The sequence below is a fragment of the Lampetra planeri genome, chromosome 6 (assembly GCF_965212315.1).
Source record: "Lampetra planeri chromosome 6, kcLamPlan1.2.h2, whole genome shotgun sequence".
In the NCBI taxonomy this organism is placed as follows: domain Eukaryota; kingdom Metazoa; phylum Chordata; class Hyperoartia; order Petromyzontiformes; family Petromyzontidae; genus Lampetra; species Lampetra planeri.
Window position 1 is genome coordinate 14,727,940 of NC_136112.1, and position 288,358 is coordinate 15,016,297.

The 288,358-nt window shown below is 47.4% G+C and overlaps 5 protein-coding genes across 5 annotated transcripts; 2 read left to right on the top strand and 3 right to left on the bottom strand.

The window, feature by feature from the left end:
• Nucleotides 1–1,621: 1,621 nt before the first annotated feature.
• Nucleotides 1,622–25,036, bottom strand: KLHL20 (kelch like family member 20). The gene is made up of 13 exons (XM_078595668.1): nucleotides 24,925–25,036; nucleotides 18,069–18,250; nucleotides 17,054–17,224; nucleotides 14,687–14,893; nucleotides 12,802–12,960; nucleotides 10,455–10,549; nucleotides 8,802–8,917; nucleotides 8,235–8,418; nucleotides 4,479–4,622; nucleotides 4,015–4,148; nucleotides 3,665–3,873; nucleotides 2,789–2,895; nucleotides 1,622–1,940 (listed from the first exon to the last, which is right to left on the bottom strand). The coding sequence occupies exons 2-13, from the start codon at nucleotides 18,246–18,248 to the stop codon at nucleotides 1,856–1,858; spliced, it is 1,791 nt and encodes a 596-aa protein (XP_078451794.1). The 5' UTR covers nucleotides 18,249–18,250; nucleotides 24,925–25,036; the 3' UTR covers nucleotides 1,622–1,855.
• Nucleotides 25,037–29,012: 3,976 nt separating this feature from the next.
• On the top strand, nucleotides 29,013–47,140 carry LOC144719592 (enoyl-[acyl-carrier-protein] reductase, mitochondrial-like). The gene is made up of 11 exons (XM_078595669.1): nucleotides 29,013–29,062; nucleotides 31,419–31,557; nucleotides 32,213–32,310; nucleotides 33,444–33,575; nucleotides 34,672–34,815; nucleotides 35,323–35,425; nucleotides 36,769–36,871; nucleotides 38,659–38,732; nucleotides 39,712–39,772; nucleotides 44,706–44,778; nucleotides 46,323–47,140. Exons 1-11 carry the CDS (start codon nucleotides 29,053–29,055, stop codon nucleotides 46,484–46,486), a joined length of 1,101 nt encoding a protein of 366 aa, XP_078451795.1. The 5' UTR covers nucleotides 29,013–29,052; the 3' UTR covers nucleotides 46,487–47,140.
• A 1,393-nt stretch (nucleotides 47,141–48,533) lies between these two features.
• Nucleotides 48,534–59,235, top strand: ACBD6 (acyl-CoA binding domain containing 6). The gene is made up of 8 exons (XM_078595670.1): nucleotides 48,534–48,718; nucleotides 50,513–50,577; nucleotides 52,117–52,213; nucleotides 53,071–53,150; nucleotides 54,063–54,168; nucleotides 55,079–55,168; nucleotides 57,460–57,490; nucleotides 58,061–59,235. Exons 1-8 carry the CDS (start codon nucleotides 48,584–48,586, stop codon nucleotides 58,201–58,203), a joined length of 747 nt encoding a protein of 248 aa, XP_078451796.1. The 5' UTR covers nucleotides 48,534–48,583; the 3' UTR covers nucleotides 58,204–59,235.
• A 21,514-nt stretch (nucleotides 59,236–80,749) lies between these two features.
• On the bottom strand, nucleotides 80,750–157,106 carry LOC144719594 (transforming growth factor beta receptor type 3-like). The gene is made up of 19 exons (XM_078595671.1): nucleotides 156,995–157,106; nucleotides 137,578–137,692; nucleotides 101,442–101,647; nucleotides 98,523–98,660; nucleotides 97,673–97,838; nucleotides 96,950–97,139; nucleotides 96,024–96,171; nucleotides 94,658–94,838; nucleotides 92,493–92,579; nucleotides 91,619–91,977; nucleotides 90,093–90,242; nucleotides 89,001–89,069; nucleotides 88,659–88,850; nucleotides 86,749–86,874; nucleotides 85,395–85,470; nucleotides 83,740–83,855; nucleotides 83,071–83,173; nucleotides 82,599–82,712; nucleotides 80,750–81,203 (listed from the first exon to the last, which is right to left on the bottom strand). The coding sequence occupies exons 2-19, from the start codon at nucleotides 137,633–137,635 to the stop codon at nucleotides 81,034–81,036; spliced, it is 2,649 nt and encodes an 882-aa protein (XP_078451797.1). The 5' UTR covers nucleotides 137,636–137,692; nucleotides 156,995–157,106; the 3' UTR covers nucleotides 80,750–81,033.
• Nucleotides 157,107–162,851: 5,745 nt separating this feature from the next.
• WDR46 (WD repeat domain 46) lies at nucleotides 162,852–188,955 on the bottom strand. Its single transcript, XM_078595672.1, has 16 exons — nucleotides 188,821–188,955; nucleotides 186,782–186,931; nucleotides 183,816–183,896; nucleotides 183,444–183,556; nucleotides 182,675–182,762; nucleotides 181,971–182,032; nucleotides 180,381–180,485; nucleotides 178,572–178,722; nucleotides 177,494–177,629; nucleotides 176,487–176,586; nucleotides 175,886–176,039; nucleotides 174,694–174,838; nucleotides 173,821–173,915; nucleotides 167,520–167,615; nucleotides 163,792–163,905; nucleotides 162,852–163,177 (listed from the first exon to the last, which is right to left on the bottom strand). Exons 1-16 carry the CDS (start codon nucleotides 188,938–188,940, stop codon nucleotides 163,070–163,072), a joined length of 1,818 nt encoding a protein of 605 aa, XP_078451798.1. The 5' UTR covers nucleotides 188,941–188,955; the 3' UTR covers nucleotides 162,852–163,069.
• Between the last annotated feature and the right edge of the window lie 99,403 nt (nucleotides 188,956–288,358).

The following is a 288,358-nucleotide window of genomic DNA, read 5'->3' on the forward strand; positions in this document are numbered from 1 at the left end:
CGGCCAATCAGTAAAAAAAGTGTCACGTTGACAAAAGACAAATAGTTCACTGCTTTAGCCCACCGGTGTGTTGAAGCGTGAAACCACAACATTTACAATTTGAGTACGACGTTTCGCTGGTAATTGCATCCAGCATCATCGGGCAATTCGCCAGAATGGTGAATTGCCCGAATTCTGGCGAATTGCCCGATGATGCTGGATGCAATTACCAGCGAAACGTCGTACTCAAATTGTAAATGTTGTGGTTTCACGCTTCAACACACCGGTGGGCTAAAGCAGTGAACTATTTGTCTTTTGTCAACGTGACACTTTTTTTACTGATTGGCCGTGTCGGGTGGTGGAGGGTTACGACACATTTATAAATAACGCGATCTAAACCCAAAAATCGTTGATTATGATTGTCATCCTCACTTGCTCATTAAAATGAGCACCGCTTAGTGAGTCTATACCACTGGATCCTGTGGTGTAAATGGTCCCTGCCATAGGAACATGGAGTTTCCACCACCTGCTACATAGCTTCAAAGTTGTCTTTACCACAAATCACAACATAAATTGTAGTCTTTTACGACTGTGACTAGATCGGGCTGCTATCACTTATGTACTTCAATATACTTAAAGTATTGCTTAATACGAGCATGTCCTAAACATCTTCCACTGCAGCATGCATAGCAACCTGGCGTTGTCTCAAGGGAGACCGATTTTAACGTAACATATCACAGTGCAGGTTCCATTGCTGTGGCAGCGGCAGCATCTCATAACCCCCGGAATAACTGACCGGATCACTGATGTCCGATGTTTAGCATACATTCCTACAAGCTACAGCAAAGTGTTCCACTCGCAATTGGAAGGTTGCAAGTTCAAATCCCAGTTCGTAGTCGACTGAACCCCTCATCATCATCATAGTAGTGTGACATTTTCCCGACTATCGCCAACGAAGAGGAGCGCTACCCCGGGCTCGCTGGAGCGACAGTCACACCGGATTTTTTTAATTGCATAAATAATGCATCGAGTCTGATGCGTGTTATCTAGGGACGGCGAAAGGCATACCGCCCATTTCGTATTAGCCATCGAACCTTTTGGCTAGCCATCGAACAAAGACGATCACCATATCGCAAGCTCTTTGATGCGCTCCTGCAGCCGTCTGGAACGCTCTTCATTCCGATATTAGGAATCCACTAGAGCTGTGCACTTTTAAATCATATAGATTTAAAACTAATTTCTTGAGAGCTGATTTTTCTATTCAGTTTGTTGTCCTTCCCCCGTACCTCCGATGAGCACGGTTGGCTACGTACGATGCGAAAGAAGTTCAACATATGTACATACAGAGTTCAAGGGCTCTGCTGTTTGGCCAGCTCTCAACCATAGCGGCTCTTGACGGGGATGAGCACAAGCTCCACCCCCCCCACCCCCCCGTGTCACTGGCTGATCGCCGAGCGGTCCAGCCGCCGAGCGGTCCAGCTGGCTGATCGCCAATTCAAGGGTAAAGGCGCAGGCAAAATTCTAATTGAAAGAGGGGCCCCCCGTTTTAAGACCCCTTGAAGGCAGAGGGGCCCGATGTGTGTAGAGGTCCGTGGAGGTTGAAAAGGGTCGAGAAGGGGGTCCCAAAAAGCACAACAGATGGTTTAGGGAAAACTCAGTAGAGCTTTTTTAATCTTGTTCGCTACATGCACACGTCACTGTGTTGCCAGAATAAATAAAGCTCTTCCACCAGGATAGGTCCTGGACTCCCTTTCAAAAAGTATCGATGTGCACTTATTAAAAAAAAGCGTGCATGTGCCTGTGTGCACATGTGTTCGTGCGTGTTTCGACGGAGCACGTGGACTGCACGCGGACACGGAGCGCGCCGCGTCTTCTGCTACCAAATGTGTGATTCACACTGCGTCATCTTAACCACTCCAACCCCTCCTCCAAGGCGGCGGTAGTTCATGCCTCCATACAACCTGAAACGCAACACCAGCATCACCACCGTGAGCATCAATGCTGTTGTGAACCTCGCCAGGATTAGCACCACCGTCATCACAACACCCGCGATAATCAACACCCATACGAGCAACGCTACCTTTAGAAACATCATCAATGCCTTCAGGATCACACTTATTCACGTACAGCCCTTTTGTAAAATCCACTGCTGGATGAAAGCCTCTGCACAAGGGCCATTTTACCAGACTTCACCGAGTTGGTCAGTGTGGGTTGACGGCAGGTAGGAGAGACATGGGAGCATATAATACAGTACAACAATAGATTGTGCTGCACTGCCCTCTCCTGCCCACTGCAGATGAGTGATCACCTACTATGCAGAGTGGTCACCCATTCAAGCACTATCCAGTCTCATACTTGCTCAGCTTCCAAGATCGGATTAAATCGGGCACTTTCCATGTGATTTGGCCAAAGGCAACGTCAAAATAGCCATCGAGCAAAGACGACGGTCACCACGTCGCGCGCTTTCAGATGCGCTTCTGCTGCCGTCTGGAACGCTCTTCCTTCCGATATTAGGAAGCCACTGGAGCTATGAACGTTTAAATCCGGATTGAAAACTCATTTCTTTAGAACTGCTTTTTATGTTCTGCTTGTTGTGCTTCCGCCGCACCTCCAATTAGCACGGTTGGCTACGTACGGTGCGAAAGAAGCTCAACGTACATATGTACAATCATACAAGAGAATCAGAACAGATCTCATTAGCACCACCATACTCATCACCACAGCCAGCGTTACAGAAACAACACCACCAGGATCACCACCACCACCCGAACAACCAACTACCCATGCAGGCCCCCTGTGCCAAGCCTACCTCCACGTGTTGGCCTCTGCGTCGTACACCTCGATGGTTTTGAGGTAGGTGGTTCCATCAAACCCTCCGACGGCCATGAGCTGTCCATTCACCACGGCTAGGCCCACCTGCACCCAACGTCATCATCATTATCATCATCACCACAATCTTATTTGAGCACAGCAATATTGTTGCACACACCTGCAGCATTAGCTGCTTTGACACTGAATGTTCGATATATAGCAGCTCGGAGTGAAAACACTCCCAAGTTGTGTTTGCGCCAATAATAAATGTATAAGGAAATAGGTGTTATGCGCTGCTCAATTCAAAATTGGCAGCTTGCCTGGAAGTTAACTGTGCTCTACAGCATACTGTGTGCAGAGCTGTAGTTTTTAAGATTGTAAGAAAACAGAGGTTCATGTTTCTAGGGCTGTGGCCACTGGTTAATACTACAAGTGCATTAAACAAAAAAACATTTATTGGAATCTGCTACAAGAATGGCTCGAACACCAAAAGCACTTTATTATTAATCATTATTCTGTTGTATAGTACTCGCTGGTTTAAAATCAGTGGAACGAGCAATTGGACGGAAAGGCAAATGTATGGATAGCGAGACAGAGGGAGGGACACATGGACAGAGGGATGGATGAATATATGGACAAGAGACAAAGATTCCCCGATAGCCTAAATAGACTTCTGGGGCAAGTGCTGTTAGCAAGCAGCTATAAAGGCCAACACAGCACACGAAGGGGGTGGGTGGCCAGCACCATGCCCGGCCGCCTTTGTCTCCCTAGTGGTGATGTTTACACACCGCACCAGGTACTCGTGGAGGGGCAGACAAGCAAAAGGACGGAGGGACACGACGTTCGTTCGGCGGCACAGATGTATGGAACGTACTCCGCTCCGACGCGAGCTCATGGCGACGACCGGGCTCCACGTGTTTCCGCGGGGGCTGTAGCGCTCCGCCGAGCTCAGCTCGGTGGTGTCGTCGCGTCCACCCACCGCGTACAGGCAGTCCTGGTAAACAGCACAGCCCAGGTGCTTGCGCCGAGTGCCCATTGGCGGCACCGGCGCCCACCGGTTATCGGCGGGGCTGTATCGCTCCACTGTTTGCACACACGCACACACACACACACGGCCATGCGTAATGTACCTTCACAGGCTCTTGAATGGGGCGACACCAAAGGAAACAACAACATAAACACTCAACATTGGCTGTGTGAGCCAGATGGGCATGAGAGAGAGACCAGTGTTGAGAGGCGATGTCCCGTCTGAGCCCCCGACTGCATACAGGTGTCCCCCGAGGACAGCCACCGCCACCCCGAGTCTCCGCGTGCTCATAGATGCTACCCGGCTCCACTTGTTCTCCTTGGGGTCATATCTAATGATGAGTGCACATACAGAGATTCACACATGCACACGGGGAGATCAGATCAACGCACACAAACATCTGCCCCATATAGTCTCATCAGACTGTTGGGGCAAGTGCCGTTAGCGAGAAGCACCTATGAAAGTCGGCATGGCACACGAGGGAGTGGGTGGCCGGCACCACACTCGGCCGCCTTTGTCTCCCGAGTGGTGATATTTACACATCTCTTCAGCTACTCATTTGAGTCTCTGTCGACCTCGGGAATAGAACTCAGGTCGCCGGGATCTTAACGCAGCGGGCACGCGAACCGCTCCACAAACACACACATGCACGAGTACGCACCTCTCGACAATGTTTAGACAGCTCACTCCGTCCTGTCCGCCGACGGCGTACAGGAATCCGGCGAGCACAGCCACGCCGACGCTGGTGCGGCACGTGCTGGTGGGCGCCACGTCGCTGCTCCACTGGTTCGTTTTGGGGTCGTACCTGCGCGAGAGCAGCTCCACCGATTAGACGACCACACCGTCACGTTTCACTGGGTAAAGTCGATCGGCAGGTCGCGTGCGGGACGGAAAACAGCGTGGGTGTTCGCCCCACCGATTCCAAGACGTCTCACCAGCAGGGGAAGACTACCAACCCCCTAATTAGCCTATAGAGAGGGGGGCTCTTCTAGCGCGCCCTCTTGGTGAGGCCCTTGTACCAGCGGTAACATTCGCAAGCGACTGCAGGGCTGAACTTTTATCTTTTTTACTGACTAAATAAAAAAATATCATCCTGACCATACATATGGGGCCTCGTATTGAAGCTAGTTACATATAGTTATCAGGACAAAATGCTTATTTATTAAATAAGTTAACGGTTTGACACACATGAAACTAAATGCATGGACAGGCAGCACTTGCTTAGCGCTCAAGATGCGTTCCTGGAGAAGTGAGTGCAAACGGACTCGGCGCTAATAGGGGTCATTATACCATTGTATATACTTATTTCATACAAGCAATATACGAGGGCCTTGGTAATAGCGCTAATAATAATAAAACAGGTGGTAAACATTATTTCCTAAATAAAAATAATACTTCATTAAGCCATCAGTATTATAAGAACATCAGTATAAAAATATCACCGAGACTTAGTTTTTACCATCTTCAGAATATCTCCCGTATCCAATCCCTTATTTCTGCTTCAGATGCAAAAAATCTGCTCCGTGCCTTCATCTCATCTCGTATAGACGACAGAATGTCTTACTCGCTGGCGTGGCTAAGAAGGTGCTGATCAATTTGCAACATGTTTAGAATGCGGCTGCTGGGGTGTTAACCAGAACACCTTCTTCTTCTTCCCTGCACTGGCTTCCAGTTTCACATAGAATACAGTTTAAAATCCTTTTGTTAAATTACAAAGCAATCAAACATCTTGCCCCAGCCGACAACATTAACACGCTGGGGATGCAGACCTTCTCTACATCCCCAGGTCGAGTCTACGGGTGACCGAGATTTTTCTCGTGTAGCCCCTCCAGGCTATGGAACGCTCTTCTAAGATATATCATGATCTCAGAGTCTGTGGACATTTTAAAAATGCGTCTTAAAACCTATTTATATATGCCTCCGCTCATTACACTTTTAGTTCATTTAGTAAATGGATTTTAAAAATGTCTTCGTAAAATGTTTATCCAGAATATATTCTGCTGCTGTGTCCTGTACAGCACTAAGAGATCCTTGATGAAAAGCACTATATAAATGGCATTAGTATTATTTTGCACTATACTTACAAATGCATTCTACTGTACTCCTAGAAGGCAGCGATGGGAGACACGGATGGAGCTCCTGTGCTACCAATCTGGGTTCTTAGTGATGCCCCCTCAGTCTAAATTTCTGTAAAGTTCCTCTTCGGTGGCACCTGAGACTCTGTCCTGGTCTCATGGACTGGCTAAACACACTTTAATAGCATTCGATCACAAATCGTGATAATCGAAGCGCGGGCAGTGGGGTCTGGTTGGCTCGGCGCGTGCGTCGCTCTCATTGGCTGAGCAAATAAAGGGAGTGGGGGTACGTTTCCTCGGCCGGCGCTGCCGCGTGTTCTCACTTCTAAGCAGCGCTATTTAGATATATTGATAGAAAATGTTTTCGTAAAATGTTCTCCAGGACTAAGAGCACTATAACGAATCAACGTTCGAAGTTATACTCTTAGGTTATTTCGGTAAAGTCACGTAGGTAGAAAAATAATAATAATAAAATAAAATAATAATGAATGAAAAATAACTAAATTAAATCACGACGTTTCGGAGGCAAGTCCTGATACAGCAAATTTAGCTGTGACGGTCCCACCTGAAGATGGAGACTTGTGTTGCCTCCGAAACGTCGTGATTTAATTTAGTTTTTTTTTTTACTTACCTACGTCACTTTACCGAAAAACCTAAGAGTATGAATCCTTGCAGTCACAAAAGCTTCAAATATAGTTCTACGTTATCACGCCAAGTGAGGTCTGCCTGTAATGGTTGACGTTTCGGAAAATGGCCCTTCTTCATAGCACGTGCGTTGAAGGAAATGTATACAATGGCGAAAACTAAACTATAGACTTTTTTTTTTACTAAATAAGACCAACTGAGCTATGTAGCTCTTTTTCAGAAGTGACCTGGGCACAAGTGATAGCCCAACCAAGTGGCTTATTGCGTGGAAATTTATTGCAGCCAAATACTCTAAACACACGTTGCTAAATGTGGAGGGGAAAAACTGGAGGACCCGGAGAAATATCCACGTGGCCAAAGAGAGAATATGCAAACTCCAAATATACAGGTGTCAGGGTGAGGATCGAACCTATGAGCTCCTGTATACCAGGTAAGGTAGTTAACATCTTGCTACCGTGGCGCCATAATTGCTATGAAGAAGGCACATCGCCAGAAACGTTGCCTATTATACATATATACGTTTAAGGCCAGAGTGTTATTGACGAAAGTGTTAGTTTCCTTGCTGTGCTTGTGCACCACTGCCAATGCTGACGCTCCACCAAATAATTTATGAAAACGTTAGTTTGTCCGAGTACATCCGAGCCCGTGGCATTATGAGCATTTATCTCGTACTAAAAAAACAGTGGACAAATTATGTGTATGTGAATGAAGAGTCCTAATTAGTTGATATACTTATGGCCAAGTGAAAAGCCACTGAACGATTTATACTAACAATTATCTGCATCTTTGAAGTGTCTGAAATGTACGTCCGGAATCGTCAAAATTGTGGAAATGCCCGTGCACATGTGCATGCATGGATTAGTATGCACAAGTGCAAGCTCAGGTGAGAAGAGGAGCAGGTGGAGGTGTGTGGAATAGATTTATGATGCATGCTCGTGGCCAAGTCTGTGTTTTATGTGCATCGCACATGGAGACCAATGGCAAAACTTGAGAAAACATCACAATCAAAAGCAGCAGTTCATTATTTCAGGTCTGTACACGAGTGCTGTGGGTCAGCCTTCACATACACAGCAGCACACAATCACTCATAAGCAAAGCAGCACTCACACAGCAGTACACTATCAATCATACATCATCCACTCATTCACAGCAGCACTCAGCAGCACTCAGCTACTCACAAACTCATAAAGCAACCTTTACTCAGCGTGGCTGCGTTCGCAGGATAAGATCGCCTGCCGGCGTCTCATGGATACCTCCACGCCCTGAGGGGTCCGCGCCTTACAATCATACATCACTCACCATAGCACTCACACGTACATCCCTCAAGCACTCACTCATCCACCAAAGATCCCCAGAATGGCCTGAACAGACTGTTGGGGCAAGCGCTCCTAGCGAGTACCTATGAAGGTCGGCACTGCACACAAGGGGGTGGGTGGCCAGCACCACGCCTGGCCGCCTTTGTCTGTCTACCGAGTAGCGATGTTTACACACCACACCACACCACATACTCATTTGAGACTGAGAATACCTAGGGGACGCCCAAAACCGGTTCAGATAATCATCACTGGTGTTGGCCGTGATTGGGAAACGAACTCGGGTCACCGGGTTCGTAGCGCGGCCCGCTAACCGCCACCGCTCCCCACAGAGGCACTCGCGCATACGTCCCTCAATCGCCCCGCCGACTCACTCGCACGCACCGTTCCACACTGTTGAGGTAGGACGATCCATCGTGGCCGCCCACGGCATAGAGGAGGTCATCGAGCACGGCCACCCCCACGCCGCAGCGCCGCTTACTCATGGAGGCCACCATGCGCCACTCGTTGGTCTGCGGGTCGTAGCGCTCCACACTGGAGATGGCGTCGCCGCTGCACCAGCCACCCACTGCACGGTGATGGACAGGGAGAAAAGATCCCCTTGTAGCCTTAACAGACTGTTGAGGTAATTTCTGTTAGCAAACACATATTAAACTAAACAAACTATTTAAATACTACCTGCTAAGGCCCACGATGCTGTATAGGTCTTTTTCAGAAGCGACCTGGCCACAAATGATAGCTCAAAGTGGCTAATCATGTGGAAATTTACAGCAGCCAAATATTCCAAAAACATGTTTCTAAATGTGCAGGGGAAAAACTGGAGGACCTGGAGAAAAATCCACGCCACCACAGGGGGGAGAGACACATGCAAACTCTGAATATACAGCAGGTATCATGGTCGGGATCGAACCCACGACCTCCCGCACCTGCGCACATTCCATAACAGCTCACCTGCGAAGAGCACCTCCCCGCAGCGGATGGGCTTGCGGGGTTTCGTGCGGGGGCCCTGCATGAGTGGTCTTTCTTGGGGCAGAAGCAAATAGTTCTTGGCTTCATCCACGAGGTCTCTTGAGCGGCGAACAGAGAAAAACAACAAAACATTAATGCATGCAGCGCACGGCACAAATAAACGAGGGATGGTGGAGGGGGAGAAGCATAATACAAGAATCCCCCGCGATACATAAGGGATGCGTTCCTGGGAAATGTTACTTAACTCAAAAGTACTTAAAGCGAGCTCTAAGTTCCCATAAACATAATGTTAAAATCAGGGGTTGCGTTGCTAGCCGACATTTCTGGAAAATGCGGGACTAAATGTCATGAAGTGTAGGTTTGCAGCGCCCCCTGCATGAAAACGACGGAAAGTGCAGTGTTCATCGCATAAAGTTGTACGTTTATATGAGTATTAATGAGAAACGGAAATGCAAAAAATGCACAATGCGGAAACTTTTTGTGGGAGAGTCCTGTACCTTTGTTATGATTCGTGTGGGTCACCACAATCTTCTAATGTGAAACTGAGCCATAATTAACACTGTAAAAGTCCCATAATGCTAGTCAAGGCTCAGTCCAGGCTTGGCTCTGGTTCAAGTAGGCCATGGCTCAAATCCACGTGCTTAATTCGAGCCGGCCTTTGAGCACGATCCCAGCCATGCTCAAGATTTCCTCCTGCGCCAAGCCATGGATGATGAGCCGCTAATGCGTCTCTGGAAGCAACTCAGCAGCACACGCCTGAACTGAGCCATGTTAAGCCAGGGCTGAGCTGAGACTAAGAATATGACCCGAAGAAGTCTACAGCCATGCCTCAAACTGGTCTATCCAAGCCGGGGGAATGGATAGCCCAGAATAATGATAGAAGTGGGTGGAATGTGTAGTTTATTTTTGTTGAAATTATAAGTTATTTTTTTTCATTTCATCGTTCAAGCTCGCTTGCCTTCTTTGGGAAGTATTCCCTTCTTGGTCAAAAAACGTAGATCCTTCTTGTCAGTAGCAGGAAAACAAACCTGTGATTGTATTTAATTACGGTATCATTGTGAGTGTACATGTTCGCAGGAGTGTAAAATTTATGCATCTGCATTCCTGACTCTCCTAGTTATTTTGAGTAGTACCATTGTGTAGGTGTAATTAAATGATATTCAAGTATTACATCAAATTCCAGGGTCCACTCAGCCTATCTTTCCTCCACCATGGATACAGCACGTACCGTTTTGTGGTATGCCCACAGTGGTGATCCCATGTAGAGACTGGCATGCACAATAGACCGACCCAAACTGGACGTCTGTTAAGAAGAGCGTTAAAGCTCATCGGATTCCTCCAGTCTAATTAAAGATTCTGATTCCGAATGTGATATACCGACTACTGGCTCTGCCTTCAAACGAGGTGAGCTCAAGCCCCATTGCTCACTTGAGCACGAAGAAGTCACGGCAGTGACCGCGGAAACAATACATCACCTTCCTGCCAAGGTGATGGTTTTTATGTTCACAGAAAATGTATTCCAACATTTGTGATTTTCTGAGAATCCTGTTCAGCCGACGACGCGGAAATTGGCATGGCAGCCTCCCGTAGGTTTCGCGGAACACACGCACCACTCGTGACAGCGTGGCCGGCTACCTGCATGCCTCGTCACTCTTCACCAGAAGGTCCGTCCCCACTGTGCCCACCAGGAACTTGGGTGTGAGCAGGGGCAGACGGACGTGTTGCAGCACCTACACAAAGACAAAGATCCCCCGTATAGACTTTAACAGACTGTTAGAGCAAGCGCTATCATGGGACCTTGCTTACCAGTATCAATGAATTAAAAATAAGAATGTTTTACCCTTTCTGGCAATAAAACAGGTGTTAAGATGTTCAAACACGAAATAGATACATTTTGCATTAACTACACATATCTGTGGTTAATGCAGACTTGATTCCTTGCAAAAGGTTTCTATTTGGTGTTTGAACATTTTAACACCTCCTGTGTTATTGCCAGAAAAGGTCAAACCTATTCTTATTTTTCATTGACCAAGTGCTGTTCGCGAGCACCTATGAAGGCCGGCACGGCATACGAGGGGGTGGGTGGCCAACACGACACCCGGCACCTTTGCCTCCCCAGTGGTGATGTTTACAAACCGCACCAGGTACTCGTTTGAGGCCGAGTCGACCTAGGGGAGGCCTAGCGTGATAACCGTTACACTAACGCACACACACACGGAGAAGAAGGTCCCTCGCTTAACCTTATACGGCAATAACAAAAGTACGGCATCTTGAGATGCAGCTGCATTTAGATGCTATACAGATATACATTGTATGGTTTAATTAGATTGTATCATTGCCTGCTAGAGAGATTCACTGACGGGACTTTGTCCAGATTGATACACCCATACACAAACAAGACACAGGCCTTCCTATAGACAAACCGGCTGCTTAGACACATGTGCGGAGCTTTTTTGTTTGGCATCACACATACACCTTTGCTACCCAAGTAGTGATAACACAAACACTGGATACTCATTTTAGGTCGAGTTAACCTATAGGAGAGGGGCTATCATCAAGTACCATGCGCCCCGTGTGTGTGGCAAGGAATTGGAGTGGGGATGCTGCGATTGCGTCAGTGCGTTTTCAGAATACTAGTTCACTGCTATCCATACTGTAATACATTTTCAACAAGACGAATAGTCACACACTGTTGGCACTATACTCGTTGGTTCTTTCGGTAAAGTTACGTAGGTGAAAAAATAAAATAAAAATTAAGAATTAAAATAAAAAATAGAAATAACTAAATTAAATCACCACGTTTCGGAAGCAACACAAGCTTCCGTCATCAGGTGGGACAACCACAGTAAGAAACAAAAATTACTGTAGTGGGCAAAGACAGCTGCTTGTGACAAGCGATTATATAAGGTAAAGAGGGGGGGGGAGGGAGGAGCCAGGGAGGAGATATGCAGGGGGTGGGGATTGTGGAGTAGGGGGGGAGAGAGTGACTTCTGTTGAGACACGGCTGGTGAGACACAATGCTGGCGCTGGGAGCGGCGGGGGGGGGCCTACAGAAACTGGGAATGCGGGTATAGAAGCAAGCTATAAAAGCCATTAAGATTTTACCTGGTTAATAACACTATTAAAGCACACACGAGATTTGGGTGGTGCTCATCAATGTGGGTGGCCCTAAGACAGTGGTGGACGTTGTGCATTCATACGCGAGGGGGGGCAGTTTTGTCGTGCAGCCACTGTATACTATTACGATCAGCAAGCGGAGCGATATAGTTACCGCTACTATGTGTGCTTTATGTGCTTTTATGTTGTCAAGCATGAGCTCGCCGCTCTACTAAGTGGGGATGTACTGAATACTTGATTGAAAACAGGTTCTTACGCTCACAATAAAACCATCAAATTTTGTTTCAGGAAGTGATTATTTTATTTATTGACTGAGGGACGACCAAGCTACGTAGAACAGATTGTTATCGGGTGATAATGTGCTACGATACCAGCAGATGGCAGTGCGGCAAGATCAACTGTTGTGCTAAACTGGTCTGGCAACAAAACTCAACAATTGAGGCGAGGTTCAAAAGAAAGCCGTCTCTGGTGTGGACCAATCAGTTTCAAGGGCAATGCATAAATTATCAGAGTGTGTTTTTTGTTTGCATTCTGACCACAAGTATTGTGGTTAATGCAGACATGATTCCTCGTAAAACAAGGTTTCAGTTTTGTTGCCAGAAAAAAGGGGAAAAACCCTATTATTATATTTTGGCAATGGCAAAGGAGGTCTAATGATGGTCAAACATCTCGTCTCCACCTGAACTAACCCGTACTGATGAGCGTGGCAAAATCTGGTCGTGTAACCTCCACGAAATACACAGCATGGGGAGGGACTCTCAACCTGCAGTGGCTTTACATTAGGGGCGTCCACGTACCTAGCGGAGGGCTAGGAAGGACACAACCGCCGATCAGCGGTTACACAAGCGCGCACACAGGCAGGCACCTGGGGTAGCTGTGGCCGGCGCTCCTGGATGTTGTATTTGACCCAGGCGATGACGGCGCTGTACACCTGCTCCTCACTGCGCACGTTTAGCTCATCGCTGGATATGATGTCAATTAGCTGGTTGGCAGGAAGCAGCATGAACTCTTCACTCTCCATTACCTGCGAAAGGAACAGATGCCCCGCTTCATGTCAGCCTGGATTACTGGGCAGTGTTATTAGGGAGCACCTATTGATAGCTGGGTGGTGGTGGTACACGCCTGTAATCCAGCGCCGTGGAGTCGAGGGGTGGTGGATCACACAAATGTCACAACAACTTAATTACCGTGGCTTTACCGCCAGGATAAAGCGGTAAAGCAAAAATGTGGACTCGATCCGTTGCCTCTGTATGGGATAGTATTGTCGCCTCGCACGTGTGGGCTTTCTCCAGGTGCTCCGGTTTCCTCTCACATATATCAGCACATTAATTGGCTAAAAACACCTTCATATATAGAGGACCACAGACATTTGACACGCCAGCTCACCACCTGGCTGCTGCCTTCCTGATTGTCTATAGTTCCTCCTCACACCTCAGAGTCATGCTCTCTCTTGTCTTCGAGAGTGAGCGGATACTGTGCCGCAAATTGCGAGTTGAAATTGTTTATTGCACAGAAAACTGAAATTGTTGGTGGATTCTTTACCCTTTGTGGAGATTAGTATCGTGCCTTGATAGCCACACACATGCTACTTGCAACACACATAATTGCATTACAAGTACCCTCAACTGCCCACATGAGCATAACTACATACATACAAAATTAACACCAACACAATTAGTTACCAACACAATGAAAGTGAACGGCAATCTCTTTTGCACGTCACAATGAAAGTGGCAGAAATATATTTTTAAAAGGAATACACAGCCAAATAAAACAGAGCCTCTTATAGACACACTCCTATGATAATAGGTTTTTCCTCTTTTTCTCGCAACAAAACAGGTGTTAAGATTTCGATTTAAAGCTTTCGTGACTGCAGGGATTCATATTATTGGTTCTTTTGGTAAAGTCACATAGAAGGGAAATAATAAAATTCTAAAAATAAAACAATCAAATTCTCCCGACGTTTCGATTGCAACACAAGCAATCATCATGTACGTGACTTTACCGAAAGAACCAATAATAGGTGTTAAGATGTTAAAACATCAAACTGAAACCTTTTACAAGGAATCATGTCTGCATTAACCACAATGCTTGTGGTCAGAATGCAAACAAAAAAACAAACTCTGATAATATATGCATTGTCCTCTGGTCAAAAAGGCGTCCTCTGGTCTAACACCGTTTGAGACGAGGCTCAAAAGAAAGCTGTCTCTGGTGTGAACCAATACGTTTCAAAGACAATGCATATATTATCAGAGTATTTTTTGGTTTGCATTCTGACCAAAAGCATTGTGGTTAATGCAGACATGATTCCTTGTAAAAGGTTTCAGTTTGGTGTTTTAACATCTTAACCTGTTTTGTTGCTAGAAAAAAAGGTGGAAAAATTGAGTTGTTTCATTTTAATTTATTTTATTTTTTACCTACGTGACTTTACCGAAAAAAACAAAAAGTATGGATCCTTGCAGTCACGAAAACTTCAAATCTAGAACGTTATATTTAGTTCTGCTGTGTGTAGTGGGTGCAGATCATAAGCCACAAAAGTAGCTCTGTGATATCCCGCCCCTGCGGGCTGTCCTCGAACATGGGAGCTTGCAGCACTGCTCTGCGAGAGAAACCAACGAATACTTAGGCTCGTGACACGACACCCTAAAGTACAATTGGCCCAAACGTGCGCTGTGAGAGTGAATCTGCATTGACTTGGTGGCTGTGTGGCCTGGCTGTGTGGTCTGGCTTGTGTGTCTGCAGAGGGCCACCTCCTGGAAGTTGTGCTGCGTGAACTTGTCGGCGGTGCGCAGCAGGTCTCGGCACGCGTGCGTATCGGCGAAGGCCCGGATTCCCAGGCAGTTGGAGGGGTCCAGCTGCCGCTTCAGGAACTCGCAGCAGGTGTCCTGTATCTCGGCCAGCTGCAGCAGGCACGCGGCCGGCAGCAGGGCCTGCACGTTGCACTCCTCCACCGTGATCTGTGGATCGCAGCAGCGCAGACTGCATTAGAAGCAAGCGGTGTTCTGCTCAAATGCAAGAACGGTGAGATTCTCATCTCGTTTTACGGACCTTAGTTTGTTGTAGAAATTCTGCTGTCCTGTGGTTCAGGGGTGAGCCAAACAACTGCCGACTTTACACAAAGTGGTACTCATTTTATAGGTCCCAGCGGCAAGGTAATCCGAGTAGAATTCCAACAGGGATAGGAACTCACAAACTTCTTATTGGGAGTCACGCTCTCTAAGCACAGTGTGGCTTCGCCAAGTCAAAGTAAACCCCAAACAAATGTCATTTCCAGCTGTGATGGCATGCAGCTATAATGAATATACACATATATGATTAGCACGGTTGGCTACGTATGGTGTGAAAGAAATTCAACATAATAAAATATTTCGTCATGTACTGTAAATCTAAATTTCCAGGGTCTCCCTTGCAAGAGATGCAGTGTCTGAACTCATTATTGTCAAGCGTATATAACATTTAAAATGGACTAGAGATTACATAACCTCACTGCATGTCATGTAAAATGTATCATGCACTGCCGAACATGTGCTAAACCAATTAAACCCATTATCTATGGGTCTTTCGGTAAAGCCACGTAGATAGAAAAATTAAAAAAATATCACGACGTTTCGATCGCAACAGAAGCAATCGTCTTCAGGTGAGAGAGCTCTGATACAGCTCTGATACAGCTCTCTCTCCCCTGAATACGATTGCTTGTGTTGCGATCGAAACGTCGTGATTTTATTATTCTTTTTCTATCTACGTGGCTTTACCAAAAGACCCATAGAATATGTATTCCTGCAGTCACGAAAGCTTTAAGTCAATTAAACCCAACGTAAAAAACACCTTTTACGGTATATTTATTAAACTACATATACTCGTGCGTGTAGTGGGTGTTACTAATAAACCACTAAATACAATGTACTTACTGTATACTATGTGTCGTGTACCATATAATACAGGAATCCCCCGCTATACATTGCTACATTATGCATTGTTTTGCTAATTCGTTGTCGAATAATTTGGGAATACAATTCCTTATGAGTGTAATCTTCCCCAAAATGCTGGAAAAAAAATGGCTACATTTGAAAACTTGGGATGCACGTTGTGAAAACTAACAATTTTGCGGTGTTATACCACACGATACACGCATAGCGCGTACCACCGAAAATCCCTCCGCCACATGGCGGAAGCTGGACTCGACAATGTGGAGGAGTCGGTCATGGTGGAGTTGAGTCCCATGGTGAGGCCAATAAAATGATACCACCACCACGAATGTTAAAAACTTATCAGGGCCCATTATTTATTTGGAAGCAGCAATGGACATCTTCAGTGAGGATGATTCAAACTGAAAACGTAGCTGTGCAGTTAACAGGATATTAACTAGTAGCATTCACAGCTATAAGCTGTACCAGCAGAATAAGAAAATTCTGTGCATTTATCTTTCGACAGATGCTTTTTTAAATGTTCTGCCATCAGGCCAGAAGGTCTGGGGAAGAGCCTAAGAAGAGAGACAGCTTCCTCTGGTGAGCATAGCTGTGGCAGCAGCTTCATCGTCAGAAGAATAGGCAGCTGGTCCTGCCCCTTCGTCTGCATAACTCCACCACCGCTCACCACAAGAGGACTCGATGAGAAAGTTTTTCAACTATCTCTGGTAAATTCAAATTATTAGCATTTATTATTAGTTAAAATTAATGTCAGCTTACAAGCATATGCATTTTGGTACACTTTATGACAGTAATTCTTTTTTTTATGTTGGCTAGGAACGCAAACCCTGGTTTTAACGTTGTCTGTGGAACATGAAAGTTCACTTTAAGTAATTTTGAGTAAAGTAGCATTACCCCGTAACGCATCGCGTGGGATTCCTGTATTATATTCCTCGCACTCCACCCCTCCACCTAACCCCCGCAGCTCCTCCACCATCCCCTGTGTATCCAAGCACTATCCAGGCTCAATAACCCTGCTTTGTTTAGAAATCCTATAAGATCAGGCGCATCCCGGCTGATTTGGTCATACACAACTGCCTTAAACACTCAACACAAAGGTTGACGTCTTTTGCTCTCCTAAAGTGGATGAGAGTCCATTAATGGCCCAGCCTGCTAAAGCAGCAACACTGCGTGCACGGCTGGTGGCATCACCTGTGCCGTGTAGGCAAAGTCAATGAGCAGCTCCATGGCCGTCTCGTCGACGTCACGGATGGACACCTCAGTCTGCCGCGACTCGGCCAGCTCGCCCGTGAACATGGCGTGGAAGTAGGGGGAGCACGCCGACAGCACCACGCGGTGCGCGTAGATCTTGCGGCTGCCCACCTGCCAAAGACAAACGGGTTGGTGGGGCGTGAATGTGCGATACCATCACTGCGCCTCCTCTACTGGGAGGTGGGTCTGTGGGAGGCGAGAATGCTATTGCTTTTGTAAGATTATAGACAATATAGAATGGTGGAAGGTGCAAGTTTACCATCTTATTTATATACACTGGTAATAGAGAAGCAGGTTTTGTCCGCTTTTTATTGACTACAGCATAATGCGTCACAAGAAGCCAATGACTTCATTCATTGATCGGAGATCATATATTTAGAAGTATTCAGCATGAGACTTAAAGCTATTTGGACCTTGTAGCTGACCACTATGAATAAAACTAATACATCTCAAGGCTGTAACTTTTGGGAACTCTCATTAGCAAAAGCTTGATTCGGTTTGTGCCGAATTTCAGTCAGTCACCATCCTCTGTGTGTATTAGACAGATTCTAATATATTTTTTCCATATTACTAATCTCAAATATACAATGGAATCATGTCAACATCCTTCCTTTGATGCAACTATTAATTCCTCCATTCACAAGCACGGGGCAATGACGAGATTGTATTCACTGCAGAGCAGGGTGAAGCCATCAACTCGCTACGAGAGCTATATTGTGTTGCTAAAGCTGGTGGTGGTTCAAATTGTGGCCGTTGTGTGGGTGATGTTATAGAGATTCGAGAAGAGAATATAATCTTGTGATGGTGGTATTGGGGATTGCGACTACCCGCTGGTGCTTGTGACGTTGACATTTGTGGCGCTTGTGATAAAGCTATTGGTGGTGGCGACGGTGTGTGATGATGGTATTGGTGACGGTGGTCGTGGCAACGTTCGCGTGCGTGTGCGAGCACGAACCGCCAGCACGACATCGCAGAGCTCGCGGTGTCGCCGGAGCACGCTGATGGCCTCCAGGGTGATGCGTGGATGCTTCTCGGACATGTAGACCATGCGCGCTGGTGTAGGCACGCCCTCGGGCAGGGCGTTTGGGTCCCCGCCGCCGCTCGATCGGCTCGTCACGTCCATCGCTCGCAGCATTGCTGCGCACGCAAAGTCAAGGCGAGAATCAGTCACAAGAATTGGCCGTGGAGACATTGGCACATTTTTTTTCAGGAATTGTAACAAAAGGGAAAAAGCTGTCAACAAGCATTGAATGGTAGTCATCTTCATCGAGAGTCCTGAGCATGTGATAGAAAATCTACACTCCCCTGGTGGGGACCATTCCATCCACTTTCATGAATACTTTATTCATATTATACAATTTCATTGGCAGGGGCCAGTCTCATAATAAGAAAATCTGTATCGGCTTAAAAGTGGTAGTCATTATGAATGCAACAGAAAATGTTTCTCAAGTCCAACTTCAACTAGGTGAAACTACAACTCCCAAGTGAATTTTAACTCGCAACTTCTGATTGTGAGTTGAGTGCTCTATAAACACTGCGCTGCCCAGCTTAATTCATATCCTGTGCTGTTATCCTCGACAATCCAATAGCCAACTTGGAGTTTACCGAGTTAGACGTTGACCAATCGCATAGTCATCATCCCTAAGGGGGGTCGATAAAATGTGTACCATTTTTGAGCGAAATAAACTGTGGCCATTCTACAGAGACTGGTCTCTGCCATAGTTCTCTCCCCTGGCTCAGGATTAACCAAAAGCACCAAAAACCATGTTAAGGTCCACTGAATTTATTTCCTTTTCACAGGCAGTTGCCCAGACATCTCGCAGAAATAATACTACTGTATAATATATCTCGCCTGGCTGAACAGGGAATAAGGCATTGACTTGACAGCACACGACTATTTCGTAATTATTTTCATGGGCAAATGCAACACTACGTCGTTGTTAGAATGCTCGATTGCTGCTCTGTCGCTAAGCAGCAGTCCAACCGCATAGAAATGTGCCAACTTGGCATCTACGAGAGCCAAAACCGAGGCTTTCACAGTCACTCCTGGATTCTTATGATGCCACGTGCAGTGAAACATTGCAAAGGTTTTGTGACAAGCAGACAGTGCAGGCAAGTGAGGCATGTGATTGAATAAATAATGCTTTTGGTACGGTGCTGTTGGCACACCTGTGGAGGAAATTGTTCTCCTATAACACGGTAGTTGCGTTCGTGAAGAACACTGGGTTGTGGAAAAATTGCGTTGTAATAAATACTATATAATATAGGGTAAAGCACAGCCCACAATAACACCTGAGATGCATACGCAAGCTCAACTAACACCGAGGCGTGTAGGTAGCATCTAGAAGCATTCAGCAGCATTCTGCCTTGTGTGATGCTACGCCGAGGCATACGTACAACCTCGTTCCTCTCAATTGCGTTATATACAATTGACATCCGCGTTATAAAAAAAGGTGTTCCCTAATACATTCATCGCATTATATCCAATTCGCATTATGAAAATACACGTTATAGCACTGCAGTAACTTAAGTACCTCCCCGCTCAAATTACCAATGGGGCAGCACACATATCTGCAAGTATAAATTCTACATTCCCATGACAAGCACCTTTTTACCTAAAGTACTACTCTTGGCATTCCACAATGTGGTATTCGTTTTATCAATCTCAAAGAAAATTGTCTGAGGTCACCTCTGACTGGGATTTGAACACGCAACCTACCTCGTAATTTGTGAGTCAACAATTCCAACAACATAAGAGCACCACCAGGTCACAAAGAAAATTAACATGTATACTAACCATAATTCTTTAATCAGCGAACTCACTGAATATATCAATACTCTTGTGGTGTTGGGAGAATTTCCTTCATGATTATTTTGTAAATATCAAGAAACCACAGTATTCAAATTAAATCCATGCATGAGAAGTTCACACTTAAAACGTCTGCAGAGATGGGTTGAAGAAGCTGTTTGCTACACTGCCATTCCTGGCCACCTCATAACCAATTGGGTTGGAAGTGTGACCCGTGAAAAAAAATCTGTAATTACCAGATAACTGAGCGCATGTATAAGTTGTTTGCAATTTTAAAAATGTACGTTTCAACTGTGTTTACAGAATGTACGGTTTATTTTTCAGAATATAAAAAGCAGTTTAGTTCGTTTTTAAAAATATATTTTAAAAAAAGTGTGACCATTTATATGGCCCATCATGCCTTGAGTCACAGATGCAGAGTCAATAGGGAATCACATTGGGGTACAGCCATGGACGAAAGATCCTACAGAGCTACTTCTGGAGTTACTTCATTAGGCATCTCTCACACAACACTAGATGCCATTTTAAACTCTAAAAGAAGCCATTCTCTGCATGCCAATAACTATATATACTAGCCTTTTGCCCGTTCAAGGACGGGTGTATTTCAGTAAATCTGAAAATTTCAAGCGAAAAGCAGACCGCGACGTCATTTTCATTGCATCAATTCGTGTGCAATTTGCAAGGCCGCGATGACAAAGACTTATTTAATTTCAAGGTTATAATCCCTTGTTCATCATGACATCCTTTTTACTTCTATCTCTCAATAACAGAGTTACGGAGACCGCATGACGCGAGGGTTCTGCCTTTGTTGTGAGGGTTGTAAGTTAACGCTGAGGAGGGGGGAGGAGGCGCCTCGCCCCCCCATGTGGAGTGACGTCACCCGCTAATTATTATTAATGGAGGTGGGGTGTCCATTTGGAAGACATCACCTCTTCATGATTATTAATGAGGGGGGCTCTTCGAGGTGGAGTGACATTACCTGTTCATGATTATGAATGAAGGGGGCTGGCCGACGTGGAGTGTAGTCACGTGCAGGACACACAGACATTATTGGCTCATTATAGTAGTATAAATACTGTCTTTACAAATGCCAGAACTTTGAACTAGGCTGCACTCGTTTGTATATATTATGCAGTCAGTAGTAACCGGACAGAGAACACTTGGAAACCTGGCTTAGGATCTAGGCACATTAATTTTTTTTACTGTTCTTAAAAGCTTCCATGTGCTCGTATTCAATGGTCCACAAAGTCTTTCATCAAACCAAATTACACATGTCGGCACCTTCACGAGTGCAAGCAACTGCAGCTGTGGAATCTTGAGGTGGAATGTTGGGTTGAGTGATCGACCAGAATGGCGAATTACAGGGGTATACCACCTTTTGCACTCTCATTTACAGTCATTTCACAGTGCCTTCAAGAACTCCTGCATTATAGCCTTGCCATTTGTCAGTTTAATGTTACTTATAATTATAACGCTGTAGTCCCTAAAGTGCACGTAATTTGTAATATTGTTTTACATATAGCTTTGTATGACTTTAGTTTTCCTGAGAGTAGTGGCGCAGTCATTAGCGCAATTGTGCATCGGCTCTGTGAACGTGGCAGACAAAGTTCGATCCCTGGCCGTGACTAACAATCAGTGTAGAGTCACATCTGAATCAGTACTTCATCGAGCAGTGGATTGACATGGTGATATCGTTTTTGTTTTGTTATTTTCATAAATGTACAATTCATTTTGCGCATTGGAGCCTTGCACCTGCATGTATCCTTGTTCATATACTTACACCAGGTAAAACAATTAATAAAATAAATGAAAACAACTAAATGAAATCACGACGTTTCGGAGGCAACACAAGCCTCCTCCCTCATCAGGTGTAAAAAGGCACAGCAAAATAACTGTAGCGAAAAAGGCACAGCAAAATAACGAGCGAGAGTTATTTTGCTGTACCATTTTACACCTGATGAGGCTTGTGTTGCCTATGAAACGTCGTGATTTAATTTAGTTGTTTTCATTTATTTTATTTTATTAATTGTTTTACCTACGTGACTTTACCGAAAAAACCAACGAGTATGAATCCTTGCAGTCACGAAAGCTTCAAATATAGAACGTGAGAGCTACTTTGTGATGAGGGGAAACCAGCAGAAAAGTTGATTTGGCTGTTTTTATTATGATTATTAATGTCAACTGCCTTTCACTAAACCCATTAATTATATCGCATTTATCTGAATAGGTTCTTAGTATGAATCAAGATACGTTCCTACATACCCAAATTACTTTCCACCAACAAACTTGATTAGTGCCTCCATAGGGCATACCTCTATAGGTTAGAGGAACATCTTTATCTAAAAGGACATTGATCATGCCCCATAAGAGTGGTTGAACATCAGGAGCGGCAACTCAAAAGATAACAATTACCAGTCCAGTAACCACATTTTTTAAATAGCAAGTTTAATGTAAATCTGTTTAAACCCACATATTATTAGAGCACTACACAGCGCTCATCTCTTCTGCTGGTCCTGAGCCCGAAAAGGGATATTCCACAAGTGCAAGTCCAAATTTCACACAGCAGCCACTATTCTTTGGGTTCTTCGGTAAAGTCACGTAGAACAATTTTGTTTTTACAAATTTGTTCTAAGTGACTTTACCGAAAGACGCAAAGAATATGAACTCCTGCAGTCATGAAAGCTTTAAGTCAAGATTTAACAGCAGCCACTGTCAAACTCCCATCAAGTGGTGCTCATTTAACTGCCTGCTAAAGGAGGATTAACACATGGGTGAGATAATTTAAGTAATACCGGTAAGAGCTGTTTCCCTAACTTTTGGGAGCAAGCCATTTTGGGAATTCTGCTCTTCCTCCACTAATACCCTTCAAGGGACACCCACCCAGGATATGCAATATTGGCCCAGAAATTCCGAATAATCCCCACGCACTTAAATTATGGTGGTGATGGGTCAGTCTGATCTAGCTGGGCTTTTACCACTTGTGTCCTCAGGATTTACAAACTGCTTTTTATTTCTATGGCAGTGTGGTGTTGTATTAGAATGTCCTCACCTAGCTGGTCATGTCACGATGTGGCAAAGCATTTGACTAATAAATGTAACGCTATAGCTTCAAAATGTGGTCAAGAGTTCAGTGAGTCCATATTTTCCCTGGTGCTCATAAATCGAATACCACTGTTTATAGTGATTGTCCGACAGAGGCTGGACCCTGCTGTTAAATGATGAATGTCTACCACTGGCTCAGGAATGCCAACACAGATGAGCAATGCGCCACACTCATATAAGCGGGGAGACACTTTAACTTACAAGTTTAATAAATTCAACATAGCTTGGTATATGAGGAGTATAATTTTTCTCGACTGAAATAAAAACCAATGCGGCATTGTGAATGCAACTAAATATATGGTACCTAAACTTAACACACTGCACAGCCGTCCTCCGAACAGCTGGTTCAGTCCTGCTCTAATAGGGCTCTCACCATAACACACAGAACATTCCTTTCAACAAGTTCACAGAAATAAAATGTAAGATAAACACTAACTTAAATTTATTTCTCCAACTCACCCAGAGCACAAGTTAACCGTAGCCACTTAACCAGTGCGTGTTTGCACTGTAAACACCGTGATGGAAAAGTGGCCAAATAAATCAAAATTACATTCGTGGCAACAGATAAGTGAGGCAAGGAGTTCCTAAGTGGGGGTGACTATCCCACCCAGTTGATAATAATTGTACTCCTAATCACAACCAATCAGCCACGAGTAATAGCCCTCCCATTGATCCCAATCAACTTGCCAGCACTGGTACAAATTTTGCCCTTTGACGCTTATCAACATGCCATATCCATCCACGTGCATGAGCCCTCCAAATTGACCCAAAACAACTAGGCACGAGCACTTTCACTACCCCAACCTATTCGCTAACCCTTGACGCCCATCAACTAGCCAAGCAGCCGCTAGTACTAGCTCTCATGACGATCCCATCTGTACGCCTTCTTCGTAACACCTTTGAAGCTTATTCTTAGGTTTTTTTCGGTAAAGTCACGTAGGTAAAAACATTACGAAATAAAAATAAAATAAAAATCACGACGTTTCGGAGGCAACACAAGCTTCCGTCTTCAGGTGGTACCGTCACAGCCACGACAGCTGTATCAAGTAAAGTAAACCTTTGAAGCTACCGACGGCAAGTGGGATCGTGAACCCGTCTGTGCAGATCTTAGTGTTATACAACTCGCACGTTGGGTTTTTTCTCCGGGTATTCCGGTTTCCATCAACAAGAATCGGCGAAGACTCGTTTTTTTTCTGTGCTCATGTAATCAACCGGAATAAAATCACTGCAGCATTATAGAAACTAAACGCTATACAGGGTACCTAAACTTAACGCTCCACAGCTGCTCCTGCGAAAAGATTATCCCCGGTGCTCTCGCTGTCCTGGATAAATGCTCTAACAATGTCAACGATATTAGAATTACCTGCCGGTGCATCCATGGTCAGATTTATAAAAACACAGAAAATATTAACAGTTGGGAATCGATTATTTTTGGTTTACGTACGTGGCGCCTATCTTGCACAAATCTGCCACTCACAGCGCCATCACATTAATACTCAACAATTAAATTAAACATTCTAAACAATCAGAAAAATGCTTATTTAAAATACAGTATTATCCGACGCGCGACTCCCCTTAGTGTACCGACTCAGTGACGCTTTCCTGACTGGATGCCACTACAGACCGAATCCCAATAACTACACTATTATAACTTTTATATTATTAAAACTATTATAACAGTTATAACCGGCGCACGGCCAGGCAAGAGTACACTGCCCCTCCACCGACCCTCGACTAGAACCACAAGCCGGGGGAGCCTCCACCAAGTCCCGTCGGAGCGTCCAGGCGAGACCGAGGCCTCGGATGAGGCCCCGCAACTAGCATCACCGCCGCGGACTTTCAAAAATAAACTCCCCGAGAGTGTCTTTGAGCGGACCGCTCAGCCGCCTCGCTCCCTCACCTGCACTGCAAAGCCTCACGTCGCGGCAGCAACAACAGCCAGCAATCCGCAACAGCTCCGAAGCGGTCGCAAAGGCGAGGGGAAGGGTGGTGGAGAGGGGGGGAGGGAGACGAACGCCGCTGAGACCTCAGAGACCGCCTCCACCACTGCAGGAAGTCGGAGCCTGGGATATAGGCGGGGCCACGTGACAAGGCGGAGCCATCTGGCGTATGGGCGGGGCCACGTGACAAGGCGGAGCCTGGGGTATGGGTGGGGCCACGTGACAAGGCGGAGCCTGGGGTATGGGTGGGGCCACGTGACAAGGCGGAGCCTGGGGTATGGGTGGGGCCACGTGACAAGGCGGAGCCTGGGGTATGGGTGGGGCCACGTGACAAGGCGGAGCCTCAAAGTTCACAGAGGCTGGGGCTTGCCGACGACTGAAAATACTGCAATTAAGTCCACTACAGTATTAGCATAATTTTAAGTGATTCATAAGGTGCCGTCCATAAATGACGTCACGCACCTAGGGGGAGGGGGGTCAGACATTTGTGACGATGTGTGACGATGTGTGACGAGGGGGGGGATGAGAAATATGAATCAATATAGACAACACGTTCTACTTAATGAAATAGACTTTTTAATAAATGTTTCTCTTACAAAATCAGAGTGCAGCGCCACATTAAATACGCACTAAAATGACAATAGTTTAAAGCCATTTGAAGCATGTTTTATTTTGGGGCGGCAGAGCTTTGTGACGTCATATTTAAGGGGGGTCTGACTTTTTGTGACGCCGTGTGACTAGGGGGGGGGGTCAAAAATCGTCCAAAATCGCGTGACGTCATTTATCGACGGCCCCTAACGCAAAGAGGACGCGATAGCAGCGCTTCGCAACCACTTCAATGTAAAGAGCCACAGCTGTTGCACGACAATGTTACACACCACCCATGTCATCATCGGTCATGATCAATCCACTGCTGGGCAAAGGGCCTCAAAGTGACTTATTGTTTGGGTGCTGTAGAATGATAAAGGTCGAGAAGCATTGACGTGGTGCAGCATCTCCGTCATCCATCTGTCGCTTCTCATAAAGGGTCAGTAATGGGTAGAAGCACAAATATACGGAGAAATACTCTTTGATTTTTTCGAAAAATTAAAATGAAAACACATTTTTGTTTTCATTTTTTATTTTATATTTTTCACCCACGTGACTTAATCGAAAAAAACAAAGAGTATGGATCCTTGCAGTCACGAAAACTTCAAATCTAGAATATGGAGAAATGTTTGCACATCTATTGCTACTTACATTACACGTTTTATTTCACCAGGTAAGGCCCACTGAGCTATGGAGCTGTTTTTCAGAAGTGAAGCTGTCTACAAATGACAGCTCAACGAAGTGCCTTACCACGTGGAAATTTATTGCAGCCAAATACCCTAAACACGTGTCTATTCTAAATGTGGAGGAAAAACCAGAGGACTCGATGAAAATCCTCGCGGCCACGAGGAGAGAGAGGGACGCAAACAGTGGCGGCTCCTGCAAAATCTCTCAGGGGGGGAAATGTTTGGATGATTGATAAGGATAAGGTCCACCCATGCAATGGATAAATTAACAGCTTAAGCATGTAAAGGCAACTTCACTACTTTAATATTAATGAAAAATAAAGTGACTCTTACAATACATCTCCTTGTTTGTTTCTATACTCACTATTATTACACTGCTTACATCACATTACTCGCTTAATACACTGCTTACTTATACTGAAATTTTGCTCTTCTCTCTTTCAAAGTAGCAAAGTGATCAATTACTCTCTCATTGAAAGCAGGCATGTTCCTGACTAGTTCCCTCTCCATGGAAAGCATAGCCAGTGCATTCAGACGTTCCTGTCCCATTACATTTCTCAGGAATGTCTTGATTCTCTTTAAGGTTGAGAAACACCTCTCAGCTTCAGCAGTTGTCATGGGAGTGGTTATGAGGATGTTCAACAGAGCAACAGTCTCTGAAAAAGTATCCTGGAGGCATGTACTTCAGCAAAACCTGGTACAGCGCCAGTGCACCACAGCAGCCCTTGAATTCTGGACTCTCATAAATGAGAGAGTTCAGTCTTCAGCTTCGCCTTATTTAACATAGGGTATGCCCTGACAGTGATGTTCAGAGCCTCAACAGGGAATGTATGGCCATGCTGTTGAAACATCTCTCCTTGTAGCAGCGTGGCACTTACAAGGTGGTCGGTAAAGGAGAACCTTTCTTTGGTGTGGACCAAGATTGTGTCGCAGACCTGACAAAATAAATACATTTATTTTAGTTATAAAATAAATGTATTTATTATAATATAAATATGGAGATACAAGGTTTCCATCCCGACAGCAACAATGTATCAGGCAGAATCCATATTTTATATCTCCATATTTTTTACAAATATTTAACCAATGAAAAGCATTAAAAGAGCTTGGAAATTATTTTGGGGAAAAAACAGGTTTTCTTTAGTTTCCTGAAAAGTAACAGTTTTGGACATACAAGGGTTCCGTCCGACAGCGATGTTTGTTCCCACCAATCGCTGCACAAGTTAAGGATACGTATGATGACGTAAGCACGTTAGTGCGAGCCCTCCCGGAACTCATAGAGAATGCATTGCAGTGCCTGCAGTTCGAAAAATAAACATCTTTGAATGTAAGTCTATGGGAACACTCTGGGCGATTCTCAGCCAGAGTGAAATCGCCCAAAAAGAGGCGCTACTCCACAGAACGTGACATGACGCTGATTGGACTATATCCAGAGGCACAGTGACGGCTAGCATAACTCTGTGGTTGAATGAGATTGTGAATGTGATTGAAAAAGTCCCTTTCACACTTTGGTGGTGCGTCGCCCAATCTCCCTAATGAAGAAACCGCCCCTGGACGCAAACTCCAAATATACAGGCGTCATGGTCAGGATCGAACCCAACGACCTCCTGTATACTGGGCGAGGGAGTTAACATCTCGGCGCCCACATAATCTCCCCGTTTCTCCCTCTCACCATCGCTCTTCTGACCCCCATCTGTCCCTTTCTCGTCTCAATCTCTCTTGCCTCTCACTAACCCTGCATCCCACTGCTCGTCGCTTGCCCTCGCTATCCTCTTTCCGTTTTGCTCTCTTTCCTATCCATTTGACGCCCCTTCTTTCTCATGTTCGTTCCTCTCCGATTCCTCATCCCTCTAATGCCCTCCCTCATCTCCCTCTACCCCCCCCCCCCTACTTCCCACCTCAACCAATTCCTCAACAGTGAACTTCACCGCTGAATCACGACCTAATCCTCCCGTCTGGTTTCGTGCTATCACTATCCTAGAATGATAATAAAAATATAATCTGAAAGTAGACTTCCTATTTAAAGCTTTCGTGACTGCAGGGATTCATCTTCTTGGTTCTTTCGCTGTCGCCTCGACAGACCTGGTTTTCACCTGAAGACGGTTGCTTGCGTTGTGGCCGAAACGTCGTGAGAATTATTTTATTATGTTTTATTTTTATTATTTTATTACTTCCCTTTTACGTGACTTTACCGAAAGAACCAAGAAAAGTAGACTTCCTGTGTAAGAATAAAATGTTAGTGTTTCCGTTCCTTGGTGTTCCCTTTAAGTTTCTTGAGTATCTGCCTCAGTTTCTAAAAGGTTTTTTTTCAAGAGGAGTCTAACTGATTATAACTCTTTGTGGTTGAAATGTATAAATACATTACTCTTACATAAGCTAATAGCTCAGTGGGTTTTACCTACTAAGTAAAACAAAGTTTTATTTGCATATTTTGAAGGTGATTTGTTTACCTTTGATATACTTTGCACTACTGTCGTGTTTTTGTATTGTTGTTACGTTTTGAACCCGTGACCCTACTGGAAATCTGGGAATAACGAGCTTTATAGCTCATCGGGATTCCTCCAGGAATAAATAAATATTCCCATTCTGCCTCTGAGTCGTTCTCTATCTACGAGAGTCAGAGAATAACTTTTGCCGGGCGGCTCGTTACAAATTTACATTTTAATAATCGTTTTCATGTATTTATGATGCCATTATGGTGACAACACCGCTCCAACCTCGCGCGTTGCAGTTCATGAACGCACCCCGTATGTGACGAATGTGGGTGGAGTTGTAGTGCGCGAACGCTCCCTCGTGGCAACACGCGTGTTCCGCATGGCGCTCCGTGAGTTGCATGTGTCCACAGTGGTGCTGAGTGCGGACAGGGGTTGGTGGTTCGTGGTTGTTCTTGCAGTGCATGGGTTGGGCGGTCGGTCGGTGCGGGTTAGTGAATGCGGGTTCGGATATCACCATACCTGTCAACCCATACGGTCTATCCATAATACAGGTTTTTTTGGGGTTTACTCGTGTTCTTGTACAGGGAAATTGAGTTTTCAGGTTCATACGAAGTCCAACCCGTTTCAATCCGGGCAACAAACGTTTTGTCTATTTGTGTTTCTCCCGTGTGATGGGACTTTGTAGGATGAACGTTGAGATTGATAAGGGTACGGGGTGACCAATAAGGTTTGAATTGGTCTGTAATAAGGTAGGGCACTGATAAGGGACTGATACGTATCACTCGCCACAGATGTTGGCCCTGGTGCAAACCGAAATCTTGGTGACCGGATTCATTGCGAAGTGCGCTCACCACTGCGCCACCGCTCCATCCATTGCACCAGCTTGCTTCATGTGCCTTACCCGTGTGCCACGCGTTACACACGGCTCACCGATATGTCAGTTACAAGGTGGAGCCTCTACTGGACATGTGATAAAAGAGCTTTACAGCTCATCGGATTCCTCCAGTGTAAAATGTACATTCTGATTCTGTGTATCTCTTTCACATCGCGTATATAACTCAAGGATGACTTCGGTGTAAATCAAAATATCCGGAGCTGCGCGTGAGGGTGACCCGCGACTTCCGCCACCCACAACAGCGCCCCCACGTGGCCCCCACAATGAATCGTCGTCATTATGATGTTTACAATCCCAGAAGCCCAGGCAGATTTGTGCCTGCATATTTATTGTACAGGTGAGACCACCTCAATGCATTAAATGGAAGGAACCGGAAATACAGGGAGACCTAACAGAGAACGGCTTGACATTCGAGATTATTGCCAGAAAGATGCGCACTACTTTGACCATATTGGCACAAGACAGAGGAAAGTGGAAACAAATGACGAAATGTGCAGTGGACCTACGGGGCTATGTGCCCATGGAGCTTGGTGGTGTTGACAATTGGACTTCTTTATCACGGTTGTTCACACAGTAAACGTTACTAGATTTGTCGTGAGAACACTTTCTTTTTTTATTGCTAAGAAAACTCAAAAAGTTTCTGAACTAGCAACACAATTGCATCGTTGGCAGCACTGCCTGGAATGCGTCCAAATGTTTTGGAATTCCATACGCCCAAGTATGCTTGAGCATGCATATTGATTAGACAGGTGACCCAACCAATGCCAACTTAGGTGGTCTAGGCTTGCGGGTCTATGTGGTGAACAGCAGAGGGGAGTGCAGAAACAATACACTTGTTGTACTATAGTACAATGCGATGTCTATGCTCCCCGTGTTCTCCAGCCCACATTGACAAGCAGTGGTCAAATAACCCCCACGTTCACAGAGCAGTGTGCAAACCACCGAACCACTGCTCCCCCAACATAGTTGTTCCGTTTACATGTCTATTGTCAATCTACTACTGGAGGTGATTTGACCATACTTCACGATTAACACGGTTGGCTACGTACAGTGAGAAAGAAGTTCAACATACAAACTTAAACACACCACTACTATCCAGTACACTATACACGACACTGCTACATACTACACTGCGAAATACTACACTATTATACACTACACTACTATACACTACACTACTATACAGTATACACTGTACTCCATTGGGAACTAATTTCTTTCGAATATATTTTTGTGTTTAGTTTGTTGTCCTTCCTCTGCAGCTCCGATTTGCGCGGTTCGCTATGTATGGTGCGAAATAAGTTTTACACACAAACAACAATACACTACCACGGTAGTTATACTGGTCGGAACCACCTGGTTTCACCAGCCCACAGGGGATTATTGTGTCCGTCCGTCGTGCATCCAAAAATGGGAGGGGTGGGGCTGGGTGGAGAGGGGAGGGTGGGGAGGGGCTGGGTGGGGAGAGGATGGTGGGGAGGGGCTGGGTGGGGAGGCTGGGTGGGGGGTGGGAGGGGTGGGGCTGGGTGGGGAGGGGCTGATCACTCCATGGTGCCCTTATAAAACTCAACGTTTAACCTACTCACACCGGCTTGTGCCCGCCCTCACAGTCGGCCATATTTGCGGAATACACCACGCCGCCGTTGACCCTGGCCATTGACCGAGCAACCCAACGTTCCTACCAGCTCCCTCCGCAGGAATGTGTTTCTTGTAATGGACTGCTGTACTTAAGTACAGCACAATTACGGATTGTGCTGCGCTGCCATCTGCTGCCCACTTAAAATGACCATGTAAATGACCTAGACTGTATGTGCGTGTAACCCACGTGCGTGTGTTGGCACCCTTGCTAGGTGGAGCCATCCGCCTATGGGTGAGGCAGGCTGCCCCTCGTGCCCCGGGGCCGCTCTGTCCGAGCGGCCACCCCCGTGGGGCCTGCACGGCCTCCTGCCTGGTCTACGCCACTCACGGGGAGCCACAGCACGTGCTCCGGTATGGCCCTTCAGATTGACTCTCGGTCCGTCTCGTTGCGTGTCATCGCCGCTTGAGAGGACAGCCACCGTTCGATTGAGCTGTGACATTGGCTTGTGTGTAGGAGCTCGATGGTTTGTTGCATCGCGAGACCGTGAGCAATTCCAATGGCTTTGGGGGGACCTTAATTCGGTAGTGGATAGATCTTGGCTATTTGTTTGATCCAGCGGTAGATAACTAAACGATACGGTTTTTATTTGATCAGGTAAGGCCCACTGAGCTATATAGCTCTTTTTCAGAAGTGACCTGGCCACAAATGATAGCCCAATGAAGTGGCTTATCATGTGGAAATGTATAGGAGCCGAATACTCTTAAGCAAATATTTATTAAATATGGGGGGGAAAACCTAAGGAAACCGGAAAAAAATCCATATGACCACATTGAGAGAGAACACGCAAACTCCAAGTATACAGGTGTCAGGATCGAGATCGAACCCACAACCTCGTGCATACCAGGCGAGGGAGTTAACATCTCGCCACCGCGGGCAGCTAAATCTCCAGATTCATACCCAGGGTCTCAGCAGTGCTCCGACATTCCCCTTATGAGTCGCCCGTGCATCACCTGGCCACCCTACACGTCCTGTCCTCACGCTGCCCGCTGTGTTCGCTTGTGCCAGGTTAGAGGAGCGGACGCTGCCCCCGGTCGGCGAGGGAGAGGTACGGGTTCGGATGCTCGCGGCTCCCATCAACCCGGGCGACATCAACATGGTGCAGGGTGAGCAGCGGCAGCGGCGGCGGCTGCTGCTGCTAGAGCAGTCGACAAAGTCCCGCGTTACGCAAAACGTGACTTCCAGGAGCAAAGCGCAGACTTGTCGTGGGTTTGTGGATTTGATCCTGACCCTGACGATGCATGTATATTAGGAGTTTGCATGTTCTGCGCGTGGTCGTGTGGATTCTTCTCTGGGTCCTCCAGTTTTTCCCTTCACATTTGAGCAACACGATAGGTCAACTCGATAACAATTTTAACACACAAAGAGTCGAGCACTCTGCAAAGGCATCAATCAGCTGGATGTTTGGTGCGCCATTTATCTGTATATGAATTTTTTTACACTTTGCTTAAAAGTGTAAAGACAGTGCGGAGCGATAGTGGGACAGTATAGTTCCCCGGGACCATGGTTACTAATGGACGTGCTAATGGTGATTGATGAGACAAACGTTGACAGGGTCACGTGAGGGGCAGCACGGGATCCAATGGCGGGGGAAGTGTAATTATGGCGGTGATTGACAAGAGCAGGTGCGGCGTGGATGATTCGAAAATAGGGGCGTGGCCGGACTGGGCGAGGCTTAAGTGCCGGCAAGAGCTGGAAACGGGTCGTCTCCATCGTCTGCGAGTTGTCTTGAGACTAGAAGCTATGTTGTCTCTGAATACAGTTGTCTAACTACCCCAGTGTACAGAGTCACTCGCCAGTGTCACTCGCAGTTACTCGTTGAGTTGTCAGTTGACTTTATTCATAATAAATATACAGAAGATAAGACGGTGTCTCTGAGAGCTATATTACAAAAGTATAAAATGACATCTGATTTTTCTTTTAACGATTTTAAATCAGTTATCTATTCATTCGTGGGATGGAGCAGTGGCACAGTGGTTAGCGCACTACACCATAATCTCAGTGACTTGCATTTGATTCCTGGCCATGACCAGTGTGGTGAAGTATGGTCAAACAACCTGACGACTAACATGGTGTTAGCAGGCCTTCGTCCATCAATGAATTGACACACAATTGGAAATTAACTTGATAATCAGATGAGTAATCTTTCACTGTGGTTGATGTCACTCTAGCCATGAGTTTTACTGTGTGTTTCAGTAAGTTTAAGAAAGGCTTGTTGTGGTGCGTTTGTATCGGACAGGTAAATACGTGGTACAGCCGCCCCTGCCTGCAGTGGGGGGGAATGAGGGTGTGGGGCAGGTGGAGGAAGTTGGGTCAAAGGTCACGACCCTAAAACTGGGCGACTGGGTCCTGCCATCTGACTCTGGCTTCGGTGAGTACGAGTCGACTGGGCGTCATTTCACCGCACGATTTACGGCACCAATGAAATAACAGACACGGCCATGCTCATAATAAATACGAGGGAAAATTGAACTGGTTTGTTAGTGGTACGCGTGATGAAATTCAACAGGGAACATTCACTCCATTCGTTGTTTAAGCTCAGTTTTTAGTGCCGCCTGTTACCAAATAACCCATATTGTGCCCGATGTCGGATCCCTAAAGCTAAGAAGGTTGAGCCTGGATAGTGCTTAACTGCATGACCACCCATGCATGACAGCTTGTTATAGGCTGATGTGGGGCTACGTGGTGGGCAAAAGAGAGAAGTGCAGCATAATCTATCGTGCTGTATTTCTATGCCCCCATATTTATGTATCCCTCACAAGCCAGCCAACATGCTGTGGGGAAACCCTCATCCAGCAGTGGCTCGACAAAGAGCCGTACATATCTGGCAAATACATGTCCCTCATGGTAAATTAATTAGTTTTCATGTAACATTTAGAGTAGATCCATCTGCAAAATCCTGTTGTCTGCTGGTGCCAGTAGGTCCACAATTTGTCCTGTTATAACCATACAAATATATCAGTGGCAGGGTGGGTGGCAAGTATTTTCCCCTACTGTGTGGATCGGAGGTCATTTTATCGCATCTCAGGTAGTTCTGTGGTATCCACTTCCACAGGCCGTTCTCTAACACAAATTGGCGCAGTGCTCTGCGAGAGTTATGAATGGATTCTTTGTCTCATGGCACGACAACAATACCACAATCGGGATAACATTTGGGGGGCAAGGTGGCGCGATGTTCACTCCCTCACATGGTAGTTAAATCGTGGGTTCGATCCCGACCCCGACGCTTGTATATTTGGAGTTTGCATGTTCTCCCTGTGGTCGTGTGGATTTTGCGCACATCCAATTAGTACGGCCGGCTACGTACGGTGTGAAAGAAGTTCAACATACATACAAATGGCAAAAACCCAATGCTGAAGTGCCGCCATCATGGTCGTCAGAACGTCGAGGGTTTATTTGATCGACAAGTGGGTGCCACTGGCTTTTCCGTCCTGTCCGTGCGTCCGTGGCGGTGACGCTCGTCAAAGGCACATGGAGGACGAGGGCCGTGTGCCCGGAGGCTGCCCTCCTGCGCGTGCCGCCCGAGCTGCCCCTGCTGAGCGCCGCCACCATCGGCATGAACCCGGCGAGCGCCTACCGCATGCTCCACGACTTTACGATGCTGAGCCCAGGCAAGGCCGGCACTGCCATGTCTGCCATACTTTGGCCACACAAGCCACGCGCGCCCGCTCGTGATTGCAAGGATTTTAACCCCCACCTCTCCCCGCCCCTTCTACGATTCGACGAATCATCACGATTCAAGGGATTCTATTTGTGGACCGTATTCGTGTTTGGCACTGCAGTGCATTTAGTTTGTCGTTAGTTGAACACGTATGCTTTCGTGACCAATATTATTCATAAAGGTTTTTTGGGGTGGATCGCCTAAATATGAATGTGCCATTTAACCCGCCACCACCCGACACAGCTAATTAGTAAGGTTTGCCACGTAAACAAAACGTGCCAATTAGTTACCAGTTCAGCACACCGCTTGTGTGTTGGAGAGTAAACCCACAACATTTACAATTTGAGTACGCCGTTTCGTCAGCAATTACAACCAGCATCATCAGGAAGACAGACGGAGTTGTGAAGAAATCCTCCTGCTTGGTTTTGACTGCTTGTCGATCTGGCACTCCACGCAGGTGACACGGTCATACAGAACGGAGCGAACAGCGCAGTGGGCCAGGCCGTCATCCAGATCGCGGCGTCCCTGGGGCTCGTGAGCATCAACATCATCCGAGACAGGTGCCCACGCACACCCGTGTCCTCCGCACACAGTGCAATGTTGGCACTGTCCGCCCACCATTACAGCAGTGTTTTAGGCCCGTCTTAATCGTCGACCGAAATCTATTCGTACTTGGCATGAAACGGTCCGTGGTTAAAAATAACAATATATACTCACACAATACATTTTCACCTTAAGATGTTAGACTCTCATGACCAATATTATTCATATTAAAGTTTTTATTAATTTTATTGTTGTTATCATGAAAACATATTCACATTTCCTTCTCTCCACGTAAAATATTTGTATTATTTCTTACGCATCCCATCAGCCACATGGCCTTCTGGGAGTGTATAATTTTAGCAGCATTGCTTCACAACCAAAGAAACTCTAGACTGGTTTTTACATTCGGTGTATGCGTGTATGTACAAAGGAGTGGCTCAAGAAGAAACACATTAAGGTCCTGGAGTGGCCTAGCCAGTCTCCAGACCTTAATGCCATAGAAAATCTGTGGAGGGAGCTGAAGGTTCGAGTTGCCAAATGTCAGCCTCGAAACCTTAATGAGTTGGAGAAGATCTGCAAAGAGGAGTGGGACAAAATCCCTCCTGAGATGTGTGCAAACCTGGTGGCCAACTACAAGAAACGTCTGACCTCTGTGATTGCCAACAAGGGTTTTGCCACCAAGTACTAAGTCATGTTTTGTAGAGGGGTCAAATACTTATTTCCCTCATTACAATGCAAATCAATTTATAACATTTTTGACATGCGTTTTTCTGGATTTTGTTGTTGTTATTTTGCCTCTCACTGTTCAAATAAACCTACCAATAAAATTATAGACTGATAATTTCTTTGTCAGTGGGCAAACGTACAAAATCAGCAGGGGATCAAATACTTTTTTCCCTCACTGTATGTTGACCTCTTTCGCTCCGTATGTAGCCAACCGTGCTAATCGAAGGTGTGGGATGATGGATTGAGTCAACCTATAACCAAGATTTGAACTCATGTCACCCAGGGCTGGGGAACCTGTGGCCTGCTGGTTTGATATAGCCCGTGACTTCATGTCACACAGCTCGTGGCCACATTAGGCCTGCCACTTCTAAATGGCCCGGGAACAATATATTTATCCATCGCCGTGAGCAATCGAACTCCACTGTTGCTGCTTTGGAACTCCGACCCGGCATCACTGTGCTAGTGAGAAGAGAGCAGGCACAGATTTCGCACAAGCGTCGTAAGGGTGAGCCATAGCTATCTTTCTTATTATCGTTGGACAACGCTGAGGCACGTGTTAACGTGTCCCCCCCTCCCGAAGTTATTTGAAAGTCCAATTTTGACCGAAATCTGTGTGCTGCGTTTGTTGTTTCAGGCCGGAGCTGCCCAAGCTGGTGGCAAAGCTGAAGGCCCTGGGCGGAGACTTTGTGTTCAGTGAGGTGGAGCTTCGAAGGCCAGACGTCAGGGAGGTGCTGAAGGTGCTGTTGTTTGGTTCAAAACGTTCGCCAATAACACCGTGGCCTTCAAATGGAAAAAATCTATAATAGTCAATGTTTCGGGCAACGACCCTTATTCATAGCACAACATTATAGAGTCCAGAGAGATATAATGGTGAAGGTTTGGAGACTGTACTTTACACCATGGGGCCTGATGAGAATTGAGACAAAAAAGTGGTCTCCAATGCTGATTCACCTTCTCCGGCCTCTCTGTTTGCTATTAAGAAGGGCTATTGCCCGAAATGGTGACTATTATATATTTTTCCTTTTTAGACCACAGTTTTATTGACAAATGTGATTTAAATTTTTTATTATTATTTGCGGTCGTGGATAAACGCCAATACAGCATCACCGAATATGTTTTTTGGAATGTGGAATTTGGTATCCTTTATTTAACCTGGAGATTAAATGAACCCATGGAGACACATGAAGCAGCATCGCCTCTCTCGCAAGGGCGGCCTGGTTCACATCAGGAACAGCTGAGGAGCACACTTACTTTAAAGCATTTAAATGTATCGAACGTAGACTAAATTTGACGATAAATCAAGATATTACAACATGCATGAGGCAAAGATAAAAGGTAACCTTGCACTATAAATAAAAATACTATTAATTTTATTTATAAAACTTTACGAGAGGAAGTGACTACATTAGACAAGTTGAGGTAATGGAGAAATGTACGTAGAATATGATCAAGTGTTAACAAACTGGCTGAGGCAGTCATGAAACATTCAAACAGTCACTCGAAACATTTACAAACGTTTACATTAAGCGGCTTCACCAGTTTTTCTTCGAACTCGGCTATGGTCTAGGATAAAATGTAGACGCAGCTGGCGGGGCCAAGTGCTTTTGTTAATGCAGTTTGCACAGATGAATAGTGTGCTTTCCCACCATCCCAGCAAAAGAAATAACAACAGTCCTTCACCTGTGGAAGCTGAGAAAATCAATGCACACAAGGGAATAATACTCATAGGTGTGTGCAGATGGGTTAATGAATATACTTGCTGTACTTTCATCGCCTGGCCACCTTACGACCCAGCAGGTTGGGAAGTTTCATAAATCTGCACTGTCCACCAGTCCACAGCTCTGGGTCACACGCATGGGCCTTCCTGCATAAACTAAACTTAACAATTTTTTTATTTTACCGGGTAATGCCCATTGAGCTATACAGCTCTTTTTCACCTGGCTACAAATTATAGCTCAACAAAGCGGCTTATCACGTGGACATTTATATCAAATACTTTAAAAGCATGTTGATTGTAAATGTGGAGGGAAAAACCGGAGGACCCAGAGAAAATTCTACACGACCACGGGGAAAACGTGCATACTTCAAATATACAGGGATCAGGGTCGGGATAGAACTCACAACCTCCTGAATACCAGGCAAAGTAGTTAACATCTCGCCACCGTGGCGCATAGCAAGTAGATGTGTTTCATTTTTGTTTGTATTATTACTGTTGGACCAGCGTTTAATGCTCTTCCATAGTTGCATTCAGAAGATGGTGGTGGGCCTTCTTTTTGAGCTGCTACATCCCTCTTTGTCAATCTGCTGCTGGATGAGGGCCTCCCCACGCATGCATAAACACAGGTGTTATGCGTGTAGACTGACACGGCAACATGGGCAGCAGAGGCAGGAGTGCAGACAACAAATCCCTTGTACTGCACTATGCTCCCACTCGTGTGCCCTGCTCGTAAACATACGCAATTGTGTTAATCGTCGGTTGTATTCACTTTACAAGACACTCATGCTGATTTTTGTTTCCGAGCAGAAGCTTTGCAAGCCACGACTGGCATTGAACTGCGTGGGAGGAAAGAGTTCCACGGAACTCCTTCGCAACCTCGAGTGAGTGCAGGTGGCTCAGAGCGAGTTCACTTTTTTTTTACAATAGCTGTGAACGTTTTTACATTCAGACCTTTCTTTGCGTCCAATGAAAGCATTTGCATCAGTTCTGTCATTCCAATCAGCTTATACGTTCGTGAATGCTAAGCCAGCACGTAATGTTAAGAATTAGAATTACTCTTCTGAAAAGATGTTGAAGGATTGTTCTAAATATAATAGGAATCGTCGTCAATGTTGATGCGTAGCAAAGTTCATTCACTCGAATTTTACTGATTGCTACATGAAGCGGCAGCCAGTCAGGGTTGGAGTGGTACAAAGGGGGCAACTTTGGCAAATTTCAATCAGCCGTCATAGATTAAATGTTGCTCGTGGAATGCGGTGAGAGATTAATAGCAGAAAAGAGGGAATTTCCATGGCTGTATGATCATAACAAGTTGAGGACACAAGGAAATAAAATAATTCCTTGGACGTTGTCAATGTCAAACTTGTGAGTTCATTGGAAGTTTGTTGGAGGGGAATAGAAGGTGTTTGAGGCCTGGGCCTAGTCAATTTATCGGCAATGTTTATATTTTTAATGAGTCAAACTGTTAAAACATTTGTGTGACCTATATTTGTATTATAATTCATCGTGATAATTTGACGTATTGCTCTTAAATAAATGTGTTTCTGTGTTGTTGCAGCTTCATAACATTTACGTAAAATGTGTTTATAATCTCTGCGGGGGACCTTGAAATGAAAGTGACGTCATGTGTGTTTCAGTTTGGGCCGAGCGTAGGCCTAAACTAGGCCCAGGCTAGAGAGGATATAGACACCACGTGGTCTACCACGGGATCCCAACATGTTTCGAAGCCCTACTGCAGTGGTGCAAACTTGTTTTACGTAACGTAAGGCACGTGCCGTTCACTAACCGTGCGTAAACCCAACCTAAGTCTGATCGGTAGACATATATTCGACCCCCCAACTGTGCTATTTGAACCCACAGGCGGCACGGAACTATGGTGACCTACGGCGGAATGTCGATGCAGCCCGTCATCATCCCCACGGCAAGAGCACCGCCCTCGCGTATCACCAGCAGCATTCTTGCATGCAACTTGGCCAAGTCCTAGTAGACTAACTCAGTGGCAGTTGACGGACACAATCAATGGGGAATACCTACAGTACCACCTAACATGAGGATGGCACCCATATGCACCCTCTATGTAAGATTACATGAGATGCGCACCTCTGAATAGCACGGCTGGCTACTTAGTGCGAAAGAAGTTCAACATACATACGTGAGAGCACACCATGTAGATCAGGTGTTGACTGTATAAAAGCTGAGAGGTCTAGCAGAAGGAAGGTAGTAATGGCGAGGTGTGGTGGCATCAGCGGCACTGGCTATGATGATGACCTCTTGACCTTTATCGGTAGAATTACTCGTCAATTTTGACGTGATCGCTGAATCATTTTATCAAGGAATCGAATGACAATCTCAGCGAAGCAAGCGGCAAAACGTATCTCCGTGTGGATGACGTGTCATTCCTCCGATTATGCGTGTAAGAATACATCATGAAAGCGAATGACAAGGTGTGGTGGCATCGGCTGCACACTGGCAATGATGACTTGTTGAACTTTAGAAACACGCGTTTTAGACTATTTGGCTGCTATAAACGTCCACATGATAAGCCACTTCGTTGAGCTATCATTTGTGGCCAAATCGCTTCCGAATAAGAGCTATATAGCTCAGTGGTAAAATCAAAATAGTTCAAATAGTAGTTAACTTGAATGCCTTCCCAGCCATCCCAAGTAACTACCTCTCAATGGGGGGGGAGGGGGCACATTGGTAGATCATTAGCGTTCATAATAGCTTGGCGGTGATGGCTATGCATGCCTGTAATCCAACACTAGTAGGCGAGGATTGGTGGAACGCAAACATGATGTTTGCGTTCAGTAGAAGGCATTACAACACGTCCATCAGTATGGAGATACGGGTGTCGCCCCCTCGTCCACGTGTGTTTTTTCTCTGGGTGCTCCAGTTTCCTCCCACTTGTATAAACACTTATCAATTGACAGAAAACATCTTAAAAATAAAAGCGAATACAGGACCCTCCTGAAAAAGTCCAAATCAACATCACTTTCCTGGAAAATAATGATTATTTACGAGGGCATCAACCCCCTAGACTCCCGATAATATTGCCACTGCTGACGTGGTTACATTTCTGTCTCATTTCCTTGCACCATCGATATGCAATGATGGTCCTGGCGGTGTTGGTTGCGTGCGCGCTCTTCGTCTGTCCTCGTCAATCTCCCAGTGGTGCCTGCGATGATTGAGAGCTGGGGCCCCAGGCCGCAAGTAGCGTGCAGGAGAAGGGTACAGCGCCGTGGGCTAGGTGGCCGGGCCTATCGCGAAAGCAGTAGTAATGCCACAGTAACCCTGTGTCGCTGTCCTGCTCGACCTAACACTAAACCGTGTTAGTTTAACACATTCCTGCGGAGGGAGCTGGTAGGAACGTTGGGTTGCTCGGTCAATGGCCAGGGTCAACGGCGGCGTGGTGTATTCCGCAAATATGCCCGACTGTGAGGGCGGGCACAAGCCGGCGTGAGTAGGTTAAACGTTGAGTTTTATAAGGGCACCACGGGGTGACCAGCCCCTCCCCACCCAGCCCCACCCTCCCCACCCTCCCCACCCAGCCCCTCCCCACCCTCCCCTCCCCACCCAGCCCCACCCTCCCCACCCAGCCCCTCCCTCCCCACCCAGCCCCTCCCTGCACGATGGACGGACGGACGGATACAATAATCCCCTGTGGGCTGGTGTAACCAGGAGGTTCCTACCAGTATAAAGTACAGGTATCCCCTCGATTTACGAACGTTCGGTTTACGAAATTTCGCGTTAACTCAATTGACAAATTACAAACACTTGTTGATCAACGAAATCGAATATCCGCAGGAACGAAATTTCACACGGCATGCACTATGACGTCATCTACACAAGAAGCACCCTGGGGTCACGGTATCCCCTCAGTGTAACAGTAACACCTCCACATCACCTTTCCAGCCATTCCAGCATGCAGATCTTTTGGCAAGTTGCCTGAAGAGGTTAATTATTTTTAGTTTGAAATTCATTATTGTTCCACCGTTTTAATATTTATGTTCTTTATTAGCACTGGGGCTAACTAAGCCGGGAAAACACTTCATTGACAAGCAAATATGGTGGTGGAACGAAGAAGTTCAGCTAGCAGTGAAAGAGAAGAAGCTAGCTTTCAAGAAGTGGCGCCAAACGCTCGCAGATCTGGATTACCAACAATACAGAAACTGCAAATCGGCAGCGAAGCGAGTAGTTGCAGCGGTGAAATTAGCTCAATACGACCAACTGTATGTCGAACTGGACACCCCAGAAGGTGCCAATAAGATCTATCGACTGGCAGAGGCACGCCATCGTTCGACTCAGGATATTGGTCAGGTCAAATGCATAAAGGATGAGAATCACAGCGCTCTCAGAGACCCGCCCGCCATCCTTCAACGCTGGAGCGACTACTTCTCTGGAATCTGCAACCAGGAATTTCCCCACCCACCGATTATTAGCGCTGAACACGTCCTCGGTCCGGTTTCACCTATCACCATCACCGAAGTGGAACAAGCTATCAGGAGAATGAAGAATGGGAAAGCGACTGGCCCGGACGATATCCCTGCTGAGGCCTGGAAGATCCTTGGCAGGCAGGGTGCTGCCCTCCTTACCCAGCTCTTCAACACCATCACGAGCACCAGTGAGGTCCCAGAAGCCTGGTCGACCAGCACGACGGTTCCAATTTGGAAGGGTAAAGGGGACGTGGCAGAATGCTCGAATTACAGGCCAATCCGGCTCCTGTGTCATGCGATGAAGATCTTTGAGCGAGTTTTGGACACGAGGATTAGAAACATCATCACCCTATCACCCAACCAATGCGGCTTCATCAAAGGATGTGGCACTACGGACGCCATATTCGCGGCGAGGCTCCTGCTGGAGAGGCACAGAGAGAAGAACCAAGCTGTGCACGTGTCGTTCCTCGACCTTGAAAAGGCATTTGACAGGGTCCCCCACGACCTCATCTGGCACTCGCTTCGATCCCATGGAGTCCCTCAAACCTACGTGCATTGGGTGCAACTCCTATACAAGAACGTCACCAGTGCAGTCAGGTGTGCAGTGGGCATATCACCGCCATTTCCCATCAGCGTTGGAGTGCACCAAGGATCGGCCCTGTCACCACTCCTGTTTATCATGTGCATGGACACGATCACTGCCGACCTGCACACGCCCCTTCCATGGTCAATTCTCTACGCGGATGACGTCCTCCTCTCAGATGAAGAGAGAGGAGAAGTGGAAAGACAAACGCGCCTGTGGAAGGAACGTTTGGACGAAAACGGGATGAGGTTCAACATCAAAAAGACGGAGTATATGGAGTGTGGCCCCCAAACCGACGGCACCATCAGTGTTGACGGAGAAGATCTGAAGAAAGTGACGGACTTTAAGTACCTGGGCTCCACCATCAGCTCAGATGGTAGCATCACGACTGATGTGAGGTCACGAGTCAATGCGGCGTGGATGAAATGGAGGCAAGTCACCGGAGTCCTCTGTGATCGGAAAATTCCGGATAGGCTGAAGGGAAAAATATACAAGACCATCGTCCGACCGGTGGCACTCTATGGATCCGAGTGCTGGCCAGCCACAACTGTACACGAACAAGCTCTCCACACCATGGAGATGAGGATGCTCAGATGGAGCCTCGGGCTCACTCGATGGGATTGTGTCAGGAACGAAGACGTTCGGAAGCGACTTGGTGTGGCCCCCATTGCGGACAAGATGCTTGAGGCAAGGCTTCGGTGGTACGGCCACGTGATGCGAAGTGAAGAGTCATCAGTGGCCAAGACTGCCTTGCGTATTGAGCCAGAGGGCCGCCGTCCACGCAGGCGTCCGAAGAAGCGATGGATGGACCGAATAAAGGAAGACATGAAGACGGTCAACGCATCCCCTGAAGATGCCCTGGACCGAGCCAAATGGAGAAGACAATGCCGAAAAGCGGACCCTGCGCCACAGCGGGAACAACGCTAGGAAGAAGAAGAAGTTCTTTATTATTCTTTTTGGTTCGTGAAAAGTGACATGGTGTATGGTTTTAGGTTGGGAGTCGAGTAGGAATGAATGACTGTCCAAAACACATCCCTAATTTTTTGTATGAAATGAATGGGAAAAGCTATTGTGATTGGCGAACATTCGTTTTACGTGCGTTTTTAAAAGAACGCATCCTTTTCGTAAATTGAGGGATACCTGTACATAGCAAATTGCATGAACTACATTCCTATACATCACAGGCTAACCAACTGTATATTCAACTTCGTATTACAACAAAACATGTTTCTGACCATACCACCCCACCACTGATAACTAGAATCGTGCTTTCCTACAGCACACCCTCACTCAAGACCACATGGGGTGTAGAGAATATTACACTACCACACCGCTACACGAAACCGCACCACTTCTACATATTACCTCCGATTTTGTATTACATATTCTTAGGTTTTTTCGGTAAAGTCACGTAGGTAAAACATTACAATTAATAAACGTCGTGATTTTTATTTTATTTTACTTTTATTAATTTTAATGTTTTACCTACGTGACTTTACCGAAAAAACCTAAGAATATGAATCCTTGCAGTCACGAAAGCTTCAAATCTAGAATTTGTATTACATATTACTCCGCAGCTCCGATTAGAATGGTTGGCTACGTATGGTGCGAAAGAAGTTCAATATACGTACGTAGCCTTTTGTGAATTTTCACAAATAAGAGGAGCTGACTGGCAAATACATCTTAGCTCTTCACATTATCAAGGATATGAGGGATTGAATTTGCAAAGAGGATGACAACTCCTGTTGAGTAACTCTGAAGGGGCTTCCTCTGACCTCACTGCAGATAGAAGAAGTTCCTCTGTAACTCCCGTTTTCTTTTGTTGTTTTGGTCTACAGAGCGCGCTCATCTTCAATGACATCAAGATTGTGGGGTTCTCGGTGACTCGATGGAAGAGGCATCATTCTCATGGTGAGGCGAATGAGAGGAAGGTGATCCGAGGGTGGCGTCGCGTTATTACCGTACGCGTGCCAAAAGTTGACACACAAGCCACTTTAATCCTTGGGTGGCGGTGAGGCTGGGCATGTTGTCACAGTTCTATCTCGCTTGGTAGTCACCGTTGACCATGAACATTGTGTGTTTGTGTGTGAAATTCCCAACCACAAGAACAGGCAGTGGTACTTTGCACATTCATCATTGGGAGTTTTGGGTGCTATGTCTGCTGTGGACAGTATGGTCCCACACACTGCTATAAAATCCAACAACCCGAGTTAAATTTCTTACCACGGCTAATACCAGTGGCAAGTGATGTTTGAACCAGTCATGGGCATGCTCTTTTATCAACCTGCACTGACCAGCGTGGTTAAGTAGGGTGAAACAACCCCCATAACCGGCACTACGTAGGAAGGCCTTTACCCAGGAGGGGCTGTAACCTATTGCTGGTCTTTATCTCCTCTATGGATGGAGATTCTCCTGCCACTAGTTTTCTCATAGTTAAATAATTTCTTTAAACTTGCAAAACCATAAAAAGCTCGTCGTAAAATGGAGTCAAATAGAAGAGTCACCATAGACTATTGATCAAATTTAGTTAATGTTTTATATCAGTCTCGAGTTACGTTTGTGTCCAGACACGCAGAGCAACATTGAATACGTTTAGACCACAAGCCATCGTGGGAACTCATACTGTGCTTTGCATGCACTGGGTCAGTGTTGTTTTTCACTGACACTGCTGAGTCGGTGGTGTAAATTCCATGATCCCCATGGTGGGGAACCATTCCATTCCTAGAGACGACCATTGCTAACGTCTCATAAAGTAGTTTCTCGATAGACCCTGGATGATTGATTGCTGGAGTCAACCCCCAACCTCTTCCAGTTGTGAATCGAGCATGCTAACCAAATTAGCACGGTTGGCTATGTACAGTGTGAAAGTGGTTCAACATACGTACAATAAAAATCTGAGCATAGCAATGATAGATTGTGTTTTAAAGAGACAGCGCAGTGTGTGCGAGAAATACCGGAATAAATTCAGGGGTGCTGTGCTCTGATATATTTGTTTTATTAGTAAATCCTGTTATTTCCATGAAGACCATTAGAGCACCCCCCACCAAAAAAAAAATATCTGCCAACGCTGTTTTGAGCATATGCTGTGATTGAATGGTATGTGCAATATTAACCCTTCCCATTTCGATGACGTATGTGTTTGAAATTGCAAGAAAAACTGATGACGTACACGAACGTCATCGGAACGGAAGTAAAAGGCCATGCGGGAGGGCGTGTGGCAGAGTTTGGTGCCAGCTATCATAGAGCACGGTGACCGTGTCACTTTGGTTCTCTGCGGCGAGTACAATGTCTTTAATAACAGCAGCGCTACGCCTCTCTAAATAAAATTAATGCTAACCGCTTGCGCATACCGAGATTCAGTGGTGAACGGGACACCCACCCTGCAAACTTGCAGACGTCTCGAAACGGGAAAAGGTTAAGAGGCGGGTGGTGATGATGCTTATGCGTGTGGTCAGATGGCTCGGCTTACAAGCGAATGCTGACCGAGCTGTGCAGCCTGGCTCGCTCGGGGAAGCTGACCGCCCCGGCGTGTGCTGAGGTTCCGTTCCGGGATTTCCGAGCAGCACTGGAAGCGGCGGCAAAACCATTCGCTTCGGAAAAGCAGGTCCTCGTGATGTGACGTCCCACTGGTGCTGACTTGCTCGACGGCGGTTTTCTCGTCGATTCGTGGGCGCTCGTCAAACGCGGGCAGTCTGGTGGTGTGACACCGGAAGTTATAGGAGGTAACTAAAATATATAAATCCACTTTTTATTGTATTCATCCACCAGCCTTGCCTCCATGGTGCTGGTTTACTGCCATGCACCAGTGCCATTTACTTTTAATTTTACCAGCTAAGGCCCACTGAGACATATTGCTATTTTTCAGAAGCGACCCGGCCACAAATTGATATCTCAACGAAATGGCAAACGTCTGTGGCTTGTCGTGTTCCTAGAAGAGCAATGCATAACTAAAAGGGTATTTCCAGTGCCGTCAGGTCAGATGCGTTCCGTTCCTTAGCTGCCACTCCGTCATTTTTCTTGACCAACGGCCATCATCCCTTGTAGCAACGTGTCCTGTCCAAACACACTTTTAACAGTTTAAATTGTGTCAGTAACCGATGCCCTCCATTCCTTCTAAACATGCATTAATTTATGCTTCTTTGCACGCTATTATACATTGGCAGCATTTTGGATGTTATTGTTACTTTCATGTTTATATGAATTGGCTCCTATGTTTGTTTTGTGCTTGTGATGAACTTGTGTATGATGGAAACTAATAAAGCTTTGAATTCGTTATGTTGTTCAGCTTTTAAAAAATACTCCAACCTCCACTTTGTACCACTTCATTTCCGGTTCACCTTCAATTGTCGTCTCCCTATGACCAAATCACCCGGGATGCAACCAGTCTCATCAGATTTTGAGCATGGATAGTGCCTGGTTGGTGACCACCATAAGTAATCGATGTTATAGGCAGAAGGAATACGTAGCAGGCAGCAGGGAACGGTGCAGAAAAATGTGATTTGGAGCTTTCGTGACTGCAGGAATTACTCTTTGATTATTTTGGTAAAGTCACGTAGAAAGAAAAATAAATTAAATAATAGCATACGACGTTTCGATTGCAACACAAGCAATCATCATCATGTACGAATGAAAGAGAAAACAAACCAAGTAAACTTAGAAATATATTGCAATACAACACAGAGAGTCGGCTAACATAACAGTCAACACCCTACCTGGTTGATTACGTTCTTCCAAAGATTGCTAAATTTGAGAGAGAGACAAAACACAGACACGGAGACACATAGACAGACACATAAGCAGAGAGAGATAACACAGAGACAGAAATCCAGCTTACCCCGCAATTCCTACTAACCCCCGAATTCCGGCTTACCCGCCAATTCCGGCTTACCCCCGATATCCGGCTCACTCTCAAATTCCGATGTATCCCCAAATTCCGGCTTACCCCCAAATGATGGCGCACCCAGAATTCTGACTTACGTCCGAATTCCGTCTTAACTATGCATTCCGGCTCACCCCCTTGAATTCCGGTCCCCCTCAATTTCAACTCACCCCCTTGAATTTCAACTCACCGCCTTGAATTCCGGCTCACTCCCCCAATTTCAACTCACCCCCTTGCATTTCAACTCACCCCTTTGAATTTCGGCTCACCCCCTTGAATCTTGATCACCCCCCCCCCCCCCAATTTCAACTCACCCCCTTGAATTTCAACTCACCCCCCCAAATTCAACTCACCCCCTTGCATTTCAAGCCACCCCCTTAATTTCCGGCTCACCCTCCCCACCAATTTCAACTCACCCCCTTGAATTTCAACTCACCCCCCCAAATTCAACTCACCCCCTTGCATTTCAAGCCACCCCCTTAATTTCCGGCTCACCCTCCCCACCAATTTCAACTCACCGCCTTGAATTCTGGCTCACTCCCTCAATTTAAATTCACCCCCTTGAATTACAACTCACCCCCCCCCCCAATTTCAACTCACCCCCTTTAATTTCAACTCACCCCCCAATTTCAACTCACCCCCTTGAATTCCGGCTTAGGCGACGATCCCGGCGAGGAAGAGGCCCCCATCCCCCATCCCCCTCCCCAGCTCGCGACAGCTTTGCTGCGACACCTCGTTTTACGACACACCCTAGTTTCACATCGCATCATTTGGCGCCCCCCGCTGCTTTACGGCAAGGTGGCTAGGTGGGTGGGGGCGGTTTGGCGACGTTTCGCGATGGCAGACGCTGGCGAGCCCGGCACCTCCGCGTCGCTCCGCTCCCGCTTCGATGGGGCCGCCTCCCGGGTCTCCGTGCTGGCGTCCAGCCTGCCCAGGGACGCGCTGCTGCAGCTGTACGCGCGGTACAAGCAGGTGAGCGCCGTCGTCCTCCGCCGAGCGCCCCTGCGATGCAACGCAGGTCGCCGAGTCGGGAAGGGGGGGGGAGATAGGCCCGCGTTTCCTAGTTTCTTGGCCGCAGCCTGTAGCGTAGGCTCTCCGCTGAGGGGAGGAGGGGGGGAGATAGGCCCGCGTTTCCTAGTTTCTTGGCCGCAGCCTGTAGCCTAGGTCCCCCGCTGAGGGGAGGCCGCGACGGGCTAGTGGCGGGGTTCGAGTGAGAGGGGACCCGATGAGGTGGGGGGCTCAGGCGTAGCTGCCTCGACTGGTGAAAGGCAGCGGAGGTGGGTGGCACAGTGGGGAGCGCAAGGGTGGTGCGTGTGTGCCAGTCATCTCGTTGACCCACGGCCACCCACACCTCTGGGCTGCGAGGTGCACCTAGCCTGGCACGAGTGCCGTGACGAATAGCGGCCGATTTTGTGAAGTTAAATCACAATCAGAATGTTTATTTAATACTGGAGGCATCGGATGAGCTATGAAGCAATTCCCCCCCCCCCCCGCGGATGTCCAGTAGGGGCAGGTCAGAACGTTCCAACATCAAAAAAATACAAAAACACGAGTCCAAAGTATAGGAATGGTAAACAAGTCACTTAATGTTATACAAATTAAACTAAGCTATTTTTCTTAAATTACCAGGTAAAGCCCACTGCTACTCGCTTCTTATTCAGAAGCGACCTGGCCACAAATGATAGCTCAACGAAGTGGCTTATGTGAAATAATACTAGAGCGTTAGTCATTGTGGGGTATATAGGATGTCGTACGATATAAGGTTGACGTGACTTTTACCGAAAGAACCAAATAGCATAATCGTGTCGTTTTCAAAATATAATTATTGTTGCTCATGTTATCTCATCTGCTGACAAACAAAAACAAAACCGAGCATTTAAACTTGTAAATAGCTATGCATCTTTAAATGTGTGCTTTGAAAAATGTGGGTGTTTTTTTTCTGAATAATTAACGGCATAGGCCATTCTTGCGCATGGTTGGAGCCATTCAGTACTGTCATTTGTGGCCAGGTCGCTTGTGAAAATGAGCTGTATAACGTAGTGGACCTTAACTTGTAAATATTCTGGAGCTAAATGCTACTTTATCGAGGCCTGCTGGCCACGAGAGGGCTTCACGAGAGAGAGAGTGTAGATTTGCTATTCCCCCGTTGAAGGAATAGCAGACCAAAGTACAGGGGATTCTTATATGGTCCATAGTTTGGGCTGCAAGGCCAAAATCGCATTACTGTGGCTTGTGTTTAATGTATCTCTATGGGTCTCAATGTGTCTATTGGTTTACTCTTTGGTCCATAGTTTTTTCCACAGTCGCAGTCCTAATTTTATAACGGAATAGTTACATAAAACGTCATTTTAGCATTATGTATGTGATGGACACAATGTGCATTATAAACGTTATGTAGAAAGTTATTATTTGTGAGGCTTAAGGTAGGGTTATATTGAGTGAACTACAGCAAAGCACAAAACAAGAAGATACAAATGTAACCTATAATTACAAAATTAATGGGAAATCAAGATTAATGGGAAACTGATATTGGGATGATCGCGATATTGTGAGATTTGATATTGTATCGTCAAAAAATTATATTACGACAACGCCTGTAAATCACCAAGTCACTGTTCACAGTTGGTATATTCTTAGTCTGAGTAAACAAGAGTGTTTGGAAATCAGTAGGACATATTGGAATATTAATCTTGTATGTGGTGTGCGCCCTGCAGGAGTGTTGTATGATATTAATGTAGCACTCTCCTCTTGCGTGCGTGTCACCAGGCTTCCATTGGCAAATGCAACACAACTAAGCCAGGCTTGTTTGACTTTGAAGGCAAGCAAAAATGGTAAGCTTCTCACTTTATTTATGAGTTGCTGTGTGCCGGGTGATAGATTTATCCATTCATTACTTGACTTGTTCGCCTGCATCCAGAGCAGTAATACAATTGTGTTGATTGCGTAATGATGCATCGATTCATCAGCTCGTAATACCTACATTACATGTGTAAGAATGTTTTTTAATTAATATGATTTATATAGTAAATAATGGGTTCACATGGCCTCTACAGCCACAATTGTCCGATGTATTCACCACAATATCAACATAATTGATTCTTGAATAGAATTGTGACGTAGAATATTAACAGTTCATTGAATCGATGGGGGGATGCATGTACACCTGTAGTGTGGTGAGATGTTAACTACCTCGCCTGGTATACAGGAGGACATGGGTTCAAGCCTGAACCTGACACTGGTATATTTGGAGTTTGCATGTTCTCCCCGTGATCGCGTGAATTTTTCCATCCACATTTTGAGTATTTGGCTGCTGTACATTTCCACATGATAAGCCACTTCTTTGATCTATCATTTGTGGCCAGGTCGCTTCTGAAAAAGAGCTATATAGCTCAGTGGGCCTTACCTGGTAATATAAAAATATTTTATTAGTTTTAGTAAAAACATTTTATATTACAGAGCTCTGGAGGTTTCATCGAACATTTTTAGTTACACGGATACATTGTCCGCAAGTATCTGCGCAGCTGTTTGTGGAGAATCTGCAGACATCGAATGATGATATTTCAATGATGTCAGCAGGTGTCGCACAAGTGCACAACCACTGCAGTAATTGTGAAGCATCATAAGACGAATGTGTTCAGTCATGGTCAGGGCATGCATGAAGGTGTCCGCTCTGAGTGGGCAAGCAGTACCTTGAGGGAAATTCGAATGGCCCACGACAAAACTGCTTACAGATTAACTTTAATAGGTTATATCCAAGACCAGACACCACTCTGTTACATTCTATAATTGGTGTTTTGCTGCATGTCATTTTCACCGTGTATATTTCAGCTTTCGGTGGAGAACAAGGCTGAAACTCAGTCGGTGTTTGGAACCATGTGTAAATAGCCACGAGGAACAGTGATGCAAAAGCTGTTGGCTTAGATACTGATCCTATCAGAGATTGTGCAGACTGCTGATTGTGCCATCCTAAGGGTGGCGAGATGTTAACTACCTCGTCTGGAATGCTGGACGGCTTCGGTTGGATCCCGACCCTGACGCCTGCATATTTGGAGTTTGCATGTTCTCCCCGTGCTTGTGCATATTTTTCTCCGAGTCCTCCAGTTTTTCTCTCCACGTGTAGTAATATGCGTTTAGAGAATTTGTCTGCTATAAATGTCTACGTGATTAGCTACTTGGTTGAACTGTAATTTGTGGTCAGGTCACTTCTGAAAAAGAGCTACATGGCTCAATAAAACAAGTTTAGTTATTGTTTAATAGATTCTAGCAACATTTTAGCACTTATTTTGGGTGAAGAAACAATCCATGCTGTTTGCATATGAATGAACCTTAGTGTGTGCACATTTATGTACCTGTGTGTTGTTGTGTTTTAGGGAGGCATGGAATGCACTGGGAGCCATGTCAAAAGAGCAGGCTATGACTGAATATCTCGCTCTAGTCAATAAACTGGATCCCCAGTGGTCGGAGCAGGTGAGTAAGCTTGTATGTGTGCTCTAGCCTAGAATATGGTATATGTTGCATGGCATACGTGTATTCGTATTTGTCTGCACATTCAAAAATGATGTTAAAATATAACAGAAATCAACTGTGTGTGTGTGTGTGGCCATCTGGCCCTTATTGTCACAAGCTGTCATGTTAATCAATTGTGTCTATGGTGGTCTAATTGTCATTTACAATTGTTACCACAGTCAGTTGTTTAAAGCCCCTTCTATAAATGAGCTACAGTGTGCATCTTGTGTCATATCTGTGCTCGCACATACTGGCTACTAGTTTTAGTCAGCTACGCGTAGCAATGCAATGTATATCGCGTGACCAGTAATTTAATGAGGCACCTGCAGTGTACGTGGAGGACAGAAGTTAACTAACAATGACATTTTAAAGTGATAAAAAAATCACCAACAATAAATAGCCTTATAATTACGTCTTAATAGCATGAAACCTTGACTCTCTTTTGAAACTTGCTTAGATAAGACTGGCTGATGGGTGGGCTCAGAGATGGGCAGTTTTTGTTAAAAAGCAAGAATAGTAAATAAGGGCTCAGGGAGTCAACTTTTTCAAGGGCGACCTGGATAGATAGGCTTTCAGAGTACAGGCGTTAAGCCTATTGGCTGTCTTTTAAATGGAATAGGATCATCATTTTCTCTTTTTCCTGTCTATGAAGTGACTGGGCCTGTCGAATGAGCGTGGAATTACCACCACTGGCACAGGTCGTAGACACACATGAAGTGCCTCCTCCGCCACATGAACTCGAGTGGGGAAACTGCTGACTCGTGTGACTCACATGAATGCTGCTGACCTTGGATGCGTGCCTCTCTCACCCCGCACAGGTGAATTTGGAAGGGAACCGCAAAGTCACCTCGGGTTTTGGCCCCGTTATGAGCTCACTCTACAAGGAGGAGATCATCAGGTGGGTGTTGATGGTAGACGGCGGTGGGAACTGCCTTTCAGGGAGCGGTCGTGTCGTAGTTCGTGAGCCGTTTTACAATTCTGTCGTCCCATGTTCATTCCTAGCACTTTGACACCAACGGCAAAGTAGGCATTCGAACCTGGCCTGTGGCTCACCTGGGTTGACGCAAACTAAAATGTATAATATTATGTTCACTAATGTGAATAAGAGCGCTAGCAGTGAGGCAAAAGCTGTTTTGTGTGGGCGGTGCTGGTCAGACCTCCCCTTTGGTGTTATTTGCTGACCTATATAGGTGCTGTAAAACAAGGAAAAGCAAGCAAATGAGCTATAAGACTACACTGAAAATCTTAAGAACATGCGTGTTCAGTACAGCTTCTTATGCCTGCGAGACTTGGACGTAAAAGAGACTGACAGAGGTAAGATATTGGCACTCGGAATGTATTGCGACAGAAGGATACTTAATCTAAGCTGAACCCAAAGAGTGACCAATGTAGAAGTAAAAAATGGTTGTGCATAGAAGAAGACCTGATGATGCAGGCAGTGATGAGAAGGAAACTGGCACTATTTGCACACACGTGTAGGATGAACAACAACAGGAACACTGAAAGTGTCGTTCGGAAAAATGGAAGGAACAGGAAAGGGAGGAAGACCTAATAGAGAATGGCTTCTTGATGACGACATGACAGATTGGTGCCAGAAAGATGTGGCACTGCTTGAGCATATTGGCACAAGACAGAGGAAAGTGGAAACAAATGACGACATGTGCAGTGGACATCAACGGGCTATCTGCCCATGGATTGTGATGATGGAAACAGCATGTGCCCCCACCAGTTGGTATGACCATTATTTTTTTTATGAAGAAATCCCTCGTGAAAGCTCATTGTGTGGTTCTGATTGTATAAACGTGTGCAGGGAGGAGGACAAGACTGTGTTTGATCATTGCAAAGATAATGAGGTGAACCGACTGGCAGCAGCCCTCAAGCAAGATGCCTTTGACATAAACCAGCGAGATGAGGAGGTACCTGTGTGTGTGTGTGCACCTCCGATTAGCACAGTTGGCTACGTTCGGTGTGAAGGAAGTTCTACATACATACACGTAATAATGATACACCTATACAGAATACAGGCTTGTGTAATTGTGTGTGCGAGCTGTGTTTGTGTGTGGTAGCTCACTACGATAAGATCCTCATGATTTTAGTGGCAACAGCTATATTTGAAGCATTGCTTAGGACCAAATCACCCGGAATGTGCAGATCTGAGAAGCTGAGCAGAGTTTGAGCCTGGATAATGCTTGAATGGGCAAACACCTTTGCATAACAGACTGTTATCGATTGATGAAATTCGTGGTGGGAAGCGAGAGGGCAGAGCAGCGAAATGCATTGTTGTACTGCCCTCCTATGCTCCCATGTCTGCTCCCGGCCTTCACCGACCTGTACCTACCATCATGGTGAAGTACTACGTGTTGTGGTTCTCATACAGCGGCGGATTGACATGAGGGTACATGTCCATTTGAAGCATTGTCAGTTGGTTAATTTGCCCCGCTGTACAGTGTGCTTTGTTAAACTAGTACTCAAATGTGGCTTCTGTGGGACTGGCTGCACCAGCCACTCGTACATTGCTGGCCTGTAATCAATAACACCCTTTATAGCCAGATAAGGATCCATGAAGAAATGACGTGCTTTAAAAATATTGTGAAATTCAACATGAGCATTGTGTTGACCACACCACCCCAATCGTGAGCCATGCTAGTGCTTACTAACTGCACTTGAATCCGTTTATGAGCTATAAGGGATAATAATTTTCTCTCTATGTGCGTGCTTTATCATACTTAATGTGCACGGCATGAGGAGGGCATTCATTTCGCAGGGGATTGACAAAGGGCCATAAGTTAGTCATCGTCTGTGTGTGTGTAACTTGCGTTTGTGCAGGGACGCACACTGCTCCACTGGGCCTGTGATCGCGGGCACCTTGAGACGGTGGAACTTCTGTTGAAGCGTGGCGCAAATGTCAACTCGCAGGTATTACCGGCCGATGTGCACATGTTGGGGTGGTTGGTGGAGCAGCTATGTTGGCTATGTTGGCAGTATGGCAAGTGTGGGCTAGGTTCCATTTGTCCCATCTGTGTGGGATCGAGTGTTGCCCCCTTGCACAGGGGTGGGTTTTCTCCCAGTGCCCTGGTTTCTCCCCTCGTGTATTACAACTCACCATGATTAATTGGCTGAAAACATTTTAACGTGCGCCTCCGTGTTTGCGCATTGTGCAGTGTTGTGTGATGCACGATATAAAAACTCAACATTTTTATTGATGTATGCCAGTGTGGTAGGTGGATGTATGCCAGTGTGTTTGTATATTAACGATCTGTGTGTGGCATCCTAAACTGATCTTGGCCACTATTCGGTTGACTAAACCTTAAATAAGTACTTGGTACAGCATGTGAGCATCATAACTGGGGATATCTGCAGTGAGGTATGGTGTTGGCTACACCACCCCACCACCTTGTGTGTCATTCCAGTCTTAATGGGTGCTCACTAACAACACGTGCCCCTGTGGTGTACAAGGATAAACGGTGGATCCTTGCAATTCTGCTGTTGTGTTCATCATGATAAGTGAATGGTGGAGCTGGCTGCATAAATTTGTTTGGCAGGTTGATGGCGTAATTAATTTTGGTTATTGTTGGTGTTGGTGTAATTTTATGTGGTAGCACAGATGAAATATCCCGCTAAAAAGTACAACATTTAGTGAAGTGAGCGCCGTGGTGGCGAGATGTTAACTACCTTGCCTGGTCTACAAGAGGTCGTGGGTTCGATCCCGACTGACACCTGTATATTTGGAGTTTGCATGTTCTCCCTGTGGTCTCATGGATTTTTCTCCAGGTCCTCCAGTTTTTCCCTCCACATTTATAAACATGCATTTAGAGTATTTGGCTGCTATACATTTCCACATGATAAACCACTTGTTGGGCTATCATTTGTGGCCCAGGTCGCTTCTGAAAAAGAGCTATATAGCTCAGTGACCCTTACCTGCTAAAATCAAAAGAATAACTAGTTAATACCACTGGTGCCTACACCAATTACCAGTCCTGGTGGTGCACACCTGTAAACCAGTAAGGCTGGTGGATGAATACAATACAATTTGTCTAAAATGCAGCCACATCTCGAAGACACTGCACGGACTCGTGGCCATATGTATTATGTAGTGAAACGTAGACAAAGACTGAGATCCCCTGTATAGCCTCAACAGACTGTTGGGGCAAGTGCTGTTAGCAAGCATCTATGAATGCTGGCACGGTACACTAGGAGGTAGGTGGCCAGCACCGCGCCTTTGACCGCCTTTGTCTCCCAGTGGTAATGATTTTTATACACGGCATCAGGTTCTCATTTGAGGCTGAGTCGACCTATGGGAGGCCCAGGAGCGATTACAATCATCGTCACTGGTGTTGGCCATGAGCGGGAATCGAACTCAGATCACCGGGTTCACAGGACAGCGCACTAACCGCTACACCTAAATGGAGATTTACACACACACCATTGATTGCTGTAAAACTCCCAACTTGTAGAGATGCGAGGTGGCCAGGAGATGGCAGTACATCAAGCGGATGGATTTGTGACCCATTTATGGATGTTTTTTGTCTGCTTTGGATGCATAATTTTTCTCCTAGTACTGTGGTATCCTGAAGATTATTTTTTAAAATGAAAAATAAGTTGCCCAACACCCAAGTGCTGACCCCCTCTCGAGAGATATTGAGGCTTTCCTGAGTAGAACTGCTTTTTGTGTTGAGTTGGTTGTTCTCCCTCTGCACCTACGATTAGCACGGCTGGCGATATACGGTGTGCAAGAAGTTCAACATACATACGTCAATAAACCATTACTGGGCATGCGGCAAATTGCTATGCTCACAATTCGATGAATCGTGTTGATTGAGGATCACATTGTGATTCAATAATTATTTTATTAGCTGTGGTGGGGTATCGAAAGCCTCTTTTGGATGCAGGGTTTACATGAACCAGTTGCGTCATGGAATCAGAAATAATTGATATTTACACGCACGATGCCTCTGTTCATATAATAAATATCATTTGTGAATTGATGCATTGCTAATTATTGCTTGATCACATTACCATCATGTGTTTGTTCATCCAGTCTAGCTCTGAAAATAATGTATAATAATGGACATTTGACATGGAGCGGAAACTCTCTATCGAGCCTTGTAGTATTGACTGAGAGGCATATTGAAATGACCGCAGTGTTTGTCTTGTTTGGAAGCAGGTTGTGGATGTTTAATGGCCTAAACCTGTGTGATTTGTGGCAGGATGATGAGGGACAGACAGCTCTGCATTATGGTGAGTTGCCACACATGGATAGAGACATACATCTACACACACCTACCTGGCACGCATGCACACTCACACTGCATTTACTGGATAATGCACCCTCGAGCACATTTGTATCCACTGATACGTCATTTCCCTGAAATTGTAAGGTTCCCAGATAAAAATTCTTATCTGGCTTGATTCAGCCCATCATCATTCTGGGGGTCGATAAAAACGAACACCACCTTGTCGGAAAGGCTTCATAGAGTCACCGGCTCCATCTACAGTAATGGAAAACGTCCACCACTGGCTTCCTGCTGTTAAGCGAGATGAGTATTGAGTGGGGAAACACGTTTATTTTTGATGACACGTAATTAACCTTACACTTGCGTATGCATTTCATGTCGTGTTAGTACCGCGCACTTTGAGCTGTGCACATTTTCGGTGCACACTCGAACCCTTCTGTCTCCCATTTCTTTCGCTTGCACACACACAGCAGCCACCTGTAGATTCCTCGAGCCTCATGCTGTACCTGAACATGCGTCAGCTAACGACATGCCCCTATGCCTCCTTCCCTGCCCCCTTGCTCAATGGGACAAGCGTGTGGCTGCGACTTCCCAGCCACCGTTCGTCTCCTCCTGGCATTTGGTGCTGACCCATCGATCCCCGACTCGGAGGGGACGCTACCCTCCCAGCTGGCCGACACCGCGCAAACCGCACAGGCCCTCACGCAGACAGGATAGCACTGCCCACACTCGCTCACTGCAGGCTCCCTCAACACGGTAATCAACGCTACTCTTTTCGCACCACAGACGTGCTCGCTTTGGATGGCAGATGCCTGATTGGGCTGGCACCATTCGCGTGTTCACGCAGACTCCCACCAGCACCACAGGCCATGTTTGTATGACCAGTTTTGAGTAGGTTGAGCGTGGATACTGCTGTCATCCTTCGTTTAATTTGTATCCTTTATCCACCCTTGATTAGACCTAGTTTATAAGTGTAGAGAGTTGATGGTCCTCAGCCTGGTCACCAATGGTCACTTAATTTGGAATATTTCAGTTTTGATTAATATAAACATCACCGGTACGGCAAAGCACTCTTGCGAGCCATACAGCATTGCAACTTGTGACTTGGCAGGAAGATTCGTGATGTCACGTTCCAGTGCCATTCTCGGACAGTATGTAATGTTGCACTGCTCGCTGTGAGAGTTTTTGAAAGGTTATTGCTTTTCTCAAGAGCACAATGGCTGTAAACATCAAACGGAATTCATGGGAGAGAAAGAACCTCGGCATCGGTGGCTGGGCTTGTCACCTGCTCCGTAACCAAAGTGGTTTCAAGTTCCATTTAGTCTAGTTTATTAGTCTCTTGTTATGTTTCATTTTTTTTTTATCGAAGCTGTTCTGAATTTGAAACTATTCCAAGTGCGCAGCGCATTACCCACCTGCAGCCACCAAGGAGGTGGGGTTTGTTTTTTCCAGTCATACAACTTAAAACAAAGATACCCCGTATAGCCTAAACGGACTGTTGGGGCAAGTGCTGGTAGCGAGTAGCACCTATGAAGGCCAGAACGGCACACAAGGGGGTGGGTGGCCAGCACTACGCCCGGCCGCCTTTGTCTCCCTAGTGGCGATTTTTACGCATCGCACCAGGTACTCATTTGAGGCTGAGTCGACCTAGGGGATGCCCAGGACCGATTCAGATAATCGTCACTGGTGTCGGCCGTGAGCGAGAATGGAACTCGGTACGTCGGGTTCGTAGTGCAGCACAATAACCGCTACATTACCGCTCCCCACAATACAAACTAAACACACACATCCACATGCATATGTAAACACTTATACACACTTTCGTATATAATTACACTCTAGGGCACAATCATGGCACAGTCACGTAAATAGTACAAAGATTAAGATCCTCCTTCTAGCCTTTAACAGAATGCTGGGATGGCGCTGTTAATAACATTCACAGCCCTTTGCCAATCCATTGCTGGATGAAAACCTCCAAAGGTCACGTCAGTCATCGGGTTTGATTGACCATACTTCACCACATTGGTCATTGCGAGTTGGTGAAGGGAGGCCTGAAACTGATGTAGATTTCACTACAAACTGACGTTAGCTGTGGCTGGGAACATGAACTCGGGCCACTGGGCTCATAGCACAGTGCATTAACCAGTGTGCCGCCGCCCCCCACAAACAATACAAAGATATACATACACACACAATACTAACGTATAGACAATAAACTTCTACACATTCATACATAAACACACATTTTAAACGTTCGCAAGTAGTTTTGCACAAGCATCGCTCCGACGCGTAAATATTCACGTGCAAAATCACACTCTCATACGATCAGTGGTCACAACGTAAATGTAGAAGTGCCGGTGTGAAACCTATTCATCCTCAACCCAATGTTTGACTGCCCTCTCCCCTTTGCGGAGACATCGTAGAATAGGAACCGTTCTGAAATGTACTGGTAGAAAGGACTGGTGTTTTGAGATGTTCCGGTATATTTCCACCACTGTTTCCGATAACATATACACTTAAACCCACATACACACAGAGTAACACGCGGTGTAGAAAAACATAAACACGCGTACAAAATAGAGGAAGGCCGTGCAAGTTTATAAACACGGCTCTGGTCCTCTTTACATGCCGACCACTTAAAACTGGTCATGGAAATGAAATGTTTGTATGTATGAAGCAGGCTTTATGCACTTACATGCATGTACACAGCAAGTCCTCGTTTGTCGCACTAGTCATATATGCGGTTCTGAAAAGTGCAGCATTTAGCGAAAACGGCATTCAGTGAAAACTATTCCCCCATAAATGGAGCGATAACATTTGGCCAGATACAATGGATGCACACACAACGCGAAAGCGGGACCAATAGCTGAGGGTATGCACCGGCGTGTTACCGTATCTTTTTTCGCGTAGCGTATCACTGCACCGCTCAGCCACACAGCCTCGCATAGCCATCCACACACTTTACCAGTCACAGCGAATACTTACAAATGAGCGCTTACACACAAGTCTACTCCCCCAACCCTGTGATGTACATATATTTGAGTGGCGTATTAATATAGCTCCAATGACAGCAGGATATTGATGATTGAAAAATAAAATGTGTACTCATTCGGCCCATCATTGTTTTTGCGACTGTGACATTAATTTATTTCCTTAATTTAATTATTTTTTAATTGCATGCCGTTCACAATTCTCTTTGGAACGATTAACACAAGGTCACCAGTCCAAAGAACGTGTGGTGTATAAATGGGTACGTTATGCAAGCCGTTTTAATAAAAAAAAATACACAAGGATGAGGCACTCATGTTGTATACGATGCAGTCTTGTGTTTTTAAGACTTTCGTAATGCGTTTCTCTATTAATTTTCACATATCCATGTATGTAACTCACCGCGGGTGCAGCACCCATTTGGAAGGTCTCAAGAGTTCAATGAAGCCATCGTCACTGCGCTCGATACAATTCTAGCAATTTGGGAAGCGAAAATTGGTCATCGTCTGCTGGAGGAGAGTTGGATCACCCCTGCCATGGAAAGTGTGGAATGTCTGCCACTCACGGGAGCCACGTGTTTCTATCAGAATCGTGAATCTCTATTTATACACTGCAGAAATCCGATGAGCTGTGAAGCTCTTTCACACGTCCGATGGGGGGTCAGAAAGTCACAACAACAACATACAATACAAAAAAAAGATAGGAATGCAAATTGTAGGAAAAGTAATCGACACACTAAATAAATACGTGAAATAGATCATGTAAATTCAAATTGCAAAAGTACACCAATTCTCAAGCTTGTGCAAAGCAGCAAACAAGCTATGATGTTTCGATTTAAAGCTTTCGTGACTGCAGGGATTCATCTTCTTGGTTCTTTCGGTAAAGAACCAAGAAGAAGCTATGATGTGTCAATATCAGCATTGTGCCGGTCACACCAAAGTATAGGAAATAAATAAATCACTAAAAATAAGTTAAACTTTATATTTATTCGACCAGCTAAAGGTCACTGAGCTTTAAGACGAAACTATGTTTTACTAAATTATATTTTACCATGTAAGGCCCACTGAGCGATATAGCTGTTTTTCAGAAGCGACCTGGTCACAAATGACAGCTCAACGAAGTGGATTATGTTTAAGTTTAATCAGCCAAATGCTCTAAACGTATGATTCTAAATGTGGAGGGGTAACACCGGAGGACCCGGAGAAAAACCAATGTGACCACGGGGAGAACATGCTAACTCCAAATATACAGCAGGCATCAGGGTCGGTATCGAACCCACGCACTCCTGTATACCAGGCGAGGTAATTAACATCTCGCCACTGAGCACTGCCCGTCCGTCATGAACATTTGGACTTTGCACTGGCTGCATATGTTATACATCTGCTGGAACTATTCCTTGGCTCAGTGGTAGCGTGCACGTGCAAATAGGAGGAAGGGTTGGCGAATCACGCAGAGATGGAGTGTGCATGAGAAACCTACCCTGATATGAGGCAGTGCAGCAAGTAGGTTGCTAGTGTTGTACACGTGTGGCGTTTGCACAGCTAATTCTGCGCAGACGTGGGTTTTATTTAGGCATGGCCGTTTCCTACCTTGCAAAGAGTCGGACAGGAATTGGTAAAAAAAAAGAAGACTGAACAAATTAATATGATCATACTGTATGCACATTTTTCTCATTTACTGCTTACGCAATCCTATACCCAGGGTCTGTTGTATCATCCTGGGATGAGCTAAGGACAAGAGCCTGGTTATGATCTGCAGAAGGTTCTGTTCATCACTGTAAAAACCTCAGCTGGAATTTGGGGCAAATGGGAAGGCCATGACCGAAATAAAACATTTGCGAGGCCATGACTGAAATAAAACATTTGTGAAACAACTAAAACCGGTCCATTATTTATTTACGCGCGAAATAAGCCATGCGTGGTAAGGGACGGCATCTGTATGTGCACAAGCAATTCTACACAACATTACTTAACTGTTGCATGGAATTCAGCAATCTCTTCTCCTTGGACCACTGCGTGCTCTGTTTCATGCTCTTATTCAAATCAATTTTACAGATGTAATAAATGTGTTTGCGTTTAACTTTTTTCACACCATACGTAGCTAGACGTAGCCAACCGCGCTAATCGGAGGTGCGGGAGATGCTCGTGTAGCCCGTCGCAAAAATCTGTCCATCGTGCCACATCCAGTGGAGCTCAAGGCCTTTCTTCCAGCCTCTGCTGCTTCACAGCGATGCTGGTGAACAGCCGGTCATTTGCCGTTATTAAATTCAATGATGTTTTGTTGATTGTTCAAAAAAGAAAGAATGAAATGTCTTGGATATGCAATTCCGTATGAATGTGTAGTAACGTTATTGGAGTCACTATGGCATATAGCGCCAGCTACTGTCACAACAGTGGAACTGTGCGTCTTGGGCCTCTTTCTGGCACCAGAGTAGGTATGGCATGGAAGCGGGTTTTAGAGGGCATGGTTCGGATGACGGTCAGAGAGAGGGCATGTGAGGATGTGACTGTCTTTGGGCTCGCCTTCCCATCAACCAGAGGCGAGGAGTGGTGGTCGTGGTTACTTATGCCCCCACTGAAGGCGAACATCCGTGGAGGGATGCAGGCATGGCCGATGAGTCAGATGCCTTCTATGACCTGTCACAGGCGCTAGCTAAAGTGGCCCCTCGGGATAGTCATCTTGTTGGGTGACTTCAATGCCCGGGTTGGTCATGATGGTGGCACCTGGTCTGGAGTAATTGGAAGGCATGGGCCAGATCAGCTCAATAACAACGGCAGGAGGCTGCTAGATTTTTGTGCAGCCCATGGGCTTGTAATTAGCAACATGCTGTTCCGGCATCCGCGCATCCACACCACATCATGGATGCATGCCGGGTCCAAGCAAGAACATCTGCTGGACTACGTAGTGATGGAACAGCGGATGCGGGCCATGTCCTTGACACCAGGACCTACCGTGGAGCTGATCTGCCCACTGACCATCGACTTGTCATCTGTAAGATGCGCCTGCCATTCTTCCAATCCGGTGGTGGGTGTACACCCAGGACCCCATTCAAACCCTTAGTGGCTTGGTCTCAGCTAGCTGATGAAAGTTGCAAGCGAGAATTTCATCATTGCTTGCGGCTGGGGTTGGCATCGTCCCCCACTCCTGATGTCGAGGGGAAATGGGCGAAGTGTAGGACTGTGGCTCATGCAGTTGCAATGGCTGATTTGGGTACACGGTCCAGACCTACCCAGAGACCCTGGCTGACAGAGGAGGTGTTCAAGCTGGCTGAGAAAAAGCGACAGGCCCACTCTTATCGGCTACAGCATCCCACGTCGGAGAATGAAGAGGCTTACCGCAGCCTTCGCTCGGAGGTTCGGAGAGCCGTGAGGCGCTACAAGGATGGGTGGTCGCGGGTTGCTGAGGAGATGGAGTCTGCCTCAGTGGCCCGCGATCGTGAAGGACGCTACTGGGCAGTTGGAGGCAGTCGCCCTCCAACAACAACGGAGGGCGGAAGAGCGACCCTCACAACAACGAGCGGAGCGCCGCTTGGCTCAAGCACAGCAAGTTGGCACAGTAGGGAGCACAGGTGGTGCATCAGCCAGTCGTCTCAGTCGACCCGTGGCATCTGGGTTTGCCCCGTGACCTTCTGCCAGCGGGCGTTCGACACTTCACGTGGCCTCAAGGTGCACATAGCCTGGCACAAGCGTCGTGGTGACGTCACCGCCACTTAGTGGCGAATGGCGGTTGTTGTCTGGGTGACCCCTAGAGGGCACGTGACCGGCACAAGGTAGCGAGGGGGCCCAAAGGGTGGCTTGAGGAACACGTGATGCTCGGTCGAGAACCTTCAGATGAGATCCAGAAGGGGGCGTGGCCGAGGGCGGAGCGAGGCCACGCTCGGGATCATCAAGCAGAGGTCCCGAGAGCAATCGCGGCTGTCTGTTGGAATGGATCCCGTTGGTGCTACGTCTCTTCGATCCTCGGTCTTCGGTCTTTACGCTCAGCGTCATGGGTCAGGCAGTATGTTACTGACTGAGATGGTTACGTAGTTACCTCGTTGTGGTATAGTTACCCCGTTGTGGTCTAGTTAACCAAGTGTACGTTCATGCAGTTACCCTGTTGGGGTGTTATAATAATGTGTTACCTCAAAGTTCTAGTGTGTGCCTCCGTGAAGAACACTACAAATGTAATGAAATCTAGTAGTTTCCTAATTGATGTTTGCACTGTTCCAGACATTCCCAGAACCATAAATACCCCCTCTCCCCCCCACTGAAAATTGGCGAGAGGTTTTACGACTGCATAAGCAGCCCTAAGGAGGCTTTAAAATCCAGCAGAGACATTGGATGGTCACCAGCAGTTCTATAAAAAAACACCTGCAGTGTTTGGAAGTAGCGACGTCAAACACTGCAACGTAAATATGCCGTGTGGTCCACACTCGGCAATTCACTGGATAACAAATAGACACGGCCAATTGTTTGATGAGAGAGACTCCCATTAAAGCGACTCTAGAAAGCAGGAAGACTCTAAAATTAACCCAGGCATCACAGGAATTAGGATGGCGAGATAGATGCATGTCGTGGGTCATAAAAACTGCATCGGGTCACGAGCGAAGATGGGAAGAGACGAGCTGTGGAGATGAACTATTTTTATTTTACCAGGTAAGGCCCACTGAACTATTCGTCTCTTTTCTCAGAAGCGACCTGGCTATCACAAATGATAGCTCAACGAAGTGGGCTTACTCATCACGTGCAAATGTATTTCAGCCAAATATTCTAAACGCATGTTTCTAAATGTGGAAGGGGAAACACCAGAGGAGAGAGAGAGAGAGACATGCAAACTCCAAATAGACAGCAGGTGTCAGGGTCGGGATCAAACCCACGACCTCCTGCATCTCGCCACCGTGGCACCCTGCCGTCGCGCCCCAGATGATGGCCCAGGACAAGCCTGAGTGGAAATGGAGGAATGGCAGGTACCGTGAGTGGGAATAGCGCCATGAAAAGGAGTTCATTTTTGAGGCCCGTTCCCTGACATGCCACGGCAGTCTCGCTGCTGACTGAGATTTTGAGGACAATTCCATGGTATCATTGGCACAAACGGCGTAGAATGTAAGTTAAATACCAAGCGGTTGTGTACATGCAAGGCTCCCGAAAATCACTTGACTTCTGTGTGGTCACCACCAATCGGAATTCACCCCCTAATTTATGTATCTCTTATCTCTCTAAATCATCTCAAGCCTCCCTTAAATCACGTGACTCGTGTGTGTGTGTGTGGCCACCCGCACTCTGAGCGCCTCTCTCCCCGCCACCGCCCGCTGTGGAAACAGACGCGGCTGCTGCTCCGTGCAGTTGCAGCAGCGGCGTCAACGCCCCGATGCAGCCTCTTCCTTCTCCCTCTCATCTCCCCCCGACCGCTCTTGCTCCCGTTTCTCCGTTCCTTCTCCACCCTTTTCCTCTTAATTCCCAATTCACTCTGTTTTTCCCATTCGTTACATCCTCGACTCTCTTCCCGGGGTGTGCCACGGATACAACGTTTTAGACCCTCTAGTTGCACAAACTCAACTGGTATTGACACTTTGATTTACCATGAGCATCCGCGAGCATTACGAGTTATGGACGTAAAAGGGCTTAAGACCGTTCCGAAGAGTTTGACTGTATAGTTGTGTTTTCGCTATTAACTGCATGATGTGTAGCATTTTATATTTAAATAATTCAAGGGTAAAAACAAAATTGACTCCAGTAATTTGAACGCACAGTAACGTATGCCATGTGTTGTGTGCAAACATTTTGCACTCCACTCTCCGTGTGTTTCATAATTGCAAAGTTCAAGTGCACATGACCATACATGTTCACGTGTGCGTGAGTGTTTACATGGGGAGCGGTGGTGCAGTGGTTAGCGCTACACGAGGTCGATTCCCGCTCACGGCACAACATCAGCGACGATTATTTGAACCGGTCCTGGGCCTCCCCTAGGTCGACTCCGCCTCAAATGAGTACCTGGTGCGGTGTGTAGTAAACATCGCCACTGGGGAGACAAAGGCGACCGCGCGTGGTGCTGGCCACCCACCCCCTCGTGTGCCGTGCCGGCCTTCATAGGTGCTCGCTAACAGCACTTTCCCCAGCAGTCTGTTAAAGGCTGTACGGGGGTGGAGGAGGAGGAGGGGGCAGTGTTCTATGTCTTTGTTTTGTTTTCATCGAGAGGGGGGAGCGGGGGGGGGGTATAACGGCGTGCACTTAAACCTTCTCCCGCGGACTCCATAGTTGCGGGCGCACGTGCGCGTGACCGTGCGCGAGAAGGTGCGCGTGACCGTGCGCGAGAAGGTGCGCGTGACCGTGCGCGAGAAGGTGCGCGTGACCGTGCGCGAGAAGGTGCGCGTGTCGGTGCGCGAGAAGGTGCGCGTGTCGGTGCGCGAGAAGGTGCGCGTGTCGGTGCGTGTTACCGCGTGCGATTATCTCCGCAGCGTAACACGATGTAGCACAATTTTTGTTCCTGGGTACTAAGTGTTAATTTTTTTAATTGCTCATGCCTAAAAAGTGTATAAAATGGCTATTATTCCCCACAAACTTTAGCTTTTGTGACCAGGACTTTATGTGAACGAAAGACACAAATGCACACGTTTTCTCACTGAAAATATGTCAATTTCAAAATATCAATGTCCTGGTCACAAACGCAAAGTTTGTGGGGAATAATAGCCACTTTCTGTACTTTTGAGGCATAAGCAATTAGGAACTAAGACTTACTACCCAGGAACAAAAAAAAATGTTTTTCTCCTACACAAGTGTAATCGCTCTGCCCGTTGTGGTTTTTGGTTTACGATCATCCCATGGGGATGATCGCAGCAACAAAACTCGAGACGTGATGTCACCCCCCCCCCTACTCCCGCACCCCTCCTTGCGCTGCGAGTCGCCCCCCCCCCCCAGGACTTGTTTATGTTCTCAGACGTCTAACTCGGCATCCATCTATCTCCGTTTCGGAAGGTGGGGCGGGGAGGGGGAAAGAGCGCTCTTTGCCAATTGTGTCAGGGCGAAAGCGGCCTATCTATCGGATCTCTTGCCTCTGCCTCGCTGCACGTACGCACGGGCGTTTCCCCTGGGGAGTGTGCGCGCGTCTGCCGTATCGCCACGTGTGGGAGCAGCGGTGAACGCGCTTGTCGCTTTAACGCGCGGTAGGGCTTTTGCGACCAATGTCATCCATAATAGGAGTTTTTTTTTGGGTTGGATCGCATAAATGTATGTGTCGTTAAAACCCGCCACCACCCGACACAGTCAACTCGTAAGGGTTGTCACGTAAACAGAACGTACCTACGTGACTTTACCGAAAGAACCAAAGAGTATGGATCCCTGCAGTCACGAAAACTTCCAATCTTGATAGAACGTGGCCCATTCGTCACTAGTACAGCACACCCGTTGTGTGTTGGAGAGCCAAGCCACAACATTTACAATGTGAGCTACGGACCCGGCAGAGACCCGGGTTCGATTCCCGCTCACAGCCACCAACATCGGTTATCTGTGCCGGTCTTATGCCTCCCCCCTATGTCGACTCGGTCTCAAATGAGTACCTGGTGCCCGTGTGTGAAGCATCGCCACTGGGGAGACAAAGGCGGCCGGGCGTGGTTGCTGACCACCCTTCTTCATAGGTGCCACTCGCTAACAGCACTTGCCCAAACAATATGTTAAGGCTATACGGGGGGATTTTCGTATTTGTATATATCCATACACACACACGGAACATGCGTGTGATTTATATATTTTACGCATGTGCCAATATGTCTCTGTCTGAACCCGCCTCTCGCCTTCACCAGCCAACCAAACAACCTCTTGGGGGCCCCCAAATTATGAAAACCAGCTGTGGCTTTCCTCCCAACCCTCTCTCCTCTCTTTCTCTCCCTTCTCCTCCCCGCCCTCGCTCCAAGTTCAATCTCATCCACTCTCTCCTCACCCAGCCATCTCTGTGGCGTTCGCCGTACGTGGTGTGTCCTCGTCAAATTTAGAATAAATACGCGTCCCGAGATATCGAATTGATTTTGCTGCTGTGAATTTCCACATTGATGATATCGTTTTGTGGCCAGGTCGATTCTGAAAAAGAAGCGAATAGCTCAGTGGACCTTACCTAGGAAGATAAAAAAAATAAAAATTTCGTTTTATTTTTATATATTTTTTAAAGTTTTGTTTACCTTGTCTATAATTTTCACTCCCTTCGTCTATTTGTATTTTTTGTTGTTGTAACGTTCTGACCCCGTGCCCCAACTGGACATCTGTGAAAAAGAGCTTCATAGCTCATCGGATTCCTCCTCCTGTATAAATACATAATTTGAAATATTCTGATTTGAACATTGCGGAGAGTTCAAATACCACCAGGGGTGGGGGGGGGACTAAGCCTATCGCTGTTGGACTTGCCCCCGTCATGCGAATGTGGTGTGTCCACGTGTTTGGTCAGGATGCTGCCACCAGAGGCGTGATGGACTTGCCCCCGTCATGCGAATGTGGTGTGTCCACGTGTTTGGTCAGGATGCTGCCACCAGAGGCGTGATGGACTTGCCCCCGTCATGCGAATGTGGTGTGTCCACGTGTTTGGCCAGGATGCTGCCACCAGGGGTGATGTAATGGTTAGCTTTACTGTAATGGTCAGCTCACTAGAAACCACAGGTTCGAATTCGATCTCCCGGTGCGGCAGGCAGTTGAAATAATTGTACGTTTATGACTCCCCCTGTCCGCACCGTGGTTCACCCAGCAGTATAAACGGGTACCGCCACAGTGTGGTGGGGTAAAGTGTGGGTATCTCCACCTCTTCCAACACGTCTGGCCCAGTGTGGAAGAGTAAGCCAAGTATACCGTCTAGAGGGGCTCTCTCCAGAGCTCCCTCGTTTGGGAGGCTCTTCTGCCAGCACTTGCTTGGGTAAGCAATGGCAGGGCTGCACCTTTCTCTTTACCCTGCACGGAAGTTGAGCCAAAGCTAAATATCCCCCGTATAGCCAAACAGACTGTTGGAGCAAGTTCGCGAGCACTTATAGAGGCCAGAGCGGCACACGAGGGGATGGGTGGCCAACACCACACCCTAAAGGCCTTTGCCTCCCCATTGGCGATGTTTACACACCGCACCAGGTACAGCCCTCATTTGAGACCGAGTCAACCGAGAGGAGGCCCAGGACCAGTTCAGATAATCGTCATTGGTGTTGGTCGTAGGCGGGAATAGAACTCGGGTCTCCGGGCTCGTAGCGAAGCGTGCTAACCGCTACACACACACTCCACTCTCACGCTTCCCACTCCCTTGAACATTGAGACCACGAACCGGACGAGTTCCCCCTACAAGGCTGGCTTTTCTTGGCTTGGGGTCTGCAATGAACCCATCTCGATGTATACCAAGCACCCCCCGCCCCCCAACCCATGTCTGTTTACCCACAAAGGCCTCCACCCCCGGAGTCGAGAGACACGGTCGTTTGCAGTTGCGTTTCACTGTGGGATATTTGGCCATTTCCTTATTTGTGTGTGCATAACGTTCAGACCTTTGTCAATCCACTGCTGGACGAAGGCCCTTCTCCCTATGACGTGTCGGTAACAAGGGTTGGTTTGACCATACTTCACCACGCAGATTATCACTCCTTTGATGTTTGCGATGCCCGGGAATGAAAGCCGGCCCCGCCACGATCATGGTCATGCTGTCCGAGTCGGCAGCAGAGAGAGCCAGCACCTGGAGAGTCAGCTTGCCCGGCTGAAGTCACGCTCCAAGGAGGCACGCAGATAACGGGCTGTGTAGGTGGGTGGGTGAGTAGCGCGGGTTGGCGCCAGCCTCGCTCGCCAAGCTCGTCGTTCCGCCGGGCACGTTCTGACAATGCCGCCGCTGCTGCTGTCTCGAGTCAAAGGTGGAGCTGTGATTCCGTCAGAGTGGGCGTGGGGCGGTCACCCATGATCTTGTGTTTTTATTTAGTGTGCGGATCTTTAAAGGTGCATTGACAAATGTTGATACTCCTACTGATGCTCCTGCTGTTGTGGAGTGACTCATGCAGCCAGCTATGGCTACAGGGTTTTGGTGGTACATTGCTTTTATGGCTTTATTTTGGTGATTTCGAAAAGTTTTTTTGGTTTGGCCATGTTTGCGTTGTTGTAGTACGGAGTTAGAATGATGGCTTTAAACTAAGTTGTCTTGTGGTTGTTGTTGTTTGACTTGCATCCCACTGGGATTTTTGCACACAGCGTTGGTGTACGGTGCTTTTTCTGGAAGATTTTTTTGCAGTTTTTTCCTGGATTTTCTGTTTGCGCATAGTCACATAGTCACTTTAAGATGTTTTCTTGTTCATGTTTTTGTTTGTTGCGGTTGCACCCGACTCAAGAGCTGAATGGCTCACAGGGCTATACCTAATAAATGAAACTGAAAACTGATTTCGCTAAGGCAGGGAGCGTCGTCAACCAAAATAACGACAGCAATTTTTTTCTCAGATTCGGTAAAAAAAAATCCTTTAATATTTCAAGGACCGCAACCCACTGTGGTGAATACGAGACGGCGAGTTCTTCATAAGTAACGTCACGCAGCCAGTCATTTAAGGGGCCGTCCATAAATTACGTCACGCACCTGGGGGGGGGGGGGGGGGTCAGACATTTGTGACGATGTGTGACGAGGGTGGGGGGGGGATTTGAGAAATATGACGTCACATCAAAATGCGTAACTTTAAATAAATATAGACAACACGTTCTACTTAATAAATGATTTCTCCTACAACATCAGAGTGCAGCGCCACATTAAATACGCACTACAATGACAATAGTGTAAAGCGATTTGAAGCATGTTTAATTTTGGGGGGGGGGGCAGAGCTTTGTGACGTCATATTTGAGGGGGGGGGGGTCTGACTTTTTGTGACGCCGTGTGACGAGGCGGGGGGTGGTAAAAAAATCGTCCAAAATCGCGTGACGTCATTTATGGACGGCCCCTAAAGACACGCGTGCGGAGTCCGGGGCTGGACGTTGCCGACCAATGGCACCAACCACTGCACCACTTCATGGGACCTCCTTTGCCAGTACCAAAATATGAGAATAGGTTTTCCCCTGTAGCCGACCTCTCCAGTGCTGCTGCGGGGTCCACTTTCTGCCCAGCCTCCTCCCCCCCCCCCCTTTTCTCTTCCCCCCCCCCTACTGACGAGGCCTACTATATAACCTCATGCCACGGCAGATCTCTCGCCTACTTCAGCAGTTTTTTTTTCTTGCCGTGGTTGTCCCACCTGATGACGATTGCTTGTGTTGCGATCGAAACGTCGTGATTAAATTTACATTTAGTTTATGTGTATACCTACGTGACTTTACCGAAAGAACCAAAGAGTATGGATCCCTGCAGTCACGAAAACGTCAACTCAAGCTTGCCACACTTATTTAAGGCCGAGTCTACCTAGGGGAAGTCCGGACCGGATTTGGATAGCACATGCGACTAAAAATTGTTTCGTGGCCTGTCACATTATTTGAATCACTGGGCTCAAAAATCACGGTAGCACCACTCCGAATCAAAGGAACACTCGCACGCACACACCAGAGCACATTTGCTTGACTTTATTTTGTGAAATTACATTTCGTAAAACGTATAAAATATATATTATTTGTATTATAATCAATTATACAGAACACAATATTAATATAACACGTAAATGATTTGTAACTTTTGTACTGTATGAAAAACAAGAATCCTTTATGTGTTTAATATGCATTGTTAGGCTGCGAGCGACGGTCGTCAAAAGCACACGTGGATTCTCAGGACTTAGACGCAGTCGCACGCACGGCTCGGCAAAGAACGCACGTGGGCAACATCCGCACGCAGGCACGCACGCACGCACACCTCCACACCCACGCCACGAGGGCAACACGAGCTCACAAAACACGGGACGGCACCATTTGTACAAACAGCTCTTTCGTCCATAATATAGTTTTTTTTTTGGGTCAGATCGCGTTATTTATAAATGTGTTGTAACCCTCCACCACCCGACACGGCCAATCAGTAAAAAATGTGTCACTTTTTCAAAGGACAAAATAACTCACTTCTTTAGCCCACCGGTGTGCTGAAGAGAGATTCAACAGCATTTGTAAATTTGAGTAGTACGACGTTTCGCTGATAATTACAATCAGCTTCATCGGGCAAGAATGGTGAAGCTCTCCTGTTGCTCCCGGTCTTAAATAGAGCAGCATCAGGGTGACGTCATCATTTAATTCAATTCAATCTCTCTTTCGTGACAAACATTTCAAAAACACAAAAATACCGAGATCCTCATGTGTCGAGATCCGTATCGGCTGTTTGACTTATACCGAGTTTCCATGAGCCACACAAACTCGCGTTTGAACTCGAAATTGTCATCCCCGCCAACCCCTTCCCATATTATTCGCCAACTCGAGTGGCCCATGGTGGTTCGGGCTGCGGCTTGGGATTCTCTGGGACGGATTTGGCTTTCGGGGGGGGATCACCCAAATCCCCCTACTGCCAGAATACAGGCTCTGCAGAAATGTAAGAACCGAAACGCGTTGTTACAATAAAAAATAATATTGCAGGTGGCGGGAACATTTTGACGTTACATTAAAATGTTGTCTTCACTGTGCTCGACTCGTGTATGTCAGGATATAATTGTATGCGTTTTCTTTTTCTGGAAAAACCCGGCCCAACTCTACGCAATAACTCAAGTAACTCGGCACACCATGGGAGATTCCTATATGTTAGCCGACCAGAGTTGTCCTTCAACCAGATATGTCCTTCAACACAACTGGAGTTCCGGAAGAAATGAGGCTAACTCTCATGGAAACAAGGTACGTATTAGCATAGGTGGGACAAAGTCATTGTTATGCAAGTCCAAGTCGAGTCGCAAGTCATCAAATTCATGACTCGAGTCTGACTCGAGTCCAAGTCACATGACTCGAGTCCACATCTCATAGGTGGGACAAAGTCATTGTTATGCAAGTCCAAGTCGAGTCGCAAGTCATCAAATTCATGACTCGAGTCTGACTCGAGTCCAAGTCACATGACTCGAGTCCACATCTCATAGGTGGGACAAAGTCATTGTTATGCAAGTCCAAGTCGAGTCGCAAGTCATCAAATTCATGACTCGAGTCTGACTCGAGTCCAAGTCACATGACTCGAGTCCACATCTCATAGGTGGGACAAAGTCATTGTTATGCAAGTCCAAGTCGAGTCGCAAGTCATCAAATTCATGACTCGAGTCTGACTCGAGTCCAAGTCACATGACTCGAGTCCACACCTCTGCGTATTAGAAATTCGTTGGCCAGGTACTGTTAGTGAACATCTTTTAAAGATTCAGCGGCATAAACCGCTCCGCTACCTTTCCCCATTGCCAATGAGTGGACCACACCATTACGCCCGGTACAAATGTTTAGGCCAAACGAACCACATCCCCAAGGACGTACTCGGCAGGATCGGACCACCAGCCACAACGCGCGTGCAATCGCAGTCAGGATTCGAAACCGGATCACCAGGATCGTAGCGAGGTGCGCTAATCACCGCAAACAAAATAATAATACTACGCTGTTGCTTGTACATGTGGTTAAGTCTTTTGTGACTAGACTTTTTAGGAAGATGAAACCAGGGCCCTTGTGAGTTTTAGTGTTGCACACACACACACGCAATACAAAAAATCGTTACATCTCTCATTTGGATATAAAATATAAATCGCATTAAATAACAGACATCAGGCAATGAAAATACAATTCGCAGGCTCTCAAAACAAGTTTCAACAGTTCCCGAGAACCCAGTTGCTTTTTTTCCGACCAAAGATTAAGAAAGACTTCACATTGTAAACATACGCAGTATATGGTACGAGGAAGTGCTATATAGATGAAAGTATAACATCGGGTTAGTTATTCATTTACATGCAGTTTCATAAACAAACAAAAAAACCTGCAGCCGCACGCGCGAGCTCGAGTTTTCTTTTAATATAAAATAAACCTTCACTTCATCGTTGGGAGTCTGGGCCGTGTGTGTCAGGGGGGGGGCGTGGGGGGGGGGGTCTCCTTCGACTCGGGGGGGGGGAGGAAAGAGGGCACAGAGGGCCCCCTCGCCAGAGGTCGCAAACGGGTTTTGATTCCTTACCCGTACCCGGCCGCACCAGGGTCGCAAACGAGTACCCGTACCCGGCCGGGTATCGGGTACCTGATTGCGACCTCTGGGATGAAGCCATGTTGCAGGCGCGGGTGGGTTGATTCTAGGAACTTGCATTGTGAGAAGAGACAAGACGTTGGGAAATGAGTGACAAACGGTGACTCACCAGTGACTCACGGCCTACCCGTACCCGGCCGCACCAGGGTCGCAAACGGGTACCCGGGTACGGGTAGCCGGGTATCGGGTAGGGTACGGGTATCGGGTACCCGGTTGCGACCTCTGCCCCTCGCTACCTCAATCCGCAACCCCGAACGCGAGTTGGCACTCACCGCACTCTTAAACCACAACGCGGCGGCGGACTTGACAAGAGCGACAGCGGACGTGGTGACTCTCAGCGCCGATTACAGGGCCAAGCGATTCGCTCCGCCGTTTTTACGGAGTTTTTTGGTGTTGTGTGTTGTTGTGTTGTCAGCGGTTGCGGAGAAACGTGGTTCATTTCGCGAGCGTGGGTTTTTTTTATCTACACGCTTTGTATTAACTCACTCCGTCTGTTGTTGTTGTTGTCGTATCCTTAAATCTTGTAACTCAATTTTAACCCACTTCCCAATGTGGTATCAACTGCAAACTTGGTATACTGATGTCATACTGATGACAATACTATATTCTATCATAAAAAAAGATATCTTTTTAAACATATGTTTTTATATGTTATGTTTCGGCTTGGGTCTAATTGTTCATGGTCAACTGACGTTGGCTTACGTTATGGCAAGCCTCGGGCCACTTCCTGGAGTCGTGGAGTTCTTCCATTATTAGTACGGTACATTTCATTAAAGCGTGTTTTAAAAAAAAGGTTTTTAATATTACTTATTTTTATCGTGGCCGAGGCAGCGTGTTTGTTTGGAGAGGGTACCGTCTCCAATAGAAATAATAAGGCGACGTTTTCACAATTGTCCCGTCTTCATAGCAGATGAATTGACAGGGCCAGACAGACAGTGGATAATAAGAGTTGGACACTGCACTTAATGTCATCGGGGCCCCATGATAATTATATAAAAATGCGTTCTGATGACCAGGTTATTCAATTGGCAGTATCTGGTTAAACCAGCAGTATTTGTTGACCGAGGCGAACTGATGTTTGAGAGGCGATCAATTAGATAAGTTTTGTTGGGTAGGTATAGAAAGGAAGTACAATTTTTTATTTCGTGATGACAATTGTCAGGCGATGACAGTAATGTGACATGGAGTTCCTACGGCATCCTTCCTGTAGCAACTGTGACCTGACAAGCGTTATGTAGTAACGTAACTGTACTTGGCAGTTCTCGCCATCATTGTTGCATGCAGTCCCGATGACTCTGCCGACGAGACACTGCGTATCGGAACCAGTCCAGAGATTGCTTGCACTGCATCAATACTGCTGAAATGATGCACTCCCACAAGGCCGTCTGCCCGATGGGTTGTGTAAAAATAACTGCAATTTTTTTTATTTGGAGAGACAGAAATATGAAAGGAGGCATTATGTCTGTTCAGGCTCTCGCCTGTCCAGGCTGGTGGCGTGCAATAGGAATTGAGCTCTGGCTCCGCGCTTCCGAGTTCAGGATGGAAATTGTTTATTATTATTATTCTTGATGTCATTCTGATCAAACTAGCTTTTTTGCCCGTCCAAGGACGGGGTTATTAGAAAGTAAATCTGAAATATTCAATCGAAAAATTGTTCAGCTCATGATTATTAATGAGGGGGGGGGGGGTTGCCCCATGTGGAGTGACGTCACCTGCTAATGGTTATTGGGGAGGGGTGCGGCATGTGGAGTGACGTCAAGCTCGACCTTCCTCTGCGTTAGTGTAAAAATCCACCCACTCATGAATATTAATGAGGGGGAGTGGGCATCCGGAGTGACGTCACGCAGAGGGGTGGGCCTCATGTGGAGTGACGTCACGCGCGGGACGGACAGACATTTCTGGGTGATTATAGTAGGTAATGGTTCTGAACCCAACAGGGAAGATGGGACCGTGTTGTCCATTGACCAGGATTTGAACCCTCACACATGCGGCTACAGCCATCGGAACACAGCAATACTTAGACGAGACCCACCCCGTGGCAATCACTCAACATGTTGAGACATTGTGGAGATGTTTTATTTTGGTGAGGACAGCCGACTCGCGCTGTGTGCATCCAGGAGTGGAAAGCAACCTCCCAAACTTGAATTCATAATTAGTTTACGTTTGTTCAGATCGTCGTGTAGTGTATGACGCCAATTTTCTTACAATTATAACCCCCCCCCCACCTGACAGAGCCAATTTAATAAAGTTTTCACGTGGGAAAAACCGTAATGTTGACAAGCAAGCACAACTTAATTGAAAACTAATTTCTTTCGAACGGCTTTTTCTGTATTTGGTTTGTTGTCTTTTCCCCGCACCCCCGGTTCGCATGGTTGACTACGTACGGTGCGAATGAAGTTCAACAGACACACAACTTGGCGACTTTGCCCCGATGTTTCGCTGGAGATTACAACCAGCATCACCTGGACTTGAATAAAAAGCTCCGTTCGAACGGCAGAGCTACTGCTAGCGTTAAACAATTGTTACAGGTAAAAATATGGCCGTTTTACGTACGCGATCGAAACCAATACAAATGATGTCCCATCGGCCATGGAAGCCTACGCCCCAAATTCTTCCCCTCCCCGAACTCCACGGACCGCTCACATTCGAGTGGACGGCTCGCTTTGCCAACATCTGCCACGAACAACGCATACGGAGGCCATGTGGGGGCCCATTAATATAGTGGGACCATGCATGAGTTGGCGTACTACGTATCGACTAATATATCCTTATCCTTTATAAAAGCAATATTTACAACAACAAAAAACCACACACATACTTCCTATACATTCGTCCATGCTATACAATGTGGATATATAACTTGATATGCGAAATACTGTAACGCATAACTTCACAGCCCGACCGAGAAAAAAAAATGTTCACCTACGGCAAATAGCGCAAGCGGAGCTGAAGGTACAATCGTTCATTTTTTTTTTAAATCCCACAAATCCTTTCAAATTGTAGTGACGCGGGAGAAGCGTTCGCCTCTCTCGTGGCCGATAATGGCGCTGCCCCCATCCCAAGGAGCATGGCAGTGGCGCGTTTAAAAAAGAGGGTCTCGCGATTATTGCACGCTGCATGGCTGGCGGCTTGTAATTACGGACAGTGATATTTTACTAAAATGTCGACTTGGTAGCAATCTCAGTCTGAAGTCAACGATTGTCATTAAAAAAAAACAGCTTCGACTGGCCAACTCTATTCATAGAAACACACCCAACTATCGGGACCTATAGTGGGGCACAGGGGAACACTTGTCACAGAAGAGGGCCACGTTTAATTTAAAGCGTAGAAACACGCGGCAGAGGAAAGGGACGTCGAGATGCATGGCAGGGCATAAGAACGTGTCATGACAAATGGACATACTTCAGGACACGAGGTTCGATGTCAAACACGTCGGGGCTAAACGTGGCAATGTTTGCACAGTGATTCGATGCGAAAGGGGCGCCTACTCATTATCGGAATACGGTATTATGTGCATGCCTAGAGCCTAAACCATCACCGACGCAACCCAAAATAAATATAACTGTTATTCTGTCGTTTTACTACCTCGACTGTGTGTCCAACACAAGTTTGAAGCTTTGTTAAAACGGGAACAAAATAAGTGAAAGTTGCAGTCACGTGGCTTTCAGGAGTGCTGCCCTAGCGCCGTTTAGCGACTTCAACTGCGGAGGGACCGCCGTAGCTTTTCCTGAAAGGTAGAGAGGGGCATGGCATTGCATCTATGTCACGATGCACAATGCATGCTGGAAGCCGGCCATATTAGGCCAATGCAGGTCTGCGCGCGTTGGGGAATTTCAAACTCACTCCATCTGAGAAGCAATTGCCACGATTCGAGAGTTGAATCGGTAATCTACAGGGTTTTTTTGTTGTTGTTTTTGTTTTAATTCACAGAAGCAGATTTCTTCCACTGACTGCCACGCTGCCGGGGATCAAATTAGTTTTTGCAACAAAATAAGCGAGCACCCAAATGTTTTGTCACGTTACGTCCTCCGTTCATAAACATGCAGCCCAAGGACTTTATCTGACTAGAGCGGTATTCTGGTCAATGAAGAGCAGAAGTTGACACGCGGGAAAGAGAGCGGGGGGGGGGTAATGCATTGCTACTCACAGTTACCACTGCTACATTTTCTTCTACAATGGGGGATGAGGGGGTGTTCGGCGAGACACTAATAGCAGTTTTAAGGGGTCATTGGTCCAATCGCCACTGAATATTAATGGGACCTATTTCTCCACGACGATTGTGCCAACACAGGGGTCGGCAAACCAAAGCAACAAGAAGAGCCATTTTCCGAATTCGGTACAAAACTCAATATTTCCAAAGCCGCAATGCATGCGAACACGTACTACACACATAACGTCACGGAGCAGTCCGTATAGAGCCGCAGGTTGCCCGACCCTTGAGCTTACAAGAGGTCATAACACCGACCGCAGGTATTGTTCTTTCGCTCCGGCTGACGTTCCGCGGCATAAGCTTGCAGGACCAGTCTAAACACGGCGTCCGATGAAAGCAACAACGCGCCCGACCGCGGTGCGTTACGGTCATGCTGAACTGTACCGAACCACACGGAGGAAGGGGGCCACACTCTAGGTGAAGGACTGAAATTACCACGTGCGTGCGGCAAAGGGTTGTGATCGCTGGCGGTGTTTTCGAAGTGCGACGGTGCGGTTGGTGGGGAAAGGTTTTATTTTGTCGTCAACACACGGGCCCAGCACCGAGTCTCCTGTAGCCAGGGATCAGAGAGGCCGTGGCTCCTCCACAGAACCATTTGTCAAGAGCATCTCCCAGCTCCCAACGAGCACACGGGCCGGTCGGCTTGTCACTTCCTGGCGGCCCCAAGCCAGCGGTGGGATTTCCGCATGTTTGAGTAAAGCAGGCGGCGGGGGGGGGGGGCAAGTCTTTCCCGTCTGACCTCTGTTGACTTCCCACAAAGTGGTGCTTAATTTACCAACCCCCCCCCCCCCCATATATATGATGGGTCGAGTCGGCCCCTGACTGGCATAACAACGAGCAGGCATCATTTGGCTCTCGCCCCCCCCCCCCCCCACACTCGAATGACCTTCATTATATCTAAAGTTGCGATAAACGAGGTCTGTTTCAAAAGGGCATAAACACCGAAAGCTTTTGTGGAAAATTGTACAGCATAAAAAACAGATAGGTCCTATGAACAAAAGTGGCAAAATATGGCAGCTTTATCAGATTTCTCCTCGAGGTCTCCATTGAACCAACATTCAAAACTGTTCCTAAATTTTTCTTCAGATAAAAAACAAACTGCTTCAAAAGTAGAAAATGTAATAACGATCGCAGTTTGTCGCAATATTTCAATAAATATACGGAAAATAAAATAACAGTTTCAGATCGGTCGACTGAGAAGAACATGGTGGGGGTCTGACCGGCGATGGGAAACTACCATTGCTGTAATGGCAGACAAGTGCTCCAGACGGCCGCGAGAGAATGGGACCAAGAAGAGAGGTTGGTGCTTTCACTCATGGGGGCCCACTACCCTCGTTGCGTCTCTGCAGACTAAGAGGACTGGTCCCCGCCATCAAGGCTGCCGTATGGGGGGGACACTAGAAGGTTTTTTTCAGGCCGGGGAAAGAAAGAAAAAAAAACCTTCCCCACCTGCCACCCCCTTCTCTACGGCCCTCCCGAGGCTGTACGTGAACCCATCAGTTCACGCCAACGCCATAACCCCCCAAAGCTTCAGCAAAATCCGAACCACTCTGCTGGCGATTTGATGGCACCACCAGCTTCTCACAACGGCCATCACATCGACGATGTTGATCAAGATGATGGCGGCGATGACGATGATGATGCTGACGATGATTAACATGGAAACGGCAACTGGATTCACATCTCATTAAAAATCCTGAAACGAATTTGAATTGAAATCGGCTTTGCGACAGAACTGACCGGTAGAGCCCCTGGTGAAGCACAATCATCTCACTGGGGTTGGCTGCACTGGGCATCGACCGGCTACGTGTTCCTGGAGCTGGGCCTGCCCTCACCCCGCCTCCCCCTCCCCCCAACTCAAATCTCAACCTCAATTAGCCAGCATTGTATTTCGGTTGTTCTGCGTGATCCAACTCCAGGACTGGTTCGCCAGATAAATGCCCGCCCTCCCTCCCCCACCACTGCTGCTCGGGTTGCCACCTATCCTGGTTCTCTCAGGATCGTCCATCCTCGTGTCGAGGTAGCCATCCTGGGAAATTTGTAAACATCCCGTTCTTGGCAGTCTGCGTAATAACACGCCGCTCGAAGGCAACACGATCACGTGTATAGTTATTCCCCTCTTGCGGTATTTCTTCCCACGTTTTTTTTTTAAGAATATTACATGCACGTATTTTTTTAATCGAGGAGGCGGCCACCCTGGCAGGCTTTCCGCCCAGCCCCCCCCTGGGGGGCCGGCGCCTCTACTTGTCGCTGTCGGCACAGCTGCTCAGGCTCTGCGTGGTGGTGCTGTTTTCCGAGCCGGGGAGCGGGTCCGAGTCGCGCGCCGCGTCTCCCCCGGGGAGCAGGGCGGGCGCCGCCTCCGGGGTGGTCGTGACGGACGCGGCGGCGGGGCCGGCGCGCGTCGCGATGGCTGGAGACGGGGTGGTGGTGGGGGGAGGGGGGGGGGGAGACGCGGTACGGAGGGAGGCATGGGCAGAGAGAGAAGGGGGTGGGGGTGGGGGGGTAGGCTCGGCGAACGTGGTCGGGGGGGGGGGGCTCCGCGTCGACGTCTGGGAGCCGTGCTGGCGACGCGCGACACGACCGGCTAACGCGCTCGGGTCGTCGACCCAGATGGGCCAGCAGAGTGGCAAGGGGAGAGAGAAAGAAAGGTTAGCACCGTTGGCTACGTACGGTGCAAAAGAAATCCAACGTACCCACAAACTAAACTACATATTTTTTATTTGACCAGGTAAAACCCCGCTGAGCTATGTAGCTCTTTTTATGAAGCGACCTGGCCACAAATGATAGCTCAACGAAGCGGCTTATCGTGCGGAAATTTTAAGCAGCCAAATACTCTAAACGCTTGGTGTTGATTCAAAATGTGGAGGGAAAAACCGGAGGATCTGGAGAAAAATCCACACGGCCACAGGGAAAGCGAGACACAAACTCCAAATATACAGCAGGTATCGTCAGGGTCGGGATCAAAACCCACAAACGACTTCCTGTATACCAGTCGAGATAGTTAACATCTAACCAACGTAGCACATTTCTAGATACATAAAGAGGCAGGCCGCTGCGGAACACGAGGAGATGGCTGTGGTGAGCACCAGGGTGGGAGACCAAGAGGCAGGGTCCTCGGAAAGTATGGTGGACGTATGTTGAACTTGTTTTGCACCGTACATAGCTAACCGTGATAAATCAGACGTGCGGGGAAGGAGGATATGAAGGATTGTGGAGTGGACATAGAGATGATGGCCCAGGCCAAGAATGAGTGGAGAGAGAGGATCAGGAAGCCATATCCACAAAGAAGTGGGTTAAAATTCCAGGAAGAAAATAGGAGGCTTAAGTTGTTTTATTATAGGGAAGACAGCTCTGAGATCTCGAGCCTGGTGGCGCTGTGGTGGTTGGACCTTTCCACTCACAATTGAAAGGTTAAAATTTCCAGTCAATGATCGACTTGACCCATCATCATGGTCAGCACCTTTCTATGATCAGCAAAATAAGTAGCACTTTGTGGGAAGTCAGCTGTCCCTCTGAAAGACAGGCAAATCGTAATGCCATGGAGGATGTGGAATTCCCAACACTGACAGGGCTACGAAGAGATAACAGCACCGCTCAATGCCCTTTTGAGCGGCAGGGGAAAACAGTTTGGTTCGGACCACCGGGGAGATAAGGGTGGTTTACACGTGACCGACACTGGCCAACACTTTCCTCTTGCGTGCCCGTGCCAGCCCCAATTAGGCACTCGCCAGCAAGGAAGTGACAACCGGCGGCTCCGCGTCTCTTGTCTATGCGCGTGTCCACGAGCAGGCGTGTGCTTTTCTACCTAAAGAGCCAGTCCGGCTGTGGATGAGCCAGAGCGCAGCGGTGAGGAGAGCGCCGATGAGGAATGCGCCAAACGCCACTCCTAGCACCGACGGCGTGTCGACGCCACGCAGAGCTGCACCGCAGAGAGAGACGCACGTGGTTAGCCGGGCGTGTATGTAGAACTTCTTTCACACCATACAGTCAACAGTGCTGAACGGAGGTGTGGGGAAGGACAAACGGAACGCTACTAGCAGTTCTAATGAAATTCTTTTCAATCTATATTTAAAGAAGTGCATAGCTCCAGTGGTTTCCTAATACAACGCAATCATCACACTCACATGCACCACCAAATACCCACACCGTCACGCTCACATCATCAGAACCCTGTGCGAACCCCGCACCTCCGATTAGCACGGTTGGCTACGTACGGTGTGAAAGAAGTTCAACATACATGCAAGCACCAAATACCCACACCAGTGCGGTTTGCTCACCGTTACTGCGCAGCTGTTCCTGGCTGGTGGTGGTTGCGATGACGTGTCGCAGGGTCGGACCGCGGAAGTTCATCATGCAGGGTCGTGCGGGCACGTCCGGGCACTGGGCATCACGGCACGGAAACAACAGCGGAAGGGGGAATGTCAACAATAATGTCATCAGCAACGGCAAAGGGCCCAAAAACAGCCATCAGACAACAACGTCAACAGGCCCAAGAACAACGTTAACAACAATAACATCAACGAGAACCTCAACAAGACCAGGAACAATGGCAACAACATTAACATCGTCAATACCAAAAAAGCGTCACCTCGACACTGTGGTCTATGGGTGGCCACATGGAGTGGCTTCCCACAGTACAAATACAACAGAAGTCCGTTTTTGCACACGAACCTAATTGCACGCATTAGGCGAGATCGCTTTGTAACCGAATCAAATCGTGTGCAAATGCGACGCTAACATTAAATTTGGGCCAATGAAGCGAATGAGATGGAATGAGACAGAACAAACAACCAACATGGTGGCACAATTAAAGAGAGACGAGAAAAAAGAACAATTCTTGACATCAAACCGCAATGCCCACCATGCACCTACTTCTCCGTGCCTCTCTGGATCACACGGAGGCACGGAGGGGGGGGGGACGAGGTGGAGGAAGGGGCGAGTCTTACCCGTATCTGTGGCAGCTCCTCCATCATGGACAAGCACACGGACACGTTGCAGTGCAGGTACTGGAGACGCGCGTCCGAGCGAGGGGACAGCGGGAACCGGAACCTCATACTCGCTTCTGCCATCGCAGACAGAAAGACAAGGACAACCCCCTCCTCCATGTAGCCCACACAGGCCGTTCACGAGTCACGTACGAGGGGCCGGTACGACGCACGAGGCGGGCATTTTGTGGTGTGGTTAGCACCGCCGATGCCTGGCCACCAAAAGTCTCGCTGGTGCCGATGTTTTACACGCTGCACCAGGTAGTAATTTTATTCTTTAGGGAGAGGCACAGAAAAGCTCTTGTTCAGAGGTGACATGGCCACACGATAAGCTCATCGAAGTGGCTTATAATCATATTGAAATTTACCAAAGCCGAATAAAAGCTACAACTAATGTTTCTAAATGTGGAAGGCAAAACCAAAAGGAACCACTGCGGGGAGAGAGAACACGTGAATATTAATATGTACAACAGGGTCGGGATTGAACCCACGACCTCCTGCGTACCAAGTGAGGGCGATAGCATCTTCTCGCAACCGTGGTGCCCCAGTAAACTCGATGAAGCCCAGGACCAGTTTCAAATAATTTGCCGCTGATGTGGGCCAGGGCCGAGAACTCAGGCTCGTAGTATGGTGCACGCCAACCACCTCGCTTCCACAATTCACTTCCACCGAGGAAATCGGTACCAATCAGGGTTTGTCCCCTCAGGCGATATGGCCAAGGGGGGAACATCTGGGTCAGGCCAGATGTGTTTTTCGCCGACTACGAATACAATTTCCATTTGATTTATGAAACGACTGAATGTCGTTTCATAAATTGGCGTCTCAAGATGTGTAAATGATGGGCTTTTTACGTGATTAATGAGGCAGGAAGAATTTTTGGGGGGAAATGGGGGCAAATTTTTCTCCATGCTGGAAAGAAACAACGGAGCACATTCATCATCACTGTCATCTCAGCCACGATCCATCCCCTACGGCTGGATGAAAATATTCACATTATCTGTAGATACAACTGAAAGATCACGGCTGCTGTGATGATAATGATGATATCAAATGAATTACCTCAAGGCTAATGGAACCAGCGATACAACAAACAAAGGCATATGAAACAGGAAATATGACAAACGAGACATAACACGAGATTTTATTTTAGATAAAATGTTTTACTTCAGAACCCTGTAAAGTGATAATGAATCCAATCGTAGAGGAGCTGGAGGGGAAGAGTTTTGACGGTGCCGAACCACCACCCTCCCCTGCCACAGTGTGTCCACACGGCCCGCTATAAGCCCCCAGCACTAACAGACCGGGCCCAGTTAATGTGGAATGTCGGGCCAACGTTGGGCCAATGGTTCCAACGAGGTGCCAACGTTGGTACATTTTACCGAGTGGGCCCCATTTGACCAAATTGCATTGACCAGTGCGGGTGATGTATGTTAAAAAGATGCCCGTAACTGACACGGCGCGTGGAGACCTCTATCCAGCAGTCGATTGAGAATGGGCTGTACATATACTTGCATTACCGGACCACTCCCCCCCCATCCCCACCTCAACATTTCGTCTCACGACGCATGTGGTGGGACAAACATTTCGGGTGAACCTGAGCTACCATAGGAACGTACCTTCACCGGCCGGGGCGACCCTCAGAAGCTCCACGTGTGGGTTCACAGGACAGAAGTTGGCAATCAGCGAGTCGGCCTGGGCAACAAAGAGGCAGCGGCGGCGCGGTTACACGAAAGACAAGCTCGTTTTGTGGAGTAAAGAGAAAAAAAACTCAACGTGCAGTATGAAAAATAAGTATAGGTTTTACCCTTTCCGGCAATAAAACAGGCAAAGGGTAAAACATTCTTATTTTTAATACTTTGATACTGGCAAAAAGGACCTATGATAAATGTACAGTGTTACGCGTGTAAAGTGGGTGTACAGGTAACAAACAAAACACCCAATAGTCACTGTCATCACCACTGCCTTAGAAGAGGATAGATTAACCCTTTCTCATTCGGAGATATCTGGAAGTTGTAGGGTGGTTGTGGGGGTCCCGTTCACTGCTGAATCTCGGAATGCGCAAGCGGTTCGGCGTTAATTTTATTTAGAGGCGTAGCGCTGTTGTTTTTAAAGACATTGTTGCTCACTGCAGCAATGACCACTGCACTCTACGACAACTGGCACCAAATTGTGCCACACGCCTTCCCGCGTGGCCTTGTGGGAGTCTCGGTACTGATAAAGTTATTTTTATTTAGTTTTCTTCTGGTTCCGTTTTGACGACGTACACATACAAATTACACGAACGTCATCGGAACGGAATCGGAAGAAAAACTGATGACGTACATGTACAGCATTGGAATGGGATAGGGTTGAGCAGGTCGACATTTCAGGCAATGAATGACGCCAAAGTCAGGAATCGAAACCAGGCCCCTTCTTGCTGTGACGCCCCATGCCCCATTCCAGATTGTTTAATCCCTTTGCAGCCAAACCATTTGTTTTATTCTCAAAGCTGTGATTTAGCCAAATTATGATTTTGTTTTAAAAAATTGTTATTTCGTGCAATAATTAGTGACAGAGCTGATACCAGAGATCTGCTAGAGTTGAAGATCCGGTTTCATCACAAGTGGCCGAATTCAAATCCAGGATTTCAGTTTTGCCTTTTTCTTCTTGTCGTATGGCTGCTGATGTAGATGCAGAGCAACAACTACAATTTCACATTTAGGCGGTCAAGCCGGGCAACCACGTCAGGGGCAGAGGAGGGTATCGCCGTGATGGCAACAAAACTGACACCTTTTTTACAAGGAGTCATGTTTGCATAGACCACAATACCTGCAGTCGTAATGCAAACAAAAAACACAACTCTGATGGTGCACTGTCCTTGAAATTGATTGGTCCACACCCGAGACAGCATTTCTTAGAGCCCAGTCTCACATGGTGTTGGACCTTTTGGCGTCGGCCACCTCTGTAGTCCAGTAACCTCTCGTCACGCACCTCTGGGGGTAGCTGTGCAGGTTCCTCAGATTCTGATGAAGCTGGTGACCCCACGGTAGGTTTTCGGGAATCCGAGACGAAGCACGCTTGCGCGAAAATCTGCGCTCCCGGAATCTGCGCGGAAATCTGCGGAGCCAAAACCCGAAGACGGCAAAAGCTAAGATCGACAATTCAACGTGTTTTTTTGCGGAGGGGCTTATACCACACATCGGAGTTTAAACCGGAGTAATAATTAATCCAACATGGTAAGGATTCCTGAACGTTGCATTGGCGGAAGCCACATTTTGCCGATTTTTTCATAGGAAAGGGGTGGCAGAACTGTCAGGTTCATGTCAAATATCATTGCAGTGCGCCTTTTTCCACCCAACACAGGAGGGAAACTCGAGTAGCGTTGGGAAGGTTCCTGCAGATTCATCGCCCCTGCGCGTCAACCCACAAGTGTCATAAACCGCCCACGCGTGAATAAATTAGATTGTTGAACTATTCAATCAATACAAAAAGTCCTTTACCTTCCAACCGCCCCCCCCCCCAACACATGGGTCAAACGAGAGTGTTTTATATTTCACCCTGGCACAGCGTTGAGATTTCGCCTAATGGAATGATGACAGCCACATGGGTTCTGGTAACGTTGACCTCATTTCTCCTCCAACCAGGATAAACGTTTTTTGTTATCGTGCATCTTGTTTAACACAACACGTCTCAGGGCAGGCGTGGGGGCACAGCTGCGAGTGGCTTTTCACCAGAATTAACCAATTCCTGTCTGTGGGCTTGACGGCAGCATTGACGCTCAGGGAGGCCAAATGCCAAAGTCGAGGTCTGCTCGCCACTTACGAGAGAGGGCTCCAGGAGAGAGTTTGTGTAGTTTTGCTTCGTTGAAGGGCGGCCCAGACTGCAGGTGATATTTACGATATGGTCTCTCCTGCCCTCTACCAAACCTAAGAAAAGGGGAACTTATTCTCCGTTTCCACAAGATTTTATTTAATTTAAAAAATAATCATCTTCCTTCCGTCCTCTCACCCGGATCCCAGATGGCATTCCTAGTCCTGTGCTGCCTTTAAATTGCAAACTGTCACGTGGTCTACAATTCAGGTCGATTGGCAACAAACCGCACTCCTGAGATGTGTCTGTAATCTCCGAATACGTGAAGGAGATGTGCGCATCAGCCTGTTGATGTTCTGATGATGTTGCTGGTTATATGCACGTCTTATTTGAGGATAAAATTACTGGTGCAGATCAGAAACACCATCGGAGCCCTTTAAAAGTATTTACATTTAAAAAAAGAATCCACTGACAATGTAAAACAGACCAAGGGAGCTTGCTTATTACATGCAAATGTATAGGAAGATTCCGCATTGAGCCACACAGGGTGTTGGAGAGAGTTCCTTCAGTGAGCACCTATCACGTTTGACGGGGCGCAACGTGTGGTGTGGCCAGCATCATGCCTGGAGGCCCTCAAGTGGTGCTTGTGCTGAGATTTACACAAAACAGCAGGTATTCATTTAAAGGCTGAGCCAACCTAGGAGATGCCCATAATAATTTCTGATATAATTTTGCCACTCATCTTAGCGCCGGATGTGAAATGGAACTCGGCGCACTAACTGGCATACTACCGCTCCCCACAGCACAGACACACACAAACACACAGCACACGTAAAGCACAAACACACTAAACAGATTCCTATCTTATTTCAACTTGTATAGCGCCTTGACCAAGGCAATGAACAAAGAATTAGCTATTTGTACAGCAGAATTAGCGTGATGAAATGAGATGAGTTAATGCCGAGGAAGATAGTAAATTAATTTGATGATGTGCGAAATAAACAATCGTGAAAGTGACGGTGAGTGGTGAACGACGAGCAAGCATGATGAATGCGGAGGGAAGTTGGGAAAAAGAAGAGATTGGCGCTCACCTTCACAAAAACATCGCTTCCAGTTTGCACCAAATCCGTAATGGGCTGCATGAACTCGGAGTCCTTGAACAGGTCAAACGAGTAGATCGAACGGTCCAAGAATTCAGGCTCCGTCTGTTCATTGATTCCCATGTGACCTAGAGCGCCGTGCGGGTTTGGTGGCGAATTTTTAAAAGGTAGGGGGCAGTTGAGCTGGAAAACACAAGGAGACACACACATCATCATCATCATCACCAACAACGATGACGACGACAACGACATGACCATCACTGCTGTCGCCATGATCATAAAGCGGCGAATTCAATGATGCACCGGAGAAGCGATCGATTTTGATCGTCTTACGTTGACGGTTCGCAGGATTCCTTCGCCCTCAAACTCGGGCACGTCGCCCGGATTAATCCTGATTTGGATCTGCGCAAAAAAAAACATCCACACACATGGGATACAACCGACGATTAATTAAACTGTACGCTAAACGCACAACAAAAAAAGACTCGATCGGCCGTTCACCCACGCACACCACGGAGGGCAAGCGCTGCTCATAAGCACACCCGGTCGTTATGCGCAAGCGTCGGGATGGACACTGAACGCCGCCGACCGCCTCTGCCTGGCTGGCAAGTTCTGAAGCTTGCAAGCCACTATTTGACCTTTCGGATCTCGCCGGCAAATGGGGCCCAGTTGCGCGGGTTTTTTGTGCCGATGCGGGGGCCTCCGTTCCTGACGTGTTGATGGAGTGCTCTGATCAATAACATCTGTACAGACCAACTGTTTTATTAAGAAGCCTGGCTTCTGCTGATAAAACTCATAGGATGAAAAGGTTTACTCAACTACAGTTATTTAACACGAGTCTGGAAGGCCCAGTATCTGAAGGACATTTTTATTTTTACAGGAGAATACAGAATGGAGGGTCGACGCACGAGTTTTGTTTTCCTATTGGGGTAGCAGCCATGAGGGGTCGCCAGGAGTCACGCGAGCTCACCACATACGAGTTGCACAAATAAACAACGATCGACGATGACGTGCACAGCGATGCATCACGAGCGCGAGGCTTGAGTGTGGACAGTGGCACCACGGCTCTCGAGGGTGCAGACGGTGCAATTTGCACCGGGGCCAACGGGGCTGGAGCAGCCCAGGCACCCGACTATGACGTCAATTGGACAGTGGTGGGTGAGCGGCATTTCATTTCTTGCCCCCAGGAGCCCCACGGAACACCATTCATCGGATTTTTTTTTTAATTTACGATGGCAGATCGGAAACACGCAACACTGGCTTCCGTCGACTACAACGATCCCCATACATAAATACCGTTCCGAGCGCGAAGGCTTCGGGGGGAAGTTGGCAGCCTTCAGCGGGCCCTCCGTGCCATCTGCAACAACGGCCACCGGGACCCCCCCCCCCCACACCCCGCGGACTCTGTCTCGGCGCGGCGGGCACCTGGTTGGAGTAGGAGATGAGGCCGTCCATGAGGGTGAAGTTGGAGCTACAGTTGTGGTAGTCGGTGTGCAGCACGAAGTGCGTCTCATTCTCCATCGCCACGCATCGCTCGTCCAGCAGCGTCAGGCGCAGCGGAGTGCCACCCACCAGCTGCACAAGCAGTAGTCGGCACGGCAACGCGCAGACATGGTCAGCTGCGATTGCGCGCGTAGCGTCGAGGTGACGCGACGGTGCGAGGACCGGCGCTAAACGCGATTGGTCAGCGAACAGTGGGCGAAAATCAACGCGCGTGCAACGACGACGACTTTGACTAATGACACCAAGCGCGAGTGACTGCGATGGGACGAAACCAACGAGTCTGAATGAAGACGCAGACCGAGGCGATTTACTCAATTATTGGAGACCACGGTGCAACCAAGGAAGGGCAACACACAATTGGCTATCTGCGTGTGCGTAGGTATATAAAAAGATCGCCTGACTTGATAATAATGACATGGGTTGGAGGGGGGGTGGATATTTGCTCGCCCCTTATACCACCATCCATTAGGTAAGAGTGTATTTGACAGAATTTGTAACTGCTTTAGGCCGACGAGACTAAGAGAACGATGAAATGAAATCCCCAAACTCCACTCCAGCTCTCCTACTAACCAACACCCTCCCCAGTCAGCCCCCACCTCGGTGCCAAGTGGCTCCTTCTCTGCTGTTCCTGCTCTCCCCCCCATAGTCTGGCATTTCCTTTCTCCGGCCGTCCACAATGGCCTCCCCCCATTTCAAGTCCGTGCTGAACGATTTCGCTTCTTCCGCTCTCCACTTGCGACTTCCTTCACAACTTGTCTCTGTTGGTTCATTGCCGTGGCCCGTTCTCCCTTAGACCCCTCGCCCCCCCCCTCGCCCCCCCCCACTCCACGTGTTTCTTCCGTCACACAGGATCCTGGGATGCGCTCTCATAGTAGATTGAGATAATTTGGCTGCCTATACATTTCCACGCGATAAGCCATTCATTGAGCTATCATTTGTGGCCTGATAAAAAGTGATTAGCTCAGAGAGCTTAATCTGCTAAAATAAAAAAAAATTGGTTTTAGTTTATTGGTTTATATTTTGTGATTTTCTTACCTTGCCTATACTTTAAACTCCTATTGTTGTTTTGTATTATTTATTGTTGTAACTTACTGACCCACCCCTACTGGACATCCGTGAAAAAGATATTTATAGGTCATCAGATACCTCCAGCATCAAGATTATGATGTGGATTGTGTTTATCCGTATTATATAAGACATACATTTTCATAATTGAGATGTTAATTTTCACGATGATGATGACGACGGCTGTGTTGACGATGATGCCGTTGACAGTGATGCTGCATATACCGACATTTGTGATGTTTGCGTAGAGATTGAAGACAATGTTACCGTTGTGCTACAAGGACGACGACTATCGATCGATGATGATAATTACGACGACGTCAACGATGACGACGATTTTAATATCGGCGATGTCGACCTATCGTGCGCGAGCAAGCACTCACAATGGACGCTTCCTTCCACACGCTCACGGTCATCTTCGTCTCCAGGCAGCGCAAGGTCACGCCCATCTCCACCTCCTTCTCCAGCACCACGTCCCCGTGGCTGTCGTGCTTCATGCCCAGGCCCGGCGGACGGTTGTGAGGGTTTGCCGAGTCAGAGTCGTCTCTCTCCGACGGGTTCACCGGCCACGGAATATCTTGCCCCAAGCGGAACGGGGAGAACATTTTCTCATCCAACGGATAGATCTCCTTGCCGTGCTGGGACGGAAACAGCCTGACGTCTCCCAGATCAGGGAAGGCGTGGGCGGGGATGTTTATTTGAAGTCCTTCTCCATCGGGGCTCTGGGTGTGGTCATCGAGGTCTGGAAAAAGAAGACGTAGGATTTGCCATGAGATATCTGACCGAGAAGGCCCAACAACTAGGGGTGTGAACATCGGCAGCAGGGAATCAAAGGCAGCCATCCACCCCCTTGTGTGCTGCGACGGCCTTTGTAGATGCTCGCGAACAGCACTTGGTCCATATGTGGGATATTATTTGTCTTCGTTTCATGGGGAGCGGTAGCACAGTGGTTCGCGCACTGCGCTAGGAACACGGCGACCCGAATTGGATTCCTGCACATGGTCAACATCGGTGATGGATATCTAAACTGGTTGTGGGCCTCTCCTAGGCCGACTCGGTATCTGGTGTTGTATGTAAACATCAGCACTGGGAAGACCAAGGTGGCCAGGTGTGGTGCTGGCCACACCACCCCCTCATGTGCCATGCGGACCTGAATCGATCCTCGCGAACAGCTCTTGCCCACAACACTGTCAAAGTCTACATGGGGGATCTTTGTCTTTGTGCATGCATGTGGTACGTCTGTGTGTGCAAGCATACCAGGTGAGGGTGGAGGGTTTCTGTTAAATCCCTTTTGAGGTTGGAACTTGAGGAGAGGCACTCTGTCAACCTGCACATCTGCCGATTCTGAAAACAAAATCACACACAGATAGAAAACAACGGACAGATGCAATCTTACACACACACACAGACAAATACACATGCACAATCTCACCAAGCCGGCAAGGCTGAGGCCCTGGGTTCGAATCCAGGTCTCAGCCACCTGTTATTATACCAGGTGCTAAAGGTGTAGCGAGTTCATGGTCTCGGGTCACGAATTACTTCACGGAACAAAAACTACCACATCAATTCTAGTCAGGACAATTTGTCGATTGAGTTTAACCAATCGACTGAAAGTTATAAAATCGATGACTTTGGGCCAACTTTAAAAATAGCAACTACCCCATCATCCTGCCCCTTGAAGGCAGGAAACCCCCCCCACCCACCCCTCGTCTGCAAGCCACATCCAGCGTGACGTGGCCAATGGTGTCGATGACATCACCAAGACCCCCCCCCCCCCCCCAACTATTTCCGGGTTATCGAACCGATAATTAATCCGTAGAGTCAGCGATCACTGGGATGACCGAATTACCCAGCTCTAATTACTCAGTTAAAACAATTTGTTTTTACCATTTAAGGCCCACCGAGATAAACAACTCTTTTTCAGAAGTGACCTGGCCACAAATGATTGTTCAACAAAGTGGCTTATTTGGAAATTTATGGCAGCCTAAATACTATAAACGCATGATGTTGATTCTAAATGTAGTGGGGAAAAACTGGAGGACCTGGAGAAATATCCATGTGACCACAAGGAGAACATGCAAACTCCAAATATACAGGTGTCAGGGTCGGGATCGAACCAACGACCTCCTGTACAAGAGGCGAGGTAGTTAACATCTCCCCACCGCGGAACAATTTAGCTTGTCACTATATTCCACAAATTCCATCTCCAACGGCTAAACCACTGCAATTTGATAACCGTGCAATACACACACGCGCATTGCAGGGCATAAGTGGTGTGCCCCCCAGTGTTGAAATTAGGCATGTTGAATTAAGGGGACTTCAGGAGTAGTTCTGCAAAGCCAACTTCATGGGCCTTCTCTACCAAAATGTCATCCTGCTCACCATGTAAATTCTGAAAAGATATCTCACAACGCTGATAGCACAATTGCTCACAATTGTCTCCCCGCGCCACCCCTCAAAATATTTTTAATCTATAATCGTAACATAAATATTGCATCTGTTACAGGTTCACATGAGAGGCGAATCATAAAGTTTGTGGCCTGACAGAAGGAAGAATAGTACAAGAAAAAAGGGAAAATGTTCAGTTAAAATTAGTTAATTGTGCTACTCTGGATTTATTAGCACTCGAAATGCATTGCTACAGAAGGATACTGCATTTAAGCTGGACACAAAAAGTGACCAACGTAGAAGAAAAGGGTTGCGGATAGAAGAAGACAGCCTGATGATGCAGGCAGTGATGAGGAAACTGGCACTATTTGGGACCCATATGTAGGATGGCCAACAGGAAAATAAAAAGTGTCTACTTTGGAAAAATTGAAGGAACCAGAAAGAGAGGAAGACCTAACAGAGAATGGCTTCTTGATGACGACATAACAGATTGGTGCCACAAAGATGTGGCACTACTTGAGCATAGTGGTACAAGACAGAGGAAAGTGGAAACATAACGACACGTGCAGTGGACACATATGGGCTATTTGTCCATCGGTTGTGATGATTTCACAACAATAGAATAATGGTCATGTTCTACATGCATTGTGTAGCAAGGTGGTGGACTCTCATGCCATCGCTCGGAGCAAGAAGGGCCTAACTTCGAGCGCCTTGCTGTGTGGAGTTTGTATATACCCCCCCCCCGCCAATCTGTTCTGCATGGGTTTCCTCAGTCTTCGGGGTTTCTCCCGTAGCTATTAAAAACTGCACACAGTGTAACTGGTATTTGCCAAAAAAAACCCCCAATGCAATTGACTCAATTCGGATTACACAGGGCAATATCGCCACCCCTACTGCAAAACATTGGCAGGACCCTCTTTGAGACGAACAAAAAGAGTCTTGAGACTCAAGCGAGGCTTTCCTGGGTAAACAAGCACAATAGTAATACTAATAATACATCCGTCAGTACAGCCAGCACAGCTCACGTGGGGTACCGAGGTCTGCAGGGATGGTCAGGCGGATGTGGTTGGCCTGAGCGACCAACGTGTAGGTTGCCACGGGCGACAGGCCCCGCCTCTGAGCCCAGCCAATGAGGTCGCGGTTGGGGCCCATGAGCTCCTCTCCTTGTATACGCTGCACCGTCATTAGCTGCTTGTGGGTGACGCGGCCAGACGTCTGGAAAAATGAGAAGTGGCGTTTGGGTCGAGGCAAATGGAATTCAAAGCAGTGCGACGCTCACCTGTGTGTGTGTGTTTGTTGGTGCGGGAGTTTAGTGGTTAGCGCAATGCACTTCGAACCAGGCGACCCGAGTTCAATTCCTGTTTACGACCAAAAACAGTGAAGAATGATCGACTCAGTCCTAGGCCTCCCATAGTTGGACTAGGCCTTAAATGGTGCTATGCTTAGAAACATCAGCACTGGTAAAACAACAAGCGGCCAGGAATGGTGCTAGCCATCCACCTCCTCATGTGCCATACCGGCCTTCATTGGGTACTCGCGGACAGCACTTATACCCCAACATAGCTGATATACAAATGTGTCTATGTATTCGGCATTTATATATGGTCTCCGATAAAACTTTTTTTAAAATCTCATTTTACATTAACGTTGTATTTTTTCCATTGGCTTTCATCTCATGTCCAGTTTCATTTGCCACATTCGCCTAAATGTAATAGGGGCATGTAACGTGCCTGTAATTCGTATAAGCCCTGGAGGGGAATTTTTACACGCTCAATTCGATTCATCTATCGTGCGCGTGAGAGTTGATTTTATCAACAAATGGGTGCAATTAACAAAAACAGCTCAACACATTCATACATAACACTGCAGCCTTAAAAATAAAAAAAATAGATAATAGGAAAGATGTGGAGCAATGGTACTTCTTCATCATCATCATCACGATCCATGGGCAGATAGCCTATAGGTGTAAATTACAAACTCTTTGGTTCTTTCGGTAAAGTCACGTAGGTATAAAATAAAATAAACCACGACGTTTTGGGCGCCGACTACTACTACGTGTTAAACTGACCGAAAGACATCCCAGGACAACTACCTCGAAAAGAGGATGATGTTAAAATCAAATCAACCTAAATCTTGACTTAAAGCTTTCGTCGTGATTTTTTATTTTATTATTTTTCTATCTACGTGACTTTACCGAAACACCCAAAGAGTACAAATCAACCTAGTTCATCACAGAATAACAGTGCAGTCTGTAACACCACCGGCTTTAAACGAGAAACAAGAGGACGATCCTGCGAAATCCAAGACAGGTGGCAACCCTCGAGATAACTGGAACGCGCGCACCTACGTGTGCGTGCACGTGTGTATGCGCGCATGCGTTCGTGCCCGTATGTCACGTACGCGTGCCGTGAGCAGAGGCAGGCCAGCCGCGCTGTGGATCACCCAGTTAACAGGCATCGGGCAGTAAAGCAGCAAGACGACCTCCCGCATCACCTGGCCCCCACGCGGCCCCACGTCCACCTCCACGTGCACGTCCGTCTGCAGGCTGCTGCACAGCAGGGAGCGACAGGAGGAGGAGAACGTCACGACAAACGGGATATGACGTGGGGGATCATCACGTGTCGTGGTCTGTGCAGCGCCTTTGCCACTGGTCGAGAGGAAAAAAACTTAAAAATGGCGAAATTCACTCGTGTTGATGATTAATCATCTCCTACTTCTTTGTCGTGAAAATGATCAGCGCCAGCTTTGTCCAAGGAGATGTGTTTCGGTTATATGGGTCAAGATGTGAATCTAGAACAAAGTGTCTCCTCACTACACCAGGCAATAGAGTGGGCACTCATTTCGGTGGACCTGTGGTTATCACAGTGCGTTAACCACAGCGCCACCACTCCTTCTTTGCTAGGTAAAGTTAGCATAACATAAATAACTGGTGTCATGTGGTCAACATTATTATGGTTGGACCATATTAATGCCAATTAGTGCTCGGCAGATGGGATGCAGCGGTGGCGAGATGTTATCTCCCTCGCCTGGTATGCAGGAGGTTGTAGATTCGATATTTGGAGTTGGCATTTCTAGCCGTGGTTGCGTGGATTTTTCTCCGGCTCCAATTTTTCCCTCCATTTTTAGAATCAACGTGCGTTTACAGTATCTGGCTGCTATAAATGTCCATGTCATAAGCCACTTCACTGAGCCATCATTTGTGGCCAGGTCACTTCTGAAAAATAGACGATAGCTCGGTGTGCCTTACCTGGTAAAATAAAAAGTTAAGTTTTTAGTTTTATTAGGGTTAAAAAGGGGATGTGGTGCGTGCTTTGCCACATCCTCACGTCAAACGACTGCTGCTTGGTGCTTCCACCTCCACAATGTGGACATCCTGGCCGGGGTGGAGGTCGGGTGCCGTGTGGGGCCTGGGCAACCTCTGACAGCCGCTGACCTCCTGCCTCTTCTCCAGCGAGACGAGGAAGCGCTGCGAGAGGAAGCCGTCCCGTGGAGAGCACGTGCCGAGCTGCGGGGGGTCTGCGAGGCAGAGAGCGCGCACACGCGGGAAGCAACCCACTTAAGCACGTGGGCTGGTGAAATGGAGAGCTACTCAATTTCTGGGAGGCTCAACCTAGACACATGGTTCGCTGGTAGCCCCTCCTCTCCATCAACCCCGCCCACTCGGTCGCTAGCCCCATTCGCGAAGTGAAGCAGCATCCTCCTCCCCCTGTCTGATGCTGGCCTCACCTCCTCTTGCGCATAGACCCCGCCCACTCCAATCAACCCTGACCAGGTAGCTCCACCCACTGCCCAAGTAGCTCCACCCACGAATGAGGTAGCTCCGCCCACTTTCCACATCTCCTCGTCCACTGCTCGGGCAGCCCTGCCCATTGCTCTCGGGCAGCCCTGCCCACAGTTTGCCCGCCGGCCTCATGAGTTGAATATGAACCATGGTATTTAGTAGCTTCTACATGGATATATTTTAAAAAAACATGATAGGCAAACAAAGAGGGAAAAAAATAATAATTTTATATTTTTTTATGGGAGTGAGCTGCATAGGAGAACCTCACCCGCACTCAGCCGAATGTAGAAGTGGTTCGCCTGGTCGGCATGGCGATATGACGTGACTGCACCAAGATGTCTGACACTCCAGTCCAGCAAGGCCTTGCCCGAGCCGACAGGGCTGGGCTCAAACACGCGCACGCACGCCCCCTGCACATGCACGCTCTCCGAGGCCTGCGCAACAACACAAAGCGGGCATTTAATGTATGCGGACGGTCAAACATACAACAGCGTCTCAACGACGGTGCGCATGCTGGAAAGCCCATTTTGACCGAGAAACCAAGTAGGCATATTCGGCTAAATTAAACGAGCAATCGTAACAGCAATTTTAACACGCTCCTGACAATTGGATGTTCGGATCAGAACTCTTATTAAACAATGCCACGAACCTTTAATAACCTGGTACGTTTGTTCACGTAACAAATTTATTAATTGGCCGTGTTAGATGGAAGAGGGATTACGACATACTTTTTTTACTTTACTTACGCATTCTGACCCAAAATGAATTACGAATCAATCATGACAGATATCTTAGTAAGTAAAACAATGCTCTTGCAGTAAATGTGCAAGGTTGGTCCAACGTTCCATATCTACCGTTCACAAATGTAGACATTTCAATGAAAAGAATGGACATCGAAAGCAACTCTTACTCTAATTTGTCATGTCTGTATTTAAACAGCATTGCAATGTTGTGCTTTCGTTAGTGTAAAGTTACTACGGCATCAGCACGAGTAATAATTACAGTTGCTATCGAAGAACACCATTGATTTTCAGTATCAGATTTGACTGTGGTGCACTTAAAAGTCCATGAGCTTTTTAATAAATAAAAAACTCAAAAAATTTAATGAAAGGCCTCACGTGGACAATGCAGTCGAGGAGACCGGTGAGGCCATCCGTTTTGATTCGCCAAGCGGTGTCACCTGGCGACGCCAGGACGAGTGTCATTGGCCGGAGCGAGTCTCTGGCCCCACCCTCGGTGCTGATGTCAACCGTCACCTGAACGTTCATGGAGGACACAACAACAACAAGCCATCAGCACGACGGTTGCCAGCTGCGACTTACTGGCAAGAAACACCACCGCCTAACACGTTGCCAATGGTTCGCCTGGTCGGCATGGCGATATGATGTGGCCGAGTCCCACAGCTCTCTCCATTGCCATTCGTCTAATCAGTGTTAAAGTGGATAGACCACAATGTAGGCCTATGCATTGCAAGGCAGAGTTGACCTCGACATACATCACTGTTTGCCACCAGTATAATACACGGGGCTTGAACTTGGCTCACCTGGGATGGAGGCGCAAGTACACGAATCACTGCACCGCCACTCCCCAAACAAAGACAAAGGTCACCCGTATAGTTTAAAGACTGTTGAGGCAAGTGCTGTTAGCGAGCACCTATGAAGGCTGGCATGTGACGCTGTTTACAAACCGTACCAGGTACTCATTCGAGGTCGAGCCGACCTAGGGGATGCCCAGAACCGGTTCAAATAATTGTCACTGGTGTTGTCCGTGAGCGGGAATCGAACCTGGGTCGCTGGGATCGTAGCACAGAGCGCTAACCACTACACTACTGCCGCTCCCCACACACACAGTCTCTGCGCTCGCAGCGTAAATACCACGGGAAACGCAGCTTTGCATCATCACCAAGTTGTTTACGTACGAGTCAACTCATAAAGTATACCGCTGATTAATAACACTTCAGAGGTTAATTAAACCGTGCGTTTATTTCCCAGGGGGTAGAGGCTACAGGGTGCTCTCTGGCACGCCCGTGCACACCCGCGTGCACCTGCACGGCGAGGAGGTCCCAGGTGAACACAGGAAGCACTGGCCCGGCCGTGAACCCGCGCACACATCCATCAATGCACGCGGCACACGCGCATGGCTGCTCGAGTACCTAGACACTGCCGTGGCGTATCGGTCAGCGCGAACTCTGGACAGAGGTCACAGGAGGTTCGAACTCTCGGCATGATGGTGGAATGAGTGGGTAAATTATTATTATTTTTTAAAATCCTCCGCGGCCTGTGTCTACCCCAGCAGCATAAACAGGTCGCAGCACAGTTAAGTCGATCGGTAGGTTGCGTGTGGTAGGGTAAAATGTGCGGACTCCCACCGCTTCCAAGACGTCTAGTCAGCATGGAAGATAAGGCCAAATGCCCTCGAGTTGGAGGTGCACTTCTGCTGGCAGTGGTGTGATCAACCAATTTCAGGCCTTTTTTGTTCATATCGTCAAGTTATCAGAATAAATGATATGTGTAGTTGACTGGAAATGTCACTGTGTGGTGCCGGGCTTGTGAGGCCACGGCGGGATGTCTACTGTTGTGTGTACACCCCGGACACGGGGTGTAGTACCAGCCCTAGTAAGGGCTTGGGTGAGCGCTGGTAAAGTGCGATGGCGACGCACAGCGTGCGGTGCGGGCTCCCGTTGAGAGAGCGAGAGAGTGTCAGCCAGCTGGGGATATGTTGGGGGCATGATACTCTGGCTGACTTGGGGACACGTGATCGGATAATACTGGAGGGGGGCCACCGGCAGAGGGGGCTAATGGGTGGTCACGTGGTCCGGGAAGAACTCTGGAGAGCCTTCGGGCAAGGGGGCGAGAGAGATCGAGAAGGTGGGCGGGGTGAGAGGCGGAGCCAGCCCCAGCCCGGCCCGATATAAGGGGGGCCCTGTGAGGGGCTCGGGGTTCTTTCTGTTGGAGAGGCAGGAGATCCACGTCAAGCTTGAAGAAGCCTCCACAGCCACGCGGTCCGGGACGCAGCTTGTGGTCCAGACCGGGATAGTGGAACCGTGTCTAGTTCCGCCGTAGCGTGGTTAGTTGGGTGGTCACCACCCGAGAGTATGTTGTGTTCAGAGCCTGGAGTATGTTGTGCTAAGAGCCTGGAGTATGTTGTGCTAAGAGTTTAACAAAACGTGTTGCTCCCAAGACAACGTCTGCAACTCAGTTGGACTCACTACATATGTAAATTAACTTCTGGTTCAAGAGACTATATAGGCAAATTAGTGTCTCTCACCTCTGTCCTGTCGGCATCTCGCATTTCACTCCATCTCTATTGGTCTACATTTATCTTATTTCGATACACATCTATCTCTTATATCTCTTCTTGCATCTCACGAGGAGCGGATATATTAAATGGGCCCCCGTTTAGCCTGAACAGACTGTTGGGGTGGGTGGCCAGCACCACGCCTGGCCACTTTTGGCTTCCCAGTGGCGATGTTTACACAATCGCAAAAGGTACTCATTTGAGGCCGAGTCAACCTAAGGGAGACCCAGAACTGGTTCAGACAATTGTCACTGGTGTTGGCCATGAGCAGGAATCAAACTCGGGTCGCCGGGTTTGTAGCGCAGCACGATAGCCGCTGCACTACTGTTCACACACGTTTACAAGCATGCACAATCACTCTTAAACCCACATTCATATTCGCACCTACACACATGCATCCACACTCACACCTACAAGCGCACACACCCAAAAGTGCACACCGACACCCACAATGTTGGCCAAGAGCAGAAATCGAACTCTTATCGGCAGGTTTCGTAGCGCAGCACGCGAACCACCACACTACGTCTCCCCCACGCAGCAAAACAACAACCGCCATTCGCCACCAAATGGCGGTGACATCATCATGGCAATTGTGCCAGGCAAAGTGCACTTTAAGGCCACGTGAAGTACTGAATGCCCGCTGGCAGGGGGTCACGGGACAGACCCAGGTGCCATGCGTTGACTGATGCACCCAGACACATGCACCCAGACACATGCACACACACGCAACGAATGCCCACCTCTCCGTCTGCCGGGGCGCTCTCAAGGCTCATGACGTGCACGCTGCGTGTGCCCGGCGTGTCCCATGCCGCTCGCATCTTCGGTGAGGAGTGGGAGCCCGCGGAGTCCCCGGCTTCGCAGCCCGACGAGATGAGGAACTCCTCCATGGAGGCCGACACCGGGTGGCCCTGGAACCCCGGCGGTGAAGTGACGCACTGCGCCGCTTCTACAAAGACAAAGACAGCCTGAACAGACTGTTGGGGCAAGCGCTTTTTAGCAAGCACTTATGAAGGCCGGCATGGCACACGAGGGGGTGGGTGGCCAGCACCACGCCTGGCTGCCTTTGTCTCCCTAGTGGTAATGTTTACATGACTAAGCCTCATTTGAGGCAGAGTCGACCATGTACACAAGAACACAACGGCATATGCAACTTCACACACGTGTGTTGTACCAAGTCACACTCAGGCATCCATACCGTCACAGGATTTTATAAACCCGCGCAAGAGACACGAAAACATCCGAACGTGCCGTGGCACTAATCAAATCTAATTTATCCTACAGTAAAGTTAAACTCGTGCATGCTAGGAATTACGTCGGGAGAGAGAAAGGAGTAATACTTGGATGAGAGAACATACGCAGGTGAAGGACATCATTTGAACACCGTTAAGCAAGGCAGGTGGGGCGTGGGCAGGGAAGCGCCATGGCTCCAAGGGACGACGGTCAAGAATAAAGACGGAGTGGTAGCCAAGGAATGGACTGCTGTCCAAGAGGACATCCACCGGGGAGACTGAGCGGTGAAATCGACTCGTATGCCGGGTGCCAATCAGATTGTCGTGTTGCAAAATCGCAAGAGGTGGCGGCGGCTTGGGGAAGTCTTCATCCAGCAGTGGACTGACCACGGCTCATGACGATGAAAATGTGGACTTTACCGACTTAACATTTCCTTTTGCCGACAAATATTCTAAAACGCGTGATGTTGATTCTAAAGGAGGGAAAAACCACGGGACCCGGAGAAAAATATACAAGACCACGGGGAGAGAACATGCAAACTCCAAATATACATCAGGCGTCAGGGGTCGGGATCACACCCATGACATCCTGTATACCAGGCGAGGGAGTTAACATCCCACCACCGACCGCCCCCCCGTGCGCACACGCGTGGATCAAGATGAAGTTGACTCCGTGTTGTCCTGCGCAGGGGCCCTGCCCCACAGTTGCGGAGGCCATTGCTGGGGGAGGTTGCTGCTGTCCCATCTGGCCTCCAATGCCTTTGCAATAACAAACAACGCGCCGCCCCCCCTTCCCCCCCCCCAGTAAGCCCACCACCGCCGCCGCCGCCAAGCCAGCTGGCCAGGCCCTCCAGAGAGAACGCTCCGATCGAAACAAACACGGCGCTTGCGCTCACCCGGTCACTCCGCGTCGCCGGCGACCTCCTGTGCAATTAGTCCTGGCATTGTTTTGCGTGACCTTCACGGCATCCTCCTCCTGCCTAATGCCTTTCTTCAAAACGTGTTTCGTGACGATGTCCATCCTCTTGCCGCTGGCTTCTTCCTCCTCTGTCAATCTGCTGTTGTCGTTTGTCTGTGCCGGCAGCCTTCACTGTCGGCCGAGTGGAGAGCCCACGGACAGCGCGCGGGCTTGCGAGTGCCGGCAACTGGGGAAGAGTTCTACAGGTGTGCGTTCAGGTCATATCGCGTGCCATTTGTTCGGCACCGTGTCTGTTGTCAGTACCCTGAGAAGTATATTCGGTCACGAGGTTGTTGTTTTTTTATATAGAAGCAGCGAAACGCAAATTGCATAAATCGCTTGGGTTTTCTGGTTTGGAAGTAACTTTGCTTCTTTTTGTCGTACGACTGCCGATGTATATGCAGAGCAACAACTACAATTTAATAACAAGGTGGTCAAGCCAGATAACCGCAGCAGTAGCAGCGGAGTGTATCGCTACGACGTCCCCTTCATATTTGTGGATCGCACATTTGCGTCGTACGGTCTGTTCTGGATGACCAAAGGTCGCACACAACTCGAGGGGTTTTAATTTTCCATGTGTGCATCAGGTATCCGCATCTGTCATGGTTTGTGGGGATGGTGTTTCGGGTGGACCACGAGCTTCGTGGAAGATCATACTCGAGATCTTCTGTGTTGGGTCTTTCACAAGAAGTAACTTTACTTCCGGGGGTGGAGCGGCAGCAAAGTGAAGGGGGCGCTGCGCTACGAACCCCTTGGACACGAGTTAAATTCCTGGCCATGGCTACCGACGCGAGCTCGCGAGCTGACATCCACCCGCACTCACCAACGTGGTGAAGAATGGTCAAACAACCACCATGAGCAGGGGTCGGCCACCAAACTAACAAGAATCCGTAACAATTAAAAAAAAACCCTCAAATATTTCAAGAACCCGCAATGCAATGCGAATACGAGACGGTGAGTTCGAAGCAGTCCTTAAAAAAAAAAAATCGCGTGCGGTTCTGGGGCCACAGGTTTCAGGCCCCTGCCCGTGACTGACACGGCATGGGAAGGCTTTCACGAGCGGCAGTAGCTTGACAAAGGGCTGCGGTATTTTGTTATAACTTGCGAATTGGACTCGACGACATATTATACATTTATTATCATAGTGGATTAGATTGATTTAACCTTGGAAATACGTGCGCTAGGCCTGTTGACTTTGTATTGTGATCTATTAGGCATTGGCCTCTGCGGCTGTCCCCGCGTTAACCCAAGCTGCCGACACCATCACTTCCCCCTTTTGTTTTTGGGTTTTTTTGTCAATTATATAATTTTTTTATTCATGTAAACGTGACAAATGATCAACCGTCACGTGCCAAATATCAGCATTACGATTACACAGGAAACCTGAGTAATGTGGGACTAGCATTATCTGCTTTTAGTTATTCGGAACACTGTAAACATTACAGATTCAAGCGGGAGAGACCGAGTGTCGAAACCGGTCTAGAGTTTTTGCTCGTATTGAATCAATGCTGCTGAAATTATGCCCTCCCAGAAAGTTGTGTGGCAGATGGGCTGCGTATGATTTACGTGGAGAGCCCGATTTGCTGGCTTATTTTAACTCCAGTCAAGGATTATTCCCCAAATCACAGCCACTGCAAAAAGAGCGCGGCTTTATTCCCAGTGCATTTCACTGCCGTGGAAACGCTCATGGTGGTGCATGCTGGGAAGTAAACATTCAAATTTAATATAATTTTGGGAAATTTGTATGCAATAAAAAAAAGTGTTGTTTTACAATCCTGTACTTCCACGAGCAAAAAAGCTCCGTTTTTATTTACCGACTAAATATTCCAGCTGCGCCACCGGAGTCTCGTCACGGCACAAAGGGGTTCAATTTCAGAACTCTCCACTGTGAGCAGTGGGGAAGTGTAGAAGAGAAAAACAAAAAAACAAAAATCACAGTTTTGCTGAATACAGGCCAATATGCCCAAAATTCCAAGCAGCCAGCAACAAACAGAACTACAAAAAGTGTAAGAGATAACGGAGCTAACTGGTTTCTTTCATTAAGCTCAGTTATAAGAACTTTGGAATAGGGATGATGGGAGGGAATTCCAAAGTCAAGCAGTGTGAGGAATAAAAGCAGATGGAGAAAGTGTTGTGAGCTGGAGTGTGGCGAGTGCGTGGGTGATGTTGTGACCTGCAGCGCGGCGAGTGAGTGAGTGTGAGTGGTGAGCTGCACGCTAGCGTGGTGGTTGAACACAGCATGAATCAATCAGTGAAGTTCAGGGGCATGGTAACCATGGTTGTAGTGATAGTCGAACGATAAGGAGGCAATTGACCGCCACCGATCGAGTAACTAGAATAAATCAGTAAGTGCCGGATCACAAAAGGTGATATCACGAAACCTCTGAAGGTCACCTCAAGGGACCTCTTCACTACACTAGGGGCATCACCTCTTTACACGCCTTGCTAAGCGTCTATTTCACAGAAAAATAATAATTTTTAAATTGTAATCGTTAGCAGTATGCTGGATCAAGTGACAAACCAAATGTAACGTGACGATTTTTTGGTACAGCCACAGGCAACCGGGCTGAAGTCATCGACTCGCCAGACGCGATATCTCGTTGAACCATATGGGTGGCCGAACCCTGGCCCTTGAACCCAAGGAAGCTCTGCGACGCTTACCAAGTGTCTCCGCAAATGTTACAATCTCGCCCGAGCAACACGGGCCCCCTGGAAATGGGAGCAATCTGAAGGCATCGCACCGCCCAGTGAAAACCTGCTGATGTTTGCACACAGTCTTACAATAGCCAAACTGGCCATGTGCATGCATGCACGTGCGTTTTTGATTGGTTTCGCACAGCTCGGCCAAGAACAGCGCCTTATCTGAACCCACCGTTATCTCGGCGTTCTGATGGAAGCGGCGTCTTCCCAACGTAAATAAACCAATTTAAAAATAACACAAAAAAATCACGCGCGGTGGAATTTTACAAGTTTCGTAAGCGCTCTCCAGACTTCCGAGACCTCAAACTAACATCCACTATCACTCTGCACAACACACTCACCGGTGGCTCATCCTATGCACTGCCATAGGAATGTGGAATTTCCACCATGCTTCTGAGCCACTTAAGGAAGTATAGCAACCCTCCCCCACCCCCCACAATGCTCACCTCTGCGGGACGATTTGGACTTTTTCCAGACAAAGCCCTTTCCTTTTCGAAGCAGGGTTTCATGGCCAATACCACGATGACATGTATTTTTTGAAAAAACTCTCAACACATTTATCAATAACACTGTGGCCTTAAAAAAAATATACAATGCGTGATGTTTCGGGCAATGTTATTGCACAATGCAGCAGCAGCAGCACCACCAATTTATTTGTTTTCATATTTTTTTGGGGGGGGGGGGGGGGATTGGCCACACGTGCTAATTTTTCTGCCAAAAACTCTTGACATGAATCCCTCCGCCACCCGACAAGATTGTCACATTTACAAAAGAGATTATTTACAGGTGGCCAATGCAGTGATAGAAATTATGAAAAAGTTCAAAGTGGCTTTGGAGTTTTATATCTTTAAAAATATATAATTATGGATCAAAGAAATCTCTGTAGAGGCCGTAAGAATAAAAACCACACATTTGGGCAGGCACCAGTGACATCGACTCAGGCATCAACACGAATCACGAGCGTGAGAATTTAGTACTTTCACATTTTATGATAATTATTTTCAACTGAAATGTTATTTTTACATTTCTGGTATTGAGATTCATAAAAAAAAACTGGACAGTAGAGAAAAAAAAATCACAAAGAATCAATTCATATCACAATCCAGAACCATAAAAAATCATCGAATCACTGTGGTGTGAAGCGTGACATGCCTGCTAATTAGTCAATTAGTTTTGCCGCGTTCTCACCAAACAGAGTTTGGTGGTGCTGTAGAGAGAAGGAGCCTGCCTGGCATCACGCCTAACATCACAGCAGCCCAGCATTGATCACCCGACACTCGGGGGATACAGCCTTTTCGAGCGCAGTCCCAAAAATCTGGAACACCGTGCCTGCCTGCCACCGGACATCCGAAATGTGCCGAGTGTCTCTCAATTCCATGGTCTGTGCAAGACGCACCTATTGAGACTTGCCTTCCCATGAAATCTTAAATAAAAAAAAATTGTCTCTTTACATTTCATAATTTTATCTATTTGTATTTACACTACTTACCTTTATTTATCCTACTCATTCTGCCTGGTTGCACTTTATTTTGCGCACGATTGCAATTTACTCTACTCAGGTCGGTGTTCGCCGCCGAGTTCGTGACGGGTTTCTCGTTTAATTCTCGTTGCTGCTCCATGCCCCCGGTATCATTCCCGTTCTGCTGTACCGCCGTTCACCAATGCCTATTTTAATCGAGGGTGATATTGGCACGTAAAATATATATTTTTTATTGATTGATTGAGCATGGGCGTTGAAGATGAATGGGGGGGGGGGGGAGGGGGAGTTCAAGTCTGGGTTTCCCCACCTGACAGCCAGCGGGGGCCACATCCGGAGCGATGAAGGCTCTCCGAGCCGCCTGCAGAGCTATGGCCCGACGAGACACAGCGCTCACCGAGACGCAGAGAGACACAGATCGGTGAGGTGAGCGATAAACCAGAGATGGAGATGAGAGAGCCGTTACCAAGGAGATACAATTGAGCAGGACTAAAGCAGGATTAACAAGACGGAGATGGGATGAGATACAGAATAGGCGTCACAGGTACAGGTATTATGATGCCACGAAGCCAAGCGACGCTCGTATTAGTGTTGTGGCTGGCCAGATAATAGTTTAAGAACCCCTGGGTTAAAGGGTCATTGGCTGTATCAATGCAAGCACCTTGGGGCGCCACGGTAGCGAGATGTTAACTACCTCGCCCGGTATACAGAAGGTTATGGGTTCGATCCGGACTGACACCTGCATATTTGGAGTGTGCGTGTTCTGCCAGTGGTCGCGTGGATTTTTCTCTGGGCCCCCCCCCCCCGCTTTTTCCTCCTCCACATTTAGAATCAACATCACGCGTTTAGGGTATTTGGCTGCTATAAAGTTCCATGTGATAAGCCATTTCGGAGAGCTGTTATTGTGGCCAAGTCACTTCTGAAAAAGAGAGTTTCAGAGCTCAGCGGGTCTTACGAGGTAAAGCAAGTTGTTTTTTTTTATTCTGGGTTCCAATGAAGGTAGCTGCCCGTGATTTCAAGATCTCCACAACAATTTGAGACTTTACTCTCGCAGAACGCTCACCAATGACAAATAAAGTCCACGTAGGTAGGGTAGGCAGGATTACCAGGTTCTTGTGCGTAGTAAAATCACTCAAATCCATCTTAATTTGGCACAGTGCCCTTCACCATACATTGCGGCCATGTGCTACACGGACAGCAAAAAGGTAATGAATGAGAAATAAAAGCAAATCAATAATTATGCTGACAAGTAAACAATGAAAGCATTAAATAGGAGAGATTTTAAAAAATCAGGGCAAAAAACACATTACAATGTGAACGACAGATTATAAATTGTAACTACAAATTGGGTTTCACAAACTGCAACAGCTGGTTGCCTCCCAAACAAAATGAATGCTCGTTTTTTTTTTCCACTCTCTCCTAATTTTGCATTTAGCCCAGCTGTGCGGAGCCAAGGGTGCATAACTGAATTAATTTGGCACAGAGCGAACCACTCGCTGGGTTATTACTTTCACCGTCACCAAGAGAGAGAAAGGAAAATCTCGACCTTTGGGGACGAGTGGCCTTGCCGGACCAAAACAACGCACTTTGGCTCTGAACAAGGCCCAATCTTCAAGGCATTTGTGTTAGATCGCGTACGTATGTGTCGTTAAACCCGCCACCACCCGACACAGCCAATTAGTAAAAGGCTTGTCATGTAAACAAGACATGCTTTTTCGTTACCAGTTCAGCACACCGGTTGTGTGTTGAAGTGTAAACCCACTACAACATTTACAAGTATAGTGTAGTGTATAGTGTGGTATACTAGTGCAGCACACCGGTTGTGTGTTGGAGAGTAAACCCACTACAACATTTACAATTATAGTGTAGTGTATAGTGTAGTATACTAGTGCAGCACACCGGTTGTGTTGGAGAGTAAACCCACGACAACATTTACAATTCGAGTACCATGGCGTTTCGCCGGTAATTACAACAAACAGCATCATCAGGTGACAAGCCAGAGTTGTGGATAAATACTCCTGTTTTGGTCTTAAATAGAGGGATAAATGTGATGTCAGGTGCCAAAACCAGAGGGGGGTGGGGGGAGGGGTTCATGTATTCATATCAATTACAATGGATACCCATTATTTATGCGATCTAACCCAAAAACATCGATAAAGGATAATATTGGCCAACTAGATACGCACCTTTGCGATGACGCAATGCCCGTAAGAAAAGCGGCGAGTTTTTGATTGATTGACGTGAGAGACTCGGTTTTAGTCCAAGTCGGCGTCTCTCCTTGCTCGGGCAAGCGCGAGTGCGGTGTTCGCTCCCAGGCCCCTGCGCACATCTATTGCGCCCTGTCAAACTCGATAGGTGCTTGCTGGCAGAACTTTTGCCAACACCCTGTGTGGCTCAAACGCGCACGCCTTTCCTTTCTGTACTTTTTGCGAGTATCAGCAAGATTGCTCCCTGTGGCTGTGTTTATATTATCAGTGGATTCTTTATGTCAAGTGGAAATAGTTTGGAGGGATCAAAAAAGGTGTTTATGATGTGCATCCGTTATTTTATCTTCAAAAAGGTACTGGTGTAACCATCAACGTCATCGGAACATCAACAGGCCTATGCGTACATCACCTTCATGAATGGGAAATTAAAGATTGTGGCCGTGCGACCCAAACTATGGACCACACCACTGCAGTCTGCACTCCTTCAACAAAACTACGCAAACTCCCTCTCCTTGAAGCCCTCTCGTCGTGGCGAGACCTAGACATTTAGCTCTTGAACACATTCGCAGGAACAGGATGGAACACAATTCCCAGCAGTGGCCCTGCACCGCTTGAGGCGAGAGTTCCAAAGAGGACATTAATTCATCTAATTCACAAGACGGCCAATCGTGCAATTGGGACATTAAATGGAAGGAGGAAAACATACGATACCGAATAGAAAGCAAACATTTCCCGTGGTACAGAAACGTATTCACCATTGAGAGGCCTAAGGTACGACTCCAGTGGGATGATGCAACCCAGACAATGGAATGCAGAGATATCTGGAGAAACAATCTGCAGTCATTTGAGACGATTAATACAATTCACAGATTGGAACACCGATCGGCATTCGTGAGCGCGAGTAGGCGAAGCTGCCAAGTGGCTGCTCTACGAATTCTATTCCGCACGATGCGGCAAATGTCAGGAACGTCGCGATTTGTATGTATGTAGAAATTATTTCGCACCGTATGTAGCCAACCGTGCTAATCAGAGCTGCGGGGAAAGGACAGGACAAAAAACTGTTCTAAAGAAATGAGTTTTAAATCTAGATTTAAAAGTGCTTAACTCATGTGGCTTCCTAATATCGCAAGGAAGAGGCATTCCAGACGGCCGTAGAAGCGTACCTAAAAGCACGCAATGCAGTGACCATCTTTGTTCGACGGCTAGCCAAAATCTGCTGCGAGGATGACCGGAGTTCGCTTGGTGGTTTGTATGTATATATGCAGAACTCATTTCGCACCATATGTGGCCAACCGTGCTAAATCGGATGTACAGGGAAAGGGCAACAAATTAAGCACAAAAAGGAGCTCTAAAAAAAAGTGAGTTCATTGCTCCGGTTTATTTCGGTGAAGCATACGAGCCGGGCGCATGCTGCTCGGAACAATGTGGATGAGGTGGGGAACGGTGACGCGTTGTGCGTGAACACAACTTCTGATGACGTACAAGTACGTCATCAGAACGTGAAAGGGTTAGAACGGGAAAGGGTTAATAAAGTGATGACGTCATTAGTGAAATGACGTAAATTGGGGTATTACTGTACAAACCATGCCCAATGCCAAACACTCCATTTGCTATTTCACCTTGGTCACTTCAGTTCTGGGATTTTAAAAATGTGATATACGATCTGTAAATGCGAATCAAATTTTTTTTTTCGGCACGTACCTGTTTGCAATACACAGTTGAGCCATGGCAATAATTACCACATTACACTATGTATGTAGAACTTCTTTCCGCACCGTATGTAGCCAACCTTGCTAAAATCGGAGGGTGCGGATGTATGATAGCACCACAGTTCAAGGCTGCAAGGTCCTACAGCGGTGGTTCTCAGAGTGCGGTCCCTGGACCACCAGGGGGTCCTCAACGGTCCTCCAGGTGGTCCCATGGGGGCTGTGATGCAAACGCAGATGGATCCGGCCAATAATGACAACGTTTATAGCCTTTTGTTTTGGACATTAATTAACATTTTACTCAAGGATATTGGATTTAAAAAGTTAAGTAAACAACCCTGATTAAACTACCCTAACCCCAGGATCTTAATCCCCCCCCCCATCCCTAGAAAAACAACTGATAGCTGCATGAAAAAAAAACATGTTCCGGTAATATGAATCATTGTGTATAACTGGTATTGAGAGAGAAGTGAAAGCGTTTTGTCACCAGGGGTAGGGGGGACTGGGTGGTCTGTGGAAATATTTGCATCGGCCGAGCAGTCCATGGGCCACAAGAGTTTGAGAAACACTGCCCTGGAGTCGATATGTTACGGTTCGTGACTTTTTTGCCACACCCCGTATCGCACGGTTGCAACACTCAGTGGCCCTGAGTGTTTCCTTCAAAACAACAGAGCGTGAGAGAAGATCGCTATCGTGGGAGACTCGTATCTGGATTCTGGGGACTGGGCGAGGAAGAGGTAAATCGCATGTGCGGCTGCACGGTGCGGTGCGTCAGCTCGCGACAACGCCAGCCCATCGCAGAGTTGGCAATTGTACCGCACAATGACGGGCGGGTTTGCCGAGCACTGGAGGATGCATAAAATTTTTTAATAGGTTTTACCCTTTCCGATACTAAAACAGGTGTCAAGAGGTTTAAACACCAAATAGATATCGGTTTGAACATCTTAACACCTGCTTTATTGCCAGAAGTGGTAAAATCTATTCTTATTTTTTTCATACTTTAATACTGGCAAAAAGGTATAGCTGCTCACCCAGAGCTTTCCAATGCTCCGATATGTGCATTGTCTTTGTGCTGTTCGCCTTTTGGCGTTCTGTCTGACACTGGTGAGACTAGGCCACAAAGAAGGCCGTCTCTGGTGTAGGCCAATCAATTTCAAAGACAATGCAATATATATTATCAGAGAATGTTAGTTTGCATGTTCACCACAAGTCCTGTGTGGTCAATGCAAACTTGATTCCTTGCAAAAAAAATTGTGTTTGAAGATCTTAACACCTGTTTTATTGCGAGAAAGGGCAAAACCCCATTCTCTGCAATGGTCACTTGCAGATTTTTTTGCTTAAAGGACATTGTTTTTTGCCATGCCGAGTAATAATGACTCATCAATCTGTCAGTGGGTTTCTGTGAACGCCCATTAAAACTGGAAGCAACAATTAGTACATGGGAGGGGGTTGGGGGTGACTTTTGGAAAGTAATCAGTTTAAGTTCCGATTACAGCCATGGAAAAGCCACGAGGATGAACGATGTCGGATTTTGGTGAAGGCGCGGGAGACAGAACGCATTGCGGACGTGCGCTGGGAGGCTCAAACAGGGAGCCCCCAACCATCACGCCTCTTCCCTGGCAAGAACAAAGGCAGAAGAGGAAGACAAAGACGGACGTGGTGGGAGAGGGAGGGGATAGATGTCGTCAGGAAGCGGACCCAGCTCGGCACGGAAAATATCAATGGATCTTTCGCCGAGAAAAAGTGCCGCCACACACTGATCATTGACCTCCGAATCCAGAGTTGACCACGATGGATTCGAGAGAGAAAGTCGAAGCGAGGCATTGTAATCCCACGTGTGTATTTTTTTCTCACGTAATGTAATCAGAGTGCTCACGTTGTTATACGATTACAGTACTTTAAAAATGTTTATGTACGCCGTGTTGAACTTTCTTCGCACCGTATGTAGCCAACCTGCAATAAAACACTTTTTCTCAACTTACCGTCTTCGCAAACATCGTGTGCAGCGACTTGGCTATCGAGCATCGCACAGGTGGTGCATCTGCACATTTGATTTCTTGCACCAAGGGCCCGTGTCAACCACGCTAGGCCATCGAGGTCTGGGAAACAATTTTGGGCCTAGAATAGCCTCCTGTTCAGGTGAAGTAGGCCTAGTTTTTATTAGATAGCACGAGGTTCAAATGCATATCCGAATATAAAAAAAAACTATGAACTATTTTTTTATTTGACTAGGTAAGGCCCACTGAACCGTATAGCTAATTATCAGACACGACCTGGCATCAAATAGCTCAACGAAGTGGCTTATGTGGAAATGTAAAGCAGCCAAATATTCTAAATGCATGTTGATTCTAAATTGGAGGGAAAAACCGGAGGACTTGCTAGAAAAATCTACGCGATTAGAAAGACACGCAAACTCCAAATATACAACAGGCGCCAGGGGGGGTCAGGATCGAACCCACAACCTCCTACATACCAGGCGAGGTCGTTGGTTCCATCACGCCACCGTGGCGAGGATGTTAACGACCTCCTGCATGTCAGGCGAGGTCGTTAATATCCTCCCCACCCGCGAGATCAGAGATAAACAACAGCGGCTCAGGAAACGCAGGCCTCAGAAACGTACTTGAGGAATACACAGGCCGGCCGTGCCACTTGAACTGCCGACTCCGGAGTGAGCAGGGCCCGAGTGGGAATTGCTCGCATTTCAACTCAATTACCGACCAGGCGTGCCATGCACGCCGGCGAGACGCGAGGCACGTGCTCTCTGCATTGAGCCCAGAGTGTGGGGTAACTTCAACATCTGATGGGGAAGCAGAAGGCGGACTAGTGCGCTCGTCGCTCGTCAATAAGCACAGGCGCCAAAAACAAAACAACAATTACAAAAAAAATCAGTGGCAAGCGGCCATTGGTCGTCTTACGCCGCTATTATTCTTGTGAATAAATTAGGACAAGGGAAAGCTATTGCCACGCGGGCTCTTCAAGGTTTGATGGCGTACGAACACAACCAAGAGACCTTATTTGGTAAAATAAAAAAACAGTTCATAGTTTATAGACGGGGCGTTGCTCAAAGCCCTTGCACGGAAGAATGGTTTTACTAATGGAGCAATCGATAAATAATTGATTAAACTGAAACTAAACTACTTTTATTTTACCAGGTAAGGCCCACTGAGCTATGTAGCTCTTTTTCAGAAGCGACCTGGCCACAAATGACAGCTCAACGAAGCGGCTTATCATGTGGACATTTTTCGCAGCCGCATGTTTCTAAAATGTGGTGTGGAAAAATCCACGCAATCACGGGGGAGAACATCCAAACGCCAAATATACCAGCATCAGGGCCAGGATCAAAACACACGAACTCCTGTATACCAAGCGAGGTAGTTAACATCTCGCCACCGTGGCGCCACCAAATCAGCGCTGGGAAGACAAAGGTGGTTGGCCAGCTGGGCCTGGTTTTGTCCACACCGCTGCTCAGGCAGTGGGCGAATCTCGCCCCTCGTGAAGGAGGAAGTCCTCCCGGTGTTCCGCAGGATTTTCAGAATCGTAGGAAAAGAAAGAAGCTCGGTGCTCGCAAGCTGCGACAAACGGACTCTCCTCCGTGCCGTTCAGTGTCCGATCCAGCTCTCACTCCTGACTGGACATGTGTGAAAAAGTTTTATAGTTCATTGGATTCCTCAAGTGTCCATACAAATTATTCTGATTCTGATAAAAGGTAGACAGCAGTGGTCACAATCACAAGGGCAGCACCACGCACAGTTTAATAATAGTAATGAAAGTGTGATTTCCCTGCACCATGTACTCGTTTCAGGCTGAATTGACCAAGAGGAGGGCACCACGCCATGGCGATCGGGTTTCAGTTTCCACCGTTGCTGAGCAAGGTCGGAAATTTAACCGAGCTCTCTAGAATCGTAGTGCAATGGGCGAATTACCTCTCCGATACCACTCCCTCCCCATGCATACAAACATCACCATACACACTTGCATAGACAACTACCAAAACAAACACCGGCACTCGCATGGGAAGTGGCGGGGGGGGGTCAGCACCAAGACTGAACACCTTTGTCTCTCCAGTTGTTTATGTTTTACACACTGCAACAGCTGCTCCTTAAAAAGGTCGAGTCAACATAAGAGAGGTCCTGGAACTGCTTTTTTTACCACTCGCCACTGATGCTAGCCATGGCCGGGAATTGAACCAAGTTTTTTCTGGGGTTGAAGCGCAATATACAAAAAATTCGCAACGCCACCGCTCCGCACAAAAGGCTACAGACAGGCAGACAGACAGACAACGACGACAGTGCCTCTTCTTCACGAAGCCTACACAGGCAGCTGGGGAAAGTTTCCATGATGGAGCAGTGACAATCTTTCGTCAGGCGATACACAACTGCTGCCAGATCATCGGTGCCATCCGCCTCTGTGTGAAGAGTGCTTGGCACGTGTCCACGTACCCCGGCAGAGAGAGAGAGTTCTTCCGCTGCGCAGTGCTCGCTCCCTTCCCTCGGGATGACGGTCACGACGCACGCACGCACGGCCAAACAACAACCGCCGCTTATGTAATCCGAGGAAAACCGGGAACGACGAGCCAAGATCCGCTCAGTCAGTCGGCACGCCGCTCCACTATCTGGCACGGCCCCGCGACACAACGTCCGGGAAGGGTTCCTCATAGCCAGACGATCGCCGACGCTGCCCGCGCTGCTAAGGGGCGCCACGGTGGAAAGATGTTAACTACCTCGCCTGGTATACAGGAGGCCGTGGGTTCAATCCCGAAACTGACACCTGGTGTATATTTGGAGTTTGCGCGTTTTGCTCATCATCATCACAGTGGCTAGGAGATGTTAACTACCTCGCCTGGTATACAGGAGGTCATGGGTTTGATCCCAACCCTGACAACGCCTGTGTTTAGAATTTGCATGTTCTCCCCGTGCTCGCGTGTATTTTTTTTTTCTGCCGCCTTCGTTTTTTCCCCTCCACATTTATAAACATGCATTAGGGTTAATTGGCTGCTGTACATTTCCACACCATAAGCCACTTCGTTGAGCCATCATTTGTGGCCAGGTTGCTTCTGAAAAACAGCTATATAGGTCAGTGGGCCTTACCTGGTGAAAAAAAAAGTGATTTTAGTTCGGAGCTTCCTGGGGCATGCTCGCACGCGTCGCTCTGCTTCAGAGCCCCAAATACTTCAGCAAACTGAAAACGCGTCGCTCGGAACAGAGGGCATCGTGTCGTTTTGTTTCCACCGTGCGAGGAGTTACAATATCGACGATGGTGATAAAGTATTCTCAGCATGTGTGTAAACACAAGCCATCTGTTACGAAGGGCTAGCAACATTATATATTTAAAAAAAGCACAGATGTTTGTCCTATGAATGTATTTATCCCTGCCATGGGGAACGCACGATTTCCATCACTTGTCCAGGAACACAATTAGCGATGGACGCAGAGCTTCTCAGAGCGGGGAGATACTTCGATTTTTATGCCGCGAGAAAGTTAGGTCCTCTTTGCCACCACCCTCTTCCGCCCTAACAGCAGCGACGGCAGATTTACGACCAGACCCCACCACACGCGATCTGCCTAAAGGGTAACTTGCGGTGGCACCCATTTATACTGCTCGATGGTACAGCGGTGGGTCGGGGGGGGGGGATTTTAAAAGCTTGTTTTAACCGCCGCGCCAGGAGATCGAACCAGTGACCTCTGACCTCTGGATTGCAAGTCTATTGCCACGAGAGCACTGCGTTCCACTTGATACGTGCAACACTACTGGTCGTTATTTGTAACTCATGGCTCTGCTGCTGCCCTCTAAGCGTATCAAATGTTACAGGAAAATGTGCTGGATTTTTTTTAAGGTCACCGTACATGCCAGTGTTTTGCCAGCAAAACATTTAAATTATGTAATGAAAAAGAATAAGTGGGGTTGCTTTTGTGGAGACTCCTGCTACTCGGAAAACCATTGCATTCACTAGTGCATGAACGGCTCCGCTCATGTTTGGATTAACGCGATCGCTTGCTTACTTTACGTCTTACGCGAACATCCCACCAACTGGTTCGCCGTGTACGGCAGCTCCCGCTGTGAGTTTACTCTTTGCGAGCCGAAAGAGTCAAACAATTACAGCTCTGTTGATACAACTGCATTTTTCGTAAATGGAACGTTACGGGACCGCATTCATAATAATTTTGATATTTACGTTTTCAACGTTACGCGGACTTTAGCCAACAGTTTACAAATCAAAACCATGCAGAAAATGTAAACACCACCTCGGGACACTTTATGCTCAAAAAGGACCTGTGTCAACAGTGACGGTGTTTACATGAAGTAGCAGATGAAGCCTCACCATTTAAAACACGCTGCGATCGGATCCGAATTTTGATCCACGAGCATATATGGAATGTTGAACTTCTTTCACACCGTACATAGCCAACCGTGCTAAGATCGGGAGGTGTGGGCGAAGAACAAACTAAAACACAAAAAGGAGTTCGAAAGAAAGGAGTCTTCAATCGAGAGTTAAAAGTGCATAGCTCCAGTTGCTTCCTAATAAATCGGAAGGAAGAGCATTCCAGACGGCCGCAGAAGCGCATTTGAAAGCTCTCGATACAGTGACCGTCTTTGTTCAATGACCAGCCAAAAGCCGCCGCTGCTGCTGCGAGAATGACTGGAGTTCGCGTGATGGTCCTCGGCGAGATCAGCGAGGTATCGTACCTCATTTGTGGCAAGCACTTTATATGTGCGTAACGAGTGCGACCTCATCACAATGTATTCACTCGGCAACCAGAAGCCAATGCAGCTCGGTGAGCACAGAGCTGCCCCAGTCAACCGCAACGCGTCAGATCCCAGAAACGCAGCAGCGGTTGGCAGCTTGGGACAATGCTTCGTTGGGCGAACACAGTGCGCAAGAGGTAAGGCGGAGTCGGCTTTGTGGGCAGTAGAGGGCTGCGGAGCAAAATTAATTATCTGTTCTGCACCCCCCCTCCCACATGGTGCAGGGAGGCTCTCATCCAGCAGTGGATTAACAAAAAGGGGCTGGACACACATGTACATACATGAGCATTTCCAGTCTCAACTGGTTCAGGTAACACGCACATCGAGTTTACAAAAGCAGACGTTTCTTTGGGTTAAATTTCGATTTAAAGCTTTCGTGACTGCAGGGATTCATCTTCTTGGTTCTTTCGGTAAAGTCACGTACAAGGGAAATAATAAAATAAAAATGAAACAATTAAATACAATTCTCACGACGTTTCGGCTACAACGCAAGCAGCCGTCCTCACCTGAGGACCTCACCTGAGGACGGCTGCTTGCGTTCTACGTGACTTTACCGAAAGAACCAAGAAGATTTATTTGGGTTTACAAGTGTGGCATAGCTATCAAAAGGCCCAGGCGGTGCAATTTCACCAGGGCAAACACGGACCGGAGGGGGCACAGGCATCGACCACGAAGATGCTCGAACTGCATGCCACTCTCGCTTGGACACGCCTCTCAACCCATGTCCACGCAAAAACGCTCCTCACACCTTGTCCACATTGATTCAAGCAGCACGCTCCCGGCTCGTACGCTCCACCAAAATAAACCATTAGAAGCGATTTCTGCTGTTTGGTTTGTCGTCCTTCTCCCGCACCTCCGATTAGCATGGATGGCCAGAATTGGCATGAAAGAAAGGTCAACGTACACGCACAAATACAAATTGGACAGGGAGCCTCGTTTCGTTATTTTTGCGCCAGGGCCCATGCCAACCGTGCCACGCCACAGACTTCCACTGCCGCCGTGCCGATCCTCCGGGAGGCTGCTCTACGCTCCGAGCACTCAACCAACAATGAGGAAGGTCCTGCGTTCAAATCCCGACTCTGTACATCACCCCCCTGGGGCTGATGAAATGCGGACTGACCAAAACACACGGGGGGTGGGGGGGAAAGGAAGCCGAAAACGGCTGCCCAAATATAGACTGGCCCCCACCATAAGAATGTGGAATTTCCATTTCTGCAGAAGGGCTGCCAAATGAAAATTAGTGTTGTCCCTTGACGTCTTAGAGGAATGTAGAGTGTTGCCATATATATTAAAAGAGTAAACACGAATGTAACTCCACTGCTTAGGGTTTACATCCGATCTCCACTGTGTACATTCACACAGGCAGGCAAACCTCGGCTTCAGTGTCTACGCATGGGACGATTGACTCCCCCCCCCCTCCCCCCAAATCACCGCAGGCTTAAGAAAAACCGGCACAATTCGGGATCGAGATTCCATTTGAAGATTTTGTTTTCCGCAATGCGACAAATACTCCCTTTCGCAAGAGGTTGCAGGTGGTCACTCGCAGGCACCGTTTGACGCGTGCGTCACGAGCCTCGGAAGGGGGCCAGCGGTAAGCACGGTGGGGGGCTTTGCGCTCTGGACTATGAGCCTGGCCATGGCCAAGTGATATATATATGCATCCAAACTGGACCTGGGCTCTTCTCTAATAAGTACGATTGGTATTTTTGGTTTTATCCAGGCAAAGCCACATCGTGCCGTAGGACCTCTTTTTCAGGAGGGTGCTATATTCTTCTTGTTATTGTTTTTTAAAATATATTTTCGGCCAACGAATAAGCGTTTTATGCATGGAAGAGGAAACCGGAGCACCCTGAGAAAAAAGACACGTGCCTTGCACGAAGGGGGGCGACGCTCTATCCAACGTATAGATGGAAACGGATGGCGATCAGTCCAAGTGCTGTAGCTACCTTTTCTCTAGGCGAGCCAGGGCATGGCACCCAGATGCTGTAGTCATTGTCTGTCTTTCGACGGCACCGAGCAAACGTCAGAGTTGTTTTGCCCACTGCGGGCAGAAATGTCGTGACACGAGGCTGACGTCACTCTCACACCCCACGCCACGGTCGCATGGCAGGACGGACGCTCGAGCAGATGGTGCAAGTTAAAAAGAAAAGGTTCTGGAGTGGATTTTGCACCAAACCGTTGTCACCGGCGCCGTTGGCTTCCATTGACAGAGACACCGCGAGGATTCTAAACTAAACCAAAACATAATAAATAGGGTTTTTCCCCTTTTTTATTGAACAAAAAACTATTTTTAATTTGACCAGTTCAGGCAAACCGAGCTATGTAGCTCTTTTTCAGGAGCGACCTGGACACAAATGATAGCTTAACAACAAAGTGGCTTATCGCGTGGAAATTTATAGCAGCCATATACTCCAAACGCGCAATGTTGATTCTAAATGTGGAGGAAAAAACCGGAGGACCCGGAGAAAAATCCACGTGACCACGAGGAGAACGCGCAAACTCTAAACACAGGCGTTGTCAGGGTTGGGATCGAACCCACGACCTCCTGCACACCAATCGAGGGAGTAAACATCTCACCAACGCAGTGCCGTATTCTGTCCTCGACGTTCCCATTATTCGACGGCGAAAATTTCCAACGACAGCCGCGGTTCGTCCGAGTTACCGACCGCCATCTCACGGCATTGTTTGACGTAGTCGACCCACTGACGCATGAGAACACCGTTTTTGCTGCGAAAACGTTGTCGTCGCGCGGTGACGAGCGATTAACTCTCCAAACGCCGCTCCACTACTTTCACCTTCTGCTCGAGTGTTCAGCCGGCCGTCTGATGTGTGGCAATGGAATCACATCAGCGACCTCCGATCGGCACGGTTGGCTACGTACGGTGCGAAAGTTGAAAGAATTTAAACATGCATACATACCAGTGCACTCTATTTAAAAAATGGTAAAATTGTTTTCTCAGTAGCTTTTGAAATCGAGAGGTTAAGGAATTTTTTAACAGCAGTGTGTATTGACCGACGCACCCTGCCCGACACACATCGCGCACAGATTTAAAAACCCTTAAACTGTCGTGACCGTCCTATGGGCTAGACTTTTACAAATAGCAGGGTTACGCAGACTTCCACATCTCGAGGCTGCATTTCACATTCAGGGGAAAATCTGGTACGATGGTTAGAAGTGGAAGATTTCAACTCGGGTGGAGTGTTTTTTTTTGTTTAAGGGCAGCGCTTGAAACGCGGAGAGCGCTTGGAACCCAACAGGCGAGCTGTTTGCCGGGGCTCCTCGCGGGAACGGAATTCGAGTTGACGGGGGGTGGGGGGGGGCACCTGGGGAGGGAAGCACAGATGGCGCAGCAATAAGAAAGAACGATACGGTGAAAAACAAGAGAGTGAAAAGGCCATATCTCCCCTTTCGGTGGCTTATTCGCAAAGAAGGTTCGATACGCGTCAGCCCTCAACCTAGATTGAAAACTCTTTTTTTTTTAAGTATACAATTTTTTATTTAAAATGAAAAATAAGTTGCCCAACACGCAAGTGCTGACCCCTCCAGAGCGATATTGAGGCTTTCTTGGGCAGAATTGCTTTTTGTGGTGTTTAGTTTGTTGTCCTTCCCCTGCATACCTCCGATGAGCACGGTTGGCTCCGTACGGTGCGAAAGAAATTCAAAACATTGTAGGTGTTTTGAACGTTACGATGAAACGTTTACAGAGTGGCCCTGCCGCCACTCGCTACGCGTGCCACTGCTGGTGGAAGAACTTCCAGGCGGCGGGAGCTCCAAAGAGCCACTCTTAGAGGACATATATCATCCTACTCTTTGACGCTGGCCAGTCATCGTGGACTAGGTGCGAGTACCCAGCACTTTGCTTCACCGTGCGCCTCTTGCCAATATGCCAACTGCGGTTCATAGTGCTGCATGGACAGAGGCGGGCGGGGATTTTATGGACTTGCTTCACCGGGAGATTAACTGCTGCCACACCATCAGGCTGAATCCAAGCAGAGACTCCAGGATCGCAAGGCCAGCGTGCTAAACCACTGCAGGGAAGAGTTTGGGGTCAGCGCGAGAGCTACTGGGGGTGTTCATAGGAGCCAGTCGATGACCTGGCATGGAAAGCAATGGCTGCATGTACGTATGTTTAACTTATTTTGCACCGTACGTAGCCAACCGTGCCAATCGGGAGGCGTGGGTGAAGGTCAACAAAACTAAAACACTAACATCAGTTCTAAAATAAATTAGTTCTCAATCGGACCTTGATAAAGCTGTGCGCTATTTCAGTAAACTGTCCTTTGAGTCCATCAAAGTCAGCGTCATCATCGTCCCCCAGGCTTTCATCCCACACCCGGGCTTGAGCAGGACACGACGCTGGGGGAAGAAATTATGGCCGACAGCCGAGGACTTAACGACGGAGCGGCAGCCGAAAAGGAGGAAAAACGCATCCAAGGGGTCGCCCGCTGCGCGAATTCCAGCGCACGTCAGGTGCTCAGCGGGTTGTTGTTGTTGTGTTGGCAAGACACGCGAGGAAAATGGTGACGGCCTTGGGGGGAGGCCTTCATACACAGCCAAGGGTTGAGAGATCGCAGCTTCTACTTCCGACGACGATGACTTTCCCGTCCCATGCCGACATCCAAGAACCCTCGGTGCGCGCGCGCGCGTGCGCACGTCGGAAATGTTTGCTACGAGCAGCGGCCGTCCGACTTGTTTGTCCACGTTTCGACAATAACAGCTTCTCACTGGGGCGGCAGTTTTATAAGCGGGAAGGGGGAGGCGCTTGCTGACTTCATAGTCAGGGGGTGGGTGGGGGGCTAGAGAAGACATCAGTACACTTGTTATAAATGAGAGCACAAAAAACAGCGTCAAGTGGAAAGTTTTTGCTGTGCGATGACTACGTGGTAAGACACGAGACCTGATGCATGGTCGATGGGTTCAATTTCTACCGCAGGATTAACGTTGCGATGCAATCGTTTTAACAATTAAAACCACTTACAATCTGCGATTACTGCTAATTTGTTTTCATTACAAAATGACGTGTTAAATTGACAAAAAATAAAAACTCCCAAATTGTTACAGAACGTGTAACGAGCCCGCGACATTCGTGTGTCAAAGGTCACTCCCCCTCCCATACATGAATCCCCCACCGCTACGGCTACAGCGTCTCTCTAAACTATTACTAAACTATTCTAAGGCCCACTGAGCGACCTGCCCACAAATTCATAGCTCTACGAAGTGGCTTAAATCGCGTGGAAATTTATAGCAGCAAAATACTCTAAACGCAACGTTTCCAAATGTGGAGGGGGAAAAACTGGAGGGCCTGGAGTAAAAGCCATGCCGACCACGGGGAGAGACATGCAAACTCCAAATATACGGGCGTCAGTCGGGATCGAACCCAATATCTCCTGTGTACTAGGCAAGAGTTAACATCTCGCCGCCGTGGCCCCCCACTGAGCTCCACTGGTTTTAATCTAAATCTACGGTAAATATCTCGACTGTATAACATCTGTACCGTCGCAGGACGCCAATGAAATACAGCCCAACAGCTCACAGGGCCCTTCCTGCTGAAATAAATAAAATCGAACATCTAAAATCCACGCTTGTTTTGCAATTCAACGTGCCACTACTCTATGGATGTCACCGTTAGGATGAAGTCAACTGGCTCTTTGCCACATGTCCGCCAAACGCCACTGTCACCCAGGAGATATTTAGGTGGAGGGTTAAATTCTATTGTTCCTTTTCAGGAATATCCTATTTGGAACTATTGCCCTATTCATTTTTCGAGCAATGTCGCTTGTTTGGGAGGAAACTGGAGGACCCAGAGGAAGCACAGAAAAAAAAATGCAGGCCGACACTCAAAAAAAGGTCCCCAATGTAACATCCAGCCTACTTGCTGTACCACCTTCTAAAGGCCACCAAGACAGCCATGGATGTATTTTCAACGAGGAGTGGGACGATATAAGCCCTGTTTATTCAAATCAAAACGTTGTTTGTTGCGTACAGCCGAGTAAGCTTTCCGTTATCCAAAACGGAATATCTTTTTTCTTTCTGCAAGTGGATACTGCTGGCGCCGCGTGCTGTGATCTATCGCGTTTTTTACCACTACGACTCCGGTAGCATCCCGATTATAATCGTCGACGATTTGGATGGATTCCCGTCAAGTGCGGCCCATCTCCAAATGAAAGCACACCTCATTCCTCTGCGCACGAGATAACATTTAAAATCTACAAAACTTAGGAGGACGCACATTCCCGCTCGCAAACATTTAATTTCGTCCAGCGCATCGATTTCGTCCGAACAAAACAGGGCACCCACACCCACCCCACCCTCCCTCTCCAAACGGTAATGGGGCGAATTTTTGAACGCCGGCGCGCACGAGCAGATCAAAACGCTGGCGCCACTGGGGACGAGCGAGGACGCGTGCCGATTGCCCTCCACCCCTCCCGGCTCGCGGGGAGACAAAGGCGCGATAGGAAAGGGCGCGGCGGTGGCGGTGTCTCTCACCCCGGCCAGGGCAGGGATCGCAGCTCGGGGGACGGCAACAACAATGCTGCTCCCCCCCCTCCCTGTCTGCTCGGCTCCGTGCACATTTTAGGCACACGAGTTTTGTTAGCGAACACCTATTTTTAAAAAAAGAATATCATCATCATCATTAACTGCTTTTTGTGTTTAGTTTGTCATCCTTCCCCCGCACCTCCGATTAGCACGGTTGGCTCCATGTGGTTCGAAAAAAGTTCAATGTACAAACATCATCATCATCATCCTTGGTCAATCCAGCACTGGTCTCCCCCCCCCTGCCCACATCGCGTGGTCTCCGGAGGGGGCGATTTGAACATACTTCACCATGTTGGTCAGTATAGGTTGGTGAAGTGGGGGGGGGGGGGAGCCCAGGACCGACTCGGATATTACTCGTCGCCGATTGTAGCTATGGTCGGGAATCAAACTCGGGTCAGTGGGGCTAAGCCACTGCGCTGCCGCTAAACTCCCCCCAAGAAAAAGTTACTTTGAACAATAAATGCCCAATTTGGACCGGTTCAAATTTTGCTTGCAACCGATGCTCGGGGTGGTCACAAAGGGTGTGGGAGGCTCATTGAGAGTTCTCGGTAAAGAGCAAATGCACCAGCTGTGCCAACTTGCTGCGTTTTATTCACCCGGCGCTCCACTAATTGTTGTGAGCGTTGCTCCTCCGCCCTCCGCTGTTGTTGGAGGGCGACTACCTCCAACTGCCCAGTAGCGTCCTTCACACGCCTCCTCCAAAAGAGGCCGACATTGAAATCGCTGGTACAAGTTATTGGCAAGTCCACTTAGCTCTAAGTAAGAGCTACGTCATTCATGTAACTATATCTCACAATGCTAAGCAATCCACAAAGGTGGAGGTGCATAGAATAAGACGTTTTCAGCTAATTAGTTATGATTAAGCATGTGGGAGGAAACCAGAGGACGTGGAGAAACCCCATGCACGCATAGGAGGCTGTGCAGACAACAACAGACGTTTTAGCATAGATCACAACACACAGCCTGCAATCAAGAGCACAGTGATGGCCACCCTCAGGTCAGATGAACCTTAAAAAACAAATTTGTAAATGTTTATTAAAGAAACATCCCGAACAGAGACCGACTCAACCGGTCAAATAAAATCAGCACCAATCAGCGGGAAGCAGACAATGGTTGCCATACGGAGATGATGTCTCCCTGAACATTGCACTGGAGTTGCCACCACTGTGCCTCTGGAACGGCCGCTGCGAGAAAAAAAATCAAACCGAATCGAGCGCTCGCGTCGCGTCGGAGAATAATCGAACGCGCGACGACCGCCGGCGCAACTTCGAAACACCGAGAAAAAACTCGGCAGATCAACGGCCGATCGTCGCTTCTCAAAAATAGCTCTCGGGGCGTGCGCGGTGAACGCGATGAACACGGTGGACGCGCGGTGCACACGTGCGTCACCGCGGCGCGCGTGACGCGGAGACCGGCAGTGCCGAGCGCCGGCCAGCCGGCCGGCCGCTGCTGCCGCTATTTTTGTTCGGCGGAAGGCGGCGGCGACAGGAAAGGACGCGGCGCGCCTACAATGGCGCGTCACGGGCGGAAACGGCGGCAGCTCTTTTTCTTTAAATAAAAAAACACACAACACAATTCCACCCCGATGCCATTTGTAGGAGCCGAGCCCTCTTCGTCCCTTCGTTATCGGGGCCCGCAATCGAACGCGCGCGACCGTCGCCACCACCGCCACCGCTTGCCGCCACCGAGATTTGTTATTTCAAATATTGTTCTGAACAACTGGAGCCTGGGAGGCGGGGGGGGAGGTACTGCTGATGTCGGCGGCGTCTTGGAGAGGGGCGACGCTCGGCGTCGTGCTCTTCCAGTGGGGGGTGGGGGGGGTCTGCAGCGGGATGGGGGGGGGGGTCCTGAGGGTGGTGACTTCGACGCAGTCCTCATTATCCCCGAGTCACATGGAGGGGTGGCTGGGTGGCTCAGAGTTCAGGGAAGTGGGCTACCATCACTGGCATTCTGTGTTCGAGCCACCCATTGTTAGACCGGGTTCTAAAGCGGAGAGAGTTGATGGCCTCAGCTTGGTCAACAATGACTGCGCATTAAAAAAAAACTCCCCATCTTATTTACACTTAAATAAATCAAAATTCCACCTTTGAGAATGAAACAATTCGGTTTGATTGACATACAACCTGATTTTTTTTGCAGGGCATTAAAATAGCTGCTCTCTGGCACGGGGTGATGCACTGTTAGCTGCGATTAAGTCGATCGTAACGTTGAAATACCGTTTAGAGAATCATTTAGGAAAAATGCCAAAAACATTGCGATACTGTGGTTCTGTGGTCAGAATGCTCGGCTCCCAAATCAGGCTGCGAGTTCAATGGCCCCGGTTTGGTGCAGTGGCTGAGCATGTTGTCCTGCAATGCCGCACTGGGAGGCAACGAGGGTTGGACCGACCACACAGATGTCGGGAAACTCCCTTCCCGTGGGCGTCGAGCAGGAGAAATGCAGTACAGCAACAGTGTACTCTGCCTTGTTCCGTCTGTATGGGATAGAGTGTTGCACCCTCGCACACGTAGACTTTTTTTTTCCTGAAGCGCCTCCCACATGATACACTCATTAATTGGCCAATAACACCTTAATAAAGGGAGAGGAATAGACCTTGCAGGGGGGGGAGAGGGAGGGTGGAGAGGGAAACTTCGTCACCGACTCAATGCCTGGCTGCTGCCTTTCCCTTTCCTCTGTGGCTCCTCCTCGCACCTCCGAATTGTAGCCAACTGTGCTAATTGGGAGGTACGGGTGAAGGACAATAAACTAAAAACACAAAAAGCAGCTCTAAAGAAATTAGTTTTCAATCTAAAAGTTGAAATCATTTTAATCTCCGCTGCCCATAATCTCCTTCTGTGGTGTACATCACACGATTGCTCTGGGGTAACCATGAACACCTGGGCTCGGTGCTGGTTTCTAACGGTAACGGGGAGCTGTATCCGACACTGCATCGTGGGCTTTGAGATGCTCTTTTGCGGCCGTCTGGAAGCTCTTCTTTCTGATATTAGGAAGCTAGTGGAGCTATGCACTTTTAGATGTAGTTTGAAAAATCATTCCATCAGAACAGTTTTTTTGTGTTTAGTTTGTTGTTCTTCCCCCGCACCTCGAATTAGCATGGATGGCTATGTACGGTGCGAAAGAAGTTCAACATACGAGGTGGCACTGCTCAGATCCCGGTGAAAAGTGGGCGAGGCTCTGCCCAATCCTGGCCAACTGGCTCAAAACCTTAACAAATCAAACTTTGCGTTCAAATTCGGGTTCAGATGTTCGTGATTAAAATCCGGGTTCAGGCGTGGAAAGTTGATGGTCTCTCCACCCAGTCACCAATGACTAGAAAAACAAAAATCACGCGAAATTTGGTTTGTCGCTTATTTTGGTAAAGGAGTGCTGCGGACTAAATGAGTGCGCAGTTTGATAGCCGTGTGACACGCGCTCTTTGCGTCTGCCACCTCATGCTCACGAGGGGCATCTTTACGGTACTTCAGAAGTAGTTCCTGCTCTCGTGTCATCGTCTTCCAGGGCCGTTGTCCGACAACGCGATGCACTGCTTGCCGTGAGAGTTGCGAATGCAACAATTCGTCTCGTTGGCAAGCGTGCGAGAGCAGAAATGGTAAAAAGCAACAAAAAGAAGAAACAAAATCACCACAGCCCCCACTACTAACGGCACTTGCAGCCCCATTTAAAATCATGACACAAACTATTGTTTTTATTTTACCAGCGACCTGGTCAAAAATGATAGCTCAACGAAGTGGCTTATCATGTGGAAATTTATTGCGGCCAAAATGTGAACATTTATAGCAACCGGAAGACCCGGATAAAAATCCACGTGACCAGGGGAGAACATGCAAACTCCAAATATATAGCAGCAGGCGTCAGGTTCGGGATCGAACCCACGACCTCCTGTATACCAGGCGAGGTAGTTAACATCTCGCCACCATTGGCGCTCGCAGCCAGCACAACGATCCGTATTTGTTTTCTGGGTTCAGCCAGCACTGTGATTTCATGCCAAAATGACGAGTTATTTTGGCACAAGACTACCACGTTGGCGGAACGCGCAAAAACAAATGTGGCTCGCACCTCACGGATCGCTCACAAAAGACGGAGGACCTGCTCAGAGGATCGCTGGGGACAGATAGTAGCAGCGGCAGGGCAATGGGCCAACACAGCCACGGTCCGGCACCCGTCGGACGAGCTTTGGAAACGGGGTGGCGAGGGCCGTCTACGGGACGTCGGGGATGCATGGCACTCCCTGGTGTGTGTGCGCGCGCGCCTGGCGCTGTGTACGTCCGTACGTGCACGGACGTCCATTGACGTAAGCATGTTTTGATCAGACGTTTCCGTTCAATCTCTCAGCCATTTCCATTTCCTAATGCCCTCTCCCGCCCTCTACCTTCACCCCGGCAGCGAGTCTCTCCCCCCCTTCCACCCCGTCCTGTCCCCCCTCCTCCCCCAGCTCAAACACAAAAAGACAAAGGTTCCCCATATAGCCTTTCACTGATTGTTGGGGCATGTGCGGTTAAGCGAGCAGCACCTATGAAGGCCGGTCATGGCACAAGAGGGGGTGGGTGGCTAGCACCACGCCCAGTTGCCTTTGTCTCCCTAGTGGCAATGCTTTACACACCACTCTAGGAACTAATTTGAGGCCGTGTCGACCTAAAAGAGGCCCAGGACTGGTTCAGATAATCGTCACTGGTGTTGGCCGTGAGCTGGAATCGAACTCGGGACGCCGGGTTCGAAGCGCAGCGCTAAACTCCTGGCCCACTGCTCCCCGCAGAAAAAAATAACCACGCACACCAACATTTGTCAAACGTTTAAAAAAAAAAGCTAGGGAGATCTTAAGTTTGATCGTTAATAAACCATGCTTAACGATGAAATTGCCCAAACATTCCAAGTTTGGACCCTCCTCAATGTGGGTCTTGAGTCTCTTTCGCGGTGGCTAACAAAAACGTATCTTTGATGGTGAATAACGGGCTGGTTTAAAACGATCGCTGCGCGTTTTTTTCCCACAACCTCTACCATCTCGGCAACAGCCAATAGCCGGGTTACTCGGAATCACCATCCCAGTAAAACACGGAACGTCGGGCTCAACGTTGTCCCAACGGTTCCAACCACGTGCCAAAGGTGGCCCAACGTTAGCACGTTTACTGGGGTGATCTTGTCAACACCGCAGACGTAGCCGTGCAACCGACTGTCAAGCACGCAATCTTGGGCCGACGGTGCAGCTGCCCAAAGGGAACGGCTTTTACTGCCCTCCATTGGCTTGCCGTGTGTTACATTTTCTGTTCCTAAAATCATAACAATCCTGAGGAGCTCTGAGAGAACGCCGATCTGCAGTGACGGATTGCAAACAATCTGACGTCAATGGCTACGCGCAACCGTGCGCGCCTACCACACCACATCTCTCGCTCCCCGCGTCCGAACCAGGCCTGGGGCCAGCCACCAGACTGGTGCGGACGTACGGCGACGCCGCGCTGTAGCCTGTGGCCAGCTGGGGCTGCTGCTGTTAGCGAGCACCTATATTCGCGTTTCTCAAGGGGGGGGGGGGGGGGTTTAACCGTCAAAGCCTCCACTCAACCCTTGCTCGGTCTCGGTGGGAGGTCGCTCCTCCTCCTCTGCGGCTTCCCACGGTCTGGAACTCCCTTCCCCCAGCCACCGGTCCTCTCAACTCCCTGCCCCTGTTCAACTCCAGGCTCAATGCCTGCCCTTTTCCTCCTCTGCCTCTCTGGTCCCAAGATGCGGTGACATTTAGATGCTATGTAAAACCAAACCGTGTCGTACCGCATTGTAAGGGAAGTGCCCCAATTTTGGTGGAGTTGAAGTACAGCAGGCCCCAGTCCCAATTCAGATACCCCAACTACCATGATTGTATGTAGCACAGGTCACGAGGAATGTAGGACAGCACTCACCACTTCACATCACAACATGCATAATGGTTAGTAGGCACCGATTTAGGCTGGCATGGGGGACACGAGGGATTGGAGCTAATATTAATTCAACACTGCCACCCAGGGAGTGCTAGGACAGGTTCAGATGCCACTGGTTGCCGATGGACAGTAATGAACAATGTGGATAGCCAGATTATAACGGTGCACTAGCCGCTACACACGAGACCAAGATCTCCCAATATAGACTGTTAGTGAACACTTATTAAGACCTGCATGATAAATAATTACACACAAGACAGGTCACCGCTGTTTGGACGGACGGAGGCATCCCCTCACACCATGTTGGTCATGAGAGATTGTTGAACCATACTTCACCACTCTGCTCAGTTGTGGATGTGAAAGAGGGTGCCCATTACTGGTGCCGAAACCCAAAAAAAATCGCCACCGATGTTAATAGCGGTGGGCTGTAATTGACTGAGTTCAGAGTGCAAACCACTGTTCCTGTAAGCTTACACTAGTGCCAGCGTGTATTTTGCCAACTTGAGATTAATTTGAATTTATATTAATTCGAATCTGGCAAATTAATGACATTTGTAAGTCACTGATATGTAGTGGTTAACATGTCACTTGGCCACATTAAGCCTCCCAGTGCTGATGGTAACACACACCATACCAGTGACTTATTTAAGGCTGAGTCAACCTACAGTAGGCACCAATAAAACCACAGCACCAATTCTCTCCAAACCCACAGGCACACACACACACTACAAAAACACGGGAAAAGAAACACATGCACGCACATGTGCACACAAGCGTGCATGCACACGCGCTCAAAGACAAAGATCCCCCGTATAGCCTTAACAGACTGTTGGGGCGAGTGCGGTTAGCACCTATGAAGGCCGGTACGGCACGCGAGGGGGTGGGTGGCCAGCACCATGCCTGGCCGCCTTTAATCTCCCTCGTGGCAATGTTTACACGTTGTACTAAATTAAGGCCGAGTCGAGCTAGGGGAGGACCAGGACCGGGGTTTGGAAAATCGTCACCGATGTTGGCCATGAGCAGGAATCGAACTCGGGTTGTCGGATTCGTAGCGCAGTGCGCTAACCGCTACACTACCGCTCCCCATGCCCCCCCCCACACACACACAAGCACACAGAAACACACACGTGCTCGCACACACACACACGTGCTCGCAAAGACCCACGCCGGTCACTCTTCCCCCTGCCCGGCCCCACTTAGGGTTTCCGTTTTGGCTGCAAGCGCAGTCTGCGTGCGGCTCTGTTTACTCTCTGTCTCTCCCTCAGTCTCCCTCACTCGCTCCCTCTCTCCCTCCACATCTCTCCCTCTATCTCTACTGCCCACTACATCTCTCTCTGATCATCCTCCCCATCTCCTCCCTCCTGTATCCCTCCCACCCTTCCTTCCTTCCTTTTTCCTCTCCATTTCTCCCGCACTCTCCCTGCCTCCACATCTCCTACACCCCCCCCCACTCCACCCCTAAAATATCTCCAGCACTCTCCATCCCTATTCTCCCTACATCTCCCCCCATTCTACCTCCATCCCTCCCTCCCCTCTGCATCTCGCTCACTCTCCCTGCCTGCATCTCCCCTACCCATCTCCATCCCTGACTCTCTGTGCTGCTGGTCTACCCCCCCACCCACCATCGCCTTGCTAAATCACAGTTTGGAACCAAATCCGGCCGTTATACTCGCGTAATATTATTCACTGCGCGCAGTGCTGGTTACATTTTTACAGCAATCCGACTCCAGTCCAATGACCGATTACTCGAGATTTTAACAGTAATCCGACTCCAGTGCAATTCCTCATCACTGGAGGTTTCAGAGGCAGTGGACTGCGTTCCTGCACGACTCACTGTCAAAGCGACATAGCCTGCAAGACTGCTCCCAGCCATGGAAACGTGGAATTTCCATCCACGTCTCTGTACCGCCAATGAGTAGTAGAGCACAGCACCATCCGACCGATCGCTTGAGTAGAGAGAGCGAGATGTTTGATGCGACCTTTGACGTGTAATTGGATTACTTTGACGATTAGACGTGGTTACGTGGTTAACCTACTTTTCTGGAGGTTAACATTAGATGTGGCCACATGTGACGTGCGCCCGTTGATGTGTGTGCGCGTCGGCTGCCGCCGTCATCGCATTCACACAAGCTGCTGCCTCCATCCCCCACCTCCTTCCTTCGTGTTCTTATTATTCCTTTAAAATGTACACAAATTACACTATGAGACCTCCTTTACCAGTGGCAAAATATAATGATAGGTTTTTACCCTTTCAACTGGTACAAAAACTGACACCGTTATACAAGGCATCATGTTTGCAATAACCACAACACAAGCAGTCAAAATGCAAACAAAAAGAAACCACTCTGATAATGATATGCACTGTCCTTGAAGTTGATTGGTCCACACCCGAGACAGCTTTTCTTAGAGCCTAGTCTCCATTGGTGTTGGACCAGATGACGCCAAAAGGCCTTTTGTACCAGTTGAAAGGGTAAAAACCTATCATTGTACACAAATTAATCGTCAAGAGTAGCAGCGAACTGGCAAGGCAAGGCCCCTGCCTTGGTAATCCGATTACAATGTTATTTCAAAACACTAAAAAAAACTTAAATACACTGTGTTAATAAACTAAACTTTTGTTTACCAGGTAAGGTCCACTGAGCGACATGGCTCTCATTCAAAAGTGACCTGGACACAAATGATAGCTCAATTGAGTGGTAAATGTTTCGCGGCCAAATACTCCAAGCTTCAAATTTAGAACGCATGTTTATAAGTTACTGATATCCTGGCCAAAAAAAACCGTGATCCAATTCTGGACCTCCTCTATGTCAACTCCGCCTAAACGGAGTACCCACTGGGTGTCTGACGTGATCAACATCTCCACTTGATGAAGTAAGTCAAGACGGCGAGGTATTTGGCTCGACTGCTCACCCATGTTCCGCGTGGCTTTAACAGGCAATCGCTAACAGCTCGTGCACCGAGTCTGCAAGACTAAATAGTGTTGTTGGCCAAGGTGGTGTTGAAGTGGTTGGAGCTATTCTCTCACAATTCTGCCAATCTGGGTTTTAGTTCTGGCCAAAGATGGCCGTATTGACAGTAGGCATCCGATACTGGCCTGGACCTTCCCCATGTTAACACGGCCTCGGACAAGAACCTCATGTGATGGCATATTCGTCTTCAATAAGAAATCGACCACAAAAACGTTAAAGCCATTACTCTTATGTGGCCTTAAACATGTATCAAGGGGCCGTCCATAAATGACGTCACGCAATTGGACGATTTTTGACCCCCCTCCCCTCGTCACACGGTGTCACAAAAAGTCAGACCCCCCTCAAATATGACGTCAGAAAGCTCTGCCCCCCCCCCCCCAAAAATATAAAACATGCTTCAAATCGCTTTAAACTATTGTCATTGTAGTGCATATTTAATGTGGCGCTGCACTCTGATGTTGTAGGAGAAAACATTTATTAAAAAGTCTATTTAATTAAGTAGAACGTGTTGTCTATATGTATTTAAAGTTGCGCATTTTGATGTGACGTCACATTTCTCAACCCCCCCCCCCCCCCATCGTCACACATCGTCACAAATGTCTGACCCCCCCCCCCAGGTGCGTGACGTCATTTATGTACGGCCCCCCAAGCCTGGCACGATCTGTAGTGGCGTCTCACACTGCTTGGTACTCAACGGTGGCTGCTGTGTGTGGGGAGTGGTGGCACGGTGATTAGCGCACTGCTCACTGAAGTTCCACTGCTGGTCATTTCAAATCGGATTTTGCCTCGCCAAGGTTGGGGCACCGTGGTGGCGAGATGTCAACTCCCTTGCCTGGTATGCAGGAGGTCCATGGGTTTGATCCCAACGCCGACCCCTGTATATTTCGAGTTTGCATGTTCTCCCCGTGGCAGCGTGGTTTTTGTTTTTCTCCGGGTCCTCCGGTTTTTCTCTCCACATTTAGAATCAACACGCGTTTAAAGTATTTGGTTGCTATAAATGTCCACATGATAAGCCACTTCGCTGAGCTGTCATTTGTGGCCAGGTTGCTTATGAATAATGGCTATATCGCTCAGTGGGCCTTACCTGGTAAAATAAAAATGGCTCAACTGGGCCCAAGATAAATAGTTGATACGGAGAGGAGAAAGATCAGAACTCAGAGGGACAAAGAAGGGCGGCCATGCGTGACGCGAGTCGAGTCATCCAATGGCGTTCTGCGCTGCCATCAATCGGTGCTCGCGAACAAGATATAGAAGCTATGCAATCGTGCGGTGGCGTGGCCTGCATCGATTTTACGTAGCGGCAAAAAGCAGCCAGGCACTCAGGGCCACGGCGCCAGCCACACCTTCCATTTTGTGTGCACGCGCTTCCCTTAATAGACACTCGCTAACAACAATGGACTCCGACAGGGGGGAGGGGGGGGGGAGGAATCTTTGTTTCCTTGTACTCACTCAGCGACTCTCTCCTGAGTCAGTCCCCACTGCTGCTTCTCTCTCCAAGTTTAACTTTGCTCCCCATCACCCCCACCTCCCTCCCTCTCTCCTCCGGCCGCAGTTCGCTACCATTGTCGTTGCCTGCATTGTTGTCCCGGCTCCAGTTTGGGTGCAGCAACATCGGCCCCAAGTTGCCGAAAGCAATATTTATAAGTCGTCTGGCAGCCCGGCAATGTTTTTTTTTCATTTTACCAGGTGAGGCCCACCGAGATATACAGCTCTTATTCGCAAGCAACCTGGCCAAAAATGATAGCTCAACAAAGTGGCTTATCAAGTGGAAATGTATAATCAGCCGAATACTCTAAAACGCATGTTTCTAAATGTAGAGGGAAAAACTGGAGGGCCGAGGAAAAAATCTATGCCACGACGGTGAGAAAACACGCAAACTCCAAATATACAGCAAGCGTCAGGGCCGGGATCGAATCCACGACCTCCTGCATGCCAGGGCCAGGCAGTTCACATCTCCCAGCCACCTCAGTGGCGCCCAAACACAGACGCGCACACCGTGGACGGGGTGACGTCTTCGTCCACGGGGTCACAACGCTCGATGTGCAGGCCAGGGCAGCGCGTCAGCAGAGATGGCAAGCCTTTACACCATTGGTACCTCATTTGCCAGTAAAAAAAATATATGATAATTGTTTTTTTACCCTTTGATCTGGCAACAAAACTGACACCTTTTTTACGAGGAGTCATGATGGTGCATTGTCTTTGAGTTGTGCCTTTTGGCGTCATCTGGTCCAACCCATGTGAGACTAGGCTCTAAAGAAAGCTGTCTCGGGTGTGGACCAATCAACTTCAAGGACAGTGCATGCATTATCAGAGTTGTGTTTTTTGTTTGCATTATGACTGCAGGTATTGTGGTCTATGCAAACATGACTCCTCGTAAAAAAGGTGTCAGTTTTGTTGGCAGATAAAAAGGGTAAAAAAACAATTATTATGGCAAGCCTTGTGGCTTGTGCGTGGACCGCTGGCCACAAAGCCAAAGGCGCAGGCTCCGCAGCTGCTCCCTTACGCCACTGCTGCGGGCGGACGAGCTTCTGCCTAGAGGGAGCTCTGCTGAGCCCTCAAGAGCCGACTCCTCCACGTCGGTCACATGTCATGAAAATGGTGGGAGCACCCACACTTCACCCCACCACGCAAGAACCTGCTAATTGACTAACTGTTTGCGTACCCATTTTAACCGCTGGGTGGACAAAGGGTGGGAGGGGGCAATTATCAGATATTTGGCCATTTGTTTAAGCCTCTGTCGCGCCGAGAGATCGAACAGGCCACCTCAGAATTACGAGCCCAGCGTGCCGACCGTTCACCCCACGGCAGCGTCCCGCCACTGGGTGAACAGCGAGCGAGCGGATCGCTACGAAGTCTCCTTCCTTTGAACGTTTGGGGTTCACAGCAGGGTTCGATGTGCGGTAGACGGTCTCGTTAGAGTTTTCTCCGCAATCGCACGCCGCCGGGTGCTCTTTCTTTGAATCTCAACTTGTGAAGGCAGCAGCGGGGATGTTTCAGATTGGATTTCACCGTATTCTCCGGATTTACAAGATGCCCCAGAAAATAAGACGCACTCCAAACTCGTGATCGGCGTTCATGCAGTTCTACAAAATCCGGTCTCAGGCACACACACATTGCACACACCTACCGGATTTATAAGACAAACCCCCAACTTTTTGCTTTTAGAACGCAGCGGGAAAAAGTGCGTCTCCTAATATGGAGAATACGGCCGCGCGCACCATTGTTTGGGGGAGAGATGGCGAGTAACAGATTGCAAACCAACCCGTCAGCTCTGAATTCCCTCGACTGAAAAAGCAGAAGTGAAGTAGATGTAGAGGTAAAAACCTATCGCCAGGAAACCGTCTAAACATTGCCGCTCCCCATCTAATGCGCAGACCCTGACCGTCCTCTTCACCTCACTCAGCCAGTGTTCTGTATCGAACTGTGTTCTCCAAACTCGGTCACCTCCTGCAGCCAGGGCAACAACTTCACTCACGGACAAGGGCATCTTGCCTATCACCCCTTAAGCGACAGATTCAACACCGGCGTGTTATTCAGCCACGATTTGATTTGAGCCTTTAAAAAACAACCCTCTAAGTCACCCAGATTTGATTTTACCAAATCGGCATTCAAGTGCGTCTGTTGCGAGTGAGTGTTTATATGTGTGGGAGTGTCTGCACACTCCTATAAGCAACTCAAAAAACCATTACAGTTGGGCACACACCTATCCACGTGAGTTTTAGCTGCTCCGATCTGGGCGAAATGAACTCTCCCTCACACTAATGAGCACAAACGTTCAGACATTTGCTGGAAGTACTTGCAGATTTTCGCCAAATAAGAACAACATGGATTATTAGATTCCTCTAAAAATCACCCAGAGTAGCCAACTAAACAGTGCGCTGACAAAACACATTCCACCCATCCGGTAAAAAAAGAACCCCCATAGAAGCAAAAACAAATAAAGTCCACATCTAAAGCAACTTGTTTCCCCATGATATCCCTCAATGCAAATAAACCTCCAAGAAGTGGAGGAAAAACCCTCTGAGTTGGTAACACTGCCCCCCACATCCTCCCACCACCATTGACCATTACCACCACCACCACAAACAACACCCCCCATCCACCCTCCCACGGTTACACAACCTCAGCGAGACCCAGAGGCGACTTCTTATATCCCCCAAACTAAACGTGGTGACGTCGTCTGGGGTCGGGTAGCCTCGTCAGCGCTTCCGTTCTTACAGGGGGGGTCCAAAGATGGTGCCCCCCAATCTACAACAGCATCGCCAGCTGTGGGAACTCAGAACTCGTCTTGGGGAGATGTGGGGGGGGGCGCTGGAGAAGAGAGATAGAGATGGAGGCTTGGGTCCTCACGTCCATCCCTCCGTGCGGCACCACGCGGGAGCTGCCACGGATTTCTACCGGCGACGACATCCCCCTGCCGCCCGCCTAGGAGCGGGCACACGTACCTGCCGAGGCGAGGGGCACCAGGCAGGTGAAGAGGATGAGCCAGCCGCAGGGAATCATTGCTGCCGTCCGCCTCGGGCCTGCTCGCTGTCCGCTGTCCGACGCTCGCTCTGCGCACTGCCGGAGGAGGAGGCAAGGGATAGCGGCGGGGAGAGCGAGAGGGAGAGGGGGAGAGGGACCGGGGAGAGGAGTGAGCTCCCTCGTGCCGTCTGCAGTTCCCTGAACGCTGCCACCACCTACGACGACAAAATCCGGTGCCGGGTGTCCAGACCTGGACAATGGGGTCTGGAGACTCTGGAGTCTGGATTCTAGAGTCAGGAGGACGGAGTTGCTGGAGTCGGGACACTGGAGAGAAGAGGCAGGAGCCTGGACTGGCAAAGGCTGAGTCAGAGGAGCTCACGACTACTGGTTCCACGGATTGGGAACTTAGACTAGGGGTTGGGGTGCTGGCGGTGTTTAAGCTATCAGCTGTGCAGGTGGTGCAAGTGCACAGTGGATCAAGGGCCAGAGAGATCTAGACGCCAGGTTAAGGGAGTTGGGGGGAGTGGGAGTGGGGGGATGTAGGGGGATTTGGACAGGCGGGTGGGGACCCATTTCTTTCCTCGCACAGGGGCCCTTGCCAGCAAGGCTCTGCCACTCTATCCTGGGAACTGGTTCTGGGGTCCAGTGTCTGGGTTGGGTAAGGGGAAATAGGGACTGGGCGCAAGGGTTTCAGGTCAGGGCATCATTGGGTCAATGATCGTACACACCACAGCGGTTGCAATTATACGCGATACATTTTTGTTTTTAAAAACTAAAACATCTTTCATTGAAAATAGTTTGGAAATGCGAGATAGATAAAAAAAAAATACGGATATCTCCTTTTATAAATAAATCCCACTATAGGTCACAGCATATTTATATGTAGAAAATAACAAAAAAATGTTGGAACCAGTTATTGTAATTGTGTATTTTTCCCACAGACATCTACAGCAATCTTGCGACTCGCATCTTCTCGGTATAAATGTTTAAATGAAAATAGAGACAGGACTGAGAGGGTGGTGACATTGAATAGCAAGTGTCTGCTTAACGATTGCTCAAGGTTATCGAAGCTGCAATCCCATATTTACCATTGTCAAAATAACACAAGCTGACATATCCATTGTCTTTATGATTATGTTATCAATGTTAACACGCACGAGGCTGATTTATAACTACGGAGCTATTTGCCTCTTTTTCCACATCTACTTGGCCATAAATGATAGCCCAATAAAGTGGCTTATCACGTGGAAATGTACAGTAGCCAAACACTCTAAAAGTATGTGATTCTAAATGGAGGGAAACACCGGAGGAATCCGTGAGAAAAATCCACGCGACCACGGGGAGAGAGAGACAAGCAAACTTCAAATATACAGCAGGCGTCAGGGCCGGGAATCAAATCCACGACCTCCTGTATATCAGGCGAGGGAGTTAACATCTCACCACCGCGGCGATTGACCTTGGTGGTTCATACCAGCTCCGTGCTGCGACTGCAGGGGACTGTGTATCGGTGGTGCCCTGTGCGTGCATTCACCGCTGCTGCTGTTATTGTTGTCCCCACAACAAGCCAAGCTGGTGACTCCATCAATTCCCCCTTTTAAAAGATTGTTTATAAGATCACTCAACTTACACGCCCCCCATTACCCCCCCACCCCACAAAAAAATGAAAGTAATCAACAAATATAATCTAGCGGTACGCACTAAGTAGCAGAAACCTGATTAGGCCAACTTTAAAGGTCGAATTGCATGTTGGAGGAATACGCGCCTTCGATAATTCTGATGCAAGATTACGCCCCAGATGTACCTTTGCAAGAACGGTTTCCCGTAAACTGCCGAAAAACCCGGGGCGGAGCGATTTTCCTCTGGAACTGGAGCCACGATTCCATCCCCACGGTCGATCCTCGCCAGAGAACGCTAGTCCAGGCAAAGCTTTCCCCAACCCTGGGTTTTCTCCGCAATTTGCTCCCCATTTAAAATACGAATTAACACCATGTTAATGGAGTCGATTCGAATGACGTTTGAAGTCTGTGTGACCAGGTATTCCACGTGTGTGTGTGCACGTGCGTTACGCCACGCGATGCAGACAAGCTGCTCGTCGAGGCAAGTGGCACATCTTTAACAATCATCGGGCGAGCGCAGCGTGGGATGACCGTGTAATTTGTATTTGAACGGGGAGTCAAGTGGTAAACGCCGCGGGCGGACAGGGAGAGAGAGAGACGGAGCGTGGCAGGTCGCGCCGACTGGAGTTCGGAAAAGCCTGGCGGCCTACGCACATATAAATGACTGGGTATCCAGCGCGCCCCTTGGGAGAGCACCTGCCTTCAATTAGCAGGGCTGGGCGAGCGGGAGGGGGGGCAGTGCTGCAATTATCGCGTTTATTCTGGCGGCGCTGCAAGCTGACAGGTGGTAACGGTGCGCCGACGGCTCCTGTGCGGGTAGGAGTTGTTGTGGCCACAGACATTTCTAGCAGAAACAAGTTGTGTCGTCACCGTAAACGGAGCCACCGACCCCGCCACCCTCGCTCGCTCGCTAGAAACAGAGCCAAGGTTGCGAGCGCGAACGGTTCAGGATCGCGTAAACGTTGCATTTTGTATTCGGGGGGGGGGGGGGGGGGTTTCAAAACCTTAACTTTATCTTGTTCAATATCTATTCTTGGTTTTGCGTCAGATGTTGATTTGTTTACGCGTCGCAAGTTTTCTTTGGCTGTATTTATCTAAACCTCAGGTTTCCCACGAAAGAGAGACTTCTGGTCTCAATGGGCTCTTAATAATAATAAATAGCAATTCTCAAGACTGTCAATTCACTGCTGAATTGAGGTATGTTGACCATACTTCACCAACAAAAATGCCCAATATTTATGGTGCGAAACGAAGGTGTGTTTAAGACTCACTGGAAATTCCCTAGACTCAAAGTGCCACGTTAGAGCCTCATTTTGCGTGAATGTATCTATTCGCTCCCCTCACGGTTACATTCCTTGCCACGATCTATAGTCGCGATTTAATTCAAGAACTTATTATAATTTTTTTTAAACACCACTGTAAACGTAGCGGACTCTAGTGGTTGGAGGGGGTCACACGAACCCATTGCATTAAACACATACGAATCTAAGAACATTGATCGTCAGACGTGTGATTTGATGCTCTTACCGTGAGCATCGAATCCGTTACGATGATGTACATGTGGACGTACGTGTACTTCATCGAAATGGAATCGGAAGACAACTTAAATAAAATAACTTTATCGGTACCGAGGCTCCATCAAGGCCCTATGGGAGGGCACGTGGCACAGTTTGGCGCCAGCTATCAAGAGTGCAGTCGTGTCGCTACAGTTCTCTACGTTGAGTACAATGTCTTTAAACACAACGGCGCTTTGGATCTCTAAACAAATTTATTCTGAACCGATTGCGCGTTCCGAGATTCAGTGGCGAATGGGACACACCCTGCAACTTGCAGTGGTCCAACAACGGGAAAGGGTTAAGGTCAATTGATACTGGTAGGAACCTCCTGGTTACACCAGCCCATAGGGGATTATTGTGTCCGTCCGTCGTGCATCAAAAAATGGGAGGGGTGGGGCTGGGTGGAGAGGGGAGGGTGGGGAGGGGCTGGTCACCCCGTGGTGCCCTTATAAAACTCAACGTTTAACCTACTCACGCCGGCTTGTGCCCGCCCTCACAGTCGGGCATATTTGCGGAATACACCACGCCGCCGTTGACCCTGGCCATTGACCGACCAACCAACGTTCCTACCAGTTCCCTCCGCAGGAATGTGTTTAATGGATACCTTGGTACACCCCGAAAGTCAGCTCGAGCGGTTAACGTAGCCCAGCGGTAGCCCAGCGGTAGCGCATTCGCCACTTGTTGCAGAGGTTCATGGTTCGAATCCAGCAGCCGCCACGATTATTACTCGCGAGATGTTGACTACCTCACCTGGTATGCAGGAGGTAGTGGGTTTGATCCCGATCACAACTTGCGTATATGTGGAGTTTGCATGTTTCTCCACATTGTCGTGTGGATTTTCTCTGGGTTCCTAGGGTTTTCCCCCCCTCCACACATTTAGGAATCAACATGCGTTTAAGAATATATATGCTATACATTTTCACGTGAATAGCCACTTCATTGAGCTATTATTTGTGGCTGGGTCGCTTCTGTAAAAAAATAAAAAGAGCTATATAGCTCAGTGGGCCATACATGGTAAAATTAAACAGAGCAGTAATAGTTTGTGTACGGCGGGTGTAATACTCGCGATAATACTACGATAGCGGATGTTAAAGATCCCACGAACGCCACCCAACTCATAGACTCTCACCACCTCCGCGTTTAAACCGACGACACAATTTGGCACGTGTTTTTCTAGTTGCGCACCCTTGGAGTGTGCCGCGCGTTTGGTGTAATGTTGCTTTTGATAAAAAAAAACACCTTGACGTCATTGGCAAGAGTCGGCCCTCACATTCCTGCGCGAGGGAAAAAGAGATAGCGAACTCAAAAAAGGAGGCGCAAATGATACAATTGGGATTATACACAGCGATCGTTGCCCCCTACTGGCAAGGTCTCGCTTGCGAATCCGACTATCCTGTTCTCTTGGACTCCTCACCTGGTTAAAACAAAATAATAAAACAAAAATTCCATTGGAATGCACCTCACATTTGCCAAAGCCTCAATACAGCCAAATGGCTTCAATGCGGAGTGAAACCGCTGAGCGCCATCATGCGCGGGGCGGCTGGTTCTGATCGCAGCAGCAGCAGCAGCCGCGTGCTCAGCAGCTCCCCATGGTAAGGGGGGCAGCACTTGCCTCCCCGAGGAAAAAAAAAAGGAACAGAATCTTTGGCCAAGCGATTCATTTCACCCATCGCTACCGCAGCAGCAGTAGTAGCGGCAGAAATGGCGCGTTAGTTGCCTTTGTGGCTTCATCGTGAGTGGCCAATTGCGTCCCGTGAACTTAGATTAGAGCTGGGTTAAACTTCTCCTTAATGAGGGCCGAATCGACTCTCAAAAACACTTTTGGTCGGCAGCCACGGGTTAGCAAAGACAAAGACCCTCCCACCTATAGCCTTAACAGACTGTGTTGGGGGTGCTGTTAGCAAGCATTTATGAAGTCCGGCACGGCGCACGAAGGGGTGGGTGGGCCAGCACCACGCCTGACCACCTTTGTCTCCTCAGTGGCGATGTTTACACACCACACCAGGTACTCATTTAAGGCAAAGTCGACCTAGGGGAGGTCCAGGACACACACACACGCATGCCTCAGCCACTTCTGTCAAAGCAAGAGGCCCATGTCAGACAGAAGAGCCTTGGGAGGGACCATAAACCTAGAAACACCGCATCTTTGCTCCATTGAGAATATTATTCTCCGATACCAAATTATTGCGGCTAAGATGCCTTCAGTAACATGGCCCACTTTACTCTTTCCTTACATCCCATGTACATTTAAATGCAATCTCAAGCTGTAAATCCCCTTCTGTTTACATGTAATAGGGGGAGTGGGGGGGTTGGGAGGTTAACCAGAGTACCCAGAGCAAATCCACACGACCGAACAAGGGCGGAGTCGCACACAAGGGAATCCAAAAGATGGGACCGCTATCCCACTTGCTGTGCTGCCACTTGACAGCCGTGGGTTTTGGGAGTTTCACGGATCTACGCGATCCGCCGACCCTTGCCCCCAAAGCGCCGGATCGCACGGCCGGGGCACCGTGCCGACCGGCGGTTTTTGGCCTTTGCTGTGCGGCGTTCTTTAGCTGATGTGGTATAACGAGTGCGAATGTTCAAGGGTTTCTGTGTTCCTCCTTAGCTATTATTAAGTGTAACTATTCACGTGCCAATAAAAAAAGAGTGGTCATCAGCAAAAATATATTTTTAATGTAATTCTCATCAGGCCCCACAGTGTTAAAGTTGCCGTCTCCAACTTCCATCCCCACGAGTCCTCATGCCTCCATATTCGTGTGCGATGAAGAATGGCCATTGCCCACTACAATCACCTATTATTAGATTTTACCTTTTAAAGCCAAACTGTGTTGACTTTCTGTTATTTTGTGCATGTGCGCCACTGGCAACGCAGCAGCAGCAGCAGCAGCGTCACCAAATAATTTGTTTCGTTTATATATTGTAAAGATGTGTATGCACGTGTACGCACTTTAAACATAACAATGATAGTAATTGCCTACATTATCTCGGGGAAAAAAAGTCTCAATGACTCTCCAGAGTGTTTCAGGAAGGTCCCAGCATTTGCGGGTGTCTGGAAAAATTCCTTGAATATAAACATTGCTCACATCACAACCTTCACAACATTTCCTCTCGGTTTTCAAAGCACCACATTGTGAGTGCGATCTCCGACCGTAAGCCAGTGCGAGTCTGGTTGTACCCCCCACACACCCCCCCACCATCTTCCTGCTTCAAAGGAGGCGGGGGGGGTCATTGCCTGGAATGTTAGCGTGATATATTTGAGGATCATAGGTCGGAGTTTTTGACGCAGGCGGTGAAACTTTGTCTGGACTTGTACCCACGACTGCCAATGCAGTCTCCAGATTATTCAGAATGGATTTGCGTGTCAATATCCTAATGCCCTCCTCCACCAGACGAAGGCCAATAAATAAAAGTTGTCACGTGAACAAAATTGCCATTTAACGATTGGGCACGACGTTTTGCTTCTAGTTACGACCAGCAATCGGAAATGTTCTAAAGGGTTGGGTCTTAAATAGGTGGTGTGAAGTTATCGGTGCTCATGGACGCAACTTGCCTGATGATAACAGCTGTAACTAGCAGCGAAACGTCCGTACCAAATTGTTAAACATGTTGCGAGATCGCTCTCCAGCAACACACGGTTGTGCTGAAGCAGTAATAAGTCGTCACGTTTGTTCAATCACTTGACAATTGTTATTACATTGGCTGCATCGGGTGGAGGAGGGTGTACGACACACATTTTTACTCACGGGATCCGACCGCAAAATCATATCGGGTCGCAAAAGCCTACGACGTGTTAAAATGCTGTTTTTCTAATTAATAAAATGAAAAAGCGATGCACATGTTGGAGGAAAGGAAAGCATGTAGAGAGAACCCATGCATACACGAGGGTACAACACTCAACAGCCGAGTCAGACACTCCATGTGGTGGAACAGCTCATCAGGGCCAAGAGTCTCACAAACACACGATCCACCAGCCCTCGCCTAAAAAAATTGCTCGATTTTGCCTGTAGGCTTTCCGGACCAATATTATCGAGCGTCATTCGTCAAAGCAAGCGAACACGCTGGACTGGTGTCAACCTTCTGGGTCCCATCAGCAAAATTGGGCTTGGTAAATGAATGCCGGATGAGCTCATCGCGACGGCCGTCCCCGTAGAGACGGGGGACGGACGATACTGCCAATGCCTCGGGTGGGGATCACGGCTGGACACATCTGGCCGAGAGCCGCTTGACAGGATGGCCCGGGTGGGTGGGGAGTGGGTGCCACAGAGTTAGGGAATTGGGGGTGGGGGGTAGAATGTGGGGGGGGGGGGAGTTGGGGACTTGGGCCTGGCTCCAAAGCTCCAGACCCCCCCTCCACCCCCTACCCCCCCCACTGTTTCGGCGTGCGGAAGCGATGGGGGCCCATTGTGGCCGCGAGCATCACTTTCACGATCAGAGCAGCTCCGGAAACGCCTGTCCAGCCCTCGAGCGGAGAGGAGAAATCCCCACGAGAAAAAGGAGGCGCAGGAAGAGGAGGAGGAGGAAGAGCGGCAGTGGGAGGAGGACGAGAGGAAGGAGGGGGTAGGAGGGGGTCACGGGACACGAGACGAGCTGACGCCACCACCCCCCCCTCCGCCCCCCATCACCGCGGAGAACGCCTGGGGCTGAGAGCCCAGCAGGGAGCCCTGGGCTACAGACCCGGTGGCCACACCGACACAGGGGCAGGGATCGGCCAGGGTTAGAGTTCGAAGAAAGTTCACGTCCAGGCAGAGGGATAGGGGTTAAGATGATCAGTAGGATAAGGGTTATCGGCATTGTTAGGGGAAAGGGAGCTGATTTTGTGAGCTTTACGTTTGGTTTCGTGGCAGGAGTTAATGTTAGGGCTGGGGGTCAGATTCATGTTACGGAGCCGATTTTGAGCTTAAGGTTCAGGTCGGTGGCAGGAGTTAGAGCTGGAGGTCATATTCACGTTACAGTTGACGGCAGGGGTGGGGATTATGGGATCCTTTGGGTTTGGGATTGATACCGACGCTTAGTGTTGGTGGTCGGGGTTAGGGCTAATGGCGGCGGGTTGGGTTGTGGTTTGGGATAGGGCTGGTGGTCAGAGTTAAGTTGGCGATAGTGGTAGCGGTTCGGGGTTGGGGTGACGCTTGGAGGCGAGGCCAGGCAGGGCTTTAATCTGGAAGTTTAGAGCCAAGGGACACATCTATATGGGGTTGGTGCAGGTGGGGTTGATGGATCACATGGAGATCGTCTTTTGCTTTGGGACTCCCAGTCGCTGTGCTGCAAGGATGACGACAGCACAAATCGCAGTACAGCAAATATCCGTGACGATATTTTGGTGTCATCCCCTCGCATGCGTGGGTTTTCTCCAGGCACGTTGGTTTCCTCCAATGCGCAAAACACTTAAACTTATAACAAATATAAATATTTCAATGAAGGGCCCTCGTTGCAATGAGTCGAGGCTCAGCGAGGCTTTTCTGGTTTAAAAAAAAATCACCAACTGCACTGCAAGGCTATACCCCATGTGTATGTATACCTGTCCGTGCGTGCAGAATTCTAAATCAGAGAAATTCGTCAATTTTCCACAGACGCACTTTCATTCTAACCGCCACGGTTCAATCCCTCAGCCGCCCAGGAACCCCTCACCGAGTCTCAAGACACATTTTCAGGAGGGTCCTGCACCGAGATGTTTTAGCCAATGGAGTGTGTGTTTGCCCGAGGGAGGGAAGGTCGCTAGCACCAATGCGTACTCGTGGGCGACATTCAAACATATTTACGAATTGGTTCTCATCCTGCTCGTTGTGGTGTCATCTCCCGGCGAGGTAGGAGGAGTCTCACGCACCAAATCGTCTCTGCGTGATGATCCACCAAATCCACCCTCTACGACGCCTTTCATTACGACCACGGAGTGAACACACTTTAAACATCGTATTGCATGTATCATATTGTGAGAACAAAGCCCTTTGCAAACAATGGTGTTGACATTGTACTTTGATTAAGGTAAGGCCTCGTTAATTATGGCAAGGCCTCGTTTGTAAGCCACGTGGTAGGGCGACAGTCACGTCACCCTGCAATCAGAGGAGCTGAGGAGCAAAACGTTCTTGATCAACAAAAGGGGTTTTCTGCTACTCAACAGCTTTTATCAGTGCCACAATTCACATGCCCATTAAAAAAAATGGTTATTAGAACATAACATTTAAAAAAAAAATGTTCTCAGACCCCATGGTGTAAATAAGTCAGAATCAGAATTTTGATATAAACCGGAGGAAATTCGAGGAGGTATTAAGCAATTTTTCATAGATGACCAGTAGCAGCTCTCCAACTCCGAATATCCACTCAGTCTCTCCGATCGAGAGGATAATCAGAACATTGACGGGCCACTGGGCAAATCTCCTTTTATCAATGTAGGATTAAAGATGCAAGCCACAGTCGTGCGGATGGAGCCGTGCAACTCAAACCACCGACCACGTCGTAAGCCACAGTAGTCTGCGTGCCTGCAGCAGAAGAGGCGCAGCAAAGCTACACGATCTTTCTTGTCGCCCTCTCGTCGCTAGCAGACCTCGACATTGGCAGAGCTCTTGAACATATTTCCATTCGCAAGAATAGCAGCATGGGCTTTGAAGAAGGGTCATTGCCCCAAATGTCGTCTATTTTATGTTTGTTTCTATTGAAAGTCACAGGGTTATTGACGAATGTGTTGAGGTTTGTGTGTGTGTGTGAGAGAGACGCTCAACAGGATTTGCTGGGGAATGAAACTTGTCATTCCGAAATAACGGCGATGTCTCAACATGATGGGGCAGTCACGTGGCATGACCGTGTTTAAAGTAGGGGCCATGCAATAACTCGGTGAGGGGGGGGGCAGAGATTGGGGTAGGGGGACGGTGGTTCGACACGCTGAAATGCGAGACGCATTTTGAAGTGGTCCAACGTTTTCCGCCCTGAAAACAGGAAAACAAAAACCTCGACCCTTGGTTGGGTAAAATAAAAAATGCAGAAGAATGATCACGCAAGATGCAGAACACATGGACGCATCGAACAGCGGCCTCACGGCCAACAGACAAATCAGGGATTACAGCACCCTGATATGCAAATGACTAATGACTAGTTGCTTCGATGTAGTTTTCTCGTCGGTGATGGTGTTAAACTGGGCTTAACTGCTCATTAAATATGTTCTTAGGTACCGTCGCTGTCGTGGAGAGGCGGGGCGGGGGGGGGGTCATTAAAATATTTTCTGGAGCTCAGCCCCGGACAGTTGCAATTAAAACAAAGCCCCAGAGTTACATATTTTACCAGCATTTTTTGGACTTGACTCTTAAGAATTTATAAGTGGGAGCCCCCCCCACCTTCAGTAGGGGAGGGGGGCTCGGTCCCCTCTAGTTTCGGCCCAACTCCTTGATAGACGTCACCAACACTACGGCAACGGATCATCCCGCGTGGGACTCTGCCGCTCCGAAATAGGACCCCCATCTCGAAATGCCCCACACCGCCCCCTCGGAAAAAACATAAACCAGCAGGAAATAACCATTTAGGTGACCACGCATTTGACCCCGAAAATTACGTCAAGTTACAAAGTGGCGTTGTTTTTTCATCGTCTGCGATCCCCCCCCCCTCCCCTCAAACGTCCTGAGGGGGGTCCTGTTGCGAATTAGGATTTGACCTCTCGAGTGACCTTGCATTTGACCCCAGAGCCGAGGTCAAAATTTCAAAAGTTCTAATTTTCTCGGGCTCATTCGTCATGAATAAAATCTGCATGGACAACATCGTGGCTTTAGCCCAGTGGCAAGATGGCTACGTTAATCATCGTTCACTCAGAATGAGCGATGTTACGTAGCTAAAGGCTCACAATCCTACGCACGATAATGAAATAAGGAGACAACGGAGGACAAATTGAGATCTGGACGGCCTGAAGTAACAAGCTAGCAACCCTGCCCATTAAAGGAGCCTCCACACTTTGTCAGTAAACTTGACAGTGCTTAGAAATGCGCACACGTAGAAAAGGGCGCACGAGCGAATACCGATGGGGAATACTCACGTCTTGCCTCGCGCAGGTACACAGCGTAGCAATCTGTTTTTTTACTATTACACGTATCCAACTATTACACGGAAAAATATAAAAGTATTTATTTCGCAAGCCATCAGCATTGTTTCAAGACGAGCAAAAATCTGGACCGGATTTGACATTCAATGTCTCATCAGCAGTCATGCTCGCTTGAATCAATGTTGGTGAACCGTCGATCTGACAGGCAATGACACTCTTTTTATGATACGAGTGCATAGTTTGACGTAAAATTAATATTATAAATACCCAAACATAATCTTGGGCGACGTACATGAGAAGCAGATGTTGTCTGCTCACTTATTTTATCTAGGTTTCTCCACGACGACGGTAAAAGTTAGAGACTTTATTTTACAGAGCACTTTTCTTCGTGTAAAAATTTCTTTAAAAAAAAAACACCCTCCAGAGATCTGGGCATCGGTACCGCGATTTATAGCGACACATTGGAGGGGGGGGGGTTTGTAGCGATCGTGAAATCATGTCACGTGACCCCGGAAGGACACTCTTTATTTTGCCACGCACAGGTATCAGAAGCAGCCTGTGAAGAGCTCCCTTTAAACATGAAGGGACTACCGCTCGGTAGAAACATTGAAGCGACGGTCGAAAAAAAACAACTGCGCACTTCGTCATTATAGCCAGGCGTTAATGTCTCACTCGAAAAAATTTCTGAACGTTGCTAGGCTTGGAATAGGGATATTTGGCGTAAGGCACTACAACTAGGATACGGGCAAGCCTCTTCATAACAACCCTTGTTATTGTTCCTGATTCAAATTTATAAAACGAGGCAAAATAAGATTTTTTAAAAACACCGCGAGATGGAAGTGGCATGTTGAGCTGATTCCCAGAACAGGGTTCAACTTATAACGAGAAATGTACATCATAAACGCAGCTTCAGGGCCATTGTTTGCACATTAGCTGACTGTGCGTTTGAACGCTGCAGAGCAATGGTCATTAAACAAAGTAGTGAGTTTATTTGAAGTAAAGGGCTGTCTCCCTGGCGACAGTAATGTGTGATGATGTTTTTTCCGTTTGTCGTCTTGAGCCAGTGGTGAAAATTCCACATTCCTATGGGCGAGGCTAGTCTATAAATGAGAGGAAAAAAAGCATGCATCATCATAATCCACCCAGACTTGGCCACAATGAAACAATTGAAACTCTAAAAATAAACATCGTGACTCCATAGAATGCAGAATTATATATTTTTATTCGTAGTTATACATATAAAACGTTAATGTGACAATACAATTTTTTTTCAATTGTACCATTCATCAACATTTTGGTCAAGAATGACATCTGGTTGGAAAAATACGCATTCACTTTGGTCAAAGGTGAACGGGCTTTCAGTTTGGTTTTCCCATAGGAATGTGGAATTTCCACCAACGTCTCAAGACCATGATCATGCTTAGCATCATCTCTGGAGTCGCTAAAGTTACAACCAAGTTGTGACAAGGCATTACGTGAACTGAAATCACAGCAGTTGTCCTGTGGAAACAGGTCCATGCAACAGGAACGTGGAGTTTTCACCATCAAGACCATCATCAACAACTCTCTGGGGCCAATAAATTGGAGCAATTTTGTGATACTGCACTACTCTCTATATGTGGTTGTCCTGTGGAAGACCTGTCCCTGGCATAGCAACGTGGAATTTCCGCCACCGGCTCAGAGCCGCCCCAACACTCATTTTAGGATAGACAACGTTAACACTCGTTTGAGCCGAGACGAATACTTCATTTGACTATGGACTTGCCCACATTTCAGGCTGAGTGGACCACGAAGAGGCACGTGCTGCACGAGCACCGGGTCGCACCGCAGACAGGCGGCGCTTCAGCGCCCGCACCATCGACTCGCCGCCGCTGCCGCCGCCGCCGCCGCCACCGCCGCGCAAGAGAAACGGCCACGGCAAGGAGCTGGGCCACAGGGACGAGCAAGACCCCGGTGCGACGTGGGCAGGACACGTGGTGCGAGTGGACAAGAGTGGGCACTACGTGGGGGCGGCGTGTCAGGATTCTGCGCCAGTGTACAGTTACTCTCGTCTGGACAGGCCCTAGCAGTGGCCCTCGTGCGCACGTGTAAGTAATGAGGCACGCTCCGCGACGCGACGCGCCGCGCTACGCCACGGCCCCCCCCACCGGCCTCCCGCTATGGTCCGCAAAGCTAAACAAGATAGATTTTTTTTTCACCCTTTCTGCATTTTTTGGTCTGTAAAATTTTCTTTGTCTGTACAGGTCAATGGAATGTTTTCTACTAAACAGTTTGATAAATCAGAAAAAAACATAGATCTTCATTACCTTCAATTTTCTTTGTCTGGGCAGCTAAACAACTAATTTTTTTCTGCCCTGTAAGGCTGTAAGGTTTTATGCGCGTCTGTGTTTATGCGCGCCTGTGTGTGCGCGTGTGTAAAAATCGACGTAGCCTAAAATGAGTACCGGTGCGGTGTGTAAACATCGCCACTGGGGAGACAAAGACGGCCGGGCGTGGTGCTTGCCACCCACCCCCTCGTGTGCCGTGTTGGTCTTCATTAGGTGCTCGCTAACAGCACTTGCCCCAACAGTCTGTTAAGGCAAAAAAATGTGATCTTTGTCTTTGTTTTGTTAAAGTATGCACGTAGATACAATGTGTAGGATTTTCCAAGAAAACTATAAAATCTTATCTATTACACCTTCAAGTGTGGTGTTTATGCTGGCCCCTTGGCATTTTGGGCCTTTGGGCTGTGTGCACTGCAAATGCGATGCTAAAAAACAAATATGCATCATGTATGTATGTATACAACATAATTACAATCTGACCGCATCTCAAGATCCTGCATAAAATAGGGGAGCACGCACTTCATAGGGACTATTGGAAGCAAAGAGGGTTTTTTTGTGGGAGGCTACAGGATGCAGATGGCACAGAAATGTGCAATTAAATATATTTTAGCGACCAAATATGAATTAGCGTCGGATTCAGTAAGCCTGGCGACGGGGACGAGTGTCGAAACAAGTTCAGAGTTTGCTTGTTTTGAAACAATGCTGCTGAAATGATGCACTCTCAGAAGGCCATGTGGATGATGGGCCGTGTAAGGAATGCTTCTATTTGTTTTTTTTAATGAGACCAATACGAGGCTCAGTTGATGAGACACTGCGTGTCGAAACTGCTCGAGTTTGCTCGTCTTTCAACGTATTGTCGGTGCATATACAACATTACGAATAATTAATCATACAACCTGGATTCATAAATTGCCTCCAGTGCGATCTCTCACGTGGCATGTAGCGAAGGGGCATACACTTGGGGAAGAGGTGATGATAGCAAGAGGGCCGAGCAGTGGAAAAGTGGAGAAACTGGAGAGGGTTGGACTGTAATGCATGGGTCCCCTCGGGCGTGGGCAGAGGGGAAAATGAAAGTTTAAGTTTCGTCTTCTTGGTTCTTTCGGTAAAGTCACGTAGAAGGGAAATAATAAAATAATAAATCTAAAACATTATAAAACACAATTCTCACGACGTTTCGGCCACAACGCAAGCAGCCGTCCTCAGGTGCTTGTGTTGTGGCCGAAACGTCGTGATAATTTATTTTATTGTTTTATTTTTATTATTTTATTATTTCCCTTCTACGTGACTTTACCAAAAAAACCAAGAAGATGAATCCCTGCAGTCACGAAAGCTTTAAATCGAAATGTAAGTTTTGTGCTTAAGGAGTGAGATGGAGTTAATATTATAGACCACTTTGGGGCGCGGGGGCTGAGGAGACATCTTAGACAAGAGGGGCAGCAGAAGAGAAGAAGTGACCACCTGCAAACTGGAGGTAAACTGCGGGCTTTGCCAAGAAATCATGGGCCAATTGGTGGGTGGATTCGCAGTGGAGTTGGAGAGTATTGTGTGCAGTGTGGAATTGATAAAAAATAAATTCCCAAACAGGGCCGTCATGAATCATTAACAAAAACCTTCATCATTTTTAGCCATGTCAATTGACCGGTGAATAAAGAATTGCCCACGCCATCTTGGCCAGGGGAGTCATTTGACAATATTTCACCGTTTGTTTAGTTTGTTGTCCTTCCCCCGCACCTCCGATTAAGACGGTTGGCTACGTGCAGTGCAAAGTACTCGTTTGATCAATTCCAGAGCGATGACGGTCAGCATCAACACCGGGGCAGATGTAGATGGTCGAACGCGCGTGGCGCTTACCACCACAGCGACATCGCGCCCTGCCGCCGCCCCCAGTGATCTGCGGACCTTAATAGGTGCTCACCAACAGCTGTTCCCCACAGAACGTTTAAAAAGGCGTTGCGAGTCGAAGGGTGCTCCGTGAACAAACGGCGCGTGCCTGTGCACGCACGTGCCGTCGGCCCTTATTTAGGAGCTGGCTTTCGAGCGGGGATAATAGCGTGTATAATAACGGCGATAAATCAGAACACGCGGCCTGTGCCTGCAGTCTGCGTGCGAACACAGCCGTGCTGTGCATGAACTCAGCTGTGCGCATACGCAGGTGACATGGGCCCCGAGGCAGCGCGTTCACCGCTTGTTGCAGAGGTTCGTGGTTCGACCCCGAGCGGCCGCCCCGGTTATCACCGCGGGTGTAATAACCACGATAATACCAGGGTCAGGATCGCAACCCACGACCTCCTGCGTTACCAGGCGAGGGAGTTAACATTTCGTCAAAGAGACGCTGCGCGCCGCGGGAGTAGAGTCGAGGATGTAACGAATGGCGAAAGAGCAAGGAACGGGAAAAGGAAGGGAAAAGATAGAGAATTGTAAATAGGAGGAAAAGGATGCAAAAAGAGAGGAGAAAAAGGGGGAGCCGAGGGTCAGGAGAGATGAGGATATGAAGGAAGAAGCTGCATCAGGGCCTCGACGCTGCTGCATTGAGCGCCGTCCGTTTCCACAGTGCGTGGTGGCGGGGAGAGGCGAGGGATTTGGCATGGCCACACACAGAAATCACGTGACTTACGGGAGGCTTCAGCTGATTTAGGAGACGTAGGAGTGGATGATTTAATCTCTACCAGTTTCTCGCTTTTATAAAAAACCAGATGATTCGCATCGTGTGCAAAGGGCATCGTGGCGTTTGCGATATGCCCCAGAGTTTGGTGATGAGAGACATCACTGTGTGTGTTTTTTAAGCGGGGGTGGACAAACACTTTGGGAAAAGCAAACATTGTCCGGAAACAACACGAGTACCGGGCCACGCGCGTCAAACCACGACGCGCGTCCCAGCACGCGAGGCAGGCGGAGCGGAGAGACCCCGCGAGTAATGGAAGAGAGAGGCTCTCACGCACCCATCAAGTTAACTTTTTTGAGGCAACGGGCTTTTCTCTCACGTACACGCATGTTGAACTTCTTTCACACTGCACTCATCGTAGCGACCAAACCAATCACAAGACCCCGACGTACGTACGCGTGCAGACCTACGGTCACACCACTACTGGAAGAGGGTCTCTTCCCCACACTGTGTGGATCCTGGTGGGTTATTTGACCATACTTTACCGCAGTCAATCGTCACGGTGGGTTTGTGAAGCTAGACGGGGTGGGGGTAGTTGGGGCGGAGCAAAGATGTGGAATGACAGAAGCACAGTCCAACTTTAGATGTGGATGCACTGCCGTCTGCTCCCCACAACGTAGCCATGCACCCTGTCACCTGTTTGGGCATCGTGGTCACCCATCAAAATGCTATCCAGGCTCAAGCATGCTTGGCTTTTGAGATCCGATGGGATTGGGCGTATTCCTTCTGGGTTGATTTGGTTGTAAGCCAGACAAAGACACCAAAAACAGGACTCTGACCCACGATATCTTCACAAAACAATGACACACTGATCCACCCTATGCAGACACGCTGATCCACCCTATGCTTGCTGACACACCGACCCTGGTACTCAAGACTCTGCTGCACAGATATTTGACACAAAGCTTTTACACAAGCACTTGACACACACACTTTGAAAATTCAACACGTATGTTTGGGGCCGTCCATAAATGACGTCCCGCACCTGGGGGGGGGGGGGGGGTCAGACATTTGTGACGACGGGGGGGGGGGGGGGGTTTGAGAAATGTGACGTCACTTAAAAATGCGCAACTTTTAATAAATATAGAATTGTTGTAACACTAATTTTGATTAATTTTCATTATTAACTATTTGATTATTTAAATTTACTAAGGTCACCTTTTATTTATTCCATGAAGGAGCATTTTGCTTCTCCATGGGAGAATGGAGAAGCATACATTTTGATTTTTTTTATGATTATTATATTATTAAACATTTTGATTCTAATGATTCTACCATGGCTTTTCATTCTGTGGAATGAACATATGATTGTTATAATTGTAATCTGCATTTTGCTTCGTTCTACTACAAAGTTTCAAGTATTTTTTTTATAGTTATAATTACTTTTAATATTTTATAATTATAAGATAATTTCAATATAATATTCTGAACATCTGCAGTTTTAATTAGACGTTGAATATTTAAGTGAATTTTATGCTAAATTTAAGTTTTCCAACGCCTCCTTTTTAATACGTGTTTTCGCCTGCAACATCAGAGTGCAGCGCCACATTAAATTCGCACTACAATGACAATAGTTTAAAGCGATTTGGAGCATGTTTATTTTAAAAATGGAATTATGGTTTTGGGGGGGGGGGGCAGAGCTTTGTGACGTCATATTTGAGGGGGGGTCTGACTTTGTGACGCCGTGTGACGAGGGGGGGGTCAAAAATCGTCCAAAATCGCGTGACGTCATTTATGGACGGCCCCTTTGTATATCACTTAACGAAAGCAGCCACACATTGACAAGGACTCCCCTTTAGCCTGATGGAGTGCTGCTGGATGGAGCAAGTGTTGTCGGCGAGTGCCTATTAAGGTTGGTCGTGCATACTTGATGATGATGATAATGATGCACAATTTTTTTTAAAAATATCTCCGGTGTGCAACTGTGGTCCCCCAGAACGGACCGTGGAACATAACGCGACTCAATACCGGATTCAGAAAGACGAAGCAGGAGGCATCATCATCACCATCACAGCAAAGAAGCACCACTACTCCTGACGCAATCGCCTGGCTCATCATCCACCACATTGTAACATTATAGTCGTTGATCTAAATCCACATCAGCCAACGGAAGAAGCCCCTCCGATTAGCACGATTGAGCTACGTACGGTGCGAACAAAGTTCAACATACATACAAGCAGGCGGAGGAGTGGTTAGCACCATGCGCGCACAAGCCACTTTGGGTCTATTACTGATGTTAGGTTTAATTAATCCACAACTACTCTAAATACGATGCTCATGTTAGGCGGAGTCAACGTAGGGTCGCGGGGTGGACTCCATATCGGTTCCGACAGCAATTTACACAGATTCTGTGCATGACCAGAAAATGAAATCCGGTTTTGCGGGACGGTAGTGTAGTGTACTGTACAAATCACACCACCACAACACCACGAATACACCACCAATACTCACTACAACACCACTAAAACAGAACCACTCCCCACCACCAATACAGCACCACTCCCCACCACAACACCACCACCACACCACTAACACAACACCACTCCCCACCACAACACCACCAACACAACACCACTCCCCACCACAAACCACCACTCCCCACCACAACACCACTAACACAACACCACACCCCACCACAACACCACCACCACTAATACAGCACCACTCCTCACCACAACACTAATACAACACCACTCCCCACCACAAACCACCACTCCCCACCACAACACCACTAACACAACACCACTCCCTACCACAACACCACCACTCCCCACCACAACACCACTAACACAACACCACTCCCCACCACAACACCGATTGAAAGTTGGCCTATGACCCAACCACCCGGAACGCGCCCAGACCTCGCAAGCTCAGCCGGTCTGGGCCTGTGCGTCGCTTGGGGTGTTTGCGACCAGCGCGTGGCGCCAACAGGGTGCCACAGCTTGGCTACGTACGGCGCGAAAGAAGTCCAACATTCACGCGTACAGCCGGCACTGGCCAGCATGGCAAGGTCAATAACCCCTCCACGACCCGCAACTACGTGGGGGCGGGGAGGGTCGCTCATCCATCCATCAGTGGAGTGATCCATAGGGAGCGGTGGCTACTACTACGACTACAATACTAACTGTGCGCATATGCACAGCGCGAGTTGGACTTTTAAATGGAACAGCAAGGGGTTCGCGTGCAGCAAGAGGAGGGGAGTGGTGGCGGTGCGACTCACATCGCCTCCCCTCGTGTCGTCTCCAGTGCCTCCCCTCGTCGCCTGTGCTCCAAGTCGCGGTCGTCGCGGTCGTCTTCCCCCACGCGTCTCCTCGCCACTGCGTTTCGTGAGCGAGTGGGAGCGAGGCGCCCAGATTTTAAACGGATGCGGGGGGGAGGGAGAAGGCGGGGAGGGAGAGAGGAGGAGGGCGTGCAATGATGATGTGGAGCGGTGGCGCAGTGGTTAGCGCAGTGCGCTGCGAACATCGCGATCCGAGTTTGACTCCCACTCACGGCTTGCGCTGATGATGTGGAGCGGTGGCGCAGTGGTTGGGGCAGTGCGCTACGAACCCTGTGATCCGAGTTGGATTCCCACTCACGGCTTGCGCTGATGATGTGGAGCGGTGGCGCAGTGGTTAGCGCAGTGCGCTGCGAACCCCGCGACCCGAGTTGGATTCCCACTCACGGCTAACGTCGGTGACGTATATCTGAACCGGTTCTGGCTCTACCCTAGGTGGACTCAACCTTTAAATGAGTACCCGGTGCGGTGTATAAAACGTCGGCATTTAGGGAGACAAAGGCAGCCGGGCGTGGTGCTGGTCATCCACCGACTCGTGTTCCGTGCCGGTATTCATAGGTGCTCGCTAGCAACACTTGCCCCAAACTGGTCTCTGAGGCTAGAGGGTGTGGTGGGGGGCATATTTGTCTTTGTAATGGTGTGCGCGATGGGAGAGTGTCGGATGATGAGCGTGTTCATCACCGTGTGTGGGACGTCGTGTGTGCGTGGGGGAGGCTCGTGAAGGACGCTGATGCTGCTGCTACTGAGCAGTTGGAGGCAGTCGCCCTCCAGCAGCAACAACGGAGGGCAGAGCGACAACAACGAGCGGCTAAGATGCTGCCGAGTTGGCAGAGTAGGGGGGGGGCACAAGCTGGGTGCATCTGCCAGCTATCTCGGTCAGTCAACCCGTGGCACCTGGGTCTGTTCCGTGACCTCCTGCCAGCGGGCGTTCGACGCTTCACGTGGCCTCAAGGTGCACATGGCATGGCACAAGCGCCGTCACCGCCACTTCGTGGAAAAACGGCGGTTGTTGTGAGTTGGTGAATGAGACGGTGCGAGTGATTGTATGCGTGTGATGATATTGAGATGGTGCAACGCAACACATTCCTGCGTTGTGAGCTGGTAGGAACGTTGGGTTGCTCGGTCAATGGCCAGGGTCAACGGCGGCGTGGTGTATTCCGCAAATATACCCTCACTCTGAGGGCGGGCACAAGCCGGCGTGAGTAGGTTAAACTTTGAGTTTTATAAGGGCACCACGGGGTGACCAGCCCCTCCCCACCCAGCCCCACCCCTCCTACCCACCACCCAGCCCCACCCTCCCAACCCAGCCCCTGCCCTCCCCACCCAGCCCCTCCCTGCACGACGGACGGACACAATAATCCCCTGTGGGCTGGTGGAACCAGTGGGTTCCTACCAGTAGTAGTGAGTGTGTATTGATGAAGAGCGAGTGATGGGATGTGTGAATAGAGGGTGTGTGTGTGTATGATGCATTGCAGAGTGCGTATGTTTGCTGGCCCATGAGCTTAGAGACAGATATTTCACTTGTCGTTACCACCTGGGGTCCCATAACTTTCACGGTTCCAACTTCTTTACGACCAATAACGGTGAATTATGCCGTAGCTATTTGAAATGAGTGGGGTTACCAAATTACGCGCTCTTAATCTGCATGCCAACTCATTGAAACTAAAGTTTTTCGAGCTCACGTGGTTATCAATTCTTGCTCCGGCCCATGCGTGTGTGCATGACGGTCAGAATCAAAATCTTTATTTATACCGGCAGGATCCGATGAGCTAGAGAGCTTTGTTTCTCTCTCACAAATATCCAGTAGGGACGTGTCTGAACGTTAGAACAAATAAAAAAAAACACGATATGAGTACAAAGTATAATGTGCCGTCCATAAATGGCGTCACGCACCTGGGGGGGGGGGTCAGACATTTGTGACGATGTGTGACGAGGGGGGGGGGGGGTTGAGAAATGTGACGTCACATAAAAATGCGCAACTTTAAATAAATATGGACAACACGTTCTACTTAATTAAATAGACTTTTTAATAAATGTTTTCTCCTACAACATCAGCGTGCAGCGCCACATTAAATACGCACTACAATGACCATAGTTTAATGCGATTTGAAGCATGTTCATTTTTTTTAGGGAGGGAGGGCAGAGCTTTGTGACGTCATATTTGAGGGGGGGGGGTCTGACTTTTCGTGACGCCGTGTGACGATAGAGGGGGGGGATCAATCGTCCAAAAATCGTCCAAAATCGCGTGACGTCATTTATGGACGGCCCCAAACGCGGATGGGCACACGCAACGGAAGTAGTCACAAGCACGGAGCAGTAAACACGCCAACGCAGCGCCAACGCTGGCACGTGATTGGAACCGTTGGGCCAACGTTCCATGTTTACTGGCTCGTCCCCTTACCTGTTATTTGGCTAAATGTGGATGTTTGCCTTTGTTGTGGCAACGTATGTTTGGACGTGGAGATGACCAATACCAGCGGTGTCAAGATCGGCCTCTGTGGAGGAGGCTCGTGAAGGACGCTCCTGGACAGGTGGAGGCAGCCGCCCTCCAGCAACAGCGGAGGAGCGACGCTCACAACAACGAGCAGAGCGCCGGGCGAGTAAATCGCAGCAAGTTGACACAGTAGGGGCGTAGGCGGTGCATCTCTGCCAATCGTCTCGGTCAAATCACAGCACCTGGGTCTGTCCCGTGATCTCCTGCCAGCAGCAGCGAGCCTCTGACACTTCAGGTGATGGCCTCAAAGTGCACCTAGCCTGGCACAAGCGCTGTAGTGACGTCAACACCACGTCGGAGCGAAATGTGGCTGCTATTGTGCGTGGGATTTACGCGTGATGGAGTGTGCAATTACGTACTTGATGGAGTGTGCGACTGTGTTGGCATGTGTGAGCGATGGTGTACGTTTGCCAAAATGTAATGGAATACGTAATTGTGATGGTGTGTGTGTTAGTGTGCATGTCATATTGTTTCACCGTAATATGCGTGCCTGGCCACGCAAGTTCAATTCCCGCTCTTGACCAACACCAGTGACGAATATCTAAACAGCTCCTGTGCCTCCTCGAGATTGATTCAACCTTATTTTAATACCTGCTGCAATAAACATCAGCACTGGGGAGACAAAGGCGGCCGAGCGTAGTGCTTGCCATCAACCCCCTCGTATTGCCATTCCGGCCTTAACAGCACTTGCCCACCCAACACTCTTGTTATAAAGGCCATACGGGGAGAGATACGGCATGTCTTTGTGTGATGGAAGGGTGTGTGCCGAATTGGATGTGCGCGCGTGTGATTTTGTGTGCGCGTGTAACGGCGCGTATGATGATGTGATGGATTGCACACGTGTGCGCTAGCGACGGGGCGTGGGTGCTGGAATGTGTACGTGCTAGACGGCTGTGTGCGCGAGACGAAATATATCTTAAACAGCGCTCGGTCCTACCCGATGAGACCAAAGGGGGTGGGGGGGCTTTCCTTTGTTGTGGGTACGTCCGTACATGATCGAGTGCAAGCTGAAACGCCAGTGCAGTGCGCGCGCGATTTAGGGTGCACGTCGATTATTTTTGCACGCTTCCATGACTGTGCAATCGCCACTGCATATTTGCAGAACGTGTGCAGCATTTGTGCCTGCCTATGGTTGCACGTTTTGTGTTTGGCAAGTAGTGTGTGTGTGGCAATGTTTATTAGGTGGTTGCTACCAACAACATGCCGTGGCCTTTAAAGTTATACCGGGAATTCTTGGATTTGTAAATTGGTGGCAGAGTCTGCGCAAGGAAGAACCACAGAGAAGTGGGAAGTCAGTTGCTCGATGAGACGGCGCCAACAATTGCCAAAGCTCTCGGGTCCTCTATATATATTAAGGTACTGTGGGCCAATTAACGAGTTTTTTATTTGTGGGAGGAACCAGGACCTGGAGTAAACCAACGCGTTCAAAGGGGGAAACGCTATCCCAGAGGCGGAACAGGTGGATCCACTGTTGCTTAACCTCATTCTCCTCGGGAAGTTTAGCAACATTTTTTTCGATCCAACAACCCTCGCCTCCAGTGGGCGCACCGGTGGCAAGATGTTAACTACCTCGCCTGGTATGCAGGAGGTCGTGGGTTTGTTCCCGACCGGCTGTATATTTAGAGTTTGCATGTCTTTGTGGTCGCGTGGAATTGTCTCCGGGTCCTGCGGGTTTTCCTTCCACATGTAGACTCAACATGCGTTTAGAGTATTTGACTGCTATACATTTCCACATAAGCCATTTCGTTGACCTATCATTTGTGGCCAGGTGGCTTCTGAAAAAAAGCTATATAACTAAGTGGGCCTTACCTATCAGAATAAAAAGTTATAGTTCATGCATTGCAGACCATGTGCATAATAGCAACCACCACCCAGCTACTTGTTGGCATCTGTAGGGATATTTCCAATGTTGTGATTAATGCGTATATATATTTTCATTTTAAGGCCAGTGTTTACAAATGCTTGAGTATTTGTAAATCTTGCTTGCTGCACCACTGCCAATCCAGAAGCATCACAAACTGTTACTAACGTCACTATCGCACTTTTCCCGATCAAAATTGGCTTCACGTGGCATGGGATCACATCACTATTGTTCGCATAATAGAATATGAATTCGATCCAAAATATATACGAAATGGTCATTAGAAATCGAAAACGGATTCTTAGTATCCAGGCCTGTTGCGTATTAACATCGGTATTGAGATCCGGGCAGCTGTCTGCAGTGTAGAGCTGGGTGAAAACGTCTGTGTTTGGCTTAGCATGCGTGCGTGTATATGCCACAGGCATCTGTGCCAGCAGCCACAGGGGCCTCAGACTTGCTGCACAGATATCAGTTATTGTTGAGGGGGAAAAAAGTTAAAACAATAACAAATTAAAGCCATGGGAGAAATACAAGACACGTGTAATTGTTATACTTGAAATTCACTGCACATGTATACGCATGTGTATTCACGTGTGTACAAAGACCCCCCGTATAGTCTAAACAGACTGTCCGGGCAAGTGCTGTGAGCACAGATGAAGGCCGGCATGGCACACGAGGTGGTGGGTGGCCAAAAACCATGGCCGGTCGCCTTTCTCTCCCAAGTGGAGATCTTTAAAGTCGACCTAGGGTTGGCGGCTCAGGACCGGTTCAAATATTCACCAATGGTATCAGCCGTGAGCGGGACTAATTCGGGTCGTTGGGTTCATAGTGCAGTAAGCTACCTGCTACACTACCCGCTCCACGTGTGTACGCACGCGTAGACCACGGGACGCCAAACATGCACATATGGTGTGCACGCGCAGTGCAAGGGTGGTGTGCGTGTTAAGTGTGTGATGTTTTTGATACCGCGGCCACCTATACATCAGGGCGTCTCAGAGCACTTTGCATCACATCTCATCTCAATACATTTGAAAGGGCACCCCCCAGTGACAGCCGTCCCTGTGTGGCACAAGGCGCGATTATTGCCGTGTAATTTGTCAAGCGTCTTTGAGACATTTGCACACACACTGTGTAAGTGTAGGAAACAGGATACGATACCACTTGTGTATGGATGCATGCATACACATATGTGTTTGTGCAACAGTGGTTAGCACATTACCCTACGAACCCTGGCGACCCGTTTACAATTCCTAGCCACGGTCAACATCAGTGGCAAATGTCTGATTTGGTCCTAAGCCTCCCCGAGGTGGCATCAAACACGAGTACCTGCTGTATTGTGTAAACATTAGCACCGAGTAGAAAAAAAAGCGGTGGGGGTGCGGGACTGGCCACACCACGCAACAACGGCCTTAGTCGGCACCCGCTAACAACATTTTCCACAACAGTTTGTAAAAGGTAAATGGTGTATTTTTTTTATTTGTCTTGGTTTTGCACATACACGTTTGTCTGTGTATGCGAGTGTATGCAAGTATATGCGTGGATATGTGCGTGGCTGTCTACATATTTGCGTGTGATGCGGTGTATGTGCATGCGAGATTGTCTGCATATATACACGTGTGTATGCCTCTGTGTATTATATACGTGTGCGCGCGTGCGCGCGTGTTTATTTTTTGAATCTCTGCAGGGCCCCCCCCTTGGCCTCCGTCTCGTTGCTTTGTATCTTCTCTTTCTGTTTTTTCTGCTTTTCTTCCATAGAAGCCTTGATCGTCTCCTAAGGGGCAGCGTTCAAACAAAATTTTTAAATAAATAAGCAAAGGCTAGAGTTACAGTGTGTGAACGCAGCAACGCACACACGGCAATTATTTCCAAGGGAACACACGTTATCAGAGCCGCGAGCGTGAGTGTGATTGAGTGGGTTGGGTGAGTGAGTTGCTGAATGAGTGTGAGTGTCTAAGTGAGGGTTGCTGTCTGGAGGAGTGAGTGGCTGGGTGAGAGTGTGAGTGGCTCAGTGAAGTTGCGAGTGCGTCATTTTGTGGGTAGCTGGGTGACTGTGAGTGACTGAGTGACTGGGTGAGGAAGTGAGTGGCTGGGCAAGGCTGTTAGTAGCTGGGCGAGTGAGTGGCTGGGTGAGAGTGAGTGACTGAGTCACTGGGTGAGGGTGTGAGTGGCTGGGTGAGTGTGAGTGACTGAGTGACTGTGAGTGACTGGGTGAAGGAGTGAGTGGCTGGGCGAGGCTGTTAGTAGCTGGGTGAGTGAGTGGCTGGGTGAGAGTGTGAGTGACTCGGTGAAGGTGTGAGTGACAGAGTGAGGCTGTGAGTGGCTGGGTGAGGCTGTGAGTTACTCGGTGAGGAGGTGCGTGGCTGAGTGAGGCTGTGTGATCGTTACCCGTTTCTGTGTCCCTGCCACGATGCGTTTCCGAAGCTCGCGGTTGGCGGTGGAGCTGCGGCCCTTGGTGCGGAACCTCGGCTCAAACTTCGTGGGAGCTTTTGGGTCGAAACCCTGCACAGATAAGCACACGGGGCCAGGTGAGCACGCAACAACAACCGCCATTCACCACTAAGTGGCGTTGACGTCACCGCGGCTCATGTGCCATGCTAGGTGCGCTTTGAGGCCACGTGAAGGCCCGCTGGCAGGTCACGGAATAGACCCAGGTGCCATGGATTGACTGACTGAGACGACTGGCTGCCCCGTTGCTCTGCTCATTGTTGGTGAGCACACAAAGACAAAGATCCCCTGTATAGCCTTGACAGACTGTTGGGGCAAGTGCTGTTAGCGAGCACCTTGAAGGCTCGCACAGCACACGAGGGGGTGGGTGGCCAGCACCACACCCGTCCGCCTGTCTCCCCAGTGGGTTTACACACCGCATCAGTAACTCATTTGAGGCCAAGTCGACCTAGGGTAAGCCCAGGCCCAGTTCAAACATTAGCAGATTGTTAATGGTAGGAAACCTCCTGGTTCCACCAGCCCACAGGGGATTATTGTGTCCGTCCACCCGCGTGCATCCAAAAATGGGAGGGGTGGGGCTGGGTGGGGCTGGGTGGGGCTGGGTGGGGAGGGGCTGGGTTGGGGGTGGGAGGGGTGGGGCTGGGTGGGGAGGGGCTGGTCACCCCGTGGTGCCCTTGTAAAATCAACGTTTAACCTACTCATGCGGCTTGTGTCCGCCCTCACAGTCGGACATATTTGCGGAATACACCACGCCGCCGTTGACCCTGGCCATTGACCGAGCAACCCAACGTTCCTACCAGCTCCCTCCGCAGGAATGTGTTATTGGTCATGAGTGGGAATTGAACTAGCGTCGCCGGGTTCGTAGCGTAGTGTGCCAATCACTACACGACCATTTACCACACAAAAACATACAACAAATATGTACACACAAGCAACTTACAAACACAGAAAAGACAAACATGTAACACTGATATACAATGCACACAAACACCCAATACGCACACAAACACACAGAACACACCCCCATGGAAACAAAAGCACACACAAATACACATACATAAAACATACACAGCACATTCATACAGCACAAAGACAAAGATCCCCATTTGGGGCAAGTGCTGTAATCGAGCACTTATGAAAGCCGGCACAGCAGACTAGAGGGTGGGTAACCAGCACCACATCTGGTGGTAATGTTTACACACCAACTAGATACTGATCTGAGGCTGAGTCGACCTACGGGGGGGGGAGGGCTAGGACCAGTTCAGATAATCATCACTGGTGTTGGCTGTGAGCGGGAATCAAACTTGGGTCGCCGGGTTCATAGCGCAGCACGCTAACTGCTACACTACCCACTACCGGTGCCCGCATCGCGCACACACACAAAAGAAACACAGCAAATCTGCACGCAATGTTATAAACATAGAAATACAACCGACGGCCTTCACAGGGTATATTATCACGCCGCTGCAAATATTTATAGAGTTGAAGACATCAAGCCAAACGAAAAAAACACGACCATTCTTTTTAACCGATCAATAGACACTTATTTAACTCGCACATCCTGTTATAGCTAGTCCTGTCAGCGAGCACCTATTCAAGACCGACAAGGGCATACAATGGGAAATTGTGACCAGGGCTGCTCTGCAACCACCTTTGTCTCCCCCATTGTTGACCACCTTTTCAATGCACTGGGCTTCTAATTTTAGGCTCGGTTAAACGAGCGGCAAATCAGGACCACATTTGACGAACCCTTCGCTCACGATGCGCACGGGCCACGGGTAGATTAACACGTGTGTTGAGTCAAGTGCGCGTACAGCCCTCGTGTCAATCCACTGCTGGATGAGTGCCTTCCCCATGAAGTGCTTGGTCACAATACGCTGGTCAGCGTGGGATTAGTGGTGGTAGATGCGAGAGAACAGTCGAACCCCTCTTAATGACCACCCCCTGCTAACGACTAATCGCTTAACGACAGGTCTCCATAGAGCCCAATGTGTTCGCTTACAGACCATTCCCCTGTTAACAACGGGCTGTTGTAGGGACAGTAAATAATAATGAACGCATTGATTAACCATGTTTCTTTTAATATGTGTTTATAATGTTGTTAGTATTTTTATGTATTAATATACATTGTTTAAATATCACAAAGTAAAGTTTTTTGAGTGAAAAAGGGTAACTCTTAATGCTATCGGAACGAATTAAGCCTTTAGCGTGCATTTCCTAGACTCGCTTAACGACCAAATCACTTAACGACCGGTTTCGTGGAACCAATTATCGTCGTTGAGAGGGGTTCTACTGGACAACAACGGAGTTTGCTGTGCTGCCCTCCACTGCCCAGCCCGTAGCCTCACAGAACATAACACCTGTTATGCATGGTGGTCACCCATCCCAGCACTACTCAAACCTGCATAGCAGTCGGGACCTTGATGATATCGAAGCGCGTTCCGAACGATTTTGTCACAAGCCGATATGCGCATCCAATTGCAAATGTCAGACGTCATAGTGCACCACCGTGATGTTTGACGGTTAAGTTTAGTTCTCTATATGGCGCCGTCTCACAGTCGTTGACAAACAACAGCCAAGCTTGGCAGGTAGCAGCCAGGCGGTGAGTCGGTGCTACCATCAAACAATTTGCGTGTGATAATTGTTTTTTTACCCTTTTATCTGGCAACAAAACTGACACCTTTTTTACGAGGAGTCATGTTTGCATTGACCACAATACCTGCGGTCGGGAATGCAAACAAAAAACATAACTCTGATAATGTATGCACTGTCCTTGAAATTGATTGGTCCACACCCGAGACAACTTTTCTTAGAGCCTAGTCTCACATGGTGTTGGACCAGATGACGCCAAAAGGCGCACAACTCCCCAAGTTCCATACTCTGATAGTGCATTGTCTTTGAGTTGTGCGCCTTTTGGCGTCATCTGCTCCAACACCATGTGAGACTAGGCTCTAAGAAAAGTTGTGTCGGGTGTGGACCAATCAATTTCAAGGACAGTGCATACATTATCAGATTTGTGTTTTTGTTTTCATTCCGACTGTAGATAATGGTCAATGCAAACATGACTCCTTGTAAAAAAAAAAGATGTCAGTTTTGTTGCCAGATAAAAGGGTAATAAACCAATTGTCATATTTTGCTACTGGCAAAGGAGGTTCCAACGGTGTAAATTTGTGTGTGATCCACCAACCCTTGCCGCCTTCACAGCGCTAGATTACAGGTCACGTGCGTGGCCACCACTGCGTGGCAGGAGGATCATGGAAATAAATTAGAATTGCACACAAAGTCCGATTATCCATGGACAATAAACATTTTTGATTGTCCATTGGTTTTAGGGCCTTTTCGGACCGATGTATAGGTTCTATATTGTTTCTATTTTGGCATTGAACAAAAGGGGCCCCATTGTGAATTATGGAGTGCTCTCACCGAAAACAGGCCAGAGAGTTTGCGTGCATAAACAAATTCTGTGGGACAACACTTGTTTACAAGGCCTGTACAGACCCCAACGTTCAAAAACATAAACAAATGCATGAACACATCGTCATGTGTCGTGTTGTGGCATATTGTTGTGTTGTGGTGTGTTGTGGTATATTGTGGCATGTTGTGTTGTGTTGTGGTGTGTTGTGGCATGTTGTTGTGTTGTGGTGTGTTGTGGTGTGTTGTGCACTCACCAGCCGCTGCACTCTCTCCGCGTACTTCGTTTCGAAGGAAGCCGTGTCCACCTTGCTCAGCATGGCCGGGTCCAGCGTGATGAGCTCTGGCTGAATCTGCACTCGGCATGCCAAACGCAAACCAATTAGCAAGGTTGGCTATGTACTGTGCGAACGAGGTTCAGCATACATACATGCATACAGGGGGAACGGCTGAATTTGCACTCGGCTGAATCTGCACAGCACATACATTCACTGCACATACGTGGGGAATAGCTGAAGCTGCACTTGGCAGACAAAACACAACCGATTTGCACAGTTGGATACATACAGGGTACGAAAAAAGTTTAACATACACACACACATCTATGGGGAGCAATGCTCGGGGGGACAGGCAAACATCGACATCCCCGTGTGGTGAGTGGAAGGACCGGAGACACCCGGTGGGGTCAGGGACAAGCCTGGAAAATCCCAGTGGCGAGGGGTAGAACTGGGAGAATCTCAGGGTGGTGAGGGGCAAGCCTTGGAGAATCTCAGGGTGGTGAGGGGTATGACTGGAGACACCCGGTGTGGTGAGGGGTAAGTCTGGAGAATCTCTGAGTGGTGAGGGGTAAAGCAAAGCTAAGTATACGTAGTGGACGGTTGTATAAAACACCTGGGGTGGAATACTCCATTCTTTTGTCTTTTAAACAAAAGAATACGCCAAAGGTGCATGCCTGCAATTGCTTGTTCACACCACCGCTGGAGGAAGGGCATCCACGAGTGAACTCTGAGGGTATTTGGTCTAATCTTCCACATTGACCAAACGTGTTGGAAGAGGTGGCGAGTACCCACACTTTACCCCACCGCGCACGTCCTGCAAATCGACTCGCTGCATTGTAGCCATTTACACCGTTGGGTGGACAAATGTGGGTGGGTTGACACTTGGGAGAGACAGATTGAAACGGTCTTGAGCAGAGGAGGAGAGGGAGGTCTTAGGCCAGGACTTGAAGGGGGGACAGTTGGCAGTGTGAAGGGAAAACGGATGTTCAGTGCAGTCAGCCTCTGGCCCATTGGGACAGCTCACTCAGTCAAGCCACGTGCACATGCACACATGCCGCACGCATGTGCGCAGGCTTCTACCAATGCGCCTGTGCTTCTCTTTAAAATATAAATACAACGGTTCTCGAGTTACCAATAACAGCAAAAACGAAGTCACTTCCTACCACGTGTACACACAGACTCTCGGCGGTACAGCATGATAGATCATCGTCAGCCATGATCTATCCACTGATAGATGAAGGTCTCTGCAAGCCGTTGCCCTCTCACATTGCGCAGGAGCTAGATGGACTGTTGCGTGTCCTTCCAGTATCACTCGGATGCCTCATCACCACCATCATCTACGTAGGTATTCCCTTGCTCCCTACCCATTGCAACCTATTCTTCCTGCCACGTTCTATTCAACAACCTACAAGTTGCTTATCCTATCCTACCATTAATATTCCGTGGGGCGCCACAATAGCAAGATGTTAACTACCTTGCCTGGTATACATGTGGTCGTGGGTTCGATCCAAACCCTGGAGTTTGCATGGTCTCCCCAATCATCATGTGGATTTTTATCCGAGTCCTCCGGTTTTCCCCTCCGCATTTAGAAACATGTGTTTAGAGTATTTGCCTACGATAAATTTCCACACAATAAGCCATTTCGTTGCGCTATCATTTGTGACCAGGTCACTTCTGAAAAATCAGCTCGCTGCATGCAGCAAACGCGGTCGGGTGTCGGGTGGCCGCGGGGCGGGGAGACGTGCCCAGCTTCGGCCGGAGCGGGGACTTTCGCGCCAACGGAAAAGTACGCCGCCGATAAGGCGGGACGCAATCCCCCCCCCGCCCTTCAAATGGGCCGCCGGCGGGGGGGGGGGCGCAAGTGTGATAAGCGAAGGGGATCACGTAGTTGCGGTCAGCGCAGCTCTTACGACGCAGATAGAGCTAGCGCCTAGCCCGTCAAAACATCTCTGTTTGCAGAGAGTGCCTTCGAACGTTATCGCGACCTCACTCGGGCTTGCTGTGGAGCGATGGAACGTGGCTGTCGTCACCGCGTCGCGCAGTGAAATGTCAGCAGCAGTCACCGAAAATAGCTTCGTTAAGTTTGCAGCCCCTTGTGTCAAGCCACTGCTGGATGGCGACCGGCGCTGCAGTGGCGAGTGTTAACTACCTCGCCTGGTATGCAAGAGGTCGTGGGTTTGATCTTGACCCAGATGCCTGTATATTTGGAGTTTGCATTTCTCTCTCCCTGTGGTCACGTAGATTTTTCGCCGGGTCCTCCGGTTTTTCCCTCCACATTCAGAATCAACATCACGCGTTTAGAGTATTTGGCTGCTACTATACATTTCCACGTGATAAACTACTTAGTTGAGCTATTTCTTGTGGACAGGTCGCTTCTGAAAAATCTACATAGCTCAGTGGGCCTTACCTGATAAATTAAAAGTTTAGAGGTTTTAGTTTAAAGTTTCGTGCCATGTTGGTCACGAATGAAGGTTGTTTGAACATTCTTCGCCACACTTGTTAGTGCAGGCTGGCGAAGGGGGTGGTCCTGGGCCCGGCTTAAATATCACTCACCACTGATGTTAGCTGTGGCTGGGAATTAAACTCACGTGGCCGGATTGACAGTGCACTGTGCTCACCACTGTGCCAACACCTCACTGCTCGGGACCACAACAATAGTAATAATAATTCTATGTCATAGAAAACTTTCCAAAAAAATGTGTTTCATGCATTGATAAATAGCATCGTCTTTCAGCCGACGTGCCTTTAAGAGCGGCGGTCCATTGCACAGGTGACACAGATGCAATTCGCTCTCTTTATGGAGTCATGCCCAGTTACAGACTGACATGGGATGTATAAAGTAACCTCAGAAAACATGAGAGTCACAGTCATCATAATAAGAATAAGTGATTTTAACAAGGGTACATGTTCGTGCATAAAATACGTTTATATGTTTTCCAAAGGTCACACTCTCTAACTGCACAACTTAATAGGGCATTCGTTTCCCCGGTAAGCAAGTTGACACAAAGCAACAAGTACCCATTTCATGGCAAGTCTACTTCGGGCTCGTCGCTGCCAGGGCTGGACACCAATTGAAAGTGTTGCGCAGGGCCGGGGAACTCGATTCTGGGTTGGCGGATTCATAGCCCGGCAGTGCTCGCATATCCCCACATGCGCGCCAAAACAGCCACGTTCTTGCGAGTACATTACGGATTCTTCGGTGCGAGACGGAGATGAACTCAGAAGTTTCAGGGCAAACGTCACCACCACACCTCGCCATCGCTTCCTTTACGTCCGTATCGCAATCGAGATTCAACCGAGGCCTGCTATCACGGTCTCAGGGTCACCATCTGGTGGCGACGGTGAGAATCTAGCGAACTCTGGACGCCACTCAAAGAGCCTGCGTGAGTAACTTTCCCTCCTCTATCCTGCGCACGAGTCCCACCCATCACAATCTTCACTCGCTGATTAAGTATATGGTACTTTCACCGCTACGTTCTATTCCAAACATCCGAATTGCTTAAATGATCCTGGCGCAGAGTTGCTAGCATCCCATGCATTCAGAGGTTGTATGTCTCTTCTCTCGTTGCTTAGACTCGCTCTCTCCGCAGGGGTCACGCCTGCTTCACTCAGGCCCTAACGCTCAAGATGGCCTCTGCTCTTCTGAGTGATTTGTGCGGTCCATTAAAAAATACTTGGCCTGCGAGTGCAATCCGCCTGTTGACCTCTCTTCACAACCTCCCTCCGCATGTTCGACAGAATCACTATCGAATCTTAAAAACTGCTGTAAAACCCCTCCACATCCCTCTTTCCAACTGACACCGCACTTCCAATTAGCCCCCACATCTCTGATTAGCACGGTTGGTTACGTACGGTGTGAAACATGTTCAACATACATATTATTATAATGCAGATTTACCCAGGAAAGCATCATTGAGTCTCAATAGTCTCTTTAGGAGGGTCCTGCCAAATTTTCGCAATAGGGGGCAATGCTACTGGTGTGCGCGTGTGTGTCTCATCCCAATCCAGTCGTTTTCAGGTATTGGAATGTTTGGCCAATAGCATTTACATTGCGCTTGTTTTCTTGAGCTATGGGAGGAAACTGGAGCGTGGAGGAAACCCATTGCAGAACGGGAGTAAAGAACACACACTTCACAAAGAAAGGCGCCAGAGTTGACAATCAAACCCAGGCCCTGCTTGCTGCGAGGCACAAGTGGTGCACCACTCTGCTGCGAGAAAGCCATCCCTCATCACCGCCATTGACAAAGCTTTCGGAAAGTTCAACGTAAAGCTGCTGCAGAGTCTGGCCCTGTTGACTCGGAGCAACGCGCCCATTGTGCCTGCCTCACCCAATGCATGTCGCGCGCCGCGGACGAGCTGGAGAGCTCAACAAAAACAACAACGCTGATAAAGTGAAACCAGCCACTCTAACGGGACACTGCGCTTCCTGCTCGCCGGCGGTTTTGTTGAAATCTCCGAGTCCCTTGAACAGGCGCGATTAGCGGACGGCCCCTGGAGCACATGCAGCGCCAACAATAATCCTGTCGAGCACGGCCCGCAAACAGGAACAGCGCTATCGCATCCTTCCCGGAGAAATCATCGCGCTCCTCAGCACCACCATCTGCCAACGCGACACTTCCTCCTTCACGAGGGGCGAGATTCGCTCACTGCCTGAGCAGCGGTGTGGACAGAACCAGGCCCAGCTGGCCCACAACCTTTGTCTTCCCAGCGCTGATTTGGTGGCACCACAGTGGTGAGATGTTAACTATCTCGCCTGGTATACAGGAGGTCGTGAGTTCGATCCCGATCCTGACGCCTGTCTATTTGGAGTTTTTATGTTATCACTGTGGTCGCGTAGATTTTTCTCTCCATACTGTATTTGGCTACTGCTATAAATTTCCACGCGATAAGCCACTTCGTTGAGCTATCATTTGTGACCAGGTCACTTGTGAAAAAAACACCTCTATATCTCAGTGGGCCTTACCTGGTAAAATAAAATATAGTATGAGTAGTTTACTTTTATGTTCACTACCATCTGTGCGAGGTGCTTATTTAAGGATAAGTCAACCTCGGCGAGCTCTGTGTGCAAAACCGCCGTACCGCCGCTCCCCACGCAGTGTGCAGAGGTGTGTGTCGTCTGCGTTTTATACGCGTACATGTGTTTGTGCAGGTGTGTGTGTGTGCATATGTGTATGTACGTCACCGCCACTTAGTGGCGAATGGCGGTTGTTGTTGTTGTTGTACGTATACACACGCTTGTGTGTTTAGCCACCCGACGCTTACAAAAATGAGCAAGAGCGCCGGGTGACAAAAACACGGCGAGTTGGCATGGTGGGGAATGCAGGTGATGCATCTGCTAGTGATACCGTTTAACACGCAACATCTGGATCTGTCCCGTGACCTTGTGCCAGCGAGGCTTTGCCAACTTCGCGTGGCTTTAAAGTGCACTAAACTTGGCCCAATTGCCATGAAGACATCGCCACCACCCCATTGGCTGTTGCACTTCTTCAGTGAAGGAATAGAAAAAGTACGCAAACTCTGTCCTGAAGCCCTCTCGTGGCAAGCAGACCTCGACATTGGCATTTAGCTCCTGTTGTGGGGCAGAGACACGGCCCAGCGGTAGCATGTTTGTCACTTGGAGCGACCGCCCAATTATTACTGTGAGGGTATTAACTGTAACAACACTGCACGTGCTCTTCTTGGTTCTTTCGGTAAAGTCATGTAGAAGGGAAATAATAAAATAATAAAAATAAAACATAATAAAATAAAATTCTCACGTCTGAAAAACAGCGTCGCTATTTTTCAGACAGCTCTGTTCTTCACCTGAGGACGGCTGCTTGTGTTGTGGCCGAAATGTCGTGAGAATTTTATTTTATTATGTTTTATTTTTATCATTTGATTATTTCCCTTCTACGTGACTTTACCGAAAGAACCAAGAAGATGAATCCCTGCAGTCACGAAAGCTCGAAATCGAAAAAACTGCACGTGCTGTTTGTTTCGCAGTGGACATTAAAGATCCCGTGACAGCGTTCACAAGAGTAGTGTGCCGGAGTTGGGGTAAAATATCTTATTTTTATTATTTTATTATTTCCCTTCTATGTGACTTTACCGAAAGAATCAAGAAGATGAATCCCTGCAGTCACGAAAGCTTTGAATCGAAATTTATCTTCCACGAGTTAATCAATTGGCATTTCACACAGCACCAACCATTGACCCCGACTGGCAGACTAACCGCTCCAGGTGACTCTTACACACAAGCCTCAGACTGCGTACCCTGAGCGTGTGTGCGTGCGTGCTTTACCTTCTCCAGCAGAGCCTTCACCTCCCACTCTTGCCTCTGTTTCTTGCTGCGCAGAGGATTGGCCTCCATCGCGTCGAAGTTGGGCTCACCCGCTCCTGCACGCCGCACGCAAACACAATTACCATCAGCGGGCACCCATTAAGGCCGGAGAGGAGTGACGGAGGCTGGCTTGACGAACACACGGCCAATCGCGTCTCCCGAGTGCGAATAATGATGAGGAAACACCACGCCGGGTGCTCATTTAAGGCTGAGATGACCTAGGGCAGCCACAGGCCACTGGCGATGTGCGTCGCCAGGTATAGCCTTTGAGCCCAGACCAGATATTGCTCTTGTCGGTACCACCAGAGGTGACGTAACTTTTGAAGATCCAATTTCTACGCGACTAATAATAGTGAATTTTGTGGGAACCATTTGAAATAAATGGGTCAACATATAATTCAGCCATATCAGCCAAATAAATCAATCTGTGCGACAAGAGTTTTGCTACCTTAAGTGGTGACGAATTAAGGTCTGGCCCATGGACTAGCACTGAACCTGACAGGTACGGATTTACAATGCCGTGCACTAACCCACCTCCGATTAGTACGGTTGGCTACGTACGGTGTGAAAGAGGATCAACATATGCACTTTACTCCAGCGATCCCCCACACATAGACATGCGTGTATGCACATACACAATACTTCAGAGGGGGCCGGTGAAGATGGGGAGCAGAGATGCTGTAGCATAGTACAACAATGTATTGCACTGTAACCTAGGCCTAGGGCTGCACCACAAGCACCTGCTCAGTCATCGGGGGTCAGATTCATGAACCCGCCCCGACAACACCTTGTTACCATTAACTTAAGGTGACTCTGGATGACCGGGAAACCTACCGGGCACCAGGAGGCTCGTGAAGCCATTCCCATGGCCGAGACCAAGTACGTCTTCGTAGGGGCAAAACTTCAGCGAGTGAGCGTGGTGAGGAGAGACGTGCGTCAGGTAGGGCCGGCCCACACCAAGGTGCGTGTCCTTGTAGACCTGCAAAGAGATCCCCCGTACAGCCGACACAGACCGTTGGGGCAAGTGCTGTGAGCACCTATTTAGGCCGGCAATGCACACAACGAGGGGGCGGGGGGTGTGGCAGAGCACCGCTCCCGGCTGCCTTTGTCTCCCTAGTCCTGTTATTTATACACTGCATCAAGTACTAATTCAAGGCTCAGTCAACCTATGGGTGTCCCAGGTCCAGTTCAGATGTTCGTCATTGATCTTTGCTAACATTGGCTATTAGGTTTGCAGCACAGCGCGCTAACCACTGCACCACCACTCAACCCAAATACAGCTGCTCAGACACAGACGCAAACAATTAAGGAGATGAAAGTGGACTGCACCAAGCATCATTGACAGCACCAGTGTGCTGTCAACGGGTTCCTTCACAAAGCATCTATTGCCCCCTTGTGATAAGATCGGTTCAGATCATTCACCACTCGTGCAAGCCACTGCTCGTAATCCAACTGAGGCCTTCGGGCTAATAGCACAGTGCGTTAACCACAAAACCACTACTTCACGCACAAAGACAAAGATCCCCCGTCTAGCCTTAACAGACTGTTGGGGCAAGTGCTATTAGTGAGCACCGATGAAGGCCGGCACGGCACATGACTGGGTGATGTGGCCAGAACCATGCCTGGCCGTCTTTGCCTATCCAGTGGCGATGTTTAGATACTGCACAAGGTACTGATTTGAGGCTGAATCAACCTAGGGGAGGCCCAGGACCGATTCAGATAATTGTCACTGGCGTTGGCCGCGAGCAGGAATCGAACTCGGGTCGCCGGGTTCAAAGCATAGCGCGCTAACCGCGACACTTGCTCCCCACTGCAACAGCAACCGTCATTTTCCACTAAGTGGCGGTGATGTCACCATGGCGCTTGTGCCAGGCTATGTGCACTTTAAGGCCACGTGAAGTGTCGAATGCCCACTGGCAGGAGGTCACTGCATGCAAACTTGCACACACACTTCCACACTTATACCCATGCACAAGCACACGTGCACACGGGCGGAGGGGGCGAACAGGAATGGACGCACGCGCACCTGTACAACGTTGCCGCAGGTGGCGGCCAGCAGTGAGCGGTGGCTGAAGTCCAGGTTAGAGGCGCCCGAGCTGAGGACGTACGAATGCAGAGGCCTGAAAGTGCGCACGTCCCACACTCGCAGCTTGTGGTCCAGCCCCGACGTCGCCATGTACCTGGGAACGGCGCAGGGAGGGGGGTGGGTACCTTTTCTAAACTGAGCGATATATGTATGTTGAACTTCTTTCGCACTGTACGTAGCCAACCTTGCTAATCGGAGATGGGGGAGCGATGTGGGGAGTGGTGGTGCAGCGGTTAGCGTGCTGCACTACGAACCCGGCAGGCAGAGTTCGATTCCCGCTCACAACCACCAACACCAGTGACGATTATCTGAATGGGTCCTAGGCCTCCTCTAGGTCGACTCAGCCTCAAATGAGTACCTGGTGTGGTGTATAAATATCACCTCCGGGGAAACAACGGCGGCCGGGCGTGGTACTGGCCAGCCACCCCCTCATGTGCCATGCCAGCCTTCATAGGTGCTGCTCGCTAACAGCACTCGCCCCAACAGTCCGCTAAGGCTATTTTGGGGATCTTTGTGTTTGCGAGCGTGCGTGCATACGTACGTGCCGGTGCGTTCCACGGCGATGGAGCGCACGGCTCCACGGTGGCACATCATCTTGACGAGCGGCTCCTTCATCGTGGGGGTCCACATGGTCACGTAGCCTGCGACCACACCGGCAACAGCCCCGTCAGCATACGGGAGGCAGGGGGCCCCGTGGAGACACGGCACATGCCCCTCACGCGCCTCGCCCCAATGGAGGGGACTTGGCCAAACATCCCGATGTAGAATCGCAGAGCTTGGGCAACTGTTGGTGGCGACGGTGGTGGCTGCGTTTCCGCTTGAGTGTGCGATATGCCACGCCTCTGTATATTCTAAGGAAATCTGGGCAGCGTGTTCCAAGTTTGTAACCGTAATTTGAAAGCAATACACGTCGTCAGAAGACATGTAAACATGTATGGCCCTCATGCCATTCCACTGCTGGATGAGGACATGTCCATGCCGTGCAGGTCATGGGGGTTATTTGACCAGACCTCACCACGCAGGTTGAAGGTGGTGAGTGAAGATATTGGGAGCATAGGACTGTACAACAATGATTTTGTTGCACTATCTTCTGCTCTGCACCACTTAATGGTTTAAAAAAGAGGGAATGGTCTTGACCAATGCCAGAATAATGGAACGTTTAGAGCCATGCGCCTATTCGGTTTCTGGACCAGTGTTTTCCCGCTGCATTTGTTTAATAAGGCAAACTCCGGGCTGCTTTTTACTTCCATGGTACTTATCGGCAGTGTGCGGTGTCCTGGTGAGTGTGGTGTGGTGTTGAGCGTGCAGTGTGGTGCTAAGAGTACGGTGTGGTGTTGAGCGTGTGGTGTGGTAGTGCCCATGTCGTGTGTGGTGAGGGTGAGTGCGGTGTGCTGGTGACCCCTTGTGGTGTGGTAGTGCCCGTGTGGTGTGTGGTGATCAAGTGGTGTGCTGGTGAGCGTGCGGTGTGGTGGTGAGCACGTGGTGTGCTGGTGAGCGTGGGAGGTATGCGGTGAGCGTACGGTGTGGTTTGTGAGCGTGTGGCTGCACCATTGTGGTGACCCAGGTTCACGATGGCATTGGATGGGTTCGTGCACATGGCCTGGAGGCTGCCCCCTTTGGTGTTGATCGTCGAGATCTCCTTCCCGATGCTCACGTCCAGGTACTGTAAGTACCCCGTAGAGCTCTGCTCAACACACACCACACAACGAAATGACAAACATCCCAAGTTAAAATGGTAAAGTGCTGTTAGCAAGCACCAATGAAGGCCGACAAGGCATGCAAAGTCGCATGAATGGTAATTTTTAGTTTTTTACATGGTGCCCCATATACCAGGGCATCTCAGGGCACTCGCCATCACATCTCATCTGAATTTGAAAGAGCACCCCCTCAGTGGCAGCTTTCCATGTGGGCACAAGGTGACTGGCCTGCAAACGGGCATTCGTCTGCCAGTAGAGGGCGATTATTGCTGCTGTGTTGAGCGATTTGTGGCATAAACTTAAAATATGGATTTTTTTTTTATTACCTGCAAATTACTCCATTGGGATTATTATTATTCAATCAATATTGCGTTCAACAAGATACCCACACACCGTGCAAGGTCAAGTCTAGTTTATTTGCTTCACCAGGCGAGAACTCCCAAGAGACCAGGAGAGCGTCAAGGGCAAGAGCGGCTTGGGTCGGTGGGTTATTAAGCTTAGAGTGTCAAGCTACAACTTCGAGCGACCACGTCGAGAAGTACAACAGCTTTATCAGGGTCAGCCATTGCTTTGCGTGTCGGGCCACAGGCGTTTTCATAAAAGATCATATTCTTTAGTTGCATGCAAATGGGAGGTGGAACAGGTGACAATGCGTAGTGATGTTTGGGTGCTTGCGTGGATTAACGGTGGCTAGCATGGCCTCGCGTGATGTGATGTTGTATGGCTAGGCGTGGTTTGGTGTAATTTGTAACGTGATTAGTGTGGCGTGGCCTGGCATGGCATAGTGTGGTGGAATGCGGCATGGCATGGCCTAGCACGCCGTGCCTTGGGCATCATACAACTTGGCATGGTATGGATCGGCGTGGCATGCTGTGATTTGGCGCGATGTGGTGTGGCGTGGCACAGTGCGGCATGAGATGGCGTGCTACCGCGGTGGCCAGCAGGAAGTGGTAGGGCAGGAACTCCATGCGGGTGATGTTGTGGAAGCGCTTGAGGCAGTGCAGCTCGATGCCCTGCGAGTCGTACACATACACCCAGTGCAGCTGAGCCACGGCGAACATCGACTCCGTGTGCAGCCACCTGCACTCCGACGCAGTCACAACAACAGCACGATCATCACCTGGTGATCCGGAGCGAACGTAGGGAAGGTGCTGTTAGCGAGCACCTCTTAAGGAAAACAACATTAGCACGATCATCACCCAGGTGCTGCTCGCAATAAACTATTAATGATGGTACAGGAAGGGAGTGGTGTGGCCAGCCCAAGGCCTCTTTATTTTCACAGTGGTGATGTTTACATGTTTGCGCCGGGTATTCATTTCAGACTGAGTTGACCGAGGGGAGGCCCGCGACTGCTGCTGATATAATTTGCGACTGATGTTTCCCCACTGCCGATGCTGCCCATCTGTTTTTTTTTCCAATCCTAAAAGGTGATTTCATTTCAATGTGTGTGTGAATGTATAGAGAGTATGGCAGACAACCCAGCATTCACCGGTGTGCATGTTAGATTTAGCTCTAAAATTATTGCGCGTTTAATAACGGCGGCAGAGTTATATTTGATCCTGACATGCCACCATCACCACTCCTTTATTGGCACCTAAATCAAAACAATCGCTTGTTAATATGTACACCCAGTTCAGTGGCCTTTATGTGACCAGGAAAGAGCACAGCGAGACAACAGGAAACTTTACGCAAGTGACGCACATGAGCACAGGTGTGAGAGAAAGATGCAATCAAACTTGAGTGAGAATCAGTTTCTTTTATGGGTTAAGACTGGGCAGGTATAATAATCTCAAATGAGAGCTGTCAACCCTTCACCACCTGACAAGAGCCACACAACTTGAGCTGCCATGTGGGCAAAATGTGACAATTGATTGAGTTTTTCATAAAAGAATGATTATGTTGAAAAATAGAACAAAAATATGTAAATTACATGCTTATATTTAACTCACCCTGTCTGTTGTCGTATCCTCAAATCTTGCAACTCAATTTCAACCCACTTCCCAATGTTGTATCGACTGCAAACTTGGTATATGTATGTCATACTGGTGACAATACTATATTCTATCATTAAAAAAAAATTACATGTTTCGGCTTGCGTCTAATTGTCCACGCTCAACTAACGTTGGCTGTAAATCACCACGGTGCCTTACGTTATGGCAAGCTTCGGGGCCACTTCCTGGAGTCGTGGAGTTCCGCCATTACTCATACGGTACATTTCATTAAAGCGTTTTTTTAAAGTATTTTTAAATATTACTTCTTTTTTTACCATTTAGTTTATTTTTCAACATAACCGGTTGCTGACAAATAAAATAAATTGGCACATTCCCACGTGACACTTTGTTTCATTGGCTCTGTCAGGTGGTGGAGGGTATAGCTGAAAATTGGCATGAAATCTTAACGGTGATGAACTAAATATGAATGGTAGTGTAGTGGCCAGCGCGCTGTGATACCAACCTGGCAACCCGAGTTTAAATCCTGCTCAGGATCAATAAAAGTGGCGAATATCTGGTCCCTAGGTCAATTAGGTCTGACTCAGCCTTAAATGTGTATCCAGTGCTGTGTGTAAAACATCACCACTGGGGAGACACAAGCAGCCGGGCATGGTGTTGGCCACCCACTCCAATCGTGTGCTATGCCAGCGGCCTTCATAGGTGCTCGCTAGCAGCACTTGCCCAACGAGTCTGTTGAAGGCTACAGGGGGGAACTTCGTCTTTGTTTGGGCGTGCGAGTGAACGTACTTGATGTCCTTGACCGTCTCCATGACGTTCATCTCGCACATCAGGGACTTGGTGACCCAGTCAAACGCAGCCACGTGGCCCCGTGTACCGCCCAGCAGCAGGTGCCTGGACAACAGAGCAACACAGTTACAATAAAGTTCAATACGTTACAGTACAATACGTTACAATACAATACATTACAATACAATGTAATACAGTACAATACGTTACAGTACATTGTAGCACAATACGTTATAATACAGCACAATACAATATCGTACAATACGTTATAATGTTGCAAATTAATACAATAGGTTATGATTGTATCCATTACAATACAGTGTTGCAATTTGGTAGATTGCAATACCATAGGTTGCATTTCCATACAACACGTTATAATTCAATACAAATCACCATACAATTTACCATAAAATAAGTGTTTTTACAACGTACAATTCAATGCAAAAGTTTACAATACAACATAATGCATTACAAAACAACACAAGACATCACGATAAAATGTTACAATACAGAATAAAATATTCTAAACCAGCGGTAACGAGCGGCTCACTATCAGGAGGTGGTGAGTTCAAAATATGGTTAGGAGTTGACTCAGCCCATCATCCCTCTGAGGTTAATAAAACTAATACCACTTTGTGTGGAAGTTAACAGTGGTTATTCCATGGGGAAACTCACCCCCATCACAGGAATGTGGAATTTCCACCACAGGCTCAGGGCTATAAACAGGAGATGATCACTGCCTCAATGCTCTTTTGAGCAACAAATGACTTGAAAATTCTAATACACTCAGTGACACGTACAGCTGTTCAATCTAGATTTGAAGTTTTCGTGACTGCAGGGATCCATACTTTTTGGTATCCAAAGAGTATGTACAGCTGTTTTGTAAACCCACTGTTGTGGGGGTTATTTAACCATACTTTACAAAGTGAGCCAGTGCGGGTTGGTGAAGGCGGGGATCATAGATGCGGGAGCGTAGGGGTAACAGCAGCGTGCTCACAACTTGACCTCCAAGGTCTACGAATACAGTCTCATCACCGCCTTCGTCTGGTTTTAGGTCTTCTCCTCCCCCTGGTCACGGGCGTCTGAGTGCCACCCTAATGCCCGTCTCAATAACCTGTCCACCCCCTCCATTCTACACATATCCGACTGATCACCACCTTTTAATCCCTATTACAATAACTGAAGTGCAATTATCTTTACACGGGGGTGCCTGTGAGTGAATGTTTATTTTTACATTGTGTCATTCACGCAATTGCACATCACATTCGCTGAGGAACCACAGACAAGCTGGAAGGCCACCAGGCGGTGAGCTGGTGCCAACAATTGTCCAAGCTCTTCGATACTCTATATATTCAGATGTTCATCCAAATAATCAGCATTTATACATATCGGCGAAAACCCACGCATGCAAGGGGGCAACACTATCCCATATATAGAAGGGACAGATGATGCTCGTTCCCATATTGCTGGACCGCCTCCCTCCTGCGAAGCCAGGGTAGGGTACCACCTCGAAGCCCACGGGAAGGGAGTTTCACAACATTCTGGCCATCCACCAAACCTCATGCGCAGGAAAGAGAAGCGGAGGCATACCGGCCAGTGGCTGTGTAATCCACTCGATAGGGCCCGAACTGGTTCAGGTCCAATTCAAAACTCTGTGAAGGGGAGAGCAGCAGGACACACAGACACGCGTACACCCACACGCACTTAAATGCACATAGAACAGAACAAAGATCCCCTTTGTAGCCTTAATAGACTGTTGGGGCAAGAGGTGTTAGCGAAAACCGATGAAGGCCGGCACGGCGCACGAGGGGGTGGGTGGCCAGCACCACGCCCGGCCGCCTTTTTCTCCCCAGTGGCAATGATTGCAAACCAAACCAGGTACTCATTTGTGGCCGAGTCAACCTTGGGGAGACTAGGACCGGTTTAGATAACCGTCACTCGTCTTGGCAAATCGCCCGATGATGCTGGATGTAATTACCAGCGAAACATCATAGTCAAATTGTAAATGTTGTGGATTTACTCTCCAACACATCGGTGGGCTGAAATAGTAACTATTTGGCGTTTTGTTAACGTAACAAATCCCTTACTAATTGGCTGTGTCAGGTGGTGTAGGGTTACGACACATTTATACTTACGCGATATAACCCAAAAACCTTTATGAGTAATATTGGTCGCGAAACCCTACGTGTTAAACTCGGATCAGAGGGTTCATAGTCAAGCGTGCTATCTGCTGCACCACCGCTCCCCACTATGTGAACACAAGCGCATGCATGCGCACACACGCAACTCAGTACCTTGCTGGCACTGGTGATGTCCACCGCCTCCTGGATGTCCCTCTGTGTGACGTACGACGTCTCCTCGCCCTCGTCCGGCTCTATGAACCTGTGGACATCATTGCATCTTTATTTATCCTGGAGGAATCTGACAAGGTACGACTCTTTTTCACAGATGTCCACTAGGACATCATTAAGGAACGAAACAGGATTTCTCCACAAATCTGGCTGTCTGCCTGCTGATGCTAGTTGTAAATACTGGCATGTTCTGTTTACAGGACAAACCTTACAAATTGGCTGTGGCAAGTGTTGGCGGGTTTAACGACACATTTACATTTACGCGATCTAACCCAAAAAAAAACTATATTATGAAGGACATCATTGCACCCCACATTCACTGGCCTTCCATAAACACACGGAAGAAATAAGGTAACATTCTGGAATCGAAACTGCCTTACTTTAATTTGTTAGTGAGAGCAATGTTCAAATTCCCTGGCCACCTGAGTTCGATGCCCAGTAAATAACAGCAGTTTATACAGGAGTTTGATTCCCAGCCAATGATAACATCACTTGCTACGTGATTTCTTCACCCGGTCATGGCTAACATCAGTAGCGTGTGACAACTGTTTGTTTGTTGAAAACACCACCAGTAGCTAGTTTCTTATGTATTGGACCCAGGCCTCCCCTATATCTATTGCCAAGATCTTGGACTTTCTGTGTGAGTGTTTGTGCATGCGTGCTTGTCACAGCAGTCTCTCCGGTTCAGAGTGCGATGCTGCAGGGTCCTCACCCTTGCGTTTCAGGCAACAGCAGGTCACACCGTGCCGTCTGCTGGCTCGCGAGCTCTGCATTCTTGGCAGCGCGCGTCACCAACTCTCGCAACGCCCCGGGCTGCCGTCCTTTCTGCGCCACACCGCCCGTGTTAGACACGCCGTGAGTTCACGTGCCACACACACATACGTATCTAGTCCACTGCCAAAGCAAACGATGCGTGGCACATAACACTCGATATAAAAACACAGTCTGCATTACAGAGGAGCACAACACATGATGCACACACACAGTCTGCGTCACAACAGGAGCACAACATGCAACACACGCACACAGCCCGCGTCACACAGGAGCAGAACACACGATGCACGCACACACTGGGTACACGCACCAGTTGAAACTTCTCTCCACGCTGGTACCGCTTCACTCTCGCCTCTGGCAGAGGCGCGGGACCAAAGAACACGTCCTTTGACTGGAAGATGAGAAGGAAGACAAAGGCGGTGGGGTCACACCAAGGGGTCGTGTTAGTACATTGCAATCTGAATCATGACTATATAAAACACATTATTCACAATACTATCTCAACCAATTGCTTCAGACCTTTGGGATTTGATCCAACTTCACCACGCTGGTCAAAGAGGGTTGATACAGGCGGCCCCAGAACTGGTTCATAGATCAATCATCACTGGAGTGTGCCATGGCCGGAACCAAACTCAGGTCACCATGTTCACAGCACAGTGCACTAATCTCAGCACTACCTGCACCACCCACAACCATCATACTTAGCGGCCTGAGAACGAATGTTTAAGGGCGTTTTATTAATTTAAATATTATACTATTATAAAAAATAATCTATTCCTGAGTTTCCTGGCTAGCTGCTGGCTGGGCTCCTCCACCTCAACAATAACTTTATTGTTAGTGGCTGTGGGCTGTTGCCACACAAACCATCTGGGTAACTGGCTAAACGAGTCTTTTCCCATGTAACAATTAAACATTGAATTGGGCGGAAGTCGGAAGACATATTCGATAGTGACAACGAAGAGGTGGGAGGAATGAACACAGAAGACAGACATGGTTTATTCACAATTTCTCTAACTTTTAAATGTTGTGCTCCTAGTAACGCAATTATTTCGCCAGGATATTATTTAAGTCCTAAAGAAGAAAAAAACAACTCATAATACATATTAGCTTGGCATTTTAGAAAATAATAAAGCAGATTACTTGTGAGTGCTTGCGAGTACACGAATGTGATACGAGTATGAACATGTCAGCTGTCTCTTATTTTCTATTGCAGAGCAACAGGTTCTCTACTCGTGAATGTACAAAAATGTACATGGGATGTCTGTGCGGGAGGGGTTAAAAGTTCAAATGGAGCCAGATTACGGCCGAGTTAGGAGTATGCATCTCCACGAGATACGAGGTAATTCAAAACAAGTGAAAGTGAACCCAGGATTCTCGGATTGTGGACTGGTTTTAAGAAATACACAAAAAACAAATATTCCCATATAGCCTTCCACAGACTGTTGCAGCATTTTCAAGCCAACACAGCACGCGAGGGGGTGGTGCGGCCAACACCACCCTTCAACCCCTTTGTCTCTCCAGTGCTAATGTTTACACAGCGCACCAGGTGCTTACTTCAGGCTGAGTCGACCTAACGAAGAGCCATGACTAGTTCCGATATCACTTCCAGCTCATATTAGCAATGGCCAGGAATACAACTCAGGTTACTGGATTTCTAGTCCAGTGCAATAACCACCGTTCCCCACACACTTGAGGTCATAAAGGCAAAGCGTCTCCCTGGACAAACAAATATGGGGCGGCATTTATCTCTGTTATTGGCAATGAGCCAGTGGTGTAAATTCCGTGCCGCCATACCAAAGACCAGTCTCTCTCCATCAGACAATCACTTTTCTAAAATTGGAATACATTTTTTATCAAACTTGGAGGGATAATGGACTGGGCCGACCGCCGACCAGGAATTAAATTGTCAACCTTCAGAGTGCGAGTAATGCACTCTGCCACAGTGCCCTGCCACAGCACCTCTAACGAAATTTTAAGAATTCTGTTGAAGCTTACTCTTAACTAATGTCGAGCTGTGGAAAAACACGAGGCGCCTGGAGGTGATTTAAACAGGCACAGACTCAGAACAGGAGTTCCTAACCAAAGTGAAGAAGGCCTTTATATTAGTTCACGTAAACAAGCTGCAGTCGGTTAGGATAAGGTCACATCAGGTGCGATCAGTTCACGAGATAATCAGGTTTTAAGCGAATCGACGCTCTTGTAAACACACAGCTAACGAGGAACACTGCTATTCGTGTACACTTGCCTGCTGTGCAATAAGGCTCGCATTGTATACAAATGTGGGTTTTTATGTGGGTGACTGCTACACACAGCGGAGGGCAGAGGAGCGACGCTAACAACGAGAGCACCAGGCGGTTAAAACACAGAAGGTTCGCACAGGTGGTGCATCTGCCAATCATTTCAGTGAGTCAACCCATGCAACTTGGGCTTATCCCATGACCTGCCAGCAAGCTTTCACGTGGCCTCAAGTTCCACCTAGCCTGGAAACGTTACCGCCACATAGTGGCAAAGTGCGGTTGTTGTTGTAGCTGCTGTATAAGTAAGATTAATGGGAGATGCTATTGTACTTTTCATCAATGAGAGAACACAAAATTGAGAAATCAGAAAAGTGAATGTTTTGGAAACAAATGCAGGCACCTACAGGAAGCAATTCAAATCTACTCCAACATATGGGTACACATTTTAACTCTTATTACAATTATTTGAACACCGTTCTTGGGCATCTTTGGGTTTTTTTTGTCTGGCACAATGTTTTAGATATTCTTAGGTTTTTTCGGTAAAGTCACGTAGGTAAAAACATTAAAAAGTAAAATAAAATAAAAATCACGACGTTTCGGAGGCAACACAAGCTTCCGTCTTCAGGTGGTACCGTCACAGCCACGACAGCTGTATCAAGTAAATGAGAGCTGTCGTGGCTGTGACGGTACCACCTGAAGACGGAAGCTTGTGTTGCCTCCGAAACGTCGTGATTTTTATTTTTATTTTACTTTTTAATGTTTTTACCTACGTGACTTTACCGAAAAAACCTAAGAATATGAATCATTGCAGTCACGAAAGCTTCAAATCTAGAATGTTTTAGATGTTTAGTATACGCAGTATTTTTATTATTTGTATTTTTTTTTTATGCAGCAAAATGTTTTTCGTACCTTGATTTTTTTTACCATCTCCAACCAAGGCCTTCCTTACACAAGAGGCCAAAGTGTTTCTCACCTGCTTTTAAACAAACATTCATTGTGTAACTGAAGCGCCCTTATTGACCACCCTGCTGCTTCTCACCTTGGCGGATTGCGAAAACCGATGTTGCTTCACTATATTTTCAACCTTCCGTCTCTCGGGCTTCTCTCCCTCGCTCTGTTGTAGAGGAGTCTTGTTGATCTTCACATCTTCAAATTTTTCAGGCTCCCAGTACCGCTTGGCTGGTTTCTTCTACAAAGTGGGAAACATGTACATATGTATGTTGAACTTTCACAGCGTACGTAGCCAACTGTGCTCATCAGAGGCGCGGGGGAAGGACAAAAATCTAAACACAAAAAGCAGATCTAAATAAATTATTTTTCAATCTGGATTTTAAAATGCATAGCTCCAGTGGCTTCCCAATATCGTAAAAAAGAGCATTACAGACGGCCGCAGAAGCGCATCTCAAAGCGACAACGCAGTGATCGTCTTTGTTTGACGATTAGCCAAAAACCGCTGACAGGATGACTGGCGTGATGGTTTATGATCCTTGATGAGATCTGCAAGGTATTGTGATTCGTTTGTGGCAAGCACTTGGTGTGTCATGAGTGCTACCTTTTCATGTATTCATTCGGCAAACAGAAGACATGAGAAGAACACATGAAGTCCATTTGCTGGGTGTGGTGCCACACTGCATATGCACCGTTAAATGTGCATAAATAGTGATGAATAGGCCACACTTTACAACTGGGGAAAAAGGTTAACTGTACCAGAACGTAACCCAGCAACATGTGTTTAAAGTATTTGGTTGCTATACATATCCACGTGATAAGCCACTTCGTTGAGCTATTATGCGTGGCCAGTTCGCTTCTTAAACATAGCTATATAGCTCAGTGGGTCTTACCTGGAAAAAAAGTGTTTAGTTTAGAGCCCTAGCCATACTAGTTAACATTACCCTAGTCTTACGTAACGTTATACAAAATTGGCCATACGCGCACACACACACACACGAGATCATAAGAGGCACTACTTTAACATATAGGGAAAAGGGTAAACATTATGCTATGGCGTAGCGGTTCTAAACCTTGTTTGGATACTGCACCCCTTGTTGAATTTTGGTTCTAAGAAAGACATCTATGAATAGTGAACATCAATATCTCAACTAACTGTCCATTTTGCGAGGTATCCTAACTCGCTCGCAACTGCAAGCGAATAAGAAAAATCAACCGCTGCTCTGCATACGTGGAGAAATTTGTTCGCGCTCGCGGGTTACTCTTTGGAAACCATACTTTGTTTCTTTCGGTAAAAGTCACGTAGGTAAAAAATAAATTAAATCACGTTTCGGGCGCAACACAAGTGCCCGTCATCAAATCTAGATTACTTTTTGGAAACTTCATTGGTATTTTACATCGTTCTAGGCTATCAGATGAATTTAAATGTTACCGTAGTTATTTTATATTGACAGAACCATGCTTGAGTATTAACTAATGACCTTCGTATATGATGTAATATCACACATTTATAAAGCACTGCTCTGGAGAATACGGTATCAATCTTGCCTTTTTAAAAAAAAATCTCCTAATGACGATTGCTTATGTTGCGATCCAAACGTCGTGATATTTTTTTATTTACTTCATTTTAATTTTTATAACTTTGTTATTTTTACGTGACTTTACCGAAAGACCCAAAGAATATGAATACGGTATCAATCAGGCGATCTGTACAGTATTGCAAACGTGAGTATTCTCTCCTCTGTGCGTCTCTCCAGGCACGCCAGTTTCTTTCCAAACACATGCTTCTTTTTTTAAAGGGCCAAACATCAAGCAATCATCTCAATGAAGCTTTAAATAAAAAGAAACCCCCATATAATTGTTACTAATGACTACTGTGCCATACACGAACGCTACGGGCTCCGGTTAGGCCGTGCGGCCCTCACACCACCGTCCTGGCCTAGCACAACTCCGCCGTACCCCCCTCGCGCTCCCTGGCCAAAGCAGCTAGCCGAGGCCGGGACGCGGCGACCCAGCCAGGCCTCACTGCGGTTTCAAGCGGCACCGCGGCGCCGATTTAAGCAGCGAGCAGCGTTCGGCTCGCGTGCGGCGTGCGGAGCTGCGGGAGTCTCGGCGCGGCTCCTCTCTCACCTTCCTCGTCGCCGCGGGCTTCGGCTTCGGCTCCGGCGCGTTCGCCTCGTCCGCATGTTTGCCGTGCGTCGCCATGCTCGCCTCCCCACGTGTGAAGAGAAGCGGCGCGCGTGACGTCATCGCGGCGGTTTCGACACGCGCGCGTGACGTCATGCGGCGAAGTTCGAGAGCCGTGACGTCACGCCGCGTGTCAATCAATGGAACAAAGTAATACAATATTCTTAGGTTTTTTCGGTAAAGTCACGTAGGTAAAGCATCAAAATTAATGAAAATAAAATAAAACAAAAATCACGACGTTTCGGAGGCAACACAAGTCTCCGTCATCAGGTGGGACCGTCACAGCCGAATTAGCTGCATCAAGTGAGGCAATGATTCAAGATGTAATCCCTTATAAGCAAGTTGAAGGGGGGAGGAGAGGGGGGGGAGCTCATCAGAATGTGGTAGCCAATGAATGGAACGTATCGGGAGGGAGGGGGGCGGGGCTCAAAGACAGCACGGAGTGCTAAGTACAACGCATCGGGAGGGGGGGGGCACAAAAATGGACGACGGCTTGGACGCGGTTGCTGCTGCACACGCCAACACAATGGACAGAGAGGGGGAGGGGAGGTCTGATACACATGATAGACAAAAGAACGAAAATGCCCATGTTTATACCAATGCTGGCTGAACAATGAAGAGAGTACTGTTAAAAAATAACTGGGGATGTTAACACTCGGTAAAGTAAAGTAAAATAGTGCCTGTCAGATAAGATGGTCCAAAAAAGTGTAATTAAGTCTTTTTTTTGCGTGGTTGATATGATTTCTCAGATTGATGTAGCCCTCAGAGGCATAGGACACATCCATGCGGATGTAGCAAGAGCTGAAATAGCTACTATTCTTAAGAATGCTAAGAAACCCACTAGTAACATCAGCAAAAACGAACGCTCTGAACTCGCGGACCTAAAAAAGAGAGATGATATAGTCATCCTCTCGGCAGACAAGGGCAATGCCACGGTCATCATGGATAAAGATTCATACAACAACAAAATCCTGGACCTTCTTAATGATGGGAGTTACTCCAAAATTAAAAACGATCCCACTAAAAGCCTAACGACGAAAACCAACAGTATCATCACGAGTTCGACTTCCCTAATCGAACCAAGCAAACGTCCCTCTCTAAAACCATCGGCGGCAAGACCTCCCAGACTCTATGGTCTTCCCAAAATCCATAAGGAAGGCACCCCGCTACGACCCATTGTGTCGTCGATAAACTCTCCTACGTACAAACTAGCCCGTTTTCTATCAGATACTCTGCTCCCTTTCACAGGCAAAACCTCTTCGGCAGTACTCAACTCAACCCAATTAGTCTCTATGGTTAAGGACATGGTACTATCTCCTGGTGACATCCTCGTCAGCTTTGATGTAGTATCTTTGTTTACCAAAGTCCCAGTACCGGACACCCTAACAATAATTGAGGACTTAGTCCAACATGGATTGAATTCTGATGCACCTGCGCTGGTTAGGCATTGCCTCACCAACACCTATTTTACCTGGAATGGCACCTTCTACAAACAGAATGAGGGTACCCCTATGGGCTCCCCTTTGTCACCAGTTATAGCCAACATGTTCATGGAAAAGTTTGAATCAGACACCATCCAGACATCCACCCTGCGTCCTTCCCTGTGGAAGAGGTATGTGGATGACACTTTCGTCATCTGGCCACATGGCCTCCCAGCATTGAACCACTTCTTGGACCACATCAATTCTAGACACCCATCCATCAGATTCACCATGGAAGTGGAGAAAGACGGTAAACTACCATTCTTGGATATTCTGTTTGAGAGGAGGCCTGACGGATCCTTGGGACATTCTGTCTACAGGAAAGCCACCCACACAGATTCCTACTTGAAACCGGATTCCCACCACCACCCATCTCAAAAGAATTATCTCATCAAAACGCTATACCACAGAGCCCATGGCATTTCTGACAAACACCACCTGACCGGTGAATTAAGACATGTACATCGGGCCCTCAGGATGAACGGATACTCTGACCGTACTATCCGCCAAGCTGTCTCTCCCACCACACAGAAACAGCCACATGAAACTCCGACCAAAACCATCACGTTACCATACATAGCAGGCGTGACCAAAAAGATCTCCAAAATTCTAAACAAACATAAGATCCAAGTCCGATTCAGTACGGTGCATAAAATCCGTGATCTGATTCCATCTGTGAAGGATGTCGTTCCTGACTTACAGTATCCTGGAGTCTACAAATTGAGTTGCATTTGTGGTGATTGCTACATTGGAGAAACGAAACGTCATGTTTCTGATCGTGTCCGCGAGCACAAGTCAGATCTGAAACACGGCAGAACTGATTCTTCTGCCGTTGCCGATCATTGCTACAACTCGGTGGGCTCTCATGAAATTGTCTTTTCCGAGACCAAGGTTCTCTGCAAACCTCCCGGCTACCATCAAAGGTTTGTACACGAAGCCATACAAATATACAAACACAGACATAATTTCAACCGTGATGATGGGTACAAACTTAGTAATCATTGGAAAGATGTTATCAACCACGCAAAAAAAAAGACTTAATTACACTTTTTTGGACCATCTTATCTGACAGGCACTATTTTACTTTACTTTACCGAGTGTTAACATCCCCAGTTATTTTTTAACAGTACTCTCTTCATTGTTCAGTCAGCATTGGTATAAACATGGGCATTTTCGTTCTTTTGTCTATCATGTGTATCAGACCTCCCCTCCCCCCCTCTGTCCATTGTGTTGCCGTGTGCAGCAGCAACCGCGTCCAAGCCGTCGTCCATTTTTTTGGCCCCGCCCTCCCCTCCCCCTCCCGATGCGTTGTACTTAGCACTCCGTGCTGTCTTTGAGCCCCGCCCCCTCCCTCCCGATACGTTCCATTCATTGGCTACCACATTCTGATGAGCTCCCCTCCCCCTCTCCTCCCCCCTTCAACTTGCTTATAAGGGATTACATCTTGAATCATTGCCTCACTTGATGCAGCTAATTCGGCTGTGACGGTCCCACCTGATGACGGAGACTTGTATTGCCTCCGAAACGTCGTGATTTGTTTTATTTTATTTTATTTTCATTAATTTTGATGTTTTACCTACGTGACTTTACCGAAAAAACCTAAGAATATGATTCCTTGCAGTCACGAAAGCTTCAAATCTAAAGTAATACAACTTACAGGATATCTTTTTCGATTTAAAGCTTTCGTGACTGCCGGGATTCATATTTTGGTTCTTTCGGTAAAGTCACGTAAAAGGGGAAACAATTATAATGGAAGATAAAACAATAAAATTATCACGACGTTTCGATTGCAACACAAGCAATCATCATCAGGTGTGAAAACCACAGCAAGATTTTTTTTTTAAAAGTGGCGGTTTTTTCTTGCTGTGGTTTTCACACCTGGTGATGATTGCTTGTGTTGCAATCGAAACGTCGTGAGAATTGTATTGTTTTATTTTTATTATTGTATTATTTCCCTTCTACGTGACTTTACCGAAAGAACCAAGAATACAACTATACCTGTGTTTTTTTTTGTTTGACCAGGTAAGGACCGGCTGAGCTATGTTCAGTGCCGGATTATCCTAGCAGCAAAAGTAGCTACACGTGTAGTAGCTACGGGCCCCGCACTTTCAAGGGCCCCGAGCTAAATGCTTTCAAGCTATCAATTCCGGTTCAGTGATTCTGCACTTACTCTATTACTATAGTACTATACTGCCTTCAAATTTTATGAACAATTGTATAGCAAATGAAAAAAATACAATTACTTTACTATACCAGTTAAAATGTGTTTTAATATTTGTGTTTGTTTTATTTAGGGCCCCTTTATAACATATGCTACAGGCCTCGCACTAGCTTAATCCGGCACTGGCTATGTTGGCTCTTTTATCAGAAAGCGACCTGACCACAACTGATAGCTCAACGAAGTGACGCATCACGTGTAAATGTAAAAGCAGCCAACTACTCGAAACGCACGTTGATTCTAAATGGAAAAAATCCACTCGACCATGGGGAGAGATGCAAACTTCAAATATAAAGCAGGCGTCAGGGTCGGGATTGGACCCGGAGACCTCCTGCGAGGGAGTTAACATCTCGCCACCATGGCACCCCAATTGTCAATGCGTTAATGCCTGCTATGACATGGATCCGAACCAGGGGAGATTGACGAGGAACATCGTGGGAAAAGAGTGGGAGGGTGAAAACTGAGACGTGATCAACGAGGCATGGAGAGGTGTAGGGCCCGTGTAATTAGAATTCGGATGAATCTATCAAACAATCGATTACCATGGGTAATTTCCTATTATCGTGTTTTTAAGAGTCGATTATTGTAGAGTTATGCAATGTCTTGTTGTTTTTTGTGTTAATGATTGTGTTAGTGATGGGTTCATAATTGCGTTAATGATGGACTCGTGATGGGTGAATTATGGGCTCAGGAATGTTTGGTTCTTGAATCACCTCGGAATCTTGAATCGTACAATTGGTAACTAAAGATATAAACATACATACTGTATACCAGAATACAATTTTTTTTTAATCTTAAATATGTCCTTTGTATTTTTTCAAACCAGACTTACTCATCTCACTTATCATACTAACATAGCCATTGCATTTGACATCACGACATTTGCCATTGACGCTACCTCGTCAAGATAAATATTTGAGATGAATGGTTATGGCAGTGACCCTGTGGGCCCACAGTGTATCAAGTGTAATCTCCAAGTGATACCCATGAAGATGATAGCACGGCACTTACTATAGAATAATGGCCACAAACATATTTACTGTATTTTACCGCATATAACCCGCGGGGTATAACACTTTTTACAAACAAAACAAGACCCTGCGAGGTATATGGAGGTGCGGGCTATCTGAAATTTGTTTGACACAAAACGCTATTTTTGCGGGGTATATGCGTCTGCGGGTTATATGTGTATGCGGGCTATATGCGGGAAAATACGGTAGTTGAGTCTGGATCGGTTTATATATTTGTATTTCTCCTTGAGCACCGCGTACAGTACAATGAAGTCCAGTAATTGCTTATTTCATTTGTCGCATTAAAATAATTCAGAACTTATTTTGAGATATTTTAATTATGTGTTCAAGGACATACACGGTACTTATGATGGTTTTAAACGCATCAACTGAAGCAGGGGCAGTTTCTTCATTAGGGCGATTGGGCGACGCACCACCAATGTCATTCAACCACAGAGTCACGCTAGCCGTCACTGTGCCTCTGGATATAGTCCAATCAGCGTCATGCTACGTTCTGTGGAGTACCGCCTCTTTTTGGGCGATTTCCCTCCAGCTGAGAATCGCCCCGAGTGGTCCCATAGACTTACATTCAAAGATGTTTTTTTTCGAACGGGGGCGCTGCAATGCATTCTCTATGGCTTCCGGGAGGGCTCACCCTAACGTGCTTACGTCATCATACGTGCTTACGTCTTCATACGTAAGCACGTTTCATCCAACAATATAATTTGTCGCCACCTAGTGGAATCTTTAATAAAAGAAACCTGAGTGGTTTGTTTTAATAGTGAGTATAGAAACAAACAAGATGTATTGTAAGAGTCACTTTATTTTTCATTAATATTAAAGAAGTGAAGTTGCCTTTACATGCTTAAGCTGTTAATTTATCCATTGCATGGGTGGACCTTATCCTTATCAATCATCCAGACATTTGCCCCCCCTGAGAGATTTTGCAGGAGCCGCCACTGAACTGAAGTAATTCATAGGTTTTTTTTTTATATATAGCAGTGGAGAGAGGAGACGGTGGAGCTCCACTGGAATCTCAGATGTGGCTCCAGGCTCTGGAGCACGCCAGGGACCCCCATCTCCAACTCTGCTGCAGCTCCGAGAGCATAGCATTGACAATGAGCAACCTTTGCCCTGGAACCAGCAGAACCTGGCCAAGCCAACTCCACGTAAAAAAATTACGATGTAAGGCCCATTAAGCTATACGGACTGAACAGCTCTTTCTTTTTGGAAGCGACATGGCTATCACAAATTACAGCTCAACGAATAACTTTATCATCATGTGGAAACGTATAGCAGCGACATACTATAAACGCATGTTGATGCTAAATGTGCAGGGGGGGACGGAGGACCCGGAGAAAAATCCACACGACCACGGGGAGAACATACAAACTCCAACTATACAGGTGCCAGGGTCGGGATCGAACCCATGCGCTCCTGCACACCAGGCGAGGGAGAGATAATCTCGCCACCGCGGCACCATCCCCATGCAAAGGGGTTGGCAACCGAAATAACATGAGCCATTTTTTCGAATTCGTAAAAAAAATTTACTTCAAAGCAAGTGGTCCTCAATAAAACACATTCCTGCGGAGGGAGCTGGTAGGAACGTTGGGTTGCTCGGTCAACGGCGGCGTGGTGTATTCCGCAAATATGGCCGACTGTGAGGGCGGGCACAAGCCGGCGTGAGTAGGTTAAACGTTGAGTTTTATAAGGGCACCAAGGGGTGATCAGCCCCTCCCCTCCCCACCCAGCCCCACCCCTCCCACCCCCCACCCAGCCCCACCCTCCCAACCCAGCTCCTCTCCACCCAGCCCCTCCCCACCCAGCCCCTCCCCACCCTCCCCTCCCTGCACGACGGACACAATACTCCCCTGTGGGCTGGTGTAACCAGGAGGTTCCTATCAGTATAACGGCACGAAGCAGTCCTTAAAGATCAGCATGCGGCTCCGAAGTCATCAGTGTCCCTTACACTCATTCAGCGATGGGAGGCGCTGTACTACAACTGGTAGCTGTGAGCCAGCGATGCAGGGGTCCAGTGTCGTACAGCGCAGTGATGTCTCTCTTTCACAAGACAACCGCTGCTGACTCCAACACGACGTGGCGCAGCAGAGCCATGGAGGTGCTTATCTTGCAAACCACGGAGGCACATTCAAAATCACATGCAATACAAATACATACAACAAGCGGTGTTTCAAGCAATGACTCTTCTTCATAGCGCACACACACACACACGAAAAAGGGCCATCGCCCAAAACGTCGCCTATGACATGTATATTTCAGGCAGTGTTGTTGACGAATGTTCTTTTTTAAGTTTGAAAACGATTGGCCAAATATTCGGATACAAAAATCTCCCAATAGAGATGCGAGACTAATCTACGCTTTCCTGGATAAACAATGACAATGCTTCCCATGGTGATAGGCAAATTGTTTTATGATTTCGACCAACATCAACGCGATCTAACACAAAACAAACCTATATTATGGATATTGGTCGCAAACGCCTACGTATGAAGCTGAATTATTTAGATTAAATAAAAATGTATGAGTTCCATCTACACCACCCCAGCGATTCAAACAAATCCACAATCAAGCTTTGTATTTCAGGCCACGGCTAACTTCAATGGTGAGCGACAGCCAAACTGGTCCTGACACCTATAGCACCTGCACTCCTGCCTCTACTTACCAGGGCCGTGGCCAATAACGCCCCCCCCCCACTCACACAATCGACACGGCGTAGGGAGGGTTTTCATCCAGAAGTGGATTGATTAACGAAACCTAAACTAATTGTATTTTTCCAGGTAAGGGGGCGTCCATAAATGACGTCACGCATCTAAGGGGGGGGGGTGTCAGACATTTGTGACGAGAGGGGGGGTTTGAGAAATGTGACGTCACATCAAAATGCGCAACTTTAAATATAGACAACACGTTCTACTTAAATTTTGATTGAAAGCTTTCGTGACTGCAGGGATTCATGTTCTTGTTTTTTTCGGTAAAGTCACGTAGAAGGGACTTTACCGAAAGAACCAAGAACACGTTCTACTTAATTAAATAGACTTTTTAATAAATGTTTTCTCTTACAACATCAGAGTGCAGCACTACATTAAATACGCACTACAATGACAATAGTTTAAAGCGATTTGAAGCATGTTTTATTTGGGGGGGGGGGCAGAGCTTTGTGACGTCATATTTGAGGGGGGGGGGGGGTAAAAAATCGTCCAAAACCGCGTGACGTCATTTATGGACGGCCCCAAAGGCCCATTGTGCTGCATAGCTCTCTTTCAAAAGCGACCTGGACACAAATGATAGCGCAATGAAGTTTGCTTATCACGTGGTAAATGTATAGTCACCAAATAATCTAGAAAATATCTTTCTAAATTTTAGAGTGGCCCGGGGAAAAATCCAGGTAAGGGGCCGTCCGTTCAAACTCCAAATATACAGCAGCAGCCGTCAGGGTCGGGATCGTACACACAACCTCCTGCATACCAAGCGAGGTAGTTAATACATCACCACCGCGTCAAAAAAAGGCTGAAAAACATTGAAATGTCACAATTGTCATTGTCATGGCTAATTGCGCACATTGCCACGGTCGAAAAAACAACAAAACACGTTTGTGAGCGCAGAGGGTGCCGTTGTGCTGCTGATGAGACCCGAGGGGGTTGGATGCTCGCGTGTTCGCGGGGCTGTTAGGATGACTCAGCCTGAAATGGGTACCTGGCGAGGCGCGGTAGTGTAGAGATTGTGTATATGTTCTGTGTGTTGAACTTCTTTCGCACTGAGCTTAGCCAAACGTGCTAATCGGAGGTGCGAGCTAGTGCGTCGCGCTACGAACCCAGCGACCCGAGTTCGATTCTCGATAAGGGCCAACACCAGTGACGAATATCTAAACCGGTACCGAGCCTCTCACCTAGGTAGACTCAGCCTCAAATGAGTTCGTGGTGCGGTGGGGAAAACGCCGCCGCTAGGGAGACAAAGGCGGCCGGGCATGGTGTGCCGTGCCGACCTTCAAAGGTGCTCCCTAACAGCACTTGCAGGTTATACGGGGGGTTTATTTCGATTTAAAGCTTTTGCGACTGCAAGGATTCATCTTCTTGGTTCTTTCGGTAAAGTCACGTAGAAGGGAAATAATAAAATAATAAAAATAAAACATAATAAAATACAATTCTCACCAGGGGCAAGTGCTGTTAGCAAGCAGCACCTCACCATCTCACCAAAATTGTATTTTATTATGTTTTATTTTTATTATTTTATTATTATTTCCCTTCTACGTGACTTTGCCGAAAGAACCAAGAAGATATACGGGGGGTGTTTGTTTGTTATGATGCAGACGGCTGCGGCGGCACTCAGGGCGCGCGCGTGCTCGTGTCAGGCGCGAGGCGTCGTTCCCACGGGAGCCGAGCGCGTGTTGGAGGAGGGAGAGGCCCCGGGGTGCACACGCGCACCGGTTGAGTTCCCTGCAGGTGAAACGTGTAAACATCGCTATTGGGGAGACAAAGGCAGCCGGGTGTGTCGCTGGCCACTCACACACCCTCATGTGTGATTCTGGCTTTCACAGGTGCTCGCTAACATCACTTGCTCCAACAGTCTGATAGGGGCTGTACGAATAGAGATATGTGGGAGCGGTGACGCAGCGGTTAGCGCTTCGAACACAGTGGACCCCAGTTCGATTGTCTGCTCACCGCTAGCTCACAGAAACGGATCCATATCTGAACAGCTCTTGCCCCCCCCCTCCCTAGGTCGACTCAACCCCAAATGGGTACCTGATGCGATGTGTAAACATCAGTATTGTGGAGACAAAGGCGGCCAAGCGTGTCGCAGGTCACCCTATCAATCGTGTGGGCCTTAATTGGTGTTCGCTAACAGTACTTGCGTCAACAGCTTGTTGAAGGTTATACGGGGGATCTTTGTATCAACGAGTTGTCGTTTATTTTGGCAACATTGGTTCAGCACAACCAAACGCTGGACTCGTTTCGACATTCAGTGTATCTTTATTTGAAGCTTACGTGACTGCAGGAGTCCATACTCTTTGGTTCTTTCGATAAAGTCACGTAGTTAGAAAAAAAATAAAAAAAATCACGACGTATAGATCGCAACACAATGAATCGTCCTTAGGTGAAAAAATACAGCAGGCGAACATCTGACGCTTCAGAAGTTCGCCTGCTGCGATCGAAACGTCGTGATTTATTATTTTTTCTACCTCCGTGACTTTACCGAAAAAACCAAAGAGTATTCAGGGCATCATCAGTAGTTAGTCTTGCTTGAACCAATGCTGGTGAACTGCCAGATGTTTCTATACAATGAGCCTCTCTTTCTTGTGAGATATGGGTCCCTAGTTGAAAGCAAATGCAGTTCTTTCTAACACATAATTTACGACAATTTGTTTCGGGCATGATATCGGTCCATGTCTACATGCAGGCGTGAAGAGTCGTTCTTGTGTCTATGTATGTGTGTATGTCTTTTGCGTGTGTGTGGAGTGTGGTAGTTTAGTGGTTAGTGCGCTGCGCTACGAACCCGGCATCGAGTTCGACTCCCGCTCATCTAGGTTGACTCAGCCTTAAATCATTACAGCACCTGGTGGTGTGTAAACATCAGCACTGGGGAAACAGAGGCAGCCGTGCGTGGTGCTGGCCACCCACCCCCTCGTGTGCCGTGCCGGCTTTCATAGGTGCTACTCGCTAACAGCACTTGCCCTAACCGTCTCTTAAGGCTACACGGGTGATCTTTGTATTTTGTGTGTGCCCGAGGGCGAGCTGTGTGCGTGCCCTGCAGCCATGGCTGGCTTTAATGCTCCGCGCTGGGACGCCTCCACACGCGGCTCTCTGCCTGCACTGCTCGGTGGACTCTTCCAGAGACGGCCTCACCAGGCCAGGCAGTGGTGCCATGCGTAGGTGCATCGCACTGCGAACAATTGATAACAATCATCATCGACCACGGCCATGGGAATTCTTTGACCATACTTCACCACTCTGGTCAGTGAGATTTTGGTGCCCGATACGACTGGTTCAGGTATCATTCGCTGCGGATTCCTGTGGTCTGGCATTGAACTCAGAATTCCAGGTTCATAGCGCAACATGCTAACCACGGCGTAACTAATCCACCGCTTACGAATTAAGTTAGATGATTAAAAAACATATATTTATTGGCCTCTCGTGGAGGCGATGCATATTCCACGGAAGCGCCCTTAACAAACAGCGCCCATTCCCATCCAGTCGTCTTTCTAATAAATGTTTAATTTGTATTTTGTGGACAAATGCACGGAGCGCTGCTCTGGTTTGTTTCAATCTTGCGACATCACTTCTGGCGCTGCATACCTACGACCAACCCACTATGAATGCGCCCCGTCTCATCAGATATTGCACAAGCAAAGCAGATTTCAATGTGTTGAGTACTTAGATGGGTGACTGCATAGGAAAACCAGGTTTGGTGGACTTAGTGTGCCAGTTTATCGGGACATGGCAGTACAGCAAATCCGTCTGCATGGAACTCTGATAGGTACTCTGTTTTCCTCCCATATGCCACACACTCAGTAATGGATTTCCTCAAACATCTCATGAAAGGACCTGCAGGAACAAATATAGACTTAAGTAGCGAGGCTGTCCTGAGTAAAGGACATTTAGTTACAACTGAACGATTGCGAGGGGAGTGCTGTCGCCGATTTATGTTGTACGCAAATTAAGATCAAACACTAAGCACATAACATGCTAAGCGGTACCGTACACATCTAAATGTTAGTTGACCGCTGGTAAACAAAAAAAATCCCTAACCATTGTACACGTTGACATTTTTACATGTTAAGAAGTTTACTCTCCAAACCACCCGGTCACGAAGAAGTGCATAGAATGAAAGACCGCGGCAAAAGCCTGACGGCTCAGAGCATCCGGGGTGCCGAAACCGGACCTTCGTGGGGTCCAGAACTGAGCCGCCGCCGCTGCGCTGGCGAGGGGGTCTTGGGGAACGATGCGGCGGCGACGGCGCTGAGGTTGGGCCCCGTGAGTGGCTGGTGGCTGGTGAACGCGAGGTTCTCTCAGCCGGGGTTCCCATCTCCCACGGTGATGGTGGGGGTGGGGGGCTGACCCTGCCCCCTCGTTAATTTAAACTGGCTCCCCGCCGCTGGTGTGGTCACACGAGGCTGCATGGGGCCGCGACGACAAACGCAGCAGCGGCAGCCCCGGCCGCAAACTTGACCACAATTCATGATGCAGAGTTGTTCGTCCGATCTGTGAGATATTGGTTGAAGTGTATTATTACCGTATTGATAATATACGTATGCATTTTCTATATGTTAATATAATTGTGAATGTGGTGGCCTCAAATTGCTGCAGATGTTACTTGAGCCCATTGTATAATGTACTGCTGGATGAAGGCATCGCATTGCTTATTTGACCATACTTCACCACGCTGGTCAGTGTGGGTTGGTGAAAGTGGGGAGCATAGACGTGGGAGTATAGAAGTACAATACAACAATGGATGTTGCCGCACTGCCCCATGTTGCCAACAATGCAGCCTCGCAGAAGCCTATAGCACCATTTTTTGCACAACGGCCTTGGGTACCTGTGTAATGAGTGCACTATTATGGGACGGGGTATAATAAAGCGATATTAAGACCAATATGAATAGACTAGTAACGTGCTACAAATTTGGTTACCCGAGTTTGATTCCCATCCACGGATAAAATCACTGCCGAGTGATATTTGAACTGGTTCTGAGCCTCCTCCTTCACCCACCTATGTTGACCAGTGTGGTGAAGTATGGTCAAACAACCTTCATGGCCGGCAACGTATGGGGAGGCATTCATCCGGCAGCATACTGACAAAAAGGCTCAACATATTTATTGCAACTAAAACGTATTTAAAACAAAACTATTTTATTTATGTACCAAGTAAAGCCCACTGAGCTATTACCAATTTTTTAAAAAGTGACCTGGCCACAAATGATAGCTCAACGAAGTGGCTTATCATGTGTAAATGTATCGCAGCCAATTCCTCCAAACGCATGTTTTTAACTGTGGAGGGAAGAACAGGAGGGCCTGGGGAAAACTCCACGCGGTCACGGGGAGAACATGCAAACTCCAAATATACAGCAGGCGTCAGGGTTGGGATCGAACCCATGAGTTCCTGCATACCAGGTGAGGGAGATAACATCTCGCCACCGCTGTGCTGGGGCACACATGGGCAGTGTCGTAGCAGCCGTAAGTGGTGTTGCTTCTTCTCATTTCAAACTCCACATTCCTATTGTAACCACCCAGTCTCCCGAATTTTTATCAACGTGGTTTAAAAAGTTTGACAACGGCAACGATCCGAACATCACCGACCGGCAGCTCACACCCAGGCTTCCCGCGCTGCTCACTCAGCGCTCTCACGCGGTGAGGGCACCTTGGAAAACAAGGGAGCTTTTGAAGATTTCAGCTGAAAGTGACGACGTCCTGAGAGATAGGTTCACCTCCCCATCCGTCCCCCGCCCCTCCCCCCCCCAACTGACCCCCTCCGACTCGCCCAGGCCCCCACCCTGGCCAAGTCCCGCCCGGCTCGTGTAGTAGACGCGATGCTCCGGGCACCCGGGCTTGCCGGGAGGCCGCTATTGAGTGTAATGGATCGGAAAGGCGAAATTTTGGCACCATTAATTTTTCAAAAGCGTGCGATTCCTCTGCATTTCTCTCCCTCCGCATGCCTCTCGCCCTCCGCCCCCACTCTCGCTTTTCCTCTTGTTCCATCACTCTCCCCTTTTTACTACCCCCCCTCTCTTCTTTCCCTCTCCAGCGCATGCCAAGATCTTCAAGTGCCGGAGAAAGCCGTTCTAAACGAGAAGTCAATCCAGCCGAGATCCGTCACGGGAGCCCCCTCGGAATGGATAAATCGCAGCCGGCGAACCGGGGAAATAGAGAGAGCTCTTTGCTGTGCATATTATTAGCGGGCAGGCATGTCTAGTGTTGGCATGGTGGTTGGCTCGAGTTTTCCTGCTCGCAATCCACGTCAGCCTGATGATGAGGCACCATCGCGCCGCGCTTTTAAGTGTGGGAGGAATGCATGCGCGTACACACACACGCACGCACACACACCGAGAACACTTAAACATTATCTGCGACACAACTCAATAATTCATTAAAAAGCGCGGCTTTTGGGATCTTTAAAAGGTTTTAGAGAACGAAGTAAAATACCAAAAATACACGCAGCGGCGGGGCGATGGCAGCGGCCACCACCGCTAAGAGTGTACCTTTCAATTTTTAACGCAAAGTTTTAGTCGTGGGTTTTTTTTTCTTTGCGTCGCACTAATAAAACAAAAAAAAGCGCAACAGCGAAAAGACCACGGCAAAATCACTGCAGCGGGGGCCACAACACATGAATTTTTCACGCGCCCTGGTATTAATATTAATACTAATAGCAAGCATGCAGGTTTCCGTGGCCTGGGATATTCCTCGGAGGACGCGTCTCACGAGGAAACCCACTCGATCGCAGCATTGGCGCGACTCTTTCCAAAAAAATAAAATAAAAGCATGGATTTAAAAAAAACACCACCCGTAACCGCAAAAAGGTATTTACAAGAATAGCTCTTCATTAATTGATGCGGTAAGGGGGATGCGACTGCGAGGTGGAGCGAGGGAAATGCAGCGTGCCGCGATTCGCTTTAATAAAACATGGGCCCAGAAGAAAGGGGACCCATTGGGCTATCTATCTGTGCGGCGTTGTCTCTCTCTCTGCGTGGGAGATTGTACAAATGCGTGTCTGCGCGTACATGCGACTTTTCAGAGTCTAGTGGCCCAATGGTCACTAACGGGATGTCTCGCTGTAGCCAAAGCAAACACAACAAGTTTACGGGACCGCTCAAATGCGTTGGTCCACTTTATCTCCATATACATAAAAGGCAAAGTTGTGAATATGTGTGTCTGTTCAAAATGTTTAGCGTACTTCCCGACATTCAACAAAACTGGAAATTTGCCATGTGGGTACTTTCCAGACTGTACACCGTGCCAAAATAAAAAAAAATACACTTTTATTATTTTCTAGGGGGGGGGGGGGGGCTCAATAATGCATATATTTTTTGCACGGCAAGTGAGCTGTGACGTTAATCTGTCACGTGACCCGCGCATGTGGAAGCGTAACGCATTGTAGTGTAGTGGTGAGCGCGCTGTGCTACGAACCTGGCGACCTGAGTTCAATTCCCGCTCACGGCCACCACCAGTGACGATTATTTCAACCGCTCCTGGGCCTCTCCTAGGTCGAATTAGCCTCAAACGAGTAACTGCTGTGGTGTGTAAACATTGCCACTGGGGAGACAAAGGCGGCCGGGCGTGCTGCTGTCACCTACCCCCTCGTGTGCCGTGGAGGCCTTCATAGGTGCTCGCTAACAGCACTTGCCCCCTACAGTCTCTTCTCTATAAAAGTCTCCGCGCACGTGCTCTTGCGAGGGATTTGCCTCTCGAACGGTGCCCTTGACGTACAAAAACATTTGCCTGCCAGCACGCTCTCAGCCCCGCGGTAGGAATATGCTATTCCCTTTTGACGTACGTCACCTTTAAATTAGTTTATTTAGCGGGTTTTTTGGAGATATTTATTAAACTTGAAAGTTAGTTTGCCTATTATTTACTTATTTCCCTTCGCCGCGCACTGGGTCACAACGCAGCCAGCTGCACTTGCGCACAGCGCCCACGAGGTAACCCCCAGCAATCCACACGCGCCATCGCCCAAGGTAAGTCGCACACTATTGTATTATATGCTTTTAGATAAGACGTAAGTCCCACTAATTTGTCTTAGAAGTATTTATCTCATTACACTTTGCACTGCCCCCTAGCAACGCACACACGATCGCCACACATTTTCTTTCGCCTTACGCATGCAGCTAAAACACACCAAACACGTACATTCTTCACTGTGCGATGGCCTCTTCTCCCCACCACACCCCAATTATACCCCAAATGCGTCCTGAAACTACTATAGAGCCCCTACATATCATTATTATAGCGCTTACATCACATTATTGTCGCGTTACCGGGGGGACCGGCCCAGCCCCCAGCCTGCCAAGGTCACACCTCGGCGGGCTGGGAAATCTAGGCGAGCCCGGGGGCTCTGCACGGGACTAGGCCTCACCACAGCACTGTCTGCTTACTACGTTGTGCTTACATTCCATATATACTGCTATACATCTTTTTGGTTCTTTCGGTAAAGTCACGTAGAATGGAAATAATAAAATAATAAAATAAAACGTAATAAAATTATTCTCACGACGTTTTGGCCACAACGCAAGCAGCCGTCCTCAGGTGGAGAACAGGTCTGTCGAGAAGACAGAGTGAACTGTTCTCCACCTGAACTTCAGACTCTGTCTTCTCGACAGACCTGTTCTCCACCTGCCAAAACGTCGTGAGAATAATTTTATTACGTTTTATTTTTATTATTTTATTATTTCCATTCTACGTGACTTTACCGAAAGAACCAAGAAGATGAATCCCTGCAGTCACGAAAGCTTTAAATCGAAAACAAGTAAACCCGTAAAAACTTAAGTTTTTCACTATAAATCCTTTATATGCGTGGCGGCTAGAGTCTTGTCGTCCTCTGGCTTGAGATGGCTGCCACCTATGGGTCAGATGATTGTCTGCCAGTATTAAACAATTGGTAATTAAATATTTAATTTGTTTTCCCTAAACAGCGTAAAATTTTGGAAAAAAATTTTCACGAAAATTAATTGTCACACACAACGAGTCTGTGTGGAAAATGTCAGCTCGATTGGATCACGGGAAGTGGGTTAAAAAGCGAGCGAAAGATTTGCACGGTCCTAAGCAAGCAAGTGAACTTAATATAAAGGATTTAAAAATATATTCGCCTGTGGAGGACGCGGGGATCGATCCCGCGATCTTTGGCATGGGAAGCGAGGGCGCTACCAACTGCGCTACTCCGCCACGGCCTGTGGAGGGGTTACGTTCTGGGCTCCTACACTGTGACGTTCAGCCAAAGCCATGAATGAGTTGTATTTGAATAAATGTAAAAGAATTTTTTTTTGCCTAAAAAGTGTAACATTTTTGAAAAAAATTTTGACGAACATTAATTGTCTCGCACAACGAGTCTGTGTGGAAAATGTCAGCTCGATTGGATCACGGGAAGTGTGTTAAAAAACGAGCGAAAGATTTGCACGGTCGTAAGCAAGCAAGCACGCAAGCAAGCAAGCAAACTTAATATAAAGGATTTAAATACTGCTATACAGTCAGCATGTACTACTGTAGTGCTAGCAGGCACCACCACAGTCACTTATGCACTGCTGTCATCATAGCAGGTACCACCACTGTCGCTTGCCCCGCTCTAATCATAGCAGCTTACACCACAGTATGCATGCACTGCTGTAGGGAAAGCAGGTACCACCACACTTTGCACTGCTGTAATCATAGCCGGGACCACCACAGTCACGATGCACTGCTGTAGTGATAGTACATACCGTCGATGTGTGTGTGCGTAAGTCCATGTGTGTGTGTTAGTAAATGTGTGTGCGTGGTGTGCGTGTGTAGACAACTACTCTTTTTAAATCAGTTACTTTTCACAATAATAATGCCTGCGTCTAAGTCCATGTGTGTGTGTGGGTCGATGTGCATGTCTGCAGTGATTTGTGTGTGTAAGTCGATGTGTCTGTATGTGTGTGAGTTGATGTGTTTGTGTGTGTGAGTCGATATGTCTGTGTGTTTGTGTCTGTCGATGTGCGTGTGTGTTAGTTGCTGTGTGTGCGTCGCTCCATGTGAGTCAGTGTAAGTCCATTTCTTTCTGTGTGTTTTGGTCCACGTGTGCGTGTGAGTCCAAGTGTGTGTGTCTGTAAGTCCATGTGTGTGTGTCAGTCCATGTGTGTGTGCTTCTATGTGCGTGTGTGAGTACATGTATGTTTGTGTGGGAGTCGATGTGTGTCAGTCGATGTGTAGGGGTGTTACGGAGGGGGTGTTATACAGTTGTGTCGGACGGTAAACAAACACACTGGGCGTGGCTATGTCTGTGCGCGTGGAGGTGCTCACAGCGACGTCCGCACCGTTCAGCCTGGGGGGCTGACACGGAGCTGGGATCCCCCGCGGCCCCACCCCTCAACGGGGGAGGGATATATAAAGGGGTGAGCCGGAGGGCTCGGGGCAGTATACATTAAGCTTAAACCAGTGAAGAAGGAAGATCTACTAGATAGAGCCCTGGGACTCCCCTGGATCGCTGCCCTTCTCAGGGCCGACCAGGACCGAGCCAGTGGTGTGGCCCCGAGAGCCAGAGCCGATGCTCTTGTCAGAGACGGTCTGGGGACTCCGGGCGCCGTAATCCCAGCGTAACCAGGGTTGGGTTAGCTAGCCTCCCCTAGCCCGATAGTGGAGGACCTAGAGGTAGGCTAGGTGTAGCCTAGAGTGTGACTTCCCAGTTAGACGGGTGAAGGGGCCGACACCCCTTCCAGTGCTGTACGTCCCGGTCTGTGTTGTACCTTGTACTGAATAAATAAGTGTGCCTCCAACCCCGGCGTCCAAGTCTTCCTGAACATTATTACATCTGGCGTCAGAAGTGGTCTTCTACGAAGATGGACACGAGACGGACGGCTCGTACCAGGGAACCGGGGGCGGAGGAAACCACGGCCGACTTTGAGCCCGAGATGGCTGAAGGCGACACCGAGCAGCCAGGGCCAAGTCCATCCACACCGCAACATCAGGACGGATGGGGGCCATTGGCTGACGGACTGCGGCAGGCTCATTCACGACTGGCGGAACTACTTTACGCTGCAGCCGCCACACTAGAAGAAATTACACAACTGGGGGCTGGTGGAGCTGCACGGGGCGATGACGGCCGACATGCAGTGCCGGTTCCCGCCATTTCCACGGGGCCTGATTTCGAATTTTCCGCCATGGCTACAGTGAGTGCTGAGGGCGTGGCCGGGCTAAGTCACGCGTCCGACGTCGGGCATACAGAAGCCGCCACGTCGTCAGGAGCGGCCAGCGCGTCACCAACAGAGCGACCGCCGATGCCACACGCCCTTCCCGCCAAAACCGTGCGGAGTGACGGGAGAGACGGAGGGCGACCCTCGACTGCGAACGCCGCGTTACACCAGCGCTTACCACCTCTCAAGGAGTTCGTGGGCGAAGACGGTGACTGGGGCGGCTTCCAGAGACGTTTTCTCGCCCACCAAGAGATGGCACAATGGACGGATGCCGAAGCACTCCGCGCGCTGCCGGCGATGCTCGACAGTGATGCCCTCGCTACCCTCACCTCGGCGCCGAGAGCGAAGCGCGCCACGCTGCAGATGGCGCTTCAACTCCTGGCTGCAGTCTATGGACCACCTTCGGACTGCAGGCAGCTGTTCTACGATCGCCAGCGGGGTGCCAAGGAGTCGCCCCTGGCGTACCGTACGGCTCTCCTGGCACTGGCGAAAACGGCTTTCCCGCGGATGGATGAGGAAGGGGTGGACGCCATGGTGACGGAGAAAATCCTGCTGTTGGCTGACGAGTTGGACATTGTCGTCTTGGCGCAAGACGACACGGAGATGTGTTCCCTGCGGGCCGCGCGACACATCCATGCGAACTTGCTGTCCCAGTGTCGAAAGGCCAGCAAGGCGGCGGCCAGCCATACCGTGGCTGCAGCCACCCTCCCAGCGGAAGAAATCTGCACCGTCGATCGCCCGATGGAGTGGAAATCGGGAGTACGACCAGCTCGGGACGGACCGAGCCGCCAGGACCAGCCCAAGTCATCCGGAGCACTCACGCGCTGCTACAATTGTGGCCTCCGGGGCCATGTGGCCTCAGGATGCTGGGCTCCTCGACAGCGCGGGGCGACGCCTCGGCAGGACGTCGCGCCTCTACCCAAGCTTCACCAGCAAACCCCGGCGAGTCGTGGCACCCCACATGTTTGGCCCACGCACACACCCGTCACACACTCACGCACCGCAACGGACAGGGGTCGTAAATTACCTTTCGTCGCGCCGAAACGTGCCACTGTGGGGAGTGCATTCCAACCGAGCCAGTGGTCCGAGTTGGCCCATCGCATTGTTGCCGCGTCGTCGGGGTCGTCGGTCGTTGTGGGGCATATTGACGGGGTTGAGGTGTGAATCCTGGTCGATACGGGAGCATCGGCGGCTATTGTTTCCGAATTGATTCATAACATTCTCCCCGTTCAAAGCCGTCCCCTGCTCCCTGTTGATGTTCCGTGCTACGCTGCTAACGGGGGCTCACTGGGCATTATTGGACAGATCCGCGCGCAAATTTGTATTGGGGATATTACATTTTCTGGCCCAATATTGGTCTCCTCCTCGCTGGCGGTTCCGTGCCTGTTGGGGACGGTTTTCTTGGCCAAAATGCCGATTCGTATCCTAGTCGATCAGGGTTGCATTGAACTCCTGTCGGGCCGACGTGTTTCGTTCCTGCCCTCCCCCTCTACGGGTCGGACGGCATTTGCGACGGTACCGGCGCTGGTTGCGAGGACGGTACGCGTACCACCGGGAGCTCAGATGCTCGTGCCTCTTAGGCTACGTCGACCATTTGCTAAGGGGATTGGGGACCAGGGGGTTCTGTTGGGACCATCTAGGGTCGGGGTTAACGGACCTGACTTAATACCGGCCCAGACCATCGTAAAAGGGGACGGGGACCCTTTTATCGCGGTCCTCAATGTGGGGTCGCGTACGGCGGTGGTTCCTCAAGGGACCGTGCTTGCGCACGCAATGCCGGTGCCCTGTGAGGAACCCGTCATTAGTCACGTAAGCACTGCTCCTCCGTCGCAACCACATACGGACCGTGATGAAGGGTGGCTCGATGCGCTTTGTGCGGGATCATCGGACCTGTCCGACTCACAGCGTGAGAAACTTAGAATCCTTCTGCGCGAGTTTTCCGACGTTTTTAGTCAACAGAAATACGATCTGGGTTGTACTAAACTGCTGCGACACCATATTGACACGGGTGACAGCGCTCCAATACGCCAAAATCCTTTTCAGTTAAGTCCCGCCGAAAAGGACCATGTCAAATCGGCCGTTGATGACATGTTAGCCGCCGATATCATTTCTCCTTCTACCAGCCCTTGGGGTGCGCCGATTGTCTTAGTTAAAAAACATGACGGCTCGTTGCGCTTTTGCGTCGATTTTCGTCGGCTGAACAAAATTTCTGTAGCCGACGCATACCCGCTTCCTCGGATGGACGAATCGCTTGACGCCTTGGCAGGGGCGCGATTCTTCTCCACATTGGATTTGCTTTCAGGATTCTGGCAGCTCCCTCTGGATGACGAATCAAAACCTAAAACTGCTTTCCGTACACCGCACGGCCTTTTCCAATTCAACCGCTTGCCGATGGGGCTCCACTCAGCGCCGGCAACTTTCCAGCGATTGATGGAATTGGTCTTGGCTGGGTTGCAATGGGATTCATGTTTGATTTATTTAGACGACGTCATCGTCTTCAGTTAAACATTCGACGAACACCTCCAGAGGTTGCGTGCGGTTTTTCTCAAAATGCGGGTTGCTAATTTGAAATTCAAACCCCAGAAATGTAATTTGCTACGCGAATCAGTGCGGTATTTGGGACACATCGTCGGACGCTCAGGTATTGCTACCAATCCCGCCAAAACGCAATGTGTCAGCTCCTGGCCGACTCCCACCTCCGTGGGAGAGGTCAGGAGTTTTGTTGGATTCGCGTCATACTACCGACGTTTTGTCGCTGATTTCGCGATAATTGCAAAGCCCTTACATGCTTTGACATTGAAGGGGGTCAGGTTTTACTGGGGACAGGAGGAGGAGGCTGCTTTCGATCCCTCCGGGACGCTCTAGTGGGGGCTCCGCCATTGATTTATCCTGACTTTACTAAACCCTTTTTGCTCGATACGGACGCGAGCAACATGGGCATTGGGGGCGTGCTTTCGCAGGTGGTTGACGGCGTGGAACGTGTGGTAGCGTACGGCTGCCGGGTGTTGTCTCCGGCGAACAAAGATACTGTGTTACCCGTCGGGAACTATTGGCAATTGTTAACTTCATTCAACAGTATCGCCCATATCTGTACGGTCGTCATTTCACCGTCCGCACAGATCATGCGGCACTGCAGTACGCCTTGCGAGTTCAACAGCCATCGGGGCAATTGTCTCTGGTTGGAGATTCTCCAGGATTTCGATTTTGACACTACGTATCGTAAGGGTGTTCGCCACACGAATGCAGACGCTCTGTCACGGTTACCAACCACCTCCGAGTGCGCATGCCTCCTGGGTTCGGGGCGTTGCAAGCCTCTGAATGAGATATCTGATCCGGTCTTGGCGGCCGCCGCTGACGCGCCTTCGATGACGGGTCCGATTGAGCAACAGGGGAGGGATTCCTTGCTGGGGTTGCCTGTTGCGGAATGGGGGCGCCGCCAGATGGAGGACACCTCCCTCCTCGCTTTGCGCCGTTGCATCGGGGGAGCTGGTCGGGGGGGGGGAGAATGTCGACTCGTGGGGGTTGGTTCAGGGTCTGTTGATGCATTGGGATGGGAGATCCCGCCGACACCGGCTGGTGGTGCCTTCCGCTTTGAGGGGTAGAGTGGTGTGGGCTGCGCACGAGCGTCTCCTTCACCTGGGGACTCACAAAACCCTTGCCATGCTGCAGCTGGATTTTTCTTGGCCGGTCATGGCAAGGGATGTCGAGGATCTTTTAGGGTCGTGTACTCAGTGCGCGCAACGGAAACCACCAGCGCGGGGGTCTAACCCGCCATTGCAATCTATAAAAGTTTCCAGGGTGAACGAGCTCGTTGCGCTTGATATTCTAGGCCCATTCCCCGCTACGCCCAGGGGTAATAGATACCTATTGACCGGGGTAGAATATTTTACGCGCTGGCCTATGGCCTGGCCCCTCGCCAACCAGTCGGCAGGAGCCATCGCGGAGACCTTTGTCCAGGGCTACGTCCTCGACAAAGGTGCTCCGGAGCGGCTGCTGACCGACCAAGGTAAAAAATTTTCGGGTAAACTTCTCCACGAAGTCTGCGAGCTCCTGGGAACGAAAAAGATTCGTACCTCCCCATATCATCCGCAAACTGACGGGATGGTGGAGCGTCTGCATCGGACTATCACGTCCATGCTGTCCCAACAGGTCTCTGACTCACAGACCGATTGGGACCTTCAGATTCCGGGGGTGTTGGCGGCATACAGAATGGCTCCCCATGCGGCGACCGGATTTTCGCCCTTCTTCCTGATGTACGGCCGCGAGCCTAACCCACCTGTTCCGACTCAGCTGCAGATCTCCACGCCGCGGGGTAAATCTAAATTGGCCGAACATGTTAAATTCAACATCGCTAAATTGACAGAGGCACGGGAGGCGGCCATGCAGAATTCGGACCTCCGCCAGAAGGCTAATGAGAGGCTCAGGCTGGGTCGGGTGCATGTGCTTCAGTGGAAACCAGGTGACAGGGCGTGGTTGCACTGTCCCCAAGTACCACTGGCGACCTCCTCTAAGCTGGTGCGGCCGTGGCGGGGTCCTGTGGAAGTGGTGCAGGTTTTGCGGCCACAATGTGTGCGTGTCAAATGGGGGAAGCGTCGGTGGTTCGTGCACCCCTCCAGATTGAAACCGTTCGTTGCGGCCCGTGTTCCCACTTCACACACGCGTGGCCAAACATGTGAGGGGTCCACCGACTCCCGGAGTCTGACTTCGCTGCTCTCCCCTAACTTGCCGCCAACAGTTCCACCTCCAGGTGCACCGGGAGTGACGTGCTCACGCCCGTCAACCCCTCCCGGGGAGGTCGGGGGTCACTCAGCAGCAAAGCCTGACTCCCTCGAAACCGGACTGTTGACACCCACCATTGGGCCAACCGAGGTTGCCCCGTGTGACGGGCCCGCTGCAAGAACGCGCAGACTTTTGTGAGGTCCTGAAAATTGTATATATGTCGCGTTTTTTTACGGGATTCGGTATTTATTCGGGGGGGGGGGGGTGCGTCGGGTTATTTTCTCTTTCCTGTTGTTATTGTTCATGTTGTCGTTGTTCTTGTTAAAATTACGCGAGGCACACACGGATTGGGGGGGATACATCTTTATTGTTATTTTGTTGCAGCCGGGACGGCTGCGAGCTGTACAGGGGGGGGGGGGTGATGTAGGGGTGTTACGGAGGGGGTGTTATACAGTTGTGTCGGACGGTAAACAAACACACTGGGCATGGCTATGTCTGTGCGCGGGGAGGTGCTCACAGCGATGTCCGCACCGTTCAGTCTGGGGGGCTGACACGGAGCTGGGATCCCCCGCGCCCCCACCCCTCAACGGGGGAGGGATATATAAAGGGGTGAGCCGGAGGGCTCGGGGCAGTATGTATTAAGCTTAAACCAGTGAAGAAGGAAGATCTACTAGATAGAGCCCTGGGACTCCCCTGGATCGCTGCCCTTCTCAGGGCCGACCAGGACCGAGCCAGTGGCGAAGCCCCGAGAGCCAGAGCCGATGCTCTTGTCAGAGCCGGTCTGGGGACTCCGGGCGCCGTAATCCCAGCGTAACCAGGGCTGGGTTAGCTAGCCTCCCCTAGCCCGATAGTGGAGGACCTAGAGGTAGGCTAGGTGTAGCCTAGAGTGTGACTTCCCAGTTAGACGGGTGAAGGGGCCGACACCCCTTCCAGTGCTGTACGTCCCGGTCTGTGTTGTACCTTGTACTGAATAAATAAGTGTGCCTCCAACCCTCTGGCGTCCAAGTCCTCCTGAACATTATTACAGATGTGTGTACGGCAATGTGTGAATGTGTGTGAGAGTCCATGTGTGTGTGTGCCTCGATATGTGTGTGTAAGTTCATATGTGCGTGTGTCAGTTTATGTATGTGTGTGTGAGTCGATGTGTGTCTGTAAGTCTAAGTCGTTGTTTCGTGGTAATGAATTGAAGGTGGATGGGTTACCAGCCCCTCGCACCCATCCAGAGCCCCCGTTTAGCCACTGTGGTGGTCACAGAAGACATGAGGGGAGAGGCCAAAGGGCATTGGCCCTCCCCCCACAGCACTGTCCACGACAAAGTTGCCCGTCCGGCACCGCGAGAAGGTAGGGGGTTGTTTTGCGACAGGGATGTCCTCTGACTCCCACATTATTTAACATCTATTTTGACCACGTAGTCCATGAAGCCTTCAATAGCTGTACCAGGGGAATTTCCATTTGGTACAGATATAATGGGAGGCTGATCGATGCCCAGGTGCGATCAAGGGCTGGCTCCCTATTGGTCAACCACGTTATGTATGCCGATTTGATAATAGCTGCTCATTCAGAGGAGGAGTTGGAGACACTGCTGCTGAGACTGGAGCGTGCCACTAAGAGGTGGGGCCTTACCATCAGCCCCACCAAAACTAAGCACCTGCCTGGGTATTTTGTACCATCGGACACTCCACCCCCACAACTCCCAATCGGTGATGGGGCAGTAGTGGAGAGAGTGGAGAGTTTCCCATACCTGGGCAGTGTGCTTATGACCGGCTCCAGTTTAACAGCAGAGGTCTCACTCCGAATCAGTCGAGCGGCAATATCTTTTTATCGGTTGGGTAACGCTGTGTGGAAGCTACCTGGTCTGTCACTCCGCACGAAGCTTCAGGTCTTCTCAGCCACAGTCATTCCCTCCCTTCTCTACGCTTGCGAAACGTGGACCCCCCTAATGGAGCATCTTCGCCGGTTGGAAACATTTAGGCTGGCCTGCCTACGATCTATCCTGGGTTTAACCAGGCTGGATTGTGTGAGGAGCTCACAAATCCTTGAAAGATCTGGGCAAAGTCCCATCGGTGAGCTCCTCCGGCAGGCAAGGCTGCGTTGGCTGGGTCATGTAGCCCGCATGCCCAGTTACCGCATGCCTAAACAGCTTTTGTTCAGCCCGATCGAGGGGGCTAAACGGGCGCGGCACGGGCTAGAGAAGAGATGGAGTGATGTGGTACAGGAGGACATGGAGCTGAGTGTACTTGCCGATGACTGGTACCAGCGGTGTCAAGATCGGCCTCTGTGGAGGAGGCTCGTGAAGGACGCTACTGGGCAGTTGGAGGCAGTTGCCCTCCAGCAACAACGGAGGGCGGAGGAGCGACGCTCCCAACAATGAGCGGAGCGCCGGGTGGCTAAAGCACAGCAAGTTGGCACAGTAGGGGGCACAGGTGGTGCATCAGCCAGTCATCTCGGTCATCTCAGTCAGTCGACCTGTGCCATCTGGTTCTGCCCCGTGACCTCCTGCCAGCGGGAATTCGACACTTCACGTGGCCTCAAGGTGCACATAGCCTGCCACAAGCGTTGTGGTTACGTCACCGCCACTTAGTGGCGAATGGCGGTTGTTGTTGAGTCTATGTATGTGTGAGTCGATATGTGTGTGTAAGTCTATGTGTGTGTGTGAGTCCATTTGTGTGTGTAACTACATATGTGTGTGTCTAAAGTCGATGTCTGTGTGTGTGAGTCCATATGTGTGTGTGTGCGTGCGTGTAAGTCGATGTGTTTCTATGTATGTGGCGAGATGTCTGTGTGTAAGTTCATGTGCGTGTCTGCCTTTTTCGCCCGGGCAACGCCGGGTACTTACCGCTAGTCTTGAATGAAATATCCTATTGAAAAGCCTTCTTTGACCACTTGTAAGGCCATGACGCTTTTTCAAAGGTAGTGATTGAATATGTTTGGCAACATAGAAATGAACAAATTATGAGGCTGCCAAATACATTATTGTACCCAAAAACATTTCCTCAAGTTTCTATGTATGTGTAAAGGCACACGTTTTTATGGGGATTATTACACTGTCTAACAATTTTTTATATTTTTTTGTTCCTGGGTATATACAGTGAGGGAAAAAAGTATTTGATCCCCTGCTGATTTTGTACGTTTACCCACTGACAAAGAAATGATCAGTCTATAATTTTAATGGTAGGTTTATTTGAAAAGTGAGAGACAGAATAACAACAACAAAATCCAGAAAAACGAATGTCAAAAATTGTATAAATTGATTTGCATTTTAATGAAGGAAATAAGTATTTGACCCCCTCTCAATCAGAAAGATTTCTGGCTCCCAGGTGTCTTTTATACAGGTGTAGGACCTGAGATACACGCGCCACGCGCTTTGTGGGTCTGTTGCTAGGCAGACAAGCAAGTGAACAGTGGGGGTATTTGAGGACGAGGTTGTTGTTGCTGAGGCGTGAGAGGAGACACGTTAAGTGGCGTAACAGGTGTTAAGGGCAACCGGGGACACAGGCCGGTGATTGGTTAAGAGGGTGAGTGATTAACGAGTGGCGCCGCTCTGGCGGCAATAGCAAAGTCACGTGAGGCTGGGGGCCTGGGGGCCGAGGGGAAATCGGGGGGTGAGATCATTAATAAGGACTAATTGGGGTGGATATAAAAGGCACAGCACAACAGAGAGACGGGAGCTTTTGGGAGAGTCTTAGTGGAAGCTGGAACCTTGGTGGGAGCTGGAGCGATGGGGAGCTGGAGTGATGGTGCCCGGGGAAGAGAGGAGCAGGAGTAAGTAGGGAGATACGATAGGAGTCTTGGTCAGAGTCTTGGGGAAGCTGGAGTCTTGTTAGAGCTGGAGAAGAGTTGGAGTGACGGTGCCCGGAATAGAGGAGGGCAGGAGGAAGGAGATACGATAAGAGTAACAGTGGAGAGAGATAGGGCAGAGTACGGTAACAGGAGAGAGATAGGTCAAGTACGGTAGCAGCGGATAGAGGAGACAGAGTGAGTGGTAGCAGTGGTAGCCGTGGTAGCAGTGGTAGCAGTGCATCAGAGAAAATACGGAGCAGGGTAGCAGCGGAGCGACGGACCCTGGGAGCGCTGCAGAGAGAGACGCGGAGCGGAGTGAGGCTGCGCCGAGACGCGGAGCGGTGGCGCGACGGAGGTGGACTCTTAAGCGGAAAATAAAGAGAACAGAAAGACAACCCGAGTACGAGTCCTACACAGGTAACGAGCTGAGATTACGAGCACACTCTTAAAGGGAGTGCTCCTAATCTCAGCTTGTTACCTGTATAAAAGACACCTGTTCACAGAAGCAATCAATCAATCAGATTCCAAACTCTCCACCATGGCCAAGACCAAAGCGCTCTCCAAGGATGTCAGGGACAAGATTGTAGACCTACACAAGGCTGGAATGGGCTACAAGACCATCGCCAATCAGCTTGGTGAGAAGGTGACAACAGTTGGTGCGATTATTCGCAAATGGAAGAAACACAAAAGAACTGTCAATCTCCCTCGGCCTGGGGCTCCATGCAAGATCTCACCTCGTGGAGTTGCAATGATCATGATAACGGTGAGGAATCAGCCCAGAACTACACGGGAGGATCTTGTCAATGATCTCAAGGCAGCTGGGACCATAGTCACCAAGAAAACAGTTGGTAACACACTACGCCGTGAAGGACTTAAATCCTGCAGCGCCCGCAAGGTCCTCCTGCTCAAGAAAGCACATATACATGCCCGTCTGAAGTTTGCCAATGAACATCTGAATGATTCAGAGGACAACTGGGTGAAAGTGTTGTGGTCAGATGAGGCCAAAATGGAGCTCTTTGGCATCAACTCAACTCGCCGTGTTTGGAGGAGGAATGCTGCCTATGACCCCAAGAACACCATCCCCACCGTCAAACATGGAGGTGGAAACATTATGCTTTGGGGGTGTTTTTCTGCTAAGGGGACAGGACAACTTCACCGCATCAAAGGGACGATGAACTGGGCCATGTACCGTCACATCTTGGGTGAGAACCTCCTTCCCTCAGCCAGGTCATTATAAATGGGTCGTGGATGGGTATTCCAGCATGACAATGACCCAAAACACACGGCCAAGGCAACAAAGGAGTGGCTCAAGAAGAAGCACATTAAGGTCCTGGAGTGGCTATGCCAGTCTCCAGACCTTAATCCCATAGAAAATCTGTGGAGGGAGCTGAAGGTTCGAGTTGCCAAACGTCAGCCTCGAAACCTTAATGACTTGGAGAAGATCTGCAAAGAGGAGTGGGACAAAATCCCTACTAAGATGTGTGCAAACCTGGTGGCCAACTACAAGAAACGTCTGACCTCTGAGATTGCCAACAAGGGTATTGCCACCAAGTACTAAGTCATGTTTTGCAGAGGGGTCAAATACTTATTTCCCTCTTTAAAATGCAAATCAATTTATAACATTTTTGACATGCGTTTTTCTGGATTTTGTTGTTGTTATTCTGTCTCTCACTGTTCAAATAAACCTACCGTTAAAATTATAGACTGATCATTTCTTTGTCAGTGAGTAAACGTACAAAATCAGCAGGGGATCAAATACTTTTTTTCCTCACTGTAACACTATTTACTACAATTTGTGTTCCTGCGTAGTGAGTGTTTATTTCCTAATTGCCTATGCCTCAAAAGAACATAAAATTGTTATTATTCCCCACAAACTTTGCTTTTGTGACCAGGACAATTACATTTAGAAATATACCTCTTTTCAATGATAAAATTATTATGGTTAAAACATATTTGTAATGTTTAGTAATTGCTACGTTAAAACTCAGGTTTTGAAATCAAAGCCCTGTTTCAAATGTTTTAGTTTGTTACCTGGCACCTCATTTGGCTCTGTGTCATTTGACTGGTTTTTTCGAGTGACCCGCATGTTTACTAAAGCATGAAAAACTTTAAACAATAAAAATGTCATCTTGCAAAGTTTTCCTTGACCATTTGCATGTTTTTACTCTTTTTCAAAGGTAGCGTTTGAACACGTTCGGCAAAATAAAAATTAACAAATTATGATGCTCCCAGATCCACTCTTATTGCACCCTTAAACATTTCCTTACATGTTTAAATTAATGTGTAAAGGCACACCTGTTTATGAGGATAATTAAATACCCAATTACTTATGAGTCTCTTTGAGATTTTGATTCATTGGGAATAGAGACCAGCATCACCATTATTGTGCACAACCTGGAGTAGATGTTGTGGGAGTCACGATGCTCTGTAGCTGTGTTTTGACACAGTACCTGTGCAACTATGTAATAAACCCACTCAGCCCTCCAAGAGTCTCCCGTTTTCGTTTCACCACATTTACATCAATGCACTCGTGTGAATATGTGGGTGTTTGAGTGAAATATGGAAAGCACAGTGTTTGTGCAATGTGTAATTAAGAGCAGTCGTAAGTGCTCTCCTCTATGGTTCTGAAACGTGAACCCTTTATCGTCGCCACTTAATCAAATCAACAATCTCCAGTAAAGACATCTGATAATAATGTTCGTGGTAACAGTTAACATGTCCTGCAGGTCATTCCCAGTCGATGTTATGATTTGTGTTGTCAGTAAATCTGAGGTAGTTAATGTTTTCTACATTTAGAAGTTTGCCTTCATTTCTCCAATGAAATATTTGGAAAATATTGTCTGTGGTTGTGAATAACTTTGTGAATGGTGTGTAATTTTCACTGACTCTCCTTTAAACATATATATTCCTTTAAAAAAGTTTCCATTTCTCCCTCAGAAGGGACCCTTTATGGTTTGGGGAAGAGAGCCCGTTCCCCATCTTTTTAACATTTGCTTTCATAACCTGGTTTGGCTTATGTTGACGGTGTGTACGTTCATCACGTGGTGTATTGAGCCCGCAGATTTCCTCAATAAATAAAACCCATGTATTTTCCAGTCATATCTATGTCATCTTAGTGTAGATGTTCTATATATAGGCATATTGCGTGAAAATGTTTTGCTTTGTGGAAAATTGTTGTACGTAAAAGTGTTTATAAAACATATGAATTGCTTCGGTTATCTTCAACAGTAAATACCAGAAGAATGCAAAACAATTACACCCGAGATGCTGGTGGATGTCTGCGCCTCTGAAATCTCCAAACAATCTGTGTTGAATGGCATGGCGGGCATCTGGCGATTTAGATGGATGACATACATGACTTGGCTCAAACGACTATCTAACAGATTGATATATAACTCAGTTAAAACGCTCGTTTCGTCCTCGCTTGCTTGGAAGGCTGAGGATCCGTCGACCCGGCCGACTGCTCTTCGTGAGTCGCCGGCTGCATCAGGTCGATTTCTTGCCCCCCCCGGCCCTCCCAAGGTGGTCGAGAACCAACACGTCTGGAGCATCGTTCAAAGACTCGATTTGCGTGATCCCGCGCGTTGCACACTCCCACACTGTCATGAGCTGTCACGCGCGCGTGAGTCTTGGCAAGTATTTGGCTGATCCTGCTCGCCATCAAGCTCACGGGCGTTGTTACACATTGTGGGTGGGAGAAGTTGATTGTGGCGATCTCGTGCACGGGGGTTGTCGGTTCGATCGGTCGTTTTTTTTGTCTTTGTGTATATATTGTACAGTTGGGTTATTTATTGCTTTGTTATGTTGTTGGAGCACACTTGTTGTTTGTTCTGTTAATTATGCGTCGGTTGCTTACGTTGGTGGAGTTGGCAGCCGGGATGGCTGGAAGCTATGAAAGGTGGGCGGGGGGGGGTGATGTAGTGACTGTGCTTGTCACTGTATGGTGGCGGGGCTTGTGACGCCACGTCCAGTAATGTGTTGTCATTACGGGCTGCCCGGGTTGTGGGATGCAGTACCAACCCTAGCGGGATTTGGGTGAGCGCTGGTTAGCACGGAGGCACCGCGAGCTTTGTGCGGTGCGGGCTCCCAATGAGGGAGTGAGAGGGAGCATCAGCCAGCCAGGGTTACCTTGGGGCATGATACTTTGGTTGACCTGCTGTCACGTGACCGGACAATACTGGAGGGAGGCTACTGGTGGACGGGGGCCATGGGGCGGTCATGTGGTCCAAAGGAGCTCTCGGGAACCTTCAAGAAGGAGCTCGTGAGGCTTGGAAGGTGGGCGGGGCGGAGCCAGGCCCAGCCCGGGAGCATATAACGAGGGCTCCGTGAGGAGCTAAGGGTTCTTCGTGTGCTGGTGTTTCGAATATCCCGGTCCGGACCACATACTGGACCCCATATGTGGTCCGGACCAGGATAGTGAACCGTGTCTGGTTCTGCCGCAGCGTGGGCATTCGAGACCCGAGTGTAGATCGTGTTGTGGAATAAATATTGTTGCTCCCAAGAAAACGTCTGCGACTCAGTTGGACTCACTACACAAGTATTACGTACCGGTTCCAATAGTATATGTATGAGAAAAATATATATTAAAGTAATGTAAAAAAATCTTACTTAAAGAAATAGTGCTAAAATTATTATGGTTAAAACATATTTGGAATGTTAAGTATCTGGTAGTTTGTCACCGGGTGCCTGGTTTGGCTCTGTGACAGTGAACCATTTTTTTGGAGTGGCCCACAAGCCCCACATGTTTTCGAACCGTGAAAATACATCTCAAATAAAATGTCCTATTGCAAAGACTTCCTTGACCACTTGTAAGGCCATGACGCTTTTTAAAGGTAGTGATTGAAGATGTTTGGCAACATATAAATGAACAAATTATGAGGCTGCCAGATACATTATTGTACCCAAAAAATTTCCTCACGTTTCTATGTATTTGTAAAGGCACACGTGTTTATGGGGATAATTACACTGTCACAATTGTTTTTGTTCCTGGGTATATAACACTATTTTCCACAATTTTTGTTGCTGGGTAGTGAGTGTTATTTCCCAATTGCTTATGCCTCAAAAGTACAGAACATTGCTATTATTCCCCACAAACTTTGCTTTTGTGACCAGGACAATTACATTTTGAAATTTTCCTATTTTCAATGAGAAAATTATTATGGCTAAAACCTATTTGTAATGTTAAGTATTTGCTACGTAAAAACTCAGGTCTTGAAATCAAAGCCCTGTTTCATATGTTTTAGTTTGTCACCTGGTACCTCATTTGGCTCTGTGGCATTTGACCGGTTTTTTCGAGTGACCCGCATGTTTACCAAAGCATGAAAAACTTTTAAAAATAAAAATGTCCTCTTGAAAAGTCTTCCTTGACCATTTGCAAGTTTTTACTCTTTTTCAAAGGTAGTGGTTGAACATGTTTGGCAAAATTAAAATGAACAAATTATGACGCTCCCAGATCCACTCTTATTGCACCCAAAAACATGTCTTTACATGTTTAAATGAATGTGTAAAGGCACACCTGTTTATGAGGATAATTAAATACCCAATTACTTTTGAGTCTCTTTGAGATTTTGATTCATTGGGAATAGAGACCAGCATCACCATTATTGTGCACAACCTGGAGCAGATGTTGCGTGAGTCACGATGCTCTGTAGCTGTGTTCTGACCCAGTGTCTGTGCAACTATGTAATAAACCCACTCAGCCCTCCAAGAGTCTCCCGTTTGTGTTTCTCCACATTTACATCAATGGACTCGTGTGAATATGTGGGTGTTTGAGTGAAATATTGAAAGCACAGTGTTTGTGCAATGTGTAATAAAGAGCAGTTGTAAGTGCTCTCCTCTATGGTTCTGAAACGTGAACCCTTTATCGTCGCCACTTCATCAAATAAACAATCTCCAGCAAAGACATCTGAGAATTATGATGGTGGTAACATTTAACATGTCCTGAAGGTCATTCCCAGTTGATGTTATGATTATGTTGTCAGCAAATCCGAGGTAGTTAGTGTTTTCTACATTTAGAAGTTTGCCTTCATTTCTCCAATGAAATATTTGGGAAATATTGTCTATGGTTGTGAATAACTTTGTGAATAGTGTGTAATTTTCACTGACTCTCCTTTAAACATATATATTCCTTTAAAAAAGTTTCCATTTCTCCCTCAGAAGGGACTCTTTATGGTTTGGGGAAGAGAGCCCGTTCCCCATCTTTTTAACATTTGCTTTCATAACCGGTTTGGCTTATGTTGACGGTGTGTAATTTCATCACGTGGTGTATTGAGCCCGCACATTTCCTCAATAAAAAACCCATGTATTTTCCACTCATATCCATGTCATCTTAGTGTAGATGTTCTATATTCTTTATAGGCATATTGCGTGAACATGTTTTGCTTTGTGGAAAAATTTTGTACGTAAAAGTTAAAGTGTTTATAAAACATATGAATTGCTTCGGTTATCTTGAGTAAATACCAGAAGAATGCAAAACAATTACACCCGAGATGCTGGTGGATATCTGCACCTCTGAAATCTCCCAACAATCTGTGTTGAACGGCATGGCGGGCAACTGGCGATTTAGTGGGATGACATACATGACTTGGCTCAAACGACTATCTAACATCTTGGCCACTCGTGGCCAAGATGGCGGCGTGTGAGTGAGCTTGTGAGTGTGAGCTGTGCGTGAGAATGAGTGAGAATGAGCTGCATGTGAGTGAGTGTGAGTGAGCTATGTGTGTGAGTGAGCTGTATGTGTGAGTGAGCTGTGTGTGTGTTTAAATTGAGATTGGTGGGTGCAGGGGGGTTACAGAGCGGGTGCTGTGTGGCTGGCGAGAGTAGAGAAGAGTGCTGCTTGTTAGTGTGGTAGTTAGTGTAGTAGTTAGTGTGGGAGTTAGTGTTTTCGTTAGTGTGGTAGTTAGTGTGGTGTTAGTGTGGTAGTTAGTGTGGTGGTGTTGTGTTTGGGGTGGTAGTTAGTGTGGGAGTTAGTGTAGTTGTGTGGTGGTTGGTGTGGTAGTGCGGTGATTGTCAGTGTGGTTGTTTGTGGTTAGTGTGGTAGTTAATGTTGTGGTTATTGTTGTAGTTAATGTGGTAGTTAATGTGGTAGTTAGTTAGTGTGGTAGCCAGCCTGGCTACCCCCCCCCAGCCCAGGCCTACGTCGAGGCCTGCGTCGGGGCCTGCGTCGGGGCCTACTTCGAGACCTACGACGAGGCCTACTTCGAGGCCTACGACGAGGCCTACTTCGAGGCCTACGTCGAGGCCTGCCTCGAGGCCTTCCTCGAGGCCTACGTCGGGGCCTATGTCGGGGCCTACGTCGAGGCCTACTTCGAGGCCTACGACGAGGCCTACTTCGAGGCCTATGTCGAGGCCTACGTCGGGGCCTACGTGGGGGCCTACGTCGAGGCCTACGTCGGGGTCTACGTCGAGGCCTACGTGGAGGGCGCTCGTCAAACGGGCGAGAAGCCGTACATGTGCGACGAGTGCGGCAAGACATTACTCGCGCTCGGCCTACCTGTACGTTTTCACGTGTGTGTTTAACTGTTGTGGTTCTTTGTTATTTTAAAGATGGCAGTTCTGCTGTGTATTCTACTGCTGTCCCTCCCGGCCATATCTAGTGCCAAACACAACTCCACCACTGGCAGCCCTCGTTATTTCTCGTCCATAGTTGATGCTCCATTTTTCACTACACCTGCTAGTGAAACAACTTATAGCCACTTCTACACTCCATCATTGTATCCTTTTAAACCCTATCTCTGTCCTATTACTTCACCAGCACTCCTTCCTAACTTCATTCTGCTCTTAAAAATGTCACCATACGTAAGCAGCTGCTATTCGTCCAAGGTTCGTCGCTCTTCATCCTTTCACAGAAAATACTTGTGCAAACTATTAATTCTACTTTTCTTATTTCTGGGAGGTATTGAGCTTCACCCTGGCCCAAATGTAAAGAACTCATTTAATTCTGTAGATTTTTCTGGCAGAAAAGGTGTTGATGTTCTACATGTCAACATCAGAGGGCTTGTGATTAAATTAAGTCAACTAAAACTAGAAGTGGCAAATCTGGACCCGGACATTTTCTGCCTTACAGAAACATTTCTCACTCCGGCCATCAATGACTTGCATGCAAAAAATGCATACTTTTCCTCCACTCTCCTGGAATCACATGGAAATGCCAGGATCTTCTGGAAAACAATCCAAAGTATCGAAAAGGCATCTAACACAGATAATCTGCCCATTGAGCTTAACCGAAATGGGGAATATTTTTTAGAGCCCCAACAAATAGTTGACAATTTTAACCTTCATTTTTCTGAAGCTGGTGACCTTTTTGATAATGTATTGGGAGTCACCCCTGCGCATGCAAATTCCTACACCCCTGTCCAAACATTAAACGAATTTAGTTTCCAGCCAATCCACGAAAGTAATATTCTGAAACAACTGTCCTACCTCAAAGGGTCCTCCTCTACCAGAGCAGATAGTATTCCCGTCTTTGCTCTGCTAACTGTTGGTCACCTAATATACAAAACCTATAGCTCATATTTTCAACCTGTCCATCAAAGAATCATTAATACCTCTAGAATGGAAACATTCATATGTTCGTCCACTTCACAAAGGGGGCCCTAAAGATGATCCAAATAACTACGGACCTATCTCAATTTTGTCCCCGTTGATAAAAAACATTTGAAAAATTATTGAACTACCAAATTAGCAGTTTCCTGTCCGACAACAATCTATTACATCGAAAACAATCTGGGTTCCGAAAAAATTACAGCACCACATCTGCTGCATTAGACTCTCTGAATCACATTTACAGTAGCCTTGATAATAAGCAGTACTGCGCCAGTCTTTTTCTTGACTTGTCCAAAGCCTTTGATACAGTCGACCACAACACCCTGCTTAGTAAACTAAGTTGCCTCCGTTTCTCCAAACACGCAGTAGAATGGTAACAAAATTACCTCTCTTTTCGCACCCAAACTATACTCACAGATGGTTGGAGGTCAAACAGTGTTAAGATAACAAAAGGGGTTCCACAGGGTTCAATCCTCGGCCCCCTCTTGTTCTCTCTTTATGTCAATGAATTGGGCACTGACCTGGATCATTCCAGGGTAAATCTTTTTGCAGATAACACGATACTGATTACTGCTGGCCGCTCTCCGGATGACGTGATTTCTAAGCTCCAGGGTGATTTCAACAAACTACAACATCAGCTAGTTGCTCTTAAACTAGTCCTGAATACCTCCAAAACCAAGGTGCTATGCTTCTCACCAGGACTAAAGCAGGAAGTTATTTTTCCCCAATTACATTCCTTAAATAATTATGAAATAGAGCAAGTCAAGATCTATAAGTATCTTGGGGTTATTCTTGATTCAAAACTGAAATTTGAAGATCACATTGATTATATTGGTAAAAAGACAAATAAAAATTGGTTTTCTGTATCGACACAAGCACTGCTTCCCCCATATGTTCCGTTTGGAATTGATAAAAGCTACCATACTGCCTCTACTTGATTACTGTGACATCGTGTATAAATCAGCCCCAAGTACTGTACTGAAGAAGCTTGACTCAATGTATCACTCGGCCTTAAGATTTGCTTTGAAATGCCCATATAGAACTCACCACTGTGATCTTTACATTGGGTCAAACTTAACATCTCTCAATGTTCGACGGCTTGTGCATCAGATCTTATTTATTCATGATGTACTTACAAAGAAATCCACCGATTACCTGCTGGATCTCCTCTCTGTTTCAAAGAACAAATTTGACCTAAGGTCTTCGCTCATTTACCAGCTTCACATTCCTTATTGCCATACAAATACTGGAGGAAGGGCCTTTGCTATTGATGCCCACAGGGTCTGGAATGCTATTGCCAATAAACTGAAACTTGAATCACTACCTATGAGATATTCACTCAAAACTGCTCATGAGGTGTTGTACACCCCTAGCTGCCACTGCAATTTAGTGGCCTAAAATACAATGTTCCACTCCGGATGATCGCTGCAAAGTATGATCTGTGTTTTGATTTAGTGTGCTGATCTTAAAGGTGCATTGAAAAATGTTGATACTCCGACTGATGCTCCTACTGTTGTGGAGTGACTCATGCAGCCAGCTATGGCTGCAGAGTTTGGTAGTACATGTTGTTTATGTCGTTTATTGTGAAAATTCGGTCACAGTTCTTATGACCACTGTTTCATTGCTTTTATGGCTTTTGTTTTGGTGATTTTCGAAAAGTTTTTTGGTTTGGCCATGTTAGTTTGTTGTAGTAGAGTTAGACTGATGGCCTTAATCTAAGTTATCCTGTGGTTGTTGTTGTTTGACTTGCATCTCACTGGGATTTTTGCACACAGTGTTGGTGTACGGTGCTTTTTCTGCAATATTTTGCTGTCTTTTCTTGGATTATCTGTTTGCACATAGTCACTATAAGATATATTCTTGTTCATGTTTTTTTTGTTTGTTGCGGTTGCACCCGATTCAAGAGCCGAATGGCTCACAGGGCTATACCTAATAAATTAACTTGAACTTGAACAGATTGATATATAACTCTCTTAAAACGCTCGTTTCGTCCTCGTGTGCTTGGAAGCTGAGGATCCTTCGACCCGGCCTACTGCTCTTCGTGAGTAGCCGGCTGCGTCAGGTCGATTTATTGCCCCCCCCCCCGGCCCTCCCTCGAAAGAACCAAGAAGATGAATCCCTGCAGTCACGAAAGCTTTAAATCGAAATTTAACCGCCTCTACGGGGAGGGTTTCCACATAACTTTGAGATCCTTCAACAAGCTCTGTGATAAGAAGGCTCAGCTAATCGAGTCTCTCACCTTTCTGAAGAGATGCCGCGACTCTAAGGTAATACCAAACGCGTTTACACTAACATCTGCTGCTGTAACTTCTTCTAATGCGAAACGAATTCTGTCTAGAACTAGCTTAGCTCTTATCTCAGAGAAAATCAGACTTACGCGCACCGAACTAGATCAGTTAGACAAGACACTCTACAAATCACACTTATCTTTGAGTGTAACAATGTTCACATCGGATTGGGAACATGTAGAAAAAATGACTGCCTCTTCAGCTGCCGCTATGTCGACTAAATGTAAGGACAACTTGATTTCCAAATTCAACCGCCTCTCAAGCAAGAAACCGGACCCACACATTGAAAAGCTAGATGTTAACAAAGTCGTAATTAATCGCAGTAACAGTCCTATTTCTGAAGGTCTGAAATCCGTTTTAGCTAAAGGACTAAACTTTGCAGTCACACCTAGACACATACCAGTTAATGATATAATTGCTCGAGTAGATGTAGCTCTCAAGGGCTTGAGTCACATCGCTGCAGACGTAGCAAGATCTGAAATCTCTGCAACCCTCAAAAACGCTAAGATGCCAGCTAGGAACATCAGCAAAGATGAGCGTTTTGAATTAGCTCAATTAAAAAAAGAGGGATGACATTGTCATCCTCTCAGCCGACAAAGGCAATGCCACTGTCATCATGGACAAAATAGAATACAACAACAAAATTCAAGAACTACTCAACGATGGCAGCTATACAAAAATAAAAAGAGACCCCACCAACAGCCTCGTCACCAAAACCAACAAAATCATTTCTGCTTCAACCGCATTAATTGATCAGACCAAACAGTTCTCGTTGAAACCTTCTGCAGCCAGGCCACCAAGATTGTACGGCTTGCCAAAGATACATAAAGAAGATACACCTCTTCGTCCCATTGTCTCTACTATCAACTCCCCCACTTACAAACTGGCTCGTTTTTTGTCTGAAATCCTACGGCCTTTCACTGGAAAAACCACCTCTGCGGTACAAAACTCTACTGACCTGGTATCGACAATCAAGGGGATTTCCCTGTCCCCAGACGACCTGCTTGTCAGTTTTGATGTGGTTTCCTTGTTCACCAAGGTTCCTGTGCCTGACACCATCGCAATCATTGAAGACTTGGTTCACCAAGGACTGAATGCTGGGGTACCCCCCCTGGTGAGACACTGCTTAACCAATACATACTTCACCTGGAATGGAACCTTCTACAAGCAAACTGAGGGTACCCAAATGGGCTCCCCCCTATCTCCGGTTGTAGCCAACATTTTCATGGAGAAATTTGAGACTGACGCCATCCAGACTGCCACTCTACACCCGACCTTATGGAAGAGGTACGTAGATGCCACTTTTGTCATCTGGCCACATGGCCGGCCTGCTCTAGACAAATTTCTCGACCACATCAATTCCATACACCCAGCCATCAGATTCACCATGGAAGTCGAAAAAAATGGCAAGCTACCCTTTTTGGATGTCCTAATTAAAAGGAGACCTGATGGTTCAATGAGCCATTCTGTCTACAGGAAAGCCACCCATACGGATGCCTACCTAAAACCGGATTCCCACCACCATCCATCCCAGAAGAACTCCCTCATCAAGACTCTATACCAGGGGTCCTCAAACTACGGCCCGCGGGCCACATGCGGCCCACCGAGGGCATTTATCCGGCCCATGGTCACTTATTGGGCTGCGCTTGTGAGCACTAATTGGGCTGCGCTGGTGAGCACTCATTGGGCTGCGATCTGTGAACAAAACTGCAGGTGTAATTAACTTTTTAATGGCACCCGCACCAGTGTGAGCCTGGGGTAAAAGCGGAGTTCCCCCAATCAGACTGCATTGATGGGCAGTGCAGTCTGTATGTCTCTGTGTGGGCAAAGTTATTGCTGGTATATTGTTTTTGTAGCGCTGTATATATGTTGGTATTTTACTAATATCAATTTTGACTCCCTAGGAAACAATGATGTCAAGAAAGAGAAAAATTTACTCGGAGTGTAGGATATTCAAAAAACAGTGGACTTATGATTACTTTTTCATGCAGTACATGGAAAGAGCTGTGTGTCTGATATGCCAGAATATAGTGTCTGTGTTCAAAGAATACAATTTACGTCGACACTATGAAACTCAACATAAAGATAAATATGATTGTTTGGTCGGAGAAGTGAGAAAAGATAAAATATAAAAACTGAAAAATACATTAACAACTCAGCAAAATACTTTTGTGAAGCAGAAGCAGCTAAATATTTCATCACTGCGAGCAAGTTTTCAAGTTGCCAAGCTAATAGTGTGCACTGGCAGACCATTCGTTGAGGGAGAATTTGTTAAAGAATGCCTTCTTTCTGTTGCCAAAGAGATGTGTCCAGAGAAGGCCGATTTATTTAGTACAGTGAGTCTTTCAGGACCTACAATTACACGGAGGATTGAAGAAATGGGAGACAATTTCCATCAGCATTTGCAAAACTCCACAAAAAAACTTTCCTATTTTTCCTTGGCACTCGACGAAAGCAATGATGTTCGTGATTCTGCACAACTTCTAATTTTTATTCGTGGGACGAATGACTATTTCAAAGTCACAGAAGAGCTTGCTGCACTGCAAAGCATCAAAGGAACAACTACAGGAGAGGATATCTATGAAAAGGTTTGCCAAACTGTGAATGGTTTGGAGCTGAACTGGGCTAAACTAGCCAGTGTGACAACTGATGGTGCTCCTAGCATGGTGGGGTCTAAGAAAGGAGTAATTGCTCGCATTAACCAAGAGATGGACAAACATAACCATTCTCATCCAATAGCCATACACTGCCTCATCCACCAACAAGCGCTGTGTAGTAAATCACTGAAGTGGGACTCTGTTAACTTCATTAGAGCTCATGCACTAAACCACAGACAATTTCAGGAATTTCTGTCTGACCTAACTGTTGACTATGAAGATGTTCTGTACCACACAGAAGTCCGTTGGCTGAGTCGAGGGAGAGTTTTGAAACGTTTCTATGACTTCCACAGATTACAGCTTTTCTGTTTTCAAAAAACAAAGAAGTACCAGAGCTCAATGATGCAGAATGGAAATGGCACCTTGCCTTTCTGACAAATGTAACAGAGCTACTCAACAGTTTCAATGTGCAACTTCAAGGAAAGGGGAAGCTCATCTGTGATATGCAATCACATGTCAAAGCATTTGAAGTAAAATTAGGCCTCCTCATCAAACAAGTGCAGGAGGAAAACTTCTGCCATCTCCCCACAACTCAAAATCTGTTAGCGGAAAAACCATTGGTTGCATTCCCAAACAAAACATGTGTGGATTCACTGGAAAAATTGCAAAAGGAGTTCCAATTTAGATTTAAAGAGCTTCATCTCCATGAACAGGACATACAGCTTTTCCGTAACCCATTTTCTATTGACATTGAAAATGTGGATACAATTTACCAAATGGAACTGGCTGAACTGCAGAATTGTGACTCTCTGAAAGACGCATTCAAGTCAAGCAGCCTTCATAATTTCTATGCATTTCTCCCCTCTAAGACATATCCTCATCTCAGGAACCATGCACTCAAAATGGCAACCATCTTTGGCAGCGCTTATGTCTGTGAACAAACTTTTTCCAGAATGAAACATTTGAAATCTCCAACCAGATCTAGACTAACGGATGCACACTTGCATCACTTGTTACGACTAGCAGTGACAAATATGGAACCGGACATTGACCATCTCATTAGCCAAAAGCAGGCCCATAGTTCCCATTGAAATACTGGCAAGTTTGTTGATTTAACTTTACTTGTTCTTCATTTTAAATATTGTATTTGTTCCCGTTTTGTTTCTTCACTTCAAAATAAGATATATGCAGTGTGAATAGGAATTTGTTCATAGTTTTTTTTAACTATAGTCCGGCCCTCCAACGGTCTGAGGGACAGTGAACTGGCCCCCTGTTTAAAAAGTTTGAGGACCCCTGCTCTATACCATAGAGCCCAATGCATCTCCGACTAGGAACACATTGCCAGTGAACTCAAACACGTACGCCAAGCTCTTAAGGCTAATGGTTACTCCGACTACACAATCCGCAAGGCCATCACTCCAACCGTCAAGAAGGATCCTGCTGAGGAGCCTTTCAAAACCATCACCTTACCCTACATTGCTGGGGTCACAAAAAAGATCTCAAAAATCCTGATTAAACACAAGATTCAGGTACGATTCAACACAGTACATAAAATCCGTGATCTGGTTCTGTCTGTAAAAGACGTGGTTCCAGACATACAGTATCCTGGCGTCTACAAACTAAGTTGCCTCTGTGGTAGCAGTTACATTGGAGAAACCAAACGACATGTCTCGGACCGCATCCGTGAACATAAAGCAGACTTCAAACACGGTAGGACAAACACCTCAGCCGTGGCAGATCACTGTTACAATTCAGTGGGTTCACATGACATTGACTTCTCCAAGACAGAGGTTCTCTGCAAGCCATCTGGCTACCATGAGAGATTCGTTCATGAGGCGATCCACATATACAAACACAGAGACAATTTCAACCGAGAAGATGGATTCTGGCTCAGCAATCATTGGAAGGACGTAATAGACCACTTCGGATCTTAACTGATTGTTGTTCACGTTTATGGTGACTTTCAGACCGCAGTCCACTCACTGGCATTCACTGTGTATCTTGTGTTCTCCACAGGGAATGCATTTGCTCCGCTGCGGATCTCCTGCCACCGTTTTCCCATTCACATGTGTCATTGCTTCTACATACTATTAACATGCCCTCCCTTTGTTAATGCTACCCCCCCTCCCTTTGGTGCTGCTGATCCTGCATAATGCATGGGCATAATATGACTTTGAAAACCCCCCCGCCCACCTCCTACGCATTTCCCATGAATATGCTAAATTCCTCTTGATATGCACATTCTTTTGTTAAGGCTCTCTTCTTCTTCCACCTCCAACTCAGCTTATATATAAGCTCCTAGCTTGGCAGTGTCTCATTCTTCACCTGAAGACGGCTGCTTGCGTTGTAGCCGAAACGTCGTGAGAATTGTTTTATTATGTTTTATTTTTATTATTTTATTACTTCCCTTCTACGTGACTTTACCGAAAGAACCAAGAAGATGACCTCCCAAGGTGGTCGAGCCCAACACGTCTGGAGGATCGGCATCACGGACTCGATCAAAGACTCGATTTGCGTGATCCCGCGCATTGCACACTCCCACACTGTCATGGGCTGTCACGCTCGCTTGAGTCGGGGCGAGTATTTGGCTGATCCTGCTCATCATCAAGCTCACGGGCGTTGTTACACGTTGCGGGTGGGAGAAGTTGATTGTGGGGATCTCGTGCACCGGGGTTATCGGTTCGATTGGTCGTTTTTTTTGTCTTTGTGTATATATTGTACAGTTGGGTTATTTATTGCTTTGTTATGTTTTTTTGCGCACACTTGTTGTTCTGTTAATTATGCGTCGGTTGCTTTTGTTGGGGGGATTTAGCAGCCGGGATCGCTGGAAGCTATGAAAGGTGGGGGGAGGGAGGGTGATGTAGTGACTGTGCTTGTCACTGTATGGTGCTGGGGCTTGTGACGACACGTCCAGTAATGTGTTGTCATTACGGGCTGCCTGGGTTGTGGGATGCAGTACCAACTCTAGCGGGGTTTGGGCGAGCGCTGGTTAGCACAGATGCACCGCGAGCTGTGTGCGGTGCGGGCTCCCAGTGAGGGAGCGAGAGGGAGCATCAGCCAGCCAGGGTTACCTTGGGGCATGATACTTTGGTTGACCTGCTGTCACGTGACCGGACGATACTGGAGGGAGGCTACCGGTGGACGGGGGCCATGGGGCGGTCATGTGGTCCAAATGAGCTCTCGGGAACCTTCAAGAAGGAGCTCGAGAGGCTTGGAAGGTGGGTGGGGCAGAGCCAGGCCCAGCCCGGGAGCATATAACGAGGGCTCCGTGAGGAGCTAGGGGTTCTTCGTGTGCTGGTGTTTCGAATATGCCGGTCCGGACCACATACTATGTGGTCGGGACCGGGATAGCGAACCGTGTCTGGTTCTGCCATAGCGTGGTCATTCGAGACCCGAGTGTAGATCGTGTTGTGGAATAAATAGTGTTGCTCCCAAGAAAACGTCTGCGACTCAGTTGGACTCACTACACAAGTTTTACGTACAGGTTCCAATAGTATATGTATGAGAAAAATATATATTAAAGTAATGTAAAAACAATCTCACTTAAAGAAATAGTGCAAAAATTATTATGTAAAAACATATTTGGAATGTTAAGTATCTGTGGTAGTTTGTCACCGGGTGCCTGGTTTGGCTCTGTGACAGTGAACCATTTTTTTGAAGTGGCCCACAAGCCCCACATGTTTTCGAACCGTGAAAATACATCTCAAATAAAATGTCCTATTGCAAAGACTTCCTTGACTACTTGTAAAGCCATGACGCTTTTTCAAAGGTAATGATTGAAGATGTTTGGCAACGTACAAATGAACAAAATATGAGGCTGCCAGATACATTATTGTACCCATAAAATTTCCTCACGTTTCTATGTATGTGTAAAGGCACACGTGTTTATGGGGATAATTACACTGTCACAATTGTTTTTGTTCCTGGGTATATAACACTATTTTCCACAATTTTTGTTGCTGGGTAGTGAGTGTTATTTCCCAATTGCTTATGCCTCAAAAGTACAGAACATTGCTATTATTCCCCACAAACTTTGCTTTTGTGACCAGGACAATTACATTTTGAAATTTTCCTATTTTCAATGAGAAAATTATTATGGCTAAAACCTATTTGTAATGTTAAGTATTTGCTACGTAAAAACTCAGGTCTTGAAATCAAAGCCCTGTTTCATATGTTTTAGTTTGTCACCTGGTACCTCATTTGGCTCTGTGGCATTTGACCGGTTTTTTCGAGTGACCCGCATGCTTACCAAAGCATGAAAAACTTTTAAAAATAAAAATGTCCTCTTGCAAAGTCTTCCTTGACCATTTGCAAGTTTTTACTCTTTTTCAAAGGTAGTGGTTGAACATGTTTGGCAAAATAAAAATGAACAAATTATGACGCTCCCAGATCCACTCTTATTGCACCCAAAAACATGTCTTTACATGTTTAAATTAATGTGTAAAGGCACACCTGTTTATGAAGATAATTTAATACTCAATTACTTATGAGTCTCTTTGAGATTTTGATTCATTGGGAATAGAGACCAGCATCACCATTATTGTGCACAACCTGGAGCAGATGTTGCGTGAGTCACGATGCTCTGTAGCTGTGTTCTGACCCAGTGCCTGTGCAACTATGTAATAAACCCACTCAGCCCTCCAAGAGTCTCCCGTTTGTGTTTCTCCACATTTACATCAATGGACTCGTGTGAATATGTGGGTGTTTGAGTGAAATATTGAAAGCACAGTGTTTGTGCAATGTGTAATAAAGAGCAGTCGTAAGTGCTCTCCTCTATGGTTCTGAAACGTGAACCCTTTATCGTCGCCACTTCATCAAATAAACAATCTCCAGCAAAGACATCTGAGAATTATGATGGTGGTAACATTTAACATGTCCTGAAGGTCATTCCCAGTCGATGTTATGATTATGTTGTCAGCAAATCCGAGGTAGTTAGTGTTTTCTACATTTAGAAGTTTGCCTTCATTTCTCCAATGAAATATTTGGGAAATATTGTCTGTGGTTGTGAACAACTTTGTGAATAGTGTGCAATTTTCACTGACTCTCCTTTAAACATATATATTCATTTTAAAACGTTTCCATTTCTCCCTCAGAAGGGACTCTTTATGGTTTGGGGAAGAGAGCCCGTTCCCCATCTTTTTAACATTTGCTTTCATAACCGGTTTGGCTTATGTTGACGGTGTGTACGTTCATCACGTGGTGTATTGAGCCCGCACATTTCCTCAATAAAAAACCCATGTATTTTCCACTCATATCCATGTCATCTTAGTGTAGATGTTCTATATACATTATAGGCATATTGCGTGAACATGTTTTGCTTGTGGGAAAATTTTGTACGTAAAAGTTAAAGTGTTTATAAAACATATGAATTGCTTCGGTTATCTTGAGTAAATACCAGAAGAATGCAAAACAATTACACCCGAGATGCTGGTGGATATCTGCACCTCTGAAATCTCCCAACAATCTGTGTTGAACGGCATGGCGGGCAACTGGCGATTTAGTGGGATGACATACATGACTTGGCTCAAACGACTATCTAACATCTTGGCCACTCGTGGCCAAGATGGCGGCGTGTGAGTGAGCTTGTGAGTGTGAGCTGTGCGTGAGAATGAGTGAGAATGAGCTGCATGTGAGTGAGTGTGAGTGAGCTATCGTAGGCTGGCCTGCCTACGATCCATCCTGGGTTTGACCAGGCTGGATTGTGTGAGGAGCTCACAAGTCCTTGAAAGATCTGGGCAAAGTCCCATCAGTGAGCTCCTCCGGCAGGCAAGGCTGCGTTGGCTGGGTCATGTAGCCCGCATGCCCAGCCACCGCATGCCTAAACAGCTTTTGTTCGGCCGGATCGAGGGGGCTAAACGGGCGCGGCACGGGCTAGAGAAGAGATGGAGTGATGTGGTACAGGAGGACGTGGAGCTGAGTGGACTTGCCGATGACTGGTACCAGCGGTGTCAAGATCGGCCTCAGTGGAGGAGGCTCGTGAAGGACGCTACTGGGCAGTTGGAGGCAGTCGCCCTCCAACAACAACGGAGGGCGGAGGAGCGACGCTCACAACAACGAGCGGAGCGCCGGGTGGCTAAAGCACAGCAAGTTGGCACAGTAGGGGGCACAGGTGGTGCATCAGCCAGTCATCTCGGTCATCTCGGTCAGTCGACCCGTGGCACCTGGGTCTGCCCCGTGACCTCCTGCCAGCGGGCGTTCGACACTTCACGTGGCCTCAAGGTGCACATGGCCTGGCACAAGCGTCGTGGTGACGTCACCGCCACTTAGTGGCGAATGGCGGTTGTTGTTGTGTTGTGTGAGCTATGTGTGTGAGTGAGCTGTGTGTGTGTTTAAATTGAGATTGGCGGGTGCAGGGGGGTTACAGAGCGGGCGCTGTGTGGCATTGCGAGAATAGAGAAGAGTGCTGCTTGTTAGTGTGGTAGTTAGTGTAGTAGTTAGTGTGGGAGTTAGTGTATTCGTTAGTGTGGTAGTTAGTGTGGTGTTAGTGTGGTAGTTAGTGTGGTGGTGTTGTGTTTGGGGTGGTAGTTAGTGTGGGAGTTAGTGTAGTTGTGTGGTGGTTGGTGTGGTAGTGCGGTGATTGTCAGTGTGGTTGTTGTGGTTAGTGTGGTAGTTAGTGTTGTGGTTATTGTTGTAGTTAATGTGGTAGTTAATGTGGTTGTTAATGTGGTAGTTAGTTAGTGTGGTAGCCAGCCTGGCTACCCCCCCCCCAGCCCAGGCCTACGTCGGGGCCTGCGTCGGGGCCTGCGTCGGGGCCTACTTCGAGGCCTATGACGAGGTCTACTTCGAGGCCTACTTCGAGGCCTACGACGAGGCCTACTTCGAGGCCTACGTCGAGGCCTTCCTCGAGGCCTACGTCGGGGCCTATGTCGGGGCCTACGTCGAGGCCTACTTCGAGGCCTACGACGAGGCCTACTTCGAGGCCTACGTCGGGGCCTATGTCGGGGCCTACGTCGAGGCCTACTTCGAAGCCTACGACGAGGCCTACTTCGAGGCCTATGTCGAGGCCTACGTCGGGGCCTACGTGGGGGCCTACGTCGAGGCCTACGTCGGGGTCTACGTCGAGGCCTACGTGGAGGGCGCTCGTCAAACGGGCGAGAAGCCGTACATGTGCGACGAGTGCGGCAAGACATTACTCGCGCTCAACCTACCTGTACGTTTTCACGTGTGTGTTTAACTGTTGTGGTTCTTTGTTATTTTAAAGATGGCAGTTCTGCTGTGTATTCTACTGCTGTCCCTCCCGGCCATATCTAGTGCCAAACACAACTCCACCACTGGCTGCCCTCGTTATTTCTCGTCCATAGTTGATGCTCCATTTGCCACTACACCTGCTAGTGAAACAGCTTATAGCCACTTCTACACTCCATCATTGTATCCTTTTAAACCCTATCTCTGTCCTATTACTTCACCAGCACTCCTTCCTAACTTCATTCTGCTCTTAAAAATGTCACCATACGTAAGCAGCTGCTATTCGTCCAAGGTTCGTCGCTCTTCATCCTTTCACAGAAAATACTTGTGCAAACTATTAATTCTACTTTTCTTATTTCTGGGAGGTATTGAGCTTCACCCTGGCCCAAATGTAAAGAACTCATTTAATTCTGTAGATTTTTCTGGCAGAAAACGTGTTGATGTTCTACATGTCAACATCAGAGGGCTTGTGATTAAATTAAGTCAACTAAAACTAGAAGTGGCAAATCTGGACCCGAACATTTTCTGCCTTACAGAAACATTTCTCACTCCGGCCATCAATGACTTGCATGCAAAAAATGCATACTTTTCCTCCACTCTCCTGGAATCACATGGAAATGCCAGGATCTTCTGGAAAACAATCCAAAGTATCGAAACGGCATCTAACACAGATAATCTGCCCGTTGAGCTTAACCGAAATGGGGAATATTTTTTAGAGCCCCAAAAAATAGTTGACAATTTTAACCTTCATTTTTCTGAAGCTGGTGACCTTTTTGATAATGTATTGGGAGTCACCCCTGCGCATGCAAATTCCTACACCCCTGTCCAAACATTAAACGAATTTAGTTTCCATCCAATCCACGAAAGTAATATTCTGAAACAACTGTCCTACCTCAAAGGGTCCTCCTCTACCGGAGCAGATAGTATTCCCGTCTTTGCTCTGCTAACTGTTGGTCACCTAATATACAAAACCTATAGCTCATATTTTCAACCTGTCCATCAAAGAAGCATTAATACCTCTATAATGGAAACATTCATATGTTCGTCCACTTCACAAAGGGGGCCCTAAAGATGATCCAAATACCTACGGCCCTATCTCAATTTTGTCCCCGTTGATAAAAAAAAAATAGAAAAATTATTGAACTACCAAATTAGCAGTTTCCTGCCCGACAACAATCTATTACATCGAAAACAATCTGGGTTCCGAAAAAATTACAGCACCACATCTGCTGCATTAGACTCTCTGAATCACATTTACAGTAGCCTTGATAATAAGCAGTACTGCCCCAGTCTTTTTCTTGACTTGTCCAAAGCCTTTGATACAGTCGACCACAACACCCTGCTTAGTAAACTAAGTTGCCTCCGTTTCTCCAAACACGCAGTAGAATGGTAACAAAATTAACTCTCTTTTTGCACCCAAACTGTACTCACAGATGGTTAGAGGTCAAACAGTGTTAAGATAACAAAAGGGGTTCCACAGGGTTCAATCCTCGGCCCCCTCTTGTTCTCTCTTTATGTCAATGAATTGGGCACTGACCTGGATCATTCCAGGGTAAATCTTTTTGCAGATAACACGATACTGATTACTGCTGGCCGCTCTCCGGATGACGTGATTTCTAAGCTACAGGGTGATTTCAACAAACTACAACATCAGCTAGTTGCTCTTAAACTAGTCCTGAATACCTCCAAAACCAAGGTGCTATGCTTCTCACCAGGACTAAAGCAGGATGTTATTTTTCCCCAATTACATTCCTTAAATAATTATGAAATAGAGCAAGTCAAGATCTATAAGTATCTTGGGGTTATTCTTGATTCAAAACTGAAATTTGAAGATCACATTGATTATATTGGTTAAAAGACAAATAGAAATTGGTTTTCTGTATCGACACAAGCACTGCTTCCCCCTATGTTCCGTTTGGAATTGATAAAAGATACCATACTGCCTCTACTTGATTACTGTGACATCGTGTATAAATCAGCCCCTAGTACTGTACTGAAGAAGCTTGACTCAATGTATCACTCGGCCTTAAGATTTGCATTGAACTGCCCATATAGGACTCACCACTGTGATCTCTACATTGGGTCAAACTTAACATTTCTCAATGATCGACGGCTTGTGCATCAGATCTTATTTATTTATGATGTACTTACAGAGAAATCCACCGATTACCTGCTGGATCTCCTCTCTGTTTCAAAGAACAAATTTGACCTAAGGTCTTCGCTCATTTACCAGCTTCACATTCCTTATTGCCGTACAAATACTGGAGGAAGGGCCTTTGCTATTGATGCCCACAGGGTCTGGAATGCTCTTGCCAATAAACTGAAACTTGAATCACTACCTATGAGATCTTCACTCAAAACTGCTCAAGAGGAGTTGTACACCCCTAGCTGCCACTGCAATTTAGTGGCCTAAAATACAATGTTCCACTCCGGATGATCGCTGCAAAGTATGATCTGTGTTTTGATTTAGTGTGCTGATCTTAAAGGTGCATTGAAAAATGTTGATACTCCGACTGATGCTCCTACTGTTGTGGAGTGACTCATGCAGCCAGCTATGGCTGCAGAGTTTGGTAGTACATGTTGTTTATGTCGTTTATTGTGAAAATTCGGTCAGTTCTTATGACCACTGTTTCATTGCTTTTATGGCTTTATTTTGGTGATTTTCGAAAAGTTTTTTGGTTTGGCCATGTTAGTTTGTTGTAGTAGAGTTAGACTGATGGCCTTAATCTAAGTTATCCTGTGGTTGTTGTTGTTTGACTTGCATCTCACTGGGATTTTTGCACACAGTGTTGGTGTACGGTGCTTTTTCTGCAATATTTTGCTGTCTTTTCTTGGATTATCTGTTTGCACATAGTCACTATAAGATATATTCTTGTTCATGTTTTTTTTGTTTGTTGCGGTTGCACCCGATTCAAGAGCCGAATGGCTCACAGGGCTATACCTAATAAATTAACTTGAACTTGAACAGATTGATATATAACTCTGTTAAAACGCTCGTGTCGTCCTCGTGTGCTTGGAAGCTGAGGATCCTTCGACCTGGCCTACTGCTCTTCGTGAGTAGCCGGCTGCGTCAGGTCGATTTATTGCCCCCCCCCCGGCCCTCCCCAGGTGGTCGAGCCCAACACGTCTGGAGGATCGGCATCACGGACTCGATCAAAGACTCGATTTGCGTGATCCCGCACATTGCACACTCCCACACTGTCATGGGCTGTCACGCTCGCTTGAGTCGGGGCGAGTATTTGGCTGATCCTGCTCGTCATCAAGCTCACGGGCGTTGTTACACGTTGCGGGTGGGAGAAGTTGATTGTGGGGATCTCGTGCACCGGGGTTATCGGTTCGATTGGTCGTTTTTTTTGTCTTTGTGTATATATTGTACAGTTGGGCTATTTATTGCTTTGTTATGTTTTTTGCGCACACTTGTTGTTCTGTTAATTATGCGTCGGTTGCTTTTGTTGGGGGGAGTTAGCAGCCGGGATCGCTGGAAGCTATGAAAGGTGGGGGAGGGAGGCTGATGTAGTGACTGTGCTTGTCACTGTATGGTGCTGGGGCTTGTGACGACACGTCCAGTAATGTGTTGTCATTACGGGCTGCCTGGGTTGTGGGATGCAGTACCAACTCTAGCGGGGTTTGGGCGAGCGCTGGTTAGCACGGAGGCATCGCGAGCTGTGTGCGGTGCGGGCTCCCAGTGAGGGAGCGAGAGGGAGCATCAGCCAGCCAGGGTTACCTTGGGGCATGATACTTTGGTTGACCTGCTGTCACGTGACCGGACGATACTGGAGGGAGGCTACTGGTGGACGGGGGCCATGGGGCGCTCATGTGGTCCAAATGAGCTCTCGGGAACCTTCAAGAAGGAGCTCGAGAGGCTTGGAAGGTGGACGGGGCAGAGCCATGCCCAGCCCGGGAGCATATAACGAGGGCTCCGTGATAAGCTAGGGGTTCTTCGTGTGCTGGTGTTTCGAATATGCCGGTCCGGACCACATACTGGACCCTATATGTGGTCGGGACCGGGATAGCGAACCGTGTCTGGTTCTGCCGTAAGCGTGGTCATTCGAGACCCGAGTGTAGATCGTGTTGTGGAATAAATTGTGTTGCTCCCAAGAAAACGTCTGCGACTCAGTTGGACTCACTACACAAGTTTTACGTACAGGTTCCAGTAGTATATGTATGAGAAAATTATATATTAAAGTAGTGTAAAAACAATCTCACTTAAAGAAATAGTGCTAAAATTATTATGGTTAAAACATATTTGGAATGTTAAGTATCTGTGGTAGTTTGTCACCGGGTGCCTGGTTTGGCTCTGTGACAGTGAACCATTTTTTTGAAGTGGCCCACAAGCCCCACATGTTTTCGAACCGTGAAAATACATCTCAAATAAAATGTCCTATTGCAAAGACTTCCTTGACCACTTGTAAAGCCATGACGCTTTTTCAAAGGTAGTGATTGAAGATGTTTGGCAACATATAAATGAACAAAATATGAGGCTGCCAGATACATTATTGTACCCAAAAAATTTCCTCACGTTTCTATGTATGTGTAAAGGCACACGTGTTTATGGGGATAATTACACTGTCACAATTTTTTTGTTCCTGGGTATTTAACACTATTTTCCACAATTTTTGTTGCTGGGTAGTGAGTGATATTTCCCAATTGCTTATGCCTCAAAAGTACAGAACATTGCTATTATTAAGTTTGTCACCTGGTACCGGTTTTTTCCGCATGTTTACCAAAGCATGAAAAACTTTTAAAAACAAAAATGTCCTCTTGCAAAGTCTTCCTTGAACATTTGCATGTTTTACTCTTTTTTAAAAGTAGTGGTTGAACATGTTTGGCAAAATAAAAATGAACAAATTATGACGCTCCCAGATCCACTCTTATTGCACCCAAAAACATCTCCTTACATGTTTAAATTAATGTGTAAAGGCACACCTGTTTATGATGATAATTAAATACCCAAGTGCTTAAGAGTCTCTGAGATTTTGATTCATTGGGAATAGAGACCAGCATCACCATTATTGTGCACAACTTGGAGCAGATGTTGTGTGAGTCACAATGCTCTGTAGCTGTGTTCTGCCTCATTGCCTGTGCAACTATGGAATAAACCCACTCAGCCGTCCAAGAGTCTCCCGTTTTCGTTTCACCACATTTACATCAATGCACTCGTGTAAATATGTGGGCGTTTGCGTGAAATATGGAAAGCACAGTGTTTGTGCAATGTGTAATAAAGAGCAGTCGTAAGAGCTCTCCTCTATGGTTTTGAAACGGGAACCCTTTATCGTCGCCACGTGATCAAATCAACAATCTCCAGCAAAGACATCTGAGAATTATGATGGTGGTAACATTTAACATGTCCTGCAGGTCATTCCCAGTCGATGTTATGATTATGTTGTCAGCAAATCCGAGGTAGTTAATGTTTTCTACATTTAGAAGTTTGTCTTCATTTCTCCAATGAAATATTTGGAAAATATTGTTTGTAGTTGTGAATAACTTGTGAATAGTGTGTAATTTTCACTGACTCTCCTTTAAACATATATTTTCCTTTAAAATGTTTCATTTCTTCCTCAGAAGGGACCCTTTATGATTTGGGGAAGAGAGCTCGTTCCCCATCTTTTTAACATTTGCTTTCATAACCGGTTTGGCTTATGTTGACGGTGTGTATGTTCATCACGTGGTGTATGGAGCCCGGACATTTCCTTTATTTAAAAAAACCCATGTATTTTCCACTCATATCCATGTCATCTTAGTGTAGATGTTCTATATATAGGCATATTGCGTGAACATGTATTGCCTTGTGGAAAATTTTTGTACGTAAAAGTTAAAGTGTTTATAAAACATCAATTGTTTCGGTTATCTTCAACAGTAAATACCAGAAGAATGCAAAACAATTACACCCGAGATGCTGGCGACATCTGAGCCCCTCAAATCTCCAAACAATCTGTGTTGAACGCCATTGCGGGTATCTGGAAATTCAGAGGAGTGACATACATGACTTGGCTCAAACTACCATCTAATTAGAGTTCTTTATTAATGTGTTACCTTTGCCAAACAACTATACAACTACTAATAGGGGTTTCCCCCTTTTTTCTGGCAACAAAACTGACACCTTTGGCAAGGAATCATGGTTACATTAACCACAATACTTACAGTCAAATGCAAAAAAAAACAATACTCTGATAATTTATGCATTGTCCTTGAAACTGATTGGTCCACACCAGAGACAGCTTTCTTTCGACCTTAGTCTCATATGGTGTTCGGCCAGATGACGCCAAAAGGTGGTAAATTATCAGAGTATTGTTTTTTGTTTGCATTTGACTGCAAGTATTGTGGTTAATGTAAACATGATTCCTTTCAAAAGGTGTCAGTTTTGTTACCAAAAAAAGGGGAAAACCCCTATTAGTATATTTTGGTACTGGCAAAGGAGGTCCCATGATATAGAACTAATTTAAAAACAAGTATTACGTACGGGTTCCAAGATTATAATTAAAAATTATCTTATTTAAAGACAGCTACAGGCTTAGTGCAGCCTGGAAGTGTATTATTAAGTAATACACCTTACGATTCTATTCCTTACAAAGGGAAACATGATAATTTACGAACGCTCTATATAATTACAATAAACCGCCCCTCCTCCCCCTCTGATCTATAGAGAGTTTTGACGTCATCTTGCTCTATTTTAGACCGGAAGCAGGTGGACTGCTTCCCTATTCTGCCAAATCGCCCCATGATGCTGGATTTAATTACCTGCGAACGTCTTACTCAAATTGTTAATGTTGTGGATTTTCTATCCAACACACGGGTGGGCTGAAGTTGTAACAATTGGCGTGTTGCTTACATGACAAACCTACTGGCTGTGTTGGATGCTTGTTTTTGGGTTAGATCGTGGACGTATTAATGTGTTGAAACCCTCCACCATCCGACACGGCCAATCAGCAAGGAATTTGTCACATAAACAAAACGCCAAATAGTTACTACTTCAGCTTACCGGTGTGTTTAGTGAATCCACAACATTTACAATCTGAGTACTACGTTTTGCAAGTAATTACATCCAGCATCATCGGGCGATTCGCTAGAATAGTGAAGCCATCCACCTGCTTCCGGTCTTAAATAGAGCAGGACGATGTCATCACTGAAGCCAATCAGGTGCAAAGATCAGAGGCAGATGAGGGGGGGGGGGGGGAGGTTTTGCAATTATATACTAGATTAGTAATCAGTTAATTGGTATGTTTTCTCTAGAAGGAATTGTAATTGTAATATGTGTAGTGGGTCCAACTGAGTTGGACCCACTTTTATTTGTAACACCGTTACACCATAACACAAAGGGGTAACTGCCCCTTTACTAGACTACAGCGAGTTACTGCTACAGAGGGTCGATCCCTCACTCGGGTCTCCGACCACGTGGTTGCCTCGTAGGATGGACAGCTTCAGCTTGAGATGTTGAGCTTCCATCTTGTAGAATGCAGCGACCCCGGTCCCTCTCAGGAACCCGCCTTATATTCCTCTCTGTTTGGGGTTGCTCTGCTTTTGACCTCGCCCGCCTTCTTGAACATTCTCGTTCCTTCCCGATCCTTCTCAAGAGCTCTCTCCGGACAGGTGATCACCCACTAGTCCCCCTACCTGGGGCCCCCTGTGTGGATATTCCGGATCACGTATCTACGGGGCCAGCCAGAGTGCCACGGCCCGGGGCAACTCTGCCCCTGGGCTGACACTCACCCTCTCCCCCTCGGAGGAGCCCCCACCACACACTGTGCATGGTGCCCGCACTATCTCAGTGCTGGCCAAGCCCTGCTAGGGCTGGTATTACACACAGCCACCCACACGGTGCTTTCCATGATGTAGGAACATCGAATAGCACGACCCTTTCGGGCCGGCACCAAACAGTGACATCCCCGATGTCACTACATATGTGTAGTGCTTCTAATAAAGACACACACTACGTGAGTTGAGGCGATTCGTTTATTAACACTTCCCTTACAGGACGGGTCCTATAATTGGTGTAGACGTATCTATCACTATGTAACACTATGTAACCCTCTAGACGCGAGGCTATTGAAGATTCCAACCTGACGAAGTGACCCGATCCACCGAGCGTTACCCACAAATACGACCCTTTACTGTCCCCACACTGCCCTTTTATCCCCCTAGCGTGGCCTTCCCCCCGCCCTCTGGCTACACCCCACTCCTGGCACCTCCTAGCAGGCTTGCTCCCTTCATTACCCGCATGACGGGATATACTAGCATTACACTATCCCCCCTTTTGCAAAAGACAGCCGACCCCAGCTGTAACCAGCCTCCAATAACGACAAGAAATGTATAGAACGAAATCCGGCGTAGTAGGATTTGTCACTCAAGTGAACATGAAAGTTACTTTAAGCGGCTCGTATTTGAGCGTGTCCTCATCGCTGAGCCTCCAGGAACAGGTGGACGTGGTCCTGACAGTTTGTTCTTCTCCGGAGGAGGGCAAGAATGAGGAGATGTCAGAGGCAGTCCGCCTCTTGCAGGAGGAACCAGTCGCTCCGGGGTCCTCAAGCACTGGGATCCTGTGGGCAGAGAGTCAGTAGACGCCTGAGGGACAACGTTCCCTAGTTCCTAGCCTGGCTTGCCGGGTGCACCCGACATGCAGCCGTCAGTTAGTGGGGATAACGTGACACAATGGGGCAGATAAAAAAAATTTGAGTTGCGACGCATGCACAGACCACCGCCTGCGACCGATCTGAATGGGTACATTTTATGGGCTTGCTACTTCAATGATTGTGATGGGACCCTGCCAGGGCTTGTACAGTTTTGGGGATGTACCCACCAGAACTTGGGGGCAGTGTAGCCATGCCTTATCACCCGGCTCCAATTTAGTCCCGGATTCCTGGAGAGCAACCAGGTGTTCATTTGCGGCTTGCCTCCGGCCCGAATTCCCCCGAGAGACCTCGCTAGCCTCTGACAAGCGCTTGAGGGTAAAGCGCCTGGGATCGGCCAGTTTACTCTTTCCCAGATCAGGGTTCAATTGAGCGTACAATCCAGCGTTTCAGGTTCGTCTGTGTGTGCAGCATCAGCTGCCGCAATGACAGTCCGTGGTGGTAATGTATCGGCTGGTTTGCATGACCCCGCGCCTGAAATGCATGCACAATTGTCACTGGGTGGCAATCGTGACAGGGCGTCAGCATTTGTGTGGCGGACACCCTTTCTATTGGATACTTCGAACGAATAGTCCTGAAGCACTTCGAGCCAGCGGGAGAGTTGACCCGATGGCTGTTCGACATGCAGCGCATACTGCAAAGCTGCGTGGTCCGAGCGCACAGTGAATTTCCATCCACAACGGTACAGATTGTACTGCTGGATAAAAAAAACTATAGCCAGCAATTCTCGGCATGTAACGCAGTAGCGCTATTCCACTGGGGACAGCACTCTACTGCCATAAGCAACCACCCGCTCGACACCGTCCACAACCTGCGATAACACAGCGGCAACACAGCGGCTATGCCGGTGTTACTGACGTCTGTGTCCAGAATGAAGGGGAGAGAAAAATCTGGGTACCGAAGGGGAGGCGCATTGGCCAGTCTGTTGCGCAGCATGGCAAACGCAGCCTCCTCCTCCTCCCCCCACCGAAATTGCTATCCCTTGGACATGAGGACATGGAGCGGCTTTGCGATTGTAGTTAATCCAGGGACAAAACATCTGTAGTACGACGCGAATCCAACAAAACTGCGCACCTCACCCACTGACGTGGGGGTTGGCCATGTCTGCATGCACGCAATTTTGTCAGGGTCCGTTGGTATCCCCGATTCGGTGACAATGTGGACGAGGTACTGGACAGACCTTTGCAATAGGTGGAATTTCTGAAGTCAAAATTTGAATTTTGTGGCCTGCAATTTGAGAAAACCTGCACGAAACCTTCCTAGGTGTTTCTTGAATGTGCGGCTGAAAACAATGATTTCATCAAGGTAAATGAAGCACGCGTCCCATCGTAGTCCCACCAGCACCAATTCCATCAATCTTTGGAAGGTCGCCAGGGCCGAGTTTAACCCCATCGGAAGCCGGTTAAATTCGAAAAGGCCTTGTGGTATGCTGATTGCGGTCTTAGGTTTCGAGCTGTCGTCGAGAGGCAACTGCCAGAACCCTGACAGTAAATCAAGGGTGGAAAATAACTTTGCCCCCAACAAAGCGTCTAGCGAGTCATCCATCCGCGGGAGCGGGTACGCATCTGCTACGGAAACTTTGTTAAGTTTCCGGAAATCAACACAAAAGCGTAGACTTCCATTCTGTTTTTTAAGGAGCACGATGGGGGCCCACCACGGGCTATTTGATGGGGAAATAAAATCAGCGGCCAACATCTCGTCCACCGCACAGCGCACATGGTCCTTCTCTTTAGGGCTTAATTTGTATGGATTTTGCCGAATGCGGGCGGAGTCTCCCATCTCAATATGGTGATATAAAAGAGGCGTGCAGCCAATATCAAATTTAGTTTTACTGAAAACATCGGCGAACTCCTCCAGAAGCGCATGCCATTTAAGCCTCTGTTCAGCTGATAAATCTTTGCTCTCTGTGCAAAGTGCATCAAGCCATGCCACATCATGTTGGTCAGTCTGCCCCGCAGCCGCCACGATGGCTCCGTTCCCGCCAATTTCGAAATCGCAAGACACGGTGAATGCATGAGCTAAAACAGAACCCTCTTGGATGATTGACGCGACCAAACTGGTATTTAAAACCTGTATAAACGGGTCTTGATTATTTGCCACCCAGGTCTGCACAAACAATAAGGTGTCACCCCGGGCCGCCTTGTTGGAAGGAACCAACAACATCCCTTCCTTTGAATTTTGCCTATCAAGTTGTTTCTTTACACGCAAGGGAATTAACATTTGTGCGCTGGGGGCAATTTTAACGGTATGGGTGGCCATCGCCGGAACGGATGTATTTGCCGTGCGGAATAAGTTTGGCGATGTTAAAAATGCCATTTGGTGGCCTGAAGGTAATTCTATGCAGCCTTGATTGATAAGGATTTTCAGGGGCATTTTGGCTAAAAAATCCGTTCCCAACATGCAAGGTACCACAAGAGATGTGGAAACAAGCACGGGACCCGTGCAGCTGATGTCGCCGATACATACTGTATCTATTAACTCACCCAAATAATTTCTGAAATTATTGTCGCCGATGCACCCGTGTCCACAAGTAGGCATACCTCAATCCCCTCGATAGTCCCTACGACAACGGACGAGCCTGCTGCCGCAACAATAACGTGGCGACCCAAGGTGTGCAATTTCGCGGGACACCGCGGCCACCCTTCACCCATAACAGCGTGGCCCACACGTGACGCGTCCTGACACAAACCGACGATCTGCGACCCCAAACCCGATGCATGAGGTGGGTGGTTTGGCTGTGTGTGGGGTGCACCTCGACTTGCCTGTGGGCCCCGATGAGAGGAGAAGGGGCGGTTGTAAAACTGCGGTGTCGTGGGAGGTCTTGGTCGTAGAGTGCGACAGCCGATAAAGACGTGTCCCGGCAGGCCGCAATTAAAACACATCAGTGGCCCATTCCTCTGGCGGAAAGAAGGATCCCTTGGACGTCGACAATCGTCGTGTAGACTCGCCTCCACCTTCCTTCCCCTATCCCCAGAGAAGGAAGTGTAGGCTCCTTGAGATGCTCCATCTTCGGTCGCTCCGCCATCCCCAACGGCTAGGACGCATGCAGCGATGTCGGAACGTCGCTGAATGCTGAAGTGTGCCTCCAGGCACTGCACGATTTTCAGCGAGGAGAGGACGTCGTCGTCTGTCACAGGTAGCAGGACCTGTAGTTGTCGGGCGAGCTAGAGCATCTTTTCAAGGACCAGTGAGTTCCTGCCAACCTGATCCATCCCGGGGTAGGCTGACTTCACCAGTGCCAGAAGCACGCTGCGGAAGGCAAGTGGCATCTCGGCCTCCCCTCGCCTCCGCGCAGCGAACTTTTGGCACTTGGGCGACTGAGGAGCGTCGATTTGCGCCATCTGAGCCAGGGCTTAATGGTTACCATCAGGTCCTCATATAACAGTAATAGGTCACTCTGTTGCTGTTATACGAGGAGTTTGCATGACAAACCTACTGCGTGGATAGCAACACATTGCCAGAAACCTACAGCAAGCCCACCTGGACAAAACTAGTAAGGCATTGTTGAGTGTAACACAGCTATTGTCATTCAGCATTTCCACTTTTAATTTAAAACCTAAACCATTTTTGCCACGACCCCAACTTGCATTTAAACAGGGAAATTGTGTCTTGCAGACACAAAAAATACCAAAAAATGATAAAGATATCAACCTGTAAAATAATCATCTGCAAGAGCCTACTAGTACCAAAACTTTGGGGATCATGGAGAACCGCTTCGTGGACTTTTTCCATCCCACTTTGAAGATACCCCTTGTAAGATACAATTAAGTCACAATAAACATAGTATCCAAATACGATAAAGTTTGAGTAGCCATTTTCCAATGTCAATATACAGTAATTCGAAAAATCTAACTTTTACGCTTTCATCTTATTCTAATAAATTGGGTTATCAGTATTTTAGAATTAAGTTGTTGACGACCTTCCGATATTAATACCTATTAGCGTAATTTAACTTTTCTCGACAAATCACATGCAAAGACCTTTATATCAAGTTCTTGTTTATAAGATTTGCTTGTAGTCTTCTGTAAAAATGTCAGTCGACCCTAATTCTGTTTAGAACGTAGGCTTTCGTGAACAATATCATCCATAATAGAGGTTTTTGGGTTAGATCGCGTAAATATATAAATGTGTTGTTAAATATTCTTAGGTTTTTTCGGTAAAGTCACGTAGGTAAAACATTAAAATTAATAAAAGTAAAATAAAATAAAAATCACGACGTTTCGGAAGCAACACAAGCTTCCGTCTTCAGGTGGAACCGTCACAGCCCGACAGCTGTATCAAGTAAATGAGAGATTACAGGAGATACCACTGCGTATATATAATGGTTGAGGGGGGGGAAGGGGCAGGGATGGCCCACTCTTTATTATTATGGTAAGGTGCGGTTTGAGACTATGAATAGACTGCATAACAAAGGACTGAGCCTTTATTATGGAGAGGTTCAGTTTGTGACTATGCCTGGCCTGCATAACAAAAGTGTGAAAAAAGAAAGCTAAACCTGGTAGAAAGCTAAACATGGTAAAACAAAACTGGCTGTCTATCAGTAACCTGTAATAGTTTTCTGTCAAATAAGATGGTCCAAATAAGTGTAGTTAAATCTTTTTTGCATGGTTAATCACATCCAGTGGCGGCTCCTGCAAAATCTCTCAGGGGGGGCAAATGTCTGGATGATTTATAAGGATAAGGTCCACCCATGCAAAGGATAAATGAACAGCTTAAGCATGTAAAGGCAACTTCACTTCTTTAATATTAATGAAAAATAAAGTGACTCTTACAATACATCTTGTTTGTTTCTATACTCACTATTAACACAATCCACTCAAGTTTCTTTGATTAAAGATTCCACTAGGTGGCGACAAATAATATTGTTTGATGCAACGTGCTTACGTATGATGACGTAAGCACGTTAGTGCGAGCCCTCCCGGAAGCCATAGAGAATGCATTGCAGCGCCCTCCGTTCGAAAAAAAACATCTTTGAATGTAAGTCTATGGGACCACTCTGGGCGATTCTCAGCCGGAGTGAAATCGCCCAAAAAGAGGCGGTACTCCACAGAACGTGACATGACGCTGATTGGACTATATCCAGAGGCACAGTGACGGCTAGCGTGACTCTGTGGTTGAATGACATTGGTGGTGCGTCGCCCAATCGCCCTAATGAAGAAACCGCCCCTGATCACATCTTTCCAATGATTACTCAGTTTGTAACCATCATCACGGTTGAAATTATGTCTGTGTTTGTATATTTGTATGGCTTCGTGTACAAACCTTTGATGGTAGCCAGGAGGTTTGCAGAGAACCTTGGTCTCGGAAAAGACAATTTCATGAGAGCCCACCGAGTTGTAGCAATGATCGGCAACGGCCGAAGAATCAGTTCTGCCGTGTTTCAGATCTGACTTGTGCTCGCGGACACGATCAGAAACATGACGTTTCGTTTCTCCAATGTAGCAATCACTACAAATTCAACTCAATTTGTAGACTCCAGGATACTGTAAGTCAGGAACGACATCCTTCACAGATGGAATCAGATCACGGATTTTATGCACTGTACTGGAGATCTTTTTGGTCAGGCGTGACCAAAAAGATCTTTTTGGTCAGGCGTGACCAAAAAGATATTTTTGGTCAGGCGTGACCAAAAAGATCTCCAAAATTCTAAACAAACATAAGATCCAAGTCCGATTCAGTACAGTGCATAAAATCCGTGATCTGATTCCATCTGTGAAGGATGTCGTTCCTGACTTACAGTATCCTGGAATCTACAAATTGAGTTGCATTTGTGGTGATTGCTACATTGGAGAAACGAAACGTCATGTTTCTGATCGTGTCCGCGAGCACAAGTCAGATCTGAAACACGGCAGAACTGATTCTTCTGCCGTTGCCGATCATTGCTACAACTCGGTGGGCTCTCATGAAATTGTCTTTTCCGAGACCAAGGTTCTCTGCAAACCTCCTGGCTACCATCAAAGGTTTGTACACGAAGCCATACAAATATACAAACACAGACATAATTTAAACCGTGATGATGGTTACAAACTGAGTAATCATTGGAAAAATGTGATTAACCATGCAAAAAAGATTTAACTACACTTATTTGGACCATCTTATTTGACAGAAAACTATTACAAGTTACTGATAGACAGCCAGTTTTGTTTTACCATGTTAAGCTTTCTACCAGGTTAAGCTTTATTTTTTCACACTTTTGTTATGCAGGCCAGGCGTAGTCACAAACTGAACCTCTCCATAATAAAGGCTCAGTCTTTTGTTATGCAGTCTATTCATAGTCTCAATCCGCACCTTTAATCATTGGAAAGATGTGATTAACCATGCAAAAAAGATTTAACTACACTTATTTGAACCATCTTATTTGACAGAAAACTATTGCAGGTTATTGATGGACAGCCAGTTGTTTCACCAGGTTTAGCTTTCTACCAGGTTTAGCTTTCTTCTTTTTTCACACTTTTATTATGTAGGCTAGGCGTAGTCACAAACCGAACCTCTGCATAATAAAGGCTCAGTCTTTTGTTATGCAGTCTATTCATAGTCTCAAACCGCACCTTACCATAATAATAAAGAGTGGGCCATCCCTGCCCCTTCCCCCCCCTCAACCATTATATATACGCAGTGGTATCTCCTGTAATCTCTCATTTACTTGATACAGCTGTCGGGCTGTGACGGTTCCACCTGAAGACGGAAGCTTGTGTTGCTTCCGAAACGTCGTGATTTTTATTTTATTTTACTTTTATTAATTTTAATGTTTTACCTACGTGACTTTACCGAAAAAACCTAAGAATATGAATCCTTGCAGTCACGAAAGCTTCAAATCTAGAATGTGTTGTTAAAACCTGCCACCACCCGACACAGCCAACTATGCCCCGCCTCTCTCTCCCCTACCGTCGATCTCCCCCTTGTCGCACGCGCAGCCCCTTTCCTATCTATGCCCCACCCCCCTCTCTCTCCCCCTGCCGCCAATCTCCCCGGGTCGTACACGCACTCCCTTTCTTACCTATACCCCACCCCCTCTCTATCCTCCTGCCTCTGATCTCCTCCTTGTCTCACGTGCAGCAGTCGTTTTTGACTCTTGGGATACGCCCATTTCTACCCTTGAGAAGGAGCCTGCATCAGCAGCTTTCCTCCTACCTTATATAACCTCTTGTTGCAGCAGTTCTTTCTCCTTCGTCAGCATTTCCCCTGCTCTGTTGGTCTCACCTGATGTCGGTTACTTGTGTTGTGATCGAAACGTCGTGATATATTATTTTCTATCTACGTAATTTTACCGAAAGAACCAAAGAGTATGGATTCCTGCAGCCACAAAAACTTTAAATAAATATAGTAATGGTTGTCACGTAAACAAAACATGCCAATTTGTCACCAGTACAGCACACTGGTGCTGGCTCCAGAGCCAAGCCACAACATTTACCATCTGAGTAGGACGTTTCGCTAGTAATTACAACTAGCTTCATCAGGCGACAGCCAGATTTATGGAGAAGTCTTACTGTTTCGTTCCTTATGTTGAGGAGTTTCCGACGACTCGGAAATGGAGGTGAAGTTTAAGGGCTTGCGCCGTAAGTTTATTAGAGCTATTTCAATACACAAAGGGTGTAACAACTCCCAGGGGTTAGGGGTCCTAAGCTAGGTCCTTCCACACGACCCTACTCTGATGTCACGTTCCATGACGTCATCGCACTGGACAGCACACATGACGTCACTTCCGCATTTTACTCCTCCACACTTATGTTGTGGTGTTAACTACTCCTTACAACACTACACTTATATAGAGGCGTAGATGTTGTGACCACGCTTCTGCGCTCTTGGACAATGTGTGGGGAGGGGGGGGGATTACTGAGATAATGTACATTATGAATGTGCATTATGCAAGCCCTTTGAACTTGTTCTTCTTGTCTATTGTGTTTATTAAAATAGCCCTACCAACAGTAACCCTATTGGAGAACGCTGCCCTTTGTGGGCATGAATTTAAATAAGGTATTATTTGATGATTCGCTTCCACGCAGCACTAAGGCGGTAGCTATCCGAATGGTTAAAGGTATTTAAAAAAAATTCAATTTCAATATTCTCGAATTAGTCTTGGCCAGTAATAGTTAGTTTTGCACAAAACTACAACATCAAAATCAATTGAGTGTCCTTGTCGGCACACGTGTTCTGCTACTGCTGACAGTTGTGTAGTGCTGAACTTTACGCGGACAACTTCTTCCTTTTCTGTCGTCACTTTATTTGATCAAACTCAGCACATTTCGCCACCATTCTCCAGCGCGTTCTCCGCTCGCTCGCCGCGCTCCGTTCCTCCCTCTTTCTCTCCGTCTCTCCTCTCTGCTTCTCCATCCCACTCCAGCCGTTGCTCTCTCTCGGCTTCTCTGTCTCACTCCTGCTTTCTCTCTCAGCTTCTCCGTCTCACTCCGACTGTCTCTATCGTTCCCGTTCCACTGCTAGCCTATCCGTCCTCTCGTCACCTCTTCTTCCCTTGCTCCCCCGCTACCCTATTCTACCTCTCGTATCTTCGTCTCCATCTCTACTGCTACCCTATACTTCTTCTACTCCACTGCTACTCTATACTTCTCGTATCTTATTATTATGCTCCGACCGTCTCCGTCCAGCTCCCAGCACAACTCCTCGTCTCACTCTGACTCTCCCGTATGTATCCCCGTTCCTATTAATTTCCAATTAATTAACTGGCGCCCCCCCCAACGCCCCGCGCCCCCGGCCCCTGCCGCCACCTGTCCCCATTCCCAGACTTAAAGGCGCCACCTTGTCCCTGACAACAACAACCGGCCAATCACTGCCCTGCATCCATAATTGCCTAACGGGCCGTCTCTGTCTCACCCGTGGTCTCCCAGCAACACCAGCATGTCCCAATACGACCCCACTGTTCCCAACCCGCACGTGTTTACAATTACCCCTCTTGGCGCGCGTTAAACCACTACAGTTGCTATCCATTGCTGCGCCTTCCTTTTGTTTATAGAAGTCACCTTCCCACAAGAAGTAGGTGTTCTTGAGACAGTGTTCAGCTAGTCTTGGGATATCTTTGGCCAAACCTTTATTCGTTACCAGTGTCGAGTAATTTGATTGACTCGTTGACTAGAACCCTCATGAACAGAAAGGTCACATCAAAACGTACGAGAATATCATTAGGGTTAAGCTTAATATCTTTAATTATATTTAAGAGATTTTCAGAGTTTTTTTTTTTACCACAAACAGCAATATGGTGTGTCAGAAGGAGTTTTTTCTGTCTATACTTAAGCTAGACAAGTTTTTTTAAACAAATGAATCATACACGTATCTGTGAGTTAAATAGTTTTCTCGACTGTGCTTAAATGGCACTCAAATACTGTGCAATTTACTAGGAGAGTTAACAAAAATCCAAAGTTTCTCATAAATATTTTAAGTTTCCAACAAAAACAGATGAAACACATGCAAGTAATTTAGTGGTAGACGTAATGTTTACTATAACATTAAGTATAACAGCTGATATTTACAAATAAAATAAAAAATGTACCGTTCACGCTTATTTCTTGACTTTGCTCTTAAAATGGCGGACACTACTGGAACCAACGAAACCCCAACGCTCCTCAAAGATGAAGGTTCCACCACCACCAAATACTAAAGATAAAAATATACTAACTATATGTCAGGAAGTTCAAGTGTTTCAACAAAATAAATAAATAAAACATTTCAACCAAGATAGTTCTCAAATACCACGGCTCCACCCAGACATCACACTCCACCTGCCTTTGCTGGGCAGGTGGGGTGTGATGTCTGCCCATTCCGCTCCCTCATCCACAACGTTGGTCGGCTCCCGCCGGGCTCCCACCGACCAAGTGACGGGGCCCCCCACACTAGCGCCCTCTCTGAGGGACATGCTCGTGCTCCTGGCCTCGGAGCCATACATACCGCATCTATCGCTACCACAGGCGGCGCGAAAGCGATCACACCTGCGAGCGATTACCTCTTAACGCACACAAGCCGCGGCCCCGTGTTCACTCTCACCGCGCGTTCCCCCACGCAGTCGCTCCACACAGAAATCACAGACACCATGCCTATGCTCTGTGATAACTTTTATTTTGTGAGAAGAGCCTAGCCTACTACTGCCTAAGTCCCCAGTCACTCAAACGCCTCACCACATACCTCGTAACTGCACTTGCTGGCATAACACAGATGCTGCGAGCGGCTTGAGAAGGCAGGACGGCAGGGGGAGTGTCTTGGCGGCCAAGATGTTGAAGAAGATCTCTCTAGAATGGTCTCAGGCTCGATTAACAAGGTGCCCATTCATATTGTTGGTTCTTTCGGTAAAGTCACGTAGAAGGGAAATAATAAAATAATAAAAATAAAACAATTAAATTCTCACGACGGTTCGATTACAACACAAGCAATCGTCATCAGATGTGAAAACCACAGCAAGTGTGAAAACCACAGCAATATTTAATAAAATTGTATTATTTCCCTTCTACGTGACTTTACCGAAAGACCCAAGAATATGAATTCCTGCAGTCACGAAAGCTTTAAGTCAAGATTTAACATATTTACTCACGTAAAAACATACATTAAACAATATTTAATTGATGATTAACATTTCTGAAATGTTGTGCTAAAAAAAAGAAAATAATAAACATACGGACAGAGTAACAAACTGACATTTACCCCATTATAGTATGAGATTACACTATTCCTTGAGAATCCCGCATAACACGAGTCAGGGCTGGGGAGGAAGATTGGGCCGTAGAAATCACACCACTCTATCACATTCTGAGTGACAGTTGTTCCCAGGAAGGAAAAAGGCAGACGGACTTCCTGCTCCTCCTCTAATCTCCCTCTCATGATCTTTGACCCTACCGTTAATAGGAAAAATAAACCGATGAACCCTAATCGGTCCCCATTTGGGGGAGAATTGCCCAGAGGGAGCAGTTCCCGTTCACATGTTTCCCACACGGGAGTGTGTTAACCCTCTATGTTCGCCGTTGTGGGTTCAATAAAACATTAAAAACCTACTTTAATATTTGGCAAATTTTCCAGCAAGTATCGTTTGTAATAAGTTATGTATGTTTTATTTTGATTTGTATGAACGTTATGTTGTGAAAAGTTTGCTGTGTATAGTTGTACAGTGGTATTATAACACTCTCCTCACCAACACGCAGAGGCAGGTAAGAGTTTAAATCCTTTTATTTAACATCAGTGGCGTCACTAGGGTTGGCGTCACCCAGTGCTGTAACTCATGGTGTCACTCCTCATATACCTCCGCCTGTACCAGACCATAGAGAATCCTTTGTAATGTTTTTTTACTAATGTTACTCGTAAATCGTAATTCCCGTATATCACTGCATGTAATGGCAATAGTAGTGACGTAAACAACTAGCAAAATTAAAATTACACCTTTAAATTACAATGTTTCCTTTAATTACTACTTCAGTCACAAAAAAATTATTGATATAGGTTCACGTATACTAATTACCACAATATTGTAGCTAAAACACCAGCAAATTTTACAAAATCAGCGACTATAAAAACACCAACAGCGACGAAAAAAACAACGCGTGCTTGTAGCACATGCAGACGAAACCACGTGATTCGAAGCGTCATTGTAATTGGGTAATAATGACAGCTCTGACCGGAGCACATTAGAAGGTTCAAAAAGTAAATTAGCATAGAGTTTTAGCCTTGTAGGTATATTGATACAGTACATGTAAGCTGGGCTTACGCAAACTGTTTTTGTTGTTATAACTTACAGGGGTATTTTTTTTATTTAAAAAAATAATACATTTCTGCTGAAACACTGCACAAACATTTTATAGACAGTCATTTTTGTCACACCCTCTGGTGGTGTCACTTGGTGCGATCCGCACCCTCCGCACACCCCTAGTGACGCCACTGTTTTACACACAGCTCCCTCCTTCATACGCGGTTCTCTCCTCTTGATCCACAGCTCTCCCCCCTGTCTCTTCTCCACCTCCTCTTATTCCCACGGTGCCCTCTCCTATTCCCCGCTCCCCTTATCATTGTCTTTTCATCTCCAGCCACCAATCCCTTTTATTCATACTGGGGTTACTCCCGGTCAAGTAGTTGCAGGGATTAAAATCGGTGTGTAGGGGGTAGGGAATTCCGATGTGAGGACCGTTATGGATGGCCGTAACAGTGTGTACACAACCATAAGAAATGCTGTAGCACCCAACAAAAGTGTATTTTTTGATAAATGTTTGAATAATTGCATTCCTACGTTGTAAATATTGTTCCTTTTACAAAAGGGAAAATATGTAGTAATGAACATATTTTACTGTTTATTTTACGGAATTTGCTCTGAAAAAAAAAGCTTAATTTATTGTATAGTGTATGAATGTAATTTGCTATTAAACTTAAGGTAGCATACAATTTTTATTTTATTTTAAGGTATTCGACCTTCACTTTATCATATTTAACATTACATTTTACGGAATTTGTTCTGTTAATATAAACGAACGTTAGAATTAATTTACGGATATATATTTTTTATAATGTAGGCAAATACTCACTCTGTAGGATATGGGTCCCAGTCAAACACAAAATTATAGAAAACATGACAAAACATTATTATGTTTTACACGACCCTTTATAAATCTGCTTACATATATTTTTCATGTAAACTCTGTTGGAATTGTCTGCAACTATTTTTTTAAATTTCTTGGCTATATTGCATAATACATGAACAGAAATTTACCAACTTTAGTGTTAACGTTTAGTTCAGATTGTGTACATGATTCTTAATAATGTCGCTAGTTTTGCTATTGATAATGATTATGATGAAATGGAACTATATTCTCTATGCAAGAAATGCACCATTTTGCAAAAGCAAGTGTACTTATTTTGGATTCCAGCAACATTTTTTTTTTAAAATAGAAAACCTCCAGTATCATAATGGTCAGCCCATTTTTCAAATGCATACGTGAGTTTTCTCCAAATGGAATTTTCTTCTGATTTCGGAAGATGACACAGGCGATTGTGTCCTCTGGTGGAAAAAAAGAGATGCAACTTTGGTGGTGGTTAGATAAAGACACAGCATTTATTTAACAGTAAATATCTTAATTTTGTATTTGTTTGTCATGTTTTACTAAAATCGTGACAGTGTATCTGGCAGGGGAAGCATTCAAGGCATATGGATGGACTAGCGGTAAGTACCTGGCGTTGCCCGGGCGAAAAGGGCAGACAAACACATGAACTTACACACAGACATCTACCCACACACATAGAAACACATCGACTTACACACACACACATATGGACTCACACACACAGACATCGACTTTAGGCACACACATATGTAGTTACACACACACATAGACTCACACACACACATAGACTCACACACACATATCGACTCACACATATGTAGTGGTGATAACTACTCGCTGTTCGCAAGCTGTGAGAGAGCAGTTGGTAAACAAGGTTTTCCCGCTCAATCAAACGGTTAGGGTCAAATGGGGTTAGGTAGGATCCAAACGCCAGATTGGGAAGGACCAATCGGAGGGGTCCATGAGGTGGCCGGGGATTGGTCAACCCGGCCACGAACAGGTATAAAAGCTGGAGCGCTGAGAGCTCTTGGTTAGTTCTGCTACACGAAGACCCAAGTCGACTGAAGACAGCTAGGACCCTGGACCAAGCCTTCCAGCCCTTGTCAGGGCTGGGGCTCAGTGTAACCAGTGGTCAGGGGAGATAGGTCCTGGATAGGACCCTGGCTCCCAGCCTTCCCGCCCCTGTGAGGGCAAAGGTCCTGAGCGACCAGAGGTCGGGGACCCGCCGGGCCAGCGGCGGGTCAGTGTGCCTACCCTAGGTCCCAGCCGGAGGACGCTAGGCTAGCGGGAAGATTAGATAGACAGCAAGTCCGAAGGCTGTACCTTTGCAGAATAGGAGCGAAGAGTGAGTGTGAGCTGTGCAGGGTCAGGAGACTGTGTGTTAAGATAATAAACAGTGTGTGCCATAAAGAAGTTTAGAGTCTGTCCTTTACAACACTACACATACATAGACTCAACAACAGCCGCCATTGGCCACTAAGTGGCGGTGACGTAACCACAACGCTTGTGGCAGGCTATGTGCGCCTTGAGGCCACGTGAAGTGTCGAACGCCCGCTGGCAGGTCACGGGGCAGAGCCAGATGGCACAGGTCGACTGACTGAGACAACTGGCTGATGCAGCACCTGTGCCCCCTACTGTGCCAACTTGCTGTGCTTTAGCCACCCGGCGCTCCGCTCGTTGTTGTGAGCGTCGCATGGAGTGTCAGATGGTGCATAGACTCACACACACATTGACCTACACAAACACACATATGGACTTACAAAGACACATATCGACTAGGCCACACACAGGGACTTACACATACACATGGACCCACGCACACACATCGACTCACACACATACATAGACTGACACATGCACATATGAACTTACACACAGATATCGACGCACACACACACATGGACTCTCACACACATACACACATTGCCGTACACACATAGACTCCCACACAAACATACATGTACTCACATATGCACATAAAGGCACACACATGGACTGACACACACACATGGACTTACAGACACACACACTTGCACTCACACGTACACGTGGACCAAAACACACACAGAAAGAAATGGACTTACACTGACTCACATGGAGCGACGCACACATAGCAACTAACACACACGCACATCGACTGACACAAACACACAGACATATCGACTCACACACACGAACACATCGACTTACACACACAAATCGCCGCAGACATGCACATCGACCCACACGCACACATGGACTTAGACGCAGGCATTATTATTGTGAAAAGAAGTAACTGAATTAAAAAAGAGTAGTTGTCTACACACGCACACACATTTACTAACACACACACATGGACTTACGCACACACACATCGAAGGTATGCACTATCACTACAGCAGTGCATAGTGACTGTGGTGGTCCCTGCTATGATTACAGCAGTGAAAAGTGTGGTGGTACCTGCTTTCCCTACAGCAGTGCACAAACACACATATGGACTATGATTAGAGCGGGGCAAGCGACAGTGGTGGTACCTGCTATGATGACAGCAGTGCATAGTGACTGTGGTGGTACCTGCTAGCACTACAGTAGTACATGCTGACTGTATAGCAGTATTTTTTGATTTAAAGCTTTCGTGACTGCAGGGATTCATCTTCTTGGTTCTTTCGGTAAAGTCACGTAGAATGGAAATAATAGAAATAAAACATAATAAAATAATTCTCACGACGTTTCGGCCACAACGCAAGCAGCCGTCCTCAGGTGGAGAACAGGTCTGTCGAGAAGACAGAGTCTGAAGTTCAGGTGGAGAACAGTTCACTGTCTTCTCGACAGACCTGTTCTCCACCTGAGGACGGCTGCTTGCGTTGTGGCCAAAACGTCGTGAGAATTATTTAATGTTTTATTATTATTTTATTATTTCCATTTATTATTTTATAGTTTTATTTTATTATTTCCATTCTACGTGACTTTACCGAAAGAACCAAGAAGATGTATAGCAGTATATATGGAATGTATAGCACAACGTAGTAAGCAGACAGTGCCGTGGTGAGGCCTAGTCCCGTGCAGAGCCCCCGGGCTCGCCTAGATTTCCCAGCCCGCCGAGGTGTGACCTTGGCAGGCTGGGGGCTGGGCCGGTCCCCCTGGTAACGCGACAATAATGTGATGTAAGCGCTATAATGATATGTAGGGGCTCTATAGTAGTTTCAGGACGCATTGGGGTATAATTGGGGTGTGGTGGGGAGAAGAGGCCATCGCACAGTGAAGAATGTACGTGTTTGGTGTGTTTTAGCTGCATGTCTAAGGCGAAAGAAAATATGTGGCGATCGTGTGTGCGTTGCTAGGGGGCAGTGCAAAGTGTAATGAGATGAATACTTCTAAGACAAATTAGTGGGACTTACGTCTTATCTAAAAGCATATAATACAAAAGTGTGCGACTTACCTTGGGCGATGGCGCGTATGGATTGCTGGGGGTTACTTCGTGGGCGCTGTGCGCAAGTGCAGCTGGCTGCGTTGTGACCCAGTGCGCGGCGAAGGGAAATAAGTAAATAATAGGCAAACTAACTTTCAAGTTTAATAAATATCTCCAAAGAAACCGCTAAATAAACTAATTTAAAGGTGACGGACGTGAAAAGGGAATAGCATTTTCCCACCGCGGGGCTTAGAGCGTGCTGGCAGGAAACATTTTTGGACATAAAGGGCACCGTTCGAGAGGCAAATCCCTCGCAAGAGCACGTGCGCGGAGACTTTTATAGAGAAGAGAAAGAAAGAGAAGAGACTGTAGGGGGCAAGTGCTGTTAGCGAGCACCTATGAAGGCCGGCACGGCACACGAGGGGGTGGGTGACAGCAGCACGCCCGGCCGCCTTTGTCTCCCCAGTGACAATGCTTACACACCACAGCAGTTACTCGTTTGAGGCTGAGTCAACCTAGGGGAGGCCCAGGAGCGGTTAAAATAATCGTCACTTGTGGTGGCCGTGAGCGGGAATCGAACTCGGGTAGCCGGGTTCGTAGCACAGTGCGCTCACCACTACACTACAATGCGTTACGCTTCCACGTGCGCGGGTCACGTGACAGATTTGACGTCACATCTCACTTGCTGTGCAAAAAATATGTGTATTATTGAGCTCCCCCCCCCCCATTTTTTTTTACAAAAGTGTATTTTTATATATTTTGCATGGTGTACAGTCTGGAAAGTACCCACATGGCAAATTTCCAGTTTGTTGCATGTCGGGAAGTACGCTAAACATTTTGAACAGACACATTCACAACTTTGCCTTTTATATATATGGAGATAACTGGTGGGATGTCTGAACATGTAGGATTGTAAAAGGCTCCTTTATGTATCAGAATGCAGGGGGATAGCGTATTGCCAGAATCCTTGCGATTGTCCAGTGGACAAATCATAGGATGGAGTTTAACACGTAGGTTTTCGCGACCAATATCATCCATAATAGATGTTTTTTGGTTAGATCGCGTAAATGTATAAATGTGTCGTTAAAACCCGCCACCACCCGACTCAGCCAACCAGCAAGGGTTGTCACGTAAACAGAACATGCCAATCCGTCACTAGTGCAGCACACCAGTGTGTTTGGAGAGCCAAGCCACAACATTTACAAACTTAGTACGACGTTTCGCCAGTAATTACAACTAGCTTCATCAGGCGACAGCTATATTTGTGGAGAAGTCTTACTGTTTCGTTCCTTATATAGAGGCATAGATGTGTTGACCACCCTTCTGCGCTCTTGCACAATGTGTGGGGGGGGGGATTACTGAGGCAACGTACATATGCATGTGCACTAATCTCTATTGAATTACGCTGCACTTTGTAGGCATGCATTTAAGTAATGTATAATTTTAATCTTCGCTTCCACGCAGCACTAAGATGGCAGCTATACGAACAGTTAAAGTTATTTTAAAAAAATTATTTTCGATAGATTCTCTAATTAGTCTTGGCCAATTGAGTGTCCTTGTTGGCATGCTTGTTCTGTTACTGCTGACAGTTGCATTTGGGAGAATGTAATATTTCTCTGATGTTCTTTTAGTCTGGTACTGATTATTCGTCCTGTTTGCCCAACATAATATTCACCACACGTGCAGTTAACCCTGTACGCACCTTCTGTTGATCATACGTTTTGATGTGACCTCTCTGTTCACGAGGGTTCTGGTCAACGAGTCAATCAAATTACTCGACACTCTGGTAACGATGAAAGATTTAGCCAAAGATATCCCAAGGGAAGGTGACTTCTATAAACAAAATGATAGAGCAGCAATGGGCTCTCCTTTGTCTTCTGTGATAGCGAATGTGCACATGGAAGATTTTGAAACGCAATAGCTTCAAGCACACTAAAACCATCTGCTTGGTTTAGATATGTGATGACACATTGGTGGTCTGGCCACATGGCAAAGATACATTGAACGCATTTCTAAATCATCTCTACTCGCAAAACCCATCTATCCATTTCACCATGGAAGTGGAAGCTGACAGAACTCCACCATTTCTGGATATTCTCCTCGGACGGGGTATAAATGGTAAAATAACAGTGTTTACCGAAAGAAAATGCATACTGACGCCTATCTGAATGCTGAGTCACACCATCACCCCGCACAGAAATCTGCTCTTATCAAGACGCTCATTTATTGAGCTAAGAAAGTGTCAGGTGGTGACAGTCTGATAAATGAAAATCAACATGTTAAAGAAGCACTGCAAATGAACGTGTACAATGATGCACAAATCAACAGGGCATTGAATACCAAAACTAAATCAAATAGCAAGAGCATTGAAACTGCCAAGTAATTAAAACGATCAAAATACCATATATTGCAGGAGTAATTGATAAACTAGCCAGATGTTTGGAAAAACAAAACATCTGAGTCAGATTTGGCACGGTACATAAAATACAGAATCTAATATCAGGTACAAAATATGTATTACCGATAAAGTCACATAGATAGTAAATTAATAGATCACAACGTTTCGATCGCAACACACGCGACCGTCTTTAAGTGAGAGAGAGAAAGCTACTGAAACAAGGTCTTATGTAGGCCTGAGATGGGTGCAGTCTCAGGGTAAGAGGGCGGGGCTAGAGATGGTCTGTCTGAGGATGTGGAAGTGGCTATTGTATTGTGAGAGATTAGCATGTCAATGCACGAGCTTAGTATGTCGTAGCATCGGTGACTGAGCGAGAAGGACATCCAGCCCGTCAATACAAAGACATCAAACCTAACAATGCAACTTAGAGAGTCAGCTAAAATCAAAGCAAGGATGAAACATCACAGCAGGTTAAGACTTTACCTGGTTAATCACGTCCTTCCAATGATTGCTAAATTTGCACCCATCGGTTGAAGTTGTGTCTGTGTTTATATATCTGGATGGCTTCATGAACAAATCTCTGATGATAGCCAATGGATTTGCAGAGTACCTTCGTCTTAGAAAAATCTATTTTCTGTGTGCCCAGAGCGTTAACAACAATGATCCGCAATGGCAGAGGTATTGGTCCCTCCGTCCTTCAGATCTGCCTTGTGTTCGCGAACACGGTCCGAGACATGTCGTTTCACAGGGTGGATGTTTCTGGATGGCATCTGTCTCAAATTTATCCATGAAAACATTCGCTACCATTGGGGTACCCTCCTCTTTTTTTTAGAATGTACCATTCCAAGTGAAGTAAGTATTGGTAAGGCAGTGCCTCACCAAAGTTGGCACATCAGAATCAGTCCCTGTTGGACCAAGTCTTCAATGATTGCAATGGTGTCATGCACAGGTACCTTGGTGAACAGAGAGACTACATCTAAACTGACAAGCAAATCATCTGGAGACAGTGAGATATCTTTGATTAGAGAAACCAAGTGAGCTGAGTTAATTACAGCTGAGGTGGTCTTGCCAGTGAATGGAAGCAGGGTCTCAGACATAAATCGTGCCAGTTGTAGGTGGGTGAGTTAATGGTAGAGACGATGGGACAGAGTGGTGCACCTTCTTTGTGGATTTTTGGAAGGCCATAAAATCTGGGTGGTCTAGCAGCAGAAGGTTTTAGAGAGAGCAGCTTGCGTACGGCAGTTGTATTTTGTCCCCCACAGAACATCGCAATTGTGTGACTTGAAGGGAGCTGCTTGCCATTGTGTTTTTTGTGCAACTTCATAGGCCAAATTTGTATGGCAGATGGTTCACCGTTCGGACTGACCATGTGGCCCTGCAATATTTGTTGGGTATTGATCAGCCCTCGGGTCAGCTGTCCCGCTGGCTTGAGGTACTACAGGATTACACCTTTGACATCATCCACAGGAAGGGGGAACAGCATGCAAATGCTGATAGGCTGTCCAGGTTGCCAATGGAGGGTGGGTGCGCTTGTACCATGGGTTCGGCTTGCTGCAGGACCCCAGTTGACACCGCGGCCCAGTGGGTTGCAACGGCTGATGCGGCCCCCCATCCAGGTGTGTCGTTGCCTGCAGATTTTGGCCTAGGTCTCCCTCGGGATGAATGGGCTAAATTGCAGATGGAGGACGCCATGTTGACCTCAGCACCTGGAGTTCCGCTCCGTCGCTCACCCCGGTCGTCGCTGTGCACGATGGACTCCTTATGCGTTGGGACATAGAACTGGAGAGATATTGTGTGGTTGTTCCACTGCCCTGCGAGGAAAATTGACCCGAGCTATTTACGAGAAACTCATGCACCTTGGTTACCATGAGACTTTGTTGACTCTTAAGTGGGATTACTACTGGCCAGGTGTGGAGAATTACATGGCACTGCTATTGAAGGGTTCCCACGATTGTGCGCGGTGGAAGGCCCCGATTGGCCGTGATCGGGCCCCGCTGCAGTCCATCCGTGTTTGTCGTGTTATTGAGCTGGTGGCCGTCAAAATTTTGGGCCCATTTCCAACATCCCAACGGGGCCACAAGTATCTCCTAGTGGGAGTAGAATATCTCATACGTTGGCCTATGGCGTGGCCCTTGGTGGACCAATCGTCCTCGTCCATCACCGAGGCCTCTGTGCAGGGTTATGTTCTCGACAAGGGTGCTCCTGAACATCTGTTAACCGACCAGGGCCGCAATTTCTCTTCACGACTGCTCAAGGAGGTCTGTGACCTCTTTGGCACCAAGAAAATTCGCATTTCGCCCTATCACCCTCAGTCTGATCGGATGGTCGAACGATTGAACCGTACCTTCTCGTCCATGTTGTGCCACCATGTGAGCACATCCCAGTCGGACAGGGACCTGTTCGTCCCAGGGGTCCTGGCTGTGTACAGGCTGGCCCCTCACACCTCAACGGGATTCTCGCCTTTTTATTGAATGTATGGCAGGGAACCAGAACCCCCGATTCAGGTCCAAATGGACCTGGGATCTTCGAAAAAGGGATCCACAGTACCCGCCCCAATGAAAGTCGAGCTCGAAAGGCTGCGCGAGGCATGGCAAGCTAAAGTTGACAATTCGACCAGCCGGCGAGCGGCCAACAAGCACTTGCTGAAGCACCAAGGCTCCGGGCTTCTGTGAGAAAAGGGGCAAAAGGCATGGCATTCATTGTCCCCAGATGCCTGTTGGGACTTCCCCAAAATTTCATTGCCCTTGGCAAGGCCCTGTTGAGGTCATAGAGGTCCGACGCCCACAATGTGTTCGCATTCGCTTCGGTCGCCGGCACTGCATTGTCCACACGTCTAGGCTGAAAAGATATGTGCCACCTAGCCATGTTGATTCATCTCCACTTCCTGAGCGGTCGGTGATTAATGCATCCGACGTGCCGGGCCGCCTGGGCACCCACAGAACCTCCCCGAGTAGCTTCAGAGGCGCCGCCTCTTCCGAATGGAGCCCCGGCGATGGGCTTGACGCCGGCGGAAGCTCCGCCTGCTCCGACAACCGACGCCGCACGCGGGAGCAGACCAGCGGCTCACACGCACTCAAGGGGCGTTCGGTTCCGCTAACCGCCCCCTCCTGGGCTGTTGTCATCGAGTTCCGGCCATCACCGTTGTGATCTGCGCATTGCTCCGCAAGATGACGGCCTTCCTACTTTGCCGGCCTGCCTTAATGTTTCCCTTTTGGTGCCCCAGCAGATGGCTTCGCCTTCATACTCGCTTCCACATAGTTTGCCTCGTTGTTGTCATTGTTGTTACTGCTTGACGTCTTGCACATCGGGTTCGATGGGGCTCTGCTTTCGTATTGTTGACAGCCGGGATGGCTGATTTTTTTACAGGGAGGGGGGGTAATCTAGAGAAGTAGCGTGACGATGTGACATCATGAGCGCTGTGAGGTGCGATGACGCCATGTCACGCGCACCAAAGGCAGATATCGGGAAAAATGAGGGCGGGTCTGAGAAAAGGGGGAGGAGCCGCCCAAGGGGATACTTAAGGGGGACCCTGTGACGAAAGTGAGAGTGTCTGAAAGGAGGTCTCTCCTGCTCGTGGCTGGACGGTGTTGGCTGATCCCCCGTCCGGGTTCTACGAGTAGGAGTGCCGAAAATGTAGCCAGGGGTAGGGCTCAGAGAAGTCTGTAAGAGCCAGCTAGGGTTACATGGGGTGCTGCATTCCTCGGTCGGGCGGTGTTGGCTGAACCCCCGTCCCGACTCGAGTGAGAGAGCCCAAGGGATAGCCGAGGCTAGGGACAGATAGAGCCTGAGGTCCGAGTGAAGGACCGAGCATCGGGACACCTATCTCTGGTGTAAAGTGTTACCCCTTGTGTTAATAAACAGACGTAAGCCCTTACTAGGAATTCTGTCTCCGAGTCGTTCTGCACTTCACAACACATGTATTTAAAAATAATTAAGGCTCTGTTATTAATTATCTAAGAATAGTTATGTATTCATAAATACATTTGGTGTGTTTTTTTATGTTTCTTTAAGAAGCCTTCTGGCCTTCCCTGAATTCTGACTTTGAGAGGTTTCACTGTACTTTGACATCACATACGGCAGACCGTTGAATATAGCGGGGGTTACGTTCTTTGGAAGTGCAACAAAAGCCGCTCACGCCCAACACCAGGGACGATTGTCTGTATCGGTCCTGGGCCTCCCCTAAGTCGACTCAGCCTTAAATGAGCACCTGGTGCAATGTGTAAATATCGCCACTAGCTACCCACCCCCTCATGTGCTGTGCTGGCCTTCATAGGTGCTCGCTAATAGCACTTGCTCCAACAGTCTGTTAATAGACAAATACGAGGGGATATTTGCCTTCGTACACGAGATGCTTGCACTGCAAAGGTTGAGGTGCCACTGCCTACCTCGCGTCCCTCGTCCTCCCCGCCCCGTCCCACGGTACCACCCAAATAAATAGTATGTCCTGGTACAGTATACCCGCGAAAAAACAAAATGTACCCCAGCAGTAGCTAAATTGGTATACAAAGAGGTTGCTCGCGATAGGTAGAAACCATGAAGGATAAGCCTGCGATATTCAAGGGTCTCCTGCACACCTGTACATTTATCTTCTTACCGTGCTGTGTAACCACGTCTTCAATTTCATCCCCTGGACGCATGCAGGGGTCTATCAGAGCAACTTTCTTCGTATTTGCATCTTCATTTACTGAATGTATGACATGTCTTTCATTCATGAGTTCAAGAAAATCCTTGTGGATGCATTGCGTGCAGCGGCAAATATCTGTGGGCAATAAGCTCGATGAATGGTAATTCATATTCCTCCATTTATCTGCACTGTAACACTGCGGAAGGGAAGGTAATTTTGATTTTCATCATAAGATATACTGTAGTTAAAACCCATATATGAAAGGATACAGGAAAAAGGCGTATGTAAAGTAATTATGATTTATAGGAAAGAGATGAGATTATACTGCAAAAGGGGAACATTTCAGTATTTGACTAGAATATCACCCTATATATGGAAATGGGAAAAATAAACCAAAGCATATGTTGTATATGATTCCAAAGTAAACAGTACATTAATACAGACATAAAATATATTAAAATTTAGTTTTGATCCAGAAGACAATTATTATTGTTTGCACATTGACTGGTTTCATTCTCTATTTGGCTGGACCATTTAAACAATATCAGAGGAACCAGAAAACACAAAATGTCGGACTCTTGAAACAGAGCGCCTTTCATGCAAAGCTGCACCGTTTAACGAAATGTGGTGAAATAGCAACATTTAGGGGTGCACCAAATATATATATTTTTCTGTCCTGCCAAACACCCAATTAGGTATTTGGCAGAGTATACGCTGAATATTCACATTCATGGTACATACAACTGATGAATGCGATTGGCTACTGATGCCTTACATAGACTGTACCTGTGTAGTGTAGGAACCCAATAATCTTCGACTGATGAAGGTAGCCACAATATATCTGGGGGCATTGGCGTACCTACCGAGTATTTAACCTATTAATGCTGAAATAGCCCGAGGAGATGGCGTGGCCAATACACCATTCTGAGGCGCATTTGTATTCCGAGATCGGACAATTGTGCATTACATCAGGTGAGACGCAAAACATGTTAAAATACCACTTTCCATGGAGGTCCAAGGTTGGAAATCAATCTAAGATGAACAGGATTGTATCACAAACCACTCAAGTACCACCCCAAACACAAACACTTACGCATGTACACATTTACAATTGATTACAGGTATATTTTTACTTACGGTAAGCACCACCATCTGAAATCGGACGCTGGGAGACTTCATCACCTTCTGGGACATTAGCATGTGGAGAGGGTCTTGTGTTTGTGCCACAGCATTCTCGGTTTTGACAGCGACACATCGCTGTGGATAAATACACACTCACAACACTGACAAATGGCAACTCATGCCTTTATGCATGGCAACAGTTTAATGACTAACACGGACAAACCTAAAAGTTGTCACTGACATGTGTTTTTATTCACGGCCAAAGTGCAGGCAAAATTCAACACAATAATGAACAGAATATTTTAAAAATCAAGTAACCATTTAAAGCCAAATAAATGAAATAAAAAACACGTAGCTAACTTAAATAATTTCGTATGTTTTTGCAAATCTAAACCAAGTCTATGAAATCAATATATATGGGGCATCCCGATGCCACTGCTGCCCTCCTTCCCTCTCCTCTCTCTTTCCCTGCTCTATGATGGAGAGATGTTAACAACCTCGCCTGGTATACATGAGGTTGTGGGTTCGATCCCGATCCCGACCCTGACGTTTATATATTGATTTTATATGTTTTCCCTGTGGTTGTGTGGATTTATATCCGGGTTCCTCCGGGTTTTCTCTCCACATTTAGAATAAAGTGTTTAGAGTATTTGGCTGCTTTAAAATTCCACATGATACGCCACTTCGTTGAGCTTTTATTAGTGACCAGGCAGGTAGCTTCTGAAAAAAAGTTATATAGCGCAGTGGGTCTTACCTGGTAAATTAAAAAGTATTTTAGGTTAATAGTTTATATGGCCATGTGCAGCAAATATGTATTTTCAGCCCTTGATGTACAGGATTTTTAAAAAGTAAATAAAGTAACTAACATGATGTTTTACAGATATTTTCAAAATTTCAAGGTTGTTGGTTGATGCACACTCTACCAGTTGTTCTTCATCTGCATTAGATTCAGTGTAGTACCAGTCGGCGTGATGAATATTGAAATCACAGACGAAGATAGTTGTGCATGCACTAGGCTTGGAAGCACTAATTGGTCCTAGTTCATACGAGGTAGCTTGCATACGTTAGAGATATGGAAACCGCCAAACTGAATGATATCGCAAAAATGGGTTGACGACTGAGGTGGCATCTGAGATGTCTGAATGACCGTAAGTCACTAGGCCGTGTTTGGCGTGTGATTTGGCACAGCCAGAAACACTGCTGATCTTATAATACCTTGCCTCTTAAGTTGTCTTTATTAAAAATGCCATTGTTATGTGGATGAGAAAAGTGGTTCGTTAGCCTCTCATCACACGTGTATAAATTGCTAAAATATTATTGGAAACAGAAAAATAATCATCAGAGGCCATCCCATCCATGGAAGAAAGTAGAGTTAGGAAAATATGATCTATTATCGATTGCATATATACCATTCATATATTTCTGGAAAAGACTAACACGTTTCGGTTACTATTGTGTCTAGCCATTGCAGAGTATAAAAAAATAATTTCACTCAATAGAAATTGTAATTCAAGCGATAGCAAACCGAGGCCTAGGTAAAACATTTAGAAATAAATTAAAGAATTACATTTACAAGAACTAAACAGCCAGATTAAGATTATGAGTAGAGAGTACGAAATACATATTACAGATAGAGTTAGATAAGGTGAGAAGTTTAACTATATTATTTACAGCGATATTCTTTGGGTCTTTTGGAAAAGTCACGTGGATAGGTTGAAAGGAAATCACAGAAAACTATGACGTTTCGATCACAATTCAAGCGATCTTCGTCAGGAGGAGAAAAGAGGAAAGCTGCTGAGACAGACTGTTTTAAAGATTTAAAATGGATGTAGCCCAAGGGTCATAAACGAAGTGGGCGGCGCTAGTGATGTTAATGTGATGTAAGATCAGAGTGCGACCTCCATGACGAGGGCGCGGAGGTGACAATGTTGATGTGAGAGATTAGCATGTTAATGTAAGATCGCAGAGCCGCTGCCGTGTCGGCGCGCGAGGTGGCATGTTAGTGTAGTAGGTTCAAATTAGGTGCACACACACGTAACTTGGAGGCAACACTATTTATTAAACGGTAAATAATATAACACTCTACATGAGGTGGTGACCACCTTCCTCAACTCACTAACACTCTGGAACACGACACAGACTGGACCAGGCAGGCAACAGCCTGCCTGGCCCAGGACGACGACTCGGGACTTGACGACCGAAGATGTCTTCACCTTGGAGTACAGTACAACAGCAGCCTCGCTCTGCGTTCACACCACGCTTATATTTGGTTTCGCGTGGCTGGCTCCGCCCCGGCGTGGCTGGCTCTCTTCAGGCCACGCCTCCCTTCCCAGGACACGCCTCACTTCCCCCACCTCTGGGAGGGTCCGGATCCCTCCACCACGCGACCCCCCAGGCACCCCCTTGGGGCCCCCAGCCTTCGTACGGGCCGACACAGTAGTGACCTTTCTCTGTCACTACATCACCCCCTCCTGTATAAACACACAGCCGTCCCCGGCTGTAACACAACTGTGAAACATCGAAAAGGTGTGCCTCCGAACCAACAACATCAATAAATGACCGGCGACCGATAAGAAATACAATCACGTAATATATACAGAATCGACGAGGGTAAAAGGGAACTGCATAGAAAACGGGGAATTAACAACAAATATACATGAAAACTGGCTAACCCACTTACGCTCCAGCACAGCCCCCCCCCCCCGTTAGAATCACGCATGCAATGACAGTCACCCGTTAGCACCCCCCGCCTTTCCGACGTGGCGTCACAACCAGTAGCACGCGTCGGCCATATCGGGGGGGGAATTTCCATGTTACCACCCCACCGCCTTTCCGACGCGGCGTCACAACCAGTAGCACACGTCGGCCATATCGGGGGGGGAATTTCCATGTTACCACCCCACCGCCTTTCCGACGCGGCGTCACAACCAGTAGCACGCGTCGGCCATATCGGGGGGGGAATTTCCATGTTACCACCCCACCGCCTTTCCGACGCGGCGTCACAACCAGTAGCACACGTCGGCCATATCGGGGGGGGAATTTCCATGTTACCACCCCACCGCCTTTCCGACGCGGCGTCACAACCAGCAGCACGCGTCGGCCATATCGGTGGGATTTTAACCCAGTCTCTCTCCAAGACTCGCATCGCAGCATATAGCTGTACCGACCAAGCCGAGACGACCCATCGTTCACTCACTGCACAACATGCACCCTAACAACTGAGGGATACAGTCTCAACGTAACAGGACAACTCCACCTGAACCTTACGAATCTCCAGCCCACTGTTTCAACGCACCTCGGAGTGTCTCACTCTCCGGGCCGTCAGGTCAAGCCATCAGACACAGCATGATGGGACCACACTCTCTGAGCCATGTGAGCGCACAGCCCACTTGGCTAGACAAGCCACGGAGTGTCTCGATCTCCGGGCTGTCAGGTCAAGCTGTCAGACAGCATGACGGGACCACACTCTCTGAGCCATGTGAGCGCACAGCCCACTAGGCTAGACAAGCCACGGAGTGTCTCGATCTCCGGGCTGTCAGGTCAAGCTGTCAGACAGCATGACGGGACCACACTCTCTGAGCCATGTGAGCGCACAGCCCACTAGGCTAGACAAGCCACGGAGTGTCTCGATCTCCGGGCTGTCAGGTCAAGCTGTCAGACAGCATGACGGGACCACACTCTCTGAGCCATGTGAGCGCACAGCCCACTAGGCTAGACAAGCCACGGAGTGTCTCGATCTCCGGGCTGTCAGGTCAAGCCGTCAGCCATTGCATGACGGGACCACACTCTCCGAGCCCTGTGAGCGCACAGCCCACTAGGCTAGACATGCCACGGAGTGTTTCAATCTCCGGGCTGTCAGGTCAAGCCGTCAGCCATTGCATGACGGGACCACAACGTTCATGTTAGACACGCAACACTCACTGGGCCATCCTGGTCAGGACCTGCGCCCCAAGATAGGTGACAGCCAGCAGCACAATTCCAAATCCCTGGCCGCATGTCACCATCACAATTTAACACCATCACAACACATACAATTTGAATTATGATCCCCCACAGAACTGATCCAATGCCGAACAGGTACGCACAATTTGTGACGATCCCGAATATTCAATGGGTCACAACAATACACCTCACATCCCGTATCCGTACACATCATCTCCGAGACTCGCATTGCAGCATGCAGCTGTACCAACCGAGTGGAGAGCAACGCAATTTGACGGCAATTAACGGAAACGGACCCCCGATCCATGTAGAACACAAGGAGCATTCTCGCACAAAAGACATCATCTGTGCAACAACGGACAGGAACCAACCAGTGAGTTTGAAACGAATCGAACCTGTCATTTCAAAATCTCCTTCAACATTAACCATGGGACTCAGGGCATTCGAATTTTGAGAGCAAAAAAACTATACACAAACCCCAAGAATCGCCAAATTGATTAATACAGTATATGCAGTATATGAAATTCGTACAGTGAATCATTTGGCGCAATGCTCCATCCAGTCCCCACATGGCAACACACACAATCAATACTCCAGACAATCCGTACATAGTAAATAATCACAAGCAAGTACCCAACATTCCATACACTGTTAACAATTCCAAGCAAAGCTCCATACGGTCTGTACCTTGGCAACAATGACGATCAAAGTTTCTTACAGTTACACGTGGCAATCACGAGCGAAACTCCATACAGTATACACGATAACAACGGCGATTTCGCAACAAAACGATGTAACAACACGAGTCATTAACACGGCAACATACAGGATATCAACGGAGCTCGGGACACCAACACGAATTAATCATTAACTACACCCAGAAGATACCGATCTCGACGCCGTATTTAACAACAACACTTGTTACAAGCAGAAACCCGCATGGTCGCCGCGTCACTTTAACACGCACACAACCGGACGAACACGCTCCGCAAACCAGCGAGTTAAAAAAAACACACGCGATCGCAACCCGGCGCACGTAAGATGGGTGAAGATTATTATTATTTTTCTTGGGGCCGGGTGCTTGTCATGTCACGACTCGCCTGGCAAACTGTGAATAGCGGAGGGCGGCAAGGTGGAGCACTGGAACGGCCCGAAGAATCTTTCATGGTGAACACGGCCTGCTCTTGCGAACCCATCCACCTCTCGCGCTCGAGCAGAAGGCTGGAACTCCCCCTCTGCAGGCGTTGATGTCGGCGGGAGCGGCATTTCGGCAGCAGGAGCGGCGTTTTGGCGGGAACCGCGCCCCGACCAGCCCTCGAGTTGGCGGGAACCGCGCCCCGACCAGCCCTCGAGTTGGCGGGAGCGGCGTTTTGGCGGGAACCGCGCCCCGACCAGCCCTCGAGTTGGCGGGAGCGGCGTTTTGGCGGGAACCGCGCCACGATCAGCCACCGAGTTGGCGGCCCCACCGCGTGGCCCGCATGCCTGGGCCTCCCCCCGCCAGCCCCCGCAGAGACGACGGTGTCCTCTCCCCGCGGCTCCATCGCTCCGTTCCCGATGGCGGCGAAGCAGCGGTGCGATGACAGTCCCGCCGCTCCGCGTGCAGCGCCATCTCTCTCCCTCTGTCACCGGGGCTGCCATCCCCGGGGCTGTCCGAAGGATGGTCGTCACACCATCCCCGTCGTACGAAGGCGTCCAGATGAGTTTTGTCTTTGTTTTTCGTGTGCCCATTTTACTTCCCTAGGATAACACCTAGCAATATTTATATTTCCACAACTTCTGACGCCAAATGTAGTAGGTTCAAATTAGGTGCACACACACGTAACTTGGAGGCAACACTATTTATTAAACGGTAAATAATATAACACTCTACATGAGGTGGTGACCACCTTCCTCAACTCACTAACACTCTGGAACACGACACAGACTGGACCAGGCAGGCAACGGCCTGCCTGGCCCAGGACGACGACTCGGGACTTGACGACCGAAGATGTCTTCACCTTGGAGTACAGTACAACAGCAGCCTCGCTCTGCGTTCACACCACGCTTATATTTGGTTTCGCGTGGCTGGCTCCGCCCCGGCGTGGCTGGCTCTCTTCAGGCCACGCCTCCCTTCCCAGGACACGCCTCACTTCCCCCACCTCTGGGAGGGTCCGGATCCCTCCACCACGCGACCCCCCAGGCACCCCCTTGGGGCCCCCAGCCTTCGTACGGGCCGACACAGTAGTGACCTTTCTCTGTCACTACATTAGTATGAGAAATTTAACCTGACGATGTAAAATTAGAGAGCCGAAAATAACAACTAACATCGGAAGGTAGGGTGGAAGCATCACAGCCAGTTATTAATTAAACTGGGTAATAACGTCCTTCCAATAATTGCTCAGTTTGTACCCATCTTCTCGGTTGAAATTGTATTTGTGTCTATAAATATAGATGGCTTCATGAACAAATCTTTGTTGATAGCCAGTGGGTTTGCAAAGTACCTTCGTATTGGAGAAATCAATGGCGTGTGAGCCCACGGTATTAAAACAATGATCAGCCACGGCTGAGATATTGGTCCTACCGTGTTTCAGATCTGTCTTATGTTCACGAATATGTCGCTTAGTTTCCCCAATGTAACTATAGCCGCAGACACTCTATACGCCGGGGTATTGCATGTCAGGGATCACATCCTTCACAGATGTGATCAGATCACGAATTTTATGTAATGTGTTCAATGGAACCTGGATCTTGTGTTTGCTCATGATTTTGGAAATATTTTTGGTAACCCCTGTTATGTATGGCAAGGTGATGTTTTGATTGGGTCCTCAGATGGTTATTTCCCAACGGTTGGGGTGATAGCTTTACGAGTTGTGTGGTCTGAATATCCACTCATCTTGAGAGCTTGGTGTACGTGTTCCAGTTCACTGGCTAGGTGATGATGGTCAAAAATACATCGAGTTCTATGGTGTAGAGTTTTTATGAGGTAATTCTTCTGGGATGGATGGTGGTGGGAGTCAGGTTTTAGGTAGGCATCCATATGAGTGCCTGTCCTGTAGACAGTGTTCCATTGAGCCATCTGGTCTCTTTTCGATTAAACCATCCCAGAATGGTAACTTGCCATCCTTTTCCGCCTCCATGGTGAATTTGATTTCCAAAATCATGAGCAAACACAAGATCAAGGTTTGATTGAACACAGTACATACATTTCGTGATCTGATCCCATCTGTAAAGAATGTGATCCCTGATATGCAATACCCCGGCATCTAGAGTATCTGCGGCAATAGTTACATTGGGGGAACTAAGCGACATATCTCGGACCATGTTTGTGAATATAAGGCAGATCTGAAACACGGTAGGACCAATACCTCGGCCATGGCTGATCATTGTTTTAATGCCGTGGGCTCACACGACATTGATTTCTCCAAGACGAAGATACTTTGAAAACCCACTGGCTATCAACAAAGATTGTTCATGAAGCCATCCATATTCATAGGCACAGACACAATTTCAACCAAGAAGATGGGTACAAACTGAGCAATCATTGGAAGGACGTTATTAACCAGTTTAAATCATAAATGGCTGTGATGTTTCCACCCTACTTTCCGAGGTTAGTTGTTATTTTCGGCTCTCTGATTTGAGATTAACAGGTTACATTTCTCACAATAACACAGCCACCTCGCGTGTCGACGCAGCAGCGGCTCTGCGATCTTACATTAACATGCTAATCTCTCACATCAACATAGCCACCTCCGCGCCCTCGTCGTGGACACCACTCTCCAATGTTACATTAACATGCTTATCTCTCACATTAACATAGCCACCTCCGCACCATCGTCGTTGAGGTCACCCTCCATCTACATTAACATGCTAATTCTTCACATTAACATCACTAGCCCTGCCCACTTCGTTTATGACCCTTGGGCTACAACCATTTTAAACCTTTAAAACAGTCTGCCTCAGCAGCTTACCTCTTTTCTCCTCCTGATGACGATCTCTTGTGTTGTGATCGAAACGTCATAGTTTTTTTTGTTATTTTCTTTCATCCTATCTACGTGACTTTACCGAAAGACCCAAATAATATTAATTCCTGCAGTCACGAAAGCTTTAAGTCAATATTTATTTAGAGCGACTTTAGAAGCAATTTTGCACAAATTAGATTGGAGAAACAAATGCATAAAAACGAATGGAAAATAATTAATAATCTCTGATTTGCTGGCAACATAGACGCTGCTATAACCAATGGCAAGGAACTACGTGAAATATCCATAAGAAATAATTCATGTAATTTGGGCTCCGGATAAATGAGCAAACACTGGTCATATGATTTCTCCAATACGAAGGTACTATGCAAACCCACTGGCTATCAACAAATATTTGTTCATGAAGCCATCCAGATATATAAACACAGACACAATTTCAACCGAGAAGATGGGTACAAACTGAGCAATCATTGGAAGGTTGTTATTAACCAGGTAAAGTCATAACTGGCTGTGATGCTTCCATCCTCCCTACTTATGTTAACAATTATTTCCGAGTCTCTGAGTTACATTATCTTGTTAAATATATTTATATTACCAGGCTAAATGTCTCACTAACATAGCCGCTGCTTCCCTTTTCCTCAATGCGGCGGTGGCGCTCGTTGTTTAATAGGCTGAATGTGTCTCATTAACACAGCCGCTGCTTCGGGAGCCATCTCACATTGACATGCTAATTTCTAGCAATACAATGGCTTCTTCACCACCGTAGTTGTGGAGTTACATTACAGATTGACATGCTAATCTCTAGCAATACAATGACCGAGGCATATTACTTGTAAATTCCTTCTTTAGCCCCGCCCACTTAACCTTGGGTTGTATCCATCTCAAACCTATATAACCTCTTGCTACAGTAGTTCTCTCGCTATATTTCTCCTGCCTCAGCAGTTCACCTGCTGTATTTTTTCACCTGAAGACGATTGCTTGCGTTGCAATCTAAACGTCGTGATTTTTTATTTTTCTATCTACGTGACTTTACCAAAAGACCCAAAGAGTACTGGTCATATATAACAAGTTTACTAAACTATTGTCAGAGAGATAACTAGAAAATACAGCAGACTGTGTATCTTAGCTACCGAAGGTAGGTCAAAGTAAATACATCTATATAAGTAAAGACCTTGATCTGTATGTACGTCTCATAATCCTCTAGGGTACTCCCCAACAAGGTAGAAAGCTGATATTTGGTGCATATGTAGCTTTTAGTGCATAAACAGGAACAATCTGAAAATCCCAGATTCTTCACTTTAAGGCCCCCAAATCTAGATTCTAAGTGCCCCATACACATGTTTGTGTATGTCATTCAGAAACCGTTCAAAATATAAAATTGCGTTTTTTTAGTTTGATAGAGCGTTAAACAACAAATAAAATTAAAAGATAGAACCATTGTTCTATCTTTTATTGCTTTTTTAGATATTTCGGATTCAAGCGGTTTTGAGCAAAAAAAATATGCATTTCATGGTCAAATCTGAATAATTAGAAAACGTTAAACGTTAGGAGTTTCCATTCGTAGACTATTGGGTTCGTTATTTTTTTCTAATACAAAAGAAGGAAATCTATAAATTGAGCGGGTTCTGATGGTTACGTCTTTAAATATAACAAGTTGAATCAAGTCTTCAACAATTTTTCGTGTGGAAAAATAAAAATAGTTGGAGTAGTTGTTAATGTCCAATCGTAGATAAAAATTGTAAAAACAAATCATTCATCCAGCAGTGGATTGACCAAGGCTGATGATTTGAAACATGAACTAATATATACTTATACTCTTTGGTTCTTTCGGTAAAGTCACGTAGTAAGAAATAAAATAAAAGAAAAAAGAAAATAAAAAATCATATATATTTTTTATATTGCATCAGTCATGCAAATTACATCTCAAAATGCTGCAGAATTTGCAAGTGCACAGTTTTCTCTCCGAGAAACAACAAAGTGGGAAAGCATCCATAACTGGCAACAGAAATTGCCCAAGCTCTGTCGTCCTATATATAAAGTAAAGCAAAGTAATGCCAACATATACATTTCCATATTAATTCTCGCAAAAATAATAATCTTTGGTGATAATCATTGGCATGATGTAAACAGATTGCAGGGAAGTTGGTCCGGTACCTGACCGAGATGTATAAAAAATAAAACCGAATCTGTGGATATTATATCATGTTCGATAAATATATATTTAATATGTCCCTATTTTGATTAAATTTTGAAGTAAATTTGACCATATTTCACCACGCTGGTCGTTCCAGGTTGAAAGAGATCGTAGAGGTAGTGGGCTATTACAAGAACGGTTCAGAACGTTACTTATTACTGTCGTTAGTCGTAGTTGACAATGTAATTTAGGTCGCCAGATTCACCACGTAATGTAAGATACGAACTATTGTGCGACCTCTTACTCTCATCATTAAATTGATCTTTAATGAGTAACGTCTGACATGTCAAGAAAACGACGATGATGCGTTTGCTATGAGAAAGTATTGTCAAGTTTTTAATAAGCGAGAGTGAACATATCCGCGGTTTTGATTCATGCCTCCCGTACAGTCGTGGAAGTCGCCCTCACCTGTGATACGAATCTCCAAGTGCTGCGGTGCCCCCTGCAGCCACCGCAGCCACCGCAACAACCGCAGCCACCAAAGGTTTGACTCTAGTCGATGCAGCAGTGACTGTAGCCACGAGCTTATCATGTTGCCCATCCCGAGGAACTCTGACCTCTGGGCAACTGCCTCATCAGCAGTAAATATTATGATCAAAAGCGTTCCGTGGCTTAAAAACAAAACTACTCGAAGATGGGACTAAAACTTTTTATGCGACTTAAAATATATTGGCCTTTCGCGTTAGAGGCGGTGTCTGACGCGATCACGGGAGAGGGCGAGACTCGACCGTGACACGGCTTTTAACTGACGTTGTACAAGATAATTAGATGTATAGGGAGGTGTGGGATCAGTGCCACAAACTTACGTTATGAGCTCGGGGGTGGAGTCTGGGGCTGCACAGTTTCTATTCGCCCCTATTCGACACGGCACCACGCCTCCTTAAACCATTTTAAAATGCCTTGCATTTGCTAAAAATCATTTGGTCAGGGGTAAGCAAGCCTACCTTAAAACAGACGCGCCAGACAAGTAACGCAATGGATCGAGACGTTAATATAGGCGCCGTTGCAGCTGGCGTCTTCATTGGTGGTGTTTTGTGGGGTGCTCATCGTCTCTACGACCATTTTACGAGTACGTGCGCTCTATAGAAAAATGACTCTCACTGTCACCGCGTGTGTTGCTTCCAGTTCTGCTCACGGAAGCAATTTGATTAAAAATAATATTACGGCGATCATTTGATATGAAGAGTCGGTTTTACGGCTCCCTTACGAGTTTATCATACATATAAACCAACGCCTATTAAATGTTCACGTGTTGATGACACGTGAACATATATACATGTGGGAAGAGGGCTTGGATATTGAGATGATAGTTAAATAACATGCTGCATGCCCTCTTGATATTGTGCTTTTGCAAGTTTCTCAAATGTTATCCTGATTGTGCTGTTGGTGTCATGGATTTCTCGTAGAGCATTGCAACCTTCTGTCATGAAACAATCCACGAAACAAGATATCACGGAGTTACCTCTGAGAGCACTTTAAGTGTAATGTGGTCCACATAGGAGTGGCAGTATCTCTCACCGATCATTGTAATTCTCGGAGCTAGAAATTTGGCGAAATTAAGTGGAGAACCAAATTTAATATTACAGTGTTTTGTGCATTCGTTGGTGATCGGGCAGAAACCATGAACTCGCCATACTATAGAACCCAGTTTATTCACATACGACTATCTGGATTTGAACCCAAGATCTCAGCGGTGCCACCAGATCAGCGTTTTTACCTGAGCCACCACCTCATAGATTTAGCATTGTGTTAACGAAAACCAGTAACCGCATGTATATATTGTGCATATAATAACATACGCATGTTTTGCAGGCTCTCCGCAATTGTGGCGAGAATATGAATGGACACAAAGGTACAGTACTTACTGCATTTCTTCATTTAACTCTAAAAGTCTACCTGCTCAAAAGCGCATAGCAGTGGCACAACTCCATTGGTGGTGTTGAGCCAGTGATAGCAAGCAATGCCACATTCATATGACAGGGAGCAGTCTATATACGTATGATAACCATTGTTGACTTCTCACAATGTGGAACCTCATGGGACCTCCTTTGCCGGTACCAAAATATGAGAATAGATTTTCCCCTTTTTTCTGGCAACAAAACAGCTGTGTTAAGATGTTAAAACACCAAACTGAAACCTTTTACAAGGAATCATGTCTGCATTAACCACAATACTTGTGGTCAGAATGCAAAGAAAAAAACGTACTCTGATAATATATGAGTCAGCGCTATTCATATTTCCAATCGGCCAACTTTTAAGTTTGTTAAATTAACAATGTATTCCTATCTTCTTGGTTCTTTCGGTAAAGTCACGTAGAAGGGAAGTAATAAAATAATAAAAATAAAACATAATAAAATAATTATCACGACGTTTCTGCCACAACGCAAGCAGCCGTCCTCATGTGAAAACCAGGTCTGTCGAGGCGACAGCGTCTGAATGAAATGGCACACGTGCTTGGAGCATACATTTAAGCTGGGTTGGAAGGGGGAGAAAGGGCGCCTTGACAAAATAATTTGCATATCAAGAGGAATTTAGCATATTTATGGCAAATGCAGGTATGTGATTAGTACTACTTATGCCCGTGCATTATGCAGGATTAGCAGCATCAAAGGGAGGGGATATGGGAAATGCAGGTATGTGATTAGTACTACTTATGCCCGTGCATTATGCAGGATTAGCAGCATCAAAGGGAGGGGGTTTGGGAAATGCAGGTATGTGATTAGTACTACTTATGCCCGTGCATTATGCAGGATTATCAGCATCAAAGGGAGGGGATAGGGGTAGCATTAATAAAGGGAAGAAGTGTTAATAGTATGTAGCTGCAGTAACTAAAACCACCACGTAAACAACTAAAGTATAAACTACATAGTATCATCAGTATACTAAATATACTCTACAATAAGCTGAGTTACTAACAGTAAGTAATACATTACAATTCTACGTCGTAAAAAATATAATATGCTTCCATCTAAACTTTATTCTCTTACATCACACGAGTCTACACCGTACTATGTACTGCCATAGACAAACCCAACATTAAATTATATACTTTATTGCTATAAACCATTGTAATATTACACTATGTATTATTCTACTCACCCTAATGTATATCACACTGCTGTATATTCACTATACAATTACGATACTATATATTACTTTATACATTGTATTAAGCATATACATTTTTATACTATTTGTTATTATACACTGTACCGTTGACCGCCGTGTGAAAGATACTAAGAGGAAGCAACGAAATATGTCAATGGGAGAGTAGTGATGGAAAACTTGCAGCGGAGCAAAAAATCCATTCCCTGCGGAGAATACAATGCCAGTGAGTGGAACGCAGTCTGAAAGTCACCGTGAACGTGAACACAATCAGTTAAGATCCGAAATGGTTTATTATGTCCTTCCAATGATTGCTAAGCCAGAATCCATCTTCTCGGTTGAAATTGTCTCTGTGTTTGTATATGTGGATCGCCTCATGAACGAATCACTCATGGTAGCCAGATGGCTTGCAGAGAACCTCTGTCTTGGAGAAGTCAATATCATGTGAGCCCACTGAATTGTAACAGTGATCTGCCACGGCTGAGGTGTTTGTCCTACCGTGTTTGAAGTCTGCTTTATGTTCACGGATGCGGTCCGAGACATGTCGTTTGGTTTCTCCAATGTAACTGCTACCAGAGAGGCAACTTAGTTTGTAGACGCCAGGGTACTGTATGTCTGGAACTACATCTTTTACAGACGGGACCAGATCACGGATTTTATGTACTGTGTTGAATCGGACCTGGATCTTGTGTTTTATCAGGATTTTGGAGATCTTTTTTGTGACTCCAGCAATGTAGGGTAAGGTGATGGTCTTGACGTAGAGTGGCAGTCTGGATGGCGCCATCCAGACTGCCACTCTACGCCCGACCTTATGGAAGAGGTACATAGATGACACTTTTGTCATCTGGCCACATGGCCGGCCTGCTCTAGACCAAATTTCTCGACCACATCAATTCCATACACCCAGCCATCAGATTCACCATGGAAGTCGAAAAAGATGGCAAGCTACCCTTTTTGGATGTCCTAATTAAAAGGAGACCTGATGGTTCAATGAGCCACTCTGTCTACAGGAAAGCCACCCATACGGATGCTTATCTAAAACCGGATTCCCACCACCATCCATCCCAGAAGAATTCCCTCATCAAGACTCTATACCAGGGGTCCTCAAACTTTTAAACAGGGGGCCAGTTCACTGTCCCTCAGACCGTTGGAGGGCCGGACTATAGTTAAAAAAAACTATGAAAAAATTCCTATGCACACTGCATATATATTATTTTGAAGTGAAGAAACAAAACGGGAACAAATACAATATTTAAAATGAAGAACAAGTAAAGTTCAATTAACAAACTTGCCAGTATTTCAATGGCAACTATGGGCCTGCTTTTGGCTAATGAGATGGTCAATGTCCGGTTCCATATTTGTCACTGCTAGTCGTAACAAGTGATGCAAGTGTGCATCCGTTAGTCTAGATATGGTTGGAGATTTCAAATGTTTCATTCTGGAAAAAGTCTGTTCACAGACATAAGTGCTGCCAAAGATGGTTGCCATTTTGAGTGCATGGTTCCTGAGATGAGGATATGTCTCAGAGGGGAGAGATGCATAGAAATTATGAAGGCTGCTTGACTTGAATGCGTCTTTCAGAGAGTCACAATTCTGCAGTTCAGCCAGTTCCATTTGGTAAATTGTATCCACATTTTCAATGTCATTAGAAAATGGGTTACGGAAAAGCTGTATGTCCTGTTCATGGAGATGAAGCTCTTTAAATCTAAATTGGAACTCCTTTTGCAATTTTTCCAGTGAATCAACACATGTTTGTTTGGGAATTGCAACCAATGGTTTTTCCGCTAACAGATTTTGAGTTGTGAGGAGATGGCAGAAGTTTTCCTCCTTAACTTGTTTGATGAGGAGGCCTAATTTTACTTCAAATGCTTTGACGTGATTGCATATCACAGAGGAGCTTCCCCTTTCCTTGAAGTTGCACATTGAAACTGTTGAGTAGCTCTGTTACATCTGTCAGAAAGGCAAGGTGCCATTTCCATTCTGCATCATTGAGCTCTGGTACTTCTTTGTTTTTTGAAAGCAGAAAAGCTGTAATCTGTGGAAGTAAGTCATAGAAACGTTTCAAAACTCTCCCTCGACTCAGCCAACGGACTTCTGTGTGGTACAGAACATCTTCATAGTCAACATTTAGTTCAGACAGAAATTCCTGAAATTGTCTGTGGTTTAGTGCATGAGCTCTAATGAAGTTAACACAAAATACCACAATTTTTATAACAGAGTTTCACTTCAGTGATTTACTACACAGCGCTTGTTGGTGGATGAGGCAGTGTATGGCTATTGGATGAGAATGGTTATGTTTGTCCATCTCTTGGTTAATGCGAGCAATTACTCCTTTCTTAGACCCCACCATGTTAGGAGCACCATCAGTTGTCACACTGGCAAGTTTAGCCCAATTCAGCTCCAAACCATTCAGTTTGGCAAACCTTTTCATAGATATCCTCTCCTGTAGTTATTCCTTTGATGCTTTGCAGTGCAGCAAGCTCTTCTGTGACTTCTAAATAGTCATTCATCCCACGAATAAAAATTAGAAGTTGTGCAGAATCACGAACATCATTGCTTTCGTCGAGTGCCAAGGAAAAATAGGAAAGTTTTTTTGCGGAGTTTTACAAATGCTGATGCAAATTGTCTCCCATTTCTTCAATCCTCCGTGTAATTGTAGGTCCTGAAAGACTCACTGTACTAAATAAATCGGCCTTCTCTGGACACATCTCTTTGGCAACAGAAAGAAGGCATTCTTTAACAAATTCTCCCTCCACGAATGGTCTGCCAGTGCACGCTATTAGCTTGGCAACTTCAAAACTTGCTCGCAGTGATGAAATATTTAGCTGCTTCTACTTCACAAAAGTATTTTGCTGAGTTGTTAATGTATTTTTAGTTTTAATATTTTATCTTTTCTCACTTCTCCGACCAAACAATCATATTTATCTTTATGTTGAGTTTCATAGTGTCGACGTAAATTGTATTCTTTGAACACAGACACTATATTCTGGCATATCAGACACACAGCTCTTTCCTTGTACTGCATGAAAAAGTAATCATAAGTCCACTGTTCTTTGAATATCCTACACTCCGAGTCAATTTTTCTCTTTCTTGATATCAGTTTCCTAGGGAGTCAAAATTGCTATTAGTAAAATACCAATATATATACAGCGCTACAAAAACAATATACCAGCAATAACTTTGCCCACACAGAGACATACAGACTGCACTGCCCATCAATGCAGTCTGATTGGGGGAACTCCGCTTTTACCCCAGGCTCACACTGGTGCGGGTGCCAGTAAAAAGTTAATTACACCTGCAGTTTTGTTCACAGATAGCAGTACATCCCCAGCACACAGGAATATCACTCGGAGTGGAGCCGAGGCGCAAGTGAGGGAGCTGAGGGAGGGAGAGCCAGTCAAGCGCAGCCAGGGGAGGGCTGGTAGCCTTAGGCTTGGGGGGCAAGTCCAGTCAATTGGCCCATTGAACCATTCACCAGCGCAGCCCAATGAGTGCCCAACCGCCGCAGCTCAATCAGTGCCCACCGCCGCAGCTCAATCAGTGCTCACCAGCGCAGCCAAATCAGTGCTCGCCACCGCAGCCCAATCAGTGCCCACCACCGCAGCCCAATGAGTGCTTACCAGCGCAGCCCAATTAGTGCTCACCAGCGCAGCCCAATTAGTGCTCACAAGCGCAGCCCAATTAGTGACCATGGGCCGGATAAATGTCCTCGGCGGGCCGCATGTGGCCCGCGGGCAGTAGTTTGAGGACCCCTGCTCTATACCATAGAGCCCAATGCATATCCGACCAGGAACACATTGCCAGTGAACTCAAACACATACGCCAAGCTCTTAAGGCTAATGGTTACTCCGACTACACAATCCGCAAAGCCATCACTCCAACCATCAAGAAGGATCCTGTTGAGGAGCCTTTCAAATCCTGATAAAACACAAGATCCAGGTCGGATTCAACACAGTACATAAAATCCGTGATCTGGTCCCGTCTGTAAAAGATGTGGTTCCAGACATACAGTACCCTGGCGTCTACAAACTAAGTTGCCTCTGTGGTAGCAGTTACATTGGAGAAACCAAACGACATGTCTCGGACCGCATCCATGAATATAAAGCAGACTTGAAACACGGTAGGACAAACACCTCAGCCATGGCAGATCACTGTTACAATTCAGTGGGCTCACATGATATTGACTTCTCCAAGACAGAGGTTCTCTGCAAGCCATCTGGCTACCATGAGAGATTCGTTCATGAGGCGATCCACATATACAAACACAGAGACAATTTCAACCAAGAAGATGGATTCTGGCTTAGCAATCATTGGAAGGACGTAATAAACCATTTCGGATCTTAACTGATTGTGTTCACGTTCACGGTGACTTTCAGACCGCGTTCTACTCACTGGCATTGTATTCTCCGCAGGGAATGGATTTTTTGCTCCGCTGCAAGTTTTACTCACTACTCTCCCATTGACATATTTCGTTGCTTCCTCTTAGTATCTTTCACACGGCGGTCAACGGTACAGTGTATAATAACAAATAGTATACAAATTTATATGCTTAATACAATGTACAAAGTAATATATAGTATCGTAATTGTATAGTGAATATACAGCAGTGTGATATACATTAGGGTGGGTAGAATAATACATAGTGTAATATTACAATGCATAATGTATAGGGTGGTTTATAGCAATACAGTATATAATTTAATGTTGGGTTTGTCTATGGCAGTATATAGTACGGTGTAGACTCGTGTGATGTAAGAGAATAAAGTTTAGATGGAAGCATATTATATTTTTTACGACGTAGAATTGTAATGTATTACTTACTGTTAGTAACTCAGCTTATTGTAGAGTATATTTAGTATACTGATGATACTATGTAGTTTATACTTTAGTTGTTTACGTGGTGGTTTTAGTTACTGCAGCTACATACGATTAACACTTCTTCCCTTTATTAATGCTACCCCTATCCCCTCCCTTTGATGCTGATAATCCTGCATAATGCACGTGCATAAGTAGTACTAATCACATACCTGCATTTCCCATACCCCCTCCCTTTGATGCTGCTAATCCTGCATAATGCACGGGCATAAGTAGTACTAATCACATACCTGCATTTCCCATATCCCCTCCCTTTGATGCTGCTAATCCTGCATAATGCACGGGCATAAGTAGTACTAATCACATACCTGCATTTCCCATACATATGCTAAATGCCTCTTGATATGCAAATTCTTTTGTCAAGGCGCGCTTCCCCCCCCCTTCCAACCCAGCTTATATATATGCTCCAAGCATGGTGCTGTTTCATTCAGACGCTGTCGCCTCGACAGACCTGGTTTTCACCTGAGGACGGCTGCTTGCGTTGTCGCCGAAACGTCGTGATAATTATTTTATTATGTTTTATTTTTATTATTTTATTACTTCCCTTCTACGTGACTTTACCGAAAGAACCAAGAAGATGAATCCCTGCAGTCACGAAAGCTTTAAATCGAAATTTAATTTATTACTATTTATTTTTTTATATTACTACGCTGAGCGCGCACCAAAGCACGCATCTGCGCATGCGTGAAACGCTGACCCGTGGTTCCCATATCAATGCACACACACGACCGGTGGGGGGAAGGGAGGATTCTCATTCGCATTAAAAATGCAAAAATAATACACACAACGCTGAGGTAAATTCTTCAAAGTGTGATACTGATAGAAAGTCTACAGATACTACTATAGAGTCTGCAGATACTACTATATAGTCTGCAGATACTGCTATAGAGTCAGGAGACAATACTATAGAGTTAGTTACTACTATAGACAGTCAATACTACTGTAGTGAGTTCAACTGAGTCACACTCTTAGACTTGGAGGCAGCGCATGTATTTAGTTCCAACACAACGGGGTGACTTC

What these genes read in the sequence shown, in the direction of transcription:
- KLHL20 (XM_078595668.1), bottom strand. Translation starts at nt 18,248, where the DNA reads ATGCTGCGAGCGATGGACGTGACGAGCCGATCGAGCGGCGGCGGGGAC. An exon ending in TGTCTAAACATTGTCGAGAG is followed by an intron (nt 4,149 to 4,478) that starts GTGCGTACTCGT and finishes ACTCATCATTAG; the next exon opens with ATATGACCCCAAGGAGAACA. An exon ending in GACATCGCCTCTCAACACTG is followed by an intron (nt 3,874 to 4,014) that starts GTCTCTCTCTCA and finishes GTGTGCAAACAG; the next exon opens with TGGAGCGATACAGCCCCGCC.
- LOC144719592 (XM_078595669.1), top strand. An exon ending in GAACTCCTTCGCAACCTCGA is followed by an intron (nt 38,733 to 39,711) that starts GTGAGTGCAGGT and finishes TTGAACCCACAG; the next exon opens with GCGGCACGGAACTATGGTGA. An exon ending in GAAGAGGCATCATTCTCATG is followed by an intron (nt 44,779 to 46,322) that starts GTGAGGCGAATG and finishes GCGTGTGGTCAG; the next exon opens with ATGGCTCGGCTTACAAGCGA.
- ACBD6 (XM_078595670.1), top strand. Translation starts at nt 48,584, where the DNA reads ATGGCAGACGCTGGCGAGCCCGGCACCTCCGCGTCGCTCCGCTCCCGC. An exon ending in TGTACGCGCGGTACAAGCAG is followed by an intron (nt 48,719 to 50,512) that starts GTGAGCGCCGTC and finishes GCGTGTCACCAG; the next exon opens with GCTTCCATTGGCAAATGCAA. An exon ending in ACAGACAGCTCTGCATTATG is followed by an intron (nt 57,491 to 58,060) that starts GTGAGTTGCCAC and finishes CAATGGGACAAG; the next exon opens with CGTGTGGCTGCGACTTCCCA.
- LOC144719594 (XM_078595671.1), bottom strand. Translation starts at nt 137,635, where the DNA reads ATGATTCCCTGCGGCTGGCTCATCCTCTTCACCTGCCTGGTGCCCCTC. An exon ending in GAATCCTGCGAACCGTCAAC is followed by an intron (nt 88,851 to 89,000) that starts GTAAGACGATCA and finishes TGTGTTTTCCAG; the next exon opens with CTCAACTGCCCCCTACCTTT. An exon ending in AGGAGCTGCCACAGATACGG is followed by an intron (nt 83,174 to 83,739) that starts GTAAGACTCGCC and finishes CGTGATGCCCAG; the next exon opens with TGCCCGGACGTGCCCGCACG.
- WDR46 (XM_078595672.1), bottom strand. Translation starts at nt 188,940, where the DNA reads ATGACGTCACGCGCGCCGCTTCTCTTCACACGTGGGGAGGCGAGCATG. An exon ending in GAGACGGTCAAGGACATCAA is followed by an intron (nt 178,723 to 180,380) that starts GTACGTTCACTC and finishes GTCGGAGTGCAG; the next exon opens with GTGGCTGCACACGGAGTCGA. An exon ending in CGGAGAGAGTGCAGCGGCTG is followed by an intron (nt 163,906 to 167,519) that starts GTGAGTGCACAA and finishes TTATCTGTGCAG; the next exon opens with GGTTTCGACCCAAAAGCTCC.